Source organism: Colius striatus, chromosome 10 (genome assembly GCF_028858725.1).
Source record: "Colius striatus isolate bColStr4 chromosome 10, bColStr4.1.hap1, whole genome shotgun sequence".
In the NCBI taxonomy this organism is placed as follows: Eukaryota; Metazoa; Chordata; class Aves; order Coliiformes; family Coliidae; genus Colius; species Colius striatus.
In genome coordinates, this window is record NC_084768.1 from 2,752,175 (window position 1) to 2,995,967 (window position 243,793).

Consider the following 243,793-nt stretch of genomic DNA (forward strand, 5'->3'; position numbering starts at 1 on the left):
CCTCCCCAGGCCAGCAGCAGCATCCTCCCAGGGTCTGGCCCTGCTGCCAGTGCAGCTGCAGCACAGCTCTCTCAGAGCCCCTCCACAAGCTCCAGCAGGCTCCATGTTCCCCAGTTGTCTCAGTCCTCCCAGCTACGTCCATATCAGACCTCTGCGAGCTTTGTTTTCTCCCTCTGTTGCTGCATCCCCTCTCACTGTTGGCAGGTATCACTCCCTTCTGTCCACTCTGGGGTGTGATCACATCCTTTAGAAAGGTCAAACTCCTCTCAATGCCTCCTCCTTCATCCCTGAATCACTTGAGGAGCAGAAACATGTGGCTACAGCAAAAACGTGGGGCACGGCAGGCAGCACGTGGGGAAGCAAAGCCACAGCAGTGAGAAGTGCAGCACCATGCACCTCACTCCAGCACAGCATCAGCACCAACCTGCACCCTTCCTGCCACCGCCCCATCCCCCCTTTGCTCTGTACCAACCCTTAACCACTCCTCATTAAGCCTGAAAGCAATTAGCTTCTCTCTGTTTCTTAGAGTCGCTGGCATCAGGGGAATGCCTTGTCCTTTGGCATGCACTGCCACAGCAAAGCAAATGCAAAATGACAGCAATCCAAGGGAAACAAGGGACGTGTACAGTAAAAGCCACAGTCATGGGAGATGTAAGTTTGCTGTGGGCTGGTTCTGTGTAGTTGCCACATGGATAACGGACGGTGAACTGACATACACTAAAAAAACGTGGCAAAAATGAGACACCCAGGTCTCCTTTCTTACAGTTGGGCACTGTTTGTTCTGTGACAAAGGTCACCTTGTAACGCTGAGACTGATCCTTGCAATGCCAGGATTGATCCTCCACCCCTATATTGTGGCACAGAGATAAAAAGTGTGAGATGTGCAGTACCCGGGCTTAACTTTCCTCCCAGCCTCTGCTGCAGCATTTATGGTTGCTCACACTCACTGGGCATAGAGCTCGTGCAAAAACAACGGACAATCCTACCGAAGTACCACCACCTCCATACCACCACAACTGTTCCTCAAACATCAAGGGAGACACAGAAAAAACAGGTAATCTTTGAATGGATTTTCACAGCCTCAACTCATGGCTGATCCTTCTGAAAGAGCAAGAAAGAGGAGCCCCAAGCTGCGCTTATGAAGTGCAGATCCTCCAGAGAGGGGCTTGACAGAGGCCACTGCCCTGCCAGGCATCAGGCTTGGCTGGGTCCACAAAGTGTCTCTTAAGCAGTATGCTTTGGATTTGCCTTGCTAACCAAACAGAACTGAAGGGAAAATCTGCAGACAGTAAAATAAAGAAGATTGCATTTGTCAGGTATAAATAAAATTGTTGAAATATGGTTAAAAGTTAAAGAATGAGGAAAAAAATGCAAATGAAAGCCTGAACAACCTGTTTCTACAGCATTCAGGGAGGAAATGTTCACGTCCAGGTGGTGCTGTAGCTATCCTCTCTGCAGATTCAGGCCAGTTACATGTTTTAGGATCCTATTTAGACAATTGTCAACGACTGTTCAACCAAAGCTGACTCTAAAATAGCAAATGATAAAGCTGAGCAGCTGTTCAACTCCTGCAATGTCAACTCAATCTAAAAACGCTTTCTGAGGTAAAGATAATTTACGGCCATGACTTTCCTTTCATACATTTACATACAAATATTGCACAATAACCTCTAGTAAGCACCCAAAGAACAGCTTCTGATTTCCTTTGCACTTCACCAGTTAAGTGGTAACAACAGCTTTTTCCAGCTCTATCTACAGCTCATTGCACACTCAGAAGTTACGTTACTCCAATTCAGCGTCAAAACAGTACTGAGTGCTTGACCTCACCATGCGGAGCTTGAGCTTCAATCTGCTCATAGAAAAGCTGGAGATATTGTGTGGCTCCTCCAGCCCTGTGGTAGCCCAAACACCCACTGGGGTGGCCCTGGCCAGGCCCCCGCACTTGGCTGCACCCGTCAGGGCCACAGCTCAGGTCCCTGCTCCACTGCACCTCCGGACCCCAGTCCCCGTCTTTGCAGCCTTTGGGGCTCCTGCCCCCACAAGATCATTTCACAGCCTCCCACTTGCTTCCTCTTTGCACACAGGTACATTACATCTGTGTGTATTTTTAGCATTTGACAGAAGGCCCCCTCCCAGCTGTGCTGCAGTGGTGAGAGACGGCTGCTGCTCGCCTCTCCCACACACGAAATGCTCTTCATCAGCAAGCACAAGAACAAGCACATGCCCCATAATACAGGCTGGGACTGAGATAAAGCTGAAGGCAGTGAAATATTACAGCCTTTGCCTTCGTGGTATTTTGGTGAGTGTGGTATGACACCCCACCACCACCACCACATGTTAGCTATTCAAAGATTTTGACACAACCTGAATATTCCTGCAAATGTTTTCAAACCCAGTGGTTATGGAGCTGAGGGAAAACACAACAAAATACATGGGTTAAGACTGGCCATCATTCTTCTGTTTCAGAAGTTCCAGTCCTTCCATCAGAGCAGAAAGAATATCACCTGGCTGGCTGAAACAATGGACAGTGGCTGATTCTCAGATGACCCAACACACAAATATTAAGCAATTACATTTATATTTATCTATGTACCTTTCAGCAGAGCTTAGTCCATGTCCACATGTCCATGTCCCTTTAACTCTTTTCCTGTTGCTTACTCCTCTCGCTCTCTCCTGTCTCTGCCCATCTGCTGCCTCTCTCTGACCCAGAGAGCGAGGCACCCTTAGCACCTCTTGCACGGCCATTCACTGCTTCATTTGCTCCATTGAAGCTTTTCCAAGGTTCAGTATGTGAAGGTCTAAGTGGGAAATCGCTCCAACCACAGGACAATCTCCTTCAGGAAGCTAAGGAGCAGTGCCCCATTGCTGGAGGCCTGTTCCCAGGGGAAAGAGCAGAAGAACCTGCCTGTGGAGCCACCTCCTGTCACTCTCCTCCACATCTTTGTGGCTCACGCTGATTTTCTTCGCCTCGCTGTTGCCAGCTGAACACGTGCCCATGTTCCATTACTATAATTCTGGAAATGTGTAAAGGCTGCAAACCAAAATCTCTGCAAATATTTGCTTTAATGTTTAATGAATTTGCTTCAGCTGTGTTTATCCTGTTTTTGTATTCACGTTCTCCAAACACTCATGCACGAAAGCCTCGCAAACACGATTCCGGGCGGAAGCAGGATTCAAACCAACCGTTTCCTCCCCAGTTTCCCGCACAGCACTGCACCTAGAAATCTTGGTTTAAGGGAGAATTAAACTGAATCATTGACATTCTCAACCCCAGGAATGCAAACAAAAAAGTCATATCTTGTGTGTGTGGATTTGTAAGTAAGGACAGAATAGAATTCATCGAGCTTCAGTAGATTTAAGAGTGAAAAAAAGAGAAGAGCCCCATCTTACCACAAAAAGGACGCCCACTATTTTTTCTAGCATGAGGCAATCGTAATTCCACTGTTGTGTTACCGAGAGCGATGGTGACACACTGTACATTACTTTCATTCACACTGACATCCACCTCACTCTGCTGTAATCAATGTTAAAACTCAGATCAATGGGACTATTTATATGCCGTAACTTGGGTTGGTGCATGAAGGTCACCCATGAATCAGGGTCCAACAATGTAATCACAAACCTTCAAAAACAAATGTTAAAGCATAACCATCTGACCTAAATCGAACTTTTTACAGACAGCAACACCCATTCTCTACAAAGTTGGTGAAATAAAAAATAAAGCCTCTCCACAATGGGGTGTTTGTTCCCGTTTGTGGTACAGCTGGATCAAGGTGAAATAGCGGCTGGTTTCTGTAGCCCAAAGGAACACGGGGACAGCGCTTCCCTTCCCTCCAGTCACTTGTGCCTGGGCTTCTCTGTACTACGTGTGATACCGAAAACTGATTCATGCTTTCCCGTAGTGTTTATACATCATTTCCTTTAATAGAAGAAATAAAATGTGAGTGGTTCGTGTGTCTTAAGACAGATTCATTGCCAAGTTAACATTAGATGTTATTTTAGAAACTCGTAACATTGACAAGTGGCACAGTTTGATAAGTTGTAATAAAGAAATTTGGTTTGCCCTGAACACCAGTCAGAAATAATGGTTATGTCTTCAGACTCACATCAAGAAAACACCCTTGATATATTTTATAATTCGTGTGAAGAGAAAGAGAGCACGTGGCAGTACGGGGGCAGGTGGGATGCCCGGAGACTGCTGAATGCAGACATTTAGATCAGCTCTGGATGGTTTCAGGAGCGTGTGGCAGTACCGGGGGAGGTGGGATGCCCGGAGACTGCTGAATGCAGACATTTAGATCAGCTCTGGATGGTTTCAGGAGCATGTGGCAGTACCGGGGGAGGTGGGATGCCCGGAGACTGCTGAATGCAGACATTTAGATCAGCTCTGGATGGTTTCAGGAGCGTGTGGCAGTACAGGGGGAGGTGGGATGCCCGGACACTGCTGAATGCAGACATTTAGATCAGCTCTGGATGGTTTCAGGAGCGTGTGGCAGTACAGGGGGAGGTGGGATGCCCGGACACTGCTGAATGCAGACATTTAGATCAGCTCTGGATGGTTTCAGGAGCATGTGGCAGTACCGGGGGAGGTGGGATGCCCGGACACTGCTGAATGCAGACATTTAGATCAGCTCTGGATGGTTTCAGGAGCGTGTGGCAGTACAGGGGGAGGTGGGATGCCCGGACACTGCTGAATGCAGACATTTAGATCAGCTCTGGATGGTTTCAGGAGCGTGTGGCAGTACAGGGGGAGGTGGGATGCCCGGACACTGCTGAATGCAGACATTTAGATCAGCTCTGGATGGTTTCAGGAGTGCTTCTCGAGGACAGGGAGGAGTGTAAAAACATCGCGGGGAAAGAAGGGTAAAAGGTGAAAAAGCTCTCATGTGAGACAGACCTGCTGACGGTGAATACAAATAGAACGTACAATTAGGAGCACAATGCTACCTGGGAAAGCTCTCTGCTGCTGGGCTCAAAGCACGGCGGTGTTTTATTTAAGCCAGGAAAAAAAGCAAGCAAGATACAGAAGCGGCAGCATTAAAAGCCCTGTTCCCTTTGACTGCGTTCACCTGGGCTATTCAGCTCAAATATAATAGTTTCCAGAAACTGACAGTTTCCCAACTGCATCATAAGATCAGGAAATGTGCCCTGTAGAGATTTGCCCACCATAGGCAGTGAAGCTGACAGAGTGGCCAACTCCATGCCAAGGGCTCAGGAAAGCTCCTGTAAGGCCAGTTGCTGCAGGATGTGGTACTTCAGTGCTGTCCAAGCCCCTGTGCCAATGTCCAGCAGCTGGTAGCCAGAGGGGTCCATGTGGTAGCCCCAGCCTGTTGCTGGGTGACTGCGCAGTGTCCGGTGCACACGCGCACCAACAGCTCCCTGCTGCTGCTGCTGCTGTTCAGTCCCAGCTCTGTCTTCCCAACGGCCCCGTCTGTGGCTTCCACATCTCCCAATGACCTAAAGCACCCACTACACCATGTCTGAGGAGGGCCCTGCTCTTCCTAGGTGCCCAGCGTGCAGAGGACAGATTTTTTTAGGCAGGCTACCTTCCAATCATTAAATAAAACACTCAGAGAAACGCCAACACATTTTATAGAGTGCATATATCTGTGCCAGACATGATGGAGCATTCAGGGGAGTGCTGCAGGTATTTAAATACATCCTCCCCTTCTCATGGGTAATGTTTACAACACACAAGGCCTAAAAATAACTGTGATTTACGGGGAAGGGAGGTTTGCAAAACTGTTGCCATCCTCGCTGGGAAGTGAGTCTGCTTTCCAGCTGAACACTTCCTGGTCCTCCTCCTAATTTAATGTCTGACCAACCACAGTTGTGAAAAACCAAACTGCTCATCTCACATTTTTCATATTAATCTCAGCAGCGTCAGCATATTGGCAATTCAGTTAGATAATGATTTAATGTGCTTGTTTTCTTTTAAAATATACCCAGTAATAATTGTTGACTCTGTTGTTACAGGAGATGCCAGAATCTATTTCAATTATTATTACTTTTAAAGCACAAATTACATTTTTAATATCCTCCTGGATGCCTATTACCATAGGAAATCGTCACAGGAGTCCAGCAACATCTCCTTCTCTAACTGATATTTATATCCCTCTCATTGCTTCCCTGGCCTCACCAAGCGTGTATCCAGCAGCAATCACATATGATCAGGGACGTTGTCCTGTACCCCTTTTACTAAGTCACCTGGCAATGACCAGAATGAGACTTTTCTGCAGGACTAAATTTGTGACAAACTGTAAAATATATTAGCAGTGTTTTATGATGGCAGACAGCAATCATGTCACACAGTGATGCCAGACAGGTGTCTGGAGCTTGCCCTTGCCTCCCCTGGGCTAAGGGATGCAGCAGTTTGGCTGGGAGCATCACAGGGGTCCCACTCCCCACATCACCTGGCAGGAAATCAGCTGGGGGAGCTTGCTGTCAGTAGGAACTGCAAACAGGTCCATCAGGCAATCACCAAATCCAGCAACTGGTATTCACAAGTGTCTGAGAACACACTGCAGAGGCAGGAATTGTTTTACATGTGCAGAAGCACAGGACTTGCAAGACAGAGGCCTTCAGCATCACAGGGCTTGAACCACTGCACAGGTCCAAACACATGCAGGACTTCTGCACCAGGGGAGGAACCTGCAGAGCAGCAGCATGATGGGACCACTGGGTCCCAACACACATCTGCAGAGCAGCACTCAGCACACGCTGGGACACCGAGGTCAGCGGGTAAAGGCTGCTCCTACTGAGGGACTCAGGCTCCAGCTCCCAGTTTTGTGGGACCATGTACCTCACACCTCCACTCTCAGAGAAAGGTTGGGGTTTTCCACCCTGAGTATCCCTGTATTGGGTAGAAAAAGATAGAAAGCCCTGCCTTCAGATACTTCAGCAAAGGGGCTCTGCTGCTGCAACAAGTCACCAGCACCCAGCAGTTTCTCCATGGATGCTAAGCTCGAGTAATAAATATTGACAGGAAGAAAGGAACTTGGATGCCACTGAAACAAGGGCCTTTCACAGCTACTGAGACAAATCCGCCCTGCTCCACCGGCTTCTCCCAGCAAACACAAGATTGAGTCAGTGGAGTAGAAAGTGCCCACCCTCCTCTCATCGACATCACATTAAAATTTGGGTCTAACAGGTGTTGGTACAGTCAGAGCATCACCTTAGGATGGTAACTAAAACCAGAATCCGTGACCAAATTAAGGATAAACATACAAAAATAACACACTAGAGATCTGCATTAAAAAGACTCATTTACAAATGTACCTTTTAGTGTCTGCACCTGCCTTGGCAACGTGCAGAAGATCGGCTGCATTTGGACTGGAATCTCTTCTGTGAACTGAAGTGAAAAGAACAGAGCTCAGTGCTGCTGCTATTGATACGCTGGTCATCACAAATTTTTCACATCGCTACCCAAATTGCTTTCTAAGGACCTGATCCAAAGCCTACTGAAATAAACAGGAGTTCTTCCATTAGCTGCAGTGGACTTTGGACAGAGCCCTGCCTCTGGCAGGGACTGCTGCTGAAAGCCATCGCTGGGTAGCATTTGGGTCATGTTTTCCTGAACTGGTTCAATAACGTTCTCAGGGTGAGCCCTCAAAGAACAACACACCGAAGAGGTTGTTTTGTATACAGTTTTAATCATAAACCTTCTTATCTATAAAGAGGCAAACACATTTTCCTTCCCCCACGTCTGAAAGGCCGGACATCCATCCTGTAGCCCCCCACTGCCGCACAGGATCATACTGGCCCCAGATTCTGGGCTGGCTCAGGACTCACTGCTGCTCAGGCTGCCCGGGTCACACCTACAGCCTGCTGTGCACACAGGAGGTGATGTAGACCCAGAAGGATAAATACTGAGGTTCCCACATGGCTGCTCTGTATCTGGGGCTCTGGAAGGGATGAGTGAGCCCCGAGCTCTCTCGGGCAGCTGCGGCTGACAGCACATAAGAGCCCCGCACGGCGCGGTGCAGTGCTCACTCCATCATGGACATGCTGCACACACAGCAGCCCCCCGTTCTCTATGGGAAATAACTGATGTCTTATCCATTTTTCCACCAGCATTCTCCTTAGCCCCATTTTCAGATGCAGTTCTGCTTGCAGAATCCACGACCAGCTGCCGCACATCAAAAAGAGGAAAACCATTGTAGAGCTGAGCTCAATAATTAAACAAGAGAGACAGCATACAAAAAAAAATAAAGGACTTTAAGTGAAGCTGGCCTAGATTCAGCATCAGAATATCAATTTGAAAGCACAAGGCCAAAACCTGCATCCTACAGGGCCTTACAGCTATCAAGATGCATCTCTGAATTCCTGCAGAGGGGATCAGCTTTCTACTTAAACTTTGTCACATCTTCATCACAGGAGATCTGCTTTTAACTTGGAGATGTCTCTGACTTCCACTGTAAATTACTGCAGCTGCCTAGCGTAAGAGTAGTAATTGCGATGCCAGACTTTGGCAGTTTAAAAGAACTGCGTCAAATGCTAACAAACAGTTCACTCTTCTTCCTCCATAAGTTAAGCGTATTCAGTAGTTGAAATTAATTGTGCAGATAAAAAGACATAAGGGCTCCTGCCTGTCCATGGCAGACTTGCATCACAGAATCCACAGACTGCAATCTGACCTCCCGTCCCTCCTATCTCTCCTCTCCTACAAAACAAGGCTTGCATGGCGCTTGTTGGCAATAACAGGCATGTCTGAGTTCCAAAGTTGTGCAGATACAAAATCACATCTACTGATTCCAGGTGAATTAGCTTTAATAACTCTCTTTGTCAATATCCCCAAGAGTATGATTGCACCTCCCTCAGCAGTACTTCAGCAGCTTCCAAAGGAGAAAGAACTGGTGCAGGGAACCCAGAGCCGTGTTCTTAGTGACTGAGACAGAGGCAGGTGAAGGAACAGAAGGAAGAACATCGCTGTGTCCCATTCCCTGCAGCTTACACTCCTGAGACATTGGTACCGTCCTGTAGCACAGACCTAATTTCCCATGAAATGAGGTGGGACCTGACTACACATGCTGGAGTACTCACCAACATCTCCAGTTTGGTTTTCCTGCTGCTGGTGGGACAGCTGTCTGCTCTGACCCTCCGCCTGAAGTGGGCCATGGGATTCCCCAGCACCAGAAGCCTCTGCAGAAGCCACAGCTCCTGGAGCAGCTAAAGGCAGAGCTCACAGCCATTAGTCCTGGCACGTTCTCTATGCACACGTGACGTGGCTCCTGTACGCAAGATGTGAGGATGAGCCAGCCTGGCTCGGTCCTTCCCACCAGGACAGATTTGTCCTCTAGAAAAGTGCACACAGGCAACTTCAAGACAAATCTGAACCTCCCTGCAAAACACAGCACGTGTTGGTAATTGTATTGGTCTCTCAGGGATGATGCTAAAGAGAATTGACCAGAGAAAGCAAAACATTACAGCTACGATTTAAGTTTATTTTACACTGCAAATATTTACAATATCAATACACTACAGAGCATTAAAGAAGACATAAAGCTCCCTTGGACAATGGAGGCAACATTTTCAACACTTCTAAAAGAGTGGGAATTAATGATCAAAACCTTTCTGCAAGTTGAACGTCTCACGTTTTTCTGGGCCACATGTCTCAGGTGACTCTCTCAAACCTGTAAAAGGTATTTATCAAGAAATTGGCTCCTTGGAAATAAATACTCAAATTCACCAGTTCCAGGCTTGGGGAATTTCCCCCTGGTCTTTGAGGAACACGGATGGCTCACACAGCTGGGAGAAAGGCCACGGAACAGAGGAAAATCAAAGACAGGACAATCCTACAGGGAACCACTGAAATCCACACCACAGCCAGCAAGGACCCGGATTTACTCTCCAAGACCTGAGCACTTACTTAATCTCTAGGGAAATCAGTATTTTAATCAAGCCTTTTGCTAATAGCAGTCCCTAATCCATTCCTTTCCTCTGATGAATGTACTGCAATATGGGCTTCCCAGGGCATCCAAAATGCTCTGAGAGCATCAGGTTTTCAGCGTGAGACGTTTTAGCAGCAGCAGGAAAAGGCCACCTGGTAACCCCACAGGCCTGGCTGCTTTGTTCTTCAGGCTTCACTTCTTGTCTTTTGCTTTTTTTTCATTATCCCCTCTCTTTCCCTCAGAGAGTACTCATGGGAGTCTGCTGTGTCTCCATTCCTGTAGTTATTCCCATCCACAGCACACAATAGATTACACTGTGCACTGTTTCCCAACTTTGACTTTAGAAGAAGGGACCTTTTTTACCTGGTATGATTTCCAGCATGACGTGGCACTTGCTCAGCATCCCTGGGTCCCATACATGTCTGCAGTTCCCTCAGCAAACCTGGGTGCTGTCAGCCAATGGCAAACGGTTCTTCTCTTCTGCACCATCTTCATACATAGAACACCTCAGTCTCACCTCTTTTTACTCCTTTATTTTCACTGTGGGAGTTGCTGCGATTCCCTTTGGCTCACCCTGTAACACTTCAGGCCAGATCTTGTTTCTTGCTGCCCCTCACAGAGACAGCAGGATGAGTGCAAACAGACTGGCTGCAGCGGGGTGTTTCTAGTGCATTTGTTCTAACTGCTCTACTTTATGCCTCGTGAATCCCCTCGTTCTGCATCATCTCCTCAGCAGACAACTCCAGGCACCAGCAGCAGAAGAGTCACAGATGAAAGCAAGGGCAGCTGCCGATGCTCTGCCCCACAGGACGATGGATGGCCACCACTCATCCTGTGACCCTGCACCAAAAGCCTGTTGCATCACCTTTTCCGACTGTGAATCTCCCAGAGACACGCACTGCTTCATCTGCCTCCTAAACCTGTGACTGAATGGTAACAGGTACCTCTTCTGAAAGCATCTGCCTACCCTGTTCTGCCACAGCTTTCTCCTACAAGAAGATGCGTGTGACTGAGCAGTGCCTTGGGGATAAATTAAGTGGAAGAGCAGAGCTTCAGCAGCCTAGCCTGAGGGACAGCTTGCTGTGTCTCCCGCAGGAGCCGTGTCGCACACACACCGGGGTGCAGGCACATGCTGCATGGGACGGGCTCACACACGCTGCTCACGGGGCTGTAGCCCCCTCTGGGCACCTCTCACAGGGAAGCTGCTTTTCAGACTTACACATCACACTAGCTGCAGCAATCTGATGCGATAACATCCGTGATCGGAGATGTTTCTGAGTAAAAAAAAAAGCCCTGATATTTTTAACTTGTGACTGTGTCTGTGTGAGAGGCAACAAAAATGTAAGTGAGGAAACTATAAAGATATTAACATCTTCTCTCAAGGATTTTCTGTGTCTTATTTAATAGCTTTATTTTTTCTAAGCATTTGCCAGCACAGATTTCTCACTTCAGCTGGGCACAGCTTGTGACCTCCATCTGAGTAATGTCAAATCATAATGTGATACACTCACGAGTGTACAAATAAAAGCCTGTTTTCTCTTTCTCAGCTTTCTGGACACCATTTGCAAATGCAGCTCTGGCAAGGGAACAAGCCTGGTGGGAGATCTCACTGACCCAGACCCCGCAGCTGTGTTTTCTACCTGATTTCCATCTGGGGAAAAAACAGCAGTTTGGAAGCATCTGCCCAAGCAAGGGGATGTGCAAGCGCAGGCAGCCATGCTCCCCGTGCCAGGGCTCTCCATGGCAGCACCGAGCGGGCATGTGGCAGGGAGATTCCCACAAGGTTTTGCAATATTCCTGGTATCTAGAAACAACCTAAGCATGTTACCTCCCCGGGATATATCCCAGGATGACATCCTAGGATTGGACGGACATGAGGAAAAACCGCCCTGTCGTGTACAAATGATGAGGTGGGAGTAAGAAGGCAAGAAGAGAAATCCTCTCCCCAATCCCGCTCCCTCCCCCTAAAACCAAATGAACTACAAGAGACAATAAATCCCAGGTTATTCATATTTAGCTAGGCACCTAACTGCAGCCTGATTTCACTTGCTGAGATTAGAGACGCAGACAAGCAGACAGAAAAAGGCTTTTTTACATCTCTATCTTTAGTAGGCAGGAAAATTAGCTCCAAATTTAGGTATCCTTACAAGGGACTGCTGTGCTGAACTATGAAACTCTTCTTGTATTGTTATGTCTTGACTCAGCATTTCAAACGACTCAAGTGTTTTACCATCATGTGTGTACCTGCTGGGAGAGGTACCAGCAAGTTCTGCACCACCTCTGAGAAAAACCTCACCTGTGCCACATGGATTTGGGTGATTTTTCCTGCCAGGGTTGAAGCAAAGGGAACTTTGGAGATGCATGCTTTTTATTTCCATCCCTTTGATGGGTTTGCATCACCAGTGTCCCGTTTCCCGAGCTAACACGAAACCCTGGGTGGTGAGCCAGCCCTCAGCGTGCTTTTCCTATCAAACCAAGTTGGGGATCAGGTTTTCAGCATCCCTTTATGCTTACGGTGTCTCTAACTCTGCACTGTCCTGGCAGAGAGATGAAAACACCTCAAATCCATTACAAGCCCTGAACTGTTGCTTCCTCTAGAAAATCAGCGTTTGTATGCACGGCTCCTACTGGTCACCGCTCATCAGCATGGCCTTCTTGTGACTTTGAATAAACAGCAGTGTTCTGGGAGAGTCTGGAGGAGCCTGATTAGTCCTAGAGGCACAGCATTTCCAGATTTCAGCCACTTGTTCTCGAGCTGTACTTTTTAGATGTATAATTCCAGAAGCAGTTGATCCACTGAAGCTCAGTATTTGAGGGGCTGGGGCTTGATGGCATTCAAAATCATATTAAAATGTATGCACACAGAGAGGTGCAGTGCAAGTTTCTCCATTTTCTTTGTTACATGCATCCAGCACAAGCTAAGGAACTGAGAAACAAAGGAAAATCTCAGCTAGCCACAAACTTTAACTCTATTTGGATTCCACAGCATGTAATCCTTTTCTTTTTCACGCAGTTCTTTATTTCTTTAATGGACCAAAATGCACCCGAGTAAGAGACTCGCTCTTTCAGAACAGCTGAAAGGGAAATACTGTCACAAGGGATGACTAGGAGAGGAGAAACCCACCACAGGCATGTCTCACTGCATAGGTCCTGGCTGCAACAGGGCAGAGGAGTCACCTGGAGCTCCTGGGACACGGGGTGTCCCTGATGCAGTTCAGTGCAACAGGGACTGCAAAATCCCTGGAAGCTGGAGCTTCTGTGGCTGGAAAGCCACAAGATGTCTGTTATAATCAACCTCCTCTTGGAGAAACAGATCACTACAGTGTGCTTATTTTCAAACAAATCCAAGATTTTGCTGGCTGGCTTGACTTTTAGATTTATTTCCCAATTGACTAACTTGTAAAGACTTTTTCTTTGTCCACGGTGACTGCTCCTCTCAGGCTTTAGGAGCAGTGCAGGTTCTGGGTGGGCTACCGTGAAACAGTGAGTATTTTTTTTACTCATTTTGCTCTCTTAAAATGTCAGGATTTAATACACTTCCAGCCTTAGCTCAGCTGCTTCAGCGCAAGAGCTCCATAGCTGTTTGCCAAAGCCAGGCTTTCCAATGGTCCTGGCACAAATCCAAGTAGAAGGAGATGAGGTCTTTCCCCAGCTGGAGAGAACTCCCCTTAAGGTCCAAACAAATTCATTTTAGAGAAGAAAAACAGTGTTTTCCCAAGAGTGGTTGGATGGAGCCTTTCAAGAAGTCCAACTGCATTTCTTTGTTGCTTTGCTTAACTCCACTTGAGAACAAGTCACGATCTTCGCATGACACAAGATAAAACAACAAAGTAAATCAAGTAAATTTAACTGCTGTCACAGCTGAGAGCTGCTGCTGGTGTTGCAGGTTCAGTTTCCCCTCAGGGTGATTGCAGGAGCCACCAGTCCACCCCCCAGTGCCTGCCACAGCCCACATGAGCAGCAGAGAGACCAAGCATGGGGCTGGATAGGGCCCAGCAAGGGCTTCCTTCCTCTAAGGCGACTTGGGAGAAGTGACTCTGATTTTATTTTGGTCCCAGAGGCATTGCTGTCATGGCGTTTGCCACCCACAGAACATCGGGGCAGTGACTCCTCAGCGTCACAGAGCAGCACTGACAGGAGACAGCCCTCCTGGCCTCGCGCAGTGTCAGGTGCTCCCTTCATCTCAATTTAACATCCCTTTCACATTTTGTTATTTCAGTTGAATTTGAGCAGGCATTTCAATATACATTGACCACCTTATTTCCTTCTACAGAATTAGAGCAGCTGGGGTGACAGTAATTTATTGTGTTTCATATTGGGGATTCTCTGTCCTTTTCAGACAGCGAGCTCTAGGTTTACCTACACCTACTGGTTTTGGCTTTTTTAACCCCACCAGTGACCATTAACCCTAGCTGGTCCTTAGTTCATGCAAGCTGCTGCTTTCCACAGCAATCAACAGAATGTGGTTTTTGGTGTTTTGACCAGATGTATTTCCTGCACTAGCTGAAGCAAACAGCAATCACTTTTGAAAACCTCATATTTGCTTGTGTTCATATTAGTACTTATATTTGTATTTGAAACCTACAGCTGTTTCCTTCACACAGGCCACGAGGCAGCTCCCCTGGAAGGGCAGTGCTCTTGGGAAGGCTGAGCTCTGGTGCTCAGGCAACACATGGGGTCTGTGCTGCTTCTGGGGGCTCAGCACAAGCTGGGCACAGATGTAGACCAACTGCACAGAATGCTGGGGGGGAAACAGACATTTGGGAAAGGTGCTGACAGCATCACGGGAGGGAACGGTATGGAGGTGCATTCAAACCAATAAAAGCTTGGAGAAAGCAGAAACCCCAACAGAGGTTACCCTAAACCAGAAACCTAACGGCTTCCAGCTTGGATAACCCCTGCTTTCTCTCTTCTAGCTTTGATCCATCTTTAATCTAAATAAAAGAAACCACCACTGAAATTCTTCCACAAGTACTGCATTCTTGTACTAATGTGCCAGTGAGGATGCCACAGAAGATTTACTCGTCGTTGCTTTAAGGTTTTATAGATCATACCAAACACCTATCACCATTTCTATACTATAAATTCCAATAATTTGGGATCAGTTTAGCAAACTGCCTCAGAAATGGAGAAAATGAATGCCTCGGAACAAAAGAGCCTTAACAAACGGCACAGATTTTCAAAGCAGGCTGTGTTAGAGGTTAGTTATGCTCCTTCATTTGCTATAGCAACGGACACTTTAGCTGGAACGTCTACAGTGTCACACTATTTTCTGATGCCTCTTTTATTTTTTTCCTGTAACCTCTCAGATGGCCTGGAAGTCTGCAAGCATCTCTTAATAGACTCTTGGTATGAAAATTCCTTCCTGGGAAGCATCTAGAGATAAAGGCATTTCGCTCAGAGGGAAAAAACATAAAATGGAGTGGGCTTTTTTTGGTGCAACTGTGAAGCGATTTGGTGTGCAATTAGTCAGAAAGACAGAAAATGTTCTGTTCTTATTTATCTTTTAAACTAACAAAGGAGAATTTGGTGCACGGTTTTTGCAGCCCAAGCATTTCAAAAAGGAAAAATATCCAAGTACTTTAGCAGACGTGACAGACAAAGCAAACACTGTGAGCTGCTCAGCCCAGGGTGGACGGGCAGCACGGGAGCCACAGCACCAGACTGGCACCACCATCACAGGAGGTGATGGAGAGGCACAGGAGGGCACAGACCACCAAGCTCAGAGCTCTGCATTTACCCAGTAAAACTGCCCAACCCTGAAAGCCGCCATTGCCTCGTTGGCTTACACCTTTGCGTGAGTGCAAGCAGACTGACAAACGCCTTTGTGATGCAGAGGTGCAGCAAACACTTACTGTATGTTAATGGACACAGAGGAAAAGTTACCTTGTTATATTCTATAACTATACTCTTGTAATATTTACCTTAAACTCACACACAAAAGGGAAACTAATGAATGAAGGCATCTCCTGTCGTTTCTCACCATGGACCCGCAGTGCCTGGCCGCTGGTTTCAGATGTAATCCTCCCCACTCCGAAGGGCCCAGCCCTGCCACGGCACCGCTGCACGAGAAGGGGCTACAAGGGCTCACACGGATCCGTAACGGGAGCACCACAGATTTCACACCTCAATAAAGAAACAGTGTAGAAAGAGTCTGAACTCTTCAGTTTCACAGGCACTTAAGGAGCTTAGAGGAAATTACAGGATATTTTGAAATATGAATTATAAAGAAGAAAATACTAAAAGGATTTTTCCTCCATTATGTCCCACAATTATTTTAATTCCTCTCTAAAGGCAAGAGGCTTAGCATGATCCCAGTAAATCACCAGGGAGTGTTTGTTGGAAGCACCAAAGTGGAGTCTGGTCCAAGCCCTCAGAAACCCTATCCCAGTCCAGCATCGCTCCCGCTGCCCTTCAGCGGGTGGCCGTGCTGGCAGGGGGATGCTTCACACATACCTGAGACACCTGCACCACAAACACACCCCCACAACACCGAGAAGCTCTTTTCTCAATCCATGTAACAGCACTGTGGGACAAAGGCACAACATTAAAGTTGTTCCTTCTCCACTTCACAGCTTCTCGTTTCCCACGTGTAGGGCCATCTTGTACTTAAGTACTCAAGAGAAATGCAACATCTGAAAGGACAGAGTTGAAGAGAATCAGATGCAAAAGCGAAGGTCTTTAAACATCAACGTGGTCTAAAACCTTCTTTCAAAACAAACATTCACCGGAACTTCTAGGCAGGAGTTAATACTCAGAGAATGCACATTGCAGGAGTGCCATATTCTTACCAAATAGCTTGCTTGTATTGATGATAAAAATGAAAGGCACTGACCCTGGTGGGAACTGGGATTGTTCCCTGAGTGCAGGAGTCAGGACATTCTCAGCACTGCGGCACGGAGCAGCCCCTGGCTCCCCAGGCAGGGCACAGGAACGTGCAGCACCTCGGCCTGAAACAAAGTGTTGCTCTGGTGGAGCAATAAACCCATAACGCAGATTTCCTGATGGAAATTCATTTCTGAGTAAATGGGAAGCAAAAATTTTGACTTTGGACTCCTCAGTATGTGATGATCTAGCAGCCTTAATAATGAAGATGAATTTCTGAGCACGTCAAAACATTTATGGAGAAGAGTCAGAGAATTAAAAAGTGCACAGTGCTTCCTCAGACACCCAGAGTGGAGCTCGAGCTAGCATCCCATCTGTAAGATTTAGTTCCATTTCACTTTCAATTATAACATTTTATTCTTGCTATTAATTTCCACTGTCAGCTGAAATCTAAGGACCTGATGTAGTAAGACTCTGTCGTGGTGGGAAACGGAAGCTTCACTGCTGTTTGCTGTGTTCAGTCAAGAAGGGCATATTTCTACTATCAAAACAATAGAAATATTAGCAACTGTTACACAAAAATAGCTAGAAACTGTAAAAATACTTCTTTATATTAAAAAAATTAATAAGTTTGGCTTAGATTAACTTCTGCTTGCCTCTGCTGATTATTTTCTGTCATCTATCACAATTCCTTTCTCACTGCTGATGTGGATTTGCCCTTGCTGAGCCACTGGGTTCCTGCCAGCCTCACTTTGCTGTTCACCTCCACAGACTGGTGCTTTGGGAAGGGCACAAAAGGGGCTGCAGCCTCTGCTCTCGGGACTTTCCTGTCACTTGCAAGCGTCCATTTCTTTGTGCTCCCTTCCCTGAAAAACCCAAAATCTACTGTGTACAGCAATTTCATGCCAGCAGTGCTCTGTGTGGTCAATCTGAGAGTAAGGGCTGCCCAGATCAACAGGCATCTGAAGGGAGCTGTTTAATGATCTGCCTTCACTCACACACATCCTCCTCTCTAGCTCCTGAAATCACTGCCAGTGCAGAGCTAAATGAAATCAAAATCCTCAGAAGCTAAAAAACAAGAAAAGAAAAGAGAAAGCAGAGCTCTTTTCAAGTGCAGACGTAAACGAAAGATAACTCCAGACTCAGTTCTCTGCGGGAAGCTTCAATATCCATCTTTCCCTCCACTCCCCCAGCACCAATATATGTGTTTCATTTCCCGTGTCACCTCCAACAAGCATGCAGAATTAGCTGCTGGATAATGCTTTAAAAAGAGGAATTCATGCAAGAGGGAGACAAGTGTGAGGCTGTAGGTGTCTATCGGGACAGAGCATCCCACCACAGGCAAAGGGTGCGAGGCAGCCCGGGAGCAGGGAGGTGGCAGAGCCAAGGACTTGTGGCCTGCCCGGAGGCACCCCCCAGACACAGGGAGGGACAGACACACACAGGGGGCAGAGAAACACGTCTGGCAGCAGGGATCCCACAGAGCATCCCCTGTTTCATCAGCCCAGGAAGACACCAGAGCTGGAGGGACAACAGAGCAGCCTCGTGTGTGGTGGGGCTCTGCTGCAGCTCTCCTCTTTCCAGACACAGCTCCAGGCACAGTGGGGTGGCCAGAGGCAGAGGTCTGCAGCTGGGATGTGGAGATTCCAAGCTTAGGAGAGGGCATATGTCTCTTTGACATTGCCAAGTGAAGCTGAGCATCAGTGGGCTTTCACCCTCTGCAGATGAGCAGTGAATTTCTTCCTTTGTTGTTTGATTGCCTTTGGGATTATTATCACTTAACTGCACTGCTGTGGCATTAAGGAATCCCTTCTATCGACCAGGGCCTTCTTTGCAGAAACTCAACAGAAAAAGAGATTCCTCCCTGAATCAACAATCTGAGCCCATTGTATTAATCCCTGTGAGGGCTCAGAGAGTTTTGGTATGCCTTTTATATGAGGTTAATCTGCAGTTGAGAGCAGATTGCCACCCAGGCACAGTAAGAACTGACAGTACCTATTTTCAGAGGGGTCAGTGCTCACTCCAGGGCTGTTTGGGCCGTGTTCAGCAGTGCCCATGGCTGTACCACTGCGAGGGTAAGGACCACATCACAGCCAGAGCACACCTCATCAAGACACATCCCGGCTCGTCCTTGCCACAGCATGAATGGCACCGATGACTCACTGCAGCTGGGCCTCCCCCTGCTCTCAGTTTCCTCCCTTCAGAGAAGCAGCTGCTTCCCAGTGATGAAATGCAGTCTGCCCTCTGCTGCTTTGCTTCACACCCTCCCTGCATGTCCTGTCCCGCAGTACAGGACCTTCTGTCAGATTGCCTTCACACAGCAAACTTGGGCAATTATGACAAGCAAATACAAAGCCAGGTTTTCCTCTTCAGCTCAGCAGCTGTTGAAGAGCTGCTCTTCCCCTTGCAGGGAACAGACCACGGCCATGAGGTGCCTTCTACCAGGAAGGCGCTGGGTGCTGGTGCTGGCAGTGCCAGGGTTGGATGCCAGCTCCCCAACAGTGCAGCAACATCTCTTTCCCAGGGCAGACACATCTACCTCTCCCCAGCTTGAGCAGAAGAGGATTCCTCTGCCTACAAACCTGCACCCTTCAGCAGCACAGGCAGCACTCACAATGAACATGGACGCTATTTTTACACCCCAGGAGGGAGGATGAAAAGATGAGTCCTATTTCACTTTGAGGCAGCAGTTGCCAGGACAGCACTGGGGGGCCTTGGCACACCTCCAGGGCCCGAGCCACTGAGAGGCAGGAGCGGGCCCCGGGGGAGGCCAGGCACAGGGACAGGCTGACAGCACAGGCTGTCTCCAATGGGGATTTTAACAGAGTTATCAGTTCTGTGTTTAAGCCACTAACGATGTGATACTGACAACAGCACAAATAAATTGGATGTCTGTTACACAAACACTCCTGAAAATTTTATATTTACATGGCAACCAGCTTATTATATTTACATGAACATCTGCTGCAGGTTCACTAAAATCTTTAAAGCAGATGGACACGGAGAAAGAGCTAGTAATTAACAAAGCTTTACGTTGATTAAATCAGTGCGTGGTTAATTCTAATCATTACTGATCTTTATTGGGGTCCATCAGACTTCTGGAAATCCAATCCAGTTTAGCTGATGTGCTGAGGAGCTGCAGAGCCACAGCCACTCGCATGCTGTGGGGCCACACACGCACTCCTCTGCCGTGGCCAGGCCCGACCCTGCACTCACCCAAATTCACTGCAGCAAGTAATTGCGAGTCTGTGGCCAGGAAGGGCTGTTGTGAGCACCCACTACGGCTTGGACATAAAACTTCCCAGGATTAAGTCCTTTCCAAGTAGAGCACCCTTTCATAGAATCATAGAATGGTAGGGTTGGAAGGGACAAACCCATCTCCAGCCAGTAAGACATTTTGGCTTTGAGTCGGCCATCAGCTCTGGTGGGATGTTCCAGTTACCACACTACCACCACCATACACAAAATGTATGTTTATCTCAGCTTCCAGCTTTAGATCTTCTTGCGTCCCTCTGTCCATTAAGTTGAGAATGTCTCTGTTACAAAACATTTGCTCCCTTTGTTCAGACTCGGGCTGAGATGAAATCACACCTTCCCGCCTCATGCCTTTGAGCTGCTTGGTGCCCAGTCTTTTCTCCCATGCGGCTCCCCACAGCCTTCATGATCTGTCCCAGTGTTCCTTGTCCCTACAATTGTCCCTGTCCCCCCACACGGTCCCTCTCTGCCACACGCAGCCACTGCAGCTCAGCAGAGGGTTCCTGCAAGCAGCTGGACCTGAGCAAGGCCACTGGCTCCTTCCCAAACATCCATCCCTGCAGGCACTGGGCTCCCACCCTGGGCTGCATCTTGCCCAGACGCCAGTGCTGGTGCCAGCCCCTGCACACAGACACCCAGTGCAGCCACACTCTCATCTACTACATTTGTCATCTCATTAGAAAAAAAAGTCAATCTTATCTACTGGTCCTATTTTCCAAATCCACAAGTTGATTGACACTAATTAGAATACATTCTAATTAATTATTCATTAATCAAGACTCATATCAGCTATTTTGTGGCTGCGTCTGGGATCAGCGATGCGCTAACAGGCCTGGAGTTGCATCACACTCATCAGTCCTGCTGTACTGGCCCAAATCTGTGTCCCCCGGCTCAGAGCCTGTGCTGGCAGCTGGGGCTGGCAGGGGTGTGGGATGCAGCCCAAACCATCACTTCCACACTCCTTTCAGGCTAGTTCTACTGATAAGGAGAAAAGAACCAGAACAAGATCATTTTAGATGAACTTTGAACTAGTATGATCCAAAATTAGCACAAAAAGAGGACCGATATCACTTCTTAGCACCCACCAGGGTGTTAAATCCCATTAACGGGGAACCTAGACCAAGACTTACAAAACAAACACCTCTTTTCATGCTACCTGACTACAATATCATATTAGCAAACTGTACAAAGGGAAGGCCAGTATTATAGGGTTAATTTATATCTATTTTTCTGTGGAAAACAAAGCAAAAGAAAAAGAAAGCCGCTCCCACGCTGCCTGGATCTTCTCCAGGGCAGCAATCTGCTTTTACTGCAGCAGCTCTGTTCATCAAGTCACATTCACAGGACACTACACGAGCACAAGCTTCTTTTAATAATTAGTGGAAGAGTGCTGAATAGCCATATAAGCATTTGGGGATAAAGCATAAAGCAAAATTCTCTGGAGGCAATTTCTGACACACAATGGCTCCAGGTAGCACTGCAGAGCTTTCTGCACATCCCAGAGGAGAAGTGTAGAACAAAACTGGTCCTCAGTGGAGAAAAGAAACTGTACTAAAAATATGCAGACTAATTCTCTGTTTTGCAAGTGAAAAATAAATCACATGGGAGTAAATTTTTGACTGCTCTTTTGTTGTCAACATCCATAACTACCTCAGAAATCAGGATAACAAGGCAGGCAAAGCCTCTGCTCTGCAGGTATAGCACAACACATTGCAACAGCAACAATACAGAGTTCCATCACAGAATGGGAAGTGCAGTATGTGGCACTGTTATATGAGGTGAGTGGTGAATAGCTTTGCATCAGCAGGGCCAGGAAAGTCAGAGATTCAGAGGTAAAGCGGTCTATATCTTGAAGTCCATGTGGGACGCAGCCAGGCTCCTGGCCACAGGCCTCAGGAGCGACCAGGACCGGTGTCAACCAACCACTGAGTCCCTGTCATTTCAGGAGAGCTGGAAGAACACGTGTCATAATCCAAACAGCATCAATGTTTGTATCGTAAATGTTTCAAAGTTTGATGTTCTTGAAGTAGAATGGCTGAGACAGACTTGCAAATCCAGCTTGGCGTTAGGCTAATTAAACGAATTCACCAAACTGTGCAAAGTGCTGAGTCTGTACTACAGAAACCTTCATAAATACCAGGCACCGGGATCCGAAACGCTTCAGCGCACCCTTGGAAGTGAGGATTCTCATCCAAACTCTTGCAGTTTCCAAGTAAAGCAACGTTGCTGATGCAAAATGACTGTTGGTAAATCCACTGAGGGCCTGACACCATACCATGTCCATTTCTGGGAGTGGTCCTGGACTAACCTAGCCAAGTACTTGCTTTAAAAGCAGTGTTCTCTCTGCAATTATTATAAACCAAACAACAACGTTTAATACCTCAAGAAAAGCCTATGCTCCACACCACTTCTGTGCACTCCAGTGCAGCGATGCCCTGGGGTTTTGTGTAGGAAAAACAGTCCGTGGGAACACGAGGATTTTACAGAACATTTAAAAGCACAGTTTTATCAATGAGGCAACACACACAAACGGCTCAGTTTCTAAGCAAACAGACAACTCTGATGAACAGGAGAAGGACTAAAAGAACCTCTGAAATGCTAAACTTGGCTATCACAGATAAGAAATACTGACATACGCTTGCTGCATAGCTTCACTCTCATTTAGGAATCACAGCAATCAACAAAACACTGTCAGGAATTATTTCAGTTCCCATGGATGGCACTGCAGAGGTGAGATTAATTAGACTGATAAATCCCAAGCACGGATCAAAAGCATCCAGTATGGAGGAAGTGAGCCGAGTGAAAGACGGGAAGAGCTGCCAAGAAGATCTGCAAAGGTCCCACCAGCCCTGCGTGCCTGGCAAGCCTTGAATGCCGAAATAAAGGAATGCTCTTTATACACATATACTTTCAAATTAGAGGGAGAATGTGTATAGCAATTCATTTTAGATAGCACCTTCCTTGCCACTCCGAAGGAAGTGGCAAACAGAACATTAATGACAATCACTAAGTGACACGACTTGGGAAAATGATCAAACCATCAAAAAAAGACAAATAACACCGAGTATCCTCAGGCAGGCAGAAACAACCCAGAATAAACCTGTGGAATCCATTGCCAACAGATGTTACTGTGTGGACATTTAGCAGAATTCAGGAAAGCATGGTATGTCCATAGGTGCTGAGATGAAACATTCCTTTCGGCTGGGTATTATGGAGGGGGATATAAACACTTCTGTGCTAGCAGGGAAATACACTAGGGATTTTTTTCCTATGGACAAAGATTTCTGGGGTTTGTATTCTTTCCCTTCTGGAGCATCTGAACCTGGTAAACTATAGAAGAAAGAGTAACCAAACGGACGGATTGTCGGTCTCGTCTCCAGTATCAGCGCCTCAATTTTTGAGTAATAAGTTGAGACTTGACTGGGGAGAAAAATGAAAACTATTAAGCAAGGGGGAAAAGCACATATTGAACAGGAAATGGGAACCTAGAAAGGTAGTAAAAGCTAGAGACCTTGAGGCTGGATTGGACAGTAAATTAGAAATGAAAATGCAATAGAATTTGGCAGCAAAAAAGGTCAACGCAATTTGGAACTGTACGTGCCAAGACTTTCCGTCACAGAGCAGAGAGGATGGAGCCTAATACCAGCTTTCTAGATTTAAGCAGCTTGAATAAGTTTCAAATAAATATCCAAACATTTGGATGCTTAACCGAATCAAGCCTCAAAACCCTTCTGGATTTTCACTTTGATTTCTAACGTCTTTGTGTTTGGCCTCTTTTCTGAGAACTCAATCTGTTGTAAAAACGAATCTTTCAAGATAAGCATCTGCAGGTGCCAAGGGACTATTGTGTTAAGCCCGAGGATGATTTAGCATCCTCGCAGACTTGGATTTTGGAATGAGAAAGAATTGCTTTGCCCTTAGTAGCAGATACCTTTCAGATGCCTGAGAACATGGCCGTTGCTTCTCAGAAGTTTTGATTTAGTTATTCCCCCCCCCCAAACCACAGCTATTTTACTTAAACAGCGTTTTCTTCAGAGGCACATTACTCCAGCCACTGGATAGCACACACCAGTAAATAAAGAGAAGTCTCTAAAGGAGATACAAAATAGTCCTTTCATTTCCAGATGCCCCGCAGCGACCTTCCCATTGCCAGAGCTCCATTTACTGCCATTTACTGATCTGTAACGCAATGAAAGCACAACCGAAGGACAAGATTTCCTGCACAGTCTTTCCTCTGAAACTCAAGGATCTGACAGACTGAGTGGGGACTAAGCTTCAGAACCATCAGCTGCCTCTAAAAATAAGCCCTACTATTATTTAATGCCATAAGTATTTAAATATTATGGTGCAGTGAATAGTAAGAATTATTTTGTCTCTGAACCTGTCGTTGCTGCACTCTTTTTATAGACAAAATTACATCTTTCAGCTGTACATTATTGTTTGATGTAACTAAATCTTCCATGTCAGGGAAGTTAAAATCACTCCAGCCTCGACATTCACTAGTAATTTTCTTTGAAGGAGGTAGAAATTTATGTGGCTTGACCTAATGATTGAACTAAGTAGGTTTTCTTCAAGCCATCTGCCAAGCTAGACGTATTTACTCTGTGTGCTCCAAAGTTGCATTAGAAATGTTCCTTGTAAGTACAAACAGCTCAGGAAGCTTTTAAATGACTGTGCATTTTTGAGATAAAGCCCGTGCTAAAACCTGGGTATTTTGTTGAGAGCAGTCTTGAACCAGAAAGGAGGACTTTACATTATTTCCCTTGAAGGTTAACAGAAACACATTTTTCCAGGCATTTCACTTAAAGGCTAAGAAGCAAATGCAGCCATTTAGGAAATGTAATCATCTGTAAACAGTGTATTTCCTAACAGCACGGAGAAAACAGCAACAGTCAAATCTATTGAAGAGAGTATTCACAAAATGTGGGGTCAGGCAGGACAGTAAATGTGCCACGCTGTGAAACAGCGACTCTGAGGCAGCCCCAGCAGTGTGAGGACACGCTTTCCACAGCCTTCCTACGCTGACTCAGGCACAGGGGGGCTGCAGGAACCAGGGTCTGAAGTGAGGTCTGTGTCCTACCCAGTGTCATCCAAGACCAGTGTCAGCACCATTGCCTACTTTTCTTACTGCTGCTCCAAAATAAAGCATCATCTCCCTATGCAAACTTACACAAGAGAGTTCAAGACAGGAATGCGCTTGCCAGAAGAGGTTTGAGCAGGATGGAGAGCTGGCACTGCCCTAAAAACGGGTGGGATGGGCACCACAGCTTCTCATGTGTGGTAAGCCCATGAAAGCTGCAGGAATGATGTGAGGCTTTCCCTGATGACCCAGCAGGCTTTGAACGTGGGAGGTTCACAGTTCCCAAAGTGCCTTAAAGCCTCCACAGTCTGACTCCACAGCTGCAGTCCTTGCTCTCTTTCATCCACTTTGTAAGGAACTCACAATTATTTCTTGCTGATCGAACTCTCTTAATTCTCCTGTCACTTTTTCTGACCTGAACTGCAGGTTACCCGAGACCCAAATTACGTCTGTTGGATACAGCAATGCACACAGCAAGAAACGTTAAAGAACGGGGCGTTTTTTAAAGAGCAGAAAGGTTTGATGTTGCTAGTTACCTTCAGTCTTTAATTCTTGGCCATTACACCAATAAATTACAGGTTTAGGTAAACACACTTTTTTCCTGGGTTCTTGGGAGACAGCAACAAAAACCTGAGTAATGTGTTATCCTGCTCAGTACAACAGTACTTGGCAATTTGTATTTGTCATCAAAATACTGAAAGAAAACGATGCTGAATGAACTCTTACTCAGAATTGCCCCACAGTGTTTGCCTTCACTCCACACCAGCTGCACAGACAGCTCATAATGACGCTAGAGCGGTTTGCTGACTATTACAGAACAGTCTGAAGCACCTTAAATTGTCCCAGATGGCAACGGTTGTGCTATGATGTGGACAGAAAGGTCAGAAACAACAGAACTTTGCTGCTCAGCTGTTCACAACGACGCGTGCGAACCCGGGAGCGGCTCCCTCTGCTTCTCTGGGAAAATGGAGCTTTGCTCTTTCCCCTGGCCCTGCACCCTGGATGCCTACAGAGGCTCCTGCTCCCCTCGCTGCACGCGGGTGACTCTCATTACTGCTACCTGCAAAATATGCACGAAAGGTCTGCGCACTGAAAATTCCCCGAGTCACAATATTGAGCATTTAGCAGAAATCAGAATGAAGATGCATTGCAGTTGAAGACATCGATCTCAAAAGCAAAAGTTGCATTAAAACAAGTACTGCCCTTCGTCAGGAAGGACCTGAGCGCGTTACAGGTGAATCTGTGAAGCGACTGCAGGGGAACAACGCCTGTTGCTGCTCAGATCAGAGCGAGGTAGGCAGGATACCCAAAACTAAGGCTTGTACCTGAACTCATATCCATAAAATGTCATTACAGCACCAAACAAAAGGGAATTTGCCAGGCCTTCGGGTGGTGTATAGTAAGAGCACTTGTGCTTGTTTCAGAGCAATGATGCCTGTTTACACTAACTGAGAAAACATGGCTTGAAGTCCTCCCCCTTGCATTTAATCTTCCGGCCTTCGCTACACTATCAACAGGCAGTTTTACAAAAAACTTGCTTCTGCTAATTTTATCAGGCTGCCTTCAGAGGCTGGGAGCACTGAGCCCGATTTTTATCTTGGCTAAGTTGGTATAAAATTGGAGGCACACGCTGCTGTGGTGACAATACCCTGAACTTCTGCAGAGCAGCGGAGATAATCCTCTGACAGCCCTCCGGGGTTTCTTTTCTAGTTGAGAGCCCGCATTCAAATACCGATGAAGGGCAAGTGCTGCCTGGCTTCCTTCATGCTGAAAATCCACCTAGTTCTGGTGCATCTAGCCTTGCTTACTATTCCTGAACACTAAAATAATAGCTTTTCCTCAGCAAAACCTCACACTGGGGATCAATCTGCAAATTGCAGACAAACCAAACACATACTCTTTAGATAAACCTTCAAATATGACTTTCTAAACCCCACATTTACAACAGAGGGAACCTGGTTCTTTTTTTGCATTGTAACTCAGATCCACCAGTCATCCATTTATTCATCCCATTATTCCAGGGCCCAGTGAGCCCCTGAGCAGCTGTGTAGATCTTTAAAAATTATTTTAATCACACTATTTTAATGCTTGAGCACAATTATTTCAGAATCGAACCAGGACATGAGTGGGTGATAGAAAGCTGCAGGTGGTAAGCGCTGATGGAAACACCGTCAGGTGGATGAGGTGGCAAAAGCAGGGCCAAGTTGGGCTGGGCTGGGCCAGGGAGGGGTTGAGTGCAGGCAGCAGAGCTGAGCACTGAATGCTGTAACACTGCTCCTCGAAGTGGGACGTCCACGCACTGCTAAATGACTCACACAGTTTTAAGCAGGCAGGCTATAGCAGAGAAAGACGTAGGCTGGTGGCTGATTCACCTGTGACTGCTCTGATGCTGCTGCCTTGAGATGGTGATCAAGCACACAACGGATGGTTTGTAGGAATGACTGTCTACACCAGGCTGGAAGACCTCAATAATGCAGCAGCAATGACACAGTCAATGATTGCATCAGTAGGAGCAAAAAGAGTGACAACATGAAACGGGAAAACCAGTGAGTGGTGGGCAGGCAACAGGGATTTCAGAGAGCAACTAATTGCAATTTGTATTAGTTAGGGGAAACACAAACCTATTTAAAACATGCTTATCATACACAAACGTGAAGTGCCATCTACTCCGTGGTTACACACTGGGGTTGAAAGCAGTGCTAGAGAGACACAATTCAGCCATACTGGAGCACACCCATCTGCTCTGGTATGGAAATCTCACTGAAACACATGTTATGGAAATAGAGCATATGGTTACCTTCAGTCAAAAAACAGTGATGCTGTAAAGCAAGCAGGAGCCCCAGCCATAGCCAATATATTCAGAGACAAATCCACTATGGTCCCAATCTCCTTTCATTCAGTCAGAGGTTTCTGGAAAGGAAAGCTGCAAAGTGTCTGCAGCCTGGGGTGGAGCACCCACCAACACCTGCCCAGGGAACAGGCCACGCTGCCTTTGCTGGAGATCAGCCCCAGAGTTTGCCTCAAGGCTGTGACAGAAGAGCAATCCTTAGTGCCAACGTCTGCCCTGGGCAGCATGGGAGGAGAGCCTCGGATCTAGCTCCGGCTGCTTTGATACGTGTTCCAGGTTCACAGGCATCACCATCATTAGAAGTTCAAAATGTGTTTACGTCCTTTTTGTACAAAGTATGCTGAGCTCTTCTCAGGCCAGGGCTCCAGCTCTTGCCCAGCTCCAGCAGCCACTGGGGCTGTGGTCTGGGGGACGCTGCTGCCGGAGCCATGTCACAGCGTCCACGCCTGAGGCGTCCCCTGGGGCTCCATCCACATCACCCCGTGCTGGGCAGGGGATACTCTATCTCACATCACCCCACTGCCCCTGCTACTGCTGGGGACCAAGACAGAGAGCTGAGAGGGGGCTGTGAGCCACTGGCACTGACCAACAGCAAGGGCACAGGGGAAATGGTTGAGGAGAAACCTACCATCTGTATGGAACATACTTGTACCTCAGGATATACCATCTCCTGCCCCTGTTAAGTCTCAGCTTCTTCAAACACTGCCCTCACTTGAGAGCATTTCCCCTTCTGCTGCTGGAGTAAGAAGGAGTTTTAAAGGGAGTGGTGGCAGTTTACTCACAGTTGTTTTCTGTGCCAGGGTTGCTTTGCTAAACATCAGCAACATGTTGCTGCAGTAGTGACAGCTCCTAGCTTCTGTTCTTTGGTACTTCTGTTCTCCAACCATGCCCACCACGTCCTCGTGATCACATTCAAGCAGCTGATACACACTACAACACATCATTTTCTCTCCAAGAGTCCCAATGGCTTTGCAAGTTAATTAAAGTAGAACTTCAAAGGCTTTTTGTAATAGATTATAATAGCTTTGGTTTCATGACATCTGTTAAAATTTGCAACTAAGGATGTCATTTTTGGTGAAGAACGTGTTCTTTTACACCCAGCCCATTTATTTGTGTATTTATTTAGTGACAGAGCATCTCATTTATAAGAAACACGCAAAAGCAATCATTAATCATACTTTTGTCATAAAGTAGCTTCCCCAGCAGTTAAGTAAAAACCCGCAGGCAAGCTGCTGGAATGCAGGAGCTGTGAGGACAGTCAGCAAAACCTCGCCAGTAGAGCTGAGAGGGTCACCCCTTTTTTCAAAGTCTGGCAGAGATTTGGTCCAGGAAAACACAGAATCTGCAAATGAGGCACTGGAATTATCTGGAAAGCACTCAGCACTATGAATGGGGTGGAAAAGTCAGTCAAAAGCAGTCACACTAACAACCAGGATTTCAGGATATCGGAACCATCTCAGGAGAAATTAAAAGCTGTGTTTATATCACTTACACAGCTCATAGGCCGTATCATAGCAGCAGTTTGATGCATTCCTACTCAAGTGGGAAACAAGTGATCTCAGCCACAGACAGCCCTGTTTGAAACCATTTCCATGCTCAAGGACACACTGATTTTTGTAGGCAGGTATTGTCCAAACCCTTCCTGCCTGCCAGTGCCCCCACCGGAGCCGTGCACGTGCCCAGGGTACAGCAGTGCCCAGGCTGGAGCCGCCAGCACGCTGCCATGATGGTGCCCTTTGGGCACAGGGGAAGGTCAGCACTTGGCTAAGCGTGCCCTCGTTTCTCCCTGCCGTGCCTGGCTCACATGAGGTACACACACCACACATGAGAGAATTGACCTTTCGTCCGTTTGGGGATTTGCATTTATAACACACCTCCCACACCTGGCAAGACACCACCGTGGAGGAAAGGGAGAAGGAAAGCTCCTGAAAAAAACAACCAAACAAGTGAAGACAGAAGGTTGTGCTGAATGCTAAAGGTTTGATTTTGCTCTGAGACACAGATAAAAACACAGTTGATGTCCATGGCTGAGAATGTGGCTGCATACCCACGCACCAGGAGTATGGGGGCCTGTCTGGGAGCTGGGGCAGACTCACAGCCCTGGTCAGCACAAGTCCTGCTTCTGTAGCTTCAAAGAACACCCTCCACACCAGCCCCTGCACAGCAGAGCGTCAGCTCTGCCTCAGCTGTGCCCATCCCTGCAGAGGCACAAACATAAGCCAAATATCACTGCAGGAAAGCTCTGATACAGAGGATCAAATGTGTCTATAACACCAAGTGGTGAGTGAGTCCCTGAGGTTGTATGGATGCTGGTTTTTGCAGCTGCCATAGGCCATCACCTCTCCCTCACAAGGTCCCACAGCTTTCCAAGCAGACTGTTGCTGCAGCAGCAGAGCATGAGGCACCAGCACAAACAAAAGTTGACTCAAGCTGAGCACCTTCCTGTGGCAGGTTCTCCTGGTTGTGCAGACAGCCTTTGCACTGTTACCAGAATAGCTACAGAAAAGGTTCTGTACCTTTGCACATAATTCCTTGAAAAGAAACACGTTCTGCCTTGTTCCACACTGTAGCCACAGGTTTAAATTTCTGGTGTAATCACAGAAAGCACAACGTGTCTGTTCATTTGATTTCCATTTTGCCTTCGTGATCAGTCCCAGCCACCCAAAAGGACACTGGATGTGGAACAGCCTATGCAAATGAGTTGAGAGCCACTTATACAGGAGTTAATTTTGGTACATGAGTACGCTAGACCCCTCTATCTGTGGGTATCAGCATTCTAAAGTACATCACCTTCCGTTGGCAAAGACCCTCCGGGCTGCATTGGCCTACGGGCACCTCCTGCTACAAGGGCTGGGCTCAGCACAGGTGCCGAGGGGGTCTGCTGGAGGCCGTTTGCTCTGGGCTGTGCTCTCAAAGGGCTGGCCCCTTTGCTCCTGGAGGGACACAGAGCTGGCTGCAGAAGTGTCCCTGCAGAAGCATCATTCTGCTGGCTGCAGAAGTGTCGCTGCCCCGTGTCTCGCCTGTGATGGGCACCGATGTGCCTTGGCACTACCCGCCAGGCTGACACTGCTGGCCACGCTGAGACACAGGCATGAAGGTCACTGTATGTGCAAGTGATTAATGGACTAATGTCTGTCCTAAGTTGTTCTCTACGCTTTAATGAATGTACTCGGTATGCAGCGTGAACTGAGAGAGTGCGCAGCTCAGCTGATAAAACCCATCTTGCAAAAATCAATGGAAGATGAAAAGACCAGTGTCCATTACTAGGAGGGTTAGGTGCAGTGTATCATCTCCACAACAACTAGATGTGCTAATCTGCAAAGTATCATCTTGTATCTGCAGGTTGCTGTTTATGAAACAATAATAAACAACAAAAACCAACTTTGTGTCTGCACTGTGCTGCAGAAATTGTCCTTGCCGGTCATTGATTTAAAAGGAACAGAACCCAACTAATCCAAAATCCTTCATTACTGGGACTTTTTTTCTTTCCAAACATTATCTCTGCATTTTGGAGAATGCAGATTTGGAACCACAAAAGCCAAAAAGACCCACAGCCACTTGCAGAGAGCAGGGCATCTCTGAGGTTCAACAAGGACAAGGGCAGAGTCCTGCAGCTGGGAAGGAACAACCCCATGCACCAGCACAGGCTGGGGGTGACCTGCTGGAGAGTAGCTCTGCAGAGAGAGACCTGGGAGTGCTGGTTGATAATAAACTGACCATGAGCCAGCAATGTGCCCTCGTGGCCAAGAAGGCCAATAGCATCCTGGGATGCATCAAGAAGAGTGTGGCCAGCAGGTCAAGGGAGGTTCTGCTTCCCCTCTACTCTGCCCTGGTGAGGCCTCATCTGCAGTCCTGTGTCCAGTTCTGGGCTCCTCAGCTCAAGAGGGAGAGGGAAGTGCTGGAGAGAGGCCAGTGCAGGGACACCAGGATGATCAGGGGTATAAAACATCTTTCATACGAGGAAAGACTGCGGGACCTGGGGCTGTTTAGTCTGGAGGAGACTGAGGGGAGACCTTATTAATATATACAAATATCTAAAGGGTGGGTGTCAGGAGGTTGGGACATCCCTCTTTTCTATAGCAGCCAGCAACAGGACAAGGGGTGATGGGATGAAGCTGGAACACTTCAAAAAGTGTTGCTGCCCAGAGGGGTTGTGGAGGCTCCCTCCTTGGAGGTCTTCAAGACCTGCCTGGACATGTGCCTGTGTGATCTAGGTGACCCTGCTTCTACAAGGGGGTTGGACTGGATGATCTCTAAAGGTTCCTTCCAACCCCTACCGTTCTATGATTCTATGATCTGGGAAGTAGAATAAAGACCAGCAAGCATTTCCACAAGATCATTCCTCTAAGATGTGTGGTCACCTGCAGAGGCCACTTCTAACACCCTCAGGGTATGGGCTCCCCTGAAGGCTGGAGGAGCAAACCAAACCTTCATTGTGGATGGCTGTCTGAGCCAACCTTTATCACTAGGTACAAACTTCTTTGTAAGTGCAGAGAACGAATACAGAGAAGGTTGGAAACACTCCCACTACTCCCTGGTGAGTTTTGTGGCAGACTCTGCAGCAGGAGTACCAGTGTAGCTGGTGTGAGGGGACAACAGCAAAGGCACCTGCGAGAGCCCCGCCAGGGTGTCAGACCTCAGCTGATCCCGTCCAGGGCGAGCAGCTCCAGCCGCCTTCCTGCCCCGGGTCCAACACTACCTTCAGCCACAGAAGACAGTTCACGCTGTGTGAACCATAATTGTCACTCCTTTTCACAAAAAGCTAATGACATCAGCCATGTTAGGAGTGAACCTCCAAAAAAGTTGCAAGGACTCATGCTAATGCTGTAAAAAGCCCTGCACCTCCCATTCTGAAAGGCTGCCTTCAGATTCTCACTTAGATTTCTCAGCTTCTGTGCTTTTTAATTACTTAGCAGTCAGAAAACAGCAAAGGCCATCTGAAAAGAAAATCAGAAAAAGCTTGAGAATAGGTTAGATCGGTGCTCCTCTGAAGTGCAGACACAGAGAGCTGCAGATTGCTCAGGCTACCTACCCCAACCTCCACACATCACAAAGCTCAGGTGGCCCCAAACTAGCCAGATCTTGTTGGGAAACACCATGAAAGCGTAATTTTGCTTTAGCTATTTTTTGCTAAACTGGTTGGGATATTCACAGCCTCGGATACTTTGAGCTCATTGTAGATAAGGGACTTTCTGCATTATGACATGGAGTGATTTGATAAGTAACTTTCCTTGACTATCTTTCCACGCTCTGCACAATGCTGCAAATGCAAGATATGCCAAGAAGCACGTAGCTGTAGCAATTTTTTGGGGAATCTCTCTAGTATACTACTGTGAAGTGAATTGTGACATCTTCTGAAGTAAAATCCTCTTGCAGAAATAAAGCAGACTCCTAAGGAAGGAGGATGGTGGTATTACATTAGTTCAGTGGCACAATACTCTTTCCTAGAAAATGGCATTTAGCAGACCTTGTCTTTGCTTTATTGTATTAGACAGAAATCCAATAACATTCGCACATTTTCATAATCTGCTGTGAAGTGCATGTGTCTGTGTGATATCAGCATGGGTTAGAATAAAATATCTCAGCATCTGGAAGGGTGTTGGAAATGAACACTGCAGAACGTGAAAGAGGATGGCTGTCAGACTACAATAGCATAAATCTTGATGGATCATGATCTCAAACTTGTCAATATCCTCATGCAAATGAGTGCATACCCCAATTCTCTGCTGTCTTAACTGTTTGTACAAGGATGGCCAACAACATGTCTTTTTGTGCCATTCTCACTCCTGCTTGCCACTTCCACACGAGCACTGGGCACAAAGGCCAGAGATACAACCATCATCATCACTCAGTCTGCCCACCGTCAGTGACCTGCTTCGGCCTCACGTGCATCGTGTTCTTCACACAACGCATGAGACGTTCCATCACCTTCCTTTCTTGCACATAACCAGAGTAAGGAATTAGCAAGTGTGGCTTCATCCTTTGAGATGGCTTTTGCTACTTTCTCCCTCACTTGCAAGCCTCAGAACCAGTGACCTTCCCTACAGGACTGCCTTGACCCTTTCTCACAGCACCTCTTCAGCGACCAAACACGCTATTAGAAAAGTGACAGTCTCCAAACACAACTCGATGGGGCAAAGAACCGCTCCTAGGCAATGCTCCGGAGTACCAAAGCTCACAGCAGCCTCTGCAGCACCACCCACACACAGGGTATTTTGGTTTTCAGTTTGCCACTAACACATTCAACCCAAAGCAAAATTGTTGTGAACTAAGGGCTTTCATTCAGCCTTCTTGTCAAATGAGCTTTTATCTCACCTGCTGCAGGTGGCTCATGCCCTCACAAACACGGAACCATGCCCTCAAGATGAGCTGCCTCGGTGAAAGGTCAGTCATTAAGTGCAGGCAGTAGATCTGCTGAACCACAAACGCCACGGTGCAAGGCTTGCAGGGACACTCTTACCCTCGCTCCCTTCCTTCGGCCAAGTGCCTCTGGGGGCAGGGGAGATGTTCGTGCCCCAGTGCTGTGTGGAATCGAATCACCGCTTCTGCAGCCCGAGGCAAAATGTATCTGAATCAAAGGGCATCTGTAGCAATGGTATCAAATATGACAAAGCAAGTACAAGCCGGGTCTAATAGCAAAAGACTTTTTGACTTTTTAAGATGTTCAATTGAACATTTAAAAGGTTTAGTCTCATATCAGGTCTAGAAAGCACCCTGGGGGCAGGCTTAAGTAACTACGCCATTAGGCAGGGAGCTGCAAATTGCCTATTAAGTCTGACTGAAACTGTAAAATTGCTTTTCACAATGCAAATTAATGTAAATAAGAACAATTGGTTACACATATCACAGACTATCAAATTGGAGACAGATGATGCATAGTTTTTTCCCCCTGAATTAGCATTGCTTTAAAGTTAAATTTAGTGTGTGTTTCAGAGGTCTGGACGTTCCTGTGATAAATTCCAGGGCTGCATTAGGAACAGCATGCACATCAGGATGTGTGTCCTCTATTATATGAAATACAAACCTCTTCTTAGGCATGTCAGTGATACTTTCTTTCGAGGCTAATAGAAACACCACAAAGCAAGCCATTTACTCAGCTACATGTTCAGCCCCATCTCAACCTCATTCAGAAGAGGGAGATTATGAGTCAGTTATAAAGCCATTAGGACAGGAGGAGAAAAGCTGTGTGCTTCAAAGGCACCAACAAGCGATCAAAGCCCCGTGTGAGAACTCTGGGCTGCAGCCAGTGGCTGGTGGGAGCAGCCTGTGCAGGAGCCAGCACCATCATCACCAGCAACTTGGACTGGACAGCACGTTTCTTTACAACCATTTCCCAAAGATGCAACACCAGGTAAATCAGAAAGGCCCCCTTCTTTGCCTCATCTTAGGTTAAATGCAGTCACCACACACAGGCAGCTTAACTGCTTGGGAAGAATAAGGTCTGTGTCAACTGGCAGACACCTTCAGTGCTGGTAGCCTACTTCTATTTCACAAATCCACCTTTCAGGAAAATTCCTCGCTGACAGCAAGGGGCAGAGGCACTAGAGCAGTCAGAGTTTTCCTGCTGAGTGGTGGGGGCTGTTCTTATCAGAGACTTCGCTTATCGGTATTAACATACGTTATCTGAATTTTTACATTCCCATTAGCTACAGAAATAACTGTCACAAGTTTATTACAGACTCTTGCATAAATCAGATCTCCCGATAGCTCCCAGGGGATTACAGTTCACCCTGGTAAGGGGTGGAAAGCTGTAAGAGGCACAGGTAGCCACAGCACTTGCCAACAGCCGCCCACGTCCCCATGTGTGAGTACCCGGACGGACACAGGCCACAAGCAGTGCCTGCAGAGCACCCTGGGTCCTCTGGCCATGCCTTACTCCCTTGGAAAATGGGGCAGAAGCACCTCAGAAGGGAAAGCTCAGAGTGCCCTTTAGCAACATGCTCTCAGGAGACAAAACGGCAGATGTCACAAGACCCCTGAAGAGGATGAGTCAGGCTGGAAACTCAGCCCCAGCCAAAGATGGTGAAGAACTTGATGCAGCTACTGCTGTAATTTCATCCTCTCCCTTCATTGCTGTGCTGCTGTGTTTTCAGCAGCATTTTCTTCTCTTTTTCTGTCATTTTAACTGCTGGATTTTTAGAGAACAGTATTTGGGGAAAGGAGTCTGGTACGAAGTGCACAGGTCAAGTAAACACCATGTTTGCTTATCTTTCAGAGTAATAAATTCTGAGGAAAAAATAATTAGCCACAAGCTGGGACTGTTTTCTTTCAGCCTTTGGGACTTTCCAGTAGCAGTCAGCTTTCTGTGTCTCTCTCTCCTGAACGTGGTGGTAGATATGGATTAATTAGACAAAAAGAACTTACACCAAATTTCAAAACACTGACCTATATTTTAGGTTGGTTGTCTTGGCATCCTCTGGGGTTTGTTCGGGTCTTGCTGTGTTTGGCTTTGCTGAGTGCATTAGAATCTTTTTATATCATGCTACTTGCTATCTGGGACATAATGTTCAAAGATTTTAATCCCTGGATCAGCCAAGCCGCTCTTCGTTTCCTGTAACATTATGGCTTTAACTGATATGTTACTGATAAAGGCTTCATTTAAATAAACCCCAGCTCGCAAACATTCAACAAGGAGATCAAACAGCATGGACCTCGCAGTGTTCAGCCACCCTCCTTCAGGGAGAGCCTCCTGCCACACATGGGAGCGTGAGGGCCAAGGGCCACGGAGGCTGCAAAGGCTCCCCGCTGCAGCTTCCAAACACCAGCACGTCTGCAACCACGACCAACACCTTGCCTCCAGCAAGTCTTCCTCCTCTCCTTCATCTGCCACTATTATGGAGCTACAGCTTGGGTGGCTGTCCCATCAGGCACAGCTCCTGAGGCTCAGGGGAGCTCCACTGCAGGTCAGGAAGGAGGTCTGGACACCGTCTACTTCCTCACAGCCCCTATCCCCATTACCAGCACGGGATGGGGCCCACAGCCCTGCCTGGCTGGCACTGGCTGGCGGCCTCAGCCTGCTCAGGGCCCCCCTGCACTCGCATGACTGGTGCTCGTTCAAACAACACCTGGGTCAGCTTCTGCAGAGGATGGTCTTCTCTCCTTGCAGGGTCATCTTGTCCTCCCCCATCGAAAAAGTCAATAGCTCAGGAACTAAAGAACGTCTGGATGTGTTTGCATCGCCCCAGGTCTCAGCTGTGATCTTCTTCCCAGCTAAGCAATAATTCAATGGAAGCTGTTGTTGTGCTCTGTACCTGAATACATTTCCCTCATAGTAGTGTTTGGAAAATGCACCTGGTCAGAAAACCTGTATTACCCAGCACCAAAGTGTAAAATGGATTCTGAAAACCGCCAAATTTGAACGTTAAAAGGCTGTTTTCTAAGCACCATGACATTTCCTGTCAATCACTAACGATAAAACACAAGACTTTATGGTACTGTTTCTAAGAGACACGGTTATTCGTTTGGATTTTTGAAAAGCTGGAACCAGAGTCCCCATGCACGTAAAATCATAGTGATTCATTTTAATGTATTTTGTTAAGTAAATTCTTAACAGATGGATGGAGCACCAGAAGGGCAGCACAAGGGAGTCAGCAGGTGGACAGAGAAGCCAAGAACGGACTGGCACTGATCAGATTATCAAATCCAAATACCTTGAGACAAGCACAAGCTGCCCACAAAATAGGCTGGCGCTGACCAGATAAACAAGCAAAAATAGCATGGAACTGCAGACCTTCACAGCATCCTCCTCCAGACCCAGGGCTCCTTCCTGGGGCCAAGGCACTGCCATAGAGCCTCCCAACCGCCATTCCCCACGTGCCCCAGGCTGGCAAGGTCCTGCCATGGCACACAAAGTGCTGTTGGTTCCCGGGACTCTGGGCAGGAACGTGCTGCCTCACATAGAGGCACGAGCATGTGCCCAGTCTCTTTGGCACTATCCTGAACACACACACACATATACAAGTGCTTCAAGAGCTCCCCATTGCTAACGTGTCCTTACAAATCCTCTTGCCAGAGCAAATCAAAACTGAATTGTCAGGTTGTCATTGAGTTGTTACAAACAATGCTTGTCATTTTGCCCAATTAATTGGTTTTTGAACAATTACGAAGCTGATGACCATATATGTCTTTGTCTTCTCCTGCTTTCTGGCATTACCTGTCCTGTTTCACCCCTACTTTGACTTCTCCGACAATCCATGCCCAGCATGCAGCTCATGCCCAGGTCCAGCTGCCACTCCAGAGGTGAGGCTTCACCAAAGCCCATACATGCAGTATCACCACAGGAAGGTACTTAAGCTTGGGTTCAAAGGGCTGGACAGGACTCAAGTCTCTACACTTGGATAGCTGAATGACTTGAAGCAGATTCCCGACCTTCAGCCTCCACTCAGAACAACCAACCTTAGCAAGTTTAGGTAAGGTTATTCCACATGCACGTTCTGCCACAATTTCCAACAAGTCTCTTCACCACTTTTATTGCCTTAGTGTTCCACTTATCTACAGGGAAAAAAAAGTAACTTTCATCTTCCCTGTATCACTGTCTTCAAAAAATGAGGGAATACTGACTTTGGCTCCAGACCAGCAGAGCTCTCACCCACACACTTAGCTCTTGTCATGGATGCTGGCCCGCTGGACTTAGGAGGGGATTCAACGTGCAGAAGGCACCACAGTAGCCTTGCTGAGAAAGAGAGACACAGGAAATTCACAGTCTGAAGTGCTTGAAATAAAGAAACTCAAAACCTGTGGAAGAAATCGATCCTTCTGGGTCGCTTTCCCACTATAATGACTGTAGGTGTTGATTTAACAATTATAGAAAAAACCTCTCCATGAAAACTTGTAATCCCAGTAACTTGTAATGTCGGTAGTACCTTTTAACAAGATCAGCCTGAGGGACAGTCAATGTGTGCCATTCCACTTGTTACTTCACATCCTCATATATGTCTTTTGACAGGCCCTTCTAGAATCAAGAAGATTGTTTATGATGTTTTAGAGGAAGATGAGCTTTGACTGGCAAAACCAAAACTCCAGCCATAACTGAAGGCTTGGTCTCTTTCTCTTCTCACTGAAAATAAACATTTACTCAGAATAAATAGATGTTATATTATGGCACTTATATCAATACATTTTAAATATATTTATATAGATGATAGAAAAATCAGAAGATCATTACATCCATGTTAGACATCTGCAACAAGCCAAGGAGACAAAACGCTTGTCAAATGGAGGTAAGAGCGTCACACATTCAAATGTAACCGAAACAACCTTTTGCTATCTTCTAAACATTTCTTGGATTGATTCTTGCTGGGGCCCTCACTGTTCAGAATGCAGTTGCCCAGTTTAATACCATCTTGATGGGATTACTCTAATTCTTTGCTTGCTGTTTGTTTGCAGCATGGCCATTGCAGAAGCTGCATTTTACGCTCGATGCTGCAGCTCAAATCATCTAAGAATGGGTCTGTTGTGAGGCTTTACTGACGGATCCTCCCCTCACCGCACCACAACTTTCCTCTTGAGCTTACCAGACAGAAAGAGGCTTGAGAATAGATTACTGAAGTTAATTTTTAGCTACACACTAAGATCATTAAGGCCCTATCTTGTAGTCCAATGAGAATCATTAAAGTCAGCTAAAGACTGAGTGCCTTGTTTCATTAGTACTTAACCATTGTTCACCATAAATCTCAAATGAGATATTTTGGACAGTGTGCTTTGCCCTTCTGTTTTGCAGATTTACTGCTTTCCCATGGCTCCTTCTCCCTGAGATGCTTTCTGTGTTTGCTTTATTTTACTTTCTTAACAGAAAAACTTGCCTCAGCTACCTAAAGTGTAATTTTCAGCTACAATCTATTTTATGTGATGTGGCCACCTTCTTTGAGTGACAATACAAATAAATCGACACCTTCTTACGGTTGCTGTAAGGGCTGATTTTTTTCCCCTTGTCTGAGTTTTCTACACACTCGTGTATTGACTTAATTCTCAGTGATCAAAGCACATATTGGCTCCTGGACACAGTGCTGATATGTGTAAACTGAGATGTGCCTAACAAGCCAAAGTATTGCTGGTCAAGCTTTCAAAGTACCACTGACTGCTCTGTCTGCTCAGCTGACAACTTTTCCAGTACGTTGTTCCTCAGTATACTATTTTAGTGATTTCTTTTTTCCCCAGAAATGGAGGCCCTCAAAACAACCATCCCTTTCAACACATCTTGTCCACACTCTTTGTGCAAGTAGAATGAATATGAAACATGAAGCACGAGCAAGCATTAGCGCCAGCCTCGACACAAACCACAGGATGATCCCAGGTACAGTGAGGCTGTGAGAACCTGACACATCCAGGCCACGAGAGATGAGCCATTAGGCAGAGATGGCTGTGGCAGTGCTGCCGCTGCAGTTGGGCTGGAGAAAGGGTGCCAGAGGAGGCAAGAACTCCTCTTGGAGGTCGAAGGAATGGAGAGCAACAGTACATTTCAATCAGTTGGTGAATAGCTGACTTCTGGGACGGTTGGAAAAAATACGCACAACTCCTGCCTGAGAACTGGAACAGAACTTATGAATGTTATTTGTTGTCCTGAGTATAGCTAAAATTGGAAATTCTAAGGAAGACTTGAAGTCAGTCCTGCTCTGCCATTAATATCTGCAGGCACAAGGGCGCCTTGTGTTACTTTACTGCTGTTTAAGTGTTGCAATAGCACTCACTGAAACCTGCCATGCCTAGTTAATAACCAGACACCATGTATTTTGCTGCCTGAAGTTTAACCAGTGAACTGAGAAACCAAGGCTTAATCTACCAGAAAGACCCGAGGCAAAAACAAAGAGCAGTTTTTCTGTCCTTACCCTTGGGTCGTAACAGGAACAGATCTGAGATGTGTGGGCTTGCCACTATGGCCGTGCTGCAGCTGGTGCTCTGCAGCCACACGTCTCCCACACTACGTGGTGTTATCCAAGCCTGAGTTTACCAATACCAGCTTAACTTCACGCTGAGGATTTACTCCTTGATTACACCAGCCTAACTAATTAAGATTACAGTCTGGCCAGAGAATCTGGATGAGCATAGCGAGGGGGAAATATCTCCTCAGACAACGTCGTCACATTTAGAATCTCTTGGCCAAGATCTTCCATTTCTTTTCATGTCTGATGGATACAACACACAATGCAATCCTGCTAGTGTAAATACATCTGCCATATCATGTTAAGCAGGATCTTTCTTCTCAAGTTTGGTATATATTTCTCTGAAAATCCCCCCAAAAGTGAGAATTCTGGCAGCTATTGTCACCCTGTTGTAAAGCAGAGATAGTCCCAAGCAGTGTGAAAGTTCTGGCTCTATTCTCAGTTTTCCCTTTCTAAGCCCTGGCTTTAATTTGCCAGCCTGGCATTTCACAGGCGATGGAGTGGATCGCTGTGTTGAGTCTGCAGGCGTAGTGCTCACAGTGCTTGGGTCCCAAAGACTGCAGGAGGATGACTGTTCAAAAGCCCACGTTGGAAATCCAGGGGAAAAGCTGTCACCAAAGACTACAGGCAGAAGCAAGGACAACGTGAGCTCTGCATCTGATTAAATCTAAATCCTTCGCCAGCAGCTTGTTGCCGAGGCAAAGCCAGGCACAGATCCAGCGTTTGACCTTACCCCTTTGGAAGCACCACACTAGTTCTATTGAGTGCGTACTGAAGTGTTTTGCTGGACCAGCCCTTCCCATCAGATGTCTCTGTGTCTCTGCAAGCACACGGTCAGATACTATGCAGGTAAAACTGCTCAGGAACGGTGACAGAAAATGGCATTCAGCTTGTGTGCAGCGAGGGGGAAGCTAGGTAGCACAAAAGGAAAAGTTAATCAGTTGTGCTAGATAAGATGCCAGGAGAAAAGTTCATGCTGGCACATGAGCTGAACTTGCAGGGAACACTTGCAGGAGGGTTGGAATATGCATCTTTGAGATGACAAGCCTGTCACTCCATCTAGCCTTAGAGATGTATCTGCTGGGAATACAGCCAGGGATGCCATTAATGGATTAAAGTTCAACATGCTAATAACTGACACCCTAGGGCACCACCTCCTACCCAAAATAGAACGGGTGAAAGAAAGGCAAAGAAGCCTCTGCAATGAGTGTAAAGGGCCAAAATACACCAAAAATCAGCATGAAAGCATTTTCCACATACGTGCTGTCACTGCGCTTCCTCGGCACTTTGCAACAGAGCATTTAAAAGGTCAAATAAAAAGACTTTGTTTGCAATGTAAAAGTCAATGGCTTGAAAACATGTTACACAATAATCTGCCGGCGCCAAGTGGTGCCTCTTTTGAGCTGCCTTGCCACGCTGATTGCAATGCAATTTACACAGCTGGGCAGGCACACAGGTGGCCAGAGCGTGCCAGGCAGGTGGCTGCCTGTTAGAGAGTGAGGGATTATGCAAAAGAGAGGACATTTCCCAGGGAATGAGGTTTCACCAGCTATTAACACCAATGACTACCCAAAGCAGGTGGCCCTGAGTATGGAGGGGCATAACTACAGGTTTCACTGTAATGCAGGACACTTGCAGGAACCATCTAATCATGGCAAACAGGGATTTGGCAACTACCTTCTACATGGATGAAGCCAGAAGCCCCCCTTCCATCCCAGAGGTTTAGAACTCCCTCTCTGGGTGGTTGTTGCGGTTGAAGCCCAGCGACAGCAAAGCGCCATGTGGCCGCTCGCTCCATCACTCCTCCCAATGGGGCAGTCGGGAGGGGAACGGGAAGAAAAAGGTAAAACCTCATGAGTTAAGGACAGTTTAATAGGATAAAACATGGGAGGAAGAAACAATAATAACAATGACACTAATAACATAAGAAGTGAGTGATACCTGATGCACTCACTCACCGCCCAGCATCTGATGCCCAGCCCACTCCTGAGCTGCACTCCCTCCTCCCCTCTGCCACCCTCCTCCCAGTTTGTATACTAGGCTTGATGTCCCATGGTACAGAATATCCCCTCGGCTAGTTGGGGTCAGCTGTCCTGCCTGAGCTCCCCCCCGGCTTCTTGTGATAATCCACGTCGTCCTTGACAAACGCAGGACACTGGTGACAGTAGGGCACCTTTGCTGGTACACACTGAATATGACCTGCAGAGAGGGCTGGGTTTCACTGCTGCTAAACCAGCACCCCAGCAGGATCCCAGGAGCATTTCTGGACTGGGAGGTAACACAGAGCCTTAACTGTTAGGGTCATTTGAACTTCTCTATATCTCTATAGGCTCACTACCACTGCATATTAAAGATACCAAGGAAATACTAGCCCCACTTAGCTCAGGCTTGCTGCATGCCTGCAATTAGGTAGAACAAAAACATATTGAAGAAAGAGGCTAAACTAGCTGGCTACATTTGTATGCAAGCCATCAGTGGCACACTGCAGCTCCCTGGCCTTGGCAGTCCCTCTCCTTCCTTATGTCCTATCACTCCTACCTGAGATGGAACACTTAACACTACACTAAGACCCACACTAGATAAATATACCTGCTTGCTTAGTCACCATCGAGAAAGACTCCTCAGGTTCCTCAGACAGCACTATCAGACAATATCTTAGCATAATTCACAAATATGACAAAGATTTAATATTATACACATACAAGTGAGTCTAGTAAAATAAAATAAAGGCTAACAAGCCACCTGCTTCGTGACACAAACTTCCATAAATGTCATGAAATTTTATGCTCTCATAAAACAGCACAATGGAAAAGAACTCCCATTATTTCACTGCAAGGGGCACAAGCTCTCATGGCACTTGCCAGGACTTGGTTCAGAGAAACACAAAAAATGAGCACACAAAAACATATCGAGGAGGAGGACGAGGCAGTAAAATTTCCCAGAAAGCAGGCTGATAATTGAGGCTTAGCAGCACGTCTTTGAGTGAGAGGGCTCTGGTATCACCACCTTTGATCGCCAGATTTCTGGGACACAGACCACGTCATCCTCCCTCCTCATAACGATTTGCAGTTTTTGCCACTGAATTTATCCTAGCCTGAGCAAGAGTCATGACTCACACCAGTAAGGAGGAAGGAAACAACAGGTATGCATTTCTTTTGCAGACGGAGAAACCAAAGCCAAGTTGGGCACAGCGAGAGAGATCTGCTCCATCCCAGCAATGATTGTGACACAGCCACACTCTGGGTTACTCGCCTCACACCAGTCTCTGCATTGCTGTGCACATGGTTCCTGAAAAAAAGCAACAACAGCATGGCGAGATACCAAAATATTAGTGCTGTTCCGCATCATTTGGAAATTCTCTGTTGAAACTGATCATGCCGTTTATTTGAACCACAGGAAAGAGGCAAGGCTTGAAAAAATTAGGCTGCAAGAAATAAAAATCAAACAGAACCATTCAGTAACACCAAAGGACCCTGCTTTGAATGTGGACATTCGAGAGGGCACATTAACCTCCCATTTCAACATTATTACCTTTATTTCACGTCTGGCTCAACTACTTCATCCTCATTCTTTGAGAGAAAAAAGAAGAAAACAAAAAAGAAGGAGGTTTGCACTTTCCTCACAGACCAGAAAACAGAGCTGAAACGGGTTTTCTCCCCCAAAGAGTGGTGGCCCTGTGCTGTGCTCCGGCAGCCTGCACCACAAAGCTCCCTGTGGCTCATCACTGGTCTGCTGAAACCGAGGTGTTTCGGACATATATTTCCAGTAACGTTCTTCAATAAATTTCCTGTCCATTGACACCACAAAACCAAAACTATGCCCCACTCTCTTCTAGGAATTGTCTCCTTTTACAAACCTCTCTGCAAGGCAGAAGAGAAGCCATCCTGGGGGCTGGTCATGCGGGTGCCTGCCATGGGTAACCGCTGCCCAGCACTCATGGAAGCCTCTGGAAGCTACCATGCTGCCTGCAAGCATTGAGGACAGTCCCAGGCCAATGGATCTATCCCAGGCAAAACCAGGACATTAGGGGTGACACCAGCAAAAATGTTAGGGGACACAGAATAAGTGCAACAGCCCCAGAGTTACACCATTTCCCCAATTAATGTAAGCAGCGTGTATCGAATGCATGTTATTGGCATGAAAACTAGAGACTGTATACACACCAGATATCTGAAAGGCCACGTGTGATATAACCTCTGAAACACATCTGCTAACAGAGGTGTTACTGCGTTGTGTTAGCTGTGGTGAACTCCTTGACTAGAGGTGCTTCAAGAAACAACAGTGGAAAAACCCAGCTTGCTGTTCTTCACGTTTCACTGAAGTTCCAGTGGAGGGATCTGCAGCCAGTGATTCCCCAAGGTTCTCTAAAACTAGTTCCCCAAGCAAATTCCTGAAGGAGGGCCAAGGGAACGTTCTGCCCTACTCAGCAGTTAAGCTGGTGGGATCACACATCCCAAAATCAGTTTGCATACCCCAGAATTTAAGACCACATGCAGCAAATACCTGTCAACCTTCCACACAGCCAAGAAGGGAAACAGACAAGCAGCAAATTCACTGTGCACAAACAACTGTGATGTATTTCAGATTTCACATAATATTTAAACCCCATCTCCCAAGATTCAGCATCCTGTATCAGCAATAATGACAAAAACTACTGAAAGTCATTAAAGAACTTACTAATCAGTCTCTTAATTGAGGCTATCTGCTTCCCGTTACACAGAGACAAATTAAGCAGGTTAAAACAGTTCCCAGCAAACATCTGCTGAAGCAAGTCAAAATTAATGATAAATCACACTGAGTTCCCTTTGTGGTTGATTTTTCTCCCATCTGTAGCTCTGAACATGCTATCATTACTTGTCAATCCAAAACAACTTCGAGGCACATTCCCATCCTCTTACCACACCTTCACAACAGCCTTCTAATCAAAGGTGAACATCAACTGAAACACCCTTTTCCTCTTCTTTCCCTCTTCTCCAGGGGAGCCTTCCCTCTCCACCCCAGTGATACACTGGTGATGGCCCCGCTGCTCAGGCAGCATCTAGAACCACAGGACCTGCATCTTGCACTTGCCAGCAAGCTAGCAGCAGCCAGTATGGTTTTTTTTAAAGGGAAATAGTAAAATCCCAAGACTAGACTCACTGAGAAAGTGTTGCAGCCATCCACATTGCCTGCTCGAATGCTAATTGGCACATTGGAGAAATAGCTGTAGTACACCATCTGGGCAGCTCTCCAAGAGCCCCTTTGAGGAAAGGTGTGCTCAGCACCACATGCACGGGCCGAGGCTCTCCCTGTCCCCACAGCCCAGCACAGCAGAGCTCTGCCCACGGGCTGCTGCCCCTGCAGGTAACCACAGCCACCTTCCCCCAGAGGCAGACGTCTCCAGCCGTCAGTAAATTAGAGAGTCCCCTTGACACTGACAGACAACTTGTCACGGAGCTATTTTTCTCTTTAACAGAGCTGCAGAGGGCTGTGCCTGCGTGTCTGGCTCATGATAAATGGCCCGAGGTATTCGCTTGCTGACTCACTTATTACATTGTCCACTAATATCTTTGCTCCGAGTACCCGCGTTGCTGTGGCTGCCTGGTTCCCACACTCCCCACAGACAGCTGCTGTCCTGACAGTCACAGATTTAAAAGGGTGCCAGGATCCAAGACCTGCAACAGCTTCTCAGCCCAGCAGACAGTGACACAAATGATGTCCCCCAGCCCAGGAGGAACTTCTCCAGACCCCAGCGAGCACCAGGCACCCCACGGCTCCCATTGCTGCTTTCCCAGCTCAGAACACGGTGTGCTGAGCCAGCAGGGCAGGCAGCCGAGGCTGGGCAAGCACCAGGAGACAAACCATCCCCTCAGGAACTTACTGCTGTCAGATGTCACAGCAATATTTAAAAGCCTGACTTCTGAGGGGTTTAGGGTATAAATACATGTTCCTAACCACTCAGACAGACTTTCAATCCACCTAGATGCCCAATTTAAATCCAAGTTGATGAAATATACTGATATTGGTGTGATTTAAGCACATTTCCGGAACAGAAGAGCTCGAAGAAAAGCCTAGTGGGCACCTATCTGCATCTTTAGGAGCCTGTCATCCTCTACAGAGCATCTCTTGGTGACAAGAAATGTCTGCCTTTGTTCAACACGCACATACAAAAGCTTGGATAAAATTTGTCAGAAGGTGGCCAAGGGAAAGCTGCATTCAAAATTGAGTTGCTGTAATGAATACGAGCAAATGAGCTTGGAAGGTCACTGACATGCCTTGGCTGCCAGCCCGCAGCCTGGCTCTGGAGCAATGGACACAAGTAGCCCAGGCTCTGCACACAGGGTGGCCCACAATGGTCAGGCTGAGCCCCCCACTGTCAAAGGAGATGTATTTATTGTACATATGGGCCAATAACTTGGCAACCTCATGGTTGATTATTGGTGAAACAAGGTCATGTGAATCTCCCATTACTACAGAATTTTGGCATCTACGTTTTAATAACAGTTTTCAGCTCCCTTTCATGTTTCAAACATGCAGATGGATCTGACACATGATACCAAATGCTTTCTTTTGCAAATGTAGGGTTTGAGGCTTTCTTTTTGAAGAAAGCTATTCTGTGAAATCCAAGGCATGATTTGTCTGTCCTCCAACTTCATCGGTGCCAAGTTTCCAAGCAAGAGCCACCAGGAAGCTTTCAACCATATACGTTCAAGACAGAACTTTGACACGAGCCGTGGGAGAGGTGAGTCTGCAGGACAGCTGATAGCACTGGCTGCTGGAGCACCTTGCTGATCAGCACGCACGGGAGAGAGAAAGAGCAGGAGCCTGAAGTCTGTGCAGCTGTGCAGCAGGACCAAGGCAAGGCTGGGGAGAGCAGCACACTCAGAGCTACCTTTAATTGTATACCCTTGAGTAACTCAGCAGCAGCAGGGACAACAGTTATCCTGGCTAGGCACAGACCTAAACCAGGGGTCCTCTCAAACAACAGACATCACATCAGATATCTCCCAGTGAGAGAGACCTGCTCATAGCAGCTCGGCATCTGAACCCAGAAATTACCATTTTCCATTATTGTCTTACCTCCACAAATATAGCAACTCACAGAGGGCAAGAGGATTTGCAAACTAACCTCAGCTCTTGCAAACTAAACTCAGCAATCCACATTAGAAAAACCTTCAGCAGCGTTGCACAAATGTGCCTTCAGGCTGGTGCTCAAACTGCACTGAGCTGAGCTCATGCTTTTTGATCCTGGGAGAACAGAGAGACCAAAGTGCATGGGAAATACAGGGGTTTTACAGTTATAACACCGCTCTGGAGAGCTTACTCAGAATCCATTATTAACGTTCAGATGATCGTTTGGACAGTTTGCAGCACTGAGCCATGGATACAGACATGCAGCTTTCTGCAGAGCAAAGCAGGACCAAACCCTGGAGGTCTGCTGCAGAAGTGCTCTGAGCACCCAAGGTTTGGGAAGCAATGCACAGCCACGCTGCACAAGCAGGAGTCAAGAAAACAAAGAGGGGAAATACATTTTTCTTTCCTTTTGATCTACTGTGAGCAGACTCCTAGCTTGCATTCAGGCTGCTGGTTGTGCCATACATCCTCTTTCTCCTCTTCCTACACTTTTCATGTGCAAGCAGAGATATTAGCTCACGTTGAACGTAACTCAGAGACATCCCAGCTTTTTCTGCACAGCTGAGACACAAAATTTCCTCAAGTGAGAAGCTGCTAGGGGAGACAGGTCAAAATACTTAAGTGGTATCAGTTCCCTAGTTAGAGTCACTGCTGGGTCTTATTATAGCCTTTGAATCTCGAGAGTTTTGTGTTACGATAGTTTATGGAATATTGGATGAAAGGTGTCATCAGCTGGAACAGTGAGGAAAATGAGAACCATGTCAGGGGGAAAAGAAAAACCAAGTCAGGTAAGTTAGCAGAAAACTTAGTCATTCTCATTACAGTACACTTCTAAACCAATATTTTAAATGTTTTCTCCTCTTAATTATCCATGTCACCAGCCACTGTAACAGGGGCACTGTGGAAATGTTTTTCAGGGGGAAAGTGCTTCACAGACCTCTGGCTGGAGACAGTCTGTGCTGGACATTGGCACCTTTGGATGCGGTAAACACTCCTGTACTAGCAAAGCCTACACAAAACATGACTCTTCTGAGTTTGCTCCATCTTGCACCACGTGCATATACAAGCACTCGATCGGCCCAAGTGTCTGACACGAGCTGGAAAAGATTTCCACAAATATTTGATTGTTAGGTTTTACAGGAAAAGATGAAAAAATGGTTGGAAAAAAACCCAACTTAGCTCCACATTTATCCAAGACATCTTTTTTAGCCTTCACAGTGAAAATGCCTGAGATGGGAACAGTCTGATTCAGCTCCAGCACAACACAGAAGTCATCCTGCCTACCACAGAAGGGTAAAAAGGAGGGTTGACTCCTCGTGGCCATCCCATTGGGATGAAATGGGCAGCCATGATGTATCTGCATTCCCCGCTTTTGATGGTTAAAAGAAGTTAATTAGAACTTCTGAAACAATGAGACATCCAATTTCTCAAAGATGATTCATCCTGTGTCTGAACTAGCCTCCTGAGGGTCATTTTCATAGTAAATTAATCCTTCTAATGTCAGACTTAAATTATCAGCGGCGACACCATGACCACAGTGTCAGCACAGCGACGGCCTTGCTGCAGATAGGCGTGGTGGTGACACTGATGATATTGAGTCTGACAATATAAAAAATTAGCTCACAATTAAAATAACTCCAATGACATCAAAGGCAACAGAGGCTCGTCCGGACCCTGGCCACGTCTGCCTCATGCCGCAAACTCTGTCACTTCACTTTTCCCATCTGGAAGAGAGGGGGCTGACACCATCAAGCCTTCTCTGACAGTGCTTCAGAGGGTGAAAAGTGCCGGGCTCCTGGACAAAAAGCCACCTATTGCTGCTGCTCCAGCCAGTGGAGAGACAAGAGAGACAAGAGACTACTGCCAGGACCTTTTAGGAGGAAGGAGATGTATGGGTAACCAACTAGCTGATACATCTCTGTTGGACACATGGAGATGATTGTTGATCACATTGCCTTCCAGTCACTCATCCACAGCCTTAACACTGCCATAATTAAACAAGGGTTTCTCTTACCCTGACTTTCGGCACTGAGTATTAGAGCAGAAGTTTGTGAGCTATGTTCAGCTGTGAAATTATAAGAGGCCACAATGTGCACTGGGAGTTAGGTAAATTCCAGCAAGCAACTGTTCTGACTATTCAACAGCCTTTGCCCCAGAGACCACAGTTTTCTTTTATGGAGTTTTAAGCCATTCACTGAATACATCCTGGAAGTAATTTTGTCTGTTGCCAGTTTGCAAGCAAGTCAGATATATTTAATATTTTTCTTGGTAAGATGAACTTCAGATCTGGGTTCTAGCAAATACACTCTGGGATCTAAACCCTTGTTTCACGTGCCATCAAAAGTCTATAACATTTGACCAAAATTCTCTTTTTTGGCAAGCCCTCTTGCCAAGATTTGCAAAAAGTGAAGGAAAAGATCAATATTAGCACAGGCAGAACACATTAATTGGCTGATTAATGCAGGTATTGCTTGCATTTCCTTTTATGGTCTCAGTTATCATTGGCAATATACAGAATGTGGTGACTTTTTAGCCCCACAACCTCTAGTGTCATGTACCAACTGGGCTCCAGTCACAGTCAGGCTGCAAATTCTGTTAAGCCTGGAGAGGCATTCTGCTGAAGAATTCAACAGTAACACTCATTTTAAAAGTGTGACAGTTAAAAGAAGACGTATGACTCCTTTTTCCTCACGCATTTCCCATGTGACTGCAGGCTGGATTCTCCCTCCTGCCCCTGTACCTGCCACTCCCCATGGATGTTGGCTCAGGCTCTCTTTGGCTCTCATACAATGTGCCTCTGCTGGTGAGATGGGACCTCCCCAGAGCAGCTCAATGAGCCCCCAAGCTTCTTTTTCACCTGCTCAGAGTCATCTGTCCTCCACCATGAGCACAGAGTCTGCAGCTCTGCTTTTGGGATGGTGGCCCAGGGAGGGGCAATGCTCCTCTCAGTCTGCAATCACAGCGTTATGAACCAGCGGGTCACTGGGTAGATGGAGGTGTCAGGGGGTTGGAGGCAACTGGGTCCAACCAGTTCCCCTGTGCCAGGTGTCTGTTTAGCAGGTGCCTGCTGATGAGGTGGGCTCCCTCCTCCAGCAGCCCTCTGGTCTGAAAAGGCAACGCCACCAAGTGAGGGGAACAATCCCTCATGCAGAAACCACAATCACACACGCAGAAATATTTCCAACAACCACATTAAGCATCGGAAACTTCGTCCTGACAGCAAATGCCTTGTGGGCAGAGCACAAGCAAAGCTGACACCTCCCTGCACCAACACGGCCACACTCAAGAAGGCACCTGGCAAATGCAAATCTCAATTAGCAAGAGCTGTGAATCTAAAGCTGGTCACTTAGACATCATTGTATCTTTGCATGAACACTTAGGAGTAATATTCCCCTGGTTGCCTTAAGCTTACTCACCTTACAAACTATATTACAGCAAACTGGCAGCTTTCAGCCTTGTTGGGGTTTGTGGGCAGGTGGGAGCGCCGGGGCAGGTGCTGCAGACCTCCATGGAGCCTGCGGACTCAGGCTGCCAGCAGCTCCATGTTCCAAGCAAACCCAAGGGCTCCCTGAAACAGAGACTGAAAAACGGCCAAGTCAAAGAGAGGCCACGTTAGGTCTGCCTAGGAGAGACCAGGCATTACATAATCTACCTTAACTGCTAACGTAGGTGCTTTGCCTCAGTGCCTAACCCAGAGGAACGACTAGTACCACAAGGCTGGCTGGCTTTTAGGAGGAAAATGATAGACCTATAGATAAGGATTTTGTAAACTTCAGAGAAGCTTGGCAATTTGCATTTGGTTCTTTTAAAACCCCCTTCCCTGATGTGCAATATAACCCTGCATTCACAGATCTCACGACCAGTGAGGGGGCACATTTAAATCCCGTAGATCAAACGTGCATGCACTGGGTATGGCACTGACAGGTCAGCCTGGTAGCGCTGAGCATCATTTTGGCAGGAAAAATCAGGTTTTACCTACACTGCTGGAACATGTCCCCATGGCCACCAGAGCCACTGGGGCTGCCCAGTCCCACAGAGCCCGTGCTCCAGCCAGAGTCACCCTTTCACCAACCTCTTCACAACCAAAGGGTGATTCACCTGAAGCAGCACAACACAAAAGGCACAGCCAGCCCTCCTTCCAACCACAGACACGCACATGGCTTTGCCAGCCTTCCTCTGCAGGCGACTGACCACCATCGTCACGTCGGAAGCGTTCTCTGAGAGACAGACGCACCCCCGACGGAGGCCAACGGCCCAGCCCTGCCTCTCAGCAACCGCCGTCATCCGATAATTACAAAACAAACTATGCAACAAAATAAATGAGCTTGGTAATTTGTTCCCGTTTTACTGCTTCGTAAGTGTGCTGAAGATTGTAAATTGGGTGCTGTATTAAAAATGACAGAAACACATTGGATGCTGCGCTGACAGAGTGATTTTACTAAGCTGTTTGTGCAGTTCAGCATCTGCAGACGGTAATGGGGAGGATGGAAACGGCAATGCAGAGATGCTGCGAGGTAGCTACACTGCTAGATAATGCACAGAAACATAAATCAGATGGGGAAACGAGTGCGTGGTGGAAGTGTGTTTTGCAGCAGAGTCCCGATAGCAACAGCACAGCAGGAGGATGAGGTGGGATGGTGCTGAGTCCCAGGCAACAGGTTGCCATCAGTGGGCAGTCAAGGAAGCCACAACTCCGCCAGGATCCATCCCAGGCTCCACTGCTGCTTCTGGGGCGCAACTCCAGCCCCTCCTCAAAACAGGGCATCGCCTGTCTGAAAGCACTGTGCTGCCCTGGACCAGGGGCACGAGGAGCGTGTAAACAGGCAGACACAGAGAGGAATGCTCTGCACGGGCCCATGAGGCCAGGAGTAGGTGGCCCAGTGCCTGCCAAGGGGCAGGAGGGACACAGCATCAGTCAGCACAGGGATGGCATCCCAGCACTGCTGGGCCTGAAGAGCCACAGGGGCTGTAACCATCAAACGGTCTGCAAAGTAATAACGGAGGAGCTGTCTGTCTGAGACAAAAAGATCAGTGGCTCCAGACACTTTGTGTTTATTAAGGTTTCTTCTTCCTGAAGGGCTTTACTTCAGGGTGATCTTGCATTATAAGGCAGGATCACCCTCACTTCCTCAGTTCTGCCAAGCACCAAGCACCGTTTATGAATTATTGAGCCCTTCATTTGCTGTGCACACTCTGGGTAATGGCAAGTCTCTGTGTTAAGAGGACAACCTGCCGATTATTCAATTTTCATGTGCTTTATTAACATGGCACATCAAGTATATACACATCAACAGCACACTGAAAAAAAACCCTGTTTGCTTTAGAGTCAAATATTATGCAAAGCACAGAAATTACTACAGAAAGGGCTTCCCCTCCCCCCCCCCAATTGTTAACAGGTTCAATTATCGTGCCACTTAACCTGACTATTTTAATGTTCATCTCCTTCTTACTCCACATGAAAGCTTTGTTACCAACACTATAATCATTTAAATATAAGCTAAAGCCTTAGACTGCCAAAGAGTTTTGGGTTTTGGAGTTTAAGTAGAGTTCCATAGCAGGAATTGGTGAATCAGAAGAAAGTTGGCATGTCCTGTGCCTGCTGTTGGATACATCTCCAATAGCATTGCAGAGAACGAATTACAACAACCCTGGCTTTAATTAAAGGCGAAATTATAGATATAGCTCTTCTGATGCCAGCAGGAAAGAGAGAGGCTCAGCAGTTACCTGTGTCCCTTAGCACTGGGCTGACAACTTGATAAGATGAATCTGTTTGTTTGTTTGTATTTGCCTCTATCAATAATGCATATCTGAATGGGTAGGAGAAAATAAGGCCAAAACTAATTTCTTTCCACGTATCAAACAAATTTTCGAGCACTCTGCAGTATTTCCTCAGCAAGAAGCTAGACAGCATTGAGGGCAACTACACTGCAGCAACGGCGTGTGGCTTACAACCACCACCAAGTACCAGGCTTCACTGCACGCACCCTACTCACTGCTTCAAGGCGTCTGTACCGAGCCATCAGTCAGGGGCTGTGTTTTTATTATCAGATATGGTTTCATAATTAAACAAATCGGACACGAGCAGCTCTTTGACTACACTAGTTCAATATGGCCACTACAACTTGACTCTACTTAAACCAATATCACACAAAACCGCCATGAAAGTCATAAAAGTAGCATCAAAACTTCAGTATGACTTCATGACTTTCTTGCTGCCCTTTCATTCTCTTCAGACTTTATTCTTCCAGCCATTTAAATAAATATTTAACACACTGCACTCACAGAAAACAATGAAGAGGGTACTGCAGGGCTCGACTGACTGTCGACACGTAGAGATACTGCCAAGACACACGGGATTGCTCACGTACGTAACTTAACCACGCGCAGGGATCCTGCGGGATCAGAGCAAATACATGGCGAATCCCAGCTGTACCAGTCAGTGCTGCTTTAGGAGTTGCCCAAGAGGGACTGTGGGCTTTGCTGAAACAAGGCCTACATCAAATGCATGAGAACTTTTCTGAATTTGAAAGGGAAATGCATTTAACAAGATATATAAAGGTACCAGCAGGAGTTAGTAAGACTATTCATATAAAATAACATTATTCAGTATACTTATTCAATCATACTGTCATCTATTTGTATGTAGAAGAGAAAGATCTACTTCTATTTGTTAGATGCTTAGCTTTTTGAAAGAGAAACATAATAAGTGAATTGATAAGTAATGAAAGCATTAACTGTCATATAAAGATTATGACTCTGGTGCTCGGTAGTGCAATTAAATTTAATGTTTGTTTCTCTGTCTCTGTGAATAACGATAAGATTTCCCTCGTGAATATCTCAGCGGCTGACTGATAACATTAGGACAACTGCTCTGGGTAGCCAATGCAATTCATTACTAACCAGGTCATTAAAACTAAGTTTGCAGTTACCTGAAGTGACCTTAAGTGCTAAGCCAGAAGATAATATTGAGGTGTGATTACCCACACAATAAACATACATAAAACTTTTCCCAAGTCAGGCCACCCATTAAAAGAAAAGGAAGGTAAATAAGAACTCATTTGAATAACACTGAGATGTGTAGAGGCATTCACTTCTTTATCCTGTTTGCTGTGACAGACCTGTAATACAGGTATTATTACATTCAGAGATGTGAATTTACAGTTCTCCTTCCTGGATAAAGCAGCCAGGAAGGCATTAATAACAACTGAAGATCAATCCAAATCAGAAATGCTTTCTGAAAAAAGGGTAATTGAGAAACAGAAAACTTGACACTTACGGCAAATGGTTCTTGAGGGAGAGACATTATTTATGAAATATGTTGACTGTTACCTAATTAGAGGCAAACACACTGGTGGCTAGACTCCCAGAATCCTAACATTAAAGTTTGTCTTGAGGAGTGCTTATTAGTAGGAATAGCAGTATTGTTTTAGACTAATGTGCATGATCTTACAGGAGAGTTCAATATTACTCAATCAGATTCAGCCTTTTGCAGCCAACGAGCATCTTGCAGAAGCAGAACTGGATTTGAAGACTTCAGAACCACATAACTGGCTGAATCATTCAATGCAGATTGTTTATCTCGCTCACACAGGAGTTTTTGTGGAATACATTACCCGCTGTTTTCTCCTCTATTACTTGACCAATCTCAGGGATGTCTCAGATGTCTGGATAAGGCCATCAGTCTTCAGTGAGGACAGTAACGGTCACACTACGCTCTGCTCATCCAAACCAACTTTCTCCATCTCACACAATAATGCCACAATAGCCCTGGCTACAGCTGGTGCTAATGAGAAATTAGTAATGCCCTAACAAGCCAAACAGATTTAGGTTGGGTCAGCTGTAATTGCCCTGGGCTAATCACTGGGATTGTCCTACCAGCAAAAAGGTGGTTTCTGCTGTGCTTCCTGCAGACCCGTTCCAATGGCTGCAGCGCATCCAGCAGGTTCTGGGTCTCCGTGTGCTGGCTGTCCTTGAACGCCAAGACAGCCCTAATACTATTCCTCACTGGTTTTCTGAGTCCAAGCTTCTCATTTTCCTTTCTCATCGTTATGTCCATCCCTGTTTGCCCAGGCGTTCCAGCAGCAAACGGCCCTCTCGCTTACACCGCAGCAGTGCCGAGGGGGGTATTGAACGCTTCCTCAGGCTTTGAGTTCTTGGTGATATGAACTTATTTAATGTCCCCAGGAGATTCAGTCAGTCAAGGTGGTTCAATACATGATATACAGGATGTGACTGATGTTAAATTGACTACAAGATAATTAGATGCTAATGTCACCATTGTGTCAGAATGACAGAAATGTCACCAACACATCTGTGTAACTTCTGAGCGACTATGGTGTCACCTTGGAGCTTGAGACACCCTGATGTTGGCAATGGTGACACAATTGCATATCACCCCATGTGCAGCATGTGAGGTTTGAGTGCAAGCAGACACTACAGTCCTGCAAGGGCACACAATGTTCCATCTGTAGTCATCAAAACACCTACAACTAAAGCAAAGCTAACAACAAAGAAACAAAATCATTTCACTCTCAGCTTAGCTCCCACCTGGACTCCTCCCTCATGTGCACTCACACACTTGGAGATATTCTGTCTATACAACTCTGCCTCAGATTTGTTCTCTGAGCTGTCTCCCAGGCCAGGCACCAGGACATTTTTCAGGGCATTTTTCAGTGGCATTTCCTCACCCTGGAGCTCTCTGCATGGAAGCATCATCCACTCCCACTGCTCTCTGTCCTCCAGCTGCAGCCACGTAGCCAAACACAGGCCCTGGTCTGGGGACAGACAGGGAAAGCCCAGAAAGCAAAACAAACTTGGTGGGAGAGAGGAGTTCACAAGGAATTCTGCACTGTTGGCAAGAGCTTCACATGAGTAATTACAGCTCCAACTCCTCAGCATCGGGAAGTGTCTGTGACAAAAGCACCAGCTTGGTGTTTAAACGCTGTAATAAAAGCCTTCCCCTGGCCTCTACAGCGCCAGGACCAGGCACTGGCTTCCGTTCCAGGCGATATAATGAGAGGGTAAATGAGAGTTCAGCACCCACCACGCACACATCTCTTCTGCTTTTATGAGATCTGATATGTAAAAACTGCTCTCTTCTGTACCACAAAACAGAATTTATTTTAATCTCAGTTGGATCTTATCAGCCATGCTGTACCTACCCGCTCTTTGACACAAAAATCAAAGACAACACTCAAAATAAAAGGAGACAGACATAAAATGAAAAAGGAGAGGATATCTGTACAAATATTATGGACTTTAAGTGCACAAATACATTTCAGAAGCTTCATTTAAAGAAATAAAAATCGCTGCAGCCAGATGTCCACTTCAGAACAAAGATGATCAGTGGTAACCCTGCTGCCTTCAGTAAAACCACTCCTACCTATCCTGGCCTCGAATGTGACTGAGAAGTCAATATTGGCCTTTGCATTTTAACTATAGTACGAAAACTTGCTTAGTTAGGGGTCATTTTGCAGCACAGGCAACTAAGTCCTCATAAACACATCTGCCTGTGTAACAGGCTGCCCAGAGAGGTGTTGGAGTCCCCATCCCTGGAGAGACTGCCAAGCCCTGGATCCGAGGGCCACGGGTTAGCAGCAGGCTTGGCAGCGTGAGGGGAGGGCCATCGGAAAACAGCCAGATCCCCCATCTGCCAGCTGCTGCCGAGACACCTGCGGCTGTGCCAGGAAAATGGAGCTGCTACACACAAGTGACCAGGTAGCTGTAGAGTTACCCCTCTGTATTCATCCTCAGTTGGAGCTTTTGAGTGCTGGTGATGTTCAGAGGCTTGACGCTAAAACATGCAGAGCGGTGCATTAAGGCATCAAAAAGGGTAACTTAAAAGTCATTGCCATGGCTACGTGACAACTTATTTTGCAGTATAACGTGTTTTATGAAATATGTATGGTTCTATTTAGTATATCCCATTTGTTTTTAGCATTTCATTTCTGATAATACCCTTTTAATGATAATCATGGTCTTTTAATGATTGCAATAATTAGACACTTACAAATCAACATGTTTTATGTTAAATATGATGAAATCCTTTAAAAATATTTATTTTTCCCTGCACTTTAGAAGCTGATTTGCTCTTTTGCAGTGTCTGGAATCTGTTCAGAGACACATTCGAAAGTCTTCCCAGGGCCTCATTTCCTTCCCCAGCTGTGAAGAGCTCCTCATAACTATTGCTTCTTCCCTTAAGGATGTGATAAAGAAGGCAAAAATCGAGCATCCATTGTTTGCATCTAAAATGCCATCAAATCACATTCTTCATCTCTCTATTAACCAGAAACCATTACAGGACTAAACAAACTTTGTTTACAAGGGCTCAGAAAAACAACAGCAGCGAAACACTTAAGTTCTGTATCCAGTCAGCTAAAGACACCGGCTGCCCTGCGGTGTCAATACAACCAATAACACTGCTTTATAGGCTTCACCTTTTAGAGCTAATATTAGAAGGCTAAGTGGCTTATAACTTTACTATTCTTTGAAAAAAAAAAAAACACACCCTTTCAGTCTTTCTTGTGAAAAAACATTGACAGCTTTCAGTATGGTAATATATCCAGAAGGGAAATCTCATAAGTCATTTGATCTTGCAGTGCCCCATATTACACAGGAAGGTTTAATTATACATCTAACAGTTACTCACCCATTTTGACATAGACTTTTCATTAGACTTTTATTAAAGATGGAGCTAGGGAAAGAGAGAATTATTTGTAATTCCTTTTACTTTTTTTCTCTTTTTTTTGAAGGGAAAACCACCTGCCATGGAAGTGTTTCCATGCGTCTCCCCAGTGCTTCCAACACAGGCCAGACAGATCTCCTCTGTTGCTCACACAAGAGTATGATGACTTTTATTTTAATAAATAGAAAATTCACCAAAAAGTTTGAGATGGGCTTCCCTGCACCTGGATTTGGATCATGTTCAGGGTTTAATTTCATCAGAAGATGGCATTTAGCTGAGCTGAGGTCATTTCTTTTCCTGAAAGCAGACTTTTCATGACCTTAAAGATTTCCATCCCTCTTTCAAGGTCACTTTGGCTTAGCCAAGAGCTTCCAAAGGCCTTTGGGAGAGACCTAGACAAACAGTCTAAATCTCATTTGCACAGGATCCCAGTTTACAGAAGTTGTAAATCCCATTACACCAAGTAGCACAACCACTGGGACAGCTTCATCAGCACTGCTGGAGCAGCGTTTCTCCAGGTGGTTTTGGTGGTGTACATGCTGTGCTTCTGAGAAGGCTTGGGAGAGGATGTAAGTTCCCTGCTACTGGCTAACACCAACACCTGAGAAATCAGACTGTCTCTCAAGAGGACATTGAGCACTGCAGGTCTGTGTGAGCACTTCCCGTGCTGCTGTGCCATGCCTCCACTTCTGCCACGTCCCCAGCACGGCTGGATCCTCTCATGCAACCCCACAACACCAGGGTGACCCAGAGACAGAGGGAGCGTCTCTGTCCAGCCTGGAAACGGCACATCTGGTAGACTTACGAATCCATTATCATGCATCCACAGATATTTTAGCATTTTCAATGAAGAAAAACTCAATTTAAGCAATAATTACAGCAGATCCCCTCTCTATGGTAACAATGGAAAGAGAGCATTATCACCAGTGCTTGTGGCAACAACTTGAACAAAAACAGGTTAGAGGGGAAAAAAAATAATTAGAACGAGACATGCATGCCTGACTCTGAAAGAAAGATTGTTTATGCCTAATACATTAGAGAAATTGCTCCAGAAGAGTTCAACAAGGATCTGGCTTATCTGTCACGTGCAGCACACTGGCTCCACAGGCTGGAGAAGCCCAACGGCTACAGACCGACTCCAGCAGCCAGCAGGAGTCCTGACAGCATGAGGGCTCCATCCCCTGCGGATGCTATGTAAAATACACCTCACAGCTTTATCTTTGAGAGACTCTTGGGAAAAGCAGAGCTGGGGAAGAGAGACTTCCACCTGCCTGAGAGGGCTGCTCCGTGCTGCTGCTGCGGCACATGGCAGCGGGACGTTGGGTGCCAGCAGCCAGAGCAGGCACCGAGCGCTCACCCTGCCCGTGGGCACCCAGCTCACCCCACAGGGACTGCTCAGTGCCCAACACACCACTCAGTTCACACTGCTCATGAGACATAGGTGGGCAGAACAGACCACAGTGCTTGGGGCTGCTTCCAGGGAAAGACACACCAGGATCCCATCAGGAGGGCCACAGCCAGCCTGCGTGCAGGCACAGTTGTGCATATCCATGTACGTTTATGTCACGTCTGTTTAGGTGTGCATTGGCATGTGTCTTCTACATACCAGATTTCTCAAAGCACCTCCAGCCAGCAGGGAATCCTCCTGCCCCAAGCTGTACCAAGGATGATGGAGATGGAAAAAGTTCTCTCACTGGCTGGTCTTTGGTAGCACCTGTGGTACCCACGCTCTGCCTGTGCTTGAAGGACCGAACAGGCTACTCAGTGGCACGGTTCACTGCCACTCCCATCAAGTCTCTTGGTCTGAAGGCCCTGCTTTAGAAGTCTTGAAATCAATCAGCAGGATTTAAAAAGAAACCAACTAAAAAAATTAAAGTAGAACTCTTTGCTTAACACAGCAAAGCACAGCACTCTCTTGAACTACAGCTGGGATAAGCACCTCAACTCTTTCCATAAACACAATGCAGACATTTACTGGTTTAAGTGCTAGTCAAAGCTTGTAAGTTTGAGAAATGTCATGAAAACATTATCAGGGCTGTGCTGCTCACAGAATTCCCATATTTAGGGAGCAATGGGAGTTCGTGGAAACTGAGCACAGAAATGCCCGTTATATCACTTAAAACCACTGACCCTTGTGCAGAGCTCATCTTTTGTGTCTGTCTGGTGCTCTGCAACTCAACAGCAAATACACGGAGGAAGTGGTTGTGGATAACAAACCCAAGCCAAACACAGCACACAGCCTTCATTTTTGCCAGAGAACTAGGAAGTTACTGTGACTTCTGCACTGCTAGCACAGCCCAGCCATCAGCCATCATGCCCTGGAGTTTCACTCCCCACTCATGAGCAGCGGATGACAATACCTCCCCAGTTCACACAAGAAGTACACAGCATTCCTGAAGAAACAGAGCAGTGCTTGGTGTCAGAGGCCATGTTGTCGTGTTTATACATTCAGTGGTGCATAGCAGAGGGCTGTTGGGAGGGCTGTTTGTAACAGAAGAAAAAGGGACTCATCTAGTTCTCTGGGTATCTGCCAAAAGCTATAAAATAAAAACAAACAATAAAGACACAAGCTGCTTCTAACTCCCCAGGCCAGGTATTAACCAGTCACAGTATATCAACGCTAACCATTGCATCCTGCTAACACAAATGTTTGTCCCTGCCTCATTTCTCCAACATCTCCAAACCTGAGAAATTTCACTGCCCTGCAAGCACGTCTCCAGTGTCCAGGATGTCAAAGATTTTGGAGCACTGCGGGCAGGCAGACTTCTGGAGTGCAGGAGGACAAGGTGGTTTCTCTAACAGTTAGATCACACACAGCTCGACGTAAAAGCACTGTTTGACAAGAGTGGAGCTGCGCCCTTTTGGCTTCCATTGCCCTGGAAAGACACACACTCAAGCTGAACTTGTGTTGGGACTGTTGGGAAGGACGGGGATGAACTTAAGAGACATGGGATTTTGACAGAGGAAGCCCTTGCTCCATGAGCCAGCAGCAGCTGCCTGGCAGCCAGAGCCAGCCATCCAGCAGGTACAGCCTCAGCTCAGAAATCAACACTCTGCACAACACAATCTCCTCCATCAGCACAGCCTTACAGAAAATCAAGTACCAACTTGGTGCCTAGGCAACTCCCCCATAACCTCAGAAGGCAGCAGTATGAAGCATGTTTTTTTAAAGGAGCCTCTCATAAAGAAGCTGCCAATCAGCCCACTCTGCAAGCAGCACTGACCAGTCCCAAAAGCAGGAGAAAAATAACCATTTTCTTTCCCTCTTTCCTATCTTTGAAGGAAAAAGTCCTGCAAAGACATTACTGCAACCAGTAGCAGAATAATGTAATGTATTTATAATAAATAAGTGCAACAGAAACAAAAGCCATATATTAAAGAAAAGTACAGCATTCAAAAGGGAAAAGGAAAGTGCTGGCAATAAACAGAAAATAAGAATATTGAAACTACTGCCAAGAGCTGTACAAAATAATCAGCCACGTCTTCCTATATTAGAATTGCTTTTCAGGGAGAACCTAGAGAATACAAAGCACAGCAGATTGTTACCAACCCGCTCACTTCCACACGGAGTTCTGAACCCAGACCTTCCTGGTCAGAGTCTTGCAGCAACGCAGAGCCTGCGCAGGTCAGGGCTGGGGAGAAGCCCCTTGGCTGAGCTGAGCTGCCCTGCCCTGTACAGCCCCTGGCAGGAAACAGCACTGCAGCACAGGCCACCTTAAAAACACTCCCAGGATGTGTCTGAGCTCAGAGAATCTGAGTCAAGTCCTTACAGGAGCCGAGTGCTGGACTCAAATCCATACTTTTAGACTAAAGCATGCGTCATGAGCCTTCATTTTCCTGCAGGGAAAAAAAAAATAGCCCCAGAGCCGTGCCTTTCTCCTCTGTGTTTCAGACCTGAAAAATACCCAACAGTCAGAAACAGAGACTTCCTTCCTTTTCCTGCACACTTGACTGCATTTTCTCTCCTGAGCTCCCAGAGCGTGCGTCTCGGCAGCACTTTCTAGAAGGATTTATTAGCATGAGGACCAACAGTTATCAAATATTCAGTGATTGTATCAAAAATAGATACTTGTAAACAACATTGTCAAGAATATATTTTGGGCTTCTGTAAGCATTCCTTCCACGCTTCCCAGAGATTGGACCTTTTTAAAAGGAAGGCTGAATATTTGCTGCCATCTACTGGGCAGTGGGACTGCAGCAAGGAACGTGGCAACGGGCTTCCCCAAACACCTTGAGAGATCAGCTCGGCTGCCCTACTTGCTCTGCTTAACGTTAAGCATGTCTATAAGACTAGGTTTAAAAGTGACAAATAAGCTAAAATAGTAAACAAAAAACATAATTCACCTCAATGGTTTGTTAGTCCCATACTGGAGCAAGAACTCACTGCATAGGCTGACTCACTGCACCTCCTGCACGTTTTCACTTGGAGCTGTTGAGGACAAATAAGCAACTTACATCTTTTTCCTGGAATACATACATGAGCTTTTAAGTCAATAAGGAGTTGGATGGAATTCCTGCATTGCTGTTTCGCCACGTTCCTTACAGCCTGCTGACTCTGAGGGAGCAAACGGAGGAGCTTCAAAGCACTGCAAGATGCTCAGTGTTAATCTCCACTGAGTCTCTATACAGCCAGGCCGATGCTCCTCACCCTGCATGTCACATGGATTGCCCACCCTATGGGGAATAAACAGTGACTGCTCCTGCAGGCACTTGGGGCACATCCCAAACCTCCTGTCTCCTTTTGAAGAGAAATCTCCAGCACTCCTGAGTTCCTGGACTACAGTCTCTAAAGCACTTACTGGTGACTCAGGAGACTTACACTGTTTCTGCAGTTCCAGTTATTACCATATTAATGAAACAGTGAAAAACAGTTGTTTCTCCATTTCTTTTTATTTTGGGGTGTTTTTTTCCAGGTTAAAAGAGGCTGTAGCTGCCAGTATATCAGGATGCCAAGCAAAGGCAGCGATACAAACAAGAGCTGACATGCAGGAGACTCCTCACTTAGGTGCAGTTGCTTTGTAAGAAAAATGTTCCTCCTGAGATAAACAGGGACATCTGTGGTGTGCCCCGGGTAGATCACAGCTGCCCTGTGGGGATAAAAGGATGCCCAGATCTGTAGCACCCACATGGCCTTTCCCATCAAGACACTGCAGCTTTCTCAACACTGGATAGAAGTTCTATTTAACTAGAACCAGAGAACACATGGAAGACAGGAAGAACATGACAATAAGGTCTAGAAGCAAACATCATTTAAAAAGCACAAGGTACTATGTAGTAAAAAGTGCTTCTAGAAAAAAACACTGTCTAGAGATTCCTCTGCAATTTCAATTTCTCTGTTAAAGGACAGTGCTGAGGAAGACATAGAATAGCCAAATAAATGTGGGAAGGAAATAACAGAGGATGAGGTACAAAGACCAAAAACTGTCAAGGGAAGTAAAAGAAGTCTAAATATTCATCCCCAAGTAATCACAGGTAGCTGATTACAGAAGTGTCACTGAAAAACTGGGTTTGACAGCATGGGAACATTAAGTGTACAGCCCAAGGACAGCAGAAGGGGCACCAGGAGGCCAGCAACTGGCAAAGCATTCACTGTGCCCAACAGGAGAGATGCCAAGAGGGGTCAGCCATGGGAGAGCTGACTCAGCTCAAAGAGAGATTAGGACCAGTAGCAACAGAATCTCAAATCAAGTGTGTAGGAACAAATCCTTTTATGTTGAAGAAGAGTGATGAGTAGAGAAAGATTATGGACTAACAAAAGCAGGGTCTTGGCAAACATTTGGCCTAGCACTCTTTTAAAAGGGAATTATCTTTGCAGCAGTGGCCAGCCAGGAACAAGCTGGGCATGATTTGGCTTTAAAATATCATTACCAAGGAACTCAATCTGCTGAGAAGATTAAAAAAAACTGCTGTCTGAACAATTCAAGGGAAAATATGACCAAGAAAATATAGCCATGTTTTGGATATTTTAATTTTTAACAGGTATTTATGTGTGTTTAATTCAAACACATTGCCCCAGGGGACCCATTAGCAGTTTAACAAAATGCCTGGGTACAACTACCCAGCAGATAGAGACAGAATCTTAAAATATGGTGTACCTACAGAAATAATCTAGATGAATGATGAAGGGTGTCAGAGAACTGCTCGACCACATCAAACAAGGAAAACATTCTTGGAGATGGGCTATTTAAATATTAAATAAATACCCAGAATGTCTGTGAATGCTGAACAGGAGATATGATGGAATGTTATTTTTCCTAATCTGTTCATACTGTAATTATGGACTCTATACTCCAGCTAAAAAGATCATTTGTCTTATGCTGAGTATTTCAATTGCTTTTCCTACAATAAATTACAGATATTACCTTCAGCTGGTAACTAAGCACAGAAAAGAAGTTTCAGGCACAGCTAAGATAGTTAAGATTTTGTCTGTCACGACTCTTACAAAATCTTTTCTCTCTATCTTGTTGAAATCTCTTTCCAAACAAATGATGTATTGCTACAAAATATTTTATTCTATCTCAAGAGGCTCATTTTGGAAGGAGGGGAAAGTCTACTTATAGGGCGAATATGCTGAACTGCATTCTCTTTTTTCACATTACCACCAGCAGACGTAAGAATCCGAATTTGTTATTTTTCCATTACTTGATCAGGACCTTGGAGAGGGATTTCTGCCATGTGGTCACCAACACACATCAGGTGCACCTCCAGTGACACAGATGCACAAATCATTCATGCAAAGCCAACTCAGAGCAGAAGTACTTGTATGTACAAAACCAGGGAGAACTCGTTAAAGTAGAAGAGGTGTTAATGACAGCAGCCAGGAAAAAGCTGCTGTGTCAGACACGGGCGGGCAGGGGGAAGGTGAAAACACATCCCTAGGGAGGAGCAGCAATGCATCCTATCATTCAATGTGGGATCCCTGAGAGCTGTTCTGGGTGGGATTACAGAAAAATCTGAGCTAAATCAGGGACTACAGCATGGCAGTTAATTTGGGTTGGTTTTAGCCAGTCAAATTAAGAACAGTGGGTCTAGTGCTATGCAGTTCTATAATTTCTAAGAACACGTGCTTTTTCGATGTGTCCATGTGAGAGCTCAGCTCCAATTATAAAGTGGCATTGAATTTCACACTTCCATAAACATCCAGAGCCTGAACACGTTTCATCTGAGGCAGCAGAGTGACAATGTGTCTTTCCACTGGAAGGTTACTGCTTCTTCTACAGCAAGTGTAGGAAAGTTCTTCCTGGTAGAGAATAACAATTTGAGAGGACTTGGGTTTAGCCTGACTATGTAGAATAATCATGCTAGGCAATAAATGTTTGTGTTTGGTTTAATTATTATATTCTACCCTAGTACAACAGTTGGTGAAGTAATATCCCTGTTGAGGGATCAATCTAGCAGTGTGAGAAACCTGGCCAAACTTCTCAAACCTGGGAGAAACCTGCAGCTCCTCAGAGCTGCAGCCTGTGTGCATTCAGAATGACAGCCACTGACCTTTGTGACAAAAATATGCATTTACCAATTTGCTGATTTTACATCTGGAAAGAAACTATAATGATTACTTAAGTCTGACCCACTAGATAACATAACCAATGCTCATTTGTGATTCCCAAAGGAAGCCCATAATTTCTGGCTAACTAATGCAGAGAAACCCATCCAATTTGATTTAGTGACTTCAAGTGATCACCTATACCCTAAACAAGCTGTTCCTATGGCAAATTGCATTGCCTGATAAATAACTACAGCTTATTCTGCAAATTTGCCTGTAGCATCAGAACCACAGAGGTTCTCGCAGAGCAGGATCACGTCACCTCCTCACCATCTATTGGACAAATGAGACAGCAAAATGAGTTCAGTTAGTAAGCACTTGCAGCTTTGCATCCAGATTAACAATGTGCTGTGCAACAGTCAGTGCGGAGCAAGGCAACATCTGTGTGAAACCTCTAAGTCACATGAACAAATGTCAGAGCCTGGTCTGCTGAACCCAGTGGCCAAACTCCTAAGACTAATGCACAGAAATGCTCCTCTTGTACTTGAACAAATATGTGCTGAAGTACATGAAAGGAATCTAGAGACAGAAAGCAAGCTCTAATAAAAACTTTAATATGAGGGCCAGTTATTTCACAAGTTATGAAAGACTTGGAAGAAATGCTCTGTGGGCTTTTCTGCTCTTCTTGGAGCAGTGGAAATCAATGTAGCGTATTTTCTCTGGAAAGACACACGACCAGAAAAAAAAAAACAAACTCTAAATACTACATAAATGGTTACTTTATTGTGTCTAGAACTGAATATTTGATTACCAGAAATGATGGAGGAATCCAACTCATCAGCAAGGGTTGCTTTTTCAGGTTCAAATAATCAGTATCATTAATTCGAAATTAATCACAATCTCACTTCTCATTACAACAGGAATTTTCCATATGAAAGTCATTATGAAATTGAAATTGCCGAATGCAAGCCCATTTAAAGAAGGAACAGGGCAATGCTGAAGATGCATCACCTACAGAAATACAGAAAGGACCAAATGCAACAGTCCTACCAACCTTCTTGCTCTGAACCTCCCTTCATCTTTCTCCCTTCCTTTTCTTGCCATATGACCTAGATGATATAATTTTTAAACTTAAAAATAAAAAAAGTACTACTTCTGTACTGAGGTGAAGATTATCTTTAACTGAGGTGTAGGACAGTACCACCCTGCCTTGAAACGGTAAAGGGCAAAAAGGTGTAGGAAAGGCAGAAAAGCAGAAGAGTTGTATCTAAAATGGATGCTATTTTTTTTTCTTCTGTTCACAGAACTGGATTTTTTAGTGCTCTTTATGCTTGATGCCACTAAGCTAGTGGAGCAGTTCTCATTTCAGCATTGTAAAAGACAGTGATACACAGCACGTGCTCCATGTGAGGGAGCTCCTTCCACCAAGGAGTGGCTGCAGCACATAAACAGGTAACATACACAATACACACCAGTGTTCCAGTGCACAGCACTCTTCAAGAACATTCAAGACAGATACCAATATAGTGCAGAGAGAACAGTGAAAGGTCATCAAGATGTTGAAGGGTCTGGCCCTCTCTCCTATGAGAAGCTGGGAGAGCCTGGGACAGAGCAGGCTCAGAGGGTCTCACACCTGTGCAGACTCCTGCAGGGAGGATGCAGAAGCCATGGGCATTGTCCTGGTTTAGGCCCATCAGGGAACAAAAGACCACAATTAGCCTCAAGTACCAAAGGAGGAGGTCTGAGGATTGTCAAAGGGCAGGGAGAGCTTAATTGCCACTTAAGGTCCAGGACAAAACAGAGCAGGCTGCTGGGCTTGGGGAAGAAAACAGAAAATTTACTGCAACACCAACTAAAGCAAAACCATAAACCCCAAAATATAACAACCAGAAAACAACACAGAGTGGTACAACAATGAAGAGTCCAACCAGCCCTTTCAGAACACCTTCTCCCCACTCCTCCCCTCTTCCCGGACTCAGAGCCCTGATCCCGGTGTCTTTGTCTCCTCCCCCATTGAACGGCCCAGGGGGGCAAGGAATGGGGGTCTCAGTCTATTCTGGATGGTTTCTGCCCTTTGTCCCTCCTCAGGACAGGTGGGCTCCGCACCCATCCTCCCTGTATGTCCCTGGGGTCCCTCACACACACACAGCCCTGCCCGGGCTGCTCCCACGCGCATTGATCCCACAGGCTGCAGCTCCTCTCTGCCTCTCGTGTGGGGCTGCTCTGGGCCCGCAGGCTCCAGCACGGCCTGTGCCATGGCCCCTCCCCACACAGTCCCTCGCCCGTCCGGGCTCACTCACACGGAGCTGCTGGTGGCTCTCAGCCCTGCCATGGCCCTGCAGGGGTTGCAGGGGTACAGCTGCATTCTCACCACGGCTTGCAGAGGGGTCTCTGGTCTAGTGCTTCTCCTTTCTTTCCTCTTCTCTGACTGTGGGGTCCGCGTGGTCACCTCCATCTTGTATCACTCTCACACCTCCTGCCAGCACTTCACATTCCTGTCCCTAAACAGTGCTGGCAGAGGCGCCAGGTTGGCCCAGCCGGGCTGGAGGTGGGTGTGAGCCCAGGAGCTGGGGGAGAGTCCACAAACTCTTTACCGGGTCTTCTCTGCAACCCGCTCCCCCTGGTACCAAGCAGAAGCTGCTCCTTGCTAAACCATGACAGGCATACACTGGCACACAGGAAGGTCCCTCCAGACAAGAGGAGACACTTCCTCAGTATGAGGGTGATAGAGTACCACCAGGGAGATGGAATCTCCATCCTTGGAGATATTCAGAGCCTGTCTGGACGTGGTCCTGGGCAGCCATCTCTGAGTGGCCCTGGCCAAGTGGGGACTGCACCAGATGGACCCAGAAGTCTTCACCAGCCTGTGATTCTGTGACAGCTTCCTATATGTAGTCTCTGTTTTTATCAGACCTTCTCAGCATTCTTAGAACAGTTCTTTCCTGTTTGCAGAGTTCATTTTGTTTTGAATAGTGCACTTCCTCGTTTCCCAGACGAGTGCTTTTCACCCTCAGTGTTCTGTTCTGGTTTAATGATGTGCTACATAAAGTTTTTCCTATCGCACACTGAAGGTGTGCTTTGACTGTTAATTCGTTTATCTTCATCTCTGACGTAATGCCTCCTCACTGAAAGTTCAGGCAAAGGAATTCTACTGTAAAAACAACCTTTGTGACTATTTCACAGTATATAAAGAAGCGAGAATACTTGAAATTGGAATAAAGCAGAATTAATTTGTCGGCTGCAGATGAAATTAAGTGAACTGCCATATTGAAATGTTTATTTAATGTTACCTAGCCTGAAACTTTTAAACTCCTCCAAGCTTATTTCACACATCTCAGAAGGGTGGATGTACACTGAAGTATTTTTTCATATACAATATGCAGTGATATAGGCAGAGCCAACACAAACAGGAGTGTCTTCTTGGATCCTTTGGGCATGAAGTCTACCGAGATAGGGTGGACTGAGTGGTTGCCATCAATAACAAAAAGAGGCTATGGAAAGGTCTACTTATTTTAGCCCACATTAGACCCATCCCAACTAGGAATTGCACAGCCTTCTTATAAGGTGAACCCATTGACTGAAAAGGAGCATCTGCCCCAGGCTCACTACCTGACTTCCCATGCTGTTTACTTACCTTTTATGTTTGTAACCATGAATGACACTGTTTTCTGGTGAGCATGATTGAGCCTTCTCTTCATCTACCTATTTACAATCAACAAACCTACTTAGCTATAACAAGTCATATATTTAACACCATTAGACACAAGACTCACAGAGATACAGCCCGAGAAACGATGGCACTGACAAGAACCGAATCCATGAGGTACCATGACCGAGAGCATTTTTTCCCACAGCACTGTAGCACCACCATCAGGCAGTGAGGGGAACTGTCCTGATCTCTGGTCCCAAATTTACTCGATCTCACTATCACAAAAAAACAAGGCTCTACTTATACTGCTGTCCAGGGTTCACCGCACACACAGAAGTGCCTCTCTCACCGAAATCATAAGACCCCAGCCCTTGTAACCCTGTGCAGAACTGCAGTATTAACTTGGAGTTTCTTTGACGGATATTTAAGCTCAAGGGTGAGATGCTAACAGAAAATACTCCCGCGGCTACCAGAGGAGTGCTGGTGTGTGGTAAGAGCCACACACATCTTCTCAAGGTGCCAGCAGTAATCCTGAAAACTAAGGGTTGGTGGTGCCTCCTGTTTGGTGCTAAATAAAATGACTGAAATCAAACAGAAAATAAGAGCTCCCATAAATCATGGACAAAGCAACAAAGTTTGAGAGCAGAGAGAAAAATGCCTCCTTGCTCTCTGCTGGCTTTTGAAGAGGGCAGCACACCTGCTGGATTTATTAACCATCTGTAACAACTACGATTTTGTGAGATGGCAAAAAAGCACATCTCATGAAACTAATGAGATAATATAGTCTGGAGGATCTTCAGAGGAACCTAATGGAGGGAGGCAGATGAGCACGTAACAGCTGGTGAAATTCAGTGTTGGTAACTGCAACATAAAGCACACGTAAAGGAGTGTTCTGATAATATCAGTGTGCTCTGATAACATGATCTGTCGTTGATTAACTTCATTCATTTCTAAAATACCCATAAAATCATGGAAAGAAACTGTGACAATGGAAAAAAATGTAACTATGTCACAAAGGAGCGCTGGAGAAATTAAACTGGATACAGTTACACTCTTAAGGTCGATTGCCTATTCTTACCCAGAGGAACACTCAGTTCTGGTTCTACCAACTAGAAAAGATGTGGTGGGGGAAAAGTTCACTTGTGGAAAACAGCAGCTATATAAGGCATAGATCAGCATTCAAATGAAGATAAGGAATTGATAAGGAATGAAGAACACATGCATGCTGAAACAAATATTTGAATAAGTCCTGTGAGGATCAGAACGGAGAGTGAAGATGCCCACGCTGTTTCCCAGAGCACAAAACAGGCAAGCCCAACTTCACTTAAAAGTGCCAAACCCAAGAGCGGACAAATGAGTGGTCTGTAAGGAACACAGAGCTCTGCCTGTGGAAGGGCACAGCACCAGCACAGTGCAGTCACAGGGAGAGGAGCACTCTTGCCCCAAGGAAAGGGCAGCTCAGCCTCTCCTCCCCGAGCCCACGCTGCTGCCAGCTGGGGAGCAGGCACTGCAGAGCAGCCTTCCCCTTCTGCTGCAGACACACCACCAAGGACTGACTCTTGCACATAAAGTGTTACCAGGAGGACATCTCACATTCACATGTTTCCATATGCTTAGCACATGAAAATAAGTGAAATTCTAGAATTAGGATATTCCTTTCATTTTCTTACACTTCTCATGCATCTGGCACCCGTAAATGAAAAGGACACAGCAGCAGGTTCACTTTTGGTTTAATGGCTATCTGAGCTTGTTACTGAAGTAGCATTAGTCATTCTTAATTTTAAGCAAGAAACACCTGTGTAAATGTAGACACTGATTTTAATGCCTCAAATGAGAAAAATTAGATTTTTTTTAATAAAAAAATATGCTTTTTATTTCTTAAATCTTTGACTCGGGTCTGTCTCAAAACCAAGAGTTTAATAAATGAAACATTGTATGCAAGAGATATTCAAATGACAAGGAAATCCTTTCTAGCCACAGTTAATATTCAGTAAGCATAAAGAATAAGTATGTAACTTTTAGAAGGTAATGTACAGTACTTGAAAAAGATTGACAAAATATTATCTGCAAAGGACTTCATATTTGCATAATAATGAAACGGTTTTCAAGCCATTATGGAGACACAGAGGCTTTGATGGTAACACGTAATACGGCAATAAAAACCATATAATGCATAAGCATGACAAGCAGGAGTGTTGGAGGCCCCTACTTTGAACAACTCTTCGTTTAAGAGTACAACTGTGGTTAGAAATTAGGGCAACTTGCCTATGTCTGGAAATGGTCAGGGCATAAGCACCACTTCCCTTCCCTCCTGGAAGGACAACATGAGACACGGACAGAAAGTCAGCACACAGCCAAGTGGATAGGCTTAGCCCAGAGTACAAGGCTCTGAGAGGAACAGGCAGTAGTCCCCACTTCACAGGGTCATTCTGATAACCCACAGCCACTGGAAGTCACCACTACCCTTGCACAGTGCTTGTCCTCCAGCCACGCGTTGGTGGCGAGGACTTATCTTCCATGTTACCAATCATGAGTTAATAGAAATCACAGACACTTCTGGATTGCTTGGATACAACATTACCATAACTTAAGAATTATACAAACCAACAAGCAGATTCAGGCAGCCCACTGCAGCTGAAAAGAAAATTCTGGAGCTATTATTTCTCTGTTTTAACCCTTTTTCCCCTCAGATGGCCAGAAGATATTTATATGACCTGAGCCAGTTAGAGAACTAGTGAGGTGGCCTACCTCTGCTAACAAAGATGACAGCTTTTCAGAAACAGCATGAGCAAAATCTCTTACCATCATCTCAAATACAGCTTCTGAGACACTAAAGGAACCTCGCATGGTACCCCCAGTTGGCATGGGTGCCAACATCCTGGTTGTATCAGGATGGCTACAGCCAGCTCCAGCAGCTCTCCCCCACAGCAACACACCACTCTGCACATCCACAGCATCAGTGCTCCAAGGTTGGGGTTTAATTATGTAGCTGGAGTGAGAAAATGTCACTCTCCCAGAGCAAAAACTTGATCTTTCAAAATACTACAGACACTGTCACTCTTCATAAGCTTAGCAGTTCAAGAAAACTATCACTGGAACACAGAACTTTATCATCTTTTGTATTTACCTGCTAAGGAAAAATAGATAAATGTATAGCTGATACAAACTGAAATAAGAACAATCAACAGGCAGAAAAATCATGACCTTGTCCTGATTAAAATTCTGAGGGATGAGATACAGATTAAGAATGGTCCTCAGGAAAGGGACGCCAGCTGAGGAAATACAAAAATTTACCAGACAGGTTCCGTGATTCTGTTATAGCACCAATTGTGAATAGGGAGTTCCTCACAAAATCAGGCAACTCTTCTTCAGGAAAAAATAACCCCCAAAACACAGGGCCACCAAGATGATCAGGGGACTGGAACATCTTTCATACGAGGAAAGGCTGTGGGAACTGGGGCTGTTTAGTCTGGAGAAGAGGAGACTGAGGGGGGATCTTATTAACATTTACAGATATCTAAAGGGTGGGTGTCAGGAGGTTGGGGCAGCACTTTTTTGTATAGTATCTAGCAACAGGACAAGGGGTGATGGGATGAAGCTGGAACACAAAGAGTTCCACTTGACATAAGAAAAAACTGTTTCAGTGTTTCAGTGAGGGAGCCCTGGCACAGGCTACCCAGAGGAGTTGTGGAGGCTCCTTCCTTGGAGGGCTTCAAGACCCACCTGGACATGTTCCTGTGTGACCTGATCTAGGTGAACCTGCTTTTGCAAGGGGGTTGGACTAGATGATCTCTGGGGGTCCCTTCCAACCCCTACCATTGTGTGAAAGCAAACATGACACCATCCAAAGAGAGAATCAACAACCTACACAGAGTTAATTCCACAGGCCTCATCCACCAGTACAGAAAGGTCAGTGCCAGAACTGACTCAACTGTACTTAAACCTACAGTTCTGTTAAAGATTGGTACCATATCTAAAGCTGCACTTAAACCACCACCTGTTTCAGGGAGGAATGAGCAATCTGTCCTCAAAATCCATCTCTTACTATCTCTGTTGCTTAACTGCATGTTTCAACTCCTCCCCAGGCATTCTTCTGCATTGCTGCCTCACTTGCTCATGAGAGCATCCTTTTGTTCCAAGGAAAAGTGCATAAATATATTACAGGTCACCAAAGCTTGTAAGAATCAAAAGATGACAATTCTGTCACATGCACTTATTCCCCCTCTTTCCCCTTTTGAAGAATACTAATACTTTGATGTTCCATTAATACATTACTCTACTAGACCGCAGACACAGTAAAGAAAATGTGTTAAGGCACAACTTTCTTTTGGAAGGCTGCAATAGTCTAATTCATGAGAATAAGAACAACACAACTGAATGGTAAAATGACAACAGAGTGCCCAACAAAGACAAAAAAACTCCAGTCCAAGGACACAAGTAACGGGGTGAATGGCACAAGTTGTTGTACCTGGTGAAAGCAAAGCTAAATATGCCAGCTAGAGAGAAACACACACAAAATAAGTCCCAGCACCTACAACCAGGATGCACTACACTGACTTGACCAAGGGAACTGCATCTTTTAACATCCATTAACTTCAGCAAACAGTAAAAATGCATGAAGTCTGGATAACTTCTGTCAGTAGTTTCAGCACTGGAACCCGACAAAGCTAAATCCTGACATACAAACTTCTTTATAAAGTCACCCAACTGCATAGAGATATGCTTTCTCCTTTTTAATATTACTGGGGTGATGGCTCTTGTAGTTCCAAACTTCGGGCAGATTTATGTGCAGATGAAGATATTTTACATCTTCACAATGAAATAGGATTGAGTTCTTAACACGAGATGAAATGAAAACGCGGTCATGATTTTATCTGCAGTACAGATGCTATTTACAGTACTTGTTTTCTGCCAGTCACTTGACTTTAACAAATTAAACTACATGTATTAGTAAACAAATGCTGAGACTCCAAAACCTCATCCTCAAGGACAAAAGAAATATCTTGTTGAATGCAGAGTGTGTATCCTAATACATACAATTCTAATACAATGCCATTCAAAGCCTACACTACGAAGGACACCAGGTTGTGCAGATCCAACGTTCTGGCTCGTGTGTGTTGTTTATTTTGTGAGGTAGCATCCCATGTCACTGCACTTTGAGAAAAAGCAAACGACATGGAAATTTTCATCTCATACCACTAGTGAATTTGCACAGCCTATAAAACCAAATGATGCCACACTAAGGAAAAGCACACCCTGTTCTACACACACCACGATTCACACTTGTTATTTACCTCTAAAATATTCTTTTAGAAACACTAGCATATGTAAAACTGTATGGGTTAAGCAGTGACTATCAGCAGGCCCTTGAAGCTACTCCCATAAGCCATAGTTTTGTTACACCAGACACCTGAACAACACTGAGTGATCATTTACAATAATACAGTCAGAAAGTTCAGAAGGTAGTTTAAAGAGTTTTGTTGGTGTCCTTGCTATGCTTCGTCACTGAGGCAATGATCAATTTACAGATAGCCTGTGGAAAAATTCCTGTCCTGTGCACAACCAGTAACGTGAGAGACTGTGCATATCTAAGCCATGGATTGTGATCAACGTTTGTAACTTTAAAAATAGCTTTATCATTAGAAGTCTCCAGGTAGCCAGTTTTGAGGAAAGATTTATCAGGTGTCCACTGGCCCAGAAAATGGAAAATATTTTCCAGTGACTACCACTGGGCTTACAGAATGGTTAGAGGCAGGAGAATGAGTTTTCCCCTATTTCAGGCAAAGGACTTTGATTCCCCAAAGACAAAGCAATGGAAATGATGAGGAAAATGTTTAGAAGGACTCACACAAAGAATAAAGGCTGAAGTTTTAAAAAGCCTTGAATATAGAGGAATACAAATTGACACAACTTTGTAGTAAACAAGAAATACTTCATTTAGCTGTAAACCTAGCCAGGGTGAAAAAAGGTGAGAAAATGCTTAATTAGCACAAAGATAAAATAGACTTAATTTCTTTGTTCCTTCCCAAAACACTGGGCCTGGAAGATGCCATATCTGAAAGAATGATGAAAACTCATCTGTGGGAAAACTGTGATTTATTAACACCAAAGATTATAAACCATCATACACAGGCCAGGAATACATAGAAAGTAAATTTCCCAGCTAGCAAAGGGCTGAACCTGCCCTTAGGACTGCAGGATGGTCACAGCAGACCAGGAACACCAGGCACTCTGAGCCACTCAACGCAGCCATGTTTTTTAACACATCTGACAAGTCTAGTCTCACTGTAAATCATCCATTAGGCTGGAATTCTGGATTAGGTTGTTCAAAACAGTGTTGTAGAATCTTTCTATTTCTGGCTTATTCCATCTCATTTGATCTCCAGCACATATAAAGCTCAGAAGGTCAAATGTGAAACTGGAGATTAAAGCTCAACTGCTGCTCTGTGAATCGAAAGATTAAATAGCAGATTAACTGTAGACTAAAAGTGAGAACTGGAAAACATATCCTATATGCTGTAGATATTTCTCCAGAAAAACCTGCCCAGGAAGTTTGGGGACGGGGGAAGAAGCAGATGCCTTCCTGTTTAACCATTTACAGAGAGACAGATGAGGCACTTCAAGGCACACTAGAAACAATAAATCATTACCAGCTTACAATATGTAAGCTGTCATGTAGACTCTTCCTTTGACTTACGTCATTTAAAACACACACAAAATCCTCACAGGAAGTTGCTTCATCACTTTCTCAGTAAAGGGTTTTTTCCAAACTACAGCCCTTAAAGCCAAATCAATTTCAATCCTGAAAATCTTGAATTCGCTTGTTATCATCAACATCCTTTCTGCTCATTTATAAAGGAAGGCAGGCCTCAAACACTGAATCTGCTGGTGCCAGGCCTTCTCAGCAACACCAGGTAGGCATGGGAAAAAACATTCACCTTTCTATCACAAATGGCAAAAATTCTGGGAGCCCAAGATGTAATCACCTGTTCCTAGCAAAAAAATCGATATACTCAGAAGAATTTTCCTGTGTGATAAAATCCTACTTTATTCAAGATATATACTGTCTCTAAGGAATTCAATTGCACAAGTCTAAAGACAAATCAACTTCATTTTTGCATCTTCAAAGTGTTATTATTTACTTGATGTGCATGGAGCTCCAACACCACAAGAATTCATAACATAATTATTCCCGAGTGTGCATATTCTAAGTGAAAGAAAACAATACTGCAAATGCCCTGCATTCTTTAGCTACCACTCATTTAACTGGACTATGACCAGATCCTCTAACTTTTTTACAACAGACTCTGATCAATATTGTGACAACAGTTAAGTATCAGATTTTTGAACTGGAAACAAGATGTTCAGCATTCAGTTAACTTCATAAGCTCTCTTTGATTCATCCCTCAGAGATCCAGGAAAAGAAGAACAGGCTACATGAAAGGCTCTGTGTTCAGCTTTAAAAGGAGAATTTCAGATAAGTGAAGAAAATATCCAGATATTTGTTACAATACTGTTTACAAAATACTATAAACCCATTGGGTGGGAAAAAACTCCTGAGGCACTAATTGTTTAAGAAACACTGTTGCACTAACATCCTGTGTGCAACATATTGCATTCCAAAGGGTCATGGAAAGTACTTTAACTACTGGCATGATTCCACAACACTCACATTTTATTTACTCAACCAAATGTTCCTACACCAAAATAATAAGTTGGGTATTAACCCACTTTCTCTGCTTGACACCAGGATTGAAGAGCTGGGCTGGCTCCAAGACTGTTTTACACTCCCACCAAGGCACAGAAGAGCCCAGTAGGATCAGAGGGGAGTCTGAGGCAGCTTCCAGCAACACAACTACATACGAGTCTTCTGCTGGTTTGCAACCACCATTTCATAGAATCATAGTATGGTAGGGTTGGAAGGGACCCCCAGAGATCATCCAGTCCAACCCCCTTGCAAAAGCAGGTTCACCTAGATCAGGTCACACAGGAACATGTCCAGGTGGGTCTTGAAGCCCTCCAAGGAAGGAGCCTCCACAGCCCCTCTGGGCAGCCTGTTCCACTGCTCCCTCACCCTCAGAAAAGCACAATTTGGGGACCTACACTTCAGGTAAACACCAGTGTGAATAGTTTTGCTCTTACAAAAGCTCTCCTGGGACTCTCCAAGTACCAACAGTGAATACCTCTGCTTTCATGACTCGGCCAAAATGTATCTCCTGAAGCAGTCTCCTGGCTCTGCCACCAAACCTAATGAACTACCAATGTTACTTTATGGATTATTTGAAATTTGATGAAAATCTGTTATTTCCTTGAATCTACTATCAGGTTAAGTGATTATGAAACACTACCATTGAAAGCACAATTAACCACTCAACCAAAATAACTTTAAAAGAACTTATTACCATGGATAGTTGGATCCGATAATTATTCTAGGCTCAGATTCTCCTGAAGAGTGCAAACAGAAAGATATCCATTAGGGATTCTGACTACTGATAAAAAGTTCAGAACAAGACTTCCGTTGAACCACAGCATTGCAAGCATTAGGCTCCCAATTACAGCTTCAAAGGCTTGCTGAAGTTAAAAAGAAATTAGTATTACTGCCAGTAAGCCATTAATTACTTTGTATCTCTAGTAGTTTCCTAAATGACTTGTAAATTAACATGTATTTTTAATCACACTGTGAAAACTGTGTCACTATTGAGAGAAAAACGAGTCATAAAAGACACTTCTCCCAAATTGTATTTATTATATGCAATGTCTGAAGAGATGCGAGTCAGAGACTGATTAAGAAGAGCACCATCGGTAAGGAGGAATCCACAGTAACACAATAAAAGAGATTTCCCAGCTTTGATTCCTTTGTTCTAACTCAGAAAGTTAAGAATTCTCTCTCCCCTGGCAAATAAGCTGCTCACAAGGAAGGGGATGCAGGAATACCTGCTGGTTAGTGCACGGGGATTTCCAGCTTTGCTTAGAATCGCTCCTCCTTCTGACTTAAAACAGAAAACGCTTGCTTCATGTTTAGAGCACTTTCCAATGTAATTGGGGTGATGCAGTTTTTAATTGGGTTCATGAAACACAGTCAGCTGACCAGATTCATCACAACACTGCATTAGCCAGAAGGTAAGAATGGGGAAAGCAGTAAAAAGCAAGGAATCTTCACCCACTGTAACTACACCGGACATCCTTCAAGCTGGACTTAGGATCCGGTGTTTCTCATTGCAGTTGAATTGTTGTCAACGATGACAACAATGTAAAAATAAGAGCAAAAGTATAGTTTCAACAAAATAAGTCTTCCTTACTGGAGTAAGTTGAGAACATAAGGAAGGATCAGACCTTTGTGGCGTACATTACTCTGATTACCACCGTTATCACATGCACCGCATAAATGTCTCAAACTGGTAAAGCAGCAGTGGAATATCCATCTTTGCTCTTTGATCTTTTCTGACAGTGGTTTATAATCATGAAAAACTATTGACATTTTCCCTTTTTTTTTTAACATTTTAAAACTCTTTTTTTCAGTAGCTCCTATAGTGCTTTTACTCCTTGTTATTGTAAGATTTACATATCACGAGATCTCATGGAGACAAACCCTCCTTCCATTTTCATATGTTTGCATTTGGTATCTGTACTCTGCAGACTCTAAATCAGGAAGAGCAATGAATTCCACGGATCAAAACTCACAATATCTAGGGCAAAGGACTGCAGTGTGAAAAACTCTCAGCTGTCTGGATACTACAAGTAGGTAAGAAGTAATTGCACAAAATAAAAACACCTGCACTAAGACCCTGTAGGAGCAGTTCACCCAACACAAACCCCACTCAGCAGCACTGAGGACACGGTTGGCGTGCACCTCAGCAAACACAAACTAGTCAGGTATGGGTACAAATGGCTTCAGTGAATTAGTTCGTGTACAACTGAGATTCTGTCCCTAATTATGTTACCAAACCAGCAGTAACTCGTTCTGTTTGTGCCACAGAGACTTAACCCTCAAACGGATGGTCTGTCTCTACAAACACAAAGCCTGAAGGTGTGAGCCCCAGTGACCTGTGCCTCACGGCATCGGAGCATTCCCAAGCCTGATCCTGTACCTATGAATGTATTTTCTACAAGCAGTATAACCAAAAAGAACGAGAAAGGGAATTTTTCTCCCCTATCAATCCTCGTTTGCATTAAACAGCCCGAGGGCCCTGGCACAGCAGTTTGGCAGCCACGGAGCTCCCGCGAGCACAGCTGCTTCCGAGCACAAGGACACCCGCAACGTCTTCAAACCCAAGAACTTGGTGAGCGGGTGCTACCTTAACAATGAAGAAAGTAAATCCCGGGGCGGCAGCGAGTGCGGTGGCTGGGCTGAGGAGGCCGTCACCCGGCGCGGCCACCGGCACCACCTCACGGCGCGACCGAGAGGAGGGAGCGGCCCCTGTCCGAGCGCCCGCAGGCGGCGGCGCAAGTCCGGCGGGGCCCCGCGTTAGCGAGCGCGGCCCCGCTCAGCGCCGCACGGCGGGCCCGGGCACGGCCCCCGGCGCCACCCAGGACGGGCTGCGACCGCCCCGTCGGCCCCGCCCCGGGCCCCCGCGCGGTTCTTCCGGGTCGGGCGGCCGCGGTCACGGCAGCGCGGGGCCCGGGCGGGCGGCGCGGCCATGCCGGCGGCGGGCGGGCGGAGCGCGGCGCGGCGGGAGGCCACGGCGGGGCGGCTGGCGCGGTTCGCGGCGCTCAGAGGTGCGGCGGCCCCGGCCAGGGCGGGCCGGGCCGGGCGGAGCGGCGGCGCAATGGGCTGCAGCCGGCCCGCGGGGAATGGGGGGGAGGCCGGACCACCGGCCCCGCCGCGCCCGAGGCGTCGCGGGGCCAGGCGCGACACGGCCGGCCCGGGCGCCTGACGCGGGGCCCGCTGTGCCACAGGGAAGGCCGCTCCCCCCGGCGAGTTCTGGGACGTCGTGGCGGTGACGGCCGCGGATGCGGAGCAGGCGCTCGCTTACCGGCAGCAGCTCTCCGAGAAGCTGGGCAGGAAGGAGCTCCCGCTGGGCGTCCGGTACCATGTGTTCGTGGATCCGCCGGGACCGAAGATCGGTGGGCACCCGGGGTCGGCTCTGCGTTGGCTCTGTCGGGGAATTCGCCCGGCCGAGCCCGTGTGCGCTCCGCAGGCCGCTGGTTTGGCTTGCGCGGGGCCGGGACGCTGGCCAGGCCGAAGGCTGCCCGGAGGCTGAGGTCGGGGGTTGGCGAGGTGGTTTGGCGTCGGTCAGAAGAGGAGGAGGAGCCGCGGCATGCTGTGGGGTTGCTGCTGGGGGGACCCGCCCCACACACCTGATGCCCTGAAAAGCTCACATGGCCCCAGCCTGTGTCTATGTGCTCTGGGGGCTGTGCCCTCCAATGAAAAGGCTCCAGAACGCAGCCCGAGTCCCAAGTGTTAATTAAACCAGGTGCTAGTGCCGTTAAACGGTGAGGTTTTGATTCAGTTGTGCAGCTGGGTTGGCTGCTTTTTTGGACTGCATGAAAAGTTAATTCCGACAAGTACACTTCCAATTGTAATGTCTGGGATCTCATGGTGGATTTGGGTGAAGGCTTGTTGAAGACACTTTCTGGCTCTTCTGAATAACTCTAACCATGCTTCTATAAATTCAGACTACTTACTTTAACCCAGTTGTTGAAACAACTTGAATTTGTTTTAATATATTACCCAATGTGCAGCAGAAATCTAGAGGGAAGTAGTGTGACTGTCCATAGTATCATTCTGTAATTCCTAATTCCTGATCACTTCGATGTAGAAAGTGACTCACCTCTGCATTCTGTCAGCAGTGAACAACAGGCAGAGATAATTGTCAGAACTTTAGCCATTTTTTAGTTGTAGGAGCACATAAAAATATCCCAAATGGTTTCCTCACATCCCAAACCTTTTTCATTTCCATATTGTAGATGTCAAAAGTACTTTTTTTTTGAGTGCTTGTTGAGTGAACTTTTGTGTGACTTGTCTCCTCCTGGAGCTGGTTTCTGTGGTTCAGTCATGGCCTGTTGAAACGGTGACACACTTCAAATGCTGGAGCTGTTCAGAGAATGGTTGGGAAGGGAAAACACGGGCTTTTCCCAAGAGCTGTCTGCTCGAGATGCCCTTCCCCGCTGCGTGCCCACGGCTTCCAGAGGGACTGTCCATCATCTTCTCCGCATGATTTTATCAGCTGCGGTACTGCAGAAAGACTGTTCTGTCAGAACTGGTTTAGGACATTTCGGATGGGTATCTGCACATCCCTTGACACTCAGTTTGTTTAAAACATTGTCTCTACTGTCTTTAGGACTTATTTTTAAAAACAAGTGACAACTTATTTTCTACAGCAGAAGGCAGCATTTAAAGCATGCTTCCTGATCACCCTGCCACAGCATCAGATCCCAGTATGCTTCACGTGTCAGTGCAGGTTTTATCGGTGCTCTCTTCAGCAAACACTAAAATATTTTTCCTTAGGAAATGGTGGATCAACACTTCATGTTCTTCAGTGCTTGGAAGATCTGTATGGCGATAAATGGACTTCTTTTATTGTGCTGCTCATTCATTCTGGTAAATCCTGTTTTGCATACGCAACTAGTCGAGGAGGGCAGGGGGAGTGTTTATACCTTTGTGTATATGCACACGGGTTGTATAGGTTTAGTTTTTGATCACTTACATACAAAGTCTCTGCATAATTATAAATGTCTTTTTCTCCAAGGTGGCTACAGTCAGCGTTTACCAAATGCGAGTGCCCTGGGGAAGATCTTCACAGCTTTGCCTTTCGGCGAGCCCGTTTACCAGATGCTGGAACTGAAGCTCGCCATGTACATTGATTTCCCCAGGCAGATGAAACCGGGAGTTCTCGTTACGTGTTCAGATGACATCGAGCTTTACAGCACTGAAGCTGCAGAAGCCATCAGGTTTGACATGCCCGGATTCACGGCATTAGCACACCCGTCAGATCTGGCGGTTGGGACCACGCACGGGGTGTTTGTTTTAGATCCCTGCAGTTTCTCAGGAGAAGGAGGACTGGAATACACATCTTGCCAGCGTTTCCTGCACAAGCCCGACATTGAGACGATGCGCCAGTGCGGCGCAGTGCGTGTGAGAGGGAATTGTGCTCAGCCAAGTTCCTCTGGAGATCACAGCGACTCAGAAAAGGGCTCAGAGTGTGTGTATACAGACAGTATATTTTACTTTGATCATAGCATTGCAGAACGATTACTGACATTCTATAAGCAGATGGGCACTCTTTGCTGTGAAATAGATGCCTACGGCGACTTCCTGCAGGCCCTGGGACCTGGAGCCACTCAAGATTACATAGAGAACACAAGTAACGTCACCAGAGAGGTGGCACAGTTAGCCCAAGTGCGGCAGAAGCTGTACTCCCTTCTGAAAGGAACCCTGCTCAACGTCATCGTCTTAAACAACTCCAAGTTCTACCACATTGGAACCACTCAAGAGTATTTGTTTCATTTCACGTCTGATAGCAAACTGAAGTTTGAGCTTGACTTACTGTCTGTGGCTTTCAGCAGCTCTCCTGACAAAGCCGAGGCCTTGAATCAGTCAGTGAGTATCATTCAAAGCATACTCGATCCTGGATGTTCTGTAGGGCCTGGATCCGTCATTGAATACTCTCGCATCGGACCTCAAGTCTCAGTGGGAAGGAGCAGCATTATTAGTGGGTCATACATCAATTTGAAGGTAGATATACCTTCAGACTGCTTCCTGAGTTCGTTAAGCGTAAAAACTGATGGTCAAGTGAAGTACGTAAGTATGGTGTTCAGTGTAGAAGACGACTTGAAAAAGAGTGTCAAGTTGTTGTCAGAGATACATTCACTCCAGTTCTTCGGAGTCAGCTTACCAGAATGCCTGAACCTCTGGGGTATAGAGGTTTCAGACCTGCTCTTCTCCAGTGAGAACAAAGGTTTGGGCTTGTGGACTGCTAGGATTTTTCCTGTTTGTTGTTCTTTAAGCGAATCGGTTAGAATGTCATTAAAAATGTTAAATTCTGTGCAGCACAGGTCAGCTTTTAAATTGGATGGCTTTAAGCTCTTCTCTGTTGAGGAAATGCTCGCCTACAAAGATGTAGAAGACATGTTGAAGTTTAGGAAGCAAATTTATGATGAAATCCATCTACAAAGACAAGTGTGATTTGTAAATTGAACAGTACTTGAACAAATTTCCTGGTTCCATTTGTGGATGATTTGTTGCTTCCCAGCTTGTAAAGATCCTAAGGAAAAAGTACACAGACCTCTGATTTCATTCAAGTGAAAATAATGAAATTGCATTAACAATGTTGTTGTAGCACAACATTAATAATGCAGCAAAAGCAGATAAACTGTTCTTTTGATGAAAGAAATAATGAAATAACTTCAGGTCTCTGGAAGCACTAATTGGTGACTTTTCTTAGGCTGCACATTATGTTTCGTAGTCTTTGTCAGTGAGAATGTGATACAGAAAAAAATCATTAGAAATTTGACTAAAAACTGCTTTAAAAGTCTTCAAGGCAGAACATTAGCTCCAGCAACAACGTGGAATGATGTGACAATAACACACGTTTCTCTCCTTCCCTGCTGCCTTTTTACAGTAGCGTTACAAATAGGTAAATTTATTAAACTTCCTTTTTAAATCCAGACCTCCCGTGTTAAGCATTAATAATTTTCTTCCTTTTTAGCTCTTAAAGTATGTGACTGAGTTGAAAATCTCGTGGCTAAACACTTCAGTGAGAAGCTAGAAATGCTTTTTAAACCTTTGAATAAAGGCCTAAGAATAACTGTTTTTGCAAACCTGTGAAGCACGTAATGGCCAGTCTCGTGTCGCGGTTCTTGAGAGCGTGGCAATGAATTGCCCTGTTAGCAAATGAGACATTTAAATCTTGAGGCAAAGAACTTAAACAAACTGTTCTAATGGAATAAGCATAGATTTGATTTACTAAGTAAGAAATATTAAGACTGCTTGAAGTCTTTATGCCACTCCATGCTTTCCCTTTACACTAAATATTGTTGGGTGAAGTTTTAGAAAGTGGGTTTTGGTCAACATGAGGCATAGGTGATGTCAGCTTAATGAATTTATTCCTCAGGTGTTGAAACATTTGTGTTTGTATTCTTGTTCATTTTTAAAATATAGTCAAGTTTAATGTAATATTTTAAGAAAATCCCATTTTTATTATGTTTTTTTTAAATGCAGAGCTCTATTATGATTATTCTCTATGTTCTTATGTCATACATGGTGTTGTGTGTGCATGTTTGAACATTCTGTAAATGCATTCTTGGACTCCATGCTTAGAAATAAACAGTCCTCTGTAAAATCTTCGACTAACTTCCATTAAGCCACAGGAAGCGTATGTGTGGCCATTCAGTTTCTAATGTGTCCATAATCTTTTGTGGTCTTTCTTACTTCACAATGATAATTTAGTTGATAGTACAAGATTTGAACGTTTATTGAAATAGAGAAAATGGACTGTGACACAGACAATATTAGTGCCTGAAGCTGGATAATCATAGAATCACAGAATGGTAGGGGTTGGAAGGGACCTTTAGAGATCATCCAGTCCAACCCCCCCTGCAGAAGCAGGGTCACCTAGATCAGGTCACATAGGAACATGTCCAGGTGGGTCTTGAAGCCTTCCAAGGAAGGAGCCTCCACAACCCCTCTGGGCAGCCTGTGCCAGGGCTCCGTCAGTCTCACAGAGAAATAGATTGTTGTTATGTTTAAGTGGAACTTTTTGTGTTCCAGCTTCATCCCGTCACCCCTTGTCCTGTTGCTGGCTACTTTAGAAAAAAGGGATGTCCAAACCTCCTGACACCCACCCTTTAGATATTGATAAATGTTAATAAGATCCCCCCTCAGTCTCCTCTTCTCCAGACTAAACAGCCCCAGTTCCCACAGCCTTTCCTCATACGAAAGATGTTCCAGCCCCCTGAGCATCTTGGTGGCCCATAAGTTCCCTTTCCCTCTTGAGCTGAGGAGCCCAGAACTGGACACAGAACTCCCGATGAGGCCCCACCAGGGCAGAGTAGAGGGGGAGAAGAACCTCCCTTGACCTGCTGCCAACACTGCTTGATGCCCCCAGGCTGCCATTGGCTTCTTGGTCACGAGGGCACATTGCTGGCTCATATTTAGTTTATTATTAATCAGGACTCCCAGGTCTCTCTCTGCAGAGCTGCTCTTCAGCAGGTCACCCCCAGCCTGTCCTGGTGCAGGGGGTTGTTTCTTCCCAGATGCAGGACTCTGCCCTTGTCCTTGTTGTACCTCAGGAGGTTCCTCTCTGCCCAACTCTCCAGCCGGTCGAGATCCCGCTGAATGGCAGCACAGCCTCTGGGGAATCAGCCAGTGCTCCCAGTTTGGTGCCAGCAGGGAACTTGCTGAGGGTACATTCTGTCCTCTCATCCAGGTCATTGATGAAGATGTTGAATAAGACTGGCCCCAGAACCCGTCCCTGTGGAACTCCACTGGCCACAGGCCTCCAACTCGACTCTGTGCAATGGTATTGGCAATCCAGGCATCCATCTGCCAAGGGCTGGTGAAATGTAAGTATTCAAATACAGCTCCACTCCATTTCAGTACATTTTGTTGAAGGGATGAGACGTATTTTTCTGCAGCCTTTTTTGTGAGTTTTAAATGCTGAAACATGGCTTTACCCTGTCAAGCTACAGAAAGTAGCTAGTTTTGTTGATATTTTTTTCCCCTCTGTCAGCTTCAGATGAAAATCTGAAAGCCTGGAATGAATAACCTATTCGATTAAAGTCACTGGGAGTTTTGCTTTTGATTTAGACAGGGGCCAGGATTCTGCCCCTGGCAATCATGTTACTGGAGCAAAGGTTTCTAGAGTCCACCAGGGATAGGAGTCTATGAAGAAGGACAAGAACTGCAGAGCTCTTGTTGAGTATCCCGGCAGCAAGTGGTAAAACCCTGCATATGCCTGCCAAGCCTTTGCTGACTTTCACCTTGCTTTGTGGCTTGTTGAGTTCTCCTAGGTGTTGAGTGAAGGCAGAGAAGGCACTGGACCTGCAGTGCACAGGAGCAGTTGCAGTGACAACAGTCACTCTGTAGTGGATGTAACGTCATTTGTGGGTTAAGAGAACGATATTTCTGTCAAAAGGAGAGATGAAAGATAAGTATTTGTATGTATCCTCGGTGACACGTTTTTTAAGTGATGTCTTTATTTAGGCATGAGATTACATATTGCAGCTGTTTACAAAGATTGTGAGTTTTAGCTAGAAGGAATTCTAGTCCTTACAAGGTTCATGTTGCAGTCTGGTCAAATCTGATTAAAATCAAAAAGAGTTCAGAGTGAACACTCCTTGACAACAGTAGTCACATTGGTTGTACACACTACGTGTATGTATTTTATTCATATTGCATTTTACAAACTTGAGGTGATTCCTTTTTAACAGGCTGCTTGTTAAGGTGGATGACAACCATTTTCTCATGCAGCCAGCTGGGATAAACTAGTCCTAGGGAAACAGAGAGACTTACGAAAGGACACATGGTAAAACTTAACAGCAAGATGCTAGTAGTTATGGGGTTGTTGGTTTCTAGTACTAGGTTCTGAAAACAAGACTACTGCAGCATCCTGACCCAATGATTTTCCTCCAGGCTTGAGTGAGAAAAGATGCAATGCAGAAAATGTCGGTCAGGCGGGACCTTGTAAGAACGGGAGGCATCTGTTGATGTTTAGATTTTGATTAATATTTATTGAGTTTCCCAGATGAATGCAGCTTTCATACAGGCCTTTAGGTCATTGCCTGGCTCCATCTATCCTGAGATGCAGTGCAGGCTGGTACAGTCTCAAGTAAAGCCAGGATGAGTGTTTAATGATTTTATTCATGTCAGCTTTCTTTATTTAATTAGTTTTGCTGTGTAGAGCAATAATAGGGCTTATAATGAACATCATCTTAATGGTTTCCCTGAATGCTTTGAGAGCATGTTATAATGAACAGCTTTAGCCATACTGTGTATATTAGACTATGAAATTTGAGAGAGGAGGATTATTTCAGTAACCTTTTAGGCAGGAAATTGAAATCTGAGAAATTGGGCACTTAAAAAAAGAACACAAGGAAAGGCAGCTTAAATACAAATGAGCAGCTGAAAGGTGTCTGTGCCAGAAGGCTTTAGGGAACTGACAAAGAAAGTAAGCTCCAACAATCATTTGGATCTGCATAGAGACGTTCCCAACTTAGATGGACAGTTTGGCTGTCCTGGAGCTCAGCGGTTGGTTCCAGCCTCTTCTCATTCCTAAATCTCACGCAACAGCTTCATTTCCTCCTCTCTGCACACGTGGAAAATTAATCCCTGTGCAAATGCCACTGTAGTATCGAGGGAACAAAAATAGCAGTACTGTTCTTCTGTACATGTCTTTTAATCCAGAGCCACAGCGAAGCCACTGTAAACACCCTCTTCCTTATAGGGGCTACAGAATTCCTTGTGCTTTCTTTTCATAAAAATGCTTTTTCTTTTCACTCCATTTTCTTTAACTTACCTTGATGTCACCAGAATGGCACTGTAATGTGTAGGAGCAACTTAGAGCCTCTTGAAGTAAATGGTAGATCTGGATATGTTGTAATTAATTTGAAGTAAAGATCATTTCAAAAGACTTAATCCTGTAAAGCCTAACTGTGAAGGACATTTCAAACCAGAAATGGCAAACGAACTTTTCACATCTCTTGTACGATTGGGCACGACAGCTGCACATTCCAAACAAAAAACCACAATAAAACTTCTAAGAAATTAATCACATGTATGCAGCTCAGTATTCTGTAAATATTATATCTGAGGACTTTACTCAAAAACATCACTCTTGACATTTTAATGCTACTTGTATAGAAGTTAATTAGAACTGGCCTAACAGTGCTCAGTGCAGCTATTCCTTTCTTTGTTTGCAAATGGTCTGCAAGCAGTTATCATTAATTTTCGTCTTCCCCTCCTGCCCTAGTTTCAATTATTCTGCAGCTGCTTCACTCAGCCTATGATGTGAATGCTTCAAGAATTCACCTGAACATTTCATTCACGGTGAACAAATCTGTTGACTTTACTGACTGACCAGGTGATCCTCCTGTGTGGCAGTTTCCAGTGATCTTCTCTGAGTGTCCATGTGAATGAATTTTCACTCAGACAAATTTTTGCAAAGAATAAATTAAAATACAGTTTAGAGACTGTTTTTTTGTATATTTCCATAAAGTTAATGATACTGGAATATAAATAATGTGCAAGGGATTTAGCTGTTTGAAAGCAAATCATTTTATCTCCATCTCATCGTGGAAGAAAAGTTGAAGAAAAATAAACAGTATTCAGCTAGTAAAAGCAGTGGGAGAGGAGATACCCATCTAGGTGCTGCACTTCCAGCTCTCCCAGTTGCCTGGCAACTAGCTGTGTAGGATCAGTCACCAGGCTGGTGTCTTTTTGCAAATATTTGGTGAATATCACGGGGCATGTTGTCAAAGCAGTTCAAAGTCTTCTGAAATACATCCTTGGTCTTATCTGTAAATCAGTGCAAATAAATGGATGAGCTTGTGCTGCATCAGGAACCATCACAGGAGTGCAAGTTTGTTTACAATGGGATACAGCATGTTGAAAATTTTATATATGTGCATTATATTTACATACCTTCTTTCCTGAAATCCTTCACTGAGAAAACTACACATTTATGTACAGGACAGCTGCCAAGGTAAATCAGCACACTTCAGATATATAAATATATATGTTTATACGCTTATAAATGTATGTATACTTCCCCCAAAAGATAGCAATAATAAAGGAGGAAAAGAGACACAAACAGAAACCAGCATAAATCCCATAATTGCCTGGGACAATATGTGTAAAGTGGTCCCATTTGATAGAAAACACAAGTAAATGGGTATGAAAAGTACAGACAATAGATGACTGGCTCTGTGCTAACCAGAGCACATTCGCTATGTGCAAGTGAAAAGCAGCGTTATTTTGCTACTAACCAGTCTTTCACAGTTCCTAAGCACAGACTCTTGCATCTTTGCACACCAGCTAGATTAATTTTATCATGGTTTGTTTGCATGTACATGTATACACACAAGCCCAGTTTGCTCAGTCCCTCTTTGCTAGCCTGATCATTGGGGGGTTGCTACGTTACTGCAGTGCTGGGTCCAGGATAAAATGCTAACAAACAGAACAAATCAGATTGAGCACAGGATCTAGCTACGTATCTGTGTAGCTCCAGGTCCTCATTTAGATATAGTCTGCTTGGAATATGGACAAAGTGGCTCGATTGTGTCCTCATTCATTTATGGAGAACATTCATTCATTCCTGCAGCAGGAGCAGCAGCAGAACAGCCTCAAGAGTGTCTTCCTTTCTTTGCAAGTCTGTAAGCAGAGACCAGCTCTGCATCTTCCTGATCACATCCTTTGTGAGCAGGCTGATTGCAGCTGTAGCCGGCTGAGCTGCTGTGGCCTGTTTTGCAAAGAGGGTGAATTCCTTTTTTGGTGCTTTATGTGCCCACAGAAGAGCACAAACTAAACATGCTGAGCTCCAAACAGCCATCTGACTTCCTAGTCTGATTCAGGGAAGGCATAACAGCATGCACAAATACCATCAAATCACAAAAAGTCATCACTTTCTGACACAACAGAAATTGCACTTTGGAACTAAGATGTCCAGATACTCCAAAGCCATGCTCTACAAATGCTGAGATCATCTCTGGCCTCTCCAAACCAGGGACTCCCATCACTCCTTGAGTATCTTGAAAGTGTGCCTGAAAATCAGCTTCTTAAGTTCATTTTTCTTCACAAAAATGGTAGCAAGTTGCCAAATGACTCTCTTCTCACCCGTTTTAGGTACTGAACAGATGAAAGCAACTGAAATAGATGTAAATAGACATTAGATTGATGAAGTAGACAGTACATTTTTAAGGAAGCTGATTAAGTACCTGTATTATTTTTTTATGGCTGGCAGCAGAGACTGTTTGCTCTGTGTCATTGTTGCATGACATTCCATTTGGCACAGAGTTTATTTTTAGCCAGAGACTATCAAAAGTATTTTTCAGTAGGACTGTCACTGCTCTTGAACGAGGAATCATATTACTGCAAGAACTTTGCTGAAACAAAGAAGATATATTGGACAAATGGGAAATTATAAATCTAGACCAACTCAAACTTGCACTGGTAATTAATGTTGCTTTTCTAAATGCAATATACCCTGCATCCATCTAGAAGAAGCAAGTGATATTTCAGTAAATAACTAATTGCTAATTTACTCTTAAGTTCAAGGACAAGGTATCGTATTGTTCTTGGTTTACAAGAATGGCTTAACCTAAACCACATCCATAGTCTACAAAAGAAGACAAAAAGCTAGTAAATGAAATGTCTTTGTGCAATTGTGTAAGATCATATTAACTTAGATTATTATGTTGATTTAACTCATACTTTGTTAGCAAAACCTTTAAACTTCCTTTTATGCTGTGTGGCTATGCTGAGATGTAGGAAATCAGAGCTAACAAATGCAGCCTAAGGTTTAACATTTCTTTTGTTCAAGTTAAAAATATTTCTGATAAGGATTAATATGTAATAGTAGCTTATGGAAACAGTGTCTATGTGTCTATACTGGTTGCAGCAAGGACAGTTTAGCAGCTGCAGTGTTTTAAACTTCCATACTTTAATAGAAATGTATGTGAAACAGTATACCATTGGATATACTCAAGTGCTTTGGTGACTGGGACGTTATGATTTGAGTTCTTGGTTTTTATGTTTTGAAGTGTCTTATGAATCAAGGCTTTTTTGTTGTTAGATGAATGGAAGAAGAAAGTTAGTGAATCGTATGCTGTAATCATAGAAAGGTTAGAAGATGACCTGCAAATCAAGGAAAAGGAGCTGGCGGAACTGAAGCATGTTTTTAGGTAAAAACTTCTGGAAACCTGCTTATATATTTCTTTCAAAAGAGTACTTGCAATTAAGTAGTACTTTCAGTTTCTTATAGAAGGAGTTTCTCATGTACCAGATACATGTTCTCTAATGTCTAATAGAGAGAAGCTCAAACAGAGAAAACACCCAGCTCTTTAGCTGTGAATAAGTTAAGGAAATGATCAGGGAAATAATTTTAGACATCAAAATCACTTGAAAAAAATAGAGAATTCTAACCAGAAATAAATCACAAGCTCAAAAAAGCCAAACTGACCACAGAAATTATTCACCATGCTCTATTTCAAGTGGCACAATTATCACTGTTTGAGCTTGTTAAGTGAAAGACGACATTGAGCTTTCACTGCAATATGCTGACAATTCTGGCCATGATCCAGTAAAGTACTTCAGTATTTGCCTCATTTTAAGCCTGTTTAGTAGTAAACCTAATTATCTTAACAAATTGGATCCGGAGTATGGTTTATTTTAGTTAAGTAAGACAGCTGAGTTTATGGTGACAGCGCTCAATTCCTGCATTAAGCACAAGAAAAAATAAACTATTAGCTTCAAGGTTAGCAGACCTTTGGCAGTTCAGCTTATCAGTCCATCTCATTGCCTCATGTTGGTCTCATTAAGATGTCAGCCAAATTCTTCTCAGATAAAGAGCACTGCTCTTTTTCCACAGAAGGAATTAATGATGCTGTGTGCATTACATTGGAGTAAGTTGGATTTTTTTAACCAGGCGTGAGGAATCAGCCTGTGGTTTCAGCTGGAAAAGGTGCCTTCACCCATGAGTAATGAAATCAGTCAGATTTTGTGCATTTCTAAAACCCAAATCTGACCTGTGTAAAGAATCAGTCTTGACTGTTTGAAAAACGGTAGTAGTGGCTATTTTCAGAAGACTTCTCATCTCTGAAGTAGTAGAGGAATGAATAGGGGAGAGTTCCCATTATTACAACAAACCCATCTATTAAACAGCATTAGGACTGAGAAACTGGATGGTTGTTGGAAGCTAGGAAGGTAATTTGCCTGGTGGAAATAAGTAGCTGTTAAAGTCCCTCCCCAGAAAGATTTGGACAAAAGTGAAAAGGTCTATCAGAGGAGGGAACTGTCAGCATCCCCACTTTACATATGGGAAACCCATGCACAGGTCAAGGGGTGAATTCTCCTGTGCCATAGAGAGAAAAAAAAACAGATGCAATAGTGAACAGTAAATTTATAGATATTGTGGCACCTGTCACTTCTTGGATAAAAGTTGTCCCTATTCTATTGTGGTATCTCAGAGCTGTTAGTGCACTGGTTTCCTAAAAAGACCGCCCTAAAAATAAAAAGTTTGTTTCATTTCCCTAGAATATGCAATTATGTCTTCAGAAAGGAATTAGGAGGACACCTAGATAAAACTGGGCCCTGGCTGTAGCCATTTGAGTTAGGTTTTCTTTTCAATGTGGGCTTTTTAATCACAGCTTTTCATATATTCAAATTTCCTTGCAATATGTTGCCACAAAAGCATTGGAATTTTGCCAGTTTATAGGAATTCACATCACATTAAAAGCAAACATCATTAAGAGAATAAACTGAAACCACTTTTTTTCCCAAACTGTGAGAAGAGGGAAATTTAAGTTTAGAGCTCAAATGGTAACACCTGGATTCTTAACCACACATTTACATGCTAGGAATGAAAACTCTTAATGTGATCCCAAGGATGAACTCTGAAGAGGCAGACATGACTTCACAGCACAATAATGTTGTGTGGCTTTGAGACTTGCAGAATTCATCCTTCAAAGAAAGCAAGGCACTCCCCCATGCAGTCACCACGGTGCATCGTTATGTATGGTGTGTACATCCGTGCATACCCAGTGGGTTACAGCAAAGACAAGTTAACTAAAGGGCTTGTTTCACAGAACCTGGAATTTATTTTTCCTTCAATTGCCCCTGAAGGGAAACCTGAGGTGAGCCTTATATCACTAACATTAATCACAGTATGTCAGAGGAGAATTGCAAGAAGATAAGACATATTTGAGGAATGAGATTTTATTTTTACCGAGCAAAACATTTTCCAGAGTAGTAAAGTGGAAGTGGTGGGTGAAGGGCTGTCACCAAACAAAGGTAAATGTGACTACAATGTGTGGAAAAAAGTTCCATGCAAAAGCAGTTTACATTTGGGACGTAAAACACACGAGATTGCTGAACATGTGGTACCCGTTATCTAAGGGAATGCAGATGAGGTAGGGATTAATCTCACTGAGGGTTGCTGTTTCTGCATTTATAGGTAAATGCTGTGCTCTCTTTTGATCAGGCCCATATCTCAAACCAATAAACTGGAAAAGAAACTTTCGAATTCTCAAAGTTAAAATGGTTTCTTTCCAAATCAAACTCAGAAAAATACGGTTGGTTAACGTTTCCAAATTAACTGGAATATGAAAACACAGATTTTGTTCCTGATTTAGACACTGAACAGCAGGATTTCTTTTAGGACAGACTTAAAAGAAGCAAAGACAAGTCTCTGTGTTTTTCTGCATTTTAAATCGTATTTAGAGAATAAATTATTGACATGTTTATTGAAAGAGAAGACATTGTTCCTTTGCCTAACAGGGGTGCTTTATGTTTTAAAAAGAGAGAGTTAAAACCTTATTTTAGTTGTAACTGTGTTAACTATGTTTAACAGAGCTACTCACTCAGGATGGATTTGTAGAGACACAAAGTGTTCTGCTAAACCATGCTCATTGCTATACTGACCCTGAATGGAAAAAAACCTCTTCATTTTTTGTTTTCCAAATGAAAGAAACTGTGGAAAGAATGAAAGCAGTAATCACCTGTAAAATCTCTTTTTCTCAGCTCTGATGAAGCCTTCTGCAAAGTCAATTTAAATTACCGCACAGAAAATGGGCTCTCTCTTCTCCATTTATGTTGCATATGTGGGGGTACGTATCTGAAATATGCTGTTCCTTCAGCATTTGAATTCCGTGGCTACCGATTCACTCTGTCTAATAACCGTTAGGAAGATTGTGTTGTCAGTGAATCTCTCTGCGTCGTCCTTGTTGGCGGCTGGGTAAATGTCTATAAGCATCATTCTAAACTCTGTTGCCAAGGGGGTTGAATCAAGTTCCACTGAACCCCATTGTAGCTGACTCTTCAATCTGAAAACAGTTTTGCTCCATAATGTGTTGTGTTTTACTACAGGTGTTCAACTCATTCAAAATTACTTGCTACACACACTAGTTAATCAACCCATCAGTATGCAGTATTGCTTTCCATTTCTGTGTTCTGTACATGGTAGAGGCTTTGGGACAGAGATCTACTTTGAGTAGTACTTTGCCATATATATAACATTTATATTTTCTAGTGTATTGAAAACGCCCATATTTTATTTCATGGTGATTAAAAGAAGAATAACTCAAATGCTTTAGTGAAAAATATCAGCTGAGAGGGTTTTTTGCAGAGAGAAAATGAGGTTGCACAAGCAAAGAGTGCCAGATGTCTTCTGGGATGTTCATGAGACCACACCACTTGTGGAATTTTCCACTCTGATCCACATTGCTGCTCTGTTATCCACGTAGTGAGTCGGTAGTTCGTGTAAATACTTTGCATTCATACACTTTTCAGCAGAAATTCACTGAGAGAGGCAAAGAGAATGTTACCCTAAGGTTTTGGCTCTCAAGGACATGATAACATGAATAAATGATTCACTCAGTCCTTGTTAGATGCCATCATGGAGCAGGACTTGATCCTACACTGCTGAAAACCAAGTGGAAGGTTAGTCTTAATTTCAGAGAGTGCAAGATTGTATCCAAGGACTACATCAGTACCTGGGAATATTAGAGCTATTTGTGGGGTCGCTGAGAGGAAGCTTAAGAATGCATACAATTCACCAATTAGGAATGGCACGTGAACACCTGAAGGAGGGGGAGAAGCTGTTAGATCCAACGTTATCTTTCATTGCTGTCGGCAGTATTCAGAATGCAGATACCCTTTTTGAGATCATCACAGTGCATCAGAAAAGTAAGAGTGAAGCTGCTTGCCCATGCCGACATTCATTAGCACCCCCCAAAATGCCTGTCCCTGTAATAGCTGTGGTGTAGTGTGGGAGATTGGTCCTTCTGCTCTGAAAGCACAAAGGGCTAAAGTGTCTGAGAAAGCAGAGATTCTGGAAGTGGCTGCTGGTTTCGGAGGTTCTTTGCAGCATGGTCTGGGTGTTAAAAGAGGAGTTTTCTCCTCCTGAATCCTTATTAAAGTGTGAACAAACAGTAAGTGCACGGACAGGTACACAGTCAGATCTGCAGCTGTCCCAGTGGATAAAGAGATAGTGCCCAATTCCATTTTGAGGTTTCACAAGATGTCTTTTTTTGCTTGCCTCAGGTCAACAGATGAGCTACCCATTTCTCTTTGCTGTCAAACTCACACAGAGGTTTCTTACTTCGTCTGCACTTTGGTTTCTGTAAAAGACTTTGTTTCCCAATTTTCTTTCTAAAGGTAACAAATCACATATTAGAACCCTTATGCTCAAAGGACTGCGCCCATCCAGATTAACAAGAAATGGATTTACAGCTCTGCACTTGGCAGCTTACAAGGTAAATTATTTTGAATAGAACTGATTGGAAGAAATCAGGACTGAGCAGCTTGTCTGAAGTATCTAATTGAACTCTCCAGTTGCCACTTCTGATGAAAACATAGATTTCACATTTACACTGCATAGGAAAATTACCCATAAAGAGCCCGTGCACAGGAAGCCAGCATGTGTTTTTTGCACTGTCATTGATGAAGGTATGATATCACTCTGGAAATATTGATCAAATCATGCAATGCAACTCAGAGGAGTTTTCTTTTTATTATCATAGCTATTGATAGAAACAACCTCTAAGGAATTTCTTTTTGCTGTCTTTTTCGTTGTTCCTCCTCAAGTTTCACATTCAGCCTCAATATTAACTTTATGCACTATTATGTTTATCTTTTAAGACTCAACAGTAACTGCAGCAAAGAATGAAGTGGAAGAAGACAGCATTTTCCTAAAGAATTGTTACGATTCTTATTTTGAGATGGAGTATCTTAGAAACTTATCCTATGCATAGATCAGCCCCAAGAGCACTTATTTAGAGTGAACTCAGGTCAAATTTAGGAGTTTATATTCTAGACTGTAATGTTCAGCTCTTAAATGCCAATGGTATCCTGGGTTTTATGAAGAAGTGAGGAGCCAGCAGGTCAAGGGACGTTCTCCTCACCCTCTTCTCTGCCCTGGTAAGGCCACATCTGGAGTCCTGTGTCCAGTTCTGGGCTCCCCAGTTCAAGAGAGACAGACGTTTGATAGTGCCCATTTCTGTTGTTAAATCTGGAAGAAATCATAGGGCAAATTTTGTGCATGACAGAAAATAAGTGAAATCACAAAAAATTAGCTCACCATTCAGAATTTGTCAGGCACACCATAGGTTTATCCTGGGAACTCCTCACGTGCCCTTCTTCTGTTAAGTACTTAACGTTTCAACATGTAAAACAGTTTGTGTGAGCACTTCCTAATGGCTTGGAGACATCATAAAACAAGAATACTCACTTTTTTTAAAGATACCAGCTTTAGTATAGTAAAAGAGACTCCTAGTGCCCAAGACAAACCTTCCCTTCACTCTTTTCCTCGCACCTTGTGCTCCTGGGGTCATGGTAAGTCTCTTTTCTGTCACTGTAATAGCTGGAAAGGCCTAGACACATACAGCTCTTTGGTTCCCACTTGCAGTTGCCAGAGCTGTGTCCCAGTAACTCCATGTTTTGAATTCATGCCTTTTAGGACAACACAGAGCTGTTAACTGCACTGCTGCACGGTGGAGCTGACATCCAGCAAGTCGGGTACGGAGCTCTGACAGCGCTACACATTGCCACAATTGCTGGTCATGATAAGGTATGTTGCTTCTCTACAGGAAATTATGTGAGTGATAACATGAGCAGGTCATTTCATTTTAGATTGATGCCACAACAAAAATCAGAAGTTGTTTAAGTACAGATGAATTTTATTTCATTTTTTGTATGCTTTGGGAATCCACATCTGTGCACAAAGGACATAGATCTGTACGTGCCTTATATTTATATAAATGCCTTTAAAGTCTTGGCAGTAAATGACACCATTGTCTATCAGAAGTGTTAACCAATAGATACATGTTGAAACACACTCACTCACACGTCTCAGGATTTCTGAACCTGGATATGGAGTGTCGCTTCAAATGCTCTCTTTCTGAGTATGAAGAAAGCACAGTGGAAGAGTTTCATTCCCTCTTCTAGGTGTTACAGGCTCTGCTTCAGAGCTCTGTGATCTTCATTTCAGAAGAGGACAGAGGTTCTCAGTTTAGAGCTGTTTTATACTTTGGCTTAGTGTAGAGAAGACAGTTGCCAGGGTAAGTTTAGCGTGACTCTCAAACACCCATGTTGATAACTCTCCTGTGGGCTGAAGACTTGTCACTATGGGGAGCAGAGGAAGGAGGAGAAGGGTAAGACTCCCTAGATGTCTGTAATCAGGCCTTGCCTTTCTGGACCTGCTGTCAGTCATGAACCTGTTTTCTTACCATTTACCACCTCAGTTCAATCATTTCACACATCATCTCATTTCTGTCGCCCTGGCAACAGCTCACTCAGTGTCATTTCTTTTTTTTTTAATTTCTTAGAGTACTGGATGTGCAAAATAACCTTGGTAATGTAGGGCTTATGGCTGTAAACATACTCAGGAATTCAGGTTCTTCACTGTTTATCTCCTTTGAGTCCACTGAGCAAGCAAAGATTCTTCCCTCTGCTTGAGTAAAAGTGACACATAGTGCTGCACTAACTTATGGAGACAGAAACATCAGAATTCTTTAAAGAGAGTTAATCTGCAAGAAATGCAAGGAAAAATAACTAAGCATGAAGAAGGAAACAGAGGTGGTGTTAATACTTGCATTTACACTGTGAATTTAGCTGTTCATAGAATCATAGAATGTTAGGGCTTGGAAGGGACCTTTAGAGATCATCCAGTCCAACCCCCCTGCAGAAGCAGGGTCACCTAGATCAGGTCACACAGGAACGTGTCCAGACGGGTCTTGAAGACCTCCAAGGAAGGAGCCTCCACAACCCCTCATCTTAGAGTTATTCACTTCAAGTAAAAGAGTTTGGCTGGATGACTAAAACAAAGCATGTGTGCAGTTTTCAACAGAAAAGAAAAACCTCTGTCTACACACATGGCAAGAAATAATACATGTCTTATGAACTCCCAAGTTACAGCAGGCACTGAGCTTGTTGATGTAAAGCCATCTTTTCTGCTACATTTTCAGTCAGCCAACTTAAACATAAACACACACTACAAGCAAACTGTTTACTATACATATGCATACAGAAATAGTTGCATAATTATATAGTGAAAGAGAGAAAAGAAACTTCTTTTCAAACAGACAGTTTTACTGGGGAATTGATAACTAGAAAGTTTCTATACTATCTCACGAAATCTGCTAAAAGTTAAATACCTGATCTGAGTAACTATGAGGCCAGCCACTGAAGCTCAGATGAGGAAAGGCAATACTTCTTCATTTAAACAGTTTAGTTTTTCTTTAACTTGTTGATTGTTTAGTCTGAAGAAATTATCAGGTCTCTGGGTCAGTAACACTATGCGTAGATTTTTCTGATTATTTAGGCTTTCAAAGATGCTGACAGATCCCCACTGGAATTTGCAGCAGGGATTTTCATAGAATCATAGAATCACAGAATGGTGGGGTTGGAAGGGACCTTTAGAGATCATCCAGTCCAACCCCCCTGCAGAAGCAGGGTCACCTAGATCAGGTCGCATAGGAATGTGTCCAGGCGGGTTTTGAAGCCCTCCAAGGAAGGAGCCTCCACAGCCCCTCTGGGCAGCCTGGGCCAAGGCTCCCTCACTGAAACACTGAAATGTTTTTTTCTTATGTTTAAGTGGAACTGTTTGTGTTCCAGCTTCATCCCATCACCCCTTGTCCTGTTGCTGGCTACTATAGAAAAGAGGGATGTCCCAACCTCCTGACACCCACCCTTTAGATATTTATAAATGTTCATAAGATCCCCCCTCAGTCTCCTCTTCTCCAGACTAAACAGCCCCAGGTCCCGCAGCCTTTCCTCGTATGAAAGATGTTCCAGTCCCCTGATCATCTTGGTGGCCCTGTGCTGGACCACTGTCACTGTAGGGCTCAAAATTCTTTGGAGTCTATGGGCAATGATCCAAAAAAGATACCAATGGTAAAGTAGCCAGGGGGAGAAACAAGCCATGCTTTGCAAACACAGTTCTGAACAGCTTGCATACCAGCACTTTTGAAAGTGCAAGTAAGAACTGTCTACCCTTAGTAAATTTTCTGCTATAGCTTGGCTGCAAAAAGCTGCCTAATTGTGAGGGCGAAGGAGGCAGATATTTACTGGAGCAGCAGTTTTAGTGATAGCTGGTGTAATGAGCACACGGGAAGTCCCATGAGGGGGAGAAGTTGTGTCAATGTGTTCCCCTAATTTCTAATGCAAATAAACATGATGTTGTTTGAGCCTCTTAAGGGCTATTTGTGTAGCCTATATCTGTATGTATACCAGGCAGGGTGGAGGGGTTCTACCAGGCTTGTGGGCTATCAGGCGCCGCCAAGGATACTGGTGAATTTAGCTTTGCACTGTAGCCTCCAAAATTATTTGAATCCAACAGGTGTGTTTGCACTTGCTGTTAAAGACAGGATGCACGGAGACACGCTTGGTGCAAACCTTCCTCAGCCCAGACAGTCTGTGTGTGAAGGAGATTAAGCTGAAAGAAGGTTAAAAACAATTTATGGGTGGTCACACCAAGGAACTCAATTAAAAAGCTGTTAACCTTCAGTGTTTCACTCAGCAGCTCCAACAGTGACCAAGGGACAAGTCCATCCGTAGCGTCTGTTTGAGCTGGTTGGTGTGGAAGCATGCTGGCAGGGCAAGCTGACCATTTGATTTTTAAGGTCAGCTCTCCAGGTGGAAGGACAGGGCTCCTCGACATATCTGCCCACAAGCGAGGCTGAGAGTGAGCAAGGGACGAGGGTGTTCACGTTGTGGCATCCCATCCCTGAGCTCACAGGGCATTGTGTCGTTCCCTTCGAGAACACATAGAGCTCTTTTCATTAGCTTAATGAAGATCCTTCATCATGTATTTTATTACTAAAAAACAGATAAGGAACCACCATATCTAATTGTTCTGTGTGAGAATTGTAATGGAAAAATTAACCAGAGTCTTAACTCTTTAATGATCTTTTCCACTTTTATGGAGTGTGTCTTTAATGTTTGCTCTGTGGGAAACACAAAGTTCTCTTCTCTGCATTGGGGTTTCAAGCAATTTTTGAAATGTCTGAGCCTTGTCCTGGAAAATGTGAAAGGAAGGCCTGCTTTTTGTCTCATGTCTTTAGCTCCTACTGAGGTTTTTGAAAAATAAGGGTGCTCAGAATCTGACAAGGATAAGACCATTAACTTGATAAGAAATAACTTATCGTGAGCGGTTTGGGAAAGCCCCTTATTTCCTCCTTGAGGATGATCAGATCTTTATCAAAAGTATTCTCCATAAATGCAGTGGGACTCTATATGACTCATTTCTTCATTTTCTGGTCTGAGTTTGTAATCTAAGTGCATGCTTTTTCTCTTTATAGAGCTTTGAAATGTTCAGGCTGCTCAGAAGCTCCTCTGCCAGGTTCAATAACTTATTTTATCCACAATTTCATTAATATTAGTGGAAAGAAGGAGTAATGTTTTCAAACCCCCTAAACATAGAATCAGTTTAAGAAAGATAAAACAGATTTTTGGTCATGTCTCTAGCTCCAACCAGATAAGTAATTACTTATATCATTAAATAAATAATAGCAGAGGTGTAGACACCAAGCTATCCAACACAGTCTTTAACTACAGAAGAATACTGACCATATTTAAGAGAAAGACGGAACTTCAAAAGAATGCTTTGCTCCCCATTTCCATGCAGAATCAGTCTATGGCTTTTGCTCCATCATCACACCAGAAGGCATTAGACCTACCAAGTCAGTAAAATGAGGATACTGAAGGCCATCAGAATCACTGGAATATTCCGACTCATTGGAGCCAGTGTGGTGTATAAATATTTCATGTGCTCTGTGACTTAGTGCCATATTTTTCTTCACCAAAACTATACTGTGTGCTGATTTTGTCTATTAATGGAAATTACAGTTCTCAATGGGAGGAGTGAAAAATTAATGAAAAATTATAAAATGAGATACTGACCGTATTAGAAACAGTGCCAAATAAGTCTAATAAATCTCTCATTAAGTCTGCTATTTTGAAAACATTATATTTTTCCAGCCCAGGGAGGTCATTGCTAAATAAATAATGCATGTGCCTCATACACATTTATGTGTTGTCCAGTATCGCTGTGTTGGAAAACTAGTATCATTGCCTAATTCACTCTGTGCATTAGAGTTGTCCTTCTGAGGTTACAACACCTACGGAGGGGTGAATGGGACTGAGGGTTGCAGGCAGGATGAACCCATGCAGAGAGAGACTTGGGAGTCCTGATTGATAATAAGCTAAATATGAGCCAGCAACATGCCCTCGTGGGCAAGAAGCCAATGGCAGCCTGGGGGCATCAAGCAGAGTGTGGGCAGCAGGTCGAGGGAGGTTCTGCTCCCTCTCTACTCTGCCCTGGTGAGGCCTCATCTGGAGTCCTGTGTCCAGTTCCGGGCTCCTCAGCTCAAGAGGGACAGGGAACTGCTGGAGAGAGTCCAGCACAGGGCCACCAAGATGATCAGGGGACTGGAACATCTTTCATACGAGGAAAGGCTGCGGGACCTGGGGCTGTTTAGTCTGGAGAAGACTGAGGGGGGATCTTATTGACATTCATAAATATCTAAAGGGTGGGTGTCAGGAGGTTGGGACATCCCTCTTTTCTATAGTAGCCAGCAACAGGACAAGGGGTGATGGGATGAAGCTGGAACACAAAAAGTTCCACTTAAACATAAGAAGAAACTGTTTCAGTGTTTCAGTGAGGGAGCCCTGACACAGGCTGCCCAGAAGGGTTGTGGAGGCTCCTTCCTTGGAGGGCTTCAAGACCCACCTGGACATGTTCCTGTGTGACCTGATCTAGGTTGACCTACTTCTACAGGGGGGTTGGACTGGATGATCTCGAAAGGTCCCTTCCAACCCCTACCACTCTATGATTCTACTTAATTTTTGCAATCTGCAGACCTGAGAATCTGAAGTGTGAATGTGTTTGTAGCAAAGACCTGTTGGGGAAAAGGGATCTAGTCCCACCTTATAGATTTTCTACATTAAGAAATCCCATTTCATTTACAAGGCATGTTTTACATCAGTATGTTCATCACTTCTGGTCTGCACTGGAATTTCACTAGTAACAGCAGTGTGTTCTAGTGATTTAAGAAGCCTGAAGAATGAAATTTATGTGAGCCTATTTAAGTGGTTCACAAAGTCCCCATTTTCTTCTTTCAGTCCCTGCATTTTATGCCAGTGCTGCATGTTCCCAGCCCTTTGTTTTATCTGCCAGCGATTTTTCAGAGCTTTTTAGAATCACTGTAGAACCAGGAATGCAGAAATGTTATTCACACAGCATCAATATAAGTGACTACACGAGCTGCAAGATAACGGGGAATCAAAGGTCCTCATAATTTACCTCTGTCTGAAGATCCAACTAGTGATGAAGAGGACTAGAATTCACAAGTTTTTAGTTCAACAGATATTTTGTAATAGCTAACAAACTGTCCAGGTTGAGTGAAGTGAAGGAAGGCTTTTACAGCCCACAAAAGGGAGGTCGAGGTGTTTGGCAAAAAGAAGTGTAATAGCATTGAGTTGTGGCTCAGTAAAGGAGCTTACATTAACTCAATAATGCTAACTTACCTGAAAACGGTGGCGAACTTTGTCAGCACTTTTCCCCAGTTGTTCTTTCTCCCCAAGAATGTTCTGTGCAGAAAACTTGTGTGTGATTCATTGCAAAGGTAGAAGAAGCCAAAGTAAAGGCAACATTTTAAAACTACAGTATTACACTTATAGCAATCTCTGTGCCCAGAGCAGTTTTTAGTAGTACTGCACAAAACCATTTAAAATAGTCTGTGACTAGCATCTGTCAGTATTGGAAAAACATCTAAACCCCACATTTTTTGGCTACCCTATACCAAAACCAATCCTGAGGACAGTATTACATTTCAACACACTGACACTTCCGTCTTCCATTAATGGTTTATCTGTGGCGTGTTTTGTCTGATAGCAACAGCTAAGATAAAAGAACATGTAAGAGCTTATTGCTGGCTTGATGTTGTGTCTTACAGAAGAGCATATATCAAATATTTCAGTAGAAAGACTGAAAGTTCACCAGCAAATTGCACTTATTCAGAACCCCCTTTAGCAGCTTCTTAATTCGCTCTGGTAGAGTTTGTTCTAAGATTCCGAGATACATGGACAGTTAGTTGTAGTAATTTGAGGCAAAGTCACTTTGCAAGACATGAGTGATCATGTCTACATTTCCTAAATTGTAGGGAATTAGTCAAATGCTTGCCACTAATCATATTTTTGTGTTAATATCTTAATCAGCAAAGGAACTCTGAAAATCATTATAGATGCTTCAGAAATCTTAGTGTGAGGCTGTACAGAGGCTAGCACTGGTGCCAAGGCCTTAATTGTTGAAACTACCCCCTCATTTACATTTTACCTGCTAAAAAGTCAATAATCATTGATCTTATTTTCTGAGAGGATTTCTTATCCCTTGCCCTTGTCCAAAAGACAAAATCCTTATGTAGTCTGTCACATGCTTTATTTTGTCGACTCCTTCTAACCTTCAAAGTAGCTGAATTAATTGTCTTTGAGGTGAACATAATTGACTTGAATGTTCAAATAACTTCTGAATAAACCTTTCACAAGAGAATTTTAGGAAAAATTACGAAGTAAGACTATTGCTCAAAGTGTTCAAAGTATCATTTTGAATAAAAAACTGATCGTGTGAGGAAAGGGAGAGCAATTGTTTTGCTCCTTCTCCTGTCTGTGTCACTGTGAGCCCGATTTGGGAAGCTGCCAGTCCCAAGGTTGGGACGAGCTGCACCTTTAGTATGTCTGAGGATGAAAACCTTATTTTGTTAGAATAGAATAGAATTCAGTTAGAATTTAAAGCCCTTTTTGCATCAGAAATTTTCCCCTTACGTTCTGAGTTTCTCCATACACATCACTCTAGCGTTACTGCCTACTTGTACTGCATGTGACAACTTTCAGTGTTTTCTTAGGTTCCTTTCTTCTTCCTTAGAAAGAAAGCTTATCTGTGAAACTATCAAGATTGTCTCTGTACCTCTCTCATCATAGACAGTCGAGTGCAGTTTGCTGTAATATGGCTCACAAAATTCTTTTCATCTGGAGATCACAACGTAGCTAGCATGGTTGCTGTTTCTACAGCCTGGAAGAATGTGTCAAAATTCATCTAGTTTTATGTTTATCATCAGACAAGGATCCACGTTCCTCAGTACAGTCTTTTTTCATCTCAGAGATCCACCTTCAAGCTTGTAGATGAATCTGAATTTTGAATTCCAGCTTCTAAAGAGCTTAAGGAGAATCAGAGTTGTGGTCATATCCCTGAGCATGTTACAGCCTCACAGCTTGCATGCCTGACTAAAATGAAACTAACCAACACTTACAATTTCAGTTTTATGAGAGTAATTTGCTGAAAAAAAAATGTCTAAGATGAATCACTTGAAAGCCATAAACCCATTAAATCACAGATTAACTGTCTCTGTGTTCCCCACCTCTAGTCCCTACCACTGGTCTGCTAGGATACCAAAAATTGTCTGGACATGAGGTTCACACAGTGGAGGGAGCCAGTTGTGTTAAGCAGCCAGTTTCTAACTGAGCTTGTTCTTTCTTTACTGCCTGAACACACTAACACTCATCCAGCAAGTGCGTGTGCTAAGGCTGTGACTGAGCTGTTCTTCAGCTTCTCTAAAGGGAACTTTTCATAAGATTTGGTTTTTAATGGAGTCAAACCTCTTCTTTGACTTCCATAGTAAAAGGATGCACAGCAAAAGGATGTCAACGCACATGAGATTAAGCAAGGGAAATTCTGGCTATATATGAAGGGGGCAAGGGGATCACAAAGACAGTGGTTTAGCGCCAGAAGTTTGCCAGAGAAGACTCAGAGCCTCTGTCCTTGGAAATAACTGAAATTCAATTGCCTAAGGCCCTGAGATACTGGATCTTTGAAACTGGTCCTTGCTTTGGTCAGGAGGGTAGACAGACACCTCTAAAGCACCCTGCTCTATGTTTTTATTTCAAATGTGAGCTGCTTCCTGGGAGCTGGAAGGCAGCTTTGTAGAAATGGAGGTAGGAGTGGTGGTCTGCAGTGAGTTGAATACAAACCAGCAGTGTGCCTTTGCAGTAAAAGACATCCTGGGCTGCAGCAGGAAGAGTGCTGCCAATAGCTTGAGGGAGGTGACGATTCCCGTCTGTTCACAGCTGCTGAAGCAGCATCTGGGGCACTGTGTCCAGTGCTGGTCTCCCAGAGAAGAGACAAACATACTAGAGTGAGTCCCTCTAAGGATGACAAAGACAATTCATGGACTATGTTCGACAATTCCATGATTCTAAGCCCTTGGGTTCTGAAGAGACGGAATCAGCCCTGCAGTGCTGCCTTCAGGGGAGGCTTACAGCTGATGAGGTAGTGAAATGGTTAAAACTAATGGGAAATAGACACACTTGAATATGTCCAGGAATATACCTTACACAGAGAATGTATTTAGGCAGTCATATAGAAAAAAAAAATGTATTTCAATTTAAATTGTGTAAAGAAATAATCCCCGTGCATTAATGTTGCTTGGTAACAGGATCTTGTTCTCTGAGTACTTGAGAGTGATATGGATTTAAATGACTGGCCCCGTTGTTGCACGTGTGAAATGATCCGGTGGTCTCAGCTTAGACAGCAGTTGACAGAAGTGTGTGTCACCACAGCTAGCATTAATTGGCATCATCAGTGGGAGTCTCGATGGGCAAGCGCAGGTACAAATAGTGTCATGCAGAAGCTGACCCTTGCCCCTTCTGTGTTGCTGCTTCAGATCAGCAGGGAGGTGGTTCCCAGGTCTCATTGTACTGGGGGAAGATTCACAATCCGGCATCTTTTATCATCACTGGACTCAAAAATTAACATTCATCAAGACTAGATGTGGAATTGCTCAGACAGGCCATGGTATAAGCCCTTCAGTGTGGCCAAAGTCTCCCTTGTGCTTAAAAAAATTGTCAGCCCTTAGGCTTCAGTGTATAACCCAAAGAGCTTTCACTCAGGCTTCTGTTTTGACAGTTATTCAGAAAGCCAGTGTTTGATAATTCATAGCTGTCCAGGAAAACACTGGCCTCCTGAAACACCGAAAAAAAGGGGGAAACTTGAAAGAAAGCACTTAGGGTTATTTACTGAAGCCAAAGGGCTATTATCTTCTGAAATACAAAGAAATCTTTACACACTGAGGGAATTATGCTTGAGAATTTACCTTCACACATTTATATTTGAAAGGACCTTTCATGTTGTGGGGTTTTTTCACTTCTAAAACTCTGATATGTTTACTGCTCTTTGTTCATAGTGGTTAAAAGAAAATTAAAGGTTATTCTGAGAAAGCCCAGACAGTCCTTTCCGTGCCTCTTGCTTCATAAATCGGTCTTTTGGCTGGCACACGGGTTTTCAGGCTTATTAATAAAGCATCAGTGACATTCAGTGTTCAGTTAAAGTACTGTAAGTTAATCACTTTCACGTGCTGGATGCAGTTCTTCACCCTTCATAGCTTGTTTGGTTTAGGGCTTTTGGCTTTCTTTTAAACTAGTGCTGCAAGGTTTCGAAACCTTGTTTCACTATGGACCACACATATGGTGCTTCTGACTGGAATGCTGGCTTTGCTTCCCTCTAGGCCGTTGATATTCTTCTGCAGCACGGAGCTTACGTGAACGTTCAGGATGCAGTTTTTTTCACCCCATTGCATATTGCTGCATATTATGGCCACGAACAGGTAACTGCACAGGGGGGTTTCAGGAAGCTGAGAAGGAGAACACTGGGGCATCTATAGGTTTGGTGTTAGATATTTTTGCTCCAGAAGCTCCTACAGTGAAAAGTACTCATAAACTGAAGTTACACTTCCAAGTCAAGCTCTGCTTACTCTGGGTCTCAATATCAACAGGAATTTTCTACATTTTCATCCTCTGTGCTGGACCCTTGCAAAAATTTGTGTCCTCCCCTCTAGACCTCTTGAAATAAGTGATTGTCTAGCTAGCTCTGATAAGCTATAAACAGTCTTGGACTCAGAGGCATATCTCATTTGATTTTTCTTCATCTCACATTTCAGAGATTGCATGAGGAACGTGGGTATACTTTCTTTGATCTCCCCAAGGAAGAAAAACACCACTTCCCAGTAACAATTAAATGGCAATTCTATTACTTTTCCTTGGAATTCACAAACTAAAATGTGACCACTTCTAAGTTAATGGAAAAAATATCATGCAGAGAGCAGGATTTTCCATGAGGTGCTGTGCACAAAGCAAGTCCAACCACACTTGCTTCATTCACTTGGATCCCAGGATTACTGAAACATAATCTGAAGTTCTGACCAAAGCTGTCTTTGAATCTCCAAATCCTCTGTCTTTTACTAAGGGATAATTGACCTACAGTTAATGTAACAGTCCAGTCATTTACCCTGAACAGCTCTTTTATATGAAATGTAACAATGAGTCTCTTTTGGCGTATGCAAGTCACTCCCTTTACCTTTCTTTATCTAAGAGCATGTATTGTGGGATATGTTCAAGTTTCAAAGGATGACTTCAAGGTAGAGTGTGTTTTTTATTCCAATGAGATGTTAGTTTGAGGGCATTGAGGAGCTGTTGTAGGAAAAGCTTGTGAAAGAACTGAGTCCCGAGGCACAGATGATGAAAATGCTCTGCTGAGTGACAGCAAGTGTGTGAACCGTGCACGTGTTCCTGACATGCTACTTTTCATATGTATGCACCTCATCATCCAGTAACATAAGAGATTTCTTGCATGTTGGGCTGAGAGATCAGTTTGCTTATTTGCTATAAGCCACTTCTGAATAAATAGTCACAGTCTTGTGAAATTATGCTAAAAGCTCATATGGTGCTCTTGTGATAAGAGACAGTGATCAGGAAGGAAGCTCAGCCTCTGGCATTTGTGGACTTTGAAGGGATTTGCTTTATTATGTTGTCTGATCAGTTAAACAAATACATGTGCCCTGTATCCAGCCTTTTACCATACATAGCATTTGGGACAATAAGTGAGCACTTGCTTTTGAGATTTTTTTATAATGTTTTCATAGATATGTAACTTAAAAGTTAGTTTTCTATTGAATCTGCTGCTCTCCATTTCAACTTGAAAGGGCTGCTCACTTGTCACAGAATCACACGTGCAGTGTTACGCAGTGCGATGTTCAGTGATCCTGCCAAGAGAAACATTTTCATTCAACACTTTAATTAAACTTCATGAAACGTTTAGGTAACCCACCTCTTGCTAAAGTTTGGAGCTGATGTGAACGCAAGTGGTGAAGTTGGAGACAGACCTCTCCATTTGGCTTCTGCCAAAGGTTTCCTCAGCGTTACCAAGCTCTTGATGGAAGAGGGAAGCAAAGCTGATGGTAAGAACATACATTTTATAAAGAAACTTTAACATTGTATTTTGTAGACAGATAGGCCTTGAACCTTGAATTTAGCTTCCTAACATGTACACTGTGTGTTCTTGTGTCTCATCTCTGGGCAAACAAAACAAAAAAACAGCAGTTGGAGAGTTTTCTTCACTTCTTAAGTACGGCTGGTTTTCCATCTCACGTGCATTCTGTTTCCATTAGTAAGTTACACATGAAAAAAACAGCAGCAGGAAACAAAACTGAGATGAATATACAGAGGTAGCTTACTCTCGAGACATCCTTCCAATCAGAGAACACACGGCCGTGTGGTGTGTACCTGCAATCAAAAGGCTCAAATGCATACTGAACTCCTAGTGACTGAAATGCAGATGAGCAATTTTAAGTCAAAATTACACAGTAAGTAATTTAAAATAATTCAGAAACAATTCCACAGAAAATGGAATCTTTTTAGCACATGATTTATTATGCTGCACAAGCTTCATGCGCTTCCTTGTAGGAAATTTTCTCTAAAAGGAAGCTCTTGTGTGAGACACAATGGGTTGGACAGATACATGAGTCTATTAGCATAGATACAAGAGTCTATTAGCATGCTACTGGTATTCTGTTAAAGTTTGGAATCTGTGCATTCTTTTTACAGGTGATCTCACAGTGATGCTAGGAAGACTGTAACATTGCAACAGCATATGTAACAGTGTTGTTTATTTTGCATGTGCCACAATTTAACATGTTTTCCATTGTAATTAATAGTAGCCTGCACCTGGCAGTAGTGCTGAATTCTTATGGGTGCTCTTTCCTTCCCTCTCTATATGCTGTTTCAGTAATGTAGAGGCAAAAACTCACACACTGCAGCATTACTATTCCAGTGCTGCGACACTTGCATCACAGGCACTTGCATACACAGCTGTGGCCACATCCCACAAAGTCTTACAAATGTTAAGGCTCAGAAGTAAAATTTTGTGCATAGTATGACACTAAAGAAGGTTAAAATCGTCTGAAAAGTAATTTCCTATCCTGAGATTAAGAGAAAACAAGGTTTTTCTTAAAAGGAGCAGCAAGTTACTTGCAAAAGTCCTGCTCTTCAGTACATCTTTGGACCACATCATTACTCCTATTAACTTCAATCCATAACAAACATGGTAAAATCTTGGTCCCCTTATGATCTACAGCAAACTTCCAAGTAATTTCAATGGATTAGGATTTTGCCCAGGGATATCTCAGTTTCATATTGGAACAGCAGAACTGGAAAAATAAGAAACAAACAAACAAAAAGGCATTTCCTGCAAGAATCTTGCATGTTATAGAAAAAACCAGAAGTTACCAAAGCTCCTCAGTTGCTGCTTCTCTATCCAGTATCCACTTTGGTGTCCAGTCCCAGTCTATGCACGCAGCTATTCATGAATTAACAACAGTAGAGCAGAGGATGGTTAAAAAGGGATGCTGTATAGCCACACCTGAAAAGCATGTTAAAGTGATGAGTTCAGTTCTTTACTCATCTCACCTGGTCCAACACCCCCCTGACACTTCTTAGTTGATCTTGGGAAGGGACAGCTAAGTGTGCATTTTGGACAAGTTCTGTCTCTTCAAGCCTAGAGACTTCAGTGCCGATTCTATAAAACTCTGTCATTCCTTAACAATTGTAAAAGCAGAGACAAGAGCTCACAAGGCTTCTTCCCCGCTCAGTATGCCCAGTAGTGCCAACAACAGCAGCATTCACACACCCCTCCCTGTTCCAGCTCTGCCAGTGGAACAAAAACTGAGTTGCTCCACAATTTCCTCTGCTTTGCTAGATTTTAACGGTACAAAGTTTCCGTTTTCTCTGTGAGTCTTGCCTGCAGCACACACATCCTCCTCACATGGTTAAAAAAGCATGGCTCAGATTTCCAAGTACTTTTTTCAATAGGGAGCTCTTGATGTTTCAGTCTCAACGTGTGGGCACTGACTGAACTGCTATAATTGTAATAAAGAGGGGGGAAAAGAGGAGATGTTCACTCACCATAACAAGGCAGTGGGAGGTTCACTATCAGTTAGTTTATTCCAAAAGGAAAGGAATCTGGGACACCATTTCAGATTCTTTTTCTTCAAAATCAGAATCTTCAGCACTGAAAGAAAGAAAAAGGAGACTGGAAGCTGAAAGTCTTTTACTCAAAAAGTAGCACACTGTGAAACCTGGTATAAATACATCAGCAGAAGAACAATTCTTAGATGCCTAGGAATTAAAGTAATTGGTGAAATAACCTGAAGAAATGTTGGCAGTACTCTATGCAGCCCAGTAATTGGTGTCATGAACTTGAACTGTTTCTTTTAACGTAACAGACTGATTCATTGATCAGCTCTGAGGCCGTGGCAACTGAGGAAAAATAGTGACCACTGAATAAAACTGAAAAGGTCAGAATACTGCTGAGATATAGCAACAGTTGCAGTCTAACAATAGCCAAAGTTCTTCCTCAGCCCAACCCCAATATAGGAGAAAAACATATAAAAGAAAGGTACTGCTCCTGTCTGTATCACCACGGATGTTTATGTTTTACATATGCATGCATGCAAAATCAGTGCAAGGATAGTCAGTTCTCCAGATGCTGGTCTCATAATTTGTGTTAATAGAAAAACTGTAGGGAAGGACTACATAAATTCTGAGGCTTTTCAGAAATCACATAAGGTCTTTCAAGCACATTTCTTGAGGTGTTCATCGAATTCCTTTAAGTCCCAAATTCATTTAATGTTTATTAAAGGCCAAAGACCAGCTCAAAGACCAGCATGCCATTACAAGCTGCTAGCATTTAAAGTGCTTTAACTACCTTGAGATTTTTATAGACTGATTTAGCATGGGTTTCTCGTTTCTGTTTTGAAGGGCTTCTGTGTCCTTCTCTCTTTCTTCACACCTTCCAGACTCCTGCAGATTGTTTGCGTTACCCATTTAATAGCATTGCGACCAACTTGAATTATCTATTCAGTAAGGAAATGCAGGTTTCTGTTTAGAATAACCAGCATGTACAGAAGGCAGCAGCACTTGGGGTACAAAGTATCACTTTGCAATTTGTTAATAATTTTTATGACAGCGTGTGTTGTTTGTGACAGTTTTATGTTATTCGTTTTTATGACAGCTGTACTACCTATCATCAATTTAACACAAAAATACTGTATCATCTCAGTTTGAAGAACTCCCCTCTGCTCTTCTTTAACAATTCCTGAATCAACATTTTGTACTTTTTTTGCCATAACTCTTCTTCAGAAGTGTTTTAACTGATGGTTTTGTTTTGACTCTGATCGTCTCCTTCCTTTCAAGACAATATCCCAGCTTGCCTGTCATGTTTCATTTAGAAATCAAAACAGCTATTAAAACAAAATATATCATCCCATGTTGTATTTAGTTATCCTTCCAGAGGGAAAGGAAATAGCTTGCAAGTATTTGACATCGTTTCTAACCGAATAAACAAAGGAGAAGGTATAAGTTTCCTTCCTCGGTCCACCTCACACCCCGCTGTGTTGTAGAAGCCCGTGACCCTGAGATCGCCACTGTCCTCCAGGCCATTCTGTGGATACATTTTCTAAAATGTTGACATTTATTATGATAAAACTTTGACATTTATTTCCCTCTTATTTATTGCACTTCAGAATGAATCTGTGCATGGTACTGCATCATAATCAAAAAGAAAGCTGACGTGTCACACGAATCTATAAAGTGAAGAATTATTTTAGAACAGAGAAAAGCAGCAGTTTTGTTTTCTTTACTCCTTTTAATGTGAAACTGAACTGAATCAGGGAATCATTTCTGATTTCTCCAAATGCTTGTTAATATTGTCTATCTTGCAACAGCTGTACTGTTTCACCCAAAACATCTGAGAATATGAGCTAGCCAGGAGTTTAAGAAACAGCATACAATTCAAATCCTCGGTGCACAGGTACTTACTTGAGAGGTATTTAGAATGAATTAGCTTCAACTTTCCTTTGCTTTTAATCTTAAGACACTGTGTGACAATGAAAGCAGCTATTTTTGCAGGTAGAAGGGTACAAGGATTGGTCTTCAGAAATTTAGAATTGCTTTTGTTGTATATATAACTTTTAAGTTGTGTGCAACATACACAATGTATGATTTTGCCACACTCTCTTAAATACAAGACCTTTGTATCACACATTGTTTGTTTCCCATGTGAAATAATGTTAAGCCAACAAATACCATTGCTGCCCAACAATAACATGGGCTAATTTTGCCCATTCTTTTATATAATTTCATGTTATGTCTAAGAATACTCCCATGCCTTAAATACATGGAACAAATACATAGTCATCCTTGCAGATGGAAGGAGACGTTGAGCAAAACAAAAACATTGGAAATCTGAATGCTCAAACTGATTCTCCCTTTCTTGCCTTTCATGCATTGGTGTTTTAAAAGTAACTGGGGAAAAAATATATGCTTATTGTGTCTCCTTTTGTATTTTTTGTCACTGTATAACTATATCAAGAACCCTTGATCCTGCTGCTCGAGGAAGCCAACATAAACCTGAAAGCCAACTGGATTTTCCTTTCTTAACAGCAACAATGAAATACGTTTCTTCCTAGTGATTAGTCACTATTTTTCCATGCTTTTGGAATAACTCAGTGGGTTTCTTTCTTACATATAGTAACTATGTAACTTATGTATCCTGACACATGGTCTAGGGATCGTTTATAACTCCTGATTCACTCATGGAAAGCTACATCAAAACATTCGACACATCTGCTGCTGGAAGAAAGGGATTCTACCCTAAGTCCAAAATGTTGTCTTGGCAGTGTACTACAGGTGGCACTGAGCAATGTAGTTTTGGTACATGCAGGCTTGCAGAAATCTCAATTTTAAAGAAACAGGACCATAAATATTTTGGCAGGAGGTTTCAAAACATATAGGAACAAGACACAAAGCATTGCTAAATATCCAAAACAACCTATATCAAGTGTAAAATGCGTTCTTTGGTCTCTTTCTGGGTCAAATGGCAGTGAATGCTCAAGACAATGAAGATCACGTTCCCCTGCACTTCTGCTGTCGATTTGGACACCATGAAATTGTAAAGTTCTTACTGCAGAGCAGCTTTGAAGTTCAGCCCCATGTGGTGAACATCTATGGAGACACACCTTTACACCTGTGAGTCACGTGGAGGAGCTCTGTTTTACATGGTTTCAGGCAAATCAGAAAGCTGGTGGTAACTGCTTTTTACTGACTTCATCTCCAGTGCGTGTTACAATGGAAAGTTTGAAGTTGTCAAGGAAATAATTCAGCTCTCGGGAACAGAAAGTCTCACTAAAGAGAACATATTCAGTGAAACGGCTTTCCACAGGTGAGATGTTTAAAATGCCATTATGGACAGAATTCCACTCATACATACGTGCAATGCAACACCTAAAACTACCATTGTCTCACCAACAGCCAGGAGGTGAGCAAAGCAAGCAGTGAGCTCATCGTGGGTGTAAAGTTTGTATCCTGAGATACAGGAGAGGACATGAAATAAGAGGTAGAACCAGATGGGGAGTGAAGAGACAGCAAGAGAGACAATGATGGGAAAGGCATTAGGTTCATCAACATCTGGATGAATAAGGGCTTCTCTTCCTGTCCAGTTTGAAAGCCGAGCTCAGAGCTGTTCTGCCTCAAGACCTGCTGGGGTCTAGATGTTCTGAATTAGAAACTGGGTGTCAGAACAGGACACAGTTTGGTCATAACGCTGTAAGTTTGTAATGTGTTATTTAAGAGACACCTTGCAAAATAGATTGTCCTAATTTTGCATAGCTGTGCAAAATTAGTTTATACAGAGATAATTAAAACACTTCTGAAACAGCAGACATGAACTACCTTGGTGGATTAACCAAGCACATTCCTAAAGATGCTTTATTCTATTACTACATTTTGTGTCATTATTTTTACATTTTTGGCTATCCTGGGTATTTTCCCTTTGACAGACCAAAACATTCACGTTTCCCTTTATTTTTGCAGTGCTTGCACCTATGGAAAGAACATAGAACTTGTGAAATTTCTTCTTGATCAGAACGTTGTAAGCATCAATCACCAGGGAAGGGACGGCCACACAGGTAACATCATTATCCTTAGTGTGTTTGAGCCTGTGCCAGCACCCAAAGGTCTGGGAGCCATACACCATCAGGATTTGCAGTGTAATTCCCACAGTAATTCGATGATCAGCGTCCTGTCAGAGAGATCTCAGCTTCTTTGACCTATTTTTGCAGGCAGGCATGCAAGCGGCAAGAGTTCAGTGAGGATGTGTCAGGCTCGTTAGCTTGTATGTGAGCAACGAAACCCAAGGTAAACTGATTCTCCTGTAGTCAGGCTTCTAAGTAGCTTAAAGAATTGAGCCAAGTATTATTCTGCCAGGGACTAGGCATATAGGGTACCCTGTCTGAAGGGCTGCACACCTCTGTGTCACCATTAGAGACAACAAAAAGAAAAGAGCCTGCTGCTTTTCCTCACCTACAAAGTCATTAAGTGTGATTTACAGGTGGTAGAGTGAATGCTGACATGTTGTGCACCAAACAATAGATTGCTTCTTGCAGCATAAATATTTTATTTTCACCTACTGCCTCAGGTATTTTTTTAAGAACATATTCCTTTATCAAGGAAATCAATTTGCTGCAAGTCCTATGTTCTGGACTGTTCTGACAGCTGTGCTTACCAGGCTTCTCTGATGTTCTAGGATTACACTGTGCTTGCTACCATGGCCATATTCGACTTGTACAGTTTTTACTGGATAATGGAGCTGATATGAATCTGGTAGCTTGTGATCCCAGCAGGTCCAGTGGAGAAAAGGATGAGCAGACCTGTTTGATGTGGGCTTACGAGAAAGGTATTTCAATTTTCTAGTTTCTGCTACAAAACCCATAGGAGCAGTACAAGAAGGAGACAACACTACAAAATAACCTCCCGGTCCCTGTGAACTAAGAGCTCTCACCATCTGCTTTCCAGATCCTGGCATGAAGGCTTATAAAAAGCAGCCCTTTTATTTATCTTCTCAGATACTCTGTTAAACGTCAGTTTAACTCAACACAGACTCCAGAACAGCAGTATTTATGTGCTGCTAACACAGAAAACACACAGCCTGTTTGTAAAAGGCTATTTCTTCCTCTGGTAGGTGCTTTAGTTTTTATTACTGAAGGAGGCATTACAAGGAGCAGTGAATCAGAGTCTGTAATCTTAAAGTCTTGTAAATATGGATCAAAGCAAGGTATTTTCCATGGCTCCTGGTATACTTTCCTGAAGGAAGAGCAATGCATCAGTTTTCTTTCTTCTTTTTGACTTCATGACTTCTGGGATATTCTCCCCTCCTCCAAAAGCATGGCGGTACCATCTATTATGAGAATGGCTGTAATACAGTAAACCTGTGGGTTTCAAAGGCCTTCCAAGAACCTGATATTGGTAAAATACTCTGTATGAAATTACTGAGGGAAAATTCAACTTTGAAAGGTTCAGAAAATCATTTTTAATATTGCCAAGCAGATCTCTGTGCAAACATCTGAGAGAGCGAGCGTGTTGTGTATACATCACTCTCTGCTGGTTCCTTGCAAAGGAATAAGTTGAGTACAGCAACTGCCCACAGCAACGGAGTGTACAAATTCTGTTTGGTTTAGGACAGCAAAAATGGAGTATTTGCCTTGAAAGGCCTGTTGAAAACTCTTGCCAACTTCAGTTTTAGTATTTCTGTATCAAAGGAGGTTCTACTGATGCATATCACATTTTGGGCTTAGATGGAGTCACAAAAATAACATGGGGAGAGGGTTTTATCAGCAGCTATTTCTCTATATTCTTGTGCTTAAGTATCATAGAATGTCACAGATTAGCACCACTGTGTCTTTGTTTGCATGGCTTATAGGCACACTGTACTTTTGTTTTAATCCCCTGATTTTGTCTTAAAACATAAATACCTCAGTTTACCTGCAAATCCTTGTCTTTTCCTTTATTAGGTCACGATGCCATTGTGACCCTTCTGAAGCACTACAAGAGACCTCAAGACGACTCACCCTGTAATGAATACTCCCAACCCGGAGGAGGTACGCTCTGAGGAATCACTTTACTCTCTAACTCAAGGGTCTGAGCCAAAGATCACTGAAGGCTCTGGAAATGTCCCACTGACACCAGGCAGCTTTGGATCAGATCTGTCTGGCACAAAGAACATTAATGTCATGAGAATAGCCATTTTACAGCTACTCTCTGTTTATATCAAAAGTCTTCCTTTATCCTAAAATAGAGTTGTCACTTCATATTACTCACCAGAAAGAAAAGCTAAGAGCTGTGAGATGAAGATCAATCCCCAGTAATCCTTACTCACTCCTTTTTACATCCTTAATACCTTGTTTAGCCATTTTCTTTGTGTCATTTAACTCTGAGGTTTCTTTGATTGCTGACATTCAGTGTGTTTCTACACTCAGACCCCTTTAAATCTTTTAGTATCTTTGGACAACTAATTCCCCCTTGGGAAGAATTAATTATCCTTTTTACTACAGAAGTACCCATCCAAGTTGATGTAAATCTTTAGGGAACTGAGTTTATGCATGCATTGGAAATTAACACACCCTGATAGATGTTTATTTTAATGTTGGTTGATAAAAGAACTGAGCGCCTGCTTGAGCAGAAAAACAGGAGCTACAGTGTTTGCTACATGAAGAAAGTATTCCAGAAAAATCTAGTCAGTGAACTAAACGGTGCAGTACGTTCACAGTCTGTATGTCAGAATTTGTGAATCTGATCTGAGTCCCTTTACAAAATCCAGCTGATACAAAAGGCTGCTTTGGCCACCCTTAACACCAGTGCCAGACAGCGTTGTTCTGCAGTGGTTAGCGAAGCTATATACCAATTACTTTCAAGAACACGGCAATACAACAATGCCACAACCATATGTGTTGGTGTGCTTGTGTGTATTTTCATCCCTTTATTATTCATTCTTTAAGCAATCATTGCCTCAATAATGTGTCTGTACAGCTGCTTATGCTGCCTTTGAATTCCATAAAAGTAATTCTGTTCTTCTATTTCAGATGGTTCCTATGTGTCAGTTCCATCCCCTCTTGGGAAGATTAAAAGCATGACTAAAGGTATTTTCAATGGCCAGGGAAAACCTGAATTTTGATGGTGTTTTTACCCAAGGTGTTTGTCAGCTTAAACATACTGTGCAAGGTTCATTATTCCTCCAATTGTCATTGTTCAGGGCTGTAATGATGGGCATAAGCAGCAGCCGTATTTCCCTGGGATAATTTTAGGAAACAATACCGTTACCTCTGTTGCTGAGCATCATGGGAATCCTTTTTTTCATTCACTTTAAAAAATGTATATATTTGTACTTCTTTGGAAAGAAAGGATGTGATTGTGAATTAATACTAATGAAATTCATACATATGCATGAACACAAGCAAATACTGCGTTGAATTCCACTACAAAATGCCTGGATTATCCTTACCAGAAACAATTCTGGACAAAAGTAATGTGTTAATCTGAAACCCATGCAGATAAAACATCCAGATGAATATGTGTACTTCAAAATATTCCAGTTTCTATGGTGCTTTCAAATTTATGCTTCAAATATTCACTCTGTATCTAATAAAATCCTTACACCCCTTTAGCAGCAGCATCAAAATGTTCCATTTAGAAATACTTTGACAAACTCTATCATCATAAACCAAAAAGACCAACAAGGTAGAGAGGTTTGCTAAATAAATTAAGATGCAAAGTTTAGCTTCCATGTGCCACTCAAGAGACAAACCTGATCTAGCACTAGCTGTACAGAACCAGAGGAACCAACTCTCCATGTAAGGAATTCTACACAACCATCACATGAGAGAGGCAGAATATGCTTGTGGGAGAGTCATCACCAGGGATAAGATTTTAAAGCCAAGAAAGCCCAAAGCAACTGTAGCGTTGCAGGTATTTGCTGTTATTGGGGTTTACTGTAGTTACAGGGGGGAAAAAGGGAATAGGACTAGCAGTCAACTGATTTACAGGAAAAAAATCAGCTTTTACTGTGCAACATTGGTGAAGTTAAATGTTTACATTCTGTCCTGCTGCACGACCCCACGTTTTACAAGGAGGGTACGTGTTTTCTTTGGCAGAGAAGGCAGATGTTCTCCTGCTCCGTGCTGGTTTGCCATCACACTTCCACCTTCAGCTCTCTGAAATAGAGTTCCATGAGATTATCGGCTCAGGTACCAGAATTAAGATTGTATCTGTTCAAAATGTCTGCTGTTCACAATAAGTAGCTTTGTGCTTAACGATTTTGAACCATTTTAGGGTCTTTTGGAAAAGTCTACAAGGGACGGTGCAGAAATAAAATTGTTGCAATCAAACGGTGAGTTTGTTCTTTGGCCAATCCCCTATTCTGAATGGTTAAAAAACCCCCCATATTTTGTGATACTCTCACCTCACTGTTTTCTTTCATGTGAATTCTAAGCTATCGAGCCAATACCTACTGCTCCAAATCTGATGTGGACATGTTCTGCCGTGAAGTTTCCATCCTCTGCCGACTGAACCACCCGTGTGTCATCCAGTTTGTGGGAGCTTGCTTAGACGACCCAAGCCAGTTTGCTATAGTTACTCAGTACATCTCTGGAGGATCACTCTTCTCCCTGCTTCACGAACAGAAAAGGTATTCCACTCGTCCTCTGCTTGGGCTTCTGATATAGGAATTGGAAGACTAGTAAATCGATGCTGATGTGAATGTTATTAATTTGGGTATAAAACAGCAGAGAAAAGAACACACTAGAAAAATTGGACCTTTGATTCAGGTTCTTGGGGGTACATGGGAAATTAGTAAGTATTCAAATAATTGTTATTTGATGTTAGTTTACATGATATACCTCTACATTACAGAACATTAATTCATATTTAAAGTATCAATTCGTATTTAAAGGGTCCATGATTTACAGATAGCATTTGTTTAATTGTTAACAGTTGCTTGGTTTGATTTCTTTTTTCCTAAATACAGAACACTTGATCTGCAGTCTAAATTAATCATTGCTGTAGACGTTGCTAAGGGCATGGAGTACCTCCACAATCTCACACAGCCAATCATACATCGTGATTTGAACAGGTAAGTTTCTTTATCCTAAACATCTGGGAAATGTGAAGCCTCAAAGTGATAGCAATGCTCTGCAATCTCACAGGTACTTGCAGATTCTTGTAACCTTGCAATATCTGAGCAGTGGTGTAACACAGAAGAAAGTCTTCTTGCATCAGCTGGGCTGGAAAATTGCAGCAAAATGCTTTCCCATTCACTGGAGCCCTTAATTCATTGAAAGCCTTAACAGAAGATAGTCAATTTTCATGCTTATAATATGAATAATACCTTACCTGAAATTCACAAAGTGTTTCTGTCCTGCTTACACAGTTCAATCCTGTGGGAGAGCTGTTCTACTATTTATACTATCCAGTACGTTTCCTCAGGATAAATTTTTAAACCAAAACATTCATTAACAACACGACAAGGGGTGATGGGATGAAGCTGGAACACAAAAAGTTCCATTTAAATATCAGAAAAAACTCTTTTACTGTTTCAGTGAGGGAGCCCTGGCACAGGCTGGCCAGAGGGGTTGTGGAGGTTCCTTCCTTGGAGGTATTCAAGACCCTCCTGGACACGTTCCTATGCGACTTGATCTAGGTGACCCTGCTTCTGTAGGGGGGTTGGACTGGACGATCTCTGGGGACCCCTTCTAACCCCTCCCATGCTGTGATTGTAATTCACATCACCTACTTTTCCCCTCCCTAAGAATTAAGTCCCTGATTTGTCACCAGTTCCCCCAAAGCTGATGTAGAAATGCTAAAAGTCTTCCAGAAAGCAATTGCTGCTTGTTTTAGGTACCTATCTTGGAAAGGATGAAGCCTTGCCTAAGCCTGTGCTTTTTATGGGAAGAGGGGTAGCCATCTCATTTAGGATAAGTGCCTAATGCTGATGCTTGTAGAGGCATGGTAGGTAAATCCCAGCCCAGCAAGCAGTTGATAGTGCTATGAAGCAGGAGAGAGTCTGCATGAATCAGGTATACAGCTTTCCCTCTAGAAATTAAGTAGAATTGAAAAAGACTTGGAGGGTTTATACAAGCTACTATGAGCCACATCTGCTGAGCTGTAGGTGTCATTGAAGGGTGCAACTGTCAAATAGTATTTTTTCACACGTGGCCCACCAAAGCTTGACCTTTGTTGGCAGTAGGAAATGTCTTTTCTATTAAGCAGAGTTCTTTTTTCTGTCACGTGTGCATCCAAAGTCACTCAGAATAGCTGTTCCACACTCACTTTTGCCTTGGATGTGGGCTAGACAAAATTACTTGTAGTAGTAAAGAGGAGCAAGAAGGTGAAGAAAGCTATTGCTGACTATTGTGCTTTCTAGCTGTTATAATTTGCCTTGAAACATCTCCTTTGTATGTACAAACATTGTGGCAAGAAAGCTGCCACAGGAAAGTTTTTTAAAAGCGGGATGAATTGAGTTACAGAAGGGGTGTTCTTCAGTACCAGACATCTGCTTCTTCATTTTCCACTGGCTTGATTGTTTTTTGAAAAGCAAATGTTAATGTTAATGTTGTTGATCTCCTCAGTGACTAGTCCTGTAGAGTTGTGAAGATATGTGCATGCACATGATGTTGTTAATGCTCTCTCAGTGCCCAAGAGCCTTGGGTTCAAATGGGTACTTTCAAAAATGAATATGTGCTCTTGAGGACATTTTTCAAACAAAATAATAACTCTACTCACGGTTACAAATCAAAAAAACTGTCCTTGCAAGCTGGAGAAGAAAATCACATCACTAATGCAAAAGAAGCTGCACATCATTTTAGGTCTAAAACATGCAGTCTACAAACCCTGTCACTTCAAGCCACTCTTCTGGGATTTATGTGCCCTCAGTTAGTAATATTGGTACAAATTCTGCTCTTCTGCTTTGCTGTACTCATCCAGTCCACTGTCTGAGTTCATCCATCTGCTTGGGGTAAAACTGCTATGAGCACACAAAAAATTTACTGTTAAACTTTGCCAATCCTTCATTCCCAATTCCTTCATTGCCAATTCCTTCATTCGAATGTGCAGGTGGGGTGTTTCTCTATGGATATGATAAATGTATGATGTTTAGAAGGATATTGGACAGTGAGGTGGATGGAGAGCTGCTGAATGACAGAGCCCAGAGGGTGCTGATCAATGGCACAGAGTCCAGTGTGAGGCCTGTGGCCAGTGGAGTTCTGGGGCCAGTCTGGTTCAACATCTTCATCAACCACTTGGGTGAGGGGACAGAGGGACCCTGAGCAAGTTCCCTGCTGGCACCAAACTGGGAGCACTGGCTGATTCCCCAGAGGCTGTGCTGCCATTCAGCGGGATCTCGACCAGCTGGAGAGTTGGGCAGAGAGAAACCTGCCGAGGATCAACAAGGACAAGGGCAGAGTCCTGCAGCTGGGAAGGAACAACCCCCTGCACCAGCACAGGCTGGGGTTGAACTGCTGAAGAGCATCTCTGCAGAGATTGATCTGGGAGTCCTGGTTGATAATAAGCTAAATATGAGCCAGCAACGTGCCCTCGTGGCCAAGAAGCCAATGGCAGCCTGGGGGCATCAAGAAGAGTGTGGGCAGCAGGTCAAGGGAGGTTCTGCTCCCTCTCTACTCTTCCCTGGTGAGGCCTCATCGGGAGTCCTGTGTCCAGCTCTGGGCTCCTCAGCTCCAGAGGGACAGAGAACTGCTGGAGAGAGGCCAGTGCAGGGACACCAAGATGATCAGGGGACTGGAACATCTTTGATATGAGGAAAGGCTGCGGGACCTGGGACTGTTTAGTCTGGAGAAGAGGAGACTGAGGGGGGATCTTATTAACATTTATAAATATCTAAAGGGTGGGTGTCAGGAGGTTGGGACATCCCTCTTTTCTATAGTAGCCAGCAACAGGACAAGGGGTGACGGGATGAAGCTGGAACACAAACAGTTCCACTTAAACATAAGAAAAAACTGTTTGAGTGTTTCAGTGAGGGAGCCCTGGCACAGGCTGCCCAGAGGGGTTGTGGAGGCTCCTTCCTTGGAGGGCTTCAAGCCCCACCTGGACACGTTCCTGTGTGACCTGATCTAGGTGACCCTGCTTCTGCAGGGGGGTTGGACTGGATGATCTCTAAAGGTCCCTTCCAACCCCCACCATTCTATGATTTTATGATATGGGTGATGTGTTCTACTCATCCATGTAGTCTGGCTATATGGAGGTTTAATCCAAGGATATTGCTTACTATAAGCCCTACTCTGCAAACTTACTACAGCAGAACTACATAAAATTTGTGTGTGGAAGAGTGTTTTAAATGCACTTTGGATTGACTGAATACTTTCAAAAACAATGTCTTTTGTCAAATTTCTTTTAGCCTAACAAAGCCTGAGCCCACATCCCTGTGCACTCGGTTTCTTTGGTGATATCTGAGCAGAGACACCGAGTCCTCGGTGGGTGCAGAGAAAAATCTGTTCTTGCTGTCCTAGCTATGTAGATAGCCTCATGATGTGCAAATTTCAATGGAGAGTGGTGAAACACCTAACTGTATTGAATTGTGAGATTTTAAATGAGAGTTATTCTATTGCTAATGAGAAAGAATGAGTCTCTTTTTTCTGCTAGGCCTTTGAAGCAGAGGGCACATCATTTGAGCCTGGGATGGCTGGGCTTTCCTCTCACACGCCACAGCTGGGTACTGCTTTGAACAAACAGCTTTCTGCTGGTGACTCTCATCTCTTCAGCTTCTCCAACCAAAAAAATCCTGAGTACTGAGGTGGACATTCAGCTCTTCCATTTTGGCCTAAGTCAAGATTGCTAACAGTTTCTGAGTAGATGCCTTTTCTCTTTGGCAAGTTGATCTTAACCCATCTTGTATGGCAAGGTTTGGATTAAGAGCGAAGAGAAATTTGATATTACGAACTTTCAACATATGAAATTGTGAGGAAAAGCTGCTCACTTGACAGAGCCTTTCTACACTGAATTTTCTCCAAAAAAAAAGACAGAAAAAGCTAAGAGCAACACGCCTCCACCAGCCCCAGAGGCTTTGGGGAACGGTGCAGAAAAAAGCTATTTAGGCCAGACTCGGGTGAGGGAGTGTCCATTTCTTAAAGGACAAGATGTATTGACTAGGATTGTCTGTGCAGAAAGCAACCTGGCTATCAACCTATGGAAAAGACAGGTTGGAAGAATGTCTTCTCACTACCTCGTTTTTCTTTTTCCATGATTGTACTCACCTCATTCCTCCACATCCACTCTCTCTTGCTCTCCTCCTTACAGTCAAGGTTCACTTCACCTCAATGCACCGGCTCTGACTTCATGCATCCCCCACTTTCTCACTGAGTCTCCTCCATATTCTTGCATCTCTTCACGAGTTCCTTTCAGGCCACCAAACCATGGAGCTCAGAGGGAGATGCTTTCTTCTGAAGCTGCAATTCTTGCCTCAGTCATGGTACAAGCCAAGAGACATGTGTCTGAATGCTGCAGCCTGCATCACTGTTTTGGGACAGCAAAGATCCAGACCTTATGGTCCATTTTTATGCCTTCTCACTACTGGCTGTTACTAAAATAGCTCTGCATTGTAGGGTTTTAAATAATGTTTTCTACAAAAGAAAACCTAAGACAGTATCTCACTAGAGAGATGAAGAGTATATCGTTGCCTCACAGAACTTCTACCAGATCATATTTGTGAGGGTCAAAAGATAATTTGCTCTGAGGACATCAGTGCAGTTGATGTGTGAGGCTCCGAGCAGCTTAACTTCTGAAACTTTTTAGTGTGAGAGCAGAAGTTGTGTTTTCAGCATGAGTCCCAGTCAGTCCACAGGCACAATTACTAGATAAAAATCTTCTATGACAACTTAAGAGAAAGATCAAGAGTGAAATTCTGACCCTCTTGTATTAAGGTTTGCCAGTGGCTTCACGGGAGCCTCAAATTTCTACCTTAAATTTTGACATAACTCGCAACCCTCTTTGTGAGTTCTGAAATCTAATGCAATGCACATAATGCATTAAATACATCTGCAACATGGCTTTACAGAACAGAGAAGAAAATGAATCTTTCATGTCTCTACCCTGGAAAAGGGGTTATCCTTCCATTTTGAGCATAATTGGGAGTTTTATTTTGCTTTCCAGGTCTGGGAAAAGAAGCTCTGACAGCTATCAGCAATGGTGACAAGTATCAGCTTATTACTACTCACACCGTGGTGAGGGATTGTAGCCATAATGATTATAGCACTTTAATAAAAATCAGACCATTTTAGTATCAATTTAATTTAAGCCATAACAGCTGAACATGGTTGAACCAAGCCTTTGAGCCACTAACCTTCATTTGATGGCTCTAACTATCTATAAAAGTTTCTGAGAGCTGGCTTAGTGAGAAAGATGAAAGAGAGGATGGAAGGCTGGTGGTAATGGGGATGGTGTCTGCAACTCCTCTTTGTTATAAAATCCCCTACGAAATCTTAAAATAGCGGTTGCCTTTCATTAAACCCACAGTGTGCTAAAGGCAGAAGGATCTTTTCATGGCCCTGTTCTCTGAGGAAGGGACAGGCACTCAATGTGCTTTGCCTGTCTCCTGCCCTGAGATGGAGAAGCCGTTGCATCTGGCAGGCCTGCAGAACTACTGGCTTTTGTAAAAGCCAGGATGATGACACGTTTCTCATCCTTTTCCTGCTTTTTCTTTCTGTGATTTCATGAGGAGAGTGCTGCCTTGGTCTCACCTTTTCAAACTGTGTGTGGCCTTAACAGAATACAATTAACTTCTGATCCTGTTGAACTCATTATTAACCTATCAGATCAGATTTATCTTGCTGTGTTTCTCAATGCAGAGGCTTGAGATTTCCTTTCTCATCTGTAGTTTTCAAATTCCCAAGAGTCACCGAGGCAGTAACAAGCATCTGTGAGCTGCACCTTACAAGCCTTATTTCTGTGGGTTATGTTTTTTACTTTAGAAAAGAAAAAACCAGTGAGTGTAGTGCTGAGTGGTGGTGCCAGGCTGACAAAACACTTCGCAGACTGTCTTCTGCTCTCAGATATGTCCATAGTCTCAGCACCAAGATGGGCCTTTCAGCATTGTTTTGGCAGAAAGACTTTTGCATGCCATACACAGAAGGAGCCTCTGTTGATTTCTTGTCCACAGAAACTGTCAACCCAGGTCTTGACTACACACATTGTCAGGACGGGTTTATCGAGGTCTATGCAATCCTTGAGCAGCCTGAAGTTGTATCTAGGGCTCAATACAGTTTCTGCACATTGAGAAACAGTGGTTTTGGTTTTTTTTTCCCTACTGACAGAAGTTGAATTTAAACCAAGGCCACAAAAAAAATCTGTAGTTGTGTGTGATTCCTGTGTCTACATTGAACCCAGGGTACAGCCTTCGAGAGTCCCTCTAGTTTAGCCTAGTGTTTGGTTAATGTTTTCATTTAACATCTGGTGGGGTCTCAAAACAATTCCACATCATACTCAAATATTCTGATGGGAAGTATACAGGGAGCTAGAATCAGATCAAAAGACCATTTGTATACAAATATGCATATAGGTGTTTAGTTAATGCTTGGGGAATTAGAGAATTCCCTTAGCAAACCTGAGTGTAGTTTGTTGCATGAAGGGCTGCTTGCATGCTGAGGGGTTAAAGGGAGGCTGCTGGAATGCTGCAGTTAATAAAACCAGAGGATAGCTAAGGTGGGAGAGACCTCCAAGGTCATCTAGTCCAAAACCTTCCCCAAAGTTGGTCTGACTTCAAAATGAAGGACCAGTATGAAATCTAGTAATAGTACACAAAGCTGGCTTCAAACATTGTCTCTGGAAGAATATTTCACTTCATATCACAAAACATCCCAGTAGATGAGACTGAGCCCCTTACAGAACACAGGAGAGGAGACGTTTTGGACTAGATTCAGTTTTGGCCATTTTGATTGGCAGAGCTTCAATCCTTTGCTTCTCTGCCCCTCCATAAAGAATTACTGTGGAAGAGGAAGGACTGATGCCAACAGCTTTCAAGTCCCACTGTCCAAAAAAAGACACAGCCAAAAAAAGCACAGTCAAAAGCCATGAAATGGTGACTGGTGTTAGGAGAAAGATAGGTTTTTCAAGATTAAGGTTTTGAAGACTCACCGAGCCCTATTTGCCGTGTCACAGTGCTTGTAAAACCAGTAGTGCCTCCTAAGTGACATGGGAACGTGTCTGTCTTTGAGAGATGTCATCAGGAATGTCAAAGAGACCGATTTGGTTTAATGTTCACTGCCATTCACTGGAGATTAAAAGACCGTGAGAGGAGAAACAAGATTTCTCCTATTTTTCTGTCTCTCTTATTCCTTTTTTGTTGCTGTTCATTAAGGACTGGACAAACAAAAACTAGAATAAGATGTTAATGGTGATGTGTACCTGATAAAGCCTATTACTGCCAAACGGTTTAGTTCCACAACATATCAACAAGCACAAGAAACACACCAAACCGTGTTAACTTGGAGCGCTACGGAAGATCGCTGGTTGGCAAAAAGGAAGAATTATCCACTCCAGCATTTCCCAGATTTTGTTACTTCTTTTTCTCTACAGTTTTGGCCAAGTAAATATCATTTGAATTACCTCTCCAGATTTAACGTGTGCATTTAAGCTGAAACAAGTATTGCCAAAGGGTATCATTGATCCGTGTCAGAGAGAGCCACAGTGAAAGAAAAATGTGAGGTGCTTACAAATTGTGCGTTGCATCCCCCTCTAGTGACCAGTCTGCATATAGACCAGGAAGGCCCTAGAAACCTATGTGAATCTATCAAAGTTATGGCTTGGTTTTCAGTAAGACGTCCAGTTCATGGAAATTCTCTCTGGAAACTATTAAAAAAGGTTCCTTTTTACTGCAGTCGTTTGATAATTTATGTTATCGAATAATTATGAAGCTGCTTTCAATTGCTGCTTACTTAAAGGTTAAAATCACATTCCCTTTTGGTGTGGGGCTTTTCTCTTTATGAAGATGCAAAATGATAAGTAAGAGCTGAGGCAGAGCTGGAAAGGTTAAGTTTAATGCGTTATAAACCGGTGTTGTGTGCTTAGTCTGGCGGCTATTTGTTTTTACTTTCAAACTATGGGATATGGCAAGATAGTTCTCAGAAGCTCTGCTCTTAAATGTGGATAGAATTTGGGGATTTTCCCCCTGTAAGTTCCTGTACAGTCAGAATCTCCTATTTCCATTCTGCCTCAGCAGTAAAGTTGATCGAGACTCACCCTCACTGTTTTGTTTTCTAGCAGCACATATTGTTTCAAACAGTCTCTTCCAAGTCAACAGAAGGCATTTCCAAATGCCAGCCCCACGTGAAAGATTCCTCAGCTAGTTGCAGGTGAGCTAGTACACCTGTACCAAACACATACCTGTAGTCCTGCATGGGAATACCAGTTCTGAGATAAAAACTTTGGTACATTGTCATGGCAGCCTGCCCAGAAGACTAATCCCTGCCCCTAGGGAGGGATAATGCATTCAGGTTGAGCATCCACCCAGAGCAGATAATCTGCTTGCAAGGCTGGGAACTTCGGTCCTGTTTGCTTACACGTGATCTACTCTAAACCTCCAGAATTCAGGAGTTGATACCTTTCTTGTGTCATCTAGTCTTTTATCTGCTCAGTGCAAGCCCAAGAATAAAGGGCTCTCAGATGAGAATTCATTGCTTTCCAAGGGTAAGGCTGCTTCTTTCTCTTATTTGAAGCCATGAAGGTGAAAATGTGTAATAAATGCCCATTTGATTCTTATCTAATCTGAATATCTTCCTTTTCAGCCTCAGGTATTGGAAATACTTTATTTTGGTTGGGTTTGCAGCTCTCCTGACCACCTGCTGACAGGGTGACACTTTTATGAAGTAGATAAGAAATATTTATAGTTTGATGTAGAAATCTGTTTGCGGTTGTTTTGTTCATACTTGGAAGCTCACTTTTTCACACCCTCTAATTAACAGGAAGGATGTGTATGTGGGGTTAGGTTTCCTCCTAGGTATTATTCATATCCCTCTCTGTCTTCGAGCAAATAACATGTAAATAACCCCGAATTTTCTTCACATTACCTTCAATAAATGGGTTTAAACCTTCACACAAATCTCGTAAATCACCTCTTTGGTTCCAGTAGTTTTAGGACAAATCCAGTAGATTTAACTTTAAGCCTCCAAATATCTCTGCTGACAATCTAAGGTAAAGTTCTGGTTATCCAATCCTTTGCATTCACTGAGGCCTGCAGTTGCTATGGTTTCAAAGATCTCACAGAAATCAAACCGCTTTGATAGGTGTCAGTACAAGTAATTACCTTCCATAAATGATTTCTCTGATCTCTAGATGTCCTGACAGAGATTGTCCCAGACGGGTGCTGACCAGACAAGAATTTTCCTGCACTTGTTCCTCTCTTGCTGACTCCAGAAACTGTCTGGGGCACAGATGAAGACTTTACATTAAAACAGAAATCTAACATCCACATCTAACATGGACACCCCATTTTCATGGCTTTTCTTGCTGCTGCAGTTTAGCCAGCAGCAGGGAACGGGCACAGCTGGGCTCACAGCCCTCACACAGCGACTCAGCACTGCCTGGCAGTGTGGGGTGCATGGTATTCCTCTCTACTAAATCCTACTTGGCTAAACCACAGCCCCTGCCGCGGCTGGGAGCAGCGTGGGCTCCACGGGGGCACCAGCCATCGCCCCAAACTCTCCCAGACGACCGCTCGCAGCCCCAGCCGCTGCTGTGCAGGGGTGCCAGCTCCATCACCTGCACCAGTTTGCCTCGGGAGCTGTGGAAGGAGATGCAACTCCCAGGTTCCATCACCATAGCCAAAATGCACTGACATTTTTCTAAGTGCAGTTTTTAAGGATAAATGCAAAGTGTGGTTCTTTTGGTGTCCAGGAGGGAACAGCACTTTGTGCTTTGGATTGTGCCTGTCAAACAGTGACAAGCACTTCATGGACAAGAAGGTGAAACCTTAAAGAAATCACTAAGTGCCCTTGTCTTATTAAGCAGATGGAAATCCTGTGCTGTACCTGAGACTCACTTCAGATCCAGAACAACTTAGCACACATCATCAGTTGTACTCTGCTAGCTCTCAAAGAGGTTGTAGCGGGGAACACTGTGGAAGTGGAACATGGATGGAGGTCAGGACTGAAATGTTATTTCTAGAACCTGACAAATCTCCCTTAGTGTGAGCAGGGAGGACCTTTCATCCTAGATGCTGAGATAAGCTGCAGGAAGAATGACATATCTTCTTTTCATAATCAAGTGGAGATATTTTAAGGAACAAAGTACCTTTGTCTCATGAAAGTAACATTTGCATTATTAAGTGTGGTTATTACGTTGAATAGGACTTACCATTATGTCTTTTTTTTCCCCCTCCATCTTAATGGATTTCTGATGGCTTGCATGATCCATTCTATGTGGACTCATCATTTCTGTTTCTTCTGTGCACTTCAATCCCTTCTAGACATCAGCATAAATTAAGAATGGACACTAAAGCCTTAAAAGAGAAGAGAACCAGTCCATGCAAGTTTAGGTTTTTATATTCAACTATCACCTTTTTCACTTCATTGCTGAGATTTGGTGCACATATTGAATAAACCCATTATGCTTAATCTATAAGTAAGAAATCATTTTGCTCTAGTATTGATTAGACACCGACATTCTCCTTTATGAAGCTGTTGGGTCTGCCTTCCGAGTTAGTGTGCACTTTATGACAGTAAATATGAGATGTAGCTAAAAGTGGTGTGTCTGTAGACATTTACCTACTTAAGCAGGTGATTTGCACTCCTCAAGAGTTCAGCTGTGAACTAAAAACCCTAACGTTTCCACCATCTGGAAGATACTGCTAAACAATGACCTGTGGTAATACTTCTCTTCTTCCCCAGTCACAATATTCTGCTGTATGAGGATGGCCATGCAGTTGTTGCTGATTTTGGAGGTAAGGAGTTTTTATGAAACATTTCATAAATTAACCCCAAAAATCTCTAAAACGAAACATGTGCTGACTCAGGAAAAGCTGAGGAGGTTACTCTTCATGTTGTTCTTATGAAAGGGCACAAAAAGACTTTTAAGGGTGGAACTGCTTGGGGACAAGCAGTTGAAAAAAACAGCCATCACAGTTCTCCTGGACTCTCAAATCCCCACATTATTCTTAGAAAAACAAAACACTTTTTATACCAGGACTTTTGTACAACGAGGTGAGTGTTTGTATTGGCTTGACAGTGACTTTGTTTGTTTGTTTGTTTGTTCTTCACATTTCAGAATCTAGATTTTTGCAGTCTCTGGATGAAGACAACATGACAAAACAACCTGGGGTTTGTTTCTTGTTTTGTTCCACATACCTAGTGTAAAACATGCAGGCAAACTCAGTTTAGGAGAACACAGCATCAGAAATATTTCTGTTGGGAAAGATGAACTGGTTCAGTATTTTATATCTCTTCATGTTTCTTTGTGGCTTGGGTGGGATTTTTGCCTTCAAGGCTCTTTAATAGCAGAGATGAGGTCATGTATAGTATCCTACCCATGACAGAAAATAATGTTTCATAAGGTTGTCTTTAGAGCTTTATTGTCCCTAAAATCCTTAGTAAAGCATCATTTTTTTACTCCACCCTTCCTCACTCACGCGGGCAGATTGCTGGCAGGTGGTTCCCGTTTCTAACAGAGAGATAGTCACTCAACACCGATTTCCTCTCAGAGTTCTCCATTACAAACCTATTGCTCACACAGAGTCAGCTTTACAAGACAGTCTTGTTACCTTCACAGGTTTTAGTCCAGGTGCATTCTGTGCATCACTCCGTGGTCATGGAAGTTTTCATCGTCATAACAACTAATTAGGAAACAGGATGTGGGGATGCTGAAAACAGGGGCTGGCAGTCGTCTTTTTAATAACTGTTAAGGAGTGACTGCTGCTGCTGCTGTGGTCTTGCTGGGGTCTGATACCATCTCACAGAGACAGGCTGTCTTGGGAAGAAAGTAGATGAAGTCACTGAAGTGCAAAGGAATGTGCAAAACCAGCCTGAAGCCACTACTCCAGTGAAAACTTTTCCTGGCAGATTTTCTAGTTATTTTATGGAGCAATTGAGGCAAGGCAATAAGAGAAGAAAGGAAAACAAACATACAAGTACAGGAAAATATGTATGCATGAGGAAGAAGATGCTGTTAACGTGTTGTTGATGTTTCCTAATGCGCAGAACCTCCGTTGGATGGCCCCTGAGGTGTTCACCCAGTGCACCAGGTACACCATAAAAGCCGATGTTTTCAGCTACGCTTTGTGCCTCTGGGAGCTGTTAACAGGTGAAATTCCATTTGCTCACCTGAAACCAGGTAAGATGTTCACTGAATTCAGATCTAAATGTCTCTGAACTAGAGAAGTAGCTACACTGTGTACTATTAACCATTACTTTACTGAAGTTTGGTATGAAGTGCTAAGATTATGCATTTGATGGAGAACACAGAACTATCCCACTATAACCACATCTGTTACTCACTACAGTTCTATATAACTTAAAATTCTTGACCCAGTTCTAGAATTATGAGCAAGACACTCTAACTGTAGGCCTTTTGTCTCTCACACCAGTGCTGGGATTGTAGAGACATTCCTTGACCCATCCCCATCTTCAGCATCTTCTCGTGTATCTTCAGAACTGCAGAGAAACATTTCCAGTGCTACACTTTGCACTCCCTGAGATTTTGACCCCTTGATGACTGCCAGGAATTGTTAGAGGGCAAGAGTGCCATAGGATGCAGTAAGAGCCCAGCATAGGGAATGAGGGAGGTTTGGGACCCACTTCCATGACAGCCCTGGCTGCAGGCGGATCTGTGGCCACGCTGCTCTGCAGCTCTCTCTGCACAGGACACAGCCTGGAAGGAACCTTACTGAGACATTTTGCTCCAGCAACTGAAACAGCTGAGAGACATGCTGGGGGATCTTTAGTTGTGTTTTAACTGGGTTTGGGGTACAAAGAAAACAGTTTCTGAGAGATGTGCAAAATCAGTCAGATGGATTTCAAATAGGTTTTCTGATGTTTGCAGAAGGCATAGCCTATGGCAGCATTTCAGCCACAAAAAGGGGACCTCAAATGCTTATGCCTAAGTAGAATACAAAAATCAGTAACATATAGTCCTTTGGTGCTCGTGCACCTATGTGCCTGTGCATGTCTTCGTGCTTAATTCTGTCTCTCAGGTGCCTGTCAACATGCTGTTCCCATATTGGGTCAATTGCTTTATACATTTCCTCAAATACTAAATGAAATAAGATGTATTATTATTCTTATTCTCTTATATTTTTGAAGTCTTTTTTGATGCATGCAGAGTTTTAGTTACTGATTCCTTCCTTGGTTTAGTTTGTTGGGGTTTTGCTTTTGTTTCTGTTGGGGGAATAACTGAACAAAGATTCACTTCCCTGCTACTTTGAGATGATACCTCCAGTAAACTCCTTTGGATGCCTTTGTGATGTTCAGAAGGTCAGCCTCTCTCATGCAAAAGGCAGTTGTCATGAATATCATTAGCAATTAGTGTGCAGCTTTCTATATGACCTTCTACACTGCATTAGCTCATTTTCATATCTCTTCATTTCTAACTACTGAAGTGATGTAGAAGCCAAACACCTGACTCAATTCCTCTCCAGGCTCTAGAAACAAAATGCCTTTAGCTGTGAGCCTGAGCTCCAGCTTCCAACATGCTCAGGTTTGATCCAGATCTCTTCTTCTTAAAGTGAGCCAGCCCACTTAACACCTAATTTTTGTCCTGAGTGGAATTTCTTCCCTTCATGGATAAGGAAACCGAGACTTTAAAATGTAGACATCTTGGAAGGCAAAGGGGGTGAGAGGACACCCTCTGATATCTGAAGGTCCTCTTCCTTGGCTCTTTCCACAGATGGCATTCAATTCACACCTGTAAAACTGTCAACATCTAAGCTTTGGGTGGAGTTTTGTAGGGAATCACAGGGATTTAGTTGCCTGGAAATCACAGATGTGAAATTACATTCAGAAACTGAATCATTGCATCCCACATAGCAAAAGCAATGCAAAGATGACACTTGCACAAGGCAGCAGTGTGCTGTGATTATGAGCACAGAGGTATCCAATGTAGGAGATGTTGGTAAATGTTCTGCAGTCACTACAGTTCTTCCCCTGATCCGTAAAAAGAGAGAGCTGAAATAACATTTTTGCAGGTAGGCTGTCATTGATTGCACTCATGGTTTAGAGTTGCTCTGACCCAGAAGAGAGGCAGGATCTGACCAACCAGCCAAAGCAGAAAACCCTCAGAGGTTCAAGGACAACACGTGGCACAGCTGGAAAGCATCACTAAGTTCAGTGTTTTGGGGACCACCCAAAATCTGTTTTGTTTTGCTCATTTTTGAGAAGAATGGATTCTTGTCATTTCATTCAGCCATTCTGAAGTACTTTTTAGCAGGTACATTTTTTTCTTAGCTGAAGAAAAAGGCCCCTGACAGCAAAAGGAGAGCCCAAACAATAGTGACCCAGACACACTTTGTAAAGAATTACAGAAGCATACAGAGGCACAGTGAGTGTCCCCCCCTTTCTTTTTCTCATCCTAACTCAAACTGATGGAATAAACCTTATTACCTTTAGTAAGACGAGATTTTGCCAATAGGTAATACATCCCTTACATTACCTTTGGCAGGGAAAAAATGGAGCTTTTTTCATTGCTGCCTTGATCTGGTTTGCACTTGCCCTCTTTTCATAGTGTCTGCTAGGAAAGAGGTGAATCCAGTGGCATCCAACTCACGCCCTCAAAACCATGTCAGAGTGGAAACAAAATTAGGCAAACTGTTTGCCCCTCTTTTCTACCTACAGTTACAACATCATAGGATTCATCTGATATTAACACTCTGAAGCATCATTATGCAGACAAAAGCTGCAATGAGGACAGACAATGGCTGAGACTAATCTATTCTTATGATGAATACTGTGATGAGAATGGGATATGGTTAGAATGAAATCAGCCCATTTTGGTTACAATCTCACCGTTACAGTTCCCTGAGCGTCCCATACGCTCTGATCACATCATTTTAACGTGTCAGGCAAACAAAGGATTTTACTTTGCTTAGTTGGAAATGCTTTTTTTTTAAACTTGAGGAAATGTTTCTCGAAAGTCATGACAAGGTTTAACCATGTATTTGGGTTCCCTAAACATGTAAACTCAATTAGGAAAACATGGTGGTAATTTTGTCTCTGTCAGGAGTGACTTGCACTTGCAAAACAGGCTCTCATTACAGTTTCACTAAAGAAACACTGGGAATGTTAATCTTGCACTGTACCAGAACTAGCCATGGGTTGTTTCAAGAGAGATGAGCCTGTTACCAGTTCATCTGCAACTGAAGTATTCCTGTCACCAATTCTTAGTAATGAAGATAATAAATGTTTTTAAAGTGAGTTGAAGGTTAACATGCTCATTCCAACCCCCACCCCAGGCCTTGTGTTTAATGATGATTGCTTTAGAGTTTAAGCTGCACCAGGCTGCCTTCACCCCGGCCCAGCGTGAGCGGCAGCGTGCTCCCACTCAGGGTCAGGGACTGCCATAGCTCTCTGTACAAGCAGCATGGACTGGAAAGCCTCTCTGAGCTGCAAGCCTCTGTCTGCAGGTGTGATGGTTCAGCGTTTGTGTGCCTGCTGAGGCTGTGTCCTGCTGGGCACTCGTGTGGCTGCTGTGCTCAGGGCTTTCTGTCGCGGCATCTCTTGCAGCTGCGGCGGCGGCAGACATGGCGTATCACCACATCCGCCCGCCCATCGGCTACTCCATCCCCAAGCCCATCTCTGCCCTGCTGATGAGGGGCTGGAACGCCTGTCCCGAGGTGAGTGACACCCTCACACCCCTGTGCACACACGCAAGCTGCGCAAAGCCCTGACACGGACAGTGGAGCGTGCCCAGAGACACGGGAAGGTTGGTGAATTTAGGAGGATTGTAAACTAACATTCCAACATTCAACAAAACCTCAGATGAGTATGTAACCTTGATTATGACCTGAGCTGTCACTGAGTGGAAAGATTCTTGCTTCTCTTGGGCTTTTGCAGGTATTTTCTTCAATGTGTTTTGTATTTTCCGTGTGAACAGTAAAACCCACAAAGCAGAGCCACATTACCCTGGGAGTCTATCAACTTCTGACTACTTTTAGACCGTGTTCTGAGGCTATTCCCTGATAACACTAACAGGATACAGCACAGGAGGTGTGTAGAAGACAGAATGACCTGAAGATAGTCAGAAATCTTCCCCCTGGCATTTCTGGCAGGTTGCTGCAGCCCTTGTTCTGGCAACAGTTGAGGATAAGACAGTCGGAAGATACAAGAAATCCTGTTTCTGAGAGAAACGGGGATCAGTGCGGGGCTTCTTCCTTCTTCACAGCAGCTGCTCTCAGTTCATGATACCCAAAATTTCTCACTGTTTTGTGAGTGGGTTTTTAAGCTGTTCTAAGATAGACTCTGCATACTGATCTTGTGCATTTGCAATCAATGTAAACAAAACCCTTTTATGGCTACTTACTGCTGTGTTTCTTGCTTTTAAAACAATATCTCTTATCAAAAGCAGAGTAGAGAAGACCAATGAGGACACATTGCCTAGTCCAAGAGACTAGTCCTTGTAAGGTGTTAAATTTACAGACCCACAGGTTTGAAAGTTGAGGAAACAGAGAATTAAGAGTGGGTTGTGGGTTTTTTTTACTCTGCTTGGAACTCTTTCTGTGCTAGAATGTGGTTTCTGGGCAGCAGAACTCTTTGAAGGGCATGCAGTGACTCGTTACAGGATTGCCACCCAGGGATCTTCGATATAGTCTGCCAGGCTGTGAGTGGAAGGGAGAGAGCCCATGAGTCCTGGAGAGAGCCAAACGTCAGGCCTCACCACCAGGAACTTGGCGGGTACCAGTGCTTTGTGAAGGAAGGAAGACCAGAAAACCCTTAGAGTGACATGAATTTCAGGCAGAACTTAATGGATGCAGGTGTGTAAAAATCGCTTTTGTGCTCTCCATCAAGCGAACGGTGACAGGCCAAGCTCATGAGTGTTTGAAGTACTGCAACGTGCACGTTACAGAGACCAGACGTGGTTTTGGGACCTGTAAATGGAAATGTTTACGTTAAATCCCATTCATGACACGTTCCAGGTCACAGACACCACTGGGTGCTCCCATCAGTGAACTTCTCCTGGTTTATCTTCCTCTTGCTTCTGTTCTGTGTTGTTCTGGCACACCTAGATGTGGTTCCTGTCTGATTCTTCCCATTACCAAAACCACTGTTGAGTTGACTAAAATTACCTGAACCTAATTACCTTTAATTTTTCCAGTGCTTGAATCAAGAACTGTTTCATGGCTTTGGACTTGTGGAAATTCCCCACCACCGTGACACTAACAAGTTTTAGAGAAGATGGGGCAGTGTGTAGATTTGAAGAAAGGAGCTCTGTCATGATTTGCTTTTTCCTCACTTGCTTTTGCCTCCAAAAGTGACACACTAGCATGTTCCACAGATGATGAGTACAATATAGCTTTTGTAGTGGAGTTTTCAGCTTCATTTGTTCTGCAAGGAGTTAAAGGCAACTCATTTTCTGCCTCAAAACTACCATCTCCTAATTCTGGTACCAAAGCATCTTCCTGTTCTTCCAGTGGCATTTCACCTTCTTCAAGTTCATGACTTTCTGGATAAGGCTGGTTGCTTTCAAAGTCTTGAAAATCCTTCATGTCTTCTGTATGCACAGCACTGTTGATTTGAGGATTGGCATGGCTGCCCAGTACTGCATTGCCATGGCTTGCTGTGGGTCTGAGGACACTGCCTACATTAGGGGTAGCGTGGCGCTTTTTTTATAGCGATAGCACGTTTTGCTCTTCACATTATCCAAAATGTGTGGCATATTTTCAGGTTTGGTAGCTGAGATTATTCTGAAAAGCTATGAAAACAACTGCAGGGCTTCAAGATGGGCTGTCATGTTCTGTGCTGCCTCCCAGCAGGCTTTGCCAGGCATGGATTATGGCTAACCTTTCTGAGTCTGACTCTGAGAGCCCTCTCAGATCTCAGCCTTAGGTGATTTGACTGCAGGCAGTGGTATAGCTGCAGGCAAAAATTTAAGCTGTAAGATAAAAGAGAGTATGTTCAAGGATGGCTTTTGGCAGCTGTAGAGAAATGAGGGTCAGCAAGCAAGAAGGAGTGTTCCTGCACTTCAGTGGGAGGTGGAAATGTAGGAGACAGGTGTGAAGTGTTGTATGGGATCTGAGGAGAGAGCACACCGCCGCCTCCTCAGGAAGCTAAAAGATGTGTCAGTGACAGCTACACACACTGCCTGAGGCAGTACATCCCAAACCACACCGAATGTCCCAGGCAGCTCAGGTCCCCAGCACTGACCAGGCACCCACACCAACCTCCAAGCAGGGAAGTCACCTCTGCCAAGACTCCAGCCCTTTTCCTGCAGCCTCTTCCCATTTCCTGGCCTTGCTCCTTTTGCCTGGGGCACAGAGCACTCTCCAAACACCTCTGATTTGTTGTAAACATCCTGTAAGGGATGCTTGGGGTATCAGTTTTTACAGGAGCAGATGTAAAAGAGAAACAGGAACAGATTCTGGCTCTTGATCTCTGTTTCCTATTGTAGCTTTAATCACATTTGTCATCTTTGGAGATGGCAAACTTTTCCAGTCACTCCAGTGCAAAGAAATTGGTTCTTTTGGATTACTGGAGGTAAAAAAAATTAGTTGATACTTTTTAATTTCTGCATCCCCAGGAAAGTGTCTGTAATTACTATTGCTTTTCAAGGAGTACTCATACTGTGCTGATAGCTCCCTAAATACCCAATGGCAAATATATTTCAGGTATTAAACCAGAAATGCAGCCAGCTGTAAACGTTTCCCAGAGGTCTGGGGACACCTGTGCTTGCAGAAGTCACAGTCAGGTGCCCTCTGGTTCAGTGTCTGCTGAGACAGACGAAGGGTCACTTACAGGACCCTTCTTTGCAGCAGGGCTGCTCCAGCTGTGGCCTGGAGAGTGGGGGACATGAGAACATGAGTGTGTGCAAGGGATCTCAGGCAAACATCTGTCAAAGCATTAACAGCTCCAGAGGTTACACCAGCTCCCTATATTTCTCCCAGAAACCTACTGACAGCTGTGACTGGTGATGGTGCAGCCTGTGCCCAGGATGCTGTCGGGAATCCGTGGCAAGGCTTGAAGTGGTTGCAGGGGCAGTCCCTGGAGAGGAGGCTGCAGCATGAGGAGGTGCAAGGGGGTAGCGATGGCAAAGTCCATGCAGATGTCTCTTGCCCACGTCAGATGGTGCAAATGCTGTTTGCCCCCATCTGTGTGGAGCCGTGCAGGAATTGCTGCTGCTCCCAGTAGCTCCCACTGAGCTGCACTCGCTGCCAGTGCCCAGCTCTGTCAGTCTGTCTGGCTGCATCACCCAGCTCACTGCCATCGTCCACATCTTGCCTAGACTGGATTGTAGGGACTCAGCCCTCCTCCAACCTCTCCAACACTCAGTCATTTATCAGAAGCATCATGTAATCCTCCTGTGCATCTATTAGATGCCATTTTCGTTTGCTGTGACATGACATATTTGCTTGAAAAACTGAAAGCCATCTGTTCTATTATATTCCAAAATTAATACATTGCTTATTATTAACACTGCTGTTGTTTTGGGAAGCATCTTTCCTTGCTCAGGGAAGTAAGAAAGCAACCACATTTGGAGCCAGGCAGCCTCCAGGGCGATGATGTGTGCCTTCCACACACACACACACATCACCTGGAGCAGCCTGTTCTCATCAGCTATGTCACTGCTCATCCTAAAACAAGCCTTTCCTATTCCAGCTGTCTAAACTCTTTATGTGGCTTCCTGTTATTGCACTTCTTCCCTCGTATTAGATGGAATTTCAGAGGCTTAAAATTGTAAGCGTAGTGAATAACTTTTCCCCTGGAAATTTTTGTGGGGGACTCTGGTTAATGCAGCTTTGAGGACTTTGGGACTTCAGTTGAAGACAAACCTCAGATAGGTGTTACAATTAACAAACTGTTCCCCAGGGTAAAAAGCAACTGTACTGATAATATGTTAAATGTGTGTTGCATTCTGTCTTTTGGAGACCAACAACATCTGAAGGATAGGAGTCTGACTGAACAGGGAGTTGTTACAGTGAAGCTGTTGCTATGGCACCTTTCTTGTGCTGCAATTGTGACTGGTTCCTAATGACTGGAGAAGCCCCTCTGAGTATCCCAATTAACTCAATAGCAACAGCATTGGAGAGAATAAAACACACAAGTGTTCCCTTCTGAGATTATGAAATGATGGCTAAAGACAGGCTGCTTTATGTTGGCTTTTGCAGTCTGTTGCTATTTCTGCACTAAAGGGAACATGAACTGACTAAAGCAAGACTGCAAAAACACTGCCATCCTCAAACTGGTACCCTTTAGGGCCACAGCAGGATTTAATGGTGCTTGAGTCTATCTATGGCAGAGGGACAAAGTGACTCTCCCCTAAATAGTCTTTATGTCTCTGTCCTTGTAGTGAGGGTTGAATCTTCAAGAGTAGGTTATCACCCAGTGCCAGGACAAGTGGTAATGGGCACAGGCTGGAACACAGGAGTTTCCACTGGCACAGGAGGAGAATCTCCTTTGGTGCTGAGGTGAGGGAGCCCTGGCCCAGGCTGCCCAGGGAGGGTGTGGAGGCTCCTGCTCAGTAGGTTTCCAACCCCACCTGGACACGTTCCTGTGCCCCTTGAGCCAGGGGAACCTGCTGGAGCAGGGGCTGGGGCTGGAGCAGCTCTGAAGGACCCTTCCAGCCCCCATCATTTTGGGGTTCAGTGTACATTGCAGCAGTTGCCAAGGTATTTGAGCACATTGCTCTAAGCTGTCTGAAAAGTCAAGAAATATACCGCAGAGCCTGGAAATTCAGTTTGCTTAGGAAACATGTCCCAAAGTGTGTTGGCTGCTGCAAGAGTGGGCTTTGGAAACTTCAGCTGGTTGGTTGGTTTTCTGCTGCTGTTCTGGCATTGGAGGCCTTCATTGAACAGCATAGAAGTTTCATTTCTGATGAACAGGAGTGGATTTTGGAACCTGTGTAACTTTCTGGTGTTCCAGGAGGATGTTGCATGTTACAGTTTCATATTAGCAAACCAGATACTCTGAACTTCCTATTGGAAACAGAGCCCTGGATTTGTGTCCTGGAGTCCCTTTTCTACTTAGCCTAGCTTAGAAAGACAAGCAATCATGTGCCTAAAGTACATGCCCAAGTGCCCTTCCAAGGCAGGGGAAGAGGGAGGCGTGAGCGACTCTGGGCAACTGACTGGTTGCAGTGAGCTTTGCCCCTTTCCATATTCCTTAATGGTTATGGGCACGATCTGTAGGTGTGAGAACTGCAGGCAAGATATCTTTTCAGGGCAGGGCACAGCTAGTTTATTTGTTGTTACTAGTGTCTCCTGGACTCTTGAACAAGCTCTTGTCTCAGCACTTTTGAAGGTAACGTCAAGGCAGAGGGTGGTTTGGTCTGTTTTCTGTGTTATTATAAAGAATCTACTAATAATCAGCAGGATGTAATTCACATTCTGTTTAAATTTATTAATCAGATGTCATATTAAACTGCTGACTTCACCATGCACAATGTAATGGATATAGTTACTGTACTTTGTTAGCTCATTCAGCCTCAATAAAGAGAAAACCTCCTTTCAGAATCCTGATGCAGTTCATTACTCATCAGTATCACTCCAACATCACTTCATCTTACTGATGATTTGGAGCTGCATGATAGAATTATAAGGCAATTGATAGCTCAGTCAGCCAGTGGACAGCTTGAACTTTGCACTGGATGTGGGAAAAAACTTACTGAAATGAGCATTGTTGTTGGTGTTTTGCTACCATCTCAGTAACAAAGGCTTTGAGTTACTTCTGAGGACCTTGGAATAGTTTCAGGAGGGCTTCTGGGCAGAGAAAACTAAAGCAATGTCGTCACTCCCTTGTCAGCAGTCACAAGGTTTGCTGTGCAGTCAACTGCTGACTGCAGAACAGCCAACACAAATCTCCAGAGCTGCTGTGAATTCACTGCAGAGATTAACAAGCAATTCTTGCTAAGTGCCTCAGCTATCCAGGACCTGTAATGAGCCTGGGCGCAGCGGTGTCTCCTGAGCACAGCAGTCAAGGGGGAGACTGAATGCCATCAGTGAAACACCATAACAGGCAGAACCAGCAAAATACCTCAAAGATAGAAAGCATCACCTCACTGATATTCTTTACAGCATCTCACTGTAGGTGCATAAACAAAGACATTTAGTTAAAAGAGACGTTAGGGGGAAATAGTGACTTGAGTGTTCTCAGGTCAGAACTCGTCTTGAGGCTTGCTCAGTGTACAAAAAAGTTAAGAGAAGGCAGAAAATTGAGTAGATCTGTCTGGATTTTGCTGTATGTCTATGAAATGCCTCCAAATTTGAAAATACATTCCTTTATTTGTCTTTAATTTTGTTCAAAGTTCATCCCAAGTGACATCTAGTCCTCACGTGTCATGTCACTATTAGTGTTTATCAGGTACTTGAACATATCTTTTCCAGAACCTTTTGACAGTAGTTGTTTCCAAAGGCAAACTGGTGACTAGAAAATTAGACAGTGTCTCTTAAGCAGCATTTTTCATTAGCTATTTTAATTTGTAAGCTTTAATTAGAGCCAAAGTATTTACCATGGTGCCTGAAGCTTAGTTCTGTAAAGACAGTTTTATTCAGTACAACTCCAACGTTGCAGTCAGTTCTTCCATAGAATCACAGAATGGTAGGGGTTGGAAGGGACCTTTAGAGATCATCCAGTCCAACCCCCCTGCAGAAGTAGGTCAACCTAGATCAGGTCACACAGGAACATGTCCAGGTGGGTCTTGAAGACCTTCAAGGAAGGAGCCTCCACAACCCCTCTGGGCAGCCTGTGCCAGGGCTCCCTCACTCAAACACTGAAACTGTTTTTTCATATATTTAAATGGAACTTTTTGTGTTCCAGCTTCATCCCATCACCCCTTGTCCTGTTGCTAGATACCATAGAAAAAAGTACTGCCCCAGCCTCCTGACACTCACCCTTTAGATATTTGTAACTATTAATAAGATAACCCCTCAGTCTTCTCTCCAGACTAAACAGCCCCAGTTCCCGCAGCCTTTCCTCATAGGAAAGATGCTCCATTCCCCTGATCATCTTGATGACCCTGTGCTGGACTCTCTCCATCAGTTCCCTGTCCCTCTTGAGCTGAGGAGCCCAGAACTGGACACAGGACTCCAGATGAGGCTTCACCAGGGCAGAGTAGAGGGGGAGAAGAACCTCCCTCAACCTGCTGGCCACACTCTTCTTGATGCATCCCAGGATGCCCGACCAGGCTCCACTGAAGGTGGTCGAGCTTATCATATGTAATAAATGCAGTGTTTCTTGAAGGCTTTGCAGACCAGAGCTCAGGGATACACTGTTGTGGTCATACACTGCTTGGCACCTGAATCCCTTGTGAGAAGAACCACTGGAATCGTCTCTCAAGTTTCTGTTGTTAGGGGATGGGATCTCTCTTCTTCCCACCAGCTTTTGCCCAGCCCAGGAGGAGCCAGCTCTGAGGACTCCTGTCCCTGCGATGAGCCTCATGCTCAGACGGCAGCTCCACTGCCCTGGTTGTCCCTGACGCTTTCCCAGGTGCAAGTCACTCTTGGCTCTGCTCACTGGAGCCTCAGATCCTCAGGAGAACAGTGTCTTCCCAGAGAGCTTTCTCAAGTGGCTCTCGCTGCAGCAGTTGGCAGCGTGTGGCACAAGGATGGAAGTGCTCAGGAAAGCAGAAAGCTTTGAGGGCTGGCTGGGGGAGGAAGCACCAGGACTGTGAAGCGTCAGTGGAGAAACCCTGTCCCTCTGCCAGGACCTGTCACCCTCGCAGAAGGGCTGTTAGGTCTCACACTGTCCAGCATGGGGCCAGGAGAAGGATGGGAACTGCCTCACTGCCCTGGGCTGCTACCAGGAGGAGCACACATCAGCTGTGTTCTTCACAGCTGTTGCTGTGCTCCAAGTCCCAGTGAAGGTCAAAAAGGAAGCAGATCTGATATGTGGTAAGCTTATGATCTAGTCATTTACTATCTCAAATCTAGTCGCTACAGAAAAGGAGAATAATAATGCAGTTCAAGTTGTTATGCACATATCTCTCATTTTCATAGCTTGGCACTGACCTTGCAGTTCCCATCATGTTCCCAGGCAAGCTGAGAGCAATGCCATGAAGTTCAAAGGGGACTGGAGGGGACCAGTGACCCATTATGTGTCCACGAGGCAGCTGCATCACAGAGGATACGGCCCCTTTCTGGTTTGTAACACAGCTCTGCTTTTCTTTTGCATTCACAGGGGAGGCCAGAGTTTTCAGAAGTGGTCACAAAACTGGAAGAGTGCCTGTGCAATATTGAGGTGAGGCCCTTATTTCCAGTGCTTGTGCATGTGCTGCGTGGTCAGGGGTACGAGTGAGGAGAGCAGCAGCAGCTGGGGCAGCGGTGGCTTTGCAGCCTGCTCGAGCTGCCTCCAACACGCTGCATTTTTAAGGCATGTTGTCAGTAGTGGTTTATTCAGGTGCCAGGAGAAGGAGGCAGGGACCAGATATTAATGAGTGTGTCAGGAGCTATCACTGAAGGGGGAGCATGACCAGTGCTGTGGGGATGCATTTCACAGCAGTCCTGGGCGGAATTTTTCACTCCCATTTATCCCATTCAAGACTGCTTGGTGTAAAAAGGAGAAAAGACAAGCTATCCAAGGCCTGTGGGGGAAAGTAAAAAGAGGAAACATGAGGAGAAATGTAAAGGCAATTCCTGTTTGGGACTGTGGCTCCGACACTGACAGATGTATCGGCCTCTGGCCTGCTGTAAGATAAGGGATCAAGCAGAGAGTAAATGATTCAGGGCCACAGTTCCTGAGATTATATTTTATTTGTGTGTGTGTGCATGCAGGAAAGAGAGGTTTTATGTAAAAACAGCAAACCCAAACCTCCTTTTAAAATGGATCACTGCTCTTGAGCTTAAGGATGAGCAGAGACACCCATAAGCTATTCCACTCTGACTGCAGCTGGCTGCTCTCTGCAGAGCTGGAAGCTTCTAAGTGTAAAAAAAAAAGACCAGTGAAGCACTGTATCACAAGAAACTGTATCATCTCATAGGAGACCCGATTTCTGTGGCACGGAGGCAGCAGTGCATGCAGGAAGAAATCTGGGCAAGAGCTTACATACAAAGAGACAAAAATAAAGCATTAGCTGGGGAGTTAGACCTAAGCTCTGCCTGTCCAGGGCAAAGCCTTGCTTAAGAGCAGTTTTAAGGAACAAGATCTCCAGGAATTTAAGTACTGAGGCTGATGAAGGATGAAGCTAAAGAGTTTTCTCTCTCCATCTCCCTTTATTTCCTCCCCTTTTTCTTTTCCTCTCTCAGCAAATCATTTCTTCTCCTTTTAAGTACCTTTGAAACCAGGAGTGGCAAGGACTTAGTGCCTTTAGCTCTGGGTGCCTGCTGCTGCAGGGCCATGTAGTATGGCTGGTCCATAGGCACGAACACAGACACTGATGTGCTGGCCTTGAGCTTACATCACTCATCAGCCCAGGGCCCTGTCCGGGGACACCCAAACTGCCCACTGGGGTCAGGCAGCATGAGCAGGGATAGGAACACCTCAGCTGAGGTCAGGTAGTGTGAGCAGGGATGGGAACACCTCAGCTGAGGTCAGGCAGTGTGAGCAGGGATGGGAACAGCTCAGCTGAGGTCAGGCAGTGTGAGCAGGGATGGGAACAGCTCAGCTGAGGTCAGGCAGTGTGAGCAGGGATGGGAACACCTCAGCTGAGGTCAGGCAGTGTGAGCAGGGATGGGAACAGCTCAGCTGAGGTCAGGCAGTGTGAGCAGGGATGGGAACACCTCAGCCACACTCAGGCAGCACAGGCAGGAATGGGAACACCTCAGCTGAGGTCAGGCAGTGTGAGCAGGGATGGGAACACCTCAGCTGAGGTCAGGCAGTGTGAGCAGGGATGGGAACACCTCAGCTGAGGTCAGGCAGTGTGAGCAGGGATGGGAACAGCTCAGCTGAGGTCAGGCAGTGTGAGCAGGGATGGGAACAGCTCAGCTGAGGTCAGGCAGTGTGAGCAGGGATGGGAACACCTCAGCCACACTCAGGCAGCACAGGCAGGAATGGGAACACCTCAGCTGAGGTCAGGCAGTGTGAGCAGGGATGGGAACACCTCAGCTGAGGTCAGGCAGTGTGAGCAGGGATGGGAACACCTCAGCTGAGGTCAGGCAGTGTGAGCAGGGATGGGAACACCTCAGCTGAGGTCAGGCAGTGTGAGCAGGGATGGGAACAGCTCAGCTGAGGTCAGGCAGTGTGAGCAGGGATGGGAACAGCTCAGCTGAGGTCAGGCAGTGTGAGCAGGGATGGGAACACCTCAGCTGAGGTCAGGCAGTGTGAGCAGGGATGGGAACACCTCAGCTGAGGTCAGGCAGTGTGAGCAGGGATGGGAACAGCTCAGCTGAGGTCAGGCAGTGTGAGCAGGGATGGGAACACCTCAGCTGAGGTCAGGCAGTGTGAGCAGGGATGGGAACAGCTCAGCTGAGGTCAGGCAGTGTGAGCAGGGATGGGAACACCTCAGCCACACTCAGGCAGCACAGGCAGGAATGGGAACACCTCAGCTGAGGTCAGGCAGTGTGAGCAGGGATGGGAACAGCTCAGCTGAGGTCAGGCAGTGTGAGCAGGGATGGGAACACCTCAGCTGAGGTCAGGCAGTGTGAGCAGGGATGGGAACACCTCAGCTGAGGTCAGGCAGTGTGAGCAGGGATGGGAACACCTCAGCTGAGGTCAGGCAGTGTGAGCAGGGATGGGAACACCTCAGCCACACTCAGGCAGCACAGGCAGGAATGGGAAAACCTCATCTGGGGTCAGGCAGTGAAGCAGATAGCTCCCAGCTGCATTGTGCCTGCTCTCAAGCCAAGTAACTCATGGCTGGGTCAAGGTGTCTCCTCTGCAGAGCCACAGCTGGACACCCTGGTGATAATCCACTGACAGCTCTATTTGGCATCCAGCACCCAGTTCTCCTTGGCTAACCAAAACCAGGACGCACTGTTTTTCTCAGCCAAGCTATGAGGGTAATTGGGGGCACAAAACTTATGAAAAGGAGGTGAGGAAAGACTTTCTGCAATAACAGCGCCACCTTTTCTGTTCAATGCAGTTGATGTCTCCAGCCTCCAGCAACAGCAGTGGCTCCCTGTCACCCTCCTCATCGTCCGACTGCCTGGTGTCGCGAGGCGGACCCGGACGCAGCCACGTGGCAGCGCTGCGCAGCCGCTTCGAGCTGGAGTATGCGGTGAACACACGTGCCTATGCGGGATGGGCTCACAGGTGCGGTACAGCAGCGCCTATGCGGGATGGGCTCACAGTGAGGGTACAGCAGCGCCTATGCGGGATGGGCTCACAGTGCAGTACAGCAGCACCTATGCGGGATGGGCTCACAGGTGCAGTACAGCAGCACCTATGCGGGATGGGCTCACAGTGAGGGTACAGCAGCGCCTATGCGGGATGGGCTCACAGTGCGGTACAGCAGCGCCTATGCGGGATGGGCTCACAGTGCAGTACAGCAGCACCTATGCGGGATGGGCTCACAGGTGCAGTACAGCAGCACCTATGCGGGATGGGCTCACAGTGAGGGTACAGCAGCGCCTATACGGGATGGGCTCACAGTGAGGGTACAGCAGCGCCTATGCGGGATGGGCTCACAGGTGCGGTACAGCAGCACCTATGCGGGATGGGCTCACAGTGAGGGTACAGCAGCGCCTATGCGGGATGGGCTCACAGTGAGAGTACAGCAGCGCCTATGCGGGATGGGCTCACAGTGCAGTACAGCAGCGCCTATGCGGGATGGGCTCACAGTGAGGTACAGCAGCGCCTATGTGGGATGGGCTCACAGTGAGGGTACAGCAGCGCCTATGCGGGATGGGCTCACAGTGAGGGTACAGCAGCGCCTATGTGGGATGGGCTCACAGTGAGGTACAGCAGCGCCTATGCGGGATAGGCTCACAGTGAGGGTACAGCAGCGCCTATGCGGGATGGGCTCACAGTGCGGTACAGCAGCGCCTGTGCGGGATGGGCTCACAGTGAGGGTACAGCAGCGCCTATGCGGGATGGGCTCACAGTGAGGGTACAGCAGCGCCTATGCGGGATGGGCTCACAGTGCGGTACAGCAGCACCTATGCGGAATGGGCTCACAGTGAGGGTACAGCAGCGCCTATGCGGAATGGGCTCACAGTGAGGGTACAGCAGCGCCTATGCGGAATGGGCTCACAGTCCGGTACAGCAGCGCCTATGCGGGATGGGCTCACAGTGCGGTACAGCAGCGCCTATGCGGAATGGGCTCACAGTCCGGTACAGCAGCGCCTATGCGGGATGGGCTCACAGTGCGGTACAGCAGCACCTATGCGGGATGGGCTCACAGTGAGGGTACAGCAGCGCCTATGCGGGATGGGCTCACAGTGCGGTACAGCAGCGCCTATGCGGGATGGGCTCACAGTGAGGGTACAGCAGCGCCTATGCGGGATGGGCTCACAGTGAGGGTACAGCAGCGCCTATGCGGGATGCGCTCACAGTGCAGTACAGCAGCGTCTATGCGGGATGCGCTCACAGTGCAGTACAGCAGCGTCTATGCGGGATGGGCTCACAGTGCAGTACAGCAGCGCCTATGCGGGATGGGCTCACAGTGCGGTACAGCAGCACCTATGCGGGATGGGCTCACAGGTGCGGTACAGCAGCGCCTATGCGGGATGGGCTCACAGTGAGGGTACAGCAGCGCCTATGCGGGATGGGCTCACAGGTGCGGTACAGCAGCGTCTATGCGGGATGGGCTCACAGTGCGGTACAGCAGCGCCTGTGCGGGATGGGCTCACAGTGAGGGTACAGCAGCGCCTGTGCGGGATGGGCTCACAGTGAGGGTACAGCAGCGCCTATGTGGGATGGGCTCACAGTGAGGTACAGCAGCGCCTATGCGGGATGGGCTCACAGTGCGGTACAGCAGCGCCTTTGCGGGATGGGCTCACAGTGCGGTACAGCAGCGCCTATGCGGGATGGGCTCACAGTGCAGTACAGCAGCGCCTGTGCGGGATGGGCTCACAGTGAGGTACAGCAGCATCTATGCGGAATGGGCTCACAGTGAGGGTACAGCAGCGCCTATACGGGATGGGCTCACAGTGAGGTACAGCAGCATCTATGCGGGATGGGCTCACAGTGCGGTACAGCAGCGCCTGTGCGGGATGGGCTCACAGTGGGGTACAGCAGCGCCTATGCGGGATGGGCTCACAGGTGCGGTACAGCAGCGCCTGTGCGGGATGGGCTCACAGTGCGGTACAGCAGCGCCTGTGCGGGATGGGCTCACAGTGAGGGTACAGCAGCGCCTATGCGGGATGGGCTCACAATTAGGGTACATCAGCGCCTGTGCGGGATGGGCTCACAGTGAGGGTACAGCAGCGCCGATGAGGGATGGGCTCACAGTGAGGGTACAGCAGCGCCTATGCGGGATGGGCTCACAGTGAGGGTACAGCAGCGCCTATGCGGGATGGGCTCACACTGAGGGTACAGCAGCGCCTATGCGGGATGGGCTCACAGTGCGGTACAGCAGCGCCTATGCGGGATGGGCTCACAGTGCGGTACAGCAGCGCCTATGCGGGATGGGCTCACAGTGACGGTACAGCAGCGCCTATGCGGGATGGGCTCACAGTGCGGTACAGCAGCGCCTATGCGGGATGGGCTCACAGTGAGGGTACAGCAGCGCCTATGCGGGATGGGCTCACAGTGCAGTACAGCAGCGCCGATGCGGGATGGGCTCACAGTGCAGTACAGCAGCGCCTATGCGGGATGGGCTCACAGTGCGGTACAGCAGCGCCTATGCGGGATGGGCTCACAGTGCGGTACAGCAGCGCCTATGCGGAATGGGCCCACAGTGAGGGTACAGCAGCGCCTATGCGGGATGGGCTCACAGTGCGGGTACAGCAGCGCCTATGCGGGATGGGCTCACAGTGAGGGTACAGCAGCGCCTATGCGGGATGGGCTCACAGTGAGGGTACAGCAGCGCCTATGTGGGATGGGCTCACAGTGAGGGTACAGCAGCGCCTATGAGGGATGGGCTCACAGTGAGGGTACAGCAGCGCCTATGCGGGATGGGCTCACAGTGCAGTACAGCAGCGCCTATGTGGGATGGGCTCACAGTGAGGTACAGCAGCGCCTATGTGGGATGGGCTCACAGTGAGGGTACAGCAGCGCCTATGAGGGATGGGCTCACAGTGAGGGTACAGCAGCGCCTATGCGGGATGGGCTCACAGTGAGGGTACAGCAGCGCCTATGTGGGATGGGCTCACAGTGAGGTACAGCAGCGCCTATGCGGGATGGGCTCACAGTGAGGGTACAGCAGCGCCTATGCGGGATGGGCTCACAGTGAGGGTACAGCAGCGCCTATGCGGGATGGGCTCACAGTGAGGGTACAGCAGCGCCTATGTGGGATGGGCTCACAGTGAGGTACAGCAGCGCCTATGTGGGATGGGCTCACAGTGAGGGTACAGCAGCGCCTATGCGGGATGGGCTCACAGTGAGGTACAGCAGCGCCTATGCGGGATGGGCTCACAGTGCAGTACAGCAGCGCTTATGCGGGATGGGCTCACAGTGAGGGTACAGCAGCGCCTATGCGGGATGGGCTCACAGGTGCGGTACAGCAGCGCCTATGCGGAATGGGCTCACAGTGAGGTACAGCAGCGCCTATGTGGGATGGGCTCACAGTGCGGTACAGCAGCGCCTGTGCGGGATGGACTCACAGTGAGGGTACAGCAGCGCCTATGCGGGATGGGCTCACAGTGAGGGTACAGCAGCGCCTATGTGGGATGGGCTCACAGTGAGGGTACAGCAGCGCCTATGCGGAATGGGCTCACAGTGGGGTACAGCAGCGCCTATGCGGGATGGGCTCACAGTGAGGGTACAGCAGCGCCTGTGCAGGATGGGCTCACAGTGCGGTACAGCAGCGCCTATGCGGGATGGGCTCACAGTGAGGGTACAGCAGCGCCTGTGCAGGATGGGCTCACAGTGAGGGTACAGCAGCGCCTATGCGGGATGGGCTCACAGTGCAGTACAGCAGCGCCTATGCAGGATGGGCTCACAGTGGGGTACAGCAGCGCCTATGCGGGATGGGCTCACAGTGAGGGTACAGCAGCGCCTGTGCAGGATGGGCTCACAGTGCGGTACAGCAGCGCCTATGCGGGATGGGCTCACAGTGCGGTACAGCAGCGCCTATGAGGGATGGGCTCACAGTGGGGTACAGCAGCGCCTATGCAGGATGGGCTCACAGTGGGGTACAGCAGCGCCTATGCAGGATGGGCTCACAGTGCGGTACAGCAGCGCCTATGCGGGATGGGCTCACAGTGAGGGTACAGCAGCGCCTGTGCAGGATGGGCTCACAGTGCGGTACAGCAGCGCCGATGCGGGATGGGCTCACAGTGAGGGTACAGCAGCGCCTATGCGGGATGGGCTCACAGTGAGGGTACAGCAGCGCCTATGCGGGATGGGCTCACAGTGAGGGTACAGCAGCGCCTATGCGGGATGGGCTCACAGTGAGGTACAGCAGCGCCTATGCGGGATGGGCTCACAGTGCAGTACAGCAGCGCCTATGCGGGATGGGCTCACAGTGAGGGTACAGCAGCGCCTATGCGGGATGGGCTCACAGTGAGGGTACAGCAGCGCCTATGCGGGATGGGCTCACAGTGAGGGTACAGCAGCGCCTATGTGGGATGGGCTCACAGTGAGGTACAGCAGCGCCTATGTGGGATGGGCTCACAGTGAGGGTACAGCAGCGCCTATGCGGGATGGGCTCACAGTGAGGTACAGCAGCGCCTATGCGGGATGGGCTCACAGTGCAGTACAGCAGCGCTTATGCGGGATGGGCTCACAGTGAGGGTACAGCAGCGCCTATGCGGGATGGGCTCACAGGTGCGGTACAGCAGCGCCTATGCGGAATGGGCTCACAGTGAGGTACAGCAGCGCCTATGTGGGATGGGCTCACAGTGCGGTACAGCAGCGCCTGTGCGGGATGGGCTCACAGTGAGGGTACAGCAGCGCCTATGCGGGATGGGCTCACAGTGAGGGTACAGCAGCGCCTATGTGGGATGGGCTCACAGTGAGGTACAGCAGCGCCTATGAGGGATGGGCTCACAGTGCGGTACAGCAGCGCCTATGAGGGATGGGCTCACAGTGCGGTACAGCAGCGCCTATGCGGGATGGGCTCACAGTGAGGGTACAGCAGCGCCTGTGCAGGATGGGCTCACAGTGAGGGTACAGCAGCGCCTATGCGGGATGGGCTCACAGTGCAGTACAGCAGCGCCTATGCAGGATGGGCTCACAGTGGGGTACAGCAGCGCCTATGCGGGATGGGCTCACAGTGAGGGTACAGCAGCGCCTGTGCAGGATGGGCTCACAGTGAGGGTACAGCAGCACCTATGCGGAATGGGCTCACAGTGAGGGTACAGCAGCACCTATGCGGGATGGGCTCACAGTGCGGTACAGCAGCGCCTATGCGGGATGGGCTCACAGTGAGGGTACAGCAGCGCCTGTGCAGGATGGGCTCACAGTGAGGGTACAGCAGCGCCTATGCGGGATGGGCTCACAGTGCAGTACAGCAGCGCCTATGCAGGATGGGCTCACAGTGGGGTACAGCAGCGCCTATGCGGGATGGGCTCACAGTGAGGGTACAGCAGCGCCTGTGCAGGATGGGCTCACAGTGCGGTACAGCAGCGCCTATGCGGGATGGGCTCACAGTGCGGTACAGCAGCGCCTATGAGGGATGGGCTCACAGTGGGGTACAGCAGCGCCGATGCGGGATGGGCTCACAGTGCGGTACAGCAGCGCCTATGCGGGATGGGCTCACAGGTGCGGTACAGCAGCACCTATGCGGGATGGGCTCACAGTGAGGTACAGCAGCGCCTATGCGGGATGGGCTCACAGGTGCGGTACAGCAGCACCTATGCGGGATGGGCTCACAGTGGGGTACAGCAGCGCCGATGCGGGATGGGCTCACAGTGCGGTACAGCAGCGCCTATGCGGGATGGGCTCACAGGTGCGGTACAGCAGCACCTATGTGGGATGGGCTCACAGTGCAGTACAGCAGCGCCTATGCAGGATGGGCTCACAGTGCGGTACAGCAGCGCCTATGCGGGATGGGCTCACAGTGCGGTACAGCAGCGCCTATGAGGGATGGGCTCACAGTGCGGTACAGCAGCGCCTATGCGGGATGGGCTCACAGGTGCGGTACAGCAGCGCCTATGCGGAATGGGCTCACAGTGAGGTACAGCAGCGCCTATGTGGGATGGGCTCACAGTGCGGTACAGCAGCGCCTATGAGGGATGGGCTCACAGTGCGGTACAGCAGCGCCTATGCGGGATGGGCTCACAGGTGCGGTACAGCAGCGCCTATGCGGAATGGGCTCACAGTGAGGTACAGCAGCGCCTATGTGGGATGGGCTCACAGTGAGGGTACAGCAGCGCCTGTGCAGGATGGGCTCACAGTGCAGTACAGCAGCGCCTATGCGGGATGGGCTCACAGTGAGGTACAGCAGCGCCTATGTGGGATGGGCTCACAGTGAGGGTACAGCAGCGCCTATGCGGGATGGGCTCACAGTGAGGGTACAGCAGCGCCTGTGCAGGATGGGCTCACAGTGGGGTACAGCAGCGCCTGTGCAGGATGGGCTCACAGTGAGGGTACAGCAGCGCCTATGCGGGATGGGCTCACAGGTGCGGTACAGCAGCGCCTATGCGGGATGGGCTCACAGTGCGGTACAGCAGCGCCTATGAGGGATGGGCTCACAGTGCGGTACAGCAGCGCCTATGCGGGATGGGCTCACAGTGCAGTACAGCAGCGCCTATGCGGGATGGGCTCACAGTGCGGGTACAGCAGCACCTATGCGGGATGGGCTCACAGTGCGGGTACAGCAGCACCTATGTGGGATGGGCTCACAGTGCGGTACAGCAGCGCCTATGCGGGATGGGCTCACAGTGCGGTACAGCAGCGCCTATGAGGGATGGGCTCACAGTGCGGTACAGCAGCGCCTATGTGGGATGGGCTCACAGTGCGGTACAGCAGCGCCTATGCGGGATGGGCTCACAGTGCGGTACAGCAGCGCCTATGCGGGATGGGCTCACAGTGCGGGTACAGCAGCGCCTATGCGGGATGGGCTCACAGTGCGGTACAGCAGCGCCTATGCGGGATGGGCTCGCGGGAGCTCTCAATCTCTGCCAGAAGGGCAGAGCACTTTAGACTAAACTTTAGCCTTTAGCACCACTTAGCAGCCAGAAAGAGGAACAGCAGAGCAAACCACAGCCCGGTGACACGCTGCTGTGCACTGGCGGCTGTGCGGGGCGCTGGGGGAGGAGCCGCGTGTGCTGGAGGCACAGCTTGGCTGTTACCTGAGTGGGTAGAGCGGTGACAGGTCCAGTGGGAGTGGAAGTGGGAGCAGTGCAGAGGGCACAGGACACTGAAATGTGCAGCCACCGAGGGGCAGCCCCTCCAGGACACCCCCGAGCCCCACCACACCAGCTCCCTGACAGACCCTAGGGCTTTTTTGTATATTGTGAGGTAAATGATATCCACAGCATCCAATTAAGTTGGGGGGGAAAAAAGCTGTGTTCAGCTTTGTGCTCTCCATCTGGTCCGTGAAAAGTGTCAAAGCACAGGAACTGTGGCTAATGGTATTTTTAGTTGAAAGGTTTCTCGAGGGTGACACAAGCGTACTCAGCAAAGGCAACCCAAATGAAAGAGCCTCTTTTTCAGGCACAACACTGAGGTGTTATTTTCCTGGGGCACATAAATCTAGTGGCTCTCCTTTAGTCTTCCAATAGTGTCAGACATGGTCTGATGCATCTGGGCTCTGCATCAGATCTCTAAACTCTTCTGAGGCTTCCCAGCGCCATCGTCTCTGCCACTGCAACCATTATCCTTGGCTGTATTCTTCTGAATGCTCCTCTTCTTGGAAAATAAATGAACTAAGGGCTAAATGAGGACAGTTTGGGCTATTTGTGTGTGTATTTGCTTTCTGTCTGCCTGTAAGCTGAGAGGAGCTGTCAGAGGAGTTGTGTGTGTGACAGCCGCTTAGGATCAGGGATAACAACCTGCTGGCAGGACAGTGGCTTTGGTCAGTGAGAATTCAGCTCTTCCTTGCCAGAGAAACTCATTTGCAGGAACCTGTTTAGCAGTGATGCATAAAATGCACCCCACGGATCCCAGACTGATGGCTAGAACTGCACCATACAAAGAGCTGTGAAGCCCCAAACGGGACGTTTGAGGGAGGTCACTTTGAGAGCAGATGAAATGTGAGCATGCATGTGATCCATGTTCTTGGTTCATAACTTTTCCTTGCTTTTGGTTGCTGCAAATGCCAGTGGCTGGGCATCAGGCTGATTTATTTCATGTTACTGTCTTTTCCTTCCAGCTCTGTAGAAAATGTTCTTATGGTTGGGAGATGTGACTTTATCAGTCTTATCTAAACAGACACCTATTTCACTTGCAGCACTGGGCAGCACCCTTCTCAGGGTCTGTCTTTGGATGACATGAGAAGAAACTTCCAGTACCCTCCAATTGACAAGAATGGTGAGTTAATGCAGTCAACTCTTCTGAGCACCTGTCTGTGGTTAACCAGACAGAGCTACAGTTTCCTGAGGTACCAAAGAGTGTCACGAGGAGGCTGCTGGTCACTGCAGGCTGCTGCAGATCTCAGGTGCTGAGGGCAGAGGGTGCTGTGCTCTGCTGAGGAAGCCTCCATTGTCCCTGTGGAGTAGGGACAAGGGAAATAGGTTCTTCTGTGCACTCTGTGCTTCCATCTATTGTTCTATATGTGCACATGCCAGCTGTGTTGATGGGATCCCTTCACTTCACAGTGTTGCTGTCTTCATTCAGAGTTTGCTGCCATCCTCTGCCCTGGGGCCTTCTCACTCCTGTCTTGGCATCTGTTCCATTTTCTGCCACTTTCCAACCCGTTTTGTCACCAGAACTCAGTGTTTTGTCCCGCCTGAAGCACCTTTGCACAGGCCTCAGCATGACTCTTGCGCTGAGCCCCTGCTCTGAACGTTGGGTGAGAGAAAGAGAAAACCTGGTCGTGTAAATATTTACTGAGTACAACGCTAACAGCAGTGTTGCTGTCATAATGAATAGTGAGGTAATGACCTTTGCAGCTGAACAAAAAGGACAAAAACTTTGTGGTATGTGGACTCCACAGCTGCAGAGAGCAGCTCCTCAGGGCACAGCTTTCATTAGGTACTTGAGGGGAAAAAAAGAACAAGCCAGAAATGTTCAGTGAACTCCTGGAGTAAGATCACCTAGGCAAGGCTGGAGAGGGTTTCTCAAGTCTATGTTAAAAAGGAGAAAAAGAGAATGAAGGGCCAGTGGATAACAGACTCTCCACAGCTGCATTTAAGCTGTAGGACTAAAGAACAGTTTCAGACTCCACTCATGAGCTCCCAAGATTTATTTTCACATATTTCTGCTCCCTGAACCACAGTGTGCACAGAAGGGAGCCCAGACAGGGGGCACAGGCAGACCTGCAGGTTGCTGGTTAGGATAGCAAGGTCAGCCTGACCACAGCCAAGCACTGGCCAAGCAACCATGGAGAAGGTCAGGGTGGTGCAGAGGAAAGTGAAGATCCTGCCTGCTACACACAACAGGACTGGGAAAGCTGCTCCTTGCCAAACATTCCATTTCAGCAGCCTTATGCAGCTTGAAGTCGAGGCCTGTGGCATCACCAGGATGTGCATCTGAGGGGCAGCACAGCATGCTGCAGCCCAGCCACAGCTCTGTGTGCACCCCAGGCTTCACAGTCCTGCAGCGAGACCAAGCCATTGCAGTGCAGAGTCGAAACCCAGAAGACAAGAAGCCCTGAGCCCATTTTATTAGAGTGCTTGGTCTAATAATGGCACATATTTGCACTCTTTATTTATGCCACATAAACCAATTTCACTGCTGTCTCTCCCCATTCATGTCCATTTCTATCTTCCTCTTTGTTTTCTTTTTGCCTAATGTTTTCCATTATCCCTTTGCGCTCAGAGTCTGGGAGCAGCAGAGAAATGTATTCACTGTTTTCCTTTCTCACTAAAAGCCCCAAAAGCATCCTGCTCCCATTTCTGCAAGAGCCTTCGTGACAGTGAACAGCTTTCCTCACTCGAGTGTTTGAAAATAGAAGCTCTACAAGTCAGCACAGTCCTGAGCTCTTCAGTGAAAGCAAAGCACCTGCTTTTCACAGGAACTGTCACAAATTGTGAGCTAAACAGGACCTTGAAAGCTGTGAACTCACACAGGGCAGGTTCACACTGCCCAAAGGAAAAGGTATAGCCTGTGAAATGAAAGACTGGTGTGCACACATAGTTTGATTTGGCATCTCCTTGCTCACCACACCTCTCAAGACAGTGGCACAGAAGCTCATGATGCAGCTGCAAGAGCCACCAAAGTGTCCCAAGTGCAGCCAAGGCTCTGAGAGACTCAGGGCACAGCAGTTGTCCCACAACACGAGGGAACAACTGTGCCCTGAGGTGTTACATGGCAGCACAGGGACATTGCAGGGCATTGTTCCTTGTGCAGTGACATTCCTTCACCTCCCAGTATTCAGGGCACATCCCATGAGAAGAGCTGCAGTGTTAAGGCCCAGCACATTTAGGATGTGAGTGAGATTCCCTCAAGGAAAAACTTTGGTGGCAGCTTTCAAAGCATAGTGTGTCCTGACTAGGAGATGAGGTAAACCAGGGCTGCTTCTGGGTTACAGCAAAGGGATGCTCTGATCAGCACTGTTCAATCAACAGAGCCTGTGCAGCTGTGTCTAATGGACATTAGGTATGCAGGAGCCTTAGTAATGTTCTCATCCTTCTCCCAGCCCACTCTGCACCCCAGAAAGCTTTCACCTTCTGGTTTCTCCGCTCTCTTGTTTCCAAGCATCTGCTCATCTCTGTACAATGCCTAGTTCTCAAGGAATCTGAGTTGGCTCCACTGTTAGCATAGTAAAATAAGACGAATGGGAGCCCTTGGAAAAGGAGAAACGGTTTCTTTGGCACAGTTGGAGCAGTGCATTGGAAATAGTGCAGCTGCTTTCTGTTGGTAGAGCCAAGAGTTTACATGTTTTAAAACCACTGCTCAGAATGCTTTTTCTGAGCCCTCCAAAGCTCTAGTTGAAAGGGCAAAAGGTTGTGGTGGGTTTTTTTATGTGAAACCCACTGTGTTGTTAAAACATTGAGATTTTTATGTCTGTCACCGAAGATGCTTTGTGTTTGATTATTGTGACTTGCATGACTGACAGGGTCTGTTTGCTTCCTACTTCACATTTTCCTCAGCAGATGACACTCAGTGGAAACTTGCAGCCAGTAAAAAGGTGTCAATGTGACCTGTGCCTATTTGTCCCACACCCATACACACACAGTTTTGTTGCCATCAACACTGCAGGGAAAGGTGAGGGAGAATCACAGCCACGCTGAGCCACGTGTGACCCTCTCTCTGCCTCTCTCAGGCTACGTGTCGGATCCCATGAGCACCATGAGGTTCCACTCCTGCAGCAGCAGCGGCAGCTTTGAAGAAAGCAGCTGACAGCGAGACCCAGCCACCTGCAGAGACTCACCATCAGCCCACACCAGCAGCTTTCACCACTCAGCCCAGCTCCCAGGCACCCTCTGGCTCTCGAAGCTGAACAGCTTTATTTGTTGGTGGCAAAGTCTGTGCCCTAAGCTCTGCTCTGGCCCCGTGCTCTCCCCTGCCCTGCCTGAGCGCTGGGGCTTTGTGGTGGTGTGCATCTGTCCTTTACACCATCCATGTCCAGAAGGAATTGTGAACTTCCATCTTGAGCATTAATCGTGTGATGAGGTGAAAGTAAACATGCACCTCACGTAGTTTCAGAGCTCCAAGGCAAGACATCCTCAGCCCCTCCCTGACTGGTAAGTGCCCAGTCACAGGTCAGAGAAGCAGCCTGTCACTCCCCACCACCATCCAGGCCCCTGTGGAGGCAAAGTTGCTCCTGCTCCCAGCTTCAGAACCAGATCTGATTTCTTTTTGAGTTCCCCACAGTCCCAGGCACGTCCCAAGTCTCACTTTTAGCGCTGTGGACTCGTGCAGCTCCCAGCCCAGCAGCCCATGGCTGCAGCTCCTGCTCGCTGACAGACACCATGTGGCCCTTTGTCCGTGCTCTTCCAGGCATTGGTGTCTTCTGACCCTCTTTGCTTTGGTTTGGTTTGAGTGATTGTTTTTTCCCAAGGAGTGTAGGCTTCTGTTCAGTCATTTAACTCCAAAACAAACTGTAAACCAGGAGGAAAACGTGTAAAACTGTCACAAACACGATAATCCGAATGCAGGGCAAAGCTGCACCTGGGACTCAGAGAGAAGCTGCAGCACGGTGCAGTGGGGCACGTGCTGAGCATCAGCTTTGCAACAGCAACACAGAGCACTGGAAATCAAAAAAAAGGCGAAAAAAAATGAGGCAGGGCAGGAGAGAACTTGAGCTCTTCCTCCAGAGCAATTGCAGAGTTAATTACGCTGTTATTTTGGGGGAGTGTTTTTTCAGATCATCAAAAGTAGCTACAAGTGATCCTTAAAGCTGCAGTGTTCTCCCTTAACTAGATTCAGTGTCTTGTTGGCACTCACAGTTGCTATGTGCTGCTCTGTGGATGTTGTTCCAGCGTTGGCTTCGTGCAGCTGCGCTTCCTGACGTGGGGTTTGTGACGTCCAGCACAGCACACGTGGCCTGTGACTGCAGAGTGGGCTCTGCTGACTCACCTCTTCCATGCATGGCATTCATTTCACAGCCCTGATGCAATAAAAAGTTGAGACTTCACTCAGCAAGGTTTGGAGGCGTCCATTCATTTGTTCTGTCTCACTGAAAATTTCAGTGGAGGAGAAAGAGGCATAAATCTGCACATCAAGTGTGGCTGATCTCCATCAGCCAGCCCTGGTCCAGCCAGGGGATTTCCTTCTGCTCCGGTTCATGTTCCAGTTCAGTCTCATTGACACAGCCTGCTGGGCCACTGTCAGTGTTAGAATAAGTACACAGGAAAGTCCCATTCCCATTTTTCATTCCTGAAAGAAGGAAAAGAGTGTAAAACACCCTAAAACTAGTATTCTCCCCCTTGGGTAAATCACTAGGGGTGGGGGAAGGAGGCTTGCCCTGAACAAAGTCCAGCTCCTCGCTAGCAAACAGTTCTCAGCTTGGTGCTAACACCCTCCAGGTCAAACACGACATGACAAGCTCACACTGCACTCAGCCATGCTGCTGTTCTTCTGCTGTAACAACCAACTCAACACCACCCAGATTTCCTTGCAGCTGGAGGAAATGTGTCAAATTCCTTCTAGAAGTACAGGTGCTGCTGGAACAGCAGGAGGAGGTGCATTTGGGATGTTGATGGAAATCCCCTGCCCGACTCTTTGATTGTCCAGGAGTTTGACATGGTGAGCTGCCAAGGCACAGGGAGGGAATAGGCTGAAGACAGGAGGAGAGGTCAAATATCATAGAATCACAGAATGGTAGGGGTTGGAAGGGACCTTTAGAGATCATCCAGTCCAACCCCCCTGCAGAAACAGGGTCACCTAGATCAGGTCACACAGGAACATGTCCAGAAGGGTCTTGAAGCCCTCCAAGGAAGGAGCCTCCACAACCCCTCTGGGCAGCCTGTGCCAGGGCTCCCTCACCTCACATTGAAAGAGTTTTTTCTTATGTTTAAGTGGAACTTTTTGTGTTCCAGCTTCATCCCATCACCCCTTGTCCTGTTGCTGGCTACTATAGAAAAGAGGGATGTCCCAACCTCCTGACACCCACTCTTTAGATATTTATACATGTTAATAAGATCCCCCCTCAGTCTCCTCTTCTCCAGACTAAACAGCCCCAGGTCCCGCAGCCTTTCCTCGTATGAAAGATGTTCCAGTCCCCTGATCATCTTGGTGGCCCTGCACTGGCCTCTCTCCAGCAGTTCCTTGTCCCTCTGGAGCTGAGGAGCCCAGAACTGGACACAGGACTCCAGATGAGGCCTCACCAGGTCAGAGTAGAGGGGGAGAAGAACCTCCCTTGACCTGCTGCCCACACTCTTGATGCCCCCAGGCTGCCATTGGCTTCTTGGCCACGAGGGCACATTGCTGGCTCATATTTAGTTTATTATCAACCAGCACTCCCAGGTCTCTCTCTGCAGAGCTGCTCTCCAGCAGGTCACCCCCAGCCTGTGCTGGTGAAGGGTTTGTTCCTTCCCAGCTGCAAGACTCTGCCCTTGTCCTTGTTGAACCTCAGGAGGTTCCTCTCTGCCCAACTCTCCAGCCGGTCGAGATCCCGCTGAATGGCAGCACAGCCTCTGGGGAATCAGCCAGTGCTCCCAGTTTGGTGCCAGCAGGGAACTTGCTCAGGGTCCCTCTGTCCCCTCATCCGGGTGCTTGATGAAGATGTTGAACCAGACTGGCCCCAGAACCCTTCCCTGTGGAACTCCACTGGCCACAGGCCTCACACTGGACTCTGTGCCATTGATCCCCACCCTCTGGGCTCTGTCATTCAGCCAGCTCTCCATCCACCTCACTGTCCACCCATCCAAGCCACGCTGCCTGAGCTTTCTGATGAGGATGTTGTAGGAGACAGTGTCAGAAGCCTTGCTGAAGTCAAGGTAGGTGACATCCCCTCATCCAGCCAGCTGGTTACGCACTCATAGAAGGCATCAGGTTGGGCAAACAGGATTTCCCCTTGGTGAAGCCACGTTGACTCCCCCTGATAACCATCTTTTCCTTCATATGTTCAGTGATGACATTCAGGATGACTTGTTCCATCACTTTTCCAGGGATGGAGGTGAGGCTGACAGGCCCGGAGTTTCCTGGAGCGTCCTTCTTGCCCTTTTTGAAGACCGGCTTTTTTTAGTGGGTTTTTTTGTGGCTTTTTAGTAGTTTTTTTTAGTGGCCTTTTAGTATTTTTTGTGGGTTTTTTTGTGGCTTTTTAGTGACTTTTTTAGTGGCTTTTTAATACAATGCTTCTTAAAACCAATGTCTTTGGTGGTTTTTTGTGGCTTTTTAGTAGTTTTTTAGTGGGTTTTGGTGGCTTTTTAGTAACTTTTTTAGTGGCTCTTCTAGTAAGTTTTCAGTGGCTTTTTAGTGACTTTTTAAGTAGCTTTTTAGTGGCTTTTTTTAGTCACAATTTTTAGTGGCTTTTTATACAATGCTTTTTAAAAATAATGTCTTTGTTGGGTTTTTTGTGGCTTTTTAGTCATTTTTAGTGGGTTTTTAGTAACTTTTTTAGTGTCCCTTTTAGTAGCTTTTAAGTAGCTTTGTAGTGACTTTTTAGTGGCTTTTTTATACAATGCTTTTAAAAAAAAAGTCTTTGGTGCATTTTTGTGGCTTATTAGTCGGGTTTTTTAGTGGCTTTCTAGTAGCTTTTTAGTGCCTTTTTTAGTCACAGGTTTTAGTGGCTTTTTATACAATGCTTTTTTAAAATAATGTCTTTGGTGGGTTTTTTGTAGCTTTTTTTGTCGGTTTTTTTGTGGCTTTTTAGTAACTTTTTTAGTGGCTGTTTTAGTGAGCTTTTCAGTGGCTTTTTTTAGTGACTTTTTTAGAGGCTTTTTTATACAATGCTTTTTAAAAATAATGTCTTTGGTGGATTTTTGTGGCTTTTTAGTCTTTTTTAGTGGCTTTTAAGTGGCTTTTTAGTGGGTTTTTTAGTAGCTTTTTAGTGGCTTTTTTAGTGACAGTTTTTAGTGGCTTTTTTTATACAATGCTTTTTTAAACTGTCTCTTTTAGTGGCTTTTTAGCTGTTTTTTTAGTCGCAGGTTTTTTTAATGCTTTTTAAGTGGCTTTTTAGTGGCTTTTTTAGTGGCTTTTTAGTAGCTTTTGAGTGGCTTTTTTAGTGACTTTTTTTAGTTGCTTTTTTTATTGTGTTTCTATGATTCCATGGTTCTGTGGTTCTGTGATTCTGTGTTTCTATGATTCCATGGTTCTGTGTTTCTGTGTTTCTATGATTCTATGGTTCTGTGGTTCTGTGTTTCTGTGGTTCTCTGGTTCTGTGTTTCTATGACTCTCTGGTTCTGTGTTTCTATGACTCTCTGGTTCTGTGTTTCTCTGGTTCTGTGGTTCTGTGTTTCTGTGGTTCTCTGGTTCTGTGTTTCTATGACTCTCTGGTTCTTTGTTTCTATGACTCTCTGGTTCTGTGTTTCTCTGGTTCTGTGTTTCTGTGGTTCTCTGGTTCTGTGTTTCTATGGTTCTATGGTTCTGTGTTTCTATGGTTCTGTGGTTCTGTGTTTCTGTGGTTCTCTGGTTCTGTGTTTCTCTGGTTCTGTGTTTCTATGACTCTCTGGTTCTGTGTTTCTCTGGTTCTGTGGTTCTGTGTTTCTCTGGTTCTGTGTTTCTGTGGTTCTGTGTTTCTGTGTTTCTATGACTCTCTGGTTCTTTGTTTCTATGACTCTGGTTCTGTGTTTCTCTGGTTCTGTGTTTCTGTGGTTCTCTGGTTCTGTGTTTCTGTGGTTCTCTGGTTCTGTGTTTCTCTGGTTCTGTGTTTCTATGACTCTCTGGTTCTGTGTTTCTCTGGTTCTGTGGTTCTGTGTTTCTGTGGTTCTGTGGTTCTGTGTTTCTATGACTCTCTGGTTCTGTGGTTCTGTGTTTCTGTGTTTCTATGACTCTGTGTTTCTATGTTTCGATGGTTCTGTGTTTCTATGGTTCTGTGGTTCTGTGTGTCTGTGTTTCTGTGACTCTGTGTTTCTCTGGTTCTGTGTGTCTGTGTTTCTCTGGTCTGTGTGTCTGTGTTTCTCTGGTTCTGTGTGTCTGTGTTTCTCTGGTCTGTGTTTCTCTGGTTCTGTGTTTCTCTGGTTCTGTGTGTCTGTGTTTCTCTGGTCTGTGTGTCTGTTTCTCTGGTTCTGTGTGTCTGTGTTTCTCTGGTCTGTGTGTCTGTTTCTCTGGTTCTGTGTGTCTGTGTTTCTCTGGTTCTGTGTGTCTGTGTTTCTCTGGTCTGTGTTTCTCTGGTTCTGTGTTTCTCTGGTTCTGTGTGTCTGTGTTTCTCTGGTTCTGTGTGTCTGTGTTTCTCTGGTCTGTGTTTCTCTGGTTCTGTGTTTCTCTGGTTCTGTGTGTCTGTGTTTCTCTGGTCTGTGTGTCTGTTTCTCTGGTTCTGTGTGTCTGTGTTTCTCTGGTTCTGTGTGTCTGTGTTTCTCTGGTCTGTGTTTCTCTGGTTCTGTGTTTCTCTGGTTCTGTGTGTCTGTGTTTCTCTGGTTCTGTGTGTCTGTGTTTCTCTGGTTCTGTGTGTCTGTGTTTCTCTGGTTCTGTGTTTCTGTGTTTCTCTGGTTCTGTGTGTCTGTGTTTCTCTGGTTCTGTGTGTCTGTGTTTCTCTGGTCTGTGTTTCTCTGGTTCTGTGTTTCTGTGTTTCTCTGGTTCTGTGTGTCTGTGTTTCTCTGGTTCTGTGTGTCTGTGTTTCTCTGGTCTGTGTTTCTCTGGTTCTGTGTTTCTGTGTTTCTGTGACTCAGTGTTTCAGGGCTCGGTGCTGCCGCCCTCTCTTCTGCCCCCAGGTGGTGACGCGTGAGTACTGCAGCGATGCGGCGCCGCCACGCTGAGCCGCTGCCAGTGACAAAGCGGCGTCGGGCGCTCCAGCAGCCAATCGAAACGTTGCAATGAGGCCGTGCCGTCGTTTTGGGTCACTGGCCGATGAGAATTCAGAGGAAAACTCCCGGGATATATTGCTGGCATGTTTGCAGCTTGGCCAGTGACAAAGCAAAACATTTGCAGAGAATGTCAAAGCAGTGACTACACTGAGAGAAGGAGGCACGGCAAGTTAAAGTGCAGTGCTCAGCCCTCCCCTGCCCAGGGGTGGCTCAGAAGTGCCAGGTGTGACGAGGGGTATGTGAGCCACTGCTGCTACCGAGGGAGCTCCTTTTGCCCCCAGGACGCTTCTGCTTGTGTGTTCTGATGGTGGGTTTGGAGGCTTTGAGAACGTCTGCAGACAGGTAAAACTTGGTGAGTTTCTCTCTGATAGAGTCCTCCCCTGAATCTGTTGTGTCAGCTTCTCTGGAACTTAGAGGATTTCTGTCTTGTAATCCCAGCCCTCTGCTGAGCCTGCTGTGTGCACACACCTGAAACGTACAGAGTGTTTCTCTGATAGAGTACTGTGCTGATATGCTGTGTGCACACACCTCAAATGTACAGAACCTCTGTGTTGTAATTAGAGTATGGTGCTGTATCTGCTGTGTGCACACATCTGAATCCTACAGGATTTCTGTCTGAGTACTTTGTGTATGTATTGTATGCACACATCTGAAAGTGACAGACTCTGTCTGATGGAGTACAATCTGATAGAGTTGATCTGCCATTTTCCTGCTGTTTGCCGGCACTTTTCCTGCCATATTCCTTCCCCATTTTTAATGTCTTTTTAAATGCCTTTTTTTAGTAATGCCTTTTTTAATTATGACTTCTATAAATAATGCTTTTTTATACAACGCTTTTTTAAAAATAATGTCTTTTTTAGTGTTTTGTGGCTTTTTAGTGGTTTTTGGTGGCTTTTTTAGTAGCTTTTTAGTGGCTTTTTAGTAGCTTTTTTAATGGCTTTTTTATACAATGCTTTTTTAAAATAATGTCTTTTTTAGTGGCTTTTTTAGTCCTTTTCTGGTGGCTTTCTGGTGGCTTTTTTAGTGTTTTTTTATACAATGTTTTTGGGTGGCTTTTTGGGTGGCTTTTTTTATTGTGTTTCTATGACTCTCTGGTTCTCTGCTTCTGTGTTTCTACGATTCTATGGTTACAGGGCTCAGTGCTGCCGCCCTGTGTCCGAAATCAAGAGCTGCAGCCGGGCTGCTCTCCTGCCATGGAACAAATGATGCAAGTACTCAGAAGACTCTTTCCCATTGAGCGAGGCTTCTTTGAGGCATGCATGCACGTTGTCTTCTCCCCCGCCCCCGCTCTAAATGTTCTGTATTCTTAGATCCCTTGAGAAACCTTCATCATGACCTTTAGGGATTTGATGTGGGAGACACGCCACACAACTAGTAATTTGAGCTGGCAACTAGTAATTTGAGTTATTTAATCCAGTATTGAACCCCAGCTCAGCTGGCATCTTCCAGGATATTATACGAGTAGACAACACTTATCCCATCATCAAACCCATCCTTCAGTCCATACATCTTTCCATTCCAACAGATTCCATAGCAATTGACAGTGTCAGAAGATGTAACCTTCAAAGTTAACAGCTCCAGCCTCTGTTCAGCTCAGCTATTTGCAGCAGGATTCGCTATTTTACAAAGCATTTAAACCACAGTGTTTTGGGTGCAGCCTGCGACATCCTTTTTGACTCGCCTTATCTTTTCAGTGCAGGTTTCCACACTTTTTTTCCAGTAGGCTACTTCTGTTTTTACTTCTCCTGAGGCTGCAGATGTCTGCATGAGTGCTGCAGCCTTAATCCAGTAAAGCAGTTACTCGTGTACCTACCGCTGAGGCCACGGGAGTCTCGCTGATAAAAGAAACATTCCCATTCCCCAGGTAACAGTGAGGTGTTCCTGTTGTTTTGCTGAATCAGGGTCTTAAGAATCTTCTAAGAGCAGATCCTCAGCTTCAAACTTAACCCTAAAAGGAAGCTTTGAATCCTCAGGTTTGATGTTACAGGGGTTTAAGCAAATGCTTACAGTTTCATCTCTAGATATGAGTCATATCACAACTGGCACTTCTTTCCTCACAAGTTAATGCTGATGTGCCAAAGACATAGTGGTGTCTTTAGACAGTGGTGCAGAAGTGTGTTCTCACTGTTTTCTCTGCTAGCTTATTTGAAAAAAACCCCAAACCCTAAACAACCCTTCCACAAAAGACCTCCCTCCCCCCCAAAAAAACCTCAATGACCCTATTCCTTGTCAATTGTCTGACATGTCTCCAAATACATTCTTTTAGTCACTCCACTTTTTGTTCAGTGCCAGGTTTGAAAATGCAGCCTTGTAAATGGCAATAGCCAACGTGTCTGAGAAGATTTTAGTCTAATATTAGCTCAAATATTTTGAGAGATGATCAAGGGAGTGACTTGCTGGATGCTAATCTCGATAAAATGAGAAACTGTCCTCGTAAGCAACGTGCAGTAAATTTATCCTGGGCTGTGTGTACCAGGTTCTTTGAATCGGTTCCCACTCCCAGGAGCTGTAACGAATGCTGAGGGCTGTAAAAGCGTATTGGCAGTGAGCAGAGGCCCTGTGCTGGTGCTGCCAAACAGTCCCTCCCTCCCCTCATAAAGCTCAGCAGATTTGAAGTGCCTGTTCTGTGTTGCCAGTGAGCAGGAGAGGGAGGTGGCTCGGTGGTGGTGGTAGTAGCTTTCGCTCTGTTATGCCTACACAGCTGTGAGGCAAGCAGCTGTTTGGGGATGAGTTTCAGGAGCATGATAGCTGTAGTTAGCAATTGACTTCTGAAAGTGATCCTAGCACAACTGCTAATGTCTGTAGACTGGGTTTATTAGAGGTTAACTCTCATTGCTAGCAGGCAGTACAGGGATGTCGAGGTGTGGCAGTACACGCAGCGCCTTCAGGTCTGGAGGGATTCATACCTGCCAGTGTTTAGTCAGGGACAGCGACTTTCAGAGCTGTATTGGCACAGAATGTGTCCTCTCACGAGTGAAAGCAGCAATCAGTGGTGCTGAAGAACTAGTTCTCAGTTATTTTAGAACATGGTTTAATTGAACCTTTCCATTGCTGAGGAGTTAAAGCCCATCCATCCATCCATCCATATATATATATATATATATGATGTGTATCTGCCAAGTGTCTTTTTGCAGTGTTAGGGTAAAAACCCAACAGTCCCCCCACCTCCCAAGCCTTTGTTGTCACAAACATAAGTTCAGATGAATGTGGTTACCACTAACTACTCTTTTTTAGTCCCTTCCAGGATAAAGTAGCCAAAATTTGGTGCAGTCTACGTGTCCTTATAAAGACAAAGAATATAGGGTCACCTGAAACTCACCTACAAGTCAGGTAAGACTCAGCTGGAGTGCTTGAGGTCGTTTCTTTTGCCTGCATTTCTATTTGCAAAATGAGTTATTTTTGCCAAGGAGCTATGAGAAGTGATGTTTAACATCTTGGTGGTGGTGGGGAAACAAAGTAGTTTTCTTTCTGTGACTGTGGTTTTCTCCCAGTTTCCCCAAGTGTTGTCAGGAATGTTTATGTCTGCACAATTTCCTGCTTGTTTATGTAGCCATTGAAGATACTTGGTAGGTTAAAACAGAGTTAAAATTCAGAGAATTGCCTCTCTCAGTGCTTTTAGCAGTCAGAGTTCACCCTTCTGATGAAAGATTCAAGTGCAGAGAGCCTGAAATGGGCCCAGGCATCTTTATTCAGTGTCAGTGAAGACCATGCAATGCTCTTGTGGTCGAGTCTGCTGGAATCCTCTTCTATTTTTGACAACTAGGAACATCTCAGAAGTGATCCTGTGGTGGTGTGGATGTAGTTACTCATGTATTAAACCTGTTTCATCTTACCAAATCCTTTAGTTTGGCTGTAACGTTCCTGAGCATGCTTCCTACTTGTATCAAACTAACTCTCCAGCCTTCTCTCTGGGGATTTAAGTTTGCTTTGGTAGGTGTGCTTTTAGCTGCTCCTTGTTTTGTGTTCACCACTCAGCACAGCTCCATGGACTTTTCTGTTTTGATTAAAAACCACTTTGCCATCCTGTGTCCAGGAGGATCTGACTTGTCTTTTAAACTCAAGACTTTTTATTCCTCAGCCTCAATTTTCTTTATTTAATGCTGTATTTTTATTACCCTCCTCTGAAGAGCCTTTGGAAGATTCTGTACACAGAGCTGGAATCTCTCCTCTTGTTGTTTAGCTTCCGAAGTGCTAATTTTCCTTAATGCATTGGCTGCCAAATTCAATACAGAAATCCCAAGGTGGACATTGTAAGCTCATTAGCAGTTTGAAAAGAAAATGATGCTGTTTTCCCAAATGTTTGCCTTGTCTTAGTCACATTGTGTCATTGCATTTAAGCACTTTAACAGGACTTGCATGCAAAAACCAGTTTCCCTTGAAATCAAAATGACACGGAGCTGGTTTGAAGACTTCATGAGTTAGAAGATAATGTCTGGTTTTAATTTGATGTGAGTGCTGTTTGAGAGTTTATTGCAGCACTGCCTAAAAATAACATTGATCCTGTCTAAGAACTGGTTTATGCTTTAGAGTGTGTTTGTTTGGTGGGAGGGGAAAAAAGAGAGAGACAGTTTGTGTACTTTGGTGTACTGACTGCTCATGATGATGAGCAAAATCTTATGCCCAAAAAGTGGGTAGTTGTCACCTTGACTGAGCTTTGCCAGTGCTTACCTGGTGAGTGTTGTGTTTCCTTGATGGGGATGCTCCTGTCAGTAATGGAAGCAGGAGCAAAGTGCTTTCTGGATGATTCTGGTGTAGTTTGTAGCATGTCTGGGTGGTTAGGGAAGCAGCTCTGTGTACTTGTCAATTGCACTGGAGTAAATGTAGCAGTTAATTGGGAAAATCAGATGATTTAGCTCATCCATTCACGAAAAATCTGTGCCAGCAGAGAAGCTAAACCAGTGCTTTGCATTGCAGTCACATATACTAATACAGCTCTGATTTCCCTTTCTAAGGTTAGCTGTGTGTTGTCATTTCTCCTGTTCTCCTTTCAAGTACATGAAAAATCCATTCTTCTAGTGTCCCTGTAAGTAAATCATACTTCTGGGCATATATTTTGATCTGCTTTTCCTCATCTGGTTGCTTGCTGCTTTCTCCCTTCCAAATAGGTCTGATTTTAGAAACTTGACTCATTTGCTTTTCTGAATAACTTGTAAATGAAGGTGTCCAAACACAGCCACACTGGTCCCTCCTGCTTCACTCCTCCCCAGGACAGGGTGCCGGGGGCTCCGCTGCCCAGTGAGGCTGCAGCCTGGGGGAACGGGGTGAGTGATGGTGGAGTGCTTACTGGGCTTTGCTTTTCTCAGCCCCTGTCCCAAGGAGTTGAAGGCAGCAGGGAGAGGCAGCAGCTCTGCTCTTCTGCACGGACACCTGAAGGGAAGGGTAGATAACAGAGGGTTTGGAGAGGCAGCCCTCCTAACCCATCTTGTTTCACGCCTGTGAAGCAAAACTGGTAGTGAGAGGAGTCCTGTAACCTCCACAGGCAGTTGGCTGGGAGTTGCCATACAGGTGCCCCTCAAAGCCATCAGGAGCCGTGGGCAGAGAAGGCAGTGAGCTGCCCAGCTATGTGTGCCATCCGTGCTGAGGCTGCTGGTGCAGAGCCCTGGGGGAGCTGGCCAACGATGTGGCACAGCGGGCACTGCCTGTGCCCCACAGAGCCCGTGGCAGTGGGGACAGAGCTCTGCTCGGCCTCCCGGGGGAGTGGGAGCACAGCAGCTCTATGAAAGGCTGAGGATGGAGTGCTACCACTTCAGGGTCTGCTTATCTGGTTTACCTCTTGTCATTCCACACCAGTCTGCTTAATCACAAATGAAATCCCTTTTATGGCCACATGGTTTTTCCCTGTATCAACTTTCAGGTGAGTTGGACACCACTAACATCATTTTAGAACCAAGTTCTTCCCCAGTCCTGTTACATTTGCAGTACAAATGTATTTTTTGCTCTTCTTTTTGCATTGCAAATGTAACTCCCTCCTGGGGCTGATTCTGTTTGACAGCATGTTGCCCCTTCTGCTGAAGGACAGGCTGCTGCTGGCCTGCAGGGTGACATCATGGGCCTTCCTCTGCACCTGCCTGGCTTCCTTCTCCGTATTTGACTTCAGCAGAGGACCTGCAGCTGAAGCCCTTCTCCATTTCCCTGGAGGCATACATTTCTTGGTTTAAGTCATTTCCCAGGATTGTCAGGAGCCTGGTAAGCAGTTTTAATCCCTATAACTAACTTGCAGCTCTTTGTGGTACTGAAGCACTTGCATAAACTACCAGTCTTCTGTCCACAAGCATGCACAGAGCCCCAAGCAGGGCACACCACACTAGCTCGCCGTGGAGCTCTGCTGTAACCTTTTCTGCAGTGCCATCCACGCCTAGTCTGAAGAGCACAGAGCACCCCAGTGGTGAAAGTAACAGTTTACTTGTTTGAGGTGTTAAATCCCCATTAGCTAGTATTTCATTCCTTATCTGACAGTTTCTTGTGTCTGTAGCCCTGATGGGTGTCCTGTCTGTGCTGAGCGCTGCCGTGCCTCCGCCTCAGAGGCTCCCTCATTTATTCCCTGTAGCTGTGTCTGTTATTTCTTGCTTACACTTTTTACTGTTTTTGCTGTATTTTAATGTTGTTATACTCTGGGACAAAGAACGGTAGAAGTCAGAAGAAAATCACTTAATCAGCCTGTGAAGATTAAGGACTGAACTGTGAAAGGACAGAGTATTTGCCACGAGCAACACCTGGCGTTGCAGGTAAAGTGATGTGATGCAGTTCCTGTGAGGGGGTGGAAGTCAGGAAACACACCAGGCACAAAGACTGGTTTAAAGGGAAAGTATTTTGAAGTTCAACTGGCAATGTGATCTGGTGTGTTTCCTTCAGAAGTGTAATACTTTTGTTGCCATTTGTAAGCTTAAAATGCCTAATAAAGGACCAAGTTTGGAGTTAATGTTGAGGTATCCCATTGGTGTTACTGAACCATCCCCTCAGGGCAGCAGTAGCTGTTGACTCTTGTTCTTCTATTATGTCTTATTTTCCACACTACCAGTACTTTTATGGTGCTGGAGAATAGAGGGAGCCTCAGAGATGCACCAAAGTTATTGCTGGGCACACCAATCAAGGCTGTGGCCTTGGGGAAGGGGCAGGTTGTTGGGTGTGCAGTGGGTTGGGGTACATGTCCTCTGCTGCAGCACAGCAGCTCTGGAGTTTAACACCAGTGGGGTCTTGTGACTCTCTCAACAGCTATTGGGACCCTCTCAACCCTATTGGGACTGAAAAGCCAAAAGATCTTGGTTCTACTGAAATAAAAGCTGAGGTCCTGCAGTTCAGTTTGAATGCAGGTTTTAGGTTCTTTAGGAAAAAACACCCAACAAAAGCAAAACCCACAAAAGAAACCCTTATGGCATAGCACTGTGTAAAGGGAACCAAACCCTGTGCTTCCCCCTCTGCACAGTTACAGCCTCTGTGGCCAAGAGTTTGGAGAATACAGAGTGATCAAATAAGGAGGAAATAAACCCTACTGCCACGCATTGCTTTATGATTTAACGAGGAGTCAGTCTATCCTTGGTTCTGCTCTGAAACTATAGATATATAAAAACTGGTTTTTAAAGCTCCCTCTTGTTTAAAGGCTGCACTGTCACCTACCACCCTGTTACTGCCATTAGCACATTCTGGGGTTAGCTCTGCAGCATGGCTCAGAGTGTGTGAATCAGCTGTTCTGAGCCCTGGGAGGGAGGTGTCCCAAGCAGGAAACTCAGTGTGGGGCTGGGTGAAAGGCTGCCAAAGGTTGTTTCCCATCAAATAACCTGTGAAACAGCAAATGAAGATGGAAGGAAGCAGAAGGTTGGGTTCTAATTAGCCTGGTCTCCCTTGTTCCTTGGAGCTCACAGTGCCATCCTTCCTCTCATACAAAAACTTTAGTCTTGTCTGCATCTCTCTGCTTTGTCCTTGAGGTGGCCTCCAGGGGTGACAAAGTGCAAGTCACTTGATCCACCTGCTCCAGGACTGGAAATGGTTCTTAACAGCCCAGGTACTGCTGGAAGGCAAAAGCCTGGCACAGCAAGAGGTCAGTGAAACACTAACTGCTTGACTTGCCAAGGCAGGGAGGAGAAGCACTTGCAGCACAGGCTTAGTATGTAACTGCAGTTCCTTAAAAAGTTATTAAATACCAAATTTCATGCCATTTGGTTTGGTAACTGCCATAGTGTGAGCCACTGCTGGGACTCAGCTTTGTCCATCATCACCCTTACTGTTACTTTCTGTAAAGGCTTTATTATGTTCTGAGACTCCTCAGAACAGCTTCATGTACTGACTGTCTGCAGATCAATGATCAGTGAATTCCCAGCTACTGAGGTTACCATCAGGTTCTATCAGCTCCTGCTGGGATGGGCAAACCCCCTGTCATACCCAGGGAGCAGCTGGAGGACCTTGCTGAGGGCCATGGGTTAGCAATGGGCTTGGCAGCGTGAGGTGAGTGGCTGGACTTGATGACCTTAAAGGCCTTTTACAACCACAATGATTCTGTGATCTTGAATGTACAGCAGCAGAGACAGCCAAAATGTGCCTGGGGGAAAAGGTGAGCAGAGTAACCAACACAATTCCTTTTTTTCCAATCAGACTGCACAGTGCAAAAGCATTTTTATTAATGAAAACCTCCCCAAGCCTGAGTGTGTGAAGCTTTAACCACCCACTGCAGCACATTCATCACCTTGCTGCTTGGGGTTTTAGTTGTAAAACTCCTTTTATCTGGAGTAGCTGTACTTGGCACTGGTCAAAAGGACAGGCTGGGCTGGGTGTTAACTTCTGTTCTACCACCCTGTTTCAGCAGGAGGGAGGCTGTGCCTTACTCTGGGGCTGAGACACAGAGGGGAGAGGTGGTCTTCAGGATAATGAGAAAGAGAAGACAGGGAGTAAAGCCTTACACCTGAGAGCTGCTGCAGGTTTTCAACCCAAATAATTAAGAAAAAGTTGCCAGTTTTTTTTGCACTGTTGCAAACCCAGCTGTGCTACCTGGGCTGCTGTTGTGCCAGCTTTGGGGTGCTGCCCTGCTGCCAGGAGTGTGTGGCTGCTGCCAGGAGGCAGCTGCATACAATGCAGTGCCCCAGAGCCAAAGGTCACCTTTTAACACCACTTCTCTCTCAGGTCCTATTGAGGGGCTGGGTTGGTGCCTTTTTTCTTTTCTAACATCTTCCCTGCTCCAGGGCAGCACAACTATATAAGAACACAGAGAAAACAGTTTCTTTTCCATGCAGCAACCATCCCAAATAAGCCTGTTGTACCCACCCTTGCCTCCACCCACCTCGCTGTATTATTTACATTGTGCTGATCTGCTTGTGCAGTTGTCAAGTTTAAATAGATGCCAGAAATTTTATCACTGGTGTGTGGGGGAAGAGAGGCTTATGCTCATTTCTTCTCTCCTTTTTAAGTACTGTCAAGCAGATGTAGAACTCGGGGTCGATGTGGAATGCATTTTTCACATAACGCCTGTGTGGAGAGAAGGAATGACTAAAATAAATAGCAATTAGGCAACAGCATCATGAGCCACATGACCAGCTCAGAATTCCAGGCAGGTCTGTCCCTCTGGCACTGCCCTGTGTGTGAGCAGCACAGCCCGAGGCAAGGCTGGGCCTCCCTCAGCTGCAGGGACGTGTTTGAAGGAAAGGCTGTTGGTCTAGCTGCAGATAAAGGCAGATGTAATGGCCCTAAGAGCATGTAGCTCTCAGTCACAGCTGGGTGGGAGGGAAGGGCTTTGCCATGTTGGTCACACTCAGAGGGAATCAGAAAAAGTTAAGGTGGCTTTTTCCTCTGTTTTGCAAAACAGCGTTTGCTGAGTAGGCCCATGCTGTCCATGGATGGAAATGATAGCACAAACACGAGTGCTTGCTGAGCCAACTTGGAATTGAAGCCTTGCAGTTGTCACCATGAGTTTAGTTGAAGCTTCTAAGACTGGAACTGGTTCTCATGCCCCAGAAGGGTGCCCAAGACTCAGGCTGGGAGGAGAACAGGCCCTGCCAGGCAAGAAATAACCACCTGCAGAGTAACAACTGTTTCCCCATCAAGCCATTAGTGCTGAGTGTGGGCCTACCTACCGGGTCACTCTGCAAATGACCTACAATCAAGTATCTCAGCCCTTGGGACTCTCCTATTGTACAGCTGGAGAAGGCAGAGTGAGGGGATTCTTACCTCCGTCAAGCAGTGACTTCAGGAACGCCGAGGTACTGGTGGTCTGAATGTACTCTGTGGAGCAGGAAAAGCACATTTGAGGAACAGAACAGTGAAGCTATTGCAGAATTCATGAAGATCCCCACACCATATGAGTTATCTAAGTTCCTGCAGTGGTTAAAAGAACCCTTTTTACTTCATAGTTACTGTCTTTCAACAGCAATGTAGGAGCTTGGCTTAACTGCTGTGAGTGTATGCATGTATCAACATCAGCACCCCTAAGGACAAAGAAGGAAATGTGTTACAGGCAGTAGAAACTGGTCCCTTTTTGCTATTAATAATAAAGGAGTAAATAAAACCCCACAAAGACAGCATTTGTTTCCACAAATTAACATTAACCTCCCCTGCCAACTATTGCTTCAAGTAAGAACCTGCCTTGTATGACAGGTAACAGAAAGATGAGAGAGAATTCCAAGCGAGTTTCTTTGTACTAAATGCAACTTTCCCCCTCAGTCTCCATGAAGTCTCTGCTGGCTGCTGCAGCATTCTGACCACGCAGTACCTGAGGAGCTGCCAAAGAACTGTGCCAAGACCTGCCCTTCACTCTGAGAAGCCTTCTTGAAAAGGTAAGCTGCCCAGATTCGTATCAGACATCAGCAACTCAGCTTGCTTTCTGGTATACACCATCACAGTATGTTTTGACATGCCAGCCCTATTTATAGTAATATATATACTGATGGTATTTAGACATTCCAACAATGAAACAAATGTGATTTATTACTCATATGCTCAAAAATTTTCAATCCTTGTTGTAACCCTTTAAGATTCTTTTGTGATTTGTTTTGGGGTGTGAGCTAAGGAAGATAATGAGTTGCTCTTAAAAAAAAGCCTCGACAAAGCCCAAACAACCCTTCTCTCCTGTTATTTTTATATGCAGAACTCCCAGGTTAAACTCCCTAAAAGCAAAGAGAAGGTTAGCAAAAGTACTGGGTGAAAAGCTGCTGTGAGCAGAGCAGCTCAGGAAGGATGGGATGGTTGGTGGTGACCAGGAGGAGGTGTGGGTGCAGGACCAGCCCCTGCTCTCCTCAGCAGCTCTGCGGTTTAGGTAAGGCAGGTCCTGAGGACTCCCCAGGAGCCTCACCCCTGAGCAGGGGCGTTGGTGAGGCCTCACTGCCTTCTGCCATGGTGCCTGCAAGAGCACTGCGAGGACAGGATCTTCCCAAGTTCTCTTTCCCTTCCTGCTTGCACTGCCATTCTTTCCCAAGTTTGACTGCTCTAAAACATTTACAGATCTAAAAAGCAGAGAGAAAAAAAAATGTTCACCTGTCAGGTGATATAAAACCAATCTACTCCTCGATGTGCCAGAATAATTTTCCTCCATCTCAACCACAGTTAAAACCTTCAGTCTACTCATGACTGTCTTTTTATAGTATTTTTATTTAATAAAACCTGTTAAGACTACCATACAAATCTCTTTACTTATGCTTTCATCTTTTAACTGCTCAATTTTTTTATTGCTGACATCCCTTCTTCGCCATTTGCTCATTAAAAAATTCACAGTATATGAGCTATGTTTGTTACAGCTGGCAAATGTGTGTGAGTCAGTGAGAGCACGTGAGGAAATGCTTCACAGAAAATCAGATTTGGTTCTGTAGTAAGCAGAACTGTTTTAAATGTTACTTATTTTTATGTTTCAAAGGAAATATATTGTGAAGTGCTGTGTTGATTTAATACACAACAATGTCTGTGTACACGCTGTACGGGAAAATTTATGAAACCTTTGCACAACTCCTTTCCTTGAATTTCCCAAATCTCTCACCACACACAAATAATCAATATCTTCTGCAGAGAAAACCAGTCAGAGTTATTACAGTCTTTCTCTTCAATTTTGTTGTCATCAGCACATACAGAGCATCTGGATATTTGTAATGTCTGGACAGCAAAGTTATTTACACCTCTTAAACATATAATTGCTACTAAGTGAGTCCAGACTAATGTTTCTTTTCTTTTTTGTTTAAAATGATGATATTCATGGGAGAAAGCAGTATTTATGCTCATGTAGGAGCTGCTACATGTAGCTGTTGAAAGAACTACAATTCTTGTTAATTTTTCGTTAAGCTTAATACTCGGAAGCCTGGATCCACTGGAATTAAAAGTTAACAGCTATTGCATCTGTGAAAAGGTAGAGAGGAAAACAGAGTACAAACGTGAGTGTGGAATTCAAGAATAAATGTGGCTGACACCTCAATGTAAAATGCAGGGTGACAGTTCTAGATGTATATTCATCCAGGGCCTAGAGTCGTATGTCTCGTGTGCATTTCTGTATCTGCCACAGAAGGCAGTAGCTTAACATTTCATCTACATAGCAAAGGATGTTAAATCACTGGAGAGGTTTCTAATTTGCCTCCTTCCTTCCTTCCTTCCTTCCTTCCTTCCTTCCTTCCTTCCTTCCTTCCTTCCTTCCATCCAAAAAGCTTGTCATGCCTGTGACTTCAGAGCCAGACGCCTGTCAAATCCCAGGCTGTGCTTTAGGCACTGTTCAGGTGCAGGTACGACCCGTGGGGAAAGAGCCCAGCCTTTGGGGGTCGAACAGAAACCTCCCCACCAGCTCCTTGATCCTTCAGGAGGCAGGATTACTTGCTCATCCACATGAAACCACTAGCAGTGCAGATTTTGAGTACCAGGCTAAGTGTGTTCTGTCACCTCCTCTGGACTGTAAGGGACTTTGCGTGGTTCCAAACACAGAATGACCTACAGTCAATCTGAGCCTGAGCAACAACAGCTTTTAATCCACACAATGCCAATTAGAACACAACAAACTCCCCGAGGTGCACTCTGGGGCAGCCTCACAGGGCAGAACAATTTCTCCTTGTCTCTGCATGAGATGATGTGTGGCAAAACCCCAAACCTGGCCTTTAGCATCAAGACCTGAAGCAAGCAGATAATGTGCAAACACAAGCTCTGAGTCTCCATCTAATAATAATCTACCTGAAAAAAAAAGTCCTTTGGCATCATCTTTGCTGCTTTTAGAGATGATGTACGCCACAAAAAGGCTGCTGGAGAAATCTTGACAAACTTTGGTGGAAAGAAGCCTAGGATTTAACTGAAAGGGCCTTGGGAGAAGTAAGGGACTGCTGTTTGTGTCAGCATTAGCAGTTTTTTCCAAACTGATTAAAAACACAGAGGAGCTGAGCCTCAGAAGAGCCTCTATCACACATTTGATAGATCAAGAAGCCTCTCCCAATAGCCAGGTCCAATCCCTGCATCCATTCTTATCACTTCCCTGGAAAGTTAAGTATTTGCTTTAAGCAAAGATAATCACATCATTCATCCCATTTGCTCCCAAGGAATGGAATCTCTGGAAAGAAGCTCAGTTTCTGAATACATTTACTTATGTATTCATTCAGTTCACTTAATAAATTTCTTCTTAGCCAATTCTTGAGACTTATTTTTCCTACAAAAGGTATAATGACATTTCTTCTCTGCAAGTGGCTACCAAAGTTTGGCTGAGAAAAATGGTGGCTTTTAGGTTAAGGTTTTTTCCAGTCAGAAAAATCCACAGACACCTTCCTGAAAACACACATCTGAAGCCTGGTGTATTCCCCTTTTCCCCAAAGAAGGAGGAGGAAGGGCAGGTAAGAGACAGATGCTCATGTCTAAAGGTCAACAAATGTTTTCTACTTTATTTGAGATTGAGGCAGAAATATATTGTAAACTTGATGTCCCATCCCTCAGAGCAGCCCAGACCAAGCTCCTGACTTGCTTGTACACAAACACCCAATACAAACTCCCAAATCAAACTGACCTGAATTGGGATAAATGGTGGAATATTGTCTTCTTACCATTGTCTCTGTTTTGAGAAGGAACTCTGCTTATTAATGTGGCATTTGTGCTTTACAGTGTTTCTGAAATGGGATGTTATGCCATACATACATAGTTTGCCAAGGTCGAACAGGCGAGAGGGATCTCAGCGTTGCTTTGTCCCAGGTCTCTCCAACTTTCTTTCATTAGTACTTTCAAGTGGTGTGAAATGAAAATCTACCTAGTTAACCTAGGTAGATTTTCACCTAGGTAGATTTTCCCCTAGTCTCTTGCAAAGCCACCACTATTGCTGCAAAGACTGCAAACTTCAGTCACTTGTATTAAAAACAGTGTGAAAGTTAGGAGTGTTTAGAGCTAAGCTTAATGGTGTGGATCACATTTGCCCATGGCTTTGGCAGGATCAACACCACCACAGAGAAGAAAGTCTTTTATATTTCATTAAAAGAAACAGTTTGGAAACAGTTTTCCTCAACACTGCAAGTATTTGATCTTCTGTAACACTCTTGTTTCTGACTCGGGCAGCAGACAGAAGCAGGGACATGACGTCTGGGGGTGTTTTTCTTCTTGGGAACCAAAGTATTACTATAATTTGCAATAACCTTAAGCATCCTTCCTGTTTAGAATGTTTAGAGTGTTATCTTTGCTCCCTGAAACTCTGAGCTTATGAAATTTGCCTTTAAAATATGCGTATCCCAACCTCCATGTTTATTCTCCACACACATAAAGCATGTTTTAGACTGCAGCATACCAACTAGGTTTCATGTCTTGGCAGTTGCTTTACAGTTTGCTTACATTCTATTCAAAAACATTTTGTTTACTGCAAATGCTAGTCATGGGCAAACAATGATGCCATTTTTTTTTTAGGCTGGTCACACCAGATTATATACCCAGTTCCCCATAATGCTGCCCATTGAGCAAGGAATGTTTTGTAGGAAGTTGTTTTAAGTAGAGGTTGTTTATGTAAAGTAAATTAATGTCATGCCTCACCATTCCATCTGTGTTGAGCCACCCAACGGTCATAAGTTTTTAAGTCTTGAGCATAATTAATTACAAGTAATTATGAAAAACCCACATCTAAAACTAAAAAGGCAAAGTAAACCATCTGCAAATGTTTTGCTTTTATCACACACTTCTTTGCCTCTCCTACCTGCTGTATTTTCAAGACTGCAAAATCAGATTTGATTAAAGCAAAATCGGCATCAAAATTGGTCAGATTAAACTTGGGATCCTATTTTCCACCTTACTGTCACAAAGTAGCTCATTTCTCATCTCAGAAGACTCAATATATGTTTAGGTTTTGGGGATGCTTTGTAGGGCAAAGATGGTACATCGTGGTGACCAGGCTAAAGCAGTGCAGGAAGGAAGCAGGGACTGCTGAAACCTGCAGCAGCCCATGGCACTCCCCATTCACAGTGCCAGGGGGGTTGTGTGCATTTGAACACAGCATATAGGGAGATTGCACAAATGAGCCAAATTCCTTAAGAATGATGTCTCTCCTTTTCATTTTGTGGTAATCTGCTGGAGCTGAGAAAACTTGATCCATTTTCTTGTCTTTAAGAGAGTTCTCCACAGCAGATAGAATTTAGGCCTGTGGAAGGGCAGATACACCAAAATCAAAGGGGCTGCTGGTGGTGTGAAGCAGTCCTGCTGGCTGGGACAGCTGGGAGAGCAGAAGATCTGATCTGCCATCTCTGATTCAGGTTTTGCTCTATTTTAAGGAAGAATTCATGAAGATCACAAATATCAGAATACCAGTGGTGAATGTTTGTGAATTTTACTGGTCGTAGAAGACACACAAAAGCTTTAGTTTTTATCTCACCCTCCACCTTCCCAGCTAGACAGGGCACTGAAGTGGTCCACGCTATATTAAATGCCACCAACATCAAATATTTTCACAACACTGTGGTGAAACCTCATAGTTAAAGATTTCCCAGTCCCCTGGAGTGTGCTAAATACCTCACAATACATGTAAGCTGAAAAACCATTTGCTGCAAAGACTGTATGCTACTTGGCTTATGCACTGAAAATGCAGGGGAGGGAGGAAGAACAAGGATGCCTGGTGTACATAAAAGGCAGGTAAACTCTCTAGGATCTGACTGCATTTATTTCTAGATCATGCCTCAAGTGCAAGGCCATTAATGATTTCTTCTCCTTGCATAGTTTCACGGAGAAATACCCAATACAAGGAAAATAGCTACAGAGATGAAATTTACATCTGAGTAGCTTTCAGGAGAAACACATTTATTTCTCATCACTTTCATATGTGAGTGTTTACCCAACTTATTTCAAGTGGAAACAAAGGAGAAATAAAGTAAGAGAAATCATCAAACCATCTGTTACAGGGCAGTTATAAAGAGTTTCTTACCTCGAGCAGGAGGTTTTCCAAGGTTTCTTTTCAACAGCTGCAGTTCTTCTGCTTGACTCACTTGGGAAGAAATAAATCTGAAGTTAAGACATGTCCCAGAGATTTCCAAGAAAATAATACCTATGTCACCTTTTTCACTGTCAAAGCATTTGGGTTTTCCTTTGAGTGATGAGTTTTTGGGTTTTTTTACCCCATTTGTCTGTGTCATTGTGCTCAAAAAGAAATTAACAAAAAGTTTGGTTCCCGTTTTTGTCTTCTAGTGCTGATGTGGTGCTTCGTTTCCAATGCAGAGATGGGAGGAAAAGATGATTCTTTCCTATTTTGAAGCCAACAAGAAGCTGACAGAGTGGACATCACAGGAAGCATCAGCATCAGGTCTGACATCTCATTTAGGCAGCCTTACTGCCCTATCCACAGTGTAGCGTAGTAATGTAAACACAGACTACTTCCAGAAAACTTCCTTTTGTACTAGCAAACATCTGGTTGTATGCATGACAGTGGCAACTACACCAGTGTATACATATGCAAAATGAAAACTGAATGAGCACTGGAATACAAGTCAGGAAAGAAATGGTAATTTACACAGCAGTAGCTGCTGGAGCTGTGTGTGCATAAATTCCACTGCTGGGGCCCCAGCACCTAATGCATTAGAAGAGTCACAGCACTCTTTGGAAAGAAAAGTTCTCTGGCACCTGTGGCTTAACTGTCCACCTCTTTCTAAGTGCAAACAGAGCAGCAGTCCCAGTCACCCTAGGCTTTGCTCTCCTATAGTGGTTTTACACTCTGCAGAAAACAGAGCAAGCAGACAGATTGTACAGTAATGTATACTGGCAAAACCAGCATCTTTGCTGCAGGTTAAGAAACTGCTTAATCATCTTTGTATGCTTGTCCAGAGACTGGACCGAGGGACTACATGTATGCATATATTGCTCTTATTCTCTGGGCTACTGGAAACTCGATTGTCAGAGGTGGGTATAAAAATGTCTACAAGAACAATGATACAGCTGCAAAACTTTGGGGAGAGGTAATGGTAGGTAAATGCAGTCTTAGACACACACTTGTACTGCAGATGTGTCACGTGGGTACAGAGAAAAGGTGTTGCTCTTGGGGAAAACAAATGAACAAACTGTTCTCAGACATAGAGTTTGGGGCCCCTTGAGTGCCTACAGCTACTCCTTGCCTCAGGGACACCTTGATTTCTCCTCTCTGAAAGCCAACAGTGCTTTTTTTCTGCAATTATCCATAATGCAAGTATTTTTGCATTATTTCCCCATCACATACTCCCCTTTTAGTTGCAGGGGCAGTTGGTAAGAGAAGTATAAAGGCACTTTTGACTGCTGAGGATTCACACGGCCCAAGGACCTCTGATTTGGAGTAAGGATAAAGAGTTTCCATGAAAATATTTGGCTTTCTGAGTTCCTTTGGAAATCTATTACAGATGAGACATCTGTAAAGTGCCCTTATCCCAACACAATAAGCATCTGGTATGTCCCATCATTTAAGGACACATGAATAGCAATTTTTAAAGCCTGGAAACGTATACTCAGCCTAAGTCTTCTAAACTGGCAAACAAACAAAACAACTTCCTTGCAAAAAGAGCTGAAAAGCAATCCAATCAAAGTGCAAACGGCTAGCCTAATGGCTAGCTAACTACCCACTAAGTATCTGACTATTTACATAAGAAAAGGTGTTGCTTTTCCAAGTTTTTCCTCCCCGAGACTGAGTTAGAAGAGTGGGCTGTTGGGGCTTCCTTGCTTTTACATCCTTATGCCTCCAGCCAGCCACGTTTAAGGTGCATTTATCCTGACCTAAAGAACTCACAAGTCAGAGTCGTGGGATATGAAGGGCCTACTTGATGGAGTGTGACTCCAGGAGACGTTTGGAGTGATCATTGTTAAATTGTTACAAAGGGCATCAATATTATCGAAACGGTCCTTACTTAGCACTTGGGTTTTCTGCACTTCAGCACTCAAGCTGCCAGACGGGTCTGAGACACCAATAATATTCTCAAGCTCTCTACTGCCCTCCAAAGCCTGGAAAAAAAATAAAGACATTGTTAAATCTCATTCCTAAAGTCTCTGCCTAAGCGTCTACAACTTATCAAAAACATCTGAAAGAAAGAGTTTCTATCAATTCTTCATAAGCTGGAACGGTGAAAGTTCACAGAAGGTCAATGGGACTCAAAAGGTGCAGGGTGTAAGAACACCACCCACTTTGGAAAATGGCATTCAGGTGCCTTTGAAAGCCTTACTTCAAAATCTCCTGTTATTTACGCTTCCCTCCTAAGTCTTCAGCTGTTTAAACAGATTATCACTTGATCCCCAGAAAAGTGATCTTGGCACATGTACAAGCTTGCTAGGAGACGTTAGTAAAATGGAAATCTCTTAAGATTCTATTGAACACACTCCTCAGCATTTCATGGTAGACCTAAACCCATCCACTATCAGTCTCAGGAGAAACAGAAGAGGTTTATCGATAGGCTTTTCAAAAGAAACATTTCTATTAAAATATTTCCAATCGGTATCAGTCTTTGCTGTAAATAAACTACTGTCAAACCCAATATGCAAGTAAAAGAAATCAATACACACAATTATTTCTCAGGTGCTGCTACACAGCAGTGAAGCCTGTGCTACATTTGTTCAGGAAGGGAAATGTGAATGAACCAGGAAAGTGATTTGCATTTTAGCATGTATTAGACTATGAAATGTAGCTACATCAGCAGTAAACTGCATAGTACAATCACCTCAACACAAAGGGATGCTTGATCACCAAGAATGTAAGAATCTATGCAGTAACAACTCATACTTCAAATTAGAAATAATAGTTGATAACCACTTCCTATGTTTTTATTCGTGAACAAAATGAGGAGTGACACAAATCAAAACCTACTCACTTTCTGGGGTGGTTTTGTGTTTTCTAGATTCACAAGTCAAACTTGCCTGGTTTCAAGTGTTTTCTTGGCTTCCTTATTCCTTAAAACTCAAGTGCTGCAGGTAACATTTACATTTTTATTTCAAACCATGCATTAAAAGTAGATTAAAAGATTAAATCAGTGTAAACCAGACCTTGAGGCTTGTCAGGTTTGCTCTTATTTTCCTGATTGTAACCAATGATCTCTTCACTTTGGACTGCAGTTCCGTGAACCTGCATAGAAGAGTTAAACAATTTCACTTAACCACATCACTGCTTGCTGAAAATGAGTGTATACCATGTCTCCCAGTTCTTTCACGTTGTAATCTGAATGGATCTACATAAGCTGTGAACAGATGGGCTGTGCAACACCAAATATAACTTGCCTTGGGTTAGGATTTATATGGGAACTGAGAAAAATACATAGATCCTAATTTTAAGGACAGGAACTCAGGTTCAGCAGCATTAGAGGATTTTCTGATGATTGTGCAGGAAGACAGGGGTAAAACAAGGAATTTAAGAACAGGAATTTAATCAAGAGGACAAGCTCCCCAAACCCCATGGGCTGGTAAGACTGTAGGACACTGTGGCTGTGGGAAAGGTGAGAAGTCAGAACTGAGCCCAACAGGAACGACAGTGCCTGATGTCATTTGTTCAGCTTTCCTGTACTGACTCCTCTTCTAAGCCATAGTTTACTCTCAGTGTAAAGACAGTCAGCTTTCAGGGGTTAATGGCTTGGCAATAAAAATTAATGCAATATACAGACAGTTTAGATCTAAATGCATGATTAAGAGTATGTATTGGAGAAAAAATCCTGCAGTGAATGTTTAGGCTGCTTTCTCTTTGAACCTTTTAAAGGTACAAACCAAGTGGAGACAACAGAGGAATAATCTATTTATTGCTTCTTCCCACAGAAGGGAGAATCACCCTTATAAGAAACCTCAAATTTAGAAACAGAACTACAGTATGAGAAAAACTTGTCAGTGTTGTATTTCAACATGGGAACAGAAGTCTGGGCAGGACAGAAAATGTTAATGTCAGTGTATTGTGCAATGTATTTCCCATCTGTAAATATAATGTGTATGGAGGTTCACATCAATATTAGTGTATAGGTGTTAGTTTATAAACGTGGTGTGCTGGCATGGCACTAACTGCTAGTCTTCTGCAAGTATTTTGCAGTCTGTTAAAAACATACTGAATGCAAACATGTCAGTGAAGACCATGTAGTAGATGCAAACATACATATGTCAATGAAGCCTATGGTTACTCAAATTGTTTTGCAATTGCAGGTTACTGTCGCTTAGAAACAAATCTATGTGTTGACCAAGGGACTGACTGAACCACAAAACCACACCAATTAATCAGTTTACTGCTTACAACTGGTATTGCTGTAAGATTTTACTTTTTACTGTTTAACATGCCATCTGAGCAATTCTAGTGTCTGTTCAGCTCCATCACTTAGAAGATCCTATCCTATGCTGGAGAAATTTTAAGCTAATGGAGAGAGGAAGCAGCTGTTACAAGGAAAAAAACAACAGAGAGCCCAAGTGTGATAATTGAGAGTTCCAACTTCAAAGGTAAGAAACATAATATTTACTTGAATAAATGTCATAAATAATATTGTTAGTTAAAAAGAAATGCATGCATAAAATATGTCTCCAAGGGAATTTTCTTCTGTGATACCAGGTGCAGCTGTGACACAAATATTTAACACATGCAACAGAATACAGAAGCAGAGTAACAGAATCAATGTGTACTTAAGCATATGATGAAAGAAACCCACTTGAGTATAAAATCTCAACTCTAATGTCAGCTAACCTAGCCTGCATGAATTCTGCACTAGCGTGGTGATACTTCTTCCAGCAACACAAGCTGCTGTACAGCAGCTGTGCTCTGCCTTCAATATCACCAGGACTTACAGTGTGACCTGTTGTGAGAAGCAGGAGCACAAGGAAGGCACAAAGGAATATGTGAGCAGTGGAGGCTTACATTACACTGAGAGGGTGTGCTCTTGGTGACAAACTGGGGTAATAGGAAATGCACCTCAGCTTTTGCAGAGAAGGTGTGCTGGACCTACAGACAGGGGAATTTACAGGACAATTTGAACTGGATGCACGGTCTGTGAGCTTGAATGAGACACAGGACAGTCACATTACACTGAATGGTAAAAAAGTAGGCAGTGTTGCAGAGGAGAGAAGAAGAGATCTGGTATAGCCATGGTGATGCTGAACTGTGAATTAGACTTTCTCAGATCTTTGGCAGTAAATGGTAAGGAATGTATACTTCCAGAAGAGGCTGGAAAGGAAAAACATACCTTCCTCTCAGTAGTTTAATGACAGTACCTCATTGTGTGGTAGTATGAGCATGACTGCTGTAACTGGCAGTGTTGTACATCCCATACTACTGGTGAAAGACAGAAGCATCTGGACAGTTGCATTCCAAACCCTGCACTACTCTGTACCTATAACTGCAAGCCTGCCATTCAGTGCCTTTGGATATCCAGTCCTGGGGAACTGCAAGTATCAAAAAGCAATGACTATTAATTTGTCTGAAATATTAACCTTTCCTAAGCACAACTCAGGGCTCTGCACCCACAACACATACAACCCACTTACACTTCCTCTTCTGTTCGAGGCTGCCCTCTTCCAGGTACCCTGCCTTCTGACTCCTGCTCAGCTCCATCTCCTAGGAGGGGCACAAGAAAGAAAAGAAAGAGATGCAAATAAGATACCAAGTATTGGAAGGAGATGAAAAAGGTGTTAGTGTCAACCTTGACTGTTGAATGATCTTTTAGGAAGAAAAAAAAAAATCCCAGCACTCAGAAAGCAGGACAGAGTCCCTGGCAATGAAACACACTGTCATTTTCTCTTCTGTAGTTTGACCTCTCATCAATTTGCATCACATTTGTACCTGTGGAAACACTGGGATGATAGTATTGACTTGAAGTTAGCATAATTATGACAGATAGTTACTCTGATAGTTACTCAGAAGCTTTTTATCTTATTAACTGCCTAAATGTAACATATTAGCACAAAGCATTATCACGAAAATACTGTCATGACTGAGCAATGAAACCTCTATTTTCCTCTAATAAAAAGTGCCTGGCCTCTAACTCTGTCTTGTAAACAACTACAAAGAGATACTGCAAATTACCTGCAAAGGCTCTGACGTGTTGTATTGACAAGATCATATTCTAGCTCATCATACGACAGGGCATGATGAATCAAAGGCCTGCTGCTATTATTCTGCACAGCCAGTCGTGTTTCTGCATTTCAGTTCCCTGGTATTTCGAGCAGTTGCATGGTTCTTTGAAGAAACAGGAATAGGACATCATCAAAAAAGTTGGTTCCCATGGATTTGGTAATGAAAGCTGCACGTGCAGGTTCATGAGTGCCTCATCTTTTGAAGCATCAAGAAGCAGATGGATGTTTTGAGAGGTGGAACTGTTCACAAGACAGAGCAGGCATTGTGGCAAAGGTCCTTACTTCCTGGTAGACACGGGCTTACTCTATCCATCCCAAACCAGAAAGCATGGAAACCAGGCTTTTCATTGCAAATCTCAATGTAGTCCTCAGAAGGCCACAAAATGAAACACATACCAACTGCATGTATCTTACACTTTGTGAAGACAAGAGTACTCTAAAGGATAGGTCCTTTCAATATACCAAGTTTGCACAATTAGCTGAGACACACTATCGCTCAGCGAAACAATGGAGAGAGGTTAGTATAACTCTTCCTCCAAAGGCTTCTTGGACTGTCAAGGGTTGAAACAAACATTTTTTGTACTAGTTCCAGGGGCAAATGCCCCATTCAAAATCAAAGCACTGGTGGAAAACAGCAGCCATTCTGGGGAGAACAGGAGTCAGCAGAAAACTTGGTAGGAACAGTGTGAATATTCCAACTGGCAGCTCGTGAGACAGTGGTGTCAAAATGAGGACACAAAGCCAGGTTACACTGAAGACTGGCAGCACGATAATGAATTAGGATGTAGCTGCTTCTGGTTTTGTTTCCTGATATGATTCGTGATTAGGAAAAGAACCCAACCAAAAAACCATCTCTGCATGCAGGCAGGTAACTCTGCACAGCTATTCTGCCACGGAAACACCGGACATTTCCGTGCTTCCTCAGGTACTCTGCTATTTTTAATAAGGAAAAGGGATGTAATGCTCACAGACTGTAGCATTTTCAGCTTGAAAGCTTCCAGTTATTGTCATTGTTTGACCAGAAATTTTCAAAATGTCTGGATTTCATCCCTTTAAAAAAACCCAACCAAACAACCTCTTTTTTTTTCCTGGAAGAAAAAGCCACATCTGCAGATCTGTCAAGAGAACATATACTACAATAACTAGTGCAAAAATCTGCAGGCACCTAGGTAAACTTCAAACACTGGTTATCCTGTCATGCTCAGAATATTCCTACTCATCATAACTCATGAATGTTAGTGAGGCCTCAATTACTGCACATAAATTCCAAAAGATATGGGGCATAAAAAGCTCTTTAACTCAACAAAAAGGCATAACAAGAACTGATGGTTAAAAATTAAAGCCAGGCAAATTTTAAATCAGACAGATTGGGGTTTTTTTAAACAGCGAGTGTGGTTGAACAAAGAACTTGCTAACAAGGAAAGTGGGGTATTATGATTATTATTTTGAATTCTTCAAGACTTAACCATCTTTCCAGGAGTTGTGCTGCAAGGAAATAAAAGCTCTTGGGCTCTATATGTGAAAGATGACAAGAAAATCTCTCTGTATTTTAATATATAAAAGTCACACCAGGTGACGTAATGGTTCTGTAACACTTCAAAAGACCACAACTGAGCCATAAAAGCAGGGCAGTTGACTGAAAAGATGCTTCTCCAGCAGTCATAGTTTGCATCAAAAGCTGTAAACGTGCAACAAAGTGGCCATGTATCTTAAAATGAATTAGAAATAATACATAATAATGCAAAAGTGTATTTTCCAAGAGCTCATGACATTCAGGGTTATGTTAGATTAATAAAAAATTGCCCTGAAGTGCCTTGCTATGAAAAACAATAGTGAATAAATATGTAAAAGAATGTAAATTTAAATATAAGAAAAAACTGTTTCAGTGTTTCAGTGAGGGAGCACTGGCACAGGCTGCCCAGAGGGGTTGTGGAGGCTCCTTCCTTGGAGGGCTTCAAGACCCGCCTGGACATGTTCCTGTGTGATCTAGGTGAACCTGCTTCTGCAGGGGGGTTGGACTGGATGATCTCTGGAGGTCCCTTCCAACCCCTACCATTCTATGATTCTAAAGCAGAAGTTAAGATAACTCGTCTTCCCTTTTAGCTTTGATAAGATCTATGTAACTTCCAGCATTCACAGGCAAAGACTAGGAGCTGAGAAATGCTGTGTGTATGTGTGCAAGCATTTACCACCAGAAACCTGGAAACGTGTAATGCAGGACCTGCACTGCAAACTTCAACATAGTTCTCTGAAGGCTACAAAATTCAACATGCATCAACTGCACACATCTTTTCTTTCCAGCTCTCCTGACCACGAGAGAGTGCAGACCTCAGCTCTGTGCTATAAGCAATGGAGTGTGCTGCCTTGCAAGAGGAAACCAGGATTTGCTTGCAATAAGCTGAAGCAGCACACAGCAACCTCAGAACATCTCCCCATATAAAGCAAAGAACAACGCAGTCACTGTCAGTAGCAGCAGCAGTACCAAAAGCTGGGACTTAGAAAGAAGGCAAACAAAGGACATTGACCAGCATAAACATGTCTAAGCAGTGGAATTACTCACAAAATTGCCAGTGCAGGGTTTTTTTGTAAAGTCAAACATTTTTAATATTGACTAACAGAAAGCAAAACAAGTTGTTCTTAAACACCCTCAAGATCGATACTGAAAAGATTCAAGTGTTAAAAGTCAACATCAGCTTTTCCAAGAGAGATTAAAGTTCTTTAAGAGGAAAAAGAAATCAAATATACCACATAAGTTACTAAAGAAAGCTAATAACTATAAAAATGTTGCAGTGAGAAAGACCAAATGTTCAACTAACCATCTGATGGGTGATTTCTGAGATTCTGTGCATCATGACTCGAGGGAGATGAAAATGGACTCATTTGGCATGTTCCTGTCGTGGGTGAGTAAGACTCCAGGTTTTTCTTTTTGGTCTTCAAAGGTGTTGCATCAGATGGCTGCAATGTAGCAAAAGGCAAAGAATCTAGATGAATATTGGCTAAAGATAAAATCTAGGCATGACCATCTAAATCTACAATGGCTGTAAACTTCCCCCCTTCTGCCAACCAGACACATTCTGGTCTCTGTTATTCCTATCAGTAGAGTTACATATTGCACCCCAAACCAGACAAAGCCTCTCTGAACATTTACTACCTGGTAATAGATTCTTCTAAGTAATTCCTAACTGTGTGCTCCCATGTATGGAAAGCCCATGTTGTATGTTGCGGTGGGTTGACCTTTGGTGGCTGCCAGGAGCCCACCAAGCTGCTCTGTTGCTCTTCGTCCTCATTAACATTAGTTTTATTAGAATCATAGAATGGTAGGGGTTGGAAGGGACCTTTAGAGATCATCCAGTCCAACCCCCCTGCAGAAGCAGGGTCACCTAGATCAGGTCACACAGGAACATGTCCAGGTGGGGCTTGAAGCCCTCCAAGGAAGGAGCCTCCACAACCCCTCTGGGCAGCCTGTGCCAGGGCTCCCTCACTGAAACACTCAAACAGTTTCTTCTTATGTTTAAGTGGAACTTTTTGTGTTCCAGCTTCATCCCATCACCCTTTGGCCTGTTGCTGGCTACTGTAGAAAAGAGGGATGTCCCAACCTCCTGACACCCACCCTTTAGATATGTGTAAATGTTAATAAGATCCCCCCTCAGTCTCCTCTTCTCCAGACTAAACAGCCCCAGCTCCCGCAGCCTTTCCTCATATGAAAGATGTTCCATTCCCCTGATCATCTTGGTGGCCCTGTGCTGGACTCTCTGCAGCAGTTCCCTGTCCCTCTTGAGCTGAGGAGCCCAGAACTGGACACAGGACTCCAGATGAGGCCTCACCAGGGCAGAGGAGAGAGGAAGAAGAACCTCCCGTGACCTGCTGGCCACACTCTTCCCGATGCTTCCCAGGATGCCATTGGCTTCTTGGCCACGAGGGCACATTGCTGGCTCATGGTTAGTTTATTATCAATCAGGACTCCCAAGTCTCTCTCTCACCAGTACAGGCTGGGAGCGACCTGCTGGAGAGCAGCTCTGCAGAGAGAGACCTGGGAGTCCTGATTGATAATAAACTAACTGTGAGCCAGCCATGTGCCCTCGTGGCCAAGAAGGCCTTTCAAACAGTAGCCTCCAAGTCTCATAAACAAAAAGTATGTGGTTTCCAGAGGTTTTGGTCTTCTGGCATGAACACCTGGGTGTTTAGTTTTGTGGGTGCTTGTGGTTATTTTTTGGTGGTATTTTTTTGTAAGCAGTCAAAGCCTGGTACAGTTTTTCCTGCAGGACTGAGAATTTAAGACATGGGAACTCTAAGCAACTATTTTTAAGATTTTAATCCTATTAAAAATATTATTACTTGTTTCTAATGATTTTCTAAACTAAGTGTTAATTAAAAAAAACCCTCAGTTGAATCCCTTAAGTCAAAAATTTTGTCTCAGGCTTAGGATTTCAGTATGGTTAATGATATAAGAGGAGTTATTACATGATTTTAAAAGAACTGTGCAGAGAAGCTTTTAGAACTAGCCTGCAACTCTGAAATATTATCTGGGGCACAGTTCACTGTCTAGATTGGATGCTGAATCACAGCTCTGACCAACTGGGATTTCACTGCATCACTAATAGAAACAAGTAAAAGGTCTCCTCCTCTACCAACTTAGAGAGCCCTATTCCATCTGTAAAACCGACCATCATTTGTCTTCATGTCACTCAGAGCAGTCACTCAATTTCATACACTCTTTCTTCAGTGGAAGCTTTACTGTACACAATGATTCTGTAATTTCTTTAAGTTTCATTTATTATTCCATTTATTAATGTTAGTAAAAAAGTGTAACAGCTAAGCATATTACACTGGCTCAGCAGTGTGAGGATCTGGGGTTTATATGCATTAAAGAACACACGGTACTTTTAAACCAAGTGTGTGTGTGGAAATTAGAGTTAAAAACCTTTAGTTAAAAACTTTGGTAACTGACGTTTTCCCTGCAATTTCAAATTCACTCTTTTGTTCCCTTTTCATCTCCTGTACGCTCTGGGAAGAAGGACATGGGTGAGAGCAAAGACAGCCCGAGTCTGGAGCAGGGTACAGGACAGAAAGACAGCACAGGGGAGGTCTGAAACTCACAGGTTTAAGGTCTCACAACTACCTTCTTGAAAATGTAACTACAGCAATTTTAGATCTCAAAAGGAGTGTATAGGTGGCAAACCTGCTATTTTTAGGGCCATTTTAGTTCAGGCATGCTCTGGGTGGTCTGACAGCAGGTGGAGTGAGGGCGTCTTGAGTAAACAGGAAAGGAACTGTAGAAACAGCAATGGTACTTCACACAAAACATGCCAGTTTATTTCCTGCCTTCTACAACGTTACTTAATTATGACACTCTTCCAACCTTTGACATGTATTTGTTAGTGGTATCATATGAACTAAAAATCATGGTGTAAACTCACATGACTGAGATTCCAGTCAAAGTTTTTAACACTGACATGGGCTTTCCTTGAGCTTTTTGCTGTATGAGAACGTGAACCATCATGTAACTCCATCCTTTTGTCTCATGGGGAGGGGGCAGGGAAGGAAGGGCTTTAAGGCAGAAAAAGAACTATGTGTAATTTCAGTTGGACCACTCATCTACAGAAATGTGACTACAGCCCAAGAAACAGATGCAACATTACAGTCACAGCTGCATTCTGAGCATTATCCATTCTGGGTAATGGTACACTAAGCTGCTAATTAAATTGCTAATGATTTTTTTTAGTGTCACTGTGGTAGTTTGCCACCTCTGTTTAAATTTCTTTTTAAAAAAGGGATCTAGAAAATATGTAAAATTGCAAATTTCTGCTTTACTAAATATCAGTAAGACCTCCAGATACGTGCTGTGTGTCAACCAGACTCTTCAAAGTGACACAGCCGTGGAGATTTTTTGGGATCTCATTTGTTAAGCAGCTATTTCTCTCTCTCTATACTTCTCCAAAATGCTCCTTTACTTTAGACACTGCCATCCTCACAAGCTCCTCTCTGCTGTTGGTAGGAGCAGATAATAAACTGACATATGGAACTGAGAGTAGACTGTAGCTGCATTTGCAAAAAACAATAGCAACAGTACAATTTTATTTTATTGTGATAATTGTGGTGAAATTTATTGCAGTGTTGGTATTTTATTGTTTCACTATGCCAGATTAGCAGAGGGGGGTAATTATATCCTTGACAGGAAAAGGCCTTTAATGTTTTAAATTTCAATTTTGCAGTTTCTAAGATGCAGATTACAGCATTGCCATAATTCCATGTTGTTACACGTGCAGTTGCATGCAGAGCATTTGCTTCCAGGATAATGGAGCTAATTTTTAATAAATGATTTCACCAACTCACTCAACTCCTGGGTAAATAGTGATGGCAATGAACATTTGCATATTTCTCCATTATTTTCTAGTGACTCATGCAGATGTACATTACTTAAAGCCAGGCAGTTCTATGACAAATGGAATGCAATAAATTTTATACTAATATTTTCAGCTGTAATTGTGTGCCTTGTCAAGATTTTCCTCTACACAACATCCAGTCTGTAACAATACAAATGCCACTCTAATGAAATATCATGTTTATATACACATGGATGTGTGTATGCATGGACATATACACACACACACAGAGCTCAGGTGATTCCACACACCAAAAAATACTTACATCATCCTTTTTAACAGTGTCCAACTTTAATGCTCTCTTAACTCTGCAAAGGGAAAATATGGACAAGTTTTAGGGTCATCTAGACACAAGGTTTCTCGTAGCAAGGTCTACAATCTGGAATTGTGAAGACATTTTCTTTTCTCAGGTTTCACTTTCAGTTTTTATGCCACTTGAGAAAGCTGATGGCATCCAAAGCAAATATATGACCTGATAAAATACTGTTTAACAAACATGTTGCTTGTTTAGAAGGATAAAGTGTTTGCATAAGAAAATCCAATTCTCCATTTTATACTGGCGATAAAAACAGAGAAATCAAGGCCCTGAAGTGAAATCCCACTGTACATTTGTGTCCTTCTCAAAGGCTATAAACATGACAAAATGCATTATCATTTACACACCTTCTGAGCAAGGCCTGAAATGATTAGTAGAAATAATGCATTAGGCATTGAAAACACAGGTACAGCCAAGGTGAAAAAAGTAGTTGTTCCCATCACTTTAGCTCTTAACACAATTCAATGCTACCAGACTATGACTTACTGGGGAACAGATGCTCTATGTCTTTACAGGTCCCCAAACCATAAGAAACTATTTTCTCCTCTTCTTCACTACACTGATTCAGGAACATGCCAAGCTCTCTCTGCAGAATCTGCTCTGCTGAACTGGATGCCCAGCTGTTAATGGCAACACTAGAAGAGGAAAGCTGAATATTTATAATACTTTATATTGTATAGCTGTCTTCTAAAGAGCAGTCATCAAAATTTTATTGAATGCAGACTAAATGCTCAAAGGAAAAGTCAACATAAATTAAGACTATTTTTCCCAGAGACAAGGGAAACTTTTTAAGCACATTCCTAAATCTTAACAATAGTTTAAAGTGTAATATAAAACAATAAGGGGAAAAAAAATACTGAAGATCTTGACAAGAAACGTATGTATTGCATCAAACTGAACCAGATTCAGAAAATACAGCATATGTCAGCCAATTAATTGACAGTTTTCAGCCTGGAAAAGAATGTTTTGCCTTTGTAAGGATTTAACATGACCTCACTCCAAACATGTTCTTTTAATATTTATGTTACTATTCCAAAACTGTAAATGACTGGAAAAATAGAAGGAAAACACATATTTGAAATATAAGTCTTCTATGAACACTGTTTTACAACTATCTCTATTATAACAAGGGAAAGTCTTAAAAAACCCAAGTAAACAGGTGACATTTGAATTAAAGAGGTGTGTGAAGGTGTGCCAAAGGGCACTCAAAGCTGTAGCAGTTTGACAGAATTCTTTACAATGTATTTATTTTTTAAACAGAACTCCATGTTGCTTAAGGAATGCAGACTCCATTACCTCTGGCAGCCCAGTGGCAGCCCAGAAACATTATATTTATTAATACATCTCCTCTGAAAGGACACTCTAGGGGCCAATGCATTTGCACGTTACTCCAAGGCAGGTTGTGATGGGAGTTTTTATGATGGACTTCAAGAGAAGCTGGAAGCCAAAGTAAAGCAGAATCTGGCCTTAACATAGCTGTAGGATGAAGATAAATGAAAAAACACATGAAAATCCCACTAAATTATAAACATTTAGAAAATTTCTAAGAGATAAAGTTGTGGACTGGCCAAGATGATGTTCTTTAAAGTCTGTCGAGTACTGTCTACAGCAATAGAATTGCAGATAATCCAAATTTCTCTCTGCTGGCCTGCAAAGCCCCTGCAAACACCTGGAGCTGTGGTGGTGAGGAGGCAGCCTCATTCCAGGCAAGCGCTTCATTGGAAGGAGCTGCATGGATACAGTTTTGGCTGCAGGAGGTCAACTTTGCCCCTTTTCCCAATCCATCCTACCCAGCAGCCTGGTTTGCCTGGGGGCTTGTTTGAAACCATGCTCTTTCTGATGCCATAACATGAGAAAGAAACCTCTGGCAACTGTGATTCACTCAAAATACACCAAACTTTGTGCTCTCAAGTCTACACACAGTCCCTGGCTAGGACCACTGAAACAAAGTTCATCCAGACAGCAAACATGAAGACTCAGGTTGGCCAAAAGTTCAAAAGGTGAACATGGAAAAAAACCCAATACATGCATCTGGGTGCAAAATGTTCCAGAAGTATTTTGAGAAACAGCATGGAGGAAGAGCATCAGCTTTCCATAGGTGATGACAAATTATTTACCAGAGTTTTCTGCCCTTGAGTTGGTTCAAAATTTCCTGGCAGGACATATTTTTCTTTTCTTAACTAGGCAGGGTATGATTATAGCTAGCTGTGCAACCTACAATGATTGTCTTGTCTGTAATATTTATCAGGTTAAAGAACTACATATTACTTCTGCAGTGCATCGTTCATCTAGTACTCCAGGTCATATTGTGAGTTCCCTCATGATACTGAGAGAGAGACCTTTACTCATCTGGACAGTGCTTTAATGAAACCACTTATGTGAGGAACTGCTTAACAGTGGGAGTCCAGGTACGCAATTTAACTTTCTGTGAAGAAATGGATTTTTTTGGTATTGTCTTTAATTCCACATACACTTAACTTTCTGTCCTTCACAGCTCATTTATGAATGAATGCAATGGCAACAGCCACAGACAGATTTAATGCACAAAGAAGAATATATAGGACCAGTGACTTGATTTTATCATTTCATTAAAAATACCCTAGAGAGTATTGCAATGAGTTCTGGGGCCATTTCTGTTAGTTTCCTCTTAAGTTGCAGCTTTCACTAGGGAAAAAAACACCCCAGCACCTCTATTCTGTTTATATATTGTTTCATCTTCAAAACCTGCCAGCACAAACGTGTTATTAACTGGAAAAGCAGGAAGTATACAGGATCATTTCCCACCTTCAGCATATATGGCAGTTAAACTCCGTGTGCAATCAGCGAGAAACAGATGCCAAAAAAATCAAAGCACTTGTACTGAGAAGTTTCCTTTGTATTACTACAGTCTGGCTTGGTTACTTCAACTTCAGCAGTTAAGACTGGCAGAAGTTGGAGCCTATTTTAGCTCTGTTATCTTTGAAATGGCATAAGAAACTGTAAACTGGGACAATATCCCAAGCCTACATCTAGGCAGCACCAGTCTTATGGCGTCACATTACTGCAGTTGAAGTTGTCAACGTTCTGTTATTGTACTTCAGAAGCCCACGATTAGCAAAAATATGTGGAGAAAAAATGAGGGAGCATGGACATGGATCCCGGGGTATAATGTTAGACCTGATGGGGCAAGGCAATCTGAGTTCTAGTTATATGAATTTAATGCACAATCAAGACCAGAGTCAGAGCCATGGTTAAAGCAGTTGCTGTCATGTAGACAGCAGGCCGCTTTCTGCTCCCTCAAGGTCGGGCTGTTTTCAGCTAAGGAGCTAACAGCTCAAGGTGGAAAACAACTTTGGAGAAAAACAAGATGGGAAAATGTGAGGGAGCTTGCTTATGGCAGAAACCGCAAGTAGGATGAACATGAGAATGTAATCTATTAGCTGCTGTTGCTGAGCTAGCTTTGAAGCTGCTGTGTATGTAAGTTAGAGCCTGCTCTCAATAAAGGAGATTTCTGCTATCACTCACATTGAGTAGGACTGATTTCTTCCCACCCAGCTGAGAATCGGACCCTGGGTTGATCGCCGCATGAAGTAGGCTTGGAGCTGGTTTTTCAGGCTTCGAGCCTGGGTTTTTCAGGCTTTGAGCCTGGTTTCAGGCTTCGAGCCTGGGTTTTTCAGGCTTCGAGTCTCGTTCATTTTTCAGGCTTCGAGCCTGGTTCATTTTTCAGGCTTCGAGCCTGGTTCATTTTTCAGGCTTCGAGCCTGGTTTTCAGACTTCGAGTCTGGTTTTTTCAGGCCAAGAGCTGAAAACTTCACGGCAAAAATACACAAGGGACAGCATCAGACTTACATGACAAATGCCTGATAAGTGGGAAAGAGTGAGAATTTACACCCATTGGAGACAACATGAAGAGATCCAGCCTGACAGAAAATGGATATGGTTCGTGTCATGCCCTTATCGCTGCAGGACTGTACTATCTTCCCACAGCCGCCTGCGGCACAAAACCCGGGTGTCAAACTTCAGTCATTCGTGACAGGGGTCCTGTCCCTCCTCCACCTCACACAGGCCTTGTCCGTGGGCCGTGTGGGTGAGGAAGCCGGGAACAGACACGTAACATGCAGAAAGCCTTACCCACGCCAGTGGGCATCGCCCTCCCAAGCTGCGTCCGGATAAAGGCTCTGCCCCAGAGCCACTATCTCAAATATTTCCCGGTCCCGTCCAGCAACGAGAAGGCAGACACAGAAACAGAGCCCGCCCTTCCCTCTCCCCGCTGCTGTAACAATATAAAAGGGAGCGGCACATTCGTGCTCAGAACAGGGCTCGTAGCCGGGCAGCAGCCCGCTGGGGAAGAGCTTTCGCCCTCACCCCGCTCCGTGCGCGGAAACAGGCGGAGAGCGGCGCTTACCGCGGATCTAACCCGCCCGGACCCGATACGTACGACATTGCGGTGCCTGGAGCCGCTCCCGCCGCCTTTGCAGATCTCCCGCCTCCGCCGCCGCCGTGCAGCGGCCAAACGCCGCCGGCTGGAAACGGCGCTGAGTGGTTGGGCTGCAGCGCGGCGCGGCGGAGCGCGGCGGGGGGCGGCTCCCCGGGCCTCGCCGGGGCGGGGGGCGGCTCCCCGGGCCTCGCCGGGGCGGGGGGCGGCTCCCCGGGCCTCGCCGGGGCGGGGGGCGGCTCCCCGGGCCTCGCCGGGGCGGGGGGCGGCTCCCCGGGCCTCGCCGGGGCGGGGGGCGGCTCGGAGCAGCGGCAGCGGAGGAGCCGAGCCGCGGCGGCCTCCCCGTGCGACAAGGTGTGTGCGAGGGCAGCTTGGGCGGGAGCCGAGGTGTGGGCAGAGCCGGCCCCTCAGGCTGCTGAGACGCCGGGCGCAGCCGAGGGTCCCCGGGCTCGGGCGGGACAGTTGGTTCGTGTCTGGCAGGCCGGGGAAGGGAGTTGTAATGTCTCTTATGCGAGGATGGATGGCTGAATTTTGCCCCAAAACACCCCTGCGCTCACCGGGGAGGGAGACGACGACTACCGAGGGGTGAAGTGTTTTCCTCGCTCCAGATGAGCGAGGCCTGAGCGCTTGGGCTCGCAGCTTCCCTGTGGGACATGGAGGTGAATCTCGGCCCGGGCTCCGCGGCGGGGAAGGTCAGAATCGCCAAGAAGGGAACGGCTTGATTCCTGCTTGGAAAACGGGCCTTATTTGTTGGAATCATGGCGAGTAAAACTCAAAAGTAACAGTTAGGCCATGTTGTTGTCCTTCAGCTGGGGCCGCATCACTCCCCTCCCTCTGGCCTACCTAAGGGATTGTTTGTCCAGTAAAAATGTCACAGCCTCAGCCATGGGGCTGCTGGCAGCGCTTGCACTAAACTGTTACTTTCTCTGAAGTTCTCAGCAATGTATTGCAAGCAATTCCTGGCAGAACTGTGGCCCACGTAGGAAATACGTAGGTAATGGCAGGTCTAAGGAGCATAAATGAGAATTCACGTTTTTAATAACTAGTTACTGAAAAAGATTAACATTTCTTCTTCTTTTCCTCCTTAAGCCATTTCTGTTCTGTGTGTATTATAGTGACACCCCTTTGCAGTCACCAGACTGTATCACAGTGTCCCTGTGGGGTCCTTCTAATGCCAAGGTGATATTAAAGTGTCAGGCAGGCAGTGTGTATATTATAAATAGAGTACTTCATCCATGATAAGTGATTATTATCTTTCTTTCCCAAGTGTAAAAGACCCATATAACTCGAGAAGGTGCAAGTGATTTAGGCCTTCTAAGTAAAAATCCAATGGGTCCTGAAGGGGACCCTGTGTTGTTGTTGTCTTGTTGTTGAACTTGAGATATTCAATTTGTCGTGCTGGAGTGTATTTTCTGAAGTTAACACTGGGTAAAATAATATGAGAGGCTGTTAGACCAACAGTACGAGATGATTTGGGGTTCCTCTGTGATGGCCTTCTAAAAACCTTAATCACCCTTGTTAAAAGCAGAAAGCTGCTGTTAAAGTTTACTGGCCATTGGTGAGCGAAAGGTGTTAGTTATATGGTGTCAGTACACAGTGTCTCTGCTGAAGTTGTTTAAAGCTATCCAGTTTTCCAGCTAAATCAGTCTTGGAGATAAGAAAGGAAACTTTTGAGTGCAATTGCACTTGAATATAAACATGCTCACACGTAGCTTTCTCTGGAGGAAAAAGAGGGGATTTATTTTGTTGTTAACATCAAGAAACACGGTGGAGAATCTGAAATGCCGTGAGTCGGTTGCAATCGTGCAGGCACAGAGGTCTGTCCAAGGGGATAAGCACTGCATCCATTCTTGATAATATTTGCTTTGGTTTTGTCCTTTAAATAGCTCTCTGCCTCTCACACCTGTGACCATGTTAAAATTGACTTTCTCCCCCCACTCCCTCCTTTCCCCCCAAAAAAATACTGCTGGTGAACTGTAGCAAGAGTGAGAGTGGCCCTGGGAACAAAACAGTGGTAGATATGGGATGTTCATTAATTTATCATTGTGACAAATCACCCTAGGCAGAGACGGTGGTAGTAAAGTCATCAGAGCCAGCAAAAGTGCTTCTCTACAAATACTCCCATGGTTTCTTTCATTAGGAGAGTTTAGCTAATGTGGCAAGATTAGAAGTGCTAGTGGTTTCTTTCTAAACATGGAGAGCAATGGTTTGTCTCACAGAGAACTTGAAAGCTTGGCTTTATGCCTTCAAAGAATGTGACTGTATAATGATTGTGATATTAAATATCTCAACTTAAAAATAAATACAACAAAAATGAAACTTTTTACTCCAGATAAAGACCAAATTGTGACTAATAAGTAGAGCTCAAGCTGGTTTTGTTTGTGGATCTCATGGTGCTTACCTGCAGGTGTAGATAACCATTCCCATCCCAGATTTAGAGAATGAGAACCGGATGACCCAGATGTTGGGAGAACTTGTGCTAGTCTGTATTTCAGAGGACAAAGCAGAGACATTATATAACAGGCAAGGCAGTAAAAAATTCTAACTGTGATTGTATTCTTCACAGAATGGCCAGTAGTCCTGAGAGTGATGCATCCCTCTTCATCCAGAAAGTCCCACGCTCAGAAAGTTCCCAAGCAAAGAAGTCTCAGCATGCAGAGGAAGCAATGTTCTACATGAACTGCCGAGCAGCTTATCTCACTGTTTTAAAAAGCAGCTTAGAAAATATTAAATCAAAAGAACAACTCGGCTTAGGTAAGGATTACATTTTCTTTTCTCCACATGATGTGTGATGGGTGGTTTGTAAACAGCAGTTGGCAATTCAGTAGTGAGAGTGTCAGTGGCAATAGTATGAACACGTAGGAAGGAGTAAGAAGAGTCAGAACCTGCCTTTCAGTTGTGTGATAGGTTTCACTATCCCAGATTAAGTTCCTCAAGCAAATATAATACCAACTTTGCTATCTCATGGAGTTGTAGGATTATGTACCAGGTCTTAGTAAGTTTGGGGTTGTTTTTTTGATTGTTTATTTCCTTTCTTAGACTATTTTCATGGAAAAGCTTTTGTGGTTGTTGGTAATAGAGGGAGATTGTGTTAAAAAACTCATGAAAGTGTCTTTCAGTCCTGTTCTCTACTTGGAGTCTCATGATGTGAAAGATCTTAGCTTGCTGTATTGGATAAAAATGTTTCCAGCTCACATGGTTGAAATGTATCATTAAAAACCTAATGATTTTTGTTTTGTGGCTCTTGGGGTACAGCTCAGAACGTGCTTAGGATTGCTGGTAGTACAGGTTGCTTTCTCAAGTCCCCCCTTTCTAGATTGTGATGCCAGTAGAAGGTATGTGTATATAAGATCCAGCAGGTTTATTTGAAAGAATTCCAAGACTAGGAGCAATGGGATTGGTTGCACTTGGCAACACTTGAGGAGACTGTCCTTGAATTCAGGGGTATTTTGTTTAATTAATGGTTTGAACCCCTTAGCTTTCTTTTAGGAAGACATTCTATTGAGTTCAGTAGAACAGTGCAGTCAAAGCTGCAGATCAGAGCCTTTAAGCAAAATAATTCTTGTGGTATTGTTGTGTTATTAAAAAAAATCACAGTTTACTCTCTGATTTTTGTCCTTTTTATGTAGAAGAAAGTGAGGGTGATTCTTAGCAGTGTGGCATGTGTCTTCTCTGGACTGGATCATAGTTCAGGAGGGATGATCTAGGATGCCAGACACTGCCTGTTTGATGACTCCTTTCAAAAGAATGTGTGAGTGAGCTCATCTGCCCCTCACACTGCTTGAACCTCTCTGGTATACACCACAGAATTCGAGGCCAGGGAAGGTCACAGTCAGTCTGTATCAGCAGAGCACAGGACTGAGACTAGAACTGTCCTTCAGACCTGCTTTTCCCCTAGATTGATTTGGCTTAGAAAAAAAAAGAGCACAGAAAGTGATTACAGGATGTGTTGAGAACTCCTTTACTGACAAATGGAATTTAGAGTTAATTCTGTGTTTTATTTTTCAGTACTTCAGCAGGCTGGAAGAAATCCATCTGAGAAGACAGTTAATAAATATTGGACTTCACAAACCACTACACTGACTTTTGATGATTTTTGTACTATTTTAAAGAAAGAAAAGCCTGCTACAAAAGCTGAACTGCTAGAAGCTTTTGGAAAAATAGACAGAGATAACACTGGATATATTTTACATGATGAACTTTATAGACTTCTTACAACAGTAAGTATTTGTAGAAGCTTAATTGTCCATCTTTAACCATTAGTAGAGATTTTGAAAATTAGATGGTTAAAGTCTTCTGAATGTGTGAACACATCATTCTGATCAAAAGAGTTGATCCTAGAAGTTTTTGTTGCAACACTATCTGTACTGCAGTGGAGCAACAGAGAGGGAAGTACTTCAGTTAGTAGGACTGAGAAAAGCCTCTTCATTGTCAAGTCCAATCATCTTGCACAGTACAAACACTAGGGAGCAGTAACAATTCAAATGGACTACAAGTAGAATTCTGGTAGAGTGCTCAAAAGTGAATGTAAAACAGTTTAAGGAAACACAGAGGAGAACAAACCGGGACAGAAGGAACAATTGATGTACTATAATTGTTGTGGTTGGCACAATAAACAGTTTAAACATTGTGTCAGAACCTTCAGTCCTCATTCTGCATGAACAAAGAGATAAGAGTTGCAATGGTAAGAAATGCTCTTTATGGAACAAAAGATACAAGTAGCAGTCGTTGAATGCTACTTTAGTTATGTCATGAAGAGCTGTGAGCTCTGTATTGTTACTTCAAGTCAGAGCATTGCTTTATATAGACCCAGACTGAAAAACTTAGTAGATGTACTTGCAACAGCAACTGTTGCTGTTCAAATAGGGGAGGACCAAGTTTTGATTTATTACAACCCACTGTGGCTCTGGGACAACAGGTCCTCACCACATGCTTACCAGTGACAAAGTTCATGGTAGTTTTCAATCCCAAGTTTACCCTATGCATCTATAGCTGAAAAGTGACGTGAAGCAGATTTCTCTACAGCAGTCATATATTGCTCTGTTATTACTGAAAGCCTTGTGTAGAGGAAATTGCTGGGGGACCTTGTGGAAGACCTGCTTCCTTCCTGAGACATGTGCCTTGTGTCTACATTGCGAGTAGAGCACTCGAGATGGTGTGATGACGGGCATCTTCAGACTTCGTTCCAAAAGGAGAGAAATTGCTTTGGCCTCACACTAATGATCCCAAGTAGAGACAAGATGCAAGGCAAATCATGCCTAGAATAAACCTTTTAGTGAACTAAATTGCAGGTGTAGACTGGTACAATGGGATAGCTCAAGTAAAGATGTGAAACTTAACCATTATGATGTTGGGTCTTGATTGTTTGCATGCTACAATGTAAGTAAGAGTGACTGAGAGCTGGGATTCTCTGCTTTAGGGAAGGGTTTCTGGAAGTGATATGTCATTCACAGTAGGTTTCTGGAAGACAGCACAAAATTGCATGAAGTGATGCAATTCATCTGTTCAGTATTTAGTAATATTGGAGGGACATAATTTTTGATGATGTTGACCTCTGATTTGATGATTCAAATGAAAATCCATTTAAATCTCTTGCAAGATAAGATTCCCTGGAAGGATATCAGGATTTCCTTTGTGTTTTTATGTGTGCTGTAGGTGAAGAACATTCTTGATTAGGAATTGTATTTTTTATTGCAGAGAGGTGAAAAGATGACTTGGGATGAAGTGAGTACCATTACTAAACAAGCTGATTTTAACTGCAGTGGCAAGCTCGACTACCACAAGGTATGGCAAACAGTGCTGTCCTTTGTTCTTGTGTTACAGGCTTGGTGTTACTGACAGTATTAGCATTATCAAACACAATACATATCACCTTCCTGTGTTAGTCTGTTGATGACCTCACCCCAGGCTCCCTATACCTGCCTAGGTCCTGGAACATGGGCTGGGATGTATTTCTGTTTCACTTAACTCTTATCTAGCTGTTATCCTTGGAAAGGTCACCTGCTGCAAGTGAACTTTATGCATTAGGCAGAGCTCCATAGTAAGCATGAAGCCCAACAGCACGTGTGAGGGGAAGAGTTAAAGGAATGGCAGGATAAAGATGGCAGTTGACAGCAAACTCAGCTAATCAATGAAAGTTGCTGTGTCTGTGCCATTTCATTATTTCTTTGGGGGGGGGGTGTTATTGTATGTGTTAAACACCTAATTTTCATGTTGCAATATCTTACCAACTGTTTTGATGTTGTCTCCAAGGAGTGATGCAAGTTTTGAACTCAATAAACAGCCCAGAAGGGTTTTTGTACATAAATGTGGTTTCATAGGAGAAAATCCCTTATTAAGACTCCTGTGTTAAAAATTCCCCAGTCTTCAAATATCTAGAGAGAACTATAAATCACCTCTTGGGTTGAAGTAAGCTTTTATTCAGTACTTGGACTTCCTTGTGGAATCATGACTCTGTTTTCCCGTGCCACTTGAGCAGTCACTGTCATCTGTGAAAGTGAACAGTAGTGTTGTGCCTCGAGGGAAGATGCATGACATCTATGGACCTGTCCTTTCCTCACTGCTGCTACGTTTTAATCCTTAAAATGGGAGAGAGAACGTTTCCCTTAACAGATTACTCTTCTTTATCTAAAGTTTTGTGACTTCTACATGGCAACCAGTGAGCAATGCTGCAAGGCTGCACGAGAGAAACTGCAAGTTGATAGTCGATTGAGGCAACAGCAGTTTGGGAGTCAAGCTGAAGCTTCCTCTGAAGGGATCACACTGCCAGCGTCAAAATCATCACCAAGACTCTTGAGGAGAACTGATCCCAAACTAGCATCAACAAAAGGTGTTTGTATTTCATATTGGGAGTTTCTGTTCTGTTGGAGATAATACTCTGGGGCAATGGACAGTATTTGTTTCATCTTTCTCAGATTAGTGAGGATGTTGGTAACTAATATTCATTTCTACTGTGGCAAAATTGCTTAAATGTCTCAGTAGGATACCTGGCCTCCATGTTCAAATGGACTTGGGCTGCATCTATGATCTGAAGCTCTCAGATTCTTAAGAGTGACTTTCATTGACTCTCCCATGACACAGTGCAGAGGGAAAAGTGAAAGCGAACGCTCAAATGTTGTAACATAGGCAAGTTCTTTATTTCCTTCCCAGATCAGAGAGGAAACCTTAAACATTTACCAATAAGCAGTCTGTTTGCTTCAGTTATTGAGGCTGCTTTTCGAGCACAATCACTATGAGAGTTTAATCTTCTTCCTGAAGTTACAAAGATCCTTAAAAACCTTCCCAAACTGTGAAAAAGACCTCAAGGTAACAGACTGCAGAGGTACCATATGTGAAATGTGCAATATACTGTGTGCTGTTTACTTTCAGTTGCTTCAATATTGAAGAGATGCAAAAATGACAGAAGAATGAGGGATGAGTTGATATAGCTATATCAACAATTGTACCAGCAGAGCTTCCCCAAGATAAGGAACCAGAAAATAAAGGCTTGGGAGTGATGGCAGTGGGCAGCTGTGCATGGATGATGTGCTGCCTGGCAGGGAAACTGTACTGACCTGAAAACAAATATATTAGAAGCAGGTTAAATGTATCTACTTAGGACATGTTGACCTTGATTCTAAGGTAAATGGAATCGTGGTAACAATTTCTTGTCCTTCAGGCAGATTTTGTTCCAAGGTCCTGCTATTCATATGCCAGTGCACCTGGGCTGTACAGTCAGGGAAGTAAAGGTGTTTGGTTAATGAATTATTAGATGTTGCGTGCTTACAATGGAAGTCAACTTATCTGATTGAAGTTCTTGTCATCCAGTTTTTTCCTCTGTGTACCTATAAATGTCAGGCTTTATGACGAATAGCACGAGGAGTGGGTTGAAATAACGTGATTGTGACTAAATATCTGTGCTCATAGGCGACAGCAGAACTCCTTCAAGACCCTCATCCGCTCAGAGCTGCAAAACATCCGTTTCTACCACTATCAGAGTGGATGCCAGTAGCAACAGAAACACAAAGCTAATTGAGCCAGACACAATGAAGGTATCACTTAAGATAGTCCTCTTGAAATGATGCTGATTTCCTTCAGGCACATATGTTAATTGCATTTCAAACAGGAAACCGTTTTTCTCTGATATATATTTTTTTAGCTTATGTTTTATTAATAGTTTGTCAAGGGCAGCCATAAACTACTGAGAGATTTCTTGCTACGTATTATTATGAGCATTTTTATATACTGTTGGTTTTGCTGACCTCTAGTTACTGGAAATGATTTTTCAGGTGTGAAGGTTTGATAGAACAAAGTGTGTGTTTCCCAAATGAGAGCACCGTTGGATACAACGTTTCATGACTTTTTGAGGACTTTAACGTTTAATAATTGATTAGGTTGGTGAGAACTTCCAATGCTTAAGTAGTCTGAAAGGTTGTGTATCATAAACCTTTCTATGAAAGGTAATTGGAAATAAGTAACTGGCCTGTGAGCATATTCAGTTTATTGGGCATCACTTTGTGAATATATGCTGTGGCCTGAAAATACTGATTTTTAGTTAGACTAATATGTTCTGTCAGTATTTTCTTTTAAATAAATCACCCATTCAATATAAATTCCTGTGGGAGAAAGACAGCAAAGTCACTTTGCTAAGTCAATATTTTTAGAGTGTTAATATTGATCTTTTTTCCTTTGTTTTCCCTTTCTTGACTGAAGCTTTACTAGTTTTCTTTCAACAGAAAATAATAGCTGTAGAAATATAAAACATTAACTGGGAACTGCTAGAATACATTAAAAATGTGCACCTTGAGGCTCCTGTATATAAGGGAAAAAATGGTTATGACCACATGGCGTAACTGCTGCTGGAAAACTGAACTGATTGTTCTCATGAGTTACATTTTGGTTTCAAATAACAACTCTGTATCTGTTATTGAACTCTGAAGGCTTTTATAGTTTCGACCTTGCCATACAGTGACATTTGTTCTATATTAAAACTTAAGAACATAATCCCAAAGGAATTTGTTGCAGTCTGTTTAGGTATCTGGACCTCCATGCAATTTAACCTGCAATTTCACCTTGTTCAAATGTGATCTGTAGTATATAAAACCATTACACACTTTCCCAGTATTGGATTCCTTTGTACAAGCTAGTAAGAGCTGATTGAATAAAAGCAGATACCAATTACTATCCATTAGCAACATACCAAATCAATCAATAAACATGGAAAGATGTAAGTGAAACTACTAGGGTTTGGGGTTTTTTTTAACCCTGTCAAAGGCACAATGCAAACTGTCACAATCAATGAATAAACAGAGTGGTTCACTTGTGGATCAGCATGTAGCACCCACAGTTTCTTCTTATTTATCATATAGTAAAAGATATTTCTTTTCCTGCAGTTCACCTGGCTTTTAGGTGACCTGCTATCATGATGAAGTTATAACAATGCCAACTTGAGGTTTCAGTCAGAGGAAAACAGTAGGAGTTAAAACACAGCAAATGTGTACATTTAAAATCCCTTAAAACATGGAATGTATTCATAGTACATTCTTTCATGTGTTTTCTTTTTTTCGGTGGAGTTTTGTGACATGTCTAAAGCCACATAAATCAACTTGGGGAGAAAAAAATGTAGTTATGAAAGTGCAACAGATGTGCATAAACAACATGCTGATCTGTTGGGCTTCAAATGTGGCTGAAACACAATTCGTTACAAGATGGCTAATGGAGATCTTAAGTATCTGCGACATCATCTTTGTGTTGGTTTTAGTCAAGACTGAAAGGCGTTAAAGAAAAATCAGCAGCATATAATCTAAAATCTTGTCACTGCCTTAGGTAGCCGTTTGACGTGGATAATTTGGAGAACATAGCACCACCTTATGCTCTCTGCAGGAATAACAGTTCACTGTTTGATTCCTAAAGCATTGTCAAACATTTGCTTACTGTTGTTCACGTCCTGCGCGTTTTGCCTTGAGATATTTTCCCTGCTGACTTGGATTGTTTGATGTCCCTGCTGTAACAATGTCTGAGTGCAAAACTGTAGAATAGGCAGAATGCCGGAGGAAGTAACACCTGGAAAAGCAGAAGGTAAACAAACATGACAAAGATACTTGCCACGGGCTATTTGCAAGACAATCGTTTTAAGACCAGTGCCTTATTGAGAAAGGGAGAGTAGGAGGTGGCTATGAGAATAGGTTTTGTACCTGAAAGTTGTTGCAGTATATTTCTGAATAGTTATAATCCATTTGGACTGGTGTTTAAAGTTAGAGTTATAGGATAATCATGGTTGAAAAAGACCTTTAAGTTCATGAAGTCCAACCTCCTCCCATCACACTACTAAGCCCACCACTAACCCTCAGCACCTCATCTGTACATCTTTGCAATATCTCCCTGGATGGGGACTCCACCACCTCCCTGGGCAGCCCATTCCAGTGCTTAATAACCCTCTCATGGGAAAAAGTTCTTCCTAATGTCTAACCTGAACCTCCCCTGGTGCAGCTTAGAATTTTGCTCTGCAAAAAGTGACTACAGAAAGGACTATTTGAGAAAATTAGTTACAAAGTAGCAGACCAGTGCTGTGTCTTGTGTATTTATGCAGGGTTTATGAAATCATCAAATCAATATATTTCAGAGAAGCTGGGTTTCATCTTCATCAAGGTCAAGGCAATAAATAATATTTGCTTGGTTTCCAGGAATGGCAATGTGCACAGTCCAAAGGATGCTTCTACCTAGAAGAAGATGGTGAAATCATTAGTCACAAGTACAAGTTGCACTTACCTCAAAGGTCTACAGTGTGTGTTACTATCAAGCCTTTACACCTTCGTCAGATGGAAGGTAAGTGTATTTGTATTTATGTGAAGAATTTTCCCTTACTAGCATGTTCTGCTGCTACATCTCTCCCTTTCACACTTGCAATACTCTGTGATGCTGTGATACAGCAATACTTTTCTCTGTTGACAGAGTCCTATTAAAAATGTAACTCGTCACACCATGTTTTCTGCTTTGTGGTTTGTGCTTGCTTCCTGGGCAGGACAAATCAGCCAAGTCTCCCTTTAGTCAGCCAGCCTCTTTGGTTATTTTTGGCTAGAGATTTGTGAAGCTTCTTGTTAACAAAATTCAACTGTTAGCACTGTCTGCAGCATCTCTCTTTAGTTAATGTTTGGTACTGTTGTTTCCCATAAAGTACAAATTACATGTGATACCATGTAGGGAAATCTTGCTCTTTAGATCTTAAAACTGATTGAAACATACACTTTTGAGATTCACATCTTCTGGTGTCCCTACCTTTTGCACATAATCTCAGTTTCCAGTCAAGATGAGCTTACCAGTATTTTACAGAACAGCAGAACAGAATATGATACAATTCTGGTAACATCTTTAATTGCAAATATCTAGGAGCCTTTGCATAAAGTAAAGTAATCAATATTGTACTAATAGTAGGAAACAATGAAAAAAGCTTCCTTAACTACCAAAGGTTTTAATGGTAGACCTATTAATATTAATCATTATCTGAAGACAGTCCACAAGACTTGCAACAATGTAACCAATCAGCCTAAATAGGAAGGAAATCCCATTAGCATATAATGGATTCCTTTTTCCATCTTAGGTTAGCTAGGATCAGTATTATACATATCATGGAAATATCTACTTAGGGGTTCAAAGGAAACCAGTTTTGTGCCATTATTAAGCATCTGATATTAGGAATCTTAAGGATATTTTTCTTTGTAGGAAAACCATGTCATTGGTTGTCAGTGGATACAGCTTTGTATATTCTGAAGGAAAATGAAACCCAGGAAAACCTACAGCTTGTGAGTGTAACTGACCAACAAAACAAAGAGGTTAGGTATTTTTGTTGTATTCTGTTTCATTTGTTAGTTGTGTTTTGAAGGAATTCAAATTGTGCCCACTCAGACTAGAGGAGAGAAGAAACACTTGTTCTGTGCATGTTCCCTTTCAAAAATCAGTAGAACTTGTCCAAAGTAAGGTGTATTACTGTCTTGGATGTGCCATTTCAATCAGTTGAATTGCAAGCTACATGTATGGATGTTGAATGTAGTGTGTGGGCAAGTATTGCTGAGTTGCAGGTTATCTATTTAGAAACTCTGTGGAAACTCACTTGTCTTCCTACTCCTTCGAAAAACAACATTTCCTAAGTAAAAATTGCTAACATTTCCTTTTAATTTTTCTATCTCCTTGCCATATGTGTGATTTTGAACTTCAGTGTGCACAGAATATCCTAATTCCATGGAAGAAATAAGGGAGGTGAAATGGCAACGTGAACTTACTTCCTCCTTCCAAACCACAGGGAGCTCAGCTTACACTAAATCCTGTATCATGTGTGATTTGTTTTCACACAGAAAGCTTTTGTTGTTAGTTTGAACAAAACTGATAAATCAGGGAGGAGATAAAAAACTGGATTTTCTCAGCCTGCTTCTGGATTTTCTCAGCCTGCTTCTGGCACCTTTTCTTTTGAAGTTAAAGAATTAAAGAATGTTACAGATATGAATGATTGTAGGACTCCTATTAGACATTTTCAGTAATGACTGTTCTCCCCTCATCTTAGATCCTGCATGTTTTCCTGACTTCTAGTATAACTAAAGGACTCACTAGTTTTTGTGTCTTTAAAATGGCATCACACAGGATCTCACTGTATAGATGTGTTTTCTTTGAGGAAAGAAATCCAGCATTGCCAATGTTTTCAAGTAATTAATCACTCTTTAATTAATATTACTAGTAATAAAGAAAGGTATCATTTGAAAAACAACTTACAAACTTTCCTGTCTCCCTTGAAGAATAGGTGTTTGGATGGAAAGGGGAGCTTGGATCAGGAGTTTACTGGCTACTCCCATTCACAACAGGCTGTAGGTTGAAGAAGGTGAAGACACAGATAACTGGAGAAGCAAAGCTGGTGTATAGAGATGAAGATGGAGAACTGGCTCTGACCAAAGAGTTTCGGTGAGTCCACTTCCCAAATAGCCATGGTAGCTGTTGTGAAAGTGTGTGCTCCAGGTCACATCAAGTTTTTTAAGAGCTGTATGTTACTAAAGCACTGAGTAGTTGTATAATAGTTAGACTGAATAGTTATCGATGGTTTTGTGAGACAATAAAGGGAACACAAGTGTTTGGAAATAATTCTGCCTTTTTCACCTTCTAGAGAGGCTTTATTGGATATATTTGAAACAATTGATTTGGATGGAAATGGCCTCCTGAGTTTGGAGGAGTACAATTTCTTTGAACTGAGAACTAGTGGTGAGAAATGTGATGAGGAAGCATGGGCTGTATGTAAGGGTAAGTTCGTTTCTGTGCTTGATATAATTAATCACATCTATCCATCTACTTGCAAGCTGTTGTTTATAGCATACTACTATGTATAGAGTATAGAAGAACTGAGTATTTTGTAGTGTATACCAAGAACACATGTAGCTAGTCTTCTCCTTTTTCTTCTCCTTTTCCAGTCTCCTCTCCTTTGTTTTGCTTCACTCTGGTCTGTGTGACCCTCTGCCGAGAAAAGTCTTCCTGTTGCTAACCGCAAAGTTTTGTAGGTGAAAGATTTTATAGCTGCCAAAAAACTACAGGTTTTCTAATCATGGATCATGTGGTGAATCAAGCTGTAACAGGTATTCATTCAATCAATCTCTTTTCTGCAGATTAAGCTGATACTGCTTTCCTATCTCACAGGGTGTTGAGGAGGACACTTAATTAGTGTGTATATGAGGCTTTAAAAACAGTACCTAGGGCTTATGATGTTTGTTCAGAAAATTAAGACATCAGGAAAAGCCTATTGCAACTGTAAGTTCTTCAGATGTAAGCATTTTTTTTCATTCAAATCTCCCTTTTGATGGTTCATATGTGGTGTGTCAGTTTATCCATGTTGTACTCGGACAGCTGTGAGATTCTGCGACTTCTGTGAATGAGATGAGAACGCTGACAGATAGTTAAAGAGTCTTTCAGCTGCTCTTTCTTTTCTGGCTGCTCTAATACAGTGCATGGAAGCAGTGGGTTCAGTACATGGGCAGTTTAGCTGCAGTGAGGGAATAAGCTGGTAGTTTAGTAGCCAGTGTATGAAAATGAGATGCTTCTGTAAGAAATACAGTTTTTCTGCAGCTCGTGTAACACACCAGTGTGGTGTGTGATTGTGTATCACCCATGTCATGTTTGATGGAACTCCTTTGTAGGCTATGACATCTTGCTTAATTTGGACCAAAATGCTTTAGGTCAGGCAAGCTCTGGTAGTTATTCCTCCCCACAACTCTCTAAGACACTGGACTTTTTCCTAAAGGACAGGAAGATCATCCAAAAGTACTTTTCCGTGTACGAGTTGCTTGTCACTGTCCTGCCTGTACATGCCACACGGGATGACTTTGTCAGTGTTATGCCTCTGTGCATTGGTCCCAACGTGAGTAGGAGGGATGTGTGTGTGTGTGAAGTGTACAGGAGAGGAAAGAGGAGAATATGGTGAATGTTTTACCAGGTCATTCATCAGTTGAAGGGTTCAGACGAATATCATCAATCTTGACACCAAAGTTCAAGCCGTTTATTAGAGCATCTGTACCCTTAGAAAGATTTATTAAGTTGGTAATCCCTTTTAAATAATATATAGTAAAGATTTAGCATTGTTATGAAGATGAGAAAACCATCTTTAAAAAAATCTCTGACACAAGGACATTTCAATTATGTGTTTGCTGACATGAGACTGGTCGACCTGTGATATTCTCTCTCGAGAGGGGTGTTAGGATTACTGGCATTTTATTGCTTTTTAGGAACTAAGTAAATCATTTCTATATCAAGGTCCTCAAGCACAAAGGGTACTGGCTCCAGCAGACTTTCATTTCCCTTTCCTAAGATACCCCATTCTGCAAATCTCAACCACAGCAAATAACTGCTAAGCAGAAAGAAAAAACAAAGCCCCTCAATAAGACAAGTTTTTGCTTTGGAATCTCCCCTCTTTTGTGTTATACAAGGGGCCAGCTGTTTCTAGTCATTATCCAAAACCCACAGGGAATCTCTGCAGAGAGCACATACCTGGTCAAGGACATTCTTTCCTGAATAATATTGGGAGAGCCCGAGGCTGCAAGATGGCTCTGTCTTCTGAGCCCTGTTAACATAAGTGGGAGCTGGGCTTTGGAAAGATAAAGGGTACTTGCAGAGGGAACAGATGTTTTAAGTGCTACTTTATATTTCTTTTTAAACAGAGAATTTTGATATGAAGAAGAATGAACTTACAAGACAAGGATTTATGGATTTGAATCTCATGGAAGCCAATGACCGTGAAGGGGATCCTAGTGACCTCTGGGTCACTTTATTGTCTCTGGGCTACAATAAAGCATTGGAAATGACAGAGGTATGATAGCTAGATAGCAAAAATAGCTGCTTCACATGCAGCTTGCTCCACGTGTTGTAGCTGCAGTACTGTTTCTGTCTGTCAGAAGCTGATTTCAGTAGGTAGGTGATCCAATCCAAACCTAAACCCTGTCAGTATAGTCACCATATAAAATATATACATGTGGAACAAATATATGCAGGCCCAAGTGAGTTGAGAGACATCAGCTGTCCCTCGGTGAAGATCTTGAGATCACGGTGAATCCTGAGCACTCTTGAGTATGGTGAGCAAAGCAAGTAAAAGACTGTCTTTCTGCGTTTCAGCCGTAAGAGGGAGCTATCGTCTAAGAAAGAACATTCTGGGGATGTTTTGCTCAAGTTCGGTATTTCAAATGCGTTATTTTGTGTCTGATACTAGGTGTGGTTTGTGGCTCTAGTCTTTGCTCTCCAAACGACACCATAGCTCTCCGGATGCTTTAGTCATTCATCTAAACATTTACATCTGCTTGTGTCTAAACTTAACCCTTGTATCATCTGAAATTGAGATTGATATCTCAGGAGCACTGAGCCTGTAACATCAAAGACAGAACCTGAGAGATCCTAGTGGATTCCAATAGCCATTTGGAAGAAACCAAGGTGTTATGACTGAGTCTAAGAAAATGCCAACTCCTGGTTGTTACATGAGCTAATCTTAGTCAGGATACTGTAAGAGCAGAGAGCTTGATGCAACACCACAGATATTTTCAATCTGCCTTAAGTGGTGCAGATGGAATGAGTGTGACAGGTGAAGGAGACAGGTTTATTTCAGACACTGAAATACATTCATCATCTTCATTCCTGTGTATTTGTTGTGTGGAAGGGAGGATTTGCTATGTTGAAGCTGAATACACCCAACTGTGTCAAGTGTACTATGACTAGCGTGAAAAAAACGTTCACCTGAGCTTTCATTTGGTTTAAGAGATTACCACAGCTCTCAGGTTTTGAATATTTAATATCCAGTGAGATACTTGCATTTGGGTAATTCTGCCTCAGAGCATAAATGAAAGTACTTAGGAGCTGTAGATGAAAATATGAGAGAAAGAAAAGCACAGATGAAGTGATGATGTAACTTATTTTTCTCCATTGCAGGCCTGCCCCTTTGTCATTGACATCTATGTGGAAAAATGCAAACCCAGAGTGAAAGCCATATATCTGGAGGCAGGGAGCTGGCAACTCAACAGGGCTATTTGCAGGTCTGCTGTTAATAAAGGAGAGGCCGAAGTAATGGATGGCTGTGAGAACGTGATCATCTACACCTACAAAGCAGGCAGGAGAATCACTTCTGTTATTGAAAACAAGGTATGGCATGAGACTTCCACAAGGTACTTTGTGTTATGTCTGTTGCTATTGTTCTCTTGGGTCACTTTTGAGAATTATGTTTTCTGGTGTTTCTGTGACTAGTTAGTGAAAATGAACTAGATACAAAGCTCATTTTGACTTAATAGTCTGGGTCAGTGTTCTTGGAGTGGGACATGATGAGGCAAACAATTTGAAGTATCCTATGGAATGTGAGTATTTGCTTGTGTTCACAGTCAAACATTGCAGTACTGTGATGGTTATTGGAGATGTGGTATGTTCATAGTAGCAAAAAAAGAAACAGTAAGAACAGAAATTACAGAAAGAGCAAAGACCACAGCGTTTACACTATGGAGTCTTTTCAGTGTGTATCAGAAAGTAAAAGAGCAGTGATTTGCATTGATCCTGTTTTTAGAAGCATTTTATGGATGAATTGTTGCCTGGCTAGCAGATCTACTTTATTACTAGTCCAGCTTAACAATTGTAAATCCAAGCAGAAGTAGTTTGCAAGAAGCAGGTACTTCAAACCTTTTTGCATGGATCCTAATGAAGGTGCTCTTCATTCTCAGCTTTGTTTATATTGAGAACTGTGAGTGAATAAATACAGTGCAGTGAGGTGCTAAACTGAAGATGCTTTAAATCTTGAAAGATCACAGCAAGAAGTGTATTTTTAAATGGGCAAACATGCAAAAGGGGGTGGGTTGGTGGACTAATATTAGGACTGAATGCTGAGGCTCCTTGGAACTACAGCTTTGTATTTGCACTTCGCCCTTTAGGGTAGATATACTGGAGTTATTTATATGTTTGGGGATATGTCAGAAGGAGATAAGGTTTGTACTGAGGCAACTGGATGCTGTCTGATTAAAATCACTGACTACTGCCATTTATACCAGCTAGGTTTCACAGATACTTCTGTTCTGCATTGAAGCAAATAGTTGCACTTCCCTGCAAAAACTCATTGCAATTTGCAAACTGGAAGCTTTTCTGTAATTGTAAATGTCTGGAAAGAAGTAATAAAAAGGCATTTTTATGCATCTGTCATCTTTTTTAAGCTTCCCCTAGTGCAAGCAGTCTGATTATATCTTCAGTTGCTGTACTGATGATTTCAATGAAAAGAATTGTTTCTTTGTTATTTCTATAATTAAATTAGGGAAATATGCTAGCTCCTGGGGGATTCCTCTTTAGTCTTGCATATGTATTTAACCAGGGAACAGAGAAAGCTGTCTGTCTCTAACCCTCCCTGGCCAGGGTGTGAGCTGGGGATGTTAAAATATCCTGCACACAGAGCTTCAGATTTCCCAGAGAGTAAGCAGTACCAAGTCTATTGTCTGTGCATTTAGATGTCAAAATAAGTAGTTAACGAGGCATTTCCTATAATCCAAAGCACAAACACACTGTAACACACCCTCTGTGCTAGGTGAATGTGTGACATTGTTCCTGTTGCTGTAAGTACTCCCCCGTACAGATCATTCTTTTGTTTGCCCTTATCTCACTGCCACGTAGAAGTGAGAATTCACCAAAGTGATGCCAGAGCAGATAGATCCAACTCATAAGCAGCTTTAGACTGTCTTTACATTTCTGCAAAGGTACCATGTTTCAAGAATAACCATATTTGCACTCTGCTGTCCACAAACACGAGCACCATGACCACCAGAGAAGCTTTCCCCCCACCCTTCGTTTTAAGGTCACTCCTTACCAGTCCAATAGGTATTGCTGCATAAGGCTGATTGTGGGAAGTTAATCATTTAACCAATGTGTGTCTATTCCATTTCTCACTACAGAGAGGTTGTTAGATAGCATTGCCTAAGAATAAAACATTCCCCAGCCCATCTGTCAAATTGAGATCTGTCTAGAGATAGCTGGATAGCCTGGTTTTAAGTCTTGAATCTGAGTATTGCCTTGCATAAACTGCTGGTTAAAGAGCTGTTACCCAGGCTTTCAGTTTTATACATTGGATCCTTCTTGCATAGCTTTAGCAAGAGCACCTGCTCTTTTAGTGGTTTATACTTATCAAGTATTTAAACAAATCTCTATGAATGAAGTCTTCAGAAATGGAAGGGATGTTGCAAACAGGAACTGGGTAAGCATCCAGTGACACTGCTCCAGCTTGCTGGCCTAGCCTCTAGTGACTTGCAGTTAAAGGACTGCTTGAGACAGAAATATTTCCTTTGGACTTAAAATCTAGTATGAGCTTGTACTTTTGAAACAATGTAAACTGTTAGAATCTGTTACATTCCATGGCAAATAGTTTTCATTCTAAGTGGGGTTCCCAAGGTGCATCTTTATAAATGCTTAAGTTATTTCAGGGAGCCTTAAATGACTTTTGACAATGGATGTGGACTCTGGTGGTGCTAAGGAACATTTTAAAACTGTTACTCTTCAAAGAGAGTAGACATCAGCATCTTTAAAGTGTTACTGTTCCATAAAAGAGCAAAGTCAGAGGAGGTAAGAGGAATATACAGTTGTTACATAAAGAGCAGCCACTTAGCTATTAAAGCTGATGTGTTCCTTCATGTTTTTTCACTTGCAGTCTGAAAACAAAGTGATTATTCATGTCAACAACGAGCAGAGTAAGAACTGCCTAAGTAACAGGGGACTTACTGTTTTTGCCGTGGAAGTGGCACCAAAATCCATGATGGTAAGATTTTTTATTGATTGGCTGACTTAAAATCTAAGCAAAAAGGAAAAATCATGGGACATCTTTACAGTTTTGTCCTGCAGGTCTTTGGTCACGGTAGTGAGCATGTGGATAGTGGCATCTTCATCACCAGTTCACATGGGATGTAGTTTTTGATGGTTTATAGGTGCTGATGTACTTGATGTAGCCACGTTTCTCTGTGCAGATTGCTACAGAGGTCAGAGCTGCTCAGTGTTTCACGCATATGCCTGTTGCAGTTGGCCATTCAATACATGTACCATTTACAATGGCTTTTCATATTGTTTTTTCCTAAGGCTGTGTTTTCTTTTCTGCTTGTCAAACTTGAATCAGGTACATCGATGTCTCTGAGAAACTAGTGTGCTAGTCAGAATCAAAAGATACCCACATTGCACTCCTTGTGCACCGTGTGATTTTGTTGAACCTGGCTTCTGGATCATGTTTAGCCACAGAGCAATTGGATCTGCTGACCCCTGCTCCAGAGCCCGGCAGGCTTTAGTGAGAGTTCTAAGGGATAGAACGAGGCTGAAAATGCATTACAAATGCAGGTGACACTTTCCTTCAGTCATTTATGAAGAAAACCCAGGTTTTATTGTTCTAGAAGGATGGGCTGTTTCTTTAAAAGAAGAGGCATCCACACTGTTTCCTATTTCCCAGCATTCTAGCGTGGATGCGTTCAAGCCCATTGTAAACAGAGACAGTCCCATGACATGGGCAAGGTTGGGCCTCTTCTAATATTGCTGCTGGCACTTCACATAGCTTTAGCCTCATCCTGGAGGGTGTTTTATTAATTTCAATTTTGGCTTCATTCAATATAAACTGAAGGCACGTGGACACCATTCTGAGTATTTTGCTGTCACACTCAATAGTAAGTTTTGAATACCAGCTGTCGTAACAGATGATGAACGTTTGTCATTTCATGTTAGTGTTCTAGGTACTGAAACAGTTCACTTGAGCTTTAGGTAATGTACATGCACTTCTCCAGCAAACAACTGCTTCACCTCTGCTTTCTCTCATTGTTTACAGGTTTCTCAGCATGTGATGCCTTTGAATGAGCAGGAAGAATGGCTTTATAACTGTGTGCATTCCCTCTTACGTTAAATATTCTCCCTCCTGCCAGAGCTGTTTCCTGGTAGCGGTCAAACTGAAGGAGTAATGTTTTTGGACAACTTCTAGATCATTTATAGCCTTGCCTTTCTCAAAATGCTGGTATACATTTATTCTTCACAGAGGTTAATTTGTTAAAGCAAACGAATCCCATGAGTAACTATTTCTGGCATCACACTTCTGCTACTGGCTGTTGAGGGACATGTACAGTGATAGCTTAGGGGTGAAATAACTGTACATAGGTAAAATCCTTTCACAGGGTGGTCATCACGTATGGACTACTGAAATACATTGGCATGGAAGCACTGAGACACAACAAAACTGAGTAATCTAGCTGCCAGGGGTAATACTGTGTTTTGGAAAGCTGGTTTCACTAGATCTGCTCGTGTGTCCTGTAACGTGTAGTGTGGTTGGACAGTCTGTCATTTGATGATAATACTCACCTGTGTTCTGAGTAACTCCTACCTGGTTTTGTACTCTTTCCTATAAAATAAAGTCTGGCTTTCCATATGTGGTAAGGAAATAAAGTTATCTGGGGAAAATTAAGACTTGTTTGGGGCTTTTGACTGTTAACAGCGCTAAATTTCCTCACTGAAAGGGTTGTCGAGCCTTGGTACAGGCTGCCCAGGGAGGCAGCTGAGCCACCATCCCTGGAGGGATTGAAAAGAGGTGTAGATGTGATGCTGGGAGACATAGTGGTGGATATGGCAGTGCTGGGGTAAAGGTTGGACTTGATTTAAGGTTTTTTTCCATCCTAATGGGTCCTGTGATTCTCTTGCATAATTATTTCCAGGGTAGCTGAAATAAGGAGACTGAAATAAGGAGCTGAAATAAAGTCCACCCAAGTTTAGGCTGCAATACCAATGCAAACCAGCTTTGAGGTACAAAAAACATTCAACCTCTTACGTCTTTCTGATTCCTCTAAATGCCTATTAATGTGGAAAAAAAAAAAAGATGACCCCTGGCTCCTGGATGCTTAAAATGTGTCTTGAGTTTAAAATAGACATTAAACGTGTGTGACCTCATCTGCAAGGGCAGCAAGTAGTCTGAAAAAGCTATATTTATCTGTCAGCAACTCCAGTACTCTGCTGTAATCATACCCTGGGCAAGTAAATGTCAGTTACCAAAAGAGAGCTGGGGTTTACCCACGCCAGCAATTGCTGCTCAGGCAGGTTTACTTGTCATCTGTTGGTTTCCTCTCTTTATTCTTTTTTCTTAGTAAGTGCAGCAGGTATTGTCTAAAAGAAGTAGAAGTTGTATTAAGAGGCCCCAGAAATCTTTGGTAGATTCTAGCAGACACCTGAGCTCCATAAACACAGCCTCTGGTGAGGTGTGTGGATACCGCAGGAGTTTCCAACTCCATCTCCAAGAAGGAGCTGGGGCGCCTCGCCACGCTGCACATGCACAGGAGACGGCACAAAGCGAGCGCCCCTTCCTTTGCATTTATTTTGTTTATAGAATCAAGTATTGTTAGATGTAGCAAGAATCCCTGTGCTACTCTTACTGCACTTTAGGAAGTGAATGGCTGGGAAGGAAAGAAGCACTTATCTGAGAAATCAGTGCATGAGGAAAGGCTTGGTTTTGCTCCAGGTAGGCTCTAGTTAAACATGACACAGCAATACAGAGAGGGAGCTTTTTTTCTCTTCTGACCCTCACGCTCCCAGGAAGAGTTTAACTCTGTAACTTTTAAAATGAGAACAGAGGCTATGTCTTCTGGATAGGTTCTGCCTTTCCTGCCCTGCAGGAGAAGAGGTGAGACCTCTTGCTCCATGGCCCGGCATCACCAAAGTAGAAAAGCTTCTTTTTAAGGCTGAAAACTAGTCTCTTCCCTGAGAGACAGCTGGGACAAAAAGTGCCTGTAACAGCTCTAAACTTCTATTCTGAGAACTAGAGCTGTAGCAACAAAATGCAGCAGCATCCCAGCTTTGACACGGGCCTTCCCAGCCTGGGGGCACGGAAGGGGTTTCCTCCTCACGCCGGGGGTGAGGAGTGTCGGTTGAGGCCCGGGAGTTCCTGATCCAGGTGCCATCCTGCTGCCAGGGACACAGGCACCGCGTCGCGGCGGCGCTCGGCGCTGTGCTGACCAGGCCCGGCCCGCTCACCTCCCTCACCCTCTCCCCACACGGTGCTCGGCCGCGCCGCTCGGCATCCCGCGGGCGCAGAGAGCCGCCGCTCCGCGCCGAGGCTGCGTGCGGGGCCGGGGCAGCCCCCGGGGCCGGGGCCGGGGCCGGGGGAGCCCGTGGGGCCGGCGGCGCCTTTAAGGGGCGGTCGCGGGGCGGCCCCGGCCGCCGCTCCCCGCCCGGCGCTGCGGCCGCCCGGAACTCGCAGCGGCGGCCCGGCCATGGTGCGGATCGTGGCGGTGAAGACCAAGCCCTACGGCGACCAGAAACCCGGCACCAGCGGGCTCCGCAAGCGGGTCACGGTCTTCCAGAGCAATGTCCACTACACCGAGAACTTCATCCAGAGCATCCTGGCCACCGTGCCGCCGGCCGAGCGGCAGGAGGCCACGCTGGTGGTGGGGGGCGACGGCCGCTTCTACATGAGGGACGCCATCCAGCTCATCGTCCGCATCGCCGCCGCCAACGGGGTGAGGCTGCGGCGCGGCGGGGGGACGGGCCGGGCTCCGGCGCGGCTGCGTGCGGGGGCAGCGGGGCGGCGGAGCCGGCAGCGGCTGCGAAGCGGGGGGGAGCGAAGCGGGGACAGCGGCACGCGAGGTGGCGAGGCGCGGCGTGGGGCGCAGCTCCTGTTGCGCGCAGCCAGGAGCGCCCGGTTGTCCTCTGTGCGGGAGCGGCCGGGCACCCGCAGGTGCGGCCCCAGGCGCAGCTTCCCTGGAACTTGCTTTCCCTGTCTCTGGGTGATTATGTTTTCCAGCGAACAGCACAAACCGGTGACACCACATGGGGAGGGGAGCAATTCCTTACACCACAATGGACTGCATCTTGCTGCTAGAGGCTTCATCCCTGTTGGTTCTCCTTGGTACTGTGAGCCCGAGAGAAGCCCAGCTGGGAACGTGATGTTGGTAGGGATGGCTGAGCTGATGCTGAATTTGCAAAGGCAGGTTTTCCCTACATTTGGACTTTTCCAAATGAAAAACAACGCCTTCTTCAGGGCAACCTGACTCCTCTTCAGGAGCAAGCTTTCTTCATCACAGACTAACAAGGAGAGTGAGCTGAGGGTGCTTGGTGGATAGGGTCTCTGCCAACTCTTCTGCCTCCAAACTTTCATGACATGACCTATTATGCCTTTTCTTTGCTGCTTCCAGGAACTTAAATTAGTGAAATCACACAGGCTCCTGTTGCTCTACATTGTGGTAGAACCTCAGAGTTACCTATTTCAGCTTCCCGGTGGCAATCAGGTGCCCCGATGCCTTTAAATGTATGGCTTCTGGAGAAAAGAGCCCAAATTTGAGATCACTGCCTTCTTATAGTATAAAGAAGCAAATAACTCTTTTCTTTTTAAGCTCTATGGAATTTTGCCTGTTGTGATTTGTGTTCAACTCTCAGTCCATATCCCAACATCCCTTAGCAGCACTGGCCTTGCTGTGTGAGCCTGTGGAAGTGATGGATAGTGTAACCTTCCCTGAGGGGAAAAGCCACAGACACTGCTTTATTTACACGTTCTGAGATGGGGTTACAGTTGAAAGGTACAGCCTTCACACCCAGCTGCACACACAGACAGCACCTTGGATCTGTATGAATAAGCAGACTGGGAGACTTGTTCCCTGGGATAAAGCCAGAGTTTGTGCAGTCTTTTGGATGTGTCCCCAGGGCCTGGCAGGATGTGGCAGCCTTCCAGGCACCGAGGAGCTCTCTGTCATCTGCGTCTCAGCTCCAGCCCAGTGACCTGTAGGTAGAGCACACTGAGCTCTGATTAGGTGTCTTCTTGGGAGGGGGTTGAGGGACAGTCGCTGCTTGAATCCTCCATCCTGACTGAGCAGACACTCGTGTACGTGCAGCGTGACAGCGCTGAGCCTTCCGCCAGAGTAGCAGAAGAGACCCCCAAGGGCTGCACTTGCTAATGGGCATTTGCCTTGTAGTATTTTTTCCACATGACTTTAAAGCGCTGGGGCAGAATTGGTTCTGAAGTCAGAACAATGTTCTGGAAAGGCAAGAAATGAAATGGGAGGTAGAGGAAGAGAACAGGTGGGAGAATATGTGGGTTAAGAGCCAAGACACAGTATACAAAGTAAGAAGTTTTACTTTAAAAGCTTTTCATTGATTTCTAAAACAAGATAATGTTCATGGCCTGAGACTGACTATTTCTAGTGAAAGTTTGGCAATATTACAGCATTCTGATGCAGAGTCTCTGCACTTTTATTGTAGCAGAGCAGAGGTCGTGGTACAGGCTGGATGGTGCTGTGAAATTCACCTATTTTTTCCCCCTCAAGAGCCAGAGAGACTGGCACAGTAGCTAAAATAGCACAAAATCATAAATGTGAGTCAGTGTCACCTGTCGGAGTAGAATTGTGACTGTGCACTAGCTTTGTTTCAAAGTGTACAGAGCTGAAGCTGAAAATCTAGATCTGGTCATACAGCAGCACCAGATTCATTTACTAATATTGTCATCTGCTAGTCAACAGATTTTCTGTGCCCTTGGTTCCTTCTTAAATAAACAGATTTCAAAGTGCTGCAGAGTAGCTACATTAAAGCAAATTGCTTGAAGGTGTTTTGAATGCCAGGCAGTGCTTTGCATGTTAAATACTTGCCTGGTTTAGTTTTACTGCTGCAGGACAAACAGGCCTTTTCACTAAAAGTACTGCTTTCTACTCTAGAAAAGTTTAGTTTCCTGTCTTGGCTGCTGTTAGTTTTTTTTCCCCTCACTCAATTATCCCAGAGAAGCCAAGTGATCAAACTCTGTTGCAATGTTGCATCACAGCCTTACAGACAACTCTGCATGCAGCAGCTCTTACAGCTTGGAGGCTGCTTTTGCACTGGCCTAGCTTCTTTTTGCCCATAAAGTTAATTGGCTTGTATCAGTTTACAGCTGAAGGTTAAAGCAGTGGTCAGGCTGTTCAGTTTCAGTCCCTTCTTGGAATTTTAAACTCCACAGTAATGAAACTCCAGCTCAAAGGAAGGACTAAGGTGCTTTGCAGTTAATCTCTGCAAATCCAGCAGGCAGAGTTGAAATTCATACTAACAGGGATTTAACTGTAATCTCCTGGAACAATGACTCTACATAACCAGAAACCACAGTTCTGGCTGTGTTGGTGGGGCAGCAGGATGGAGTCAAAGGCAAAGTTTGGGATAGTAGTTGCTACCTGTGTGTCTTATGCCAAGACCAAGCTGCACTAGGATGAAGAAGTGCACTATGGTGGGTCTTTGCCATCCCATTGTGATGCTCTGGCAGGGGGATTGGACAAGATGATCTTTCAAGGTCCCTTCCAACCCTTAAGATTCTGTGATTAATGATTCCAGTGATGAACTGGAACGTATCTTATAAATACCAGTAAAAAGCAGTGCCAAGGAGGGTGCACAGGCAGCAGTAATAAAATACGAGTTCTGTCTTGCACATCTTCAGGGTACAAGTTGCAGAGGAACTTCCTAAGCCAGCTGGAGTGACTGAGGTTGGGCCAGGGAGAAAGGAATGAGCTTAGCCTAGAGATGGGGAAGTATGCTGGCAGTCTGGAAATGATGCTGCAGAAAGGAGGTAATGTCATCGTCTGGCCTGCTGGGGATATGGCAAGAGTTAAAATTGCAACAGCAGAGGTTAAGGTTGGATATTGGAAAGCATTTTGGAAGTTTAATGCTTATGGAAGGAGAGTGTTACCTGGGGAGATTATTGAATCCCTGCCTGGGAAAAAACCCTCTGATCAGAATGGCTTCAGTAAGGTAGGGTCTAGGTGGACTCTCCACAGCCCTTCCACTGGACTTCCCTTTCCTCCTGTACTTCAGCTGCTTTTTACCCCATGGCCTACAGGTAAAGCTTCTCTAGCATATCCTATTAAGTCTCTGAGAAAGCTCTTGTGTACTTATCCACCTCTCCCCTTCCATCTGTGCTGTTCCCTGCCATGTACACCACTCTGTATCCATACCATGAGTTATTGGCTTGCTGCCAGACAGCAGCTTGGCTCTGTACACCTCACACCACTGCTTCTGTCCCTGATCCTGCAAGGTTTAACCAGACCTCTGCTCCTCACAACAGCATGTGGCCAAGCCAGCCAGTCTCCTCCCCAGCAATGTCTGCACTTTGTGGATTTTTTTGAGTTCAGGTGCTGCTTTCTAAGAGGACCCAGGGACAGGGGTTATCTCTTATCTCTAAGGCCAGAAATCCTGGGGCAGGTAAACCAGCTGCAATCAGTCTCCCATCCCCCAGTGCAGGGGCAGGACAGTAAATGCTGGGGGAGTCCAAGGTAACATGCAGGTTTGGGTGTGCTTTAAAGAGCTGACCTTTGAACAGAAAGTTTCTCAATCTTGGTTGCTGCTGTGTACTCTCCTGGCAGAGAGAGCATCAGCCCCTACCGACGTGACAAAAACCTGGAGCCCGTCGTGGTACCTGTAGCAGCCCTGCAGATGATGGTTTCATCCCCAGCCCTTGTTCTGCCACCTACTCAGCTTCTCTCTTCACTTTAACTGGGGTGCAATGTAGATACAGAACATTGTCACTTAATTTCAGAGTGACTCCTATGTCCGTGGTTGCATCCGTGTGCGTTCGTGCTGTCCAGACGGTGCCAGGTATTTTGCCTCTCTGGAGTCTCTAGAGCAACCTAGATTCCTAGTTAATTCTTATGGAAACAAAGAGTTTTGCAGTTTATTTATTATACTTTGGCTCCATTTAGCTTGACATTGCCAAATGTCACGGGCAGCAGTGGCTGCCTGGCCCACAGCTGCACTGTGCATGGCTTTGGCAGCTGAGCAGTGGGTTGTTGAGGGCTCTTGGCACCCTCTTACGGTGAGCATGCAGGCAGCAGGGCAGAGAACAGAGCTTCAAGTAACTGCAGAGTGCCTCATCTATTCCCTGGGGTTTCATGCAGTGTGACTTCTTGCCTAATCAAAGAAAGAGAGTGTAAGGATAATTCCCACTGAGGAGAGAGTGGCAGAGGAATGGGAAGAGGCTGAAAGGAGAGGCCGTCCTGGGCCTTGGAGAGGCCTGACCCAAGAGTGTTTGCTGGGAGTGTGAAGAGAGAATTCCTGTTCAGCCCAACCTGGCTTTTGCACAGTGGGTCCTTCCCAAGTCTTTTGCTTGCCTGAATGTCAAAATCTAAGATTGTGTTTTGGAGGAAGGCTGTGCTGAGGATGGTTAGTGTTGCAGTGTGGAGCCAGGAGAGCCCAGCTGCTGGCCTGGAGAAGGCTCCAAACAGCCACGGCCCGAGTGGATGGGCTGGGGAAAGATGACAAATGTCATGCAGGGGCAGAGGGGATGGGGCAGGGACTGATGTTATTGAGCCAAGGGAGGAACTGCATGCTTTGCCATGTTTTGCTGAAGTCCTCCCAAAATAGTCTTGTCTTTTTATCATTAACCAAAGCAAACAGTTGATGGTTTTAACCTTGTTGTTTCATGTTTGAGGTGCAAGGTAGTGAAAGGGGACCTCAGCAAGTAAATGTGCCTTCCTGTGGCAGATCTGTGGTTTGGAGGGAGAAATGTCCTCATCAGCCTCTGACTGCCACGAGGAACAAGAGACTTACAAAATATGACCACAAGGAAGAGCTAAGGAGATTGGGGTGGTTTGCTGTGGCAAAGAGAGGACACTCAGAGTCTATGTGCTAGAGGATCTTGTTTAACGTGTGAGAAGTTGTCAGGAAGAGGATTATGATGAGTTTGTTTTCTGGGTCAGCTCAGAGGGACTTAAACCACAGCAAGGGAGATGTACAGCAGATTGTAGCAAAACATTTCTGAGGCTAATTATGCACGGGCACAGTTTACCTGGAGAGGGAGATTTCCAGAACAAGTTGCATCAGCTTTCTAGAGGATGCCCTAGGTGTGTTTGATCCCTCACAGACAACCTGCTGAATTCCTCTGAAGCTTGTAAGGTGTCTGTAATGATCACAATCATCCAAGGAAAGCCTCCCAGATCAAATGACCAGTCGCCAGCCTTTGAGGTAGTCAGGATCCAGCTTTTAACTTTCTTTGCCTCTGAATCTTTTGGCAACCATGTGATCACCAGCCCTGGCTGGCCAATTACTGGTGGTTTAGTTCATGCCAGGTAGTGACAGAGTTGTCGTAGGAAAGCCCTGGGACCGGGTGAGCACCACAGGGGCAGGGTTGGTGTGTCTGCTGTTCTTGTCCCTCTGCTTTAAATCCACTCCTTTACATTTCATTTGATAGAATGTGTTTTGGTTTATGTACACAAGCATGGCACAGATGACCAGACCTTTCTCTCCAGCTTCATTTGGCTTGATTCCTCTGACTAGAACATGCACACTTCCATGCACAGATAGCTCACAGGGAGCCCCTGTGCATCTCTTCCATGCAGCCTCCAGAGCTGGGAGGGGGCCTGTGCCCTCCTCCTGTCACTTAATGCTGCGGCATTTCACGGGGCAGTAAGTTTATCTCGCCGGGAACAAGAAGGGAAAGAGCTTGCTTAGGGCTTTTCCTGCCAGGGGCACTGACTGACTGTCCGGTGTGAGGCTGCTCGTGGGTCATTTGGGGAGCTGGATTTTGTTTTCTCTGCCGCTAGAGGGAAACCTGTGCCTTTGTGTGAAAATGAAGGGCGTCTCAGCTGCAGGATGCTGAAAGAGCAAGGCTGTGAGGTACAAACCAGGTGTGTTCCTGCAGCGCATCCCAGGCAGTCTCAGTGCCGGTGTGAAGTGGGTGTTGTCCCAGTGCTGCACCACACGTGCTTCGCTGCGGTTTGGTGGGATAAAGGGAGGACTTGGTGGGTAGGCAGCAAGCCTTTGGAGTTCCTGCAGGTGGCTGAAGTGGCTTTGCTTTCTGAGAGCAAACCTGAATGAAATCCCCCTTCCTCAGGAACTGAATTCCCTCCCTAGACAAGCTCGTGTGGCTCTTCAGCTCCATTGACACATTCACAGAGGCTCAGGTAGAGCCCTTCTCTCCAAAGGTGTTTTTCTGCCTTCAGTCACGAGGTTTCACCTCAGTCCCATGCTCATCATCCCCCTTGATTTTAATGTACTGATGTATAAAACAGGATCTCTTTACCCTTTGGAAGGAAATCTGTCAGTTGCTGGGGGAAGGACAGAACCGGCACCTCTGGAAACAGTGCTGTGAGCACCTTCTTGGGGTGTCACTTCAGCTGTGTACACAGCTCCTTTTCCCACAAACAGAGTCATTACAGGGGTATGTTCTTTACCTGCTCCAATAATAGCCATGAGCTGGTTTTAGACAAAGGACAAAGTGTTATTGAAGAGGTTTGGTGGAAACTGGTTTCAGTCTGGCGTTCAAAGTTGCCCTCCCCGTGGTCAGGAAGATGATGCTTCATAAAAATGTCTTGATCCCTGAGTCTCTACTGTGTGTGTTTAAGCTGCTCTAAAACGAAAGACCTCCTTGCTCCACAAGGAGAAGCTCCTTTGGTGCTGAGGTGAGGGAGCCCTGGCCCAGGCTGCCCAGGGAGGGTGTGGAGGCTCCTCCTCGGGAGGTTTCCAACCCCACCTGGACACGTTCCTGTGCCCCCTGATTGAGAGGAAGCTGCTTTAGCAGGGAGTTGAGCTGGAGGAGCTCTGGAGGTGCCATTTAACCCCCACCATTCTGGGGTTCTATGGAAGTGAACAGCGTTATCAGATGCAAACCTTGGCATTTTGTGTGGTTTTAGTAATTCTAGGTGCACATACTGCCCTTGGTGAGACTTGTGTGGGTATTCAGTTGAAAGCATTGCTCTTTTGGCCTCTTATCCACTCTGGGATGTTCTTACTGTTGCCCCACGATTCATCGTGGGTAACGCCCCTGTGTTTGAGAGGGAGCCTGGGGAGCAGTCGGGCTGTCAGAGCAGGACTCGCATGGGCAAAGTAGGTAACAGATCTGTTGCCTTCCATTTTAAGAGTGACCTTTAACTCCCCAGACTTTGCAAAATAGCTGTGGCAGCAGGCTGCCAGGCCTGCTGGAGCCTTACCTCCCAGGGACCCGCTGGGCCTGGGGCTGCTGCAGGCGCCGTGCTCCGCTCCAGGGACGTGCAGCCGGGCAGGGGGCAGAGCCGCTCGCTGCCCCCTCCCCGGCACCCAGAACCCCATGGACTGGTGCTGCTGGCAAGGAGCAGAATGGCAGGGAGCTGTGCCTGGGGAGGGTGGCTAGGAAAGGATTTTTGTCTTCCTGACCGTTTCAGCGAGGAGCAGCAGCGTGGAGTTGCCTATTCTCCGTGACATTGATCCTCCACAACAAGTGCAAGAAGCCGTCATCAGTTACAGGGACCGCGTTGGGCTCCAGGTCCAAGCAGCTATTTTTGGGTTGCTCAGCAGCTTCACTGAACTTCTGTCTAATAGATGGGCCATTGCTGGTGTCAAGATTGATTTTCTTTTGGGTTTTTTTTTTTGGCATAGTTTCCTTTTTAAATGCATCTGTATGAAAACAGACCATGGAAGACACTCCTCTGCCCCTGTTGACCATACCAACAGCTCCTTACAGCGACCAGAAGCCAGGAACCAGTGGATTAAGGAAGAAGACCTTTTATTTTGAATCCAAGATGAACTATTTGCAGAATTTCATCCAGAGTATATTTTTTTCCATAGACCTAAGAGATCGACAAGGATCATCTATGGTAGTTGGAGGTGATGGGAGGTACCTTAATAAGTCTGCAGTGGAACTGATAGTCCAAATGGCTGCTGCCAACGGGGTTGGTAAATGTTAAGTGACTACATTCCTCTAGTGTGTGGCTGATAAATGCAGAAACCCATAGGATACTAATCATTGTGAGGTTTAATTTCCTCAAAGGCTTTAGTCAGCTGGTTGCAGTCAAGGACTGTTGGTGCACTGGGGTTTGTGTCTTTGCTTCCTTCTTCCTTTTAAGAGGAAAGGGCTGTGCTGTCTGTCCTGGATCTCACCGTGCAGAGCAAACTGTGCTGAAAAGACCTGGCTCTTAGGGAGCTGACAGGAAAACTTACCTGCTGACAGCAGGGTAATCAGCAGTGAATGGGAGGACAGGAGGAGAGAACTGCTTTGTTTGGGCTTTGGGATTTCTTCTTTTCCAGAAAAAAAATCAACCACATTTTCCATCTTGGGTGGGGGAAAATTCCTTTGGCATTGGAAATTAATGCATTCCTCTTAAGGCAGTGTGTGGGCTGAGAAGAAGAGGTGGAAAATAAGCCCAAAGAACCAGGCCTGCTTGACAGCAGGACAGGTTTCCTGCTGGTGAAGGTGAGGTTAAGGCTGATCTTCACCTGCTGAGGCTTTTCTCGTGCCTTCCTTTCCAGCAGCGTGGCCCACACCCGGCTGAGGTCTCGTTTCACTGCTGGGTTTGGTGTTTTCCATTGATTGTCTTTATGAAGTCTGGCTAATAACCTGTGGCTATCAGCTCATCTTGCTGTATGGAATAGAAGGGATGAGTCCCAGGTTGTTTTCAAACCAATAAGCCATGAGGATGGCACACATGTCGTGCTTTGGGCGTGTGGAAATCTCTCTGACCTTGACAAATGTGGCATCAGCAGGGTTTCCATACTGTGCCTGGCACTTTTGCTGTGTCAGCAGCATCACATTGCATGTTTTAAGTGATGATTATTTGGTTAAAGGAAATGACCAAGGTAGCTGATCCACTTCCCCTGACTTGTATAAATGGAAGTGTCTGTCTTCAGAGACAGTAAGTGACAGAGTGAGTAGGACTGGTGCATCTTGTGATGCAGCCTTTTTACAGAGGGAGAGCTGGAGGGATGTGATGAGACACGATAAGCTGCAGACACCAGCTCCCTCGTCCTGGAAACCATGTTTTTTGATGTGATAGCATCAGCCTGTGTTACAGGGAGGAGAGGAGAGGGGGTGCAGGAGGTCTCCTGCCCATGTGCATCTTAGTGGGGCTTTCAGTAAAACCAGAGTGGATGTGCTGCCTGAGTACTGTAACCCAAAGCTGCCACATAAAGTGGGTCTGTGTGTGAACAGGTCTGTTCTGAGCAGTCTGTGAAAGGTGTTTCTGCGTCATTTCATCCTTAGGTTCTTCTCAGAAGGAAATCCCAGAGAACTTAACACAGATTGAATTGCTGAGCAGGCTGCAGTGCTGAGCAGCCTTTCCCAGGGGCTGCCACATGGGGCTTAGCAGTGCATGGGTGGGAAGTGACAGCTGAAGACCTCAGAAAGCCAAGGAGGACCCCAAAACATAGAGCAGCTTGTATGGAGATGAGTGTTTCCTCTTTTCCTTGCTGCTGGAGGAGCAATGCATGTGCAGAGCTGCAGCTGAGGTGTGTGGGGAGGATGGGCTGGGGAAGGACACTGGATTTGATGTGTTCACCCAGCTCTCCTGCAGCTGCTGCCTGCTTTGGGAGGGAACCTCCCTTGTCCTGCCAGTCCTCTGCAGCATCCCTCTTGCTGCATGCCAGGCCTGGCTGAGCACCAATGCAGACGGGCCTCATGGCTGGATGTGACCCTGGAAGTGAAGCTGGGAGACAATAAATGAGGTTTTAGAGAAGGACCTTCCTGGAAAAGCTGCAATAATTCTTGGTAAAACTGAGGGAGCAAGACTTGGGGGCTGGATTAAAACATGAGACAAGGTGTGCTGGCTTGGGCTGAGAATGGGGGACAAAGCAAAACCCGTGTAGGTTGGGCTACTTCAAATTCAATGTGTGCCGTCAGCCTGGAGTATTACCTGCCAGGCCCAGCTGAAAGAACAGCACTTTGGGTTGCTAAACTGCTGTTTCACGTTTCTGCTGGTTGTTTGCTAGAGGTGCAGGTCTTTCAGCAGTGCCTGGCTGGCCCAGCTGGTCTGTGACAGCTGTAGCATGTAATCACTGCTGAGCAGCGGAGCTGGGGCTTAGCACCAGGCAGTGCCACAGGAGAGGAATCACAGTCATCCAGCGCCCTTGGCTTAGCACCCAACGTGGCCTTTCCCTCCAGGAACGCTGCCTTTTGTTTTCTGGTTTATCTTGGGTGGAGCCAGGCTCTCCTTAATGATGTCCAATGATAGGGCAAGAGGTACAAGCTGGAACATCAGAGGTTCCCTTTTAGGTGAGGGAGCACTGGCAGGGGCTGCCCAGATGGGCTGTGGAGTCTGCTCCTCTGGAGACATTCCAACCCATCTGGATGAGTTCCTGTGTGCCCTGCTCTAGATGGTGCTGCTCTGGCAGTTGGGGGTTGCACTGGATGAGCTTTTGAGGTCCCTTCCAACCCTTCAGATTCTGTGATTCTGTGAATTAATTTCCTCTTCTTTTGTCACTCGTGTGCCAGGGTCTGATCCCCCTCGGCTGATGGAAAGTAGTCTGGTGTTTTCTAAGGTCTCTGCCACCTCATTTGGGGGCTATGGTTTAGGAGCATGTTCTTCCAGAAGAATACTCATCTTCTGTTTTATTGCAGCAGCCAGATCCTGATTACCTGCTGTTGGCCTGGATTTAATCTCAGTGGCATTACTAAGTTGGTGGGAAGGTGGCGTGTTACCCTCGGCCAGTGAGAGAATCTGCAGCTGGTCCCATGGGACGAGTGATAATGTTTGATTTGTGTTTCATTTTGGCTTCTCTCAGTCCCATTGTGTCTTTTGAAAGCAGAGTCTGAGACTATAGCCAAAGGAGTTTTGTTGTGGGTTCTTTTGGGTGGCTGTTTAGATGCCTCTGGAAAGCTCAGCTCTTCAGTGCAAACTGCCATTTCTAGTTGAAGGTAAAAGAAAGGAAGGAAAATGCTGAAAAGGCCCAACAGAGCAGGGTCATCCGTTTACTTGGAAGCAGGCAGCACCTCTGCCACCAGCACAGCTCCCAGGGGCTCTGCTCTGCCTGTCACCAGCGTCTGGGAGTTTGGTTTTAGGATTTGTTTTGCTCTTTGCTTCCCAGATCGGCCGCCTGGTCATCGGGCAGAACGGCATTCTCTCCACGCCAGCAGTGTCCTGCATCATCAGGAAAATCAAAGCCATTGGTGGCATCATTCTGACAGCCAGCCACAACCCCGGGGGGCCCAATGGGGACTTTGGCATTAAGTTCAATATTGCCAATGGAGGTAAGGTCTCTTGGCTCCCTCTGAGCTGCTCTGTCTCTGTTTGGCTGTTTCTTGTGTTGACCCGGAGGAACCTAATTTAACTGTCTAAATATCCCAGACATTCAGTGCTCTGAGCAGTGAGTTTCCTTAAATGAAGCCAGGGATTGTTCTGCTCCCCTCGTAGCTTGATATTCCTCTCCTAGGGAGTTACTCCCAGCCTCTGGTCTTTTGCTGAGTGCATTCCTCTTGCAGTCTGGTCCTGTAACACCTTCCCCCTTGCCCATTTTATTTGGCAGGTCCTGCTCCCGAAGGTATCACGGATAAAATTTTCCAGATCAGCAAGAAAATTGAAGAGTATGCAATCTGCCCAGACCTCCAGGTGGACCTGAGCACCATTGGGAAGCAGCAGTTCGACTTGGAGAACAAATTTAAGCCATTCACAGGTAAATGACTCTTCTTCCTCTTGGAGCTGCTTTTCAAGTGGAGTTAGTGTGGACCTGCCATGAGCTGGCAAGGACATTTGGTGTTTCTGAGGGACAGATGTGGCCATTCTGGCCTTTCCTTCTCATTGTGGACTAGATCATCTTTCAAGCTCCCTTCCAACCTGTAAGATTCTGTTCTGTTGGATAAGCCAAGCAAGGACACTGCTCCTGGTCACTCTGGCATCCAGGAATTTGTGGGGGCTTTTGGATTGTTTTATTTTGGCCTGCATCTCACCTTGTGTAGATACTTGAATGACATCATCTCTGTGCTACAAAAGGTTGTACTTCAATAGGTAAATCTGCTCCTTCAAGCTCCATTCAAATCAGAGACTATTTTGTCTGCAAGGTTACCATTCACATGTGCTTGCCAAACAGACAACTCTGCAGTTAGAGTGTGTTTAGAAATCACAGTGTTTAATCATTGCAGCCGATTTTCCTCCCTGGTTTCACGTGCCAAAGCTGCCTGTGTGGGTGGGAAAGCCATTGCATTCCACACGTGACTTCTGTCAGTCAGCAGGGAAATGTTGAAAAGGCATTAGAAAAAGGCTTTTGAATAACACTGGGAGTATTTTTTTTGCCTTCTCCTGGTGACCTGTGCTTGTAATTAAATGAAAGAACAAAAGCTGGTTTTTCTCTCAGTCCTCATTTCTGTATAGCAGGATTTTCATGTTACTGGTGTTTTGGCAGCTCTGTCTTTGCCTGTGAGTGGCAAAGCTGCAACTTTTTGGAGCCCTTAGGTGCACAGTTCCTGTTGACCTTGGTGGAAATTGGAGACCTGATTTATATATATATGGGATTTTTTCCCCCTTTTCCTTTAATCCTACTCTCCAAGTAAGTGGAAGTGGGACTGAGCCCTCTTGAAAGAAGTCCAGGGAACGGTGTTTGTCTTAAGGATTTTGTTGGTCTGTTTGGTCTGTAACCCAATTAGAATTGACAGCCTGTCACTAAGTTCTTAATATTGGACCATTGTTATTGTCTTTGTGAAATGATTCTGAGGATGTTTAGGGCTTTGCACTGAGGACTGTCAGCGCAGAGCCACGTGCAGCAAAACTACTTCCCCACAAAGGTTTCTGACTGTGACAGTTGGTCTCTGCTAACTTGTCACCTTCTTTTTTGTTCCCAGTGGAAATTGTGGACTCTGTAGAAGCTTATGCCAATATGCTGAGGAGCATCTTTGACTTCAGCGCATTAAAGGAACTGCTTTCAGGGAAAAACCACCTCAAGATTCGCATAGATGCCATGCACGGAGGTACAGGGGCACGTGGCTTTGGGGCATCATGGGGATGGGTGTCCCTGGGTCTTTGCCACCCACTTTCAGAGAGAAAGCTCTTTTACATCCATCACTTGTACATTTGGGGTTTTGTTTTGTAACATACCGCTTTTTTCTTGTTGCAGGCCAGCTTCTTTATGGCTTTGCATGATCTTGTTTTGGCAAATGAGCTTGGGACTTGAGCTAGGGCAGAGGTGTTGGGGGGGATGCTGCATGGCTCACACACATCAATCTGCATTTGAGAGGCAGAGGAGGTTAGTGCTGCTGCTGTGATCAGAGCTGCCCTGCTGGACTTCACTCAGGGTCCCATCACAGCAGATAGGCAAAGATCTGCCCAGAGGTATTGAGATACAGCCTGACTCTTTTCCTCTCTGTGCTCTGCCCTGATAGTTGTGGGCCCTTATGTGAAAAAGATCCTGTGTGAGGAGCTCGGAGCCCCAGCAAATTCAGCTGTGAACTGCACCCCACTGGAGGACTTTGGTGGCCACCATCCTGACCCCAACTTAACCTACGCTGCTGACCTGGTCCAGACCATGAAGACAGGAGAGTATGACTTTGGAGCTGCCTTTGATGGAGATGGGGTAAATGGGCTGTTCTGCATTCTCCTTTTGGCCCTCTAGTCAGATGGGGGATCTGACTGCTCAGCTCCTCTGAAGCAGGGGAGAATGAAGGCAAAGCCCCTTTTTATTTCCCCCCCTCCCTCTCTCCCTCCTGTAGTTGTGAGTGGAAGTGAAGTCCTCGCTGCAGTTTGCCACCACAGTAATAGCTGTCTGCTGTGTTGAAAACCAAGTACAAGGGGTAATAGAAAGAAGCTGGAACACAAAAACATTTAAACATAAGGAAAAACTATTTCACTGTGGGGGTGACAGAGCACTGGAACCAGGGAGGGTGTGGAGGCTCCTTCTCTGGAGGGCTTCAAAACCCACCTGGACGTGTTCCTGTGTGACCTGCTCTAGGTGGGACCTGCTTTGGCAGGGGGGTTGGACTGGATGATCTCTAAAGGTCCCTTCCAACCGCTACCATTCTGTGATTCTAAGCCCAGCCTGTATTTAAATAGCTTTAAAAGCTGGGAAAAAAAGCCCCAGCAGGAAGCTGAAATGCTTTCCAGAATTCCAAGCTGTTTATTTCAGCGCAGCCCGAAGCCCCTCTGAACTGTCGGGTTTGTGGGCCGTGCCTGCCAAGGAGAGCAACCTCTGCTGTTAGAACAAGCTTGTGCTAAGCAGGGCTGAGAGCTGTTCCCGTCTTGCCTTGCCCAGGATCGCAACATGATTCTGGGGAAGCACGGCTTCTTCGTGAACCCCTCCGACTCGGTCGCCGTCATCGCCGCCAACATCTTCAGCATCCCTTACTTCCAGCAGACCGGCGTGCGCGGCTTCGCCCGGAGCATGCCCACCAGCGGGGCTCTCGACAGGTACCAGCCTGCCTCTGTGGGGACACGGGGGAGGGGAGCCCTGGCAAGGACAAGGGTTGTCCCTTTCTTTGGGGCGTAACACGCGGGGAAGCGCGGTTGCGGCCTTCCCTGAAGGGTGAGGTGGCACCAGGGCTGCTGGGGGCTGGCTGCCAGGGCAGGTGCTGAAGTTGAGTGAGTTAAACCCTGTTTGGGGACGTGGCAGAGCTCAGCTTCTCTCTCCCTTCTTTACAGATAAATGACCCTTCCCACCTGGTTTTTCATTTTAACTTGATAGTGATGCTTTCTTTGTTAAAAGCTTTGAGAGCTGCTTTGGAAGAGCTGTGTGGTTATGGCCTTTAGCTGCACATCACACCCACTTCCCAGACAACAAACAAACAAAGGATTGCTGTACAAAGAACTGTTCATTGTAAAAATCCCCCAAATGGGTGGCCTGACCTGCCTTCAGTGTGAGCCCAAAGGAGACGCTGGGAGCGACAGGAGCTCCTCCCGCAGTGTCCCACACGGGAGCGCTGGGGGTCCGGCTGTGACGTGACGTAGCCTTCTTACCTTTGAAGGGTGGCCCATGCTACAAAGATTGCTTTGTACGAAACTCCAACTGGCTGGAAGTTCTTTGGAAACCTGATGGATGCAAACAAACTGTCTCTGTGTGGAGAGGAAAGCTTTGGTACCGGTAGGTCGGCGTTGCTGATTTCACCAAGGACGGTGTTATTCCTGCCCTTGGTTCTTTATCGTGCTGGGTGGGTTGGGATTTATCTTCCATGTGTGGTTGTTAATGCTTCCTTCTAACGTGAGAAAGAATAAAGCTCGCAAGAATCACTGGTGGAAAGGAACACAATGGTTTTGTCAGGCAGGAGCTAGGTCTCCGTTCAGGTTCTTTTAGGAAGGCATACGGAGATATGCAGGAAGTTTAAGGGCCTCTTTACTAGCCCGGTCATTGAGTCTGTGGGGATTAAGTGCAGTGTTAAATGTATTTTTCAACTCTTGGTGGCCAGGAAAACCTTCTAAATGTTTTCATTTCTGGAAAGAAATATGGTTTGGAGCATGCAGTTTTATTAGGGAAGGTTTCAGGTCACTATTAAATCTCTGAGCTTAATAGGGCCCTCATTTTCCTGTTCTAAAAACAAGGTATGATTTATAAAGTTTAAATTAACACTTGCCTTTGAACAGTCTAAGCAAGTTATTAGGTTACTGAGAAACAAAGTGAACATCTTAAGGAATTTACTGGGGGTGTGCACGTGACACACAGCTATTATTTGTGCAGGGAAGCGAAAGCGAGCGGATTCCGCTCAACGCGCTCAGTGTTCCCCTCTTCTCCTGGGGCATCCACCACGTGCTTTTAACATCCTGGCTGTGGCAGTGGGACCTTCCCAGCGTGCAGGAGGTCAGCACCTAATTCATGCACAAAGGCTGAGGGTGGTTTGGTTTTTTTTCCTGGGCTCAGTTTTTCCTGAGATCTTCTTTTCTTCCTGTTCTCTAAAGACCCCCGAAGAGCAGGGGGCAGCCGGTGGGATGTGCAAGGCACAGGGTCTGGGGGGATCTGGGGTTGGGTGATTTCAGGCTCAAACCTTTTGTGTTTTCATTCAGAAAGAAAACCACTTTAACCTGTGTGTGGATGTCTTGCTTAGCAGGGATAGCCTGAAATCCCCCAGTTGCCTGAAATGAAGTGCTGTGTGGAACAGGGGTGCACAACTGTACGTGAGGGGATTAGCCCAGCGTTTCTCTAGCAGGAGAAAGGGCATCAGGCTCTGGTTGGAAGCTGTTTGCTCTGGGGCTGAAGCAGTCTTCAGTGGCAAGATTTTTGGAGTCAGCGCTGTTCTGATAAATGGGATTTGGCCTCAGGTTGGAAGGGAAAAGGGAATTTCAGAAACTGTATCATCTCTGTAGAGAAATCTTGAAGTAAATAGTAGAGTAAAGAAGGGATTTGGAGTTTTGCCCTGAATGATTTCAGCATGCAGTTTGTGTTCTGGACTTTGTCTAACCAGGGAGCACCAGCATTTCAGTAAATAAATACAAACAAAACCCAGCAAATGATTCATGGAGCTGCTGATAGGAGATGGTCTCTAATGAGCAGCTCGCTGAAATTGTTTCCATCTTTTGTTGTGTGAGCTCATAGTTTCTCTCCATCCCCTCGTAGGTAAGTGGCTCTATATCACCAATAGAAGTGACTGATTCCATTTGCAGCAGGGGCTGAGCGAGAGGTTTGAGGTTTTGGCTGTGCAAGTGGCCAGGGGCTGAAGCAGTTCGAGGGGGTGACAGATGGAGAAGGGGCCCAAGGGAGGGTTGGACTCCCCCCCGTAACGCAAAGGGAGTTTGTCCATCTGGCAAACGCACTGTAAGGAATGAAAAGGGGTGGGGAAGGTTGTTTGATAGGAAGTTAACGAGGAGTTGTTTGGAGCTGGGCAGAATGTGAGTGCTGAAGGGGAGAGAGGTGAAGGAGCAGCCAAATAAGACCCGGTAGAAATTGAAACAAACTGTGACCCGGTGGGACCGCGGCCCGGGAGCAATTAGAGTAATGTGACATGACAGAATTCCTGCTTGCTTTCCTGGGTATTTTATTCCAGCAATAAGTTGATACATCACATGGGACCTCTGCTTATTTAGCATTCCTCTCCATCACCTCTGCACAGCTCTCTCTGCTGTAAAGGACCGTGGGGATAATTTATCGCTGCGGCCACAATAGTGGGGTTTGTGCAAAGCGCCACGTAACCCCTGCCCTGCCCCCAGCCTTGCTCCCCAGATGATTGCCCACTCTGGCAATCCTTGAGGGGGTAAAACAGCAGCTCAGGAGTGCTCTCTGCATCAGCAGGCCAGACCTGCCTCCTTGAGGTTTCATTAATACCTGCTTGGAGGTTTTCCAGAGCTCAAGGGGTCAAGCCCAGAAGTCGTGCATCTGCGAGGCCCAGCTCACACCAGAAGCACAGAGCCTGGGCTGGATGTATTCTGGGCTGCCATTTGAGCCCTCGTTTAATTTAGGTGTTCAGGGGGCTGCTCTCTAAGTTGCAGCAGCCTCTCAGGTTTCCCTGAGTCCCTGGGTGCCACGCAGCCCCTGCCCAATGTGCTCCCAAGGCAGGGCTGGGCTGGCCCCTGATGGGCTCCTGCTGTCTGTGCAGGGCTTGCTCTGGAGGAATCCCCTCAAAGCCAACACGGGGGCTTTTGCAGCCTCTCCGTGCCTGGCCTGGAGGAGCAGCAGCAGGCACGAGGCTCGCTCTGGTTTCAGCAGGTGAATGAAGTCCCTCCTTGCACTGCTGTTTGCTGCCTGACGAGCTGCTCTCTGCTCTCCATTGCACAGCCTAATTTTGGAGTCGTTAGGGTTCGGCTTCCTCAGTGAGGGCTGACATTTTTCTTGGTGCTCAGCCAGAGTATGTGCTGATCAGAGTGTGCTGATGTGGCAGATGGTACGTGACAGCTGCTTCAAGAGGTTGATGTTTGTCCTTCCTGAGCCGTTCCTGTCCATTTGCCTTTCTTTCCCCTCTTTTTGATCACCTTTTTACTGTGCATTCCCCATTAGTTCCTTGGGAACAGAATTGAGGACCTGTGAACAACGAGTGTGTGTGCTAAAAGGGGCTGAGTGTTTTATTTGGGCCATAGCTAAAAGCAGATGATACCTTGAGCCGTTTTAACAATGCAACAGGGATGGAGCTCAAGAAATGCCTTCCATTTGTGAGTTTGTACAGCTGGCAGTGTGATGGAGCAGAGGAGACAAGGGGAGGCCATAGAACAGACTCTTGTGTGAGGAGGTGGGAAATGTGTCTCTGCTGTGGCTCTCTGCAGGCTCCGACCACATCCGTGAGAAGGACGGGCTGTGGGCTGTCCTGGCGTGGCTGTCCATCCTCGCCACCCGCAAGCAGAGCGTGGAGGACATCATGAAGGATCACTGGCAGAAATATGGCAGGAACTTCTTCACCAGGTGAGGAAGGTGCTCCTGACACCTCACGCTTACCTTTGGCCTGTGGCTGAGCCTCCACAGTCAGAGCCCCCCATGCTGGTGGCACCAGCACGTGCCGCCCCAGGGCTGCTCCTGTCTCCTTGCCTGTGCTGCTGCAATAGTGTAAAACTCCCTGAGTAGTTTGCTGCAGGATGCAGGGGATCTGGTGGAGTGGAACAGTGGCTATTTGCCTTCATAATGCCCAGTTCAGGAGTTGTTATTCTAAAGATAAACCTAGTAAGTGTCCAAGTATGCAAAGGCTGGACATTTTACATGTGCAAGGGATCTTTTCTTCTTTTAGTGGAGGTCTTTTCTTCTTGCTAGAGTCCTTTTGTCTGTTACATTTCTTGAGACCACAAACCATGAGGGGATTTGTACTGTTTTCCATGATGGCAACACCTTACTGAATGGATGCCCAGCTCCTGGGCTGGTAGTTACCCACTCCCAAAATACTCTAGTGTAACCGCAGAAGACACGGAGGGTGTGAAGGGAAGGAGAACCAGCCTGCACGTAAGCAGAGGTGGGAGCACTGTCTGGAGTGAAAGCACGAGGCAGAAATCTTTCAGCTTGGAAGACCTGCATGAAAATTCTGTCTCAAATTGCCAAATGAAAGAACTTGCCTTTTCCTTCTGTCTTTTCCCCTTCCTTTTCCCTGGCCCCACCACAAAGCCAGCGTACGTCTGAGGCGCTTAAACCTGTGGGAAAAGTGCCCAAGTCTAGAATGAAAAGGCAGTCTTTTTGCACCAGAGGTGTGTCTGTATAGCAAGCAACGTGCAGTGGTGGGCAGGTCAGCAAGCCTGCGTGTGCTTCCTCCAGCCAGCCAGGCCGGTAGGAGCAGCACGAGTCGCAGTGGCCATCGGAGCACCGATCCTGACGTGCGCTTCGGCCGCTCTCTGCCGCCGGTTACCAGGGTCAGCGAGATCAGAGCTGGTGCTGGGGTGTTGCAATCACACCTGTACTTTGCTGTGGGGACCCACACGAGGATGTTCAGGGACCTGTTGAGGTCCTGTCAGCAGAATTAGGATGAGCTGTTTGCAGTCAGTGTGGTTGTGGGTCCAACCCTCTGCCCTCAGCCCGCACAGTGCGAGGCAGCACAGTCTGTGCTTCTGCCTCTCCCAGCCCTGGACTCTGCAGCATGTTTCAGCGTGTCCCACGGATCTGGGGGGGATCACAGCTACCTTGCTGCACACACACCCTCCTCTTTTCTTCCTCTCCTCCAGGGTGGGAGTAGAGAACAGCTCTGGGGCAAAGTGAGGTGTTTAAACGAGGGCATCACAAAACATTGCTCCTCCTTACAACCTCCTCTTCCCACGTTTGCTTTGTGCTGGCTGGTTGTAGGTATGACTATGAAGAGGTGGATGCAGATGCAGCCAACAAAATGATGAAGGATTTGGAGAGTGTGATGTTTGAGCGCTCCTTTGTGGGGAAGCAGTTATCCTCTGGGGACAAAGTCTACACGGTGGAGAAAGCTGATAATTTCGAGTACAACGATCCCGTGGATGGAAGCGTCTCCAGAAACCAGGTGAGCATAGCCTGGCCTGGGCTGTGTGTGACCTCAGAGGGACATTGTCCTGGTTTTGTCTGGAATAGAGTAGATTTCTCCCTAGTAGCTTGTACGGGGCTGTGTTTTGGCCTCAGGGTGAGAATAACGCTGATAACACAGCGATGTTTTAGTTGTTGCTCAGTAGTGGTTGTCCCAAGTGAAGGACTTTTCGGTTTCACATGCTCTGCCAGCGAGGAAGTGCACAAGGAGCTGGGAGGGAGCATGGCCAGGGCAGTTGACCCCAAGTAGCCACAGGGCTATTCCAGACCATAGGACAGTACATGCCCAGTACAGAAACCAGGGTGAAGGGCGTAACATAGGAGCCTTCTGTGGCTCCATGGAGAGGAGGAGCTCGGGGGTCATGCACATAAGGCTGAGTCTCATGGCAAATAGCTTGGGTACCCAAGAGGCACGTAGCTGAGAGGCCCTTCTCCCCTTGGCCCTTCCCAGGGCCTGCGGCTCATCTTCTCCGACGGCTCCCGCATCATCTTCCGGCTGAGCGGCACCGGCAGCGCTGGAGCCACCGTGCGCCTCTACATCGACAGCTACGAGAAGGATGCTCAGAAGATCCATGAAGACCCCCAGGTAAGCACTGCACGCCAGGCTCGGCAACGCTGCCTCCCACCCTGCCTGGAGAGCTTCAGTCTTTGCTTGGAGCTGGTAGAGGTGCTGGGTGGTTTGTAAGAGCGAGCTTTGGTATCTTTAATCCCAGTATAAATAGATTTACTGTCATAAAACCCCTTTGCGTGGAACAAGCATTGCTTACTCAGAGTCTCTGACAGCTGCTCCTGCACTTGCACGCTAGCTTTGCTGTTTATGTTGCGTCTGTGGGTGGGTGCACGTGTGGGTGGACGCTGTTCCGACCCTGAACTGACCTTCTGGGTGAAATGTTGCATTGCCAGGGATAAAGTGGCATCATTCCTATGTCAATTGTGGGAAATACTGGTTTAGAGCAATCAGTGGGTGCACAAGGATGCAGTCATATATGAGGTGATGCTGCCCTTCTCTGGACAAAGCTTAATACATGTTCTTTGCAGCATCATTTAAAAGTGCTGCTGACCTCTCTTGTAAGCATGGAGGAAAAGAATCCTCATTTCGTATTCCCCAGCAAACGCTCCTTGAGCTCTGTTTGCATAACTTCCCACGCCATTATTGACGACCTAAAAAACCCCAACCCCAAACCCCCATCCTCAGAAGCACCAGCTACACTTAGGACTGAACTGTCCCATGTTTGGAGCATGGCACAACACGTGTGGCAGCAGCAACAGCACCGGGGCCACACTTGGGTTTTCTCTCTGCCCCTGCACATGACTGTAGCACCGCATCCCCCCAGCGCTGTTCCTCACTGGTCCCACAGCTTGTGTGAACCTGAAAGGGTTCTGTCATTGGTGCTCAGGGTCCTGTCATCAGTGCTCAGGGTTCTCTCTTGGGTGCTGAGCTTTGAGCATCCCAGGCCGTCGCCGTGAGGGAAGGACGGCCCTGACTCGCGTCGGCCACGCGCACATCGCTCTGCTCTGCGGTTCTGAGCCATCTCTTTCCCTCCTGCAGGTGATGTTGGCACCTCTCATTTCTATTGCACTGAAACTCTCACAGCTCCATGAAAGAACCGGCCGCAGCGGCCCGACTGTCATCACATAAAGGCTTGGGCACGCACCGTGCCGGAGCGCACAGCCAGTGAAGGAAGGCAGCCCCTGTCCCCTTCTGCTGTCTAATCTGTCACTGAAAGAGGAGGATGAATTTTATCTGCATTGAAGAAAAAACACTGTTGAGCTGCTAAGGATAGACTAACAAACCCCAGCCCCTGGCCACACCACGTGCACGTTGCTGTGCTGCTTCTCTGCGTCACACAGCACTGCCAGCAGTTAGCATGTCGTGCCCCTTGGCACAGCCTTTGGGGTTAGCACATCTACTTCCTTTTGGGTTGTTTTTTTTTTTGCTTAAACAAAAGGCTCTAGAAATAACCAAGAGAATAAATTTTTCAGTAATCCAGAGGGTTCCTTCTGTCTTGGAAGCTTTCCTGGGAAATCAGCACAGTTACTTTTGATACACACTCTTCTCGGTGCGGTGTCTCTGGCTGAGTGAGGGCTGTGCGTTACAGCTGAGGGTTTTATGCATAGGTGGATTTTTCCCTTTCAGAACTAAAGTATGTAAATTGTCCCCCCACCTCACCCCCTTTGCCTTCTGTATAACAAAAAACCCACACCAAAGCCTCCACACAGAAACGAGCAATAACGAGCGTTGCAGGATATTAAAGTGATCTGGGCTACAGTTCCTGTTCTGTGCTCTTCTCTTTCCTTACAGCGTGATGGGCTCCCATTTGAAGAGCCAGGGATTGTTCTGATGAGCTCCTTTGGTTCTATGTGGATGACAAGACCCTTGCCATAATCAGATTTGCAAGGCATTAATGTGCAATCTCTTATCCAAGGGCACAGAGAGGGTCACTTTGGAAACAGTTGTGGCTGCTGGGTGTTAATGCCCTGCAGCTGCACCTTCCTGCCCTTCTCTTGAGGCCATTCCCTCAGAGCTGGGCTGTGTTCCTGCTCCTGGCCCGACTGGCTGACTTAGCCCTGGGGAGGACAAGATGTGCTCATGCCACTGGCTTTGTGCCCCTCATCCGTG

The 243,793-nt window shown here is 45.1% G+C and overlaps 5 protein-coding genes across 5 annotated transcripts; 4 read left to right on the forward strand and 1 right to left on the reverse strand.

The window, feature by feature from the left end:
• The first annotated feature begins 80,345 nt into the window (after positions 1 to 80,345).
• On the forward strand, positions 80,346 to 84,315 carry FPGT (fucose-1-phosphate guanylyltransferase). The gene is made up of 4 exons (XM_062004154.1): positions 80,346 to 80,424; positions 80,605 to 80,772; positions 82,157 to 82,249; positions 82,398 to 84,315. Exons 1-4 carry the CDS (start codon positions 80,346 to 80,348, stop codon positions 83,831 to 83,833), a joined length of 1,776 nt encoding a protein of 591 aa, XP_061860138.1. The 3' UTR covers positions 83,834 to 84,315.
• A 6,459-nt stretch (positions 84,316 to 90,774) lies between these two features.
• TNNI3K (TNNI3 interacting kinase) lies at positions 90,775 to 158,622 on the forward strand. Its single transcript, XM_062004153.1, has 25 exons — positions 90,775 to 90,814; positions 91,437 to 91,545; positions 94,382 to 94,467; positions 96,017 to 96,114; positions 97,317 to 97,427; positions 107,413 to 107,511; positions 109,002 to 109,140; positions 114,121 to 114,265; positions 114,354 to 114,458; positions 115,109 to 115,203; positions 115,821 to 115,970; positions 117,085 to 117,171; positions 118,153 to 118,209; positions 119,221 to 119,313; positions 119,399 to 119,456; positions 119,559 to 119,753; positions 120,093 to 120,197; positions 130,954 to 131,006; positions 131,330 to 131,382; positions 132,259 to 132,391; positions 135,775 to 135,884; positions 144,376 to 144,435; positions 147,215 to 147,384; positions 155,570 to 155,649; positions 158,546 to 158,622. Exons 1-25 carry the CDS (start codon positions 90,775 to 90,777, stop codon positions 158,620 to 158,622), a joined length of 2,508 nt encoding a protein of 835 aa, XP_061860137.1.
• A 14,582-nt stretch (positions 158,623 to 173,204) lies between these two features.
• ITGB3BP (integrin subunit beta 3 binding protein) lies at positions 173,205 to 198,302 on the reverse strand. The gene is made up of 9 exons (XM_062003854.1): positions 198,175 to 198,302; positions 193,707 to 193,749; positions 189,875 to 190,013; positions 186,471 to 186,540; positions 184,011 to 184,089; positions 182,885 to 182,978; positions 180,946 to 181,005; positions 174,780 to 174,833; positions 173,205 to 174,080 (listed from the first exon to the last, which is right to left on the reverse strand). Exons 1-9 carry the CDS (start codon positions 198,177 to 198,179, stop codon positions 174,070 to 174,072), a joined length of 555 nt encoding a protein of 184 aa, XP_061859838.1. The 5' UTR covers positions 198,180 to 198,302; the 3' UTR covers positions 173,205 to 174,069.
• A 123-nt stretch (positions 198,303 to 198,425) lies between these two features.
• On the forward strand, positions 198,426 to 219,103 carry EFCAB7 (EF-hand calcium binding domain 7). The gene is made up of 14 exons (XM_062004181.1): positions 198,426 to 198,525; positions 200,738 to 200,925; positions 202,180 to 202,391; positions 203,869 to 203,955; positions 204,805 to 205,000; positions 206,077 to 206,201; positions 208,833 to 208,974; positions 209,869 to 209,978; positions 210,938 to 211,095; positions 211,295 to 211,428; positions 213,333 to 213,481; positions 214,588 to 214,797; positions 217,325 to 217,432; positions 218,477 to 219,103. Exons 2-14 carry the CDS (start codon positions 200,739 to 200,741, stop codon positions 218,549 to 218,551), a joined length of 1,893 nt encoding a protein of 630 aa, XP_061860165.1. The 5' UTR covers positions 198,426 to 198,525; position 200,738; the 3' UTR covers positions 218,552 to 219,103.
• A 1,775-nt stretch (positions 219,104 to 220,878) lies between these two features.
• Positions 220,879 to 243,442, forward strand: PGM1 (phosphoglucomutase 1). Its single transcript, XM_062003672.1, has 11 exons — positions 220,879 to 221,144; positions 232,402 to 232,564; positions 232,840 to 232,986; positions 234,149 to 234,274; positions 234,686 to 234,876; positions 235,552 to 235,706; positions 236,261 to 236,376; positions 239,478 to 239,613; positions 240,970 to 241,153; positions 241,625 to 241,759; positions 242,723 to 243,442. Exons 1-11 carry the CDS (start codon positions 220,899 to 220,901, stop codon positions 242,810 to 242,812), a joined length of 1,689 nt encoding a protein of 562 aa, XP_061859656.1. The 5' UTR covers positions 220,879 to 220,898; the 3' UTR covers positions 242,813 to 243,442.
• Positions 243,443 to 243,793: the final 351 nt, after the last annotated feature.

Excerpts from the sequence above, each read along its gene's own strand:
- ITGB3BP (XM_062003854.1), bottom strand. Across the intron at positions 186,541-189,874 it reads CAGAAATCACCCATCAGATG|GAGATGGAGCTGAGCAGGAG; the intron begins GTTAGTTGAACA and ends TGCCCCTCCTAG. Across the intron at positions 181,006-182,884 it reads GCAGAAAACCCAAGTGCTAA|TGAGTCAAGCAGAAGAACTG; the intron begins GTAAGGACCGTT and ends TTTCTTCCCAAG.
- PGM1 (XM_062003672.1), top strand. The coding sequence starts at position 220,899 with ATGGTGCGGATCGTGGCGGTGAAGACCAAGCCCTACGGCGACCAGAAA. Across the intron at positions 221,145-232,401 it reads GCATCGCCGCCGCCAACGGG|ATCGGCCGCCTGGTCATCGG; the intron begins GTGAGGCTGCGG and ends TTTGCTTCCCAG. Across the intron at positions 234,877-235,551 it reads CTGCCTTTGATGGAGATGGG|GATCGCAACATGATTCTGGG; the intron begins GTAAATGGGCTG and ends TGCCTTGCCCAG.
- TNNI3K (XM_062004153.1), top strand. The coding sequence starts at position 90,775 with ATGGGAAATTATAAATCTAGACCAACTCAAACTTGCACTG. Across the intron at positions 115,971-117,084 it reads GATGTGGGCTTACGAGAAAG|GTCACGATGCCATTGTGACC; the intron begins GTATTTCAATTT and ends TTCCTTTATTAG. Across the intron at positions 119,754-120,092 it reads CTGCTTCACGAACAGAAAAG|AACACTTGATCTGCAGTCTA; the intron begins GTATTCCACTCG and ends TCCTAAATACAG.
- FPGT (XM_062004154.1), top strand. The coding sequence starts at position 80,346 with ATGCCGGCGGCGGGCGGGCGGAGCGCGGCGCGGCGGGAGGCCACGGCG. Across the intron at positions 80,773-82,156 it reads TCCGCCGGGACCGAAGATCG|GAAATGGTGGATCAACACTT; the intron begins GTGGGCACCCGG and ends ATTTTTCCTTAG. Across the intron at positions 82,250-82,397 it reads TGTGCTGCTCATTCATTCTG|GTGGCTACAGTCAGCGTTTA; the intron begins GTAAATCCTGTT and ends TTTTTCTCCAAG.
- EFCAB7 (XM_062004181.1), top strand. The coding sequence starts at position 200,739 with ATGGCCAGTAGTCCTGAGAGTGATGCATCCCTCTTCATCCAGAAAGTC. Across the intron at positions 200,926-202,179 it reads AAAAGAACAACTCGGCTTAG|TACTTCAGCAGGCTGGAAGA; the intron begins GTAAGGATTACA and ends TTTATTTTTCAG. Across the intron at positions 217,433-218,476 it reads TGGCACCAAAATCCATGATG|GTTTCTCAGCATGTGATGCC; the intron begins GTAAGATTTTTT and ends CATTGTTTACAG.